At 45.4% G+C, this 216,122-nt stretch overlaps 6 protein-coding genes, 2 pseudogenes and 23 gene segments (V, D, J or C); all 31 read right to left on the bottom strand.

The window, feature by feature from the left end:
• Positions 1–15,355: 15,355 nt before the first annotated feature.
• LOC134505913 (immunoglobulin lambda variable 2-23-like) lies at positions 15,356–16,002 on the bottom strand. The segment is given in 2 exon segments: positions 15,356–15,672; positions 15,940–16,002. Coding segments are annotated over 2 exon segments (363 nt in total).
• Positions 16,003–21,193: 5,191 nt separating this feature from the next.
• Positions 21,194–21,843, bottom strand: LOC134505910 (immunoglobulin lambda variable 5-37-like). The segment is given in 2 exon segments: positions 21,194–21,510; positions 21,781–21,843. Coding segments are annotated over 2 exon segments (363 nt in total).
• Positions 21,844–23,517: 1,674 nt separating this feature from the next.
• LOC134505909 (immunoglobulin lambda variable 3-21-like) lies at positions 23,518–24,271 on the bottom strand. The segment is given in 2 exon segments: positions 23,518–23,781; positions 24,226–24,271. Coding segments are annotated over 2 exon segments (310 nt in total).
• Positions 24,272–25,804: 1,533 nt separating this feature from the next.
• LOC134505907 (immunoglobulin lambda variable 2-23-like) lies at positions 25,805–26,451 on the bottom strand. The segment is given in 2 exon segments: positions 25,805–26,121; positions 26,389–26,451. Coding segments are annotated over 2 exon segments (363 nt in total).
• Positions 26,452–29,786: 3,335 nt separating this feature from the next.
• LOC134505906 (uncharacterized) lies at positions 29,787–32,307 on the bottom strand. The gene is made up of 5 exons (XM_063315830.1): positions 32,247–32,307; positions 31,672–31,975; positions 31,104–31,200; positions 30,260–30,359; positions 29,787–30,175 (listed from the first exon to the last, which is right to left on the bottom strand). Exons 1-5 carry the CDS (start codon positions 32,290–32,292, stop codon positions 29,787–29,789), a joined length of 936 nt encoding a protein of 311 aa, XP_063171900.1. The 5' UTR covers positions 32,293–32,307.
• A 1,660-nt stretch (positions 32,308–33,967) lies between these two features.
• On the bottom strand, positions 33,968–34,722 carry LOC134505905 (immunoglobulin lambda variable 3-21-like; annotated as a pseudogene).
• A 9,097-nt stretch (positions 34,723–43,819) lies between these two features.
• On the bottom strand, positions 43,820–44,455 carry LOC134505904 (immunoglobulin lambda variable 5-37-like). The segment is given in 2 exon segments: positions 43,820–44,136; positions 44,395–44,455. Coding segments are annotated over 2 exon segments (363 nt in total).
• A 5,210-nt stretch (positions 44,456–49,665) lies between these two features.
• LOC134505903 (immunoglobulin lambda variable 2-23-like) lies at positions 49,666–50,336 on the bottom strand. The segment is given in 2 exon segments: positions 49,666–49,982; positions 50,254–50,336. Coding segments are annotated over 2 exon segments (363 nt in total).
• Positions 50,337–57,034: 6,698 nt separating this feature from the next.
• Positions 57,035–60,289, bottom strand: LOC134505902 (immunoglobulin lambda variable 5-37-like). The segment is given in 3 exon segments: positions 57,035–57,231; positions 59,805–60,128; positions 60,213–60,289. Coding segments are annotated over 3 exon segments (567 nt in total).
• A 1,334-nt stretch (positions 60,290–61,623) lies between these two features.
• Positions 61,624–62,251, bottom strand: LOC134505781 (immunoglobulin lambda variable 2-23-like). The segment is given in 2 exon segments: positions 61,624–61,925; positions 62,185–62,251. Coding segments are annotated over 2 exon segments (348 nt in total).
• Positions 62,252–73,317: 11,066 nt separating this feature from the next.
• On the bottom strand, positions 73,318–78,340 carry LOC134505901 (immunoglobulin lambda variable 4-69-like). The segment is given in 2 exon segments: positions 73,318–73,637; positions 78,239–78,340. Coding segments are annotated over 2 exon segments (366 nt in total).
• Positions 78,341–78,355: 15 nt separating this feature from the next.
• Positions 78,356–81,759, bottom strand: LOC134505900 (immunoglobulin lambda-1 light chain-like). Its single transcript, XM_063315828.1, has 4 exons — positions 81,732–81,759; positions 80,796–81,101; positions 79,300–79,576; positions 78,356–78,371 (listed from the first exon to the last, which is right to left on the bottom strand). Exons 1-4 carry the CDS (start codon positions 81,757–81,759, stop codon positions 78,356–78,358), a joined length of 627 nt encoding a protein of 208 aa, XP_063171898.1.
• Positions 81,760–83,365: 1,606 nt separating this feature from the next.
• On the bottom strand, positions 83,366–83,966 carry LOC134505777 (immunoglobulin lambda variable 4-60-like). The segment is given in 2 exon segments: positions 83,366–83,700; positions 83,862–83,966. Coding segments are annotated over 2 exon segments (366 nt in total).
• Positions 83,967–84,980: 1,014 nt separating this feature from the next.
• Positions 84,981–85,462, bottom strand: LOC134505899 (immunoglobulin lambda variable 4-69-like). The segment is given in 2 exon segments: positions 84,981–85,318; positions 85,423–85,462. Coding segments are annotated over 2 exon segments (378 nt in total).
• Positions 85,463–87,204: 1,742 nt separating this feature from the next.
• LOC134505898 (uncharacterized) lies at positions 87,205–101,877 on the bottom strand. Its single transcript, XM_063315827.1, is given in 9 exon segments — positions 87,205–87,550; positions 87,694–87,787; positions 96,798–96,880; positions 97,011–97,231; positions 98,816–99,119; positions 99,167–99,258; positions 101,134–101,216; positions 101,218–101,387; positions 101,832–101,877. Coding segments are annotated over 9 exon segments (1,410 nt in total). The 3' UTR covers positions 87,205–87,233.
• A 1,530-nt stretch (positions 101,878–103,407) lies between these two features.
• Positions 103,408–104,051, bottom strand: LOC134505897 (immunoglobulin lambda variable 5-37-like). The segment is given in 2 exon segments: positions 103,408–103,721; positions 103,989–104,051. Coding segments are annotated over 2 exon segments (360 nt in total).
• A 5,170-nt stretch (positions 104,052–109,221) lies between these two features.
• On the bottom strand, positions 109,222–109,872 carry LOC134505896 (immunoglobulin lambda variable 2-23-like). The segment is given in 2 exon segments: positions 109,222–109,538; positions 109,810–109,872. Coding segments are annotated over 2 exon segments (363 nt in total).
• A 1,679-nt stretch (positions 109,873–111,551) lies between these two features.
• On the bottom strand, positions 111,552–112,305 carry LOC134505895 (immunoglobulin lambda variable 3-21-like; annotated as a pseudogene).
• Positions 112,306–113,816: 1,511 nt separating this feature from the next.
• Positions 113,817–114,489, bottom strand: LOC134505780 (immunoglobulin lambda variable 2-23-like). The segment is given in 2 exon segments: positions 113,817–114,151; positions 114,423–114,489. Coding segments are annotated over 2 exon segments (363 nt in total).
• Positions 114,490–123,916: 9,427 nt separating this feature from the next.
• On the bottom strand, positions 123,917–128,941 carry LOC134505894 (immunoglobulin lambda variable 4-69-like). The segment is given in 2 exon segments: positions 123,917–124,236; positions 128,840–128,941. Coding segments are annotated over 2 exon segments (366 nt in total).
• A 2,421-nt stretch (positions 128,942–131,362) lies between these two features.
• LOC134505775 (immunoglobulin lambda variable 2-23-like) lies at positions 131,363–131,963 on the bottom strand. The segment is given in 2 exon segments: positions 131,363–131,711; positions 131,880–131,963. Coding segments are annotated over 2 exon segments (378 nt in total).
• A 2,015-nt stretch (positions 131,964–133,978) lies between these two features.
• LOC134505778 (immunoglobulin lambda variable 2-23-like) lies at positions 133,979–134,598 on the bottom strand. The segment is given in 2 exon segments: positions 133,979–134,310; positions 134,472–134,598. Coding segments are annotated over 2 exon segments (363 nt in total).
• Positions 134,599–135,591: 993 nt separating this feature from the next.
• LOC134505893 (immunoglobulin lambda variable 5-39-like) lies at positions 135,592–136,067 on the bottom strand. The segment is given in 2 exon segments: positions 135,592–135,923; positions 136,028–136,067. Coding segments are annotated over 2 exon segments (372 nt in total).
• Positions 136,068–137,801: 1,734 nt separating this feature from the next.
• LOC134505779 (immunoglobulin lambda variable 2-23-like) lies at positions 137,802–138,389 on the bottom strand. The segment is given in 2 exon segments: positions 137,802–138,145; positions 138,286–138,389. Coding segments are annotated over 2 exon segments (363 nt in total).
• A 2,425-nt stretch (positions 138,390–140,814) lies between these two features.
• Positions 140,815–141,542, bottom strand: LOC134505776 (immunoglobulin lambda variable 2-23-like). The segment is given in 2 exon segments: positions 140,815–141,308; positions 141,460–141,542. Coding segments are annotated over 2 exon segments (375 nt in total).
• Positions 141,543–143,454: 1,912 nt separating this feature from the next.
• Positions 143,455–143,998, bottom strand: LOC134505892 (immunoglobulin lambda variable 4-60-like). The segment is given in 2 exon segments: positions 143,455–143,777; positions 143,894–143,998. Coding segments are annotated over 2 exon segments (369 nt in total).
• Positions 143,999–148,485: 4,487 nt separating this feature from the next.
• LOC134505782 (immunoglobulin lambda variable 9-49-like) lies at positions 148,486–150,013 on the bottom strand. The segment is given in 2 exon segments: positions 148,486–149,212; positions 149,936–150,013. Coding segments are annotated over 2 exon segments (345 nt in total).
• A 2,664-nt stretch (positions 150,014–152,677) lies between these two features.
• Positions 152,678–154,634, bottom strand: LOC134505891 (immunoglobulin lambda-1 light chain-like). The gene is made up of 4 exons (XM_063315825.1): positions 154,533–154,634; positions 154,046–154,353; positions 153,325–153,400; positions 152,678–153,225 (listed from the first exon to the last, which is right to left on the bottom strand). The coding sequence occupies exons 1-4, from the start codon at positions 154,576–154,578 to the stop codon at positions 152,678–152,680; spliced, it is 978 nt and encodes a 325-aa protein (XP_063171895.1). The 5' UTR covers positions 154,579–154,634.
• Positions 154,635–162,835: 8,201 nt separating this feature from the next.
• Positions 162,836–170,626, bottom strand: LOC134505890 (vacuolar protein sorting-associated protein 29-like). Its single transcript, XM_063315823.1, has 6 exons — positions 170,551–170,626; positions 170,252–170,369; positions 168,611–168,713; positions 165,106–165,297; positions 163,688–163,923; positions 162,836–163,035 (listed from the first exon to the last, which is right to left on the bottom strand). The coding sequence occupies exons 1-6, from the start codon at positions 170,624–170,626 to the stop codon at positions 162,918–162,920; spliced, it is 843 nt and encodes a 280-aa protein (XP_063171893.1). The 3' UTR covers positions 162,836–162,917.
• Positions 170,627–175,299: 4,673 nt separating this feature from the next.
• Positions 175,300–175,868, bottom strand: LOC134505889 (immunoglobulin lambda variable 8-61-like). The segment is given in 2 exon segments: positions 175,300–175,652; positions 175,805–175,868. Coding segments are annotated over 2 exon segments (396 nt in total).
• A 5,477-nt stretch (positions 175,869–181,345) lies between these two features.
• LOC134505888 (uncharacterized) lies at positions 181,346–186,710 on the bottom strand. Its single transcript, XM_063315822.1, has 4 exons — positions 186,631–186,710; positions 186,193–186,517; positions 181,899–181,963; positions 181,346–181,752 (listed from the first exon to the last, which is right to left on the bottom strand). Exons 1-4 carry the CDS (start codon positions 186,689–186,691, stop codon positions 181,346–181,348), a joined length of 858 nt encoding a protein of 285 aa, XP_063171892.1. The 5' UTR covers positions 186,692–186,710.
• Between the last annotated feature and the right edge of the window lie 29,412 nt (positions 186,711–216,122).

Genomic DNA, 216,122 nt, shown 5'->3' with positions numbered 1-216,122 from the left:
GAAAGCCAAAGGTTGGTGCTCCTCCATGAGGGCTTATCCTTGACTGAGAGGAAGTCCTTAGGATCATGCGTGGTTATGGAAGCCTCCCTGCTGTGCCATTCATGGAAGGAGGTCACGTTCCTTGAGATTTTTCCTGAACCTGAAAGGGAAGTGTTGCGGCTGCTGGAACTGAAATGTGTCAATTCTCTTGACTTCTAAGAGCTGCTGCCACCTTTTGCTTTGGAGGTTTTGGTCTCAGTTCCTCTGACGTTTAACAGAGTGGAAGAGCTACTCCAGGTGGTCCCAGAGAGGAGAATATCAGCCCATTTTCTCTTTGTAGCTTAAACCTTCTGAAACCTGCCTCTTTTCTTTAATGACAGAATACTTAAATGTCCCATTAATGTTAGATGTTCCTTTCTTTCTGTCCAGTTCGGGACCAAGACTTTTTGACACAGAATTCAAGTGTTTAGGTGGTTTGGCCAAAGTGGAGAAGGATTTTAGCTACAGATGGAGTTTTAACTCTTGCAGGTTTCTCTTTAACACTTTGTTTTGTGTAAAGGATGCAGGAGTTAGAACTTCCCTCATGTTTCTTCTTTCAGCCTTGTGGCTCAGTGAATCAGAATCAACTCCAGCCATTCCCGCCCTGAGATCTACAAAGCTGGAAAGAAAAGAAATGACGCTCCCGCCATGCCTTCAGCTCCCATCGGAAGGGAAGAAGGTGCCTGCCAGGCCAGAGAGGGAGAGAAGTGGCTGAGGTGTCCAGAGCCTGGAGCTGCACTGCTGAACGAGTGGGACAGATGCTGCCCTTCAGCATTGCAAGAGCTGGAGATCATGGTTGTTCCTCAAAGGATCTAAATGACTGCATTAAAGAATGTGAAGTATAATATGAGATTTCCCTCATATGGACATAGAGTATATAAATTGATTTTCTCTTTTAAGCTTGCTTTGAAAACACTGCTGAGAAGCTGAGGGTGGCCGTGTTGCCAGAGTTGGTGCCAGAGAATCGGTCTGAGGTCCCGGTGGGGCTATCTCTGGCTATCAGCATATATAATCAGGACAGGGGGACTCCCAGGCTTCTGCTGGTACCACCGAACCTTCTTTCCTCCAATGTTGATTCCGGCACAAGTGACTCTTCCATTTTGCCCCAGGGACCCAGACACAGAGGGCGGCTGGGTCAGGAGATACTGGGCAGAGGCACCCATAGAAACAAAATATTCAAACAGCTGTGAACTCTGCCATTCCCTGATTCTTCTCCTCAGCTTCCTTGATCTGGGAGGTGAAACAAAGTAAATGCAGAAATAAAGTATTTGGATTTCATCCTTTTCTTTTCTTCTTGTAAGCCCCCTGGATGATGCAACAGATAGAAAGGTGGGCATTTATAAAAGCTGAAATGAATTGTGGAGAGTCAATATAGAAACAGAAAAAAGAAGAGTAAAAGAAAAGGAATCAAGAGAAACCAAAAGGCCGTATTCAAAGGCAGCATTTGCTAAGGGTGGTCCCTTCTGTGCAGAATTGAGCTGCTTTCATGGAGATATGCGGGACACAATTCATAGAATTAAAATCCAAATTAATATGCAAAGATTGAAATCAGTTCACAGCTTTTGGGAGAAATCATTCAAGGAACTCCTGCTTTCTTCTACCTGAGCAGTAGGTGAGGAGGGTGAAAAGAAGAGGGGCTGAAAGCATGGTGAGAACCTCAGAAGCTTCTCCTGTGGAGAAGAGGGTGGTTCCGAGCTGGGTTCACCTGGTTCTTTTATCTTCTTTTCCTTGGCAACTCATTTGCATGTAAATCACTTCCTTTCATTAAAAAAACATTCAGACCTTCTTTCTGCTCCAGCTAGATACAGATGGGGGGAAAAGACCGACAAGCAAACTTTGAATGATTTTGGATAACGATGATGATAGAGATAGACATCAAGAGGATGGATGATGTTCTGCAGGATCAAACATTAAGCTTTTGAAAATCAGTTGAAAGTCTTCCACTCCTCATCTGATGCCAGTCCTAATGAATCGGGTAGAATTGATTACCGTATTGATATTCTTAAGTGTACCTATATGCTTTTGCACAATCATCCCGACTAGAGAATTGCCATGTCCCATAGAAGTGGAGACCATTGACGGCCAGGCCCTCAAGGCAGGGCTGATTAGAAGGCTCACAGAACCGGTGCAACTGACAACGGGAGACCACACTGAGTGGATCCAGCTTTATGTTACTGCATCGCTTAATGTGCCTGTAATCCTAGGCACACCTTGGCTGAGGATCCACAACCCGTTGCTGAACTGGACTATGGGAGCAATCTCCTTCCCAGCTAAGGAATGCCAGCACCACAAGATTCAAGCTGCTCTCCGCTCTCTAGCAACCAACACAGTCACGGAAGCAAGGGGGGTCCAGTTGCCAGCCAAGTATGCAGATTTCGCAGACGTTTTCAGAGAACAAGAGGCCACAGCACTACCCCCCCATATGGACTGTGATTGCACCATTGAGTTGATACCAGGAGCCAGGATTCCAGCAAAGAAACAATATCCCATGTCTCCCAAGGAACCAGCCACCTTAAAGGATTACTTGGACTCTAATCTCCAAAAGGGGTTCATCCGACCATCTACTTCCCCAGCCTCTGCTCCTACCTTCTTCGTACCAAAGAAGCCTGACCCGTTGGCACCTGCAACCCAGGAGACACCCGTGAGAGTGGTCCACGATTTCAGTTCCCTCAATAAAATAACAAAAAAAGAATCCTATCCTCTGCCTTTAATCTTGGATCTGCTAGATCGCTTGCAGAAAGCACGCATTTTTACCAGGTTGGATCTCAGGAATGCGTACAATCTGATCCGGATGAAAGAGGGGCACGAATATCTGACTGCCTTCGACACCAGGTTTGGTAAATTTGAGTACCTTGTTTTGCCCTTTGGCTTGTCTAATGCAGGAGCCATATTTTCCAGATTTATGAATCAAATTTTCTCTGATTTACTAGATAAGTATCTGGTCATTTATCTAGATGACATATTAATTTTCTCTGAGGATGCTACAACTCATGTAACCCATGTACGCAATGTCTTACAAAGACTGAGAGAGAACAAGCTGTTCGCCAAGCTAGAGAAGTGTGCCTTTGATTTAACTGAATTACCTTTCCTGGGCTATAAAGTATCAACAGAAGGCATATCCATGGATCCTTCTAAGGTCGAGGCAATTCTCTCTTGGCCACCTCCCCGAAATGTTAAAGATGTACAAAGAATTCTAGGATTTTCCAATTTTTACAGACGGTTCATAAAAAACTTTAGTGACAGGGCTAGACCCCTCACACAGCTTTTGAAGAAAGGATCAAAATTCATTTGGGGGGAGAGAGAGCAAGCAGCCTTCCAAGAATTTAAGCAACTCTTTGCATCCCAGCCGCTGTTAAGACACCCTGACCCCACGAAGCAATTCATAATGCATTCAGATGCTTCCGATATTGCCATTGGGGCAGTGTTATTGCAATATACAAACAAAGCCGAGAATACATTGCTTCCGTGTGCCTTTTTTTCACGCCTGCTCTCACCAGCAGAGAGAAACTATGATGTTTTTAACAAGGAGTTGCTGGCAATTAAAGCAGCATTCCAAGAGTGGAGGCACTGGCTAGAAGGGGCAACCTTTCCGGTGAAAGTTTGCACCGATCACAAGAATTTACAGCTTCTACAAAACACCAGATCCCTCACCCCACGCCAAATCAGATGGAGCCAGTTTTTCTCCCGTTTCAATTTTGTGATTTCTTATGTGCCCGGGGTGCAAAACCGCTTGGCAGACGCCCTGTCTCGATCCTTTCAGGCAACCCCTGCCACGCACCAGGAGGTACAGGCTACTAGATTACAACCTCACAACTTTGATCAGTCTATGAGGGGGAACCAGACAGAGATTTTAGCAGCAGGCAGACAAGCAGAGGACCTATTTACAAGAGTCAGAGCTCAGCGGAAACAGGACCCATATTCCAGGGCCAGGATGGATGACCTCCAGAGGGCCCCGCAAGACACTGCCCCCCCATTCAATGTGGAGGCAGGAATCCTCTGGCATAGTGGGCGATTATATATTCCCCCTTCATTGAGGGAAGAAGTACTGAGACTTTGCCATGACCATCAAACAGCAGGCCACGGAGGTGTTTTCAAAACTCTCCATAGAGCTCTGAGAGACTACTGGTGGCCTAAGATGACTGCAGACATAAAGGGTTACGTTGCTTCTTGTCACACCTGCAGGCGAGCCAAGCTTCTCCCAGGGAAGCCCACAGGACTCTTGCAACCCCTACCCACCCCCAGTAGGCCTTGGGATACAATCTCCATGGATTTCATCACTGATTTACCCCCGGTCCAGGGGCTGACTTCCATACTAGTGGTGGTGGACCTTTTCACAAAAATGGCGCATTTTATTCCTTGCAAGGGCCTCCCATCTGCACAAGCCACAGCGCAGTTGTTCATGGACCATGTTTTTAGGTATAGAGGCATGGTGAATCACTTGGTGAGTGACAGAGGCCCACAGTTCACTTCCAGGTTCTGGAGGGCCCTTTCCAGTCATTAGGGGTCCAGATCCACCTGTCATCATCGCATCATCCTGCTAGTAACAGGCAAGCCGAGAAAATTAACCAATGGTTACAGCAGTATCTCAGGTGTTACACCACTTATCGGCAAGACAATTGGCCAGCCCTGCTCCCCATGGCAGAATTTACTTATAACAACTCTGTGCAATCCTTGACCAAGATGTCCCCTTTCCAGGCACTCTACGGGGTTAACCCTCGGGTGTTGCCCACCTCCTCCCAGCAGGGAGCTGTTCCAGCCGCGGCTGATTTTCTTAAAGAGCAACAAGCCGCACAGGAGTTGTTAAAGGAGCAGCTGAACAGGGCAAAGACTGCTCACAAGAGAGCTGCAGATGCTCACAGACAAGAGGGGCCAGCAATTGCAGTAGGAGACAGAGTGTGGCTCTCTACCAAGTTTTTGAACTCTACCAGACCCTCCAAGAAATTGGACTCTTACTTATTGTGGGCCCTTTCACTGTGGCGCTGTCATGAGTAAGGATGGCGAACAGGGGGCTCCCATCCAGACTGTTAAGCACATGCGTAGCAGTGAGGAATTAGGTAGCCATTCAAAGAGACACAGATCGGGACCGCCTTAACCTTTGGGGTTTATATGGCTGGGTTTTTCCCACACTTCTTCAGTTTGTTAGGATTTGTGTTATGTGCAAGCAATAAAACATTAGAGACCAGTTCCTTGTCTCAGTGTGTTTCCTGGCAGTTAGGACAGGCGCAGCAGATAAATCCAGTGGCTTATCGTTTACAGCTACCAGCATCCAGGAAAGTCCATCCAGTGTTTCACAGATCATTGCTAGCCAAAGACCCTCCCCCAAGTGCCTTACGATCGCAACTGCCCCCCCCCACCTCCAGTAATTGTGGAGGGGGAGGAGGAATATGAAGTCGAGGAAATTCTGGACTCTAGGAGGAGGGGAAGGGGCATCCAATATTTCATACACTGGAAAGGGCACCCTGAGGAAGAGTGCACGTGGGAGAATGCCAGAGATGTACATGCTCCAGCACTGGTTCATCGATTCCATCAGCTTTTCCCTCACAAACCCAAGCCTCGCACTCTACCAGAGATTCCTCACTTGGATGAGCAGGCAGAGGAATTCGTAAGTTTGCACCTTCCACCCCCGCCTGAAGCCTTGACTCCAGTTACAGAGGAGGGGGGGGGGCGCAGCCCTCCACCTCAGGCGTGCATTTCCCAGGGGGGAGGGGGGACGACTCTTCTAATTATCTAGCTATTTTCCAGCAGCGGCCACCTGGGCCAGAAGCGTTATCAGACCTGGAGAGCAGCACTGATTCGTCCTTGGAGGAGTTTTCCTTTGAAGACTTTCCATCCTTGCCCAGTTCCCATGGGACCTCAGAAGGAGACGTTGAATCTTATCAAGCCTCTGGAAGGGAGGGGGCTGAAATGGAATGTGAATCTGGAGGGGAGGGTGATGTCATGAGTAAGGATGGCGAGCAGGGGGCTCCCATCCAGGCTGTAAAGCGCATGCGTAGTACTGAGGAATTAGGTATCCATTCAAAGAGACACAGATCGGGCCCGCCTTAGCCTTTGGGGTTTATATGTCTGGGTTTTTCCCACGCTTCTTCAGTTTGTTAGGATTTTCTGTTATGTAGCAGTAATAAAACACTAGAGACCTATTCCTTGTCTCAGCGTGGCTCCTGTTTGTTAGGACAGGTCTGAGATCCCGGTGGGCCTCTGGCTATCAGCGTATATAATCAGGACAGGGGGACTCCCCGGCTTCTGCTGGTACCAGTGAACGTTCTTTCCTCCAATTTTGTTTCCTGAACAAGTGATTCCTCCATTTTGCCCCAGGGACACAGAGACGGACAGCGGCTGGGTCAGGAGATACTGGGCGAAGGCACCTGCCAAAGAAACAAAATATTCAACTATCTATCAATTATTCCATTCCCTGATTCTTCTCCTTGACTTCTTTGATTTGGCCAATGAAACAAAGTAAATGAAGGAATAAGGAATTTGGGTTTTATACTTTTCCTCTTCTTGTAAGTCCCCTTGATGATCCATTAGACAGAAAGCAGGAAATTGTAAAAGCCAAAATAAATCTTGGAGAGTCAAAGAAAGAAATGACAGAATACAATAATTGGGAAATACAAACAAAAGAATAAAAGAAAAGGAGGAAAAAGAAATGAAAAGGCCACAGTCAAACGTAGCGTTTGCTAACGGTGGTCCCTTTTGTGCAGAATTCAGCTGCTTTCATGGAGATATGCAGGACACCATTCATAGAATTAAAATCGGGATTAAGAAGCAAAGATTGAAATCAATTAACAGTCGATGGGAGAAATCACGCAAGGAAACTCTCTTTTCTTCTACCTGAGCAGCAGGTGAGGAGGGTGAAGAGAAGAGGGGCCGAAAGGACGGTGAGAAACTCGGAAGCTTCTCTGGCTGGGAAGAAGGTGGCTCTGAGCTGGGTTCTCCTGATCCTTTTATCTCCTTTTCCCTTGCAATCATTTCCTTTCATTAAAAAACATTCAGACCTTCTTTCTGCTCCAGCTAGACACAGATGGGGGGAAAAGACCGACAAGCAAACTTTGAATGATCTTGGAGAACGATGATGATAGAGATAGACATAAAAGGATGGATGATGTTCTGCAGGATCAGATGTTAAACCTTTGAAAATCAGTTGACAGTCTTCCACTCCTCATCTGATGCCAGTCCAAATGAATCGGGTAGAATTGATTACCGTATTGATATTCTTAACTCTACCTATATCCTTGTGCACAATCATGCACGTTATTCTGAGAGAAGTGACATATCTCCCCTTTGTTGGCATTGTTGACACACAAAAAGCAAAATAAGATCAGAATATTTCCATGATCTAAATTTTGATCTGTTTCATCTTCCAATTCCTTCCTTAAAAAGTGAGATCTAAAAAAGGAGAGCCGCCCCCCCCAATTTGGAAAGTGATCAAGGCCTGGTGAAGCACGGCTTTTGAGAGAGAAACCCATGGAAGCTCATTAACTGTGGCTCATTAACTGTGGCATTTCATTGAAGGCGGTGTCTGGGAGAAGGTAGAGGTAGAGGTAGAGGTAGAGGTAGAGTTATCTCTTTCTCTATTTAGTCCTGGACCTCCACCTAGAAGTTCATCTTGTGCAACCCTCAAGCATCTAGACAATGGCGGAAAGTCATACAAGGTTGCCTAAAAGCAAAACAGGAGCCAGGGAGAGTTTCCAAGCCTTCTCTAACTCTTCCTTTTTGTTGTTTACAAAACAGTTTTGCAGCACCGTCACAAGTCCGAACAGTCACTAAAGGAATGGTGTTAAGCACGGACTACCTGTAATTGAAAGAAATGAGTGATTTCTGTCCTTCCTTTGATGAAAGTGAAAGAGGAGGAAGAGGAATTCAGCTTTCCTCTGTCCCTCCAGGGGAATTATAGGACAAAACAGGAACCGGAGACCTCTCTGGCCTTCAGATGTGGTTGGTGACTCTCCTTTCACTGGGGAAGCTGGAACTGTGGCTCGGCCCACGCCCCACAGTCAACAAAGGCGTGAGCAGCACGAACACGAACCGTTTTTCAAATGCCTCCTCCCATCACGGTCTTCCCTGTGCTTGGCTGCACTTTTGTTGTTTATTCGTTTAGTCGCTTCCGACTCTTTGTGACTTCATGGACCAGCCCACGCCAGAGCTTCCTGTTGGTCGTCAACACCCCCAGCTCCCCCAGGGACGGGTCCGTCACCTCTAGAATGTCATCCGTCCACCTGGCGCTTGGTCGGCCCCTCTTCCTTTTGCCCTCCACTCTCCCTAGCATCAGCATCTTCTCCAGGGTGTCCTGTCTTCTCATTGTGTGGCCAAAGTATTTCAGTTTTGCCTTTAATGTCATTCCCTCAAGTGAGCAGTCTGGCTTTATTTCCTGGAGGATGGGCTGGTTGGATCTTCGTGCAGTCCAAGGCACTCTCAGCATTTTCCTCCAACACCACAGTTCCAAAGCATCGATCTTCCTTCTCTCGGCCTTCCTTATGGTCCAGCTCTCGCAGCCATATGTTACTACAGGGAACACCATTGCTTTAACTATGCGGGCCTTTGTTGTCAGTGTGATGTCTCTGCTCTTAACTATTTTATCGAGATTGGTCATTGCTCTTCTCCCAAGGATAACTCTTCTTTTAAATCTGGCCAATCTTTTGAGCAAGTGTCTGAAAGGCAAGAGAGTTTTATTTCGCTGACTCCGCAGAGTTCAGGAAGGCATGAGGGCTCAGACCTGAGGGCTAGGCAGGCCTAAAACTGACTTGGAGGAAATTGTGAGGGTCGCAGAGGAACTGGAGGGCAGCCCCTCTCAGCTCTACCTCAAAATAGAGCCCTCCCTCTGAGCCTGAAAGAAAAGGGCTGCCAATTGAAGAACTGAATTTAAAGAATTGTTTCCTGAAAGCTTCTGTTGCTTTTTGCACTGGCGGTTTTGGTCTCAGTTCCTCTTGAGTTTGTATCACTGTGGAACACTGTACTTGGGTGATACCACACAGCACAGTAATAAGCAGCCTCGTCTTCTGGCTGGACGTTGTTGATGGTCAAATACCATTTATTTTGGCTGCCCTCCTTGGAGGCAGAGAAGCGGCTGAGGTCTCCAGAGCCTGGAGCTGCACTGTTGTAGTAACGATAAAGGAATCTGGGAGGACCTCCTTCTTGTTGTTGATACCACGATTGGTAATAAGATTGTACTTGTCCACTGCTGAGGGAACAGGAGAGTTTAACTGTCTGTCCAGGGGAAGGTGACACGGAGGATTCCTGAATCAGTGTAGGCTGAGACCTGGATCCTGGAGGAAGAATAATGCTATAAATGTGTGTTCTTGGACTCAGAATCTGGGGAAAGGAGTTGTGTTGGGTTCTCCTTCACTCACCTGTGCACCAGATGCCCAGAAGGACAAGGAGAGACGCTCCCAACATGTTGAGCAGTTCTCGGGTTTCTGGAGATGGAGCCAATGAGTGAATGCAAGTGAGCTTTATTGGGGCTTCTTATATCAACCCCGCTTGTTTCATGAACCATTTGCATACCTAGCTCCTCCCCCTGCTTTTCTGAAATCTCATTGGTCCATTTCTTATAGCAGAGGGGAACGTTCAGACAGGTGATGCTTCCTAATTTTCTTGCCTGAAGCTCTCTTATAGACCCAGTGATGCAGTGCTACAGATATGGATGTCCTTGGTAGAGTCCCATTCAGGTTTTAATCAGCTCTAACCCTGTTTAGCTTTTCCAAGATCACCCATGTTTCGTCCGGTTTATACATTAGTGAGTTGGCTCAGTGGGATTCAGGAGAAGGGTGGGAAAATCGTGTTCATTATCTCACTCTCTAGATTTAAGAGAGCTTCTGAAAGTCCCTGGGCTTCAGGGGACACAGGAGATCCTTGGATATTGCCGTCTTGTGCCATCCTTGTTATTGCTCAAAAGATTTGAAGGACCATATTAAAGTATGTGGGTTATAGTGGAGGAGCTCCTCCAAGTGGTCACAGGGAGGAGAATATCAGTAGATTTTCTCTTTCTAACCTAAACCTTCCTCTGAAATGGGAATCTTTTCTTTAATGACTCAGTGCCTGAATATTCCATTCAAGTTGTTGGTTCCTTTGTTCTGGTCCAGTCGGAAATGAAGACTTTTAGACCCAAACTCCAAGTCTTTAGGTGGTTTGGCCATAGCTGAGAAAAATTTATACTGCAAGTGAACTTTTCAACCTTGCTGTCTTTATTCTAACACGTGGTTTTGTGTACAGGATGTGGAGGAAGACAATGGCACACAGCTCCCCCATCTGCTCAGTTTTCCAAGGTCTGCGATATTTCCCCTCGGTGTTGCTTCATTGACCGTTAGAATTTAAGTCATGAGGGGTGTGGGGCAAAAAGCGGGAGGGAGTGATGTTCCTACCATTCTTTCAGCTGCTATCAGAAGGGACCAAAGCAGATGCTTGGGCAGAGTCTTCTCTTCATGTCATTGGTGTGTGAAAAGGCATAGAGTGATGATAGGGAGGTGTGATTATGCCACTGTCTGAATTGGCCTTCACTGTAGAATCGTGATGGGCAAAATACATCAGAATCATTCATGTCCTTTTACTTTTGTTTAAGAGTGAATTGATATTTGTTGCAAAAAGAGAACTTGGGGTTCACCAAGACTGAGATAATAACACTGCTGGCTCTGAAGTCATCGCTGCATGACAGTTTACGAGGCCAGGTGGATGGTGAGTTCACGGCGAAAGGAAACTGTTCTCCAAGCAGCTCAGGGGACAGATTTTGTCTCACTTCTGCAAGGGACTGTATCACTGTGGATACCTCCAGTTGCTGCCACTCCCGTAAGCACCACCACAATAATAATCCGCCTCATCATCAGCCTGGAGGCTGGCAATTGTTAAGTAGGCTGCATTGGCAGAGGTGTCCTTGGACCCCGTGAACCGGCCGTTGCTGTTGGCATCGTAGAGAAGGTATTTGGGGCTCTTTCCAGGCTGTTGTTGGTACCAAAATATGCTATGACTGCCCACCTGGCTGTCCCGGCTCATGGTGCATGAGATCTTTGCTGATTGTCCCAGGGGAGATGATTGGGCTGCAGGTTGAGTCAAGGTGTACTGTGAATGGGCCCCTGAAATTAGAAAAGGAAGATTGTGGAATAGAAAGAGCATATATCACCTTCAGCAGTATCTCCTGAAGAGCTGCCCGAATTCAAATGCAGGTAGTCTTCCAACAGCCTCCTCCACACTTCAGTCAGGTACTCTGTGTGGCTGTGGATGGGTGTGAAACCAGTGTGGCCCTCAGATCAGCATTATATCCCCTCTGCAGGTTGGCTCAATATTTTCCAAGCCTTGAATACTGGCAGAAATAAAATGAGATGTGAGCGTTCCTCCTAAATTACCTGTGCTCCATGTGAAGAAGAAGGCCAAGAGCAGAGTCCACGCCATGATGGAGAATGGAGCTTTCTGGGGAACTCTGACTGGGAGACTGGAAGGTTCCCTTTAAACCCCCAGGAATCTGGGTCCACCCATTTATGCAAATTCTGCTGACATCTCATTAGCTGTGTTTGGATAAGACCAATTGCCTTTGGACGAAAGATGTGGCTTCACGTTCCTCTTTTCATCTCCTGTTTGCTTCATCTCCCCTTCCCCTCCAAAGTCTTCGGTGTGTGTTTCCCACTTTGCCCGGCCATCTGCTCTGGCTGCAGACCTTGTTCAGATCTGGCCATAAAATGGATGCTGGATGTTCTCTTCTGTTGCCAGAGGTGGGTATCCAGGCAGAGCCAGAAGGAAGCAAGCTGGTCAGGAGGACGGGACTCTGATGCGCTGCCTTAGAGTTCTGCTCGTTGAGGGGGGGTCATGAACATATTGCTCTCATCTGGCACAAATACTGTAATCACGTGGAGCCAGAGGTGACTCCAATTTGTAGAAGACTTAGAAAGGAAGAATTAGAAGAAATAGTTCACAGGGAGACATTTCAATGTTTGAGAAAATAGCATTCCCTTTTAAAGGTTCTGCCAAATTTCTCATGTTTATTCTGGGAACTTCCTCCTACAGATTATGTGCCATCAACTCCAAAATATAGTTGAAACTCAGGTAAGAGTGACGAAAACAGAACTCAGAAATATTTCTCCTTCAGTTATTGTGCACAGTGAGGTCATGCTGGTTTGGGCAAGTGTCTTGCAGCCAACAGAGTCAGAAGAGATCAGAAAGCCAAAGGTTGGTGCTCCTCCATGAGGGCTCATCCTTGACTGAGAGGAAGTCCTTAGGATCACGCGTGGTTATGGAAGCCTCCCTGCTGTGCCATTCATGGAAGGAGGTCACGTTCCTTGAGATTTTTCCTGAACCTGAAAGGGAAGTGTTGCGGCTGCTGGAACTGAAATGTGTCAATTCTCTTGACTTCTAAGAGCTGCTGCCGCCTTTTGCTTTGGAGGTTTTGGTCTCAGTTCCTCTGACGTTTAACAGAGTGGAAGAGCTCCTCCAGGTGGTCCCAGAGAGGAGAATATCAGCCCATTTTCTCTTTGTAGCTTAAACCTTCTGAGACCTGCCTCTTTTCTTTAATGACAGAATACTTAAATGTCCCATTAATGTTAGATGTTCCTTTCTTTCTGTCCAGTTTCGGACCAAGACTTTTTGACACAGAATTCAAGTGTTTAGGTGGTTTGGCCAAAGTGGAGAAGGATTTTAGCTACAGATGGAGTTTTAACTCTTGCAGTTTTCTTTGTAAGACTTTGTTTTGTGTAAAGGATGCAGGAGTTAGAACTTCCCTCATGTTTCTTCTTTCAGCCTTGTGGCTCAGTGAATCAGAATCAACTCCAGCCATTCCCGCCCTGAGATCTACAAAGCCGGAGAGAAAAGAAATGACGCTCCCGCCATGCCTTCAGCTCCCATCGGAAGGGAAGAAGGTTCCTGCCAGGCCAGAGAGGGAGAGAAGTGGCTGAGGTGTCCAGAGCCTGGAGCTGCACTGCTGAACGAGTGGGACAGATGCTGCCCCTCAGCATTGCAATAGCTGGAGATCATGGTTGTTCCTCAAAGGATCTAAATGACTGCATTAAAGAATGTGAAGTATAATATAAGATTTCCCTCATGTGGTCATAGAGTATATAAATTGATTTTCTCTTTTAAGCTTGCTTTGAAAACACTGCTGAGAAGCTGAGGGTGGCCGTGTTGCCAGAGTTGGTGCCAGAGAATCGGTCTGAGGTCCCGGTGGGGCTATCTCTGGCTATCGGCATATATAATCAGGACAGGGGGACTCCCAGGCTTCTGCTGGTACCACCGAACCTTCTTTCCTCCAATGTTGTTTCCGGCACAAGTGACTCTTGCATTTTGCCCCAGGGACCCAGACACAGAGGGCGGCTGGGTCAGGAGATACTGGGCGAAGGCACCTGCCAAAGAAACAAAATATTCAAACAGCTGTGAACTCTGCCATTCCATAATTCTTCTCCTCAGCTTCCTTGATCTGGGAAGTGAAACTAAGTAAATGCAGAAATAAAGTATTTGGATTTCATCCTTTTCTTTTCTTCTTGTAAGCCCCCTGGATGATGCAACAGATAGAAAGGTGGGAGTTTATAAAAGCTGAAATAAATTGTGGAGAATCAATAGAGAAACACAAAAAGATGAGTAAAAGAAAAGGAATCAGGAGAAATCAAAAGGCCGTATTCAAATGCAGCATTTGCTAAGGGTGGTCCCTTCTGTGCAGAATTTAGCTGCTTTCATGGAGATATGCAGGACACCATTCATAGAATTAAAATCCAAATTAATATGCAAAGATTGAAATCAGTTCCCAGCTTTTGGGAGAAATCATTCAAGGAACTTCTCCTTTCTTCTACCTGAGCAGTAGGTGAGGAGGGTGAAAAGAAGAGGGGCCGAAAGCATGGTGAGAACCTCAGAAGCTTCTCCTGTGGAGAAGAGTGTGGTTCCGAGCTGGGTTCCCCTGGTTCCTTTATCTTCTTTTCCCTTGCAACTCATTTGCATGTAAATCATTTCCTTTCATTAAAAAAACATTCAGACCTTCTTTCTGCTCCAGCTAGATACAGATGGGGGGAAAAGAGTGAGAAGCAACGTCTGAATAATTTTGGATAACGATGATGGTAGAGTTGGACATCAAGAGGATGGATGATGTTCTGCAGGATCAAAACATTAAGCTTTTGAAAATGAGTTGACAGTCTTCCACTCCTCATCTGATGCCAGTCCAAATGAATCGAGTAGAATTGATTACCGTATTGATATTCTGAAGTGTACCTATATCCTTCTGCACAATCATGCGCGTTATTCTCAGAGAAGTGACATAACTCTGCTTTGCTGGCATAGTTAATAAACACACACACACAAAGATCAGACTATTTCCATGCTCAAAATTTTTGATCTGTTCCATCCTGGGACTCCTTCCTTGAAAATGAGATAGAAAGGAAGAGACCTGCCCCCGGTTTGGAAAGAGGTCAAGGTCTGGGGGAACACGGCTATTGAGGGAGGAACCCCTATGCCAGCAAAGCAGAGTTATTTCACTTCTCTCAGAATAACATGCATGATTTTGGATTTTGCATACAAGGGTGGAGTAGGGGGCAGTCGTTCTGTTTTCAATCTAGTAGTGGGGAGAGCTGGATCCTGTTTCCTCGGCTGGCCATGGAAGCAAGGTGGGTGGCTTTGGGCCACTCACTGCTCTCAACTCTTCATCGGGACCTCAAAATATTTCCGGGGAGAAGGCAATGGCAAACAGATCTCCCGCTGCTCACCCTTTTCAGGGTCAGCCCTATTCAGCTTAGATGTTTCTTCATCAATCAGTAGAACTTATGTCATGAGGAGGGTGGGGCAGACCTGTTCAGAGACTCACTGTCCAGTTCTAAGGGCAATGCTTGAAAACGTTTGGGTTCCAGGGTGCAGCTGCAAGGAGTTATGGCTTTGCCTCCCGCCACATGGATCAGTTAATCACAGGAAAGTTGAGCTCTTCCCCCACTGAGACCTACAAAGCAGGAAGGGATGATGTTCCCCCCATTCTTTCAGCTGCATCCAGAAATGAGCCAGGTAGATGCCTGGGGAGTGTTTTATCTTCATCTCATTGGTCTGTGGGTGTATCAGGGACAGATGATAGAGGAGCAGAAGGAGAGACAGATAGAAAACTGAGTTCATGTCACAAGGCACTGCTTAGAATGATGTTTACGGTAGAACCATGATGAGCAAAACAGATCAGAACCATTTGCATCATTTTTCATTTCTTCGAAATTGAACTGACATTATTAGTGAAGCCAGACCTGTGGGTTCACCAAGGCTGAGATAATAACACTGCTGGCTCTGAAGTCATCGCTGCATGACAGTTTACGAGGCCAGGTGGATGGTGAGTTCAGGGCAGAAAGAAAAGCTTCTCCAAGCAGCTCAGGGGAGAGATTTTGTCTCACTTCTGCAAGGGACTGTATCACTGTGGATACCTCCAGTTGCTGCCACTGCTGTAACCACCACCACAATAATAATCCGCCTCATCATCAGCCTGGAGGCTGGAAATGGTTAAGTAGGCTGCATTGGCAGAGGTGTCCTTGGACCCCGTGAACCGGCCGTTGCTGTTGGCATCGTAGAGAAGGTATTTGGGGCTCTTTCCAGGGTGTTGTTGGTACCAATATATGTTATAACTGCCCACCTGGCTGTCCCGGCTCATGGTGCATGAGATCTTTGCTGATTGTCCCAGGGGAGATGATTGGGCAGCAGGTTGAGTCAAGGTGTACTGTGAATGGGCCCCTGAAATTAGAAAAGGAAGATTGTGGAATAGAAAGAGCATATATTTCAGCAGTATCTCCTGAAGAGCTGCCCAAATTCAAATGCAGGCTAGTCTTCCAACAGCCTCCTCCACACTTCAGTCAGGTACTCTGTGTGGATGTGGATGGGTGTGAAACCAGTGTGGCCCTCAGATCAGCATTATGTCACCTTTGCAGGTTGGCTCGATATTTTCCAAGCCTTGAATACTGGCAGAAATAAAATGAGATGTGAGCATTCCTCCTAAATTACCTGTGCTCCACGTGAAGAAGAAGGCCAAGAGCAGAGTCCACGCCATGATGGAGAATGGAGCTTTCTGGGGAACTCTGACTGGGAGACTGGAAGGTTCCCTTTAAACCCCCAGGAATCTGGGTCCACCCATTTATGCAAATTCTGCTTGCATCTCATTTGCTGTGTTTGGATAAGACCAATTGCCTTTGGAGGAAAGATGTGGCTTCACGTTCCTCTTTTCATCTCCTGTTTGCTTCATCTCCCCTTCCCCTCCAAAGTCTTCGCTGTGTGTTTCCCACTTTCCCCGGCCATCTGCTCTGGCTGCAGACCTTGTTCAGATCTGGCCATAAAATGGATGCCGGATGTTCTCTTCTGTTGCCAGAGGTGGGTAGCCAGGCAAAGCCAGAAGGAAGCAAGCTGGTCAGGAGGACGGGACTCTGATGCGCTGCCTTAGAGTTCTGCTCGTTGAGGTGGGGTCATGAACATATTGCTCTCATCTGGCACAAATACTGTAATCCTGTGGAGCCAGAGGTGACTCCAATTTGTAGAAGACTTAGAAAGGAAGAATTAGAAGAAATAGTTCACAGGGACAGATTTCAATGTTTGAGAAAATAGCATTCCCTTTTAAAGGTTCTGCCAAATTTCTCATGTTTATTCTGGGAACTTCCTCCTACAGATTATGTGCCATCAACTCCAAAATATAGTTGAAACTCAGGTAAGAGTGACGAAAACGTAAACAGAACTCAGAAATATTTCTCCTTCAGTTATTGTGCCCAGTGAGGTCATGCTGGTTTGGGCAAGTGTCTTCCAGGCAAGGGAGTCTTCTTCCATCAGCTCAGAAGAGATCAGAAAGCCAAAGGTTGGTGCTCCTCCATGAGGGCTTATCCTTGACTGAGAGGAAGTCCTTAGGATCAGGCGTGGTTATGGAAGCCTCCCTGCTGTGCCGTTCATGGAGAGAGCTCACATTCCTTGAGTTTTTTGCCTGAACTTGAAAGGGAAGTGTTGCGGCTGCTGGAACTGAAATGTGTCAATTCTCTTGACTTCTAAGAGCTGCTGCTGCCTTTTGCTTTGGAGGTTTTGGTCTCAGTTCCTCTGACGTTTAACAGAGTGGAAGAGCTCCTCCAGGTGGTCCCAGAGAGGAGAATATTTCCCAATGTCTCTTTGTAGCTTAAACCTCAGAAGGTTCTCCTGTGGAGAAGAGGGTGGTTCCGAGCTGGGTTCCCCTCGTTCTTTTATCTTCTTTTGCCTTGCAACTCATTTGCATGTAAATCAATTCCTTTCATTAAAAAAACATTCAGACCTTCTTTCTGCTCCAGCTAGATACAGATGGGGGGAAAAGAGTGAGAAGCAAACTTTGAATGATTTTGGATAACGATCATGATAGAGTTAGACATAAAAGGATGGATGATGTTCTACAGGATCAGATGTTAAACTGTTGAAAATCAGTTGACAGTCCCACTCCTTGGGCTTCATGGGACACAGGAGACTCTCCAGGACTGCAGTCGTGTGACATCCTTGTTATTTCTCAAAAGATTTGAAGGAGCATATTAAAGAATGTGGGTGACAGTGGAAGAGCTCCTCCAGGTGGTCACACGGAGGGAGATATCATGCAAATCATTTCCTTTTATTAAAAAAAACATTCAGACTTCATTCCTTTACCAGCTAGATACAGATAAATCTAACAATTCAAAAGAAGGTGTTTCGGAGTGGATAATCCTAGTTTTGGTCAGGAGAGATCTGTGATCATGTGCAGCATCAGCCTGGCTGAGCATTGTCCGGTCACTCTCTCTCCCTCACACATACCTTCCAGAAGGTTTCATTGTTACGATTGCTGTTGCTGAGATCATATGACTGGTGGGTTGATTTTGGGCTCTGAAATCCTTCTCAATCCTAAGGAAGCGCCAGTATTCCTTCTTTTCTGAAGTCTTTGTATAAAGTGCTTCCGTTTCTCAAGAGAGCTCTCGGGAAGGTTGACCTGAGATGGAGAGGCCCATCCATGACCCTCCAATGAGACTCCTTGTCTGAAGTGGGCCTAGACCTTGTGTCTCCTTCCTTCTCCTTTCACGCTTGAACTGCAGCACTACACCGCTTCTGTACCACACTTGGTTAACAAGTCTATAGGAAACCACACATGGTTATTTTCCCCTCGGTGCCCCGGCTCCATTTTCAAGACAGAAGACATGAAAACATTCCTGAGATGTACAAGTAGAAAAGAATCATGTTTGCCTCCTCTTTATCCTAGAGGCGAGGAGCAATGTAGTGGAAATAGGAAGAAAGTGGAGTCATGTACAAAGTACACCTGGCAAAATTGCAGCCACCAGTCCGCTATCTGTGCCTCTTTACTTCATTGATATCTATCTATCTATCTATCTATCTATCTATCTATCTATCTATCTATCTATCTATCTATCTATCTACCTACCTACCTACCTACCTACCTACCTACCTACCTACCTATCGTATTTTATTACCGCCCAGCTCCCCCACTCGGGGGACCCTGGGTACGTCTAAACTGTCCTATTTCTCCATTAACCTAGAACCCTTGTTTAAACCTACAAGGACATCTGGAATATTTCTCCTGAAATACACTTTTCTAAGAGAAGGTATCTTTCAAGGTCTACCTTGTTGCAGTGACTGTATCCCTGAATGGTTTTTTAACAAATGTGCAAGCACCTTGCTTCTTCTTTGAGGAAGAGCTTTTCCCACCCAAGATGGACTGATCTAAGTTTTAGAAAGAGAGGTTCCGTTTTCTTCAGCGTCCCAGCCGTGAATGCTGATTTTGGGGGGATCTCATTGCATTTGGGTGAGAAGAACATCAGCTGGCTGGGACAGATCAGGTGGTGAAAAGCAGGAGACAAATCCAGCTACAAACTTCCCTAAAGCATCGGTGGGGATCTCTAAGTGTTTTACTCAACTCTGAATAGGGATTCTTTTGGAAGAATTGGAGAACAAGGAGAGATTCCACCCCTTGGGCACTGTGAATCCCCTTTCAAACTTTCCACAAATGTTCCCTTTTGTAGTCCTGGAGTTCCTGCTGCAGGTTCACCTGGTCTAATCCTCAGCCATCAAGGACCAATTGAGATAAGGGTAGCTAAAAAGAAAAGAGGACTCAGAAACTGTTCGCAGGCCTTGTCCATCTCTTTTCCAGAGTCTGACCAATCTTTTGAGCAAGTGTCTTCAAGACAATCGAGTTTTGTTTCATTGACTCAGAAGTGTTCAAGAAGGCATGAGGGCTTAGACATGAGGCCTATGCTGGCTTAAAATTGACATGAAGGAAATTGTTGGGGTGGCACAGGATTCTGAGGTTTTAATTAATTCAAATAGCTCACCTTCCTTGAGGGTTTTGCCTGGACCTGAAAGGAAAGCGTTGCTGCTTGAAGAACTGAAAGGAATTGATGGCCTACTAAAAACTGCTGCCACATTTTGCACTGGTGGTTTTGGTCTCAGTTCCTCTTGAGTTTATATCACTGTGGAACAGTGTACTTGGGTGATACCACACAGCACAGTAATAAGCAGCCTCGTCTTCTGGCTGGACGTTGCTGATGGTCAAATACCATTTATTTTGGCTGCTCTCCTTGGAGGCAGAGAAGCGGCTGAGGTCTCCAGAGCCTGGAGTTGCACTGTTGTAGTAACCATAAAGGAATCTGGGAGGACCTCCTTCTTTCTGTTGATGCCATGATTGCCAATAAGATTGTACTTGTCCACTGCTGAGGGAACAGGAGAGTTTAACTGTCTGTCCAGGGGAAGGTGACACGGAGGATTCCTGAATCAGTGTAGGCTGAGACCTGGATCCTGGAGGAAGAATAATGCTATAAATGTGTGTTCTTGGGCTCAGAATCTGGGGAAAGGAGTTGTGTTGGGTCGTCCTTCACTCACCTGTGCACCAGATGCCCAGAAGGACAAGGAGAGATGCTCCCAACATGTTGAGAATTTCTTGGCTTTCTGGAGATGAAGCCAATGAGTGAATGCAAGTGAGCTTTATTGGGGCTTCTTATATCAACCCCACTTGTTTCAGGGCCGATTTGCATACCTAGCTCCTCCCTCTGCTTTCCTGATGTCTCATTGGTCCATTTCTTATAGCAGAGGGGAACGTTCAGACAGGTGATGCTTCCTAACTTTCTTGCCTGAAGCTCTCTTAAAGACGCAGTGATGCAGTGCTACAGATATGGATGTCCTTGGTAGAGTCCCATTCAGGTTTTAATCAGCTCTGACCCTGTTTAGCTTTTCCAAGATCACCCATGTTTGGTCCGGTTTATACATTAGTGAGTTGGCTCAGTGGGATTCAGGAGAAGGGTGGGAAAATCGTGTTCGTTATCTCACTTTCTAGATTTAAGAGAGCTTCTGAAAGTCCCTGGGCTTCAGGGGACACAGGAGATCCTTGGAGATTGCCGTCTTGTGCCATCCTTGTTATTGCTCAAAAGATTTGGAGGACCATATTAAAGTATGTGGGTTATAGTGGAGGAGCTCCTCCAAGTGGTGACAGGGAGGAGAATATCAGTAGATTTTCTCTTTCTAACCTAAACCTTCCTCTGAAATGGGAATCTTTTCTTTAATGACTCAGTGCCTGAATATTCCATTCAAGTTGTTGGTTCCTTTGTTCTGGTCCAGTCGGGAATGAAGACTTTTAGACCCAAACTCCAAGTCTTTAGGTGGTTTGGCCATAGCTGAGAAAAATTTATACTGCAAGTGAACTTTTCAACCTTGCTGTCTTTATTCTAACACGTGGTTTTGTGTACAGGATGTGGAGGAAGACAATGGCACACAGCTCCCCCATCTGCTCAGTTTTCCAAGGTCTGCGATATTTCCCCTCGGTGTTGCTTCATTGACCGTTAGAATTTAAGTCATGAGGGGTGTGGGGCAAAAAGCGGGAGGGAGTGATGTTCCTACCATTCTTTCAGCTGCTATCAGAAGGGACCAAAGCAGATGCTTGGGCAGAGTCTTATCTTCATGTCATTGGTGTGTGAAAAGGCATAGAGTGATGATAGGGAGGTGTGATTATGCCACTGTCTGAATTGGCCTTCACTGTAGAATCGTGATGGGCAAAATACATCAGAATCATTCATGTCCTTTTACTTTTGTTTAAGAGTGAATTGATATTTGTTGCAAAAAGAGAACTTGGGGTTCACCAAGACTGAGATAATAACACTGCTGGCTCTGAAGTCATCGCTGCATGACAGTTTACGAGGCCAGGTGGATGGTGAGTTCACGGCGAAAGGAAACTGTTCTCCAAGCAGCTCAGGGGACAGATTTTGTCTCACTTCTGCAAGGGACTGTATCACTGTGGATACCTCCAGTTGCTGCCACTCCCGTAAGCACCACCACAATAATAATCCGCCTCATCATCAGCCTGGAGGCTGGCAATTGTTAAGTAGGCTGCATTGGCAGAGGTGTCCTTGGACCCCGTGAACCGGCCGTTGCTGTTGGCATCGTAGAGAAGGTATTTGGGGCTCTTTCCAGGCTGTTGTTGGTACCAAAATATGCTATGACTGCCCACCTGGCTGTCCCGGCTCATGGTGCATGAGATCTTTGCTGATTGTCCCAGGGGAGATGATTGGGCTGCAGGTTGAGTCAAGGTGTACTGTGAATGGGCCCCTGAAATTAGAAAAGGAAGATTGTGGAATAGAAAGAGCATATATCACCTTCAGCAGTATCTCCTGAAGAGCTGCCCGAATTCAAATGCAGGTAGTCTTCCAACAGCCTCCTCCACACTTCAGTCAGGTACTCTGTGTGGCTGTGGATGGGTGTGAAACCAGTGTGGCCCTCAGATCAGCATTATGTCCCCTCTGCAGGTTGGCTCAATATTTTCCAAGCCTTGAATACTGGCAGAAATAAAATGAGATGTGAGCGTTCCTCCTAAATTACCTGTGCTCCATGTGAAGAAGAAGGCCAAGAGCAGAGTCCACGCCATGATGGAGAATGGAGCTTTCTGGGGAACTCTGACTGGGAGACTGGAAGGTTCCCTTTAAACCCCCAGGAATCTGGGTCCACCCATTTATGCAAATTCTGCTGACATCTCATTAGCTGTGTTTGGATAAGACCAATTGCCTTTGGACGAAAGATGTGGCTTCACGTTCCTCTTTTCATCTCCTGTTTGCTTCATCTCCCCTTCCCCTCCAAAGTCTTCGGTGTGTGTTTCCCACTTTGCCCGGCCATCTGCTCTGGCTGCAGACCTTGTTCAGATCTGGCCATAAAATGGATGCCGGATGTTCTCTTCTGTTGCCAGAGGTGGGTAGCCAGGCAAAGCCAGAAGGAAGCAAGCTGGTCAGGAGGACGGGACTCTGATGCGCTGCCTTAGAGTTCTGCTCGTTGAGGTGGGGTCATGAACATATTGCTCTCATCTGGCACAAATACTGTAATCCTGTGGAGCCAGAGGTGACTCCAATTTGTAGAAGAGTTAGAAAGGAAGAATTAGAAGAAATAGTTCACAGGGAGACATTTCAATGTTTGAGAAAATAGCATTCCCTTTTAAAGGTTCTGCCAAATTTCTCATGTTTATTCTGGGAACTTCCTCCTACAGATTATATGCCATCAACTCCAAAATATAGTTGAAACTCAGGTAAGAGTGACGAAAACAGAACTCAGAAATATTTCTCCTTCAGTTATTGTGCCCAGTGAGGTCATGCTGGTTTGGGCAAGTGTCTTGCAGCCAACGGAGTCTCCTTCCATCAGCTCAGAAGAGATCAGAAAGCCAAAGGTTGGTGCTCCTCCATGAGGGCTTATGCGTGACTGAGAGGAAGTCCTTAGGATCACGCGTGGTTATGGAAGCCTCCCTGCTGTGCCATTCATGGAAGGAGGTCACGTTCCTTGAGATTTTTCCTGAACCTGAAAGGGAAGTGTTGCGGCTGCTGGAACTGAAATGTGTCAATTCTCTTGACTTCTAAGAGCTGCTGCCGCCTTTTGCTTTGGAGGTTTTGGTCTCAGTTCCTCTGACGTTTAACAGAGTGGAAGAGCTCCTCCAGGTGGTCCCAGAGAGGAGAATATCGGCCCATTTTCTCTTTGTAGCTTAAACCTTCTTCTGAGACCTGCCTCTTTTCTGCAATGACAGAATACTTAAATGTTCCATTAATGTTAGATGTTCCTTTCTTTCTGTCCAGTTTCGGACCAAGACTTTTTGACACAGAATTCAAGTGTTTAGGTGGTTTGGCCAAAGTGGAGAAGGATTTTAGCTACAGATGGAGTTTTAACTCTTGCAGGTTTCTTTGTAAGACTTTGTTTTGTGTAAAGGATGCAGGAGTTAGAACTTCCCTCATGTTTCTTCTTTCAGCCTTGTGGCTCAGTGAATCAGAATCAACTCCAGCCATTCCCGCCCTGAGATCTACAAAGCCGGAGAGAAAAGAAATGACGCTCCCGCCATGCCTTCAGCTCCCATCGGAAGGGAAGAAGGTGCCTGCCAGGCCAGAGAGGGAGAGAAGTGGCTGAGGTGTCCAGAGCCTGGAGCTGCACTGCTGAACGAGTGGGACAGATGCTGCCCCTCAGCATTGCAATAGCTGGAGATCATGGTTGTTCCTCAAAGGATCTAAATGACTGCATTAAAGAATGTGAAGTATAATATAAGATTTCCCTCATGTGGTCATAGAGTATATAAATTGATTTTCTCTTTTAAGCTTGCTTTGAAAACACTGCTGAGAAGCTGAGGGTGGCCGTGTTGCCAGAGTTGGTGCCAGAGAATCGGTCTGAGGTCCCGGTGGGGCTATCTCTGGCTATCGGCATATATAATCAGGACAGGGGGACTCCCAGGCTTCTGCTGGTACCACCGAACCTTCTTTCCTCCAATGTTGTTTCCGGCACAAGTGACTCTTGCATTTTGCCCCAGGGACCCAGACACAGAGGGCGGCTGGGTCAGGAGATACTGGGCGAAGGCACCTGCCAAAGAAACAAAATATTCAAACAGCTGTGAACTCTGCCATTCCATAATTCTTCTCCTCAGCTTCCTTGATCTGGGAAGTGAAACTAAGTAAATGCAGAAATAAAGTATTTGGATTTCATCCTTTTCTTTTCTTCTTGTAAGCCCCCTGGATGATGCAACAGATAGAAAGGTGGGAGTTTATAAAAGCTGAAATAAATTGTGGAGAATCAATAGAGAAACACAAAAAGATGAGTAAAAGAAAAGGAATCAGGAGAAATCAAAAGGCCGTATTCAAATGCAGCATTTGCTAAGGGTGGTCCCTTCTGTGCAGAATTTAGCTGCTTTCATGGAGATATGCAGGACACCATTCATAGAATTAAAATCCAAATTAATATGCAAAGATTGAAATCAGTTCCCAGCTTTTGGGAGAAATCATTCAAGGAACTTCTCCTTTCTTCTACCTGAGCAGTAGGTGAGGAGGGTGAAAAGAAGAGGGGCCGAAAGCATGGTGAGAACCTCAGAAGCTTCTCCTGTGGAGAAGAGTGTGGTTCCGAGCTGGGTTCCCCTGGTTCTTTTATCTTCTTTTCCCTTGCAACTCATTTGCATGTAAATCATTTCCTTTCATTAAAAAAACATTCAGACCTTCTTTCTGCTCCAGCTAGATACAGATGGGGGGAAAAGAGTGAGAAGCAACGTCTGAATAATTTTGGATAACGATGATGGTAGAGTTGGACATCAAGAGGATGGATGATGTTCTGCAGGATCAAACATTAAGCTTTTGAAAATGAGTTGACAGTCTTCCACTCCTCATCTGATGCCAGTCCAAATGAATCGAGTAGAATTGATTACCGTATTGATATTCTGAAGTGTACCTATATCCTTCTGCACAATCATGTGTGTTATTCTCAGAGAAGTGACATAACTCTGCTTTGCTGGCATAGTTAATAAACACACACACACAAAGATCAGACTATTTCCATGCTCAAAATTTTTGATCTGTTCCATCCTGGGACTCCTTCCTTGAAAATGAGATAGAAAGGAAGAGACCTGCCCCCGGTTTGGAAAGAGGTCAAGGTCTGGGGGAACACGGCTATTGAGGGAGGAACCCCTATGCCAGCAAAGCAGAGTTATTTCACTTCTCTCAGAATAACATGCATGATTTTGGATTTTGCATACAAGGGTGGAGTAGGGGGCAGTCGTTCTGTTTTCAATCTAGTAGTGGGGAGAGCTGGATCCTGTTTCCTCGGCTGGCCATGGAAGCAAGGTGGGTGGCTTTGGGCCACTCACTGCTCTCAACTCTTCATCGGGACCTCAAAATATTTCCGGGGAGAAGGCAATGGCAAACAGATCTCCCGCTGCTCACCCTTTTCAGGGTCAGCCCTATTCAGCTTAGATGTTTCTTCATCAATCAGTAGAACTTATGTCATGAGGAGGGTGGGGCAGACCTGTTCAGAGACTCACTGTCCAGTTCTAAGGGCAATGCTTGAAAACGTTTGGGTTCCAGGGTGCAGCTGCAAGGAGTTATGGCTTTGCCTCCCGCCACATGGATCAGTTAATCACAGGAAAGTTGAGCTCTTCCCCCACTGAGACCTACAAAGCAGGAAGGGATGATGTTCCCCCCATTCTTTCAGCTGCATCCAGAAATGAGCCAGGTAGATGCCTGGGGAGTGTTTTATCTTCATCTCATTGGTCTGTGGGTGTATCAGGGACAGATGATAGAGGAGCAGAAGGAGAGACAGATAGAAAACTGAGTTCATGTCACAAGGCACTGCTTAGAATGATGTTTACGGTAGAACCATGATGAGCAAAACAGATCAGAACCATTTGCATCATTTTTCATTTCTTCGAAATTGAACTGACATTATTAGTGAAGCCAGACCTGTGGGTTCACCAAGGCTGAGATAATAACACTGCTGGCTCTGAAGTCATCGCTGCATGACAGTTTACGAGGCCAGGTGGATGGTGAGTTCAGGGCAGAAAGAAAAGCTTCTCCAAGCAGCTCAGGGGAGAGATTTTGTCTCACTTCTGCAAGGGACTGTATCACTGTGGATACCTCCAGTTGCTGCCACTGCTGTAACCACCACCACAATAATAATCCGCCTCATCATCAGCCTGGAGGCTGGAAATGGTTAAGTAGGCTGCATTGGCAGAGGTGTCCTTGGACCCCGTGAACCGGCCGTTGCTGTTGGCATCGTAGAGAAGGTATTTGGGGCTCTTTCCAGGGTGTTGTTGGTACCAATATATGTTATAACTGCCCACCTGGCTGTCCCGGCTCATGGTGCATGAGATCTTTGCTGATTGTCCCAGGGGAGATGATTGGGCAGCAGGTTGAGTCAAGGTGTACTGTGAATGGGCCCCTGAAATTAGAAAAGGAAGATTGTGGAATAGAAAGAGCATATATTTCAGCAGTATCTCCTGAAGAGCTGCCCAAATTCAAATGCAGGCTAGTCTTCCAACAGCCTCCTCCACACTTCAGTCAGGTACTCTGTGTGGATGTGGATGGGTGTGAAACCAGTGTGGCCCTCAGATCAGCATTATGTCACCTTTGCAGGTTGGCTCGATATTTTCCAAGCCTTGAATACTGGCAGAAATAAAATGAGATGTGAGCATTCCTCCTAAATTACCTGTGCTCCACGTGAAGAAGAAGGCCAAGAGCAGAGTCCACGCCATGATGGAGAATGGAGCTTTCTGGGGAACTCTGACTGGGAGACTGGAAGGTTCCCTTTAAACCCCCAGGAATCTGGGTCCACCCATTTATGCAAATTCTGCTTGCATCTCATTTGCTGTGTTTGGATAAGACCAATTGCCTTTGGAGGAAAGATGTGGCTTCACGTTCCTCTTTTCATCTCCTGTTTGCTTCATCTCCCCTTCCCCTCCAAAGTCTTCGCTGTGTGTTTCCCACTTTCCCCGGCCATCTGCTCTGGCTGCAGACCTTGTTCAGATCTGGCCATAAAATGGATGCCGGATGTTCTCTTCTGTTGCCAGAGGTGGGTAGCCAGGCAAAGCCAGAAGGAAGCAAGCTGGTCAGGAGGACGGGACTCTGATGCGCTGCCTTAGAGTTCTGCTCGTTGAGGTGGGGTCATGAACATATTGCTCTCATCTGGCACAAATACTGTAATCCTGTGGAGCCAGAGGTGACTCCAATTTGTAGAAGACTTAGAAAGGAAGAATTAGAAGAAATAGTTCACAGGGACAGATTTCAATGTTTGAGAAAATAGCATTCCCTTTTAAAGGTTCTGCCAAATTTCTCATGTTTATTCTGGGAACTTCCTCCTACAGATTATGTGCCATCAACTCCAAAATATAGTTGAAACTCAGGTAAGAGTGACGAAAACGTAAACAGAACTCAGAAATATTTCTCCTTCAGTTATTGTGCCCAGTGAGGTCATGCTGGTTTGGGCAAGTGTCTTCCAGGCAAGGGAGTCTTCTTCCATCAGCTCAGAAGAGATCAGAAAGCCAAAGGTTGGTGCTCCTCCATGAGGGCTTATCCTTGACTGAGAGGAAGTCCTTAGGATCAGGCGTGGTTATGGAAGCCTCCCTGCTGTGCCGTTCATGGAGAGAGCTCACATTCCTTGAGTTTTTTGCCTGAACTTGAAAGGGAAGTGTTGCGGCTGCCTTAACCGAAATGTGTCAATTCTCTTGACTTCTAAGAGCTGCTGCTGCCTTTTGCTTTGGAGGTTTTGGTCTCAGTTCCTCTGACGTTTAACAGAGTGGAAGAGCTCCTCCAGGTGGTCCCAGAGAGGAGAATATTTCCCAATGTCTCTTTGTAGCTTAAACCTCAGAAGGTTCTCCTGTGGAGAAGAGGCTGGTTCCGAGCTGGGTTCCCCTCGTTCTTTTATCTTCTTTTGCCTTGCAACTCATTTGCATGTAAATCAATTCCTTTCATTAAAAAAACATTCAGACCTTCTTTCTGCTCCAGCTAGATACAGATGGGGGGAAAAGAGTGAGAAGCAAACTTTGAATGATTTTGGATAACGATCATGATAGAGTTAGACATAAAAGGATGGATGATGTTCTACAGGATCAGATGTTAAACTGTTGAAAATCAGTTGACAGTCCCACTCCTTGGGCTTCATGGGACACAGGAGACTCTCCAGGACTGCAGTCGTGTGACATCCTTGTTATTTCTCAAAAGATTTGAAGGAGCATATTAAAGAATGTGGGTGACAGTGGAAGAGCTCCTCCAGGTGGTCACACAGAGGGAGATATGATGCAAATCATTTCCTTTTATTAAAAAAAACATTCAGACTTCATTCCTCTACCAGCTAGATACAGATAAATCTAACAATTCAAAAGAAGGTGTTTCGGAGTGGATAATCCTAGTTTTGGTCAGGAGAGATCTGTGATCATGTGCAGCATCAGCCTGGCTGAGCATTGTCCGGTCACTCTCTCTCCCTCACACATACCTTCCAGAAGGTTTCATTGTTACGATTGCTGTTGCTGAGATCATATGACTGGTGGGTTGATTTTGGGCTCTGAAATCCTTCTCAATCCTAAGGAAGCGCCAGTATTCCTTCTTTTCTGAAGTCTTTGTATAAAGTGCTTCCGTTTCTCAAGAGAGCTCTCGGGAAGGTTGACCTGAGATGGAGAGGCCCATCCATGACCCTCCAATGAGACTCCTTGTCTGAAGTGGGCCTAGACCTTGTGTCTCCTTCCTTCTCCTTTCACGCTTGAACTGCAGCACTACACCGCTTCTGTACCACACTTGGTTAACAAGTCTATAGGAAACCACACATGGTTATTTTCCCCTCGGTGCCCCGGCTCCATTTTCAAGACAGAAGACATGAAAACATTCCTGAGATGTACAAGTAGAAAAGAATCATGTTTGCCTCCTCTTTATCCTAGAGGCGAGGAGCAATGTAGTGGAAATAGGAAGAAAGTGGAGTCATGTACAAAGTACACCTGGCAAAATTGCAGCCACCAGTCCGCTATCTGTGCCTCTTTACTTCATTGATATCTATCTATCTATCTATCTATCTATCTATCTATCTATCTATCTATCTATCTATCTATCTATCTATCTATCTATCTATCTACCTACCTACCTACCTACCTACCTACCTACCTACCTACCTATCGTATTTTATTACCGCCCAGCTCCCCCACTCGGGGGACCCTGGGTACGTCTAAACTGTCCTATTTCTCCATTAACCTAGAACCCTTGTTTAAACCTACAAGGACATCTGGAATATTTCTCCTGAAATACACTTTTCTAAGAGAAGGTATCTTTCAAGGTCTACCTTGTTGCAGTGACTGTATCCCTGAATGGTTTTTTAACAAATGTGCAAGCACCTTGCTTCTTCTTTGAGGAAGAGCTTTTCCCACCCAAGATGGACTGATCTAAGTTTTAGAAAGAGAGGTTCCGTTTTCTTCAGCGTCCCAGCCGTGAATGCTGATTTTGGGGGGATCTCATTGCATTTGGGTGAGAAGAACATCAGCTGGCTGGGACAGATCAGGTGGTGAAAAGCAGGAGACAAATCCAGCTACAAACTTCCCTAAAGCATCGGTGGGGATCTCTAAGTGTTTTACTCAACTCTGAATAGGGATTCTTTTGGAAGAATTGGAGAACAAGGAGAGATTCCACCCCTTGGGCACTGTGAATCCCCTTTCAAACTTTCCACAAATGTTCCCTTTTGTAGTCCTGGAGTTCCTGCTGCAGGTTCACCTGGTCTAATCCTCAGCCATCAAGGACCAATTGAGATAAGGGTAGCTAAAAAGAAAAGAGGACTCAGAAACTGTTCGCAGGCCTTGTCCATCTCTTTTCCAGAGTCTGACCAATCTTTTGAGCAAGTGTCTTCAAGACAATCGAGTTTTGTTTCATTGACTCAGAAGTGTTCAAGAAGGCATGAGGGCTTAGACATGAGGCCTATGCTGGCTTAAAATTGACATGAAGGAAATTGTTGGGGTGGCACAGGATTCTGAGGTTTTAATTAATTCAAATAGCTCACCTTCCTTGAGGGTTTTGCCTGGACCTGAAAGGAAAGCGTTGCTGCTTGAAGAACTGAAAGGAATTGATGGCCTACTAAAAACTGCTGCCACATTTTGCACTGGTGGTTTTGGTCTCAGTTCCTCTTGAGTTTATATCACTGTGGAACAGTGTACTTGGGTGATACCACACAGCACAGTAATAAGCAGCCTCGTCTTCTGGCTGGACGTTGCTGATGGTCAAATACCATTTATTTTGGCTGCTCTCCTTGGAGGCAGAGAAGCGGCTGAGGTCTCCAGAGCCTGGAGTTGCACTGTTGTAGTAACCATAAAGGAATCTGGGAGGACCTCCTTCTTTCTGTTGATGCCATGATTGCCAATAAGATTGTACTTGTCCACTGCTGAGGGAACAGGAGAGTTTAACTGTCTGTCCAGGGGAAGGTGACACGGAGGATTCCTGAATCAGTGTAGGCTGAGACCTGGATCCTGGAGGAAGAATAATGCTATAAATGTGTGTTCTTGGGCTCAGAATCTGGGGAAAGGAGTTGTGTTGGGTCGTCCTTCACTCACCTGTGCACCAGATGCCCAGAAGGACAAGGAGAGATGCTCCCAACATGTTGAGAATTTCTTGGCTTTCTGGAGATGAAGCCAATGAGTGAATGCAAGTGAGCTTTATTGGGGCTTCTTATATCAACCCCACTTGTTTCAGGGCCGATTTGCATACCTAGCTCCTCCCCCTGCTTTCCTGATGTCTCATTGGTCCATTTCTTATAGCAGAGGGGAACGTTCAGACAGGTGATGCTTCCTAATTTTCTTGCCTGAAGCTCTCTTATAGACCCAGTGATGCAGTGCTACAGATATGGATGTCCTTGGTAGAGTCCCATTCAGGTTTTAATCAGCTCTAACCCTGTTTAGCTTTTCCAAGATCACCCATGTTTGGTCCGGTTTATACATTAGTGAGTTGGCTCAGTGGGATTCAGGAGAAGGGTGGGAAAATCGTGTTCATTATCTCACTCTCTAGATTTAAGAGAGCTTCTGAAAGTCCCTGGGCTTCAGGGGACACAGGAGATCCTTGGAGATTGCCTTCTTGTGCCATCCTTGATATTTCTCCAAAGATTTGGAGGACCATATTAAAGAATGTGGGTTATAGTGGAAGAGCTCCTCCAAGTGGTCACAGGGAGGAGAATCTTGGTAGATTTTCTCTTTCTAACCTAATCCTTCCTCTGAAATGGGAATCTTAACTTTAATGACTCAGTGCTTGAATATTCCATTCAAGTTGTTTGTTCCTTTGTTCTGGTCCAGTTGGGAATGAACACTTTTAGAGCAAAACTCCAAGTCTTAAGGTGGTTTGGCCATAGCTGAGAAAAGGTTATACCGCAAGTGAACTTTTCAACCTTGCTGTCTTTATTCTAACACGTGGTTTTGTGTACAGGATGTGGAGGAAGACAATGGCACACAGCTCCCCCATCTGCTCAGTTTTCCAAGGTCTGCGATATTTCCCCTCGGTGTTGCTTCATTGACCGTTAGAATTTAAGTCATGAGGGGTGTGGGGCAAAAAGCGGGAGGGAGTGATGTTCCTACCATTCTTTCAGCTGCTATCAGAAGGGACCAAAGCAGATGCTTGGGCAGAGTCTTATCTTCATGTCATTGGTGTGTGAAAAGGCATAGAGTGATGATAGGGAGGTGTGATTATGCCACTGTCTGAATTGGCCTTCACTGTAGAATCGTGATGGGCAAAATACATCAGAATCATTCATGTCCTTTTACTTTTGTTTAAGAGTGAATTGATATTTGTTGCAAAAAGAGAACTTGGGGTTCACCAAGGGTGAGATAATAACACGACTGGCTGGCAAGTCATCAGTGCATGAAATTTTACGAGGCCAGGTGGATGGTGAGTTCAGGGCGAAAGGAAACTGTTCTCCAAGCAGCTCAGGGGAGAGATTTTGTCTCACTTCTGCAAGTGTCTGTATCACTGTGGATACCTGAAGTTGCTGCCACTCCCGTAAGCACCACCACAGTAGTAATCCGCCTCATCATCAGCCTGGAGGCTGGCAATTGTTAAGTAGGCTGCATTGGCAGAGGTGTCCTTGGACCCCGTGAACCGGCCATTGCTGTTGCTATCATAGAGAAGGTATTTTGGGCTCTTTCCAGGGTGTTGTTGGTACCAAGCTATGCTATAACTGCCCACCTGGCTGTCCCGGCTCATGGTGCATGAGATCTTTGCTGATTGTCCCAGGGGAGATGATTGGGCAGCAGGTTGAGTCAAGGTGTACTGTGAATGGGCCCCTGAAATTAGAAAAGGAAGATTGTGGAATGGAAATAGCATATATCACCTTCAGCAGTATCTCCTGAAGAGCTGCCCAAATTCAAATGCAGGCTAGTCTTCCAACAGCCTCCTCCACTATTCAGTCAGGTACTCTGTGTGGATGTGGATGGGTGTGAAACCAGTGTGGCCCTCAGATCAGCATTATGTCCCCTCTTCAGGTTGGCTCGATATTTTCCTAGCCTTGAATTCTGGCAGAAATAAAATGAGATGTGAGCATTCCTCCTAAATTACCTGTGCTCCATGTGAAGAAGAAGGCCAAGAGCAGAGTCCACGCCATGATGGAGAATGGAGCTTTCTGTGTAACTCTGACTGGGAGACTGGAAGGTTCCCTTTAAACCCCCAGGAATCTGGGTCCGCCCATTTATGCAAATTCTGCTTGCATCTCATTAGCTGTGTTTGGATAAGACCAATTGACTTTGGAGGAAAGATGTGGCTTCACGTTCCTCTTTTCATCTCTTGTTTGCTTCATCTCCCCTTCCCCTCCAAAGTCTTCGGTGTGTGTTTCCCACTTTCCCCGGCCATCTGCTCTGGCTGCAGACCTTGTTCAGATCTGGCCATAAAATGGATGCCGGATGTTCCCTTCTGTTGCCAGAGGTGGGTAGCCAGGCAGAGCCAGAAGGAAGCAAGCTGGTCAGGAGGACGGGACTCTGATGCGCTGCCTTAGAGTTCTGCTCGTTGAGGGGGGTTCATGAACATATTGCTCTCATCTGGCAAGAATATTGTAATCACGTGGAGCCAGAGGTGACTCCAATTTGTAGAAGCATTAGAAAGGAAGAATTAGAAGAAATAGTTCACAGGGACAGATTTCAATGTTTGAGAAAATAGCATTCCCTTTTAAAGGTTCTGCCAAATTTCTCATGTTTATTCTGGAACTTCCTCCTACAGATTATATGCCATCAACTCCAAAATATAGTTGAAACTCAGGTAAGAGTGAAGAAAACAGAACTCAGAAATATTTCTCCTTCAGTTATTGTGCACAGTGAGGTCATGCTGGTTTGGGCAAGTGTCTTGCAGCCAACAGAGTCAGAAGAGATCAGAAAGCCAAAGGTTGGTGCTCCTCCATGAGGGCTCATCCTTGACTGAGAGGAAGTCCTTAGGATCACGCGTGGTTATGGAAGCCTCCCTGCTGTGCCATTCATGGAAGGAGGTCACGTTCCTTGAGATTTTTCCTGAACCTGAAAGGGAAGTGTTGCGGCTGCTGGAACTGAAATGTGTCAATTCTCTTGACTTCTAAGAGCTGCTGCCGCCTTTTGCTTTGGAGGTTTTGGTCTCAGTTCCTCTGACGTTTAACAGAGTGGAAGAGCTCCTCCAGGTGGTCCCAGAGAGGAGAATATTGGCGAATTGTCCCTTTGTAGCTTAAACCTTCTTCTGAAACCTGCCTCTTTTCTTTAATGACAGAATACTTAAATGTCCCATTAATGTTAGATGTTCCTTTCTTTCTGTCCAGTTCGGGACCAAGACTTTTTGACACAGAATTCAAGTGTTTAGGTGGTTTGGCCAAAGTGGAGAAGGATTTTAGCTACAGATGGAGTTTTAACTCTTGCAGGTTTCTCTTTAACACTTTGTTTTGTGTAAAGGATGCAGGAGTTAGAACTTCCCTCATGTTTCTTCTTTCAGCCTTGTGGCTCAGTGAATCAGAATCAACTCCAGCCATTCCCGCCCTGAGATCTACAAAGCTGGAAAGAAAAGAAATGACGCTCCCGCCATGCCTTCAGCTCCCATCGGAAGGGAAGAAGGTTCCTGCCAGGCCAGAGAGGGAGAGAAGTGGCTGAGGTGTCCAGAGCCTGGAGCTGCACTGCTGAACGAGTGGGACAGATGCTGCCCTTCAGCATTGCAAGAGCTGGAGATCATGGTTGTTCCTCAAAGGATCTAAATGACTGCATTAAAGAATGTGAAGTATAATATGAGATTTCCCTCATATGGACATAGAGTATATAAATTGATTTTCTCTTTTAAGCTTGCTTTGAAAACACTGCTGAGAAGCTGAGGGTGGCCGTGTTGCCAGAGTTGGTGCCAGAGAATCGGTCTGAGGTCCCGGTGGGGCTATCTCTGGCTATCAGCATATATAATCAGGACAGGGGGACTCCCAGGCTTCTGCTGGTACCACCGAACCTTCTTTCCTCCAATGTTGTTTCCGGCACAAGTGACTCTTCCATTTTGCCCCAGGGACCCAGACACAGAGGGCGGCTGGGTCAGGAGATACTGGGCGAAGGCACCTGCCAAAGAAACAAAATATTCAAACAGCTGGGAACTCTGCCATTCCCTGATTCTTCTCCTCAGCTTCCTTGATCTGGGAGGTGAAACAAAGTAAATGCAGAAATAAAGTATTTGGATTTCATCCTTTTCTTTTCTTCTTGTAAGCCCCCTGGATGATGCAACAGATAGAAAGGTGGGCATTTATAAAAGCTGAAATGAATTGTGGAGAGTCAATATAGAAACAGAAAAAAGAAGAGTAAAAGAAAAGGAATCAAGAGAAACCAAAAGGCCGTATTCAAAGGCAGCATTTGCTAAGGGTGGTCCCTTCTGTGCAGAATTGAGCTGCTTTCATGGAGATATGCGGGACACAATTCATAGAATTAAAATCCAAATTAATATGCAAAGATTGAAATCAATTCACAGCTTTTGGGAGAAATCATTCAAGGAACTCCTGCTTTCTTCTACCTGAGCAGTAGGTGAGGAGGGTGAAAAGAAGAGGGGCCGAAAGCATGGTGAGAACCTCAGAAGCTTCTCCTGTGGAGAAGAGGGTGGTTCCGAGCTGGGTTCACCTGGTTCTTTTATCTTCTTTTCCTTGGCAACTCATTTGCATGTAAATCACTTCCTTTCATTAAAAAAACATTCAGACCTTCTTTCTGCTCCAGCTAGATACAGATGGGGGGAAAAGACCGACAAGCAAACTTTGAATGATTTTGGATAACGATGATGATAGAGATAGACATCAAGAGGATGGATGATGTTCTGCAGGATCAAACATTAAGCTTTTGAAAATCAGTTGAAAGTCTTCCACTCCTCATCTGATGCCAGTCCTAATGAATCGGGTAGAATTGATTACCGTATTGATATTCTTAAGTGTACCTATATGCTTTTGCACAATCATCCCGACTAGAGAATTGCCATGTCCCATAGAAGTGGAGACCATTGACGGCCAGGCCCTCAAGGCAGGGCTGATTAGAAGGCTCACAGAACCGGTGCAACTGACAACGGGAGACCACACTGAGTGGATCCAGCTTTATGTTACTGCATCGCTTAATGTGCCTGTAATCCTAGGCACACCTTGGCTGAGGATCCACAACCCGTTGCTGAACTGGACTATGGGAGCAATCTCCTTCCCAGCTAAGGAATGCCAGCACCACAAGATTCAAGCTGCTCTCCGCTCTCTAGCAACCAACACAGTCACGGAAGCAAGGGGGGTCCAGTTGCCAGCCAAGTATGCAGATTTCGCAGACGTTTTCAGAGAACAAGAGGCCACAGCACTACCCCCCCATATGGACTGTGATTGCACCATTGAGTTGATACCAGGAGCCAGGATTCCAGCAAAGAAACAATATCCCATGTCTCCCAAGGAACCAGCCACCTTAAAGGATTACTTGGACTCTAATCTCCAAAAGGGGTTCATCCGACCATCTACTTCCCCAGCCTCTGCTCCTACCTTCTTCGTACCAAAGAAGCCTGACCCGTTGGCACCTGCAACCCAGGAGACACCCGTGAGAGTGGTCCACGATTTCAGTTCCCTCAATAAAATAACAAAAAAAGAATCCTATCCTCTGCCTTTAATCTTGGATCTGCTAGATCGCTTGCAGAAAGCACGCATTTTTACCAGGTTGGATCTCAGGAATGCGTACAATCTGATCCGGATGAAAGAGGGGCACGAATATCTGACTGCCTTCGACACCAGGTTTGGTAAATTTGAGTACCTTGTTTTGCCCTTTGGCTTGTCTAATGCAGGAGCCATATTTTCCAGATTTATGAATCAAATTTTCTCTGATTTACTAGATAAGTATCTGGTCATTTATCTAGATGACATATTAATTTTCTCTGAGGATGCTACAACTCATGTAACCCATGTACGCAATGTCTTACAAAGACTGAGAGAGAACAAGCTGTTCGCCAAGCTAGAGAAGTGTGCCTTTGATTTAACTGAATTACCTTTCCTGGGCTATAAAGTATCAACAGAAGGCATATCCATGGATCCTTCTAAGGTCCAGGCAATTCTCTCTTGGCCACCTCCCCGAAATGTTAAAGATGTACAAAGAATTCTAGGATTTTCCAATTTTTACAGACGGTTCATAAAAAACTTTAGTGACAGGGCTAGACCCCTCACACAGCTTTTGAAGAAAGGATCAAAATTCATTTGGGGGGAGAGAGAGCAAGCAGCCTTCCAAGAATTTAAGCAACTCTTTGCATCCCAGCCGCTGTTAAGACACCCTGACCCCACGAAGCAATTCATAATGCATTCAGATGCTTCCGATATTGCCATTGGGGCAGTGTTATTGCAATATACAAACAAAGCCGAGAATACATTGCTTCCGTGTGCCTTTTTTTCACGCCTGCTCTCACCAGCAGAGAGAAACTATGATGTTTTTAACAAGGAGTTGCTGGCAATTAAAGCAGCATTCCAAGAGTGGAGGCACTGGCTAGAAGGGGCAACCTTTCTGGTGAAAGTTTGCACCGATCACAAGAATTTACAGCTTCTACAAAACACCAGATCCCTCACCCCACGCCAAATCAGAGGGAGCCAGTTTTTCTCCTGTTTCAATTTTGTGATTTCTTATGTGCCCGGGGTGCAAAACTGCTTGGCAGACGCCCTGTCTCGATCCTTTCAGGCAACCCCTGCCACGCACCAGGAGGTACAGGCTACTATATTACAACCTCACAACTTTGATCAGTCTATGAGGGGGAACCAGACAGAGATTTTAGCAGCAGGCAGACAAGCAGAGGACCTATTTACAAGAGTCAGAGCTCAGCGGAAACAGGACCCATATTCCAGGGCCAGGATGGATGACCTCCAGAGGGCCCCGCAAGACACTGCCCCCCCATTCAATGTGGAGGCAGGAATCCTCTGGCATAGTGGGCGATTATATATTCCCCCTTCATTGAGGGAAGAAGTACTGAGACTTTGCCATGACCATCAAACGGCAGGCCACGGAGGTCTTTTCAAAACTCTCCATAGAGCTCTGAGAGACTACTGGTGGCCTAAGATGACTGCAGACATAAAGGGTTACGTTGCTTCTTGTCACACCTGCAGGCGAGCCAAGCCTCTCCCAGGGAAGCCCACAGGACTCTTGCAACCCCTACCCACCCCCAGTAGGCCTTGGGATACAATCTCCATGGATTTCATCACTGATTTACCCCCGGTCCAGGGGCTGACTTCCATACTAGTGGTGGTGGACCTTTTCACAAAAATGGCGCATTTATTCCTTGCAAGGGCCTCCCATCTGCACAAGCCACAGCGCAGTTGTTCATGGACCATGTTTTTAGGTATAGAGGCATGGTGAATCACTTGGTGAGTGACAGAGGCCCACAGTTCACTTCCAGTTTTCTGGAGGGCCCTTTCCAGTCATTAGGGGTCCAGATCCACCTGTCATCATCGCATCATCCTGCTAGTAACGGGCAAGCCGAGAAAATTAACCAATGGTTACAGCAGTATCTCAGGTGTTACACCACTTATCAGCAAGACAATTGGCCAGCCCTGCTCCCCATGGCAGAATTTACTTATAACAACTCTGTGCAATCCTTGACCAAGATGTCCCCTTTCCAGGCACTCTATGGGGTTAACCCCTGGGTGTTGCCCACCTCCTCCCAGCAGGGAGCTGTTCCAGCCGCGGCTGATTTTCTTAAAGAGCAACAAGCCGCACAGGAGTTGTTAAAGGAGCAGCTGAACAGGGCAAAGAGTGCTTACAAGAGAGCTGCAGATGCTCACAGACAAGAGGGGCCAGCAATTGCAGTAGGAGACAGAGTGTGGCTCTCTACCAAGTTTTTGAACTCTACCAGACCCTCCAAGAAATTGGACTCTTACTTATTGTGGGCCCTTTCACTGTGGCGCTGTCATGAGTAAGGATGGCGAACAGGGGGCTCCCATCCAGACTGTCAAGCACATGCGTAGCAGTGAGGAATTAGGTAGCCATTCAAAGAGACACAGATCGGGACCGCCTTAACCTTTGGGGTTTATATGGCTGGGTTTTTCCCACACTTCTTCAGTTTGTTAGGATTCCTGTTATGTGCAAGCAATAAAACATTAGAGACCAGTTCCTTGTCTCAGTGTGTTTCCTGGCAGTTAGGACAGGCGCAGCAGATAAATCCAGTGGCTTATCGTTTACAGCTACCAGCATCCAGGAAAGTCCATCCAGTGTTTCACAGATCATTGCTAGCCAAAGACCCTCCCCCAAGTGCCTTACGATCGCAACTGCCCCCCCCCCCACCTCCAGTAATTGTGGAGGGGGAGGAGGAATATGAAGTCGAGGAAATTCTGGACTCTAGGAAGAGGAGAAGGGGCATCCAATATTTCATACACTGGAAAGAGCACCCTGAGTAAGAGCGCATGTGGGAGAATGCCAGAGATGTACATGCTCCAGCACTGGTTCATCGATTCCATCAGCTTTTCCCTCACAAACCCAAGCCTCGCACTCTACCAGAGATTCCTCACTTGGATGAGCAGGCAGAGGAATTCGTAAGTTTGCACCTTCCACCCCCGCCTGAAGCCTTGACTCCAGTTACAGAGGAGGGGGGGGCGCAGCCCTCCACCTCAGGCGTGCATTTCCCAGGGGGGAGGGGGGACGACTCTTCTAATTATCTAGCTATTTTCCAGCAGCGGCCACCTGGGCCAGAAGCGTTATCAGACCTGGAGAGCAGCACTGATTCGTCCTTGGAGGAGTTTTCCTTTGAAGACTTTCCATCCTTGCCCAGTTCCCATGGGACCTCAGAAGGAGACGTTGAATCTTATCAAGCCTCTGGAAGGGAGGGGGCTGAAATGGAATGTGAATCTGGAGGGGAGGGTGATGTCATGAGTAAGGATGGCGAGCAGGGGGCTCCCATCCAGGCTGTAAAGCGCATGCGTAGTACTGAGGAATTAGGTATCCATTCAAAGAGACACAGATCGGGCCCGCCTTAGCCTTTGGGGTTTATATGTCTGGGTTTTTCCCACGCTTCTTCAGTTTGTTAGGATTTTCTGTTATGTAGCAGTAATAAAACACTAGAGACCTATTCCTTGTCTCAGCGTGGCTCCTGTTTGTTAGGACAGGTCTGAGATCCCGGTGGGCCTCTGGCTATCAGCGTATATAATCAGGACAGGGGGACTCCCCGGCTTCTGCTGGTACCAGTGAACGTTCTTTCCTCCAATTTTGTTTCCTGAACAAGTGATTCCTCCATTTTGCCCCAGGGACACAGAGACGGACAGCGGCTGGGTCAGGAGATACTGGGCGAAGGCACCTGCCAAAGAAACAAAATATTCAACTATCTATCAATTATTCCATTCCCTGATTCTTCTCCTTGACTTCTTTGATTTGGCCAATGAAACAAAGTAAATGAAGGAATAAGGAATTTGGGTTTTATACTTTTCCTCTTCTTGTAAGTCCCCTTGATGATCCATTAGACAGAAAGCAGGAAATTGTAAAAGCCAAAATAAATCTTGGAGAGTCAAAGAAAGAAATGACAGAATACAATAATTGGGAAATACAAACAAAAGAATAAAAGAAAAGGAGGAAAAAGAAATAAAAAGGCCACAGTCAAACGTAGCATTTGCTAACGGTGGTCCCTTTTGTGCAGAATTCAGCTGCTTTCATGGAGATATGCAGGACACCATTCATAGAATTAAAATCGGGATTAAGAAGCAAAGATTGAAATCAATTAACAGTCGATGGGAGAAATCACGCAAGGAAACTCTCTTTTCTTCTACCTGAGCAGCAGGTGAGGAGGGTGAAGAGAAGAGGGGCCGAAAGGACGGTGAGAAACTCGGAAGCTTCTCTGGCTGGGAAGAAGGTGGCTCTGAGCTGGGTTCTCCTGATCCTTTTATCTCCTTTTCCCTTGCAATCATTTCCTTTCATTAAAAAACATTCAGACCTTCTTTCTGCTCCAGCTAGACACAGATGGGGGGAAAAGACCGACAAGCAAACTTTGAATGATCTTGGAGAACGATGATGATAGAGATAGACATAAAAGGATGGATGATGTTCTGCAGGATCAGATGTTAAACCTTTGAAAATCAGTTGACAGTCTTCCACTCCTCATCTGATGCCAGTCCAAATGAATCGGGTAGAATTGATTACCGTATTGATATTCTTAACTCTACCTATATCCTTGTGCACAATCATGCACGTTATTCTGAGAGAAGTGACATATCTCCCCTTTGTTGGCATTGTTGACACACAAAAAGCAAAATAAGATCAGAATATTTCCATGATCTAAATTTTGATCTGTTTCATCTTCCAATTCCTTCCTTAAAAAGTGAGATCTAAAAAAGGAGAGCCGCCCCCCCCAATTTGGAAAGTGATCAAGGCCTGGTGAAGCACGGCTTTTGAGAGAGAAACCCATGGAAGCTCATTAACTGTGGCTCATTAACTGTGGCATTTCATTGAAGGCGGTGTCTGGGAGAAGGTAGAGGTAGAGGTAGAGGTAGAGGTAGAGTTATCTCTTTCTCTATTTAGTCCTGGACCTCCACCTAGAAGATCATCTTGTGCAACCTTCAAGCATCTAGACAATGGCGGAAAGTGATACAAGGTTGCCTAAAAGCAAAACAGGAGTCAGGGAGACTTTCCAAGCCTTCTCTAACTCTTCCTTTTTGTTGTTTACAAAACAGTTTTGCAGCACCGTCACAAGTCCGAACAGTCGCTAAAGGAATGGTGTGAAGCAAGGACTACCTGTAATTGAAAGAAATGAGTGATTTCTGTCCTTCCTTTGATGAAAGTGAAAGAGGAGGAAGAGGAATTCAGCTTTCCTCTGTCCCTCCAGGGGAATTATAGGACAAAACAGGAACCGGAGACCTCTCTGGCCTTCAGACGTGGTTGGTGACTCTCCTTTCACTGGGGAAGCTGGAACTGTGGCTCGGCCCACGCCCCACAGTCAACAAAGGCGTGAGCAGCACGAACACGAACCGTTTTTCAAATGCCTCCTCCCATCACGGTCTTCCCTGTGCTTGGCTGCACTTTTGTTGTTTATTCGTTTAGTCGCTTCCGACTCTTCGTGACTTCATGGACCAGCCCACGCCAGAGCTTCCTGTCGGTCGTCAACACCCCCAGCTCCCCCAGGGATGGGTCCGTCACCTCTAGAATGTCATCCGTCCACCTGGCCCTTGGTCGGCCCCTCTTCCTTTTGCCCTCCACTCTCCCCAGCATCAGCATCTTCTCCAGGGTGTCCTGTCTTCTCATTATGTGGCCAAAGTATTTCAGTTTTGCCTTTAATACCATTCCCTCAAGTGAGCAGTCTGGCTTTATTGCCTGGAGTATGGACTGGTTTGATGTTCTTGCAGCCCAAGGCACTCTCAGAATTTTCCTCCACACCACAGTTCAAAAGCATCGATCTTCCTTCGCTCAGCCTTCCTTATGGTCCAGCTCTCACAGCCATATGTTACTACAGGGAACACCATTGCTTTAACTATGCGGACCTTTGTTGTCAGTGTGATGTCTCTGCTCTTAACTATTTGATCAAGATTGGTCATTGCTCTTCTCCCAAGGATAACTCTTCCTTTAAATCTGGCCAATCTTTTGAGCAAGTGTCTGAAAGGCAAGAGAGTTTTATTTCGCTGACTCCGCAGAGTTCAGGAAGGCATGAGGGCTCAGACCTGAGGGCTAGGCAGGCCTAAAACTGACTTGGAGGAAATTGTGAGGGTTGCAGAGGAACTGGAGGGCAGCCCCTCTCAGCTCTACCTCAAAATAGAGCCCTCCCTCTGAGCCTGAAAGAAAAGGGCTGCCAATTGAAGAACTGAATTTAAAGAATTGTTTCCTGAAAGCTTCTGTTGCTTTTTGCACTGGCGGTTTTGGTCTCAGTTCCTCTTGAGTTTGTATCACTGTGGAACACTGTACTTGGGTGATACCACACAGCACAGTAATAAGCAGCCTCGTCTTCTGGCTGGACGTTGCTGATGGTCAAATACCATTTATTTTGGCTGCCCTCCTTGGAGGCAGAGAAGCGGCTGAGGTCTCCAGAGCCTGGAGTTGCACTGTTGTAGTAAGCATAAAGGAATCTGGGAGGACCTCCTTCTTTCTGTTGATGCCACGATTGCCAATAAGATTGTACTTGTCCACTGCTCAGGGAACAGGAGAGTTTAACTGTCTGTCCAGGGGAAGGTGACATGGAGGATTCCTGAATCACCGTAGGCTGAGACCTGGATCCTGGAGGAAGAATAATGCTATAAATGTGTGTTCTCGGGTTCAGAATCTGGGGAAAGGAGTTGTGTTGGGTTCTCCTTCACTCACCTGTGCACCAGATGCCCAGAAGGACAAGGAGAGACGCTCCCAACATGTTGAGCAGTTCTCGGGTTTCTGGAGATGGAGCCAATGAGTGAATGCAAGTGAGCTTTATTGGGGCTTCTTATATCCACCCTGCTTGTTTCATGAAGCATTTGCATACCTAGCTCCTCCCCCTGCTTTCCTGATGTCTCATTGGTCCATTTCTTATAGCAGAGGGGAACGTTCAGACAGGTGATGCTTCCTAACTTTCTTGCCTGAAGCTCTCTTAAAGACGCAGTGATGCAGTGCTACAGATATGGATGTCCTTGGTAGAGTCCCATTCAGGTTTTAATCAGCTCTGACCCTGTTTAGCTTTTCCAAGATCACCCATGTTTGGTCCGGTTTATAGATTAGTGAGTTGGCTCAGTGGGATTCAGGAGAAGGGTGGGAAAACATTGTGTTCGTTATCTCACTTTCTAGATTTAAGAGAGCTTCTGAAAGTCCCTGGGCTTCAGGGGACACAGGAGATCCTTGGATATTGCCGTCTTGTGCCATCCTTGTTATTGCTCAAAAGATTTGAAGGACCATATTAAAGAATGTGGGTTATAGTGGAAGAGCTCCTCCAAGTGGTCACAGGGAGGAGAATATCAGTAGATTTTCTCTTTCTAACCTAAACCTTCCTCTGAAATGGGAATCTTTTCTTTAATGACTCAGTGCCTGAATATTCCATTCAAGTTGTTGGTTCCTTTGTTCTGGTCCAGTCGGAAATGAAGACTTTTAGACCAAAACTTCAAGTCTTTAGGTGGTTTGGCCATAGCTGAGAAGAAGTTATACTGCAAGTGAACTTTTCAACCTTGCTGTCTTTATTCTAACACGTGGTTTTGTGTACAGGATGTGGAGGAAGACAATGGCACACAGCTCCCCCATCTGCTCAGTTTTCCAAGGTCTGCGATATTTCCCCTCGGTGTTGCTTCATTGACCGTTAGAATTTAGGTCATGAGGGGTGTGGGGCAAAAAGCGGGAGGGAGTGATGTTCCTACCATTCTTTCAGCTGCTATCAGAAGGGACCAAAGCAGATGCTTGGGCAGAGTCTTCTCTTCATGTCATTGGTGTGTGAAAAGGCATAGAGTGATGATAGGGAGGTGTGATTATGCCACTGTCTGAATTGACCTTCACTGTAGAATCGTGATGGGCAAAATACATCAGAATCATTTGTATCCTTTTACTTTTGTTTAAGAGTGAATTGATATTTGTTGCAAAAAGAGAACTTGGGGTTTACCAAGACTGAGATAATAACACTGCTGGCTCTGAAGTCATCGCTGCATGACATTTTACGAGGCCAGGTGGATGGTGAGTTCAGGGCGAAAGGAAACTGTTCTCCAAGCAGCTCAGGGGAGAGATTTTGTCTCACTTCTGCAAGGGACTGTATCACTGTGGATACCTCCAGTTGCTGCCACTCCCGTAAGCACCACCACAGTAGTAATCCGCCTCATCATCAGCCTGGAGGCTGGCAATTGTTAAGTAGGCTGCATTGGCAGAGGTGTCCTTGGACCCCGTGAACCGGCCGTTGCTGTTGGCATCGTAGAGAAGGTATTTGGGGCTCTTTCCAGGCTGTTGTTGGTACCAAAATATGTAATAACTGCCCACCTGGCTGTCCCGGCTCATGGTGCATGAGATCTTTGCTGATTGTCCCAGGGGAGATGATTGGGCAGCAGGTTGAGTCAAGGTGTACTGTGAATGGGCCCCTGAAATTAGAAAAGGAAGATTGTGGAATAGAAAGAGCATATATCACCTTCAGCAGTAGCTCCTGAAGAGCTGCCCGAATTCAAATGCAGGTAGTCTTCCAACAGCCTCCTCCACACATCGGTCAGGTACTCTGTGTGGATGTGGATGCGTTTGAATCCAGTGTGGCTCTCAGATTAGCATTAAATGACCCCTGATACATTCCAAGCCTTAAATACTGGCAGAGACAACATCAGAAGTGAGCATTCCTCCTAAATTACCTGTGCTCCATGTGAATAAGAAAGCCAAGAGTAGAGTCCACGCCATGTTGGAGAACGGAGCTTTCTGGGAAACTCTGACTGGGAGACTGGAAAGTTCCCTTTAAGCCCCCAGGAATCTGGGTCCACCCATTTATGCAAATTCAGCTTGCATTTTTTTAGCTGCATTTGGGTAAGACCAATTGCCTTTGGAGGAAAGACATGGCTTCACGTTCCTCTTTTCATTTCTTGTTTGCTTCATCTCTCCTTCCCCTCCAAAACCTTCAGTGTGTGCTTCCCATTTTCCCCGGCCATCTGCTCTGGCTGCAGACCTTGTTCAGAACTGGCCATAAAATGGATGCTGGGTGTTCTCTTCTCTTGCAAGAGGTGGGTAGCCAGGGAAAGTAAGAAGGAAGAATGTTGGTCAGGAGGAGGTGAATCCGATGCATTGCCTTAGAGTTTCGCTCCTTGAGCAGAATTGATCAACATATTGTGCTCATCTGGATAATATAATCATATGTCCACAGAGGGCGATCCAGGCTACAGGGACATCCATGTTTTGCTGCGTAATGCAACCACATTTGTCCTTCTGCAAGCGCTAAAATGTTTGCAAACTCTCCAATGTTCCTCATGGAGTTTTCATGTCAAGAAAAGGTCTCCTCCCTAGCGAGTCCTTGCTTGGCCTCTTTCTTTCTTTTGCCTGCACTCGAAGCCCTTTGAAGAAACAGCTCTGTCTTGGTCCAGGCACCTGAGCTTCTTCGAGCCAACACAGAAAAGGGAGTTCCTTTGCTGGAGCAGCCTTTTGACTTCCCTCCCCTCAGCCTGTATCATTGCCCAGTGAGCACTATCCCACACCTTGGAGTATATTCTGCATCATGCTGTGCTCGGGCACTAGGGATGCTTCAGATGGTCTTGTTGCAGGAGTTGGGGCCAGAGAATCCGTCTGAGATCCCTGTGGACCTCTCGCTGCCCTCATACGGCATGAGGAGAGGACCTTTCTCAAGATCGATTGATATCAGGGCACCGTGTTCTCCCAATGCTGTTTCTTGAAGAACTGACTTGCATAATTCAGAGAAAAACTTCCCTAAAGCCCTGGTAACATTCTCTAAGCTCATGTCCCTCCACTTTGTCCAGCAAGTGTTTAGAAGAGGCAGAAAAGGAGAATGAGAAGAAATAGTTCACTAGGAGAGATCCCAATGTTTGAGAAAACATCTTTCCCTTTTAAAGAGTCTAGAAAGCCTCCCCTATTGAATCAGGTCCTTCCTCCTAATGATGACATCCCATCAAATCCAGAATAGGGTAGAAAATCTGATAGGAGTGAACAAAAAGCAAGCAGGAGCCAGGAACTCATTCAGTTATTGGCCAGAGTGAGGTCATCCTATTCTGATCAAGCGTCTTCCAGGCAACAGAGTCCTCTTCCATTAACCCAGAAGAGATCAGAAAGCCAAAGGTTGGTGCTCATCCATGAGGGCTTATCCTTGACTGAGAGGAAGTCCTTAGGATCGCTCGTGGTTATGAAAGCAGCCCCACTTTGCCATTCATGGAAAGAGCTCACATTCCTTGAGTTTTTTTCCTGAACTTGAAAGGGAAGCGTTGCGGCTGCTGGAACTGAAATGTGTCAATTCTCTTGACTTCTAAGAGCTGCTGTAGCCTTTTGCTTTGGAGGTTTCGGTCTCAGTTCCTCTGCTGTTTAACAGAGTGGAAGAGCTCCTCCAGGTGGTCCCAGAGAGGGGAGGATCAGCCCATTTTCTCTTTGGAGCTTAAACCTTTACTGAACCCTGCCTCTTTTCTTTAATGATGGAATACTTGAATGTTCCATTAAAGTTAGATGTTCCTTTTGTGAGACTAGGCTAAAGCTGCCATTAACTAAAGATGGAGCAGACACGTAGGCAGAGAGGACAAAAGCCAGGAAACTTGTCTAAAAGATCCCTTCAGGGAAGCAGACAAGTTGGAAGCAAGCCGGTAAGGACACAAAGGAAAAATGTCCCCTGAACCAGACAAAGGAAGTTGGGCCTGAGCACATGGAGACCCCCAGCCCAATCCCGTCAACTGCTACCAGACTTGTAATTAACAAGGCCAGAGTAGCTGCCAGTCTTGTGAATCAGCAAAGCAAGAACTTTTGGGGATAAAAGGGGTCCCAAAGCTCACCTGCTCCTGGAGTCATCTTTGGATCCAGACTTGGCAGCTTCCATCCCTCCAGCTAGTGCCTGGCAGCCCAGTTGAGATGGACACGGATCAGTGTGGATGAGCGTTTGTGTCTCTGTGTGTGCGGGTGTGAGAAAGAGCAATGTACCTTGTACCCAGTAAAGTTTTGCTGTTACTTTAAGTTCACTTATCTCCACCACACAAGAGGCCTCGTGTGGCGCAGAGTGATGGGCGGCGGTATTGCAACCGGAACTCTCCCCGCAACCTGAGTTTGATCCCAGCGGAAGCTGGATCCTCCCTCGGGCAGCCGGCTCAGGTCGACTCAGCCTTCCATCCTTCCGAGGTCGGCAAAATGAGTACCCGGCTTGCTGGGGAAGGTGACGGCTGAGGAAGGCAGTGGCAAGCCACCCTGCTCCATAGTCTGCCAAGAAAACGTCGCGAAAGCGGTGTCTCCCCCCGAGGGTCAGACGGGACTCGGTGCTTGCACAGGGGACCTTTCGCCTTTTTCTCACTGTGTATTTCAAAGAACCCGTTATGCCTCAGTGTTCGGTTGGAAGTTCTTTGTGTGTGTCCCCAATTATAAGCCAAATCTTGGGAGCAGGTTACTTGTGTGGGGAGCCCTTTCTCTCTATCTAGTTGGGAACCAAGACTTTTTGACACAGAATCCAAGTCATTATGCGGTTTGGCTAAAACAGAGATGGATTTAAACTACAAATGGAGTTTTAACTCTTGCAGTTTTCTTTGTAACACTGTTACAGAATTAAACTGTTGAAAATCAGTTGACAGTCTTCCACTCCTCATCTGATGCCAGTCCAAATGAATTGGGTAGAATTGATTATCGTATTGATATTCTTAAGTGTACCTATATCCTTGTGCACAATCATCCACGTTATAGTGAGAGAAATGACATAACTCTGCTTTGCTGGCATAGTTAATAAACACACACACACAAAGTTCAGACTATTTCCATGATCTAAATTTTTGATCTTTTTCATCTCCCAATTCCTTCCTTAAAGAATGAGATCTAAAAATGGAGAGCTGCCCCCCCCCCGCCAAATTTGGAAAGTGATCAAGGCCTGGTGAAGCACGGCTTTTGAGAGAGAAACCCATGGAAGCTGATTAACTGTGGCTCATTAACTGTGGCATTTCCTTGTCTGGGAGAAGCTATATGTATAGGTCGAGGTCGAGGTCGAGGTCTCGGTTGAGGTCGAGTTATCTGTTCCTATATTTAGTCCTGAACCTCCACTTAGAAGTTCATCTTGCTCAATATTCAACCATCTTGTCAATTGCTGAAAGTGATACAAGGTTGCCTAAAAACAAAACAGGACTCAGAAAGAGTTTCCAGGCCTTCTCTAACTCTTTCCCCTATTCCAGCCAATCTTTTGAGCAAGTGTCTCCAAGGCAAGAGAGTTTTATTTCATTGACTCCGCAGAGTTCCGGAAGGCATGAAGACTGAGACTTGAGCGCTAGGCAGGCCTAAAGCTGACTTGGAGGAGATTGTGAGTGTTGCAGAGGAATCAGAGGGCAGCCCCTCTTGGCCGTTCCTCAAAACAGAGTAAGGACACTGAGCCTTCCCTGTGAGCCTGACAGAAAAGGGCTTAACTGTCTGTCCAGGGGAAGGTGACATGGAGGATTCCTGAATCACCGTAGGCTGAGACCTGGATCCTGGAGGAAGAATAATGCTATAAATGTGTGTTCTCGGGTTCAGAATCTGGGGAAAGGAGTTGTGTTGGGTTCTCCTTCACTCACCTGTGCACCAGATGCCCAGAAGGACAAGGAGAGATGCTCCCAACATGTTGAGCAGTTCTCGGGTTTCTGGAGATGGAGCCAATGAGTGAATGCAAGTGAGCTTTATTGGGGCTTCTTATATCAACCCTGCTTGTTTCATGAAGCATTTGCATACCTAGCTCCTCCCCCTGCATTCCTGATGTCTCATTGGTCCATTTCTTATAGCAGAGGGGAACGTTCAGACAGGTGATGCTTCCTAACTTTCTTGCCTGAAGCTCTCTTAAAGACGCAGTGATGCAGTGCTACAGATATGGATGTCCTTGGTAGAGTCCCATTCAGGTTTTAATCAGCTCTGACCCTGTTTAGCTTTTCCAAGATCACCCATGTTTGGTCCGGTTTATAGATTAGTGAGTTGGCTCAGTGGGATTCAGGAGAAGGGTGGGAAAACATTGTGTTCGTTATCTCACTTTCTAGATTTAAGAGAGCTTCTGAAAGTCCCTGGGCTTCAGGGGACACAGGAGATCCTTGGATATTGCCGTCTTGTGCCATCCTTGTTATTGCTCAAAAGATTTGAAGGACCATATTAAAGAATGTGGGTTATAGTGGAGGAGCTCCTCCAAGTGGTCACAGGGAGGAGAATATCAGTAGATTTTCTCTTTCTAACCTAAACCTTCCTCTGAAATGGGAATCTTTTCTTTAATGACTCAGTGCCTGAATATTCCATTCAAGTTGTTGGTTCCTTTGTTCTGGTCCAGTCGGAAATGAAGACTTTTAGACCAAAACTCCAAGTCTTTAGGTGGTTTGGCCATAGCTGAGAAAAATTTATACTGCAAGTGAACTTTTCAACCTTGCTGTCTTTATTCTAACACGTGGTTTTGTGTACAGGATGTGGAGGAAGACAATGGCACACAGCTCCCCCATCTGCTCAGTTTTCCAAGGTCTGCGATATTTCCCCTCGGTGTTGCTTCATTGACCGTTAGAATTTAAGTCATGAGGGGTGTGGGGCAAAAAGCGTGAGGGAGTGATGTTCCTACCATTCTTTCAGCTGCTATCAGAAGGGACCAAAGCAGATGCTTGGGCAGAGTCTTATCTTCATGTCATTGGTGTGTGAAAAGGCATAGAGTGATGATAGGGAGGTGTGATTATGCCACTGTCTGAATTGACCTTCACTGTAGAATCGTGATGGGCAAAATACATCAGAATCATTTGTATCCTTTTACTTTTGTTTAAGAGTAAATTGATATTTGTTGCAAAAAGAGAACTTGGGGTTCACCAAGACTGAGATAATAACACTGCTGGCTCTGAAGTCATTGCTGCATGACGTTTTACGAGGCCAGGTGGATGGTGAGTTCAGGGCGAAAGGAAACTGTTCTCCAAGCAGCTCAGGGGAGAGATTTTGTCTCACTTCTGCAAGTGTCTGTATCACTGTGGATACCTGAAGTTGCTGCCACTCCCGTAAGCACCACCACAGTAGTAATCCGCCTCATCATCAGCCTGGAAGCTGGCAATTGTTAAGTAGGCTGCATTGGCAGAGGTGTCCTTGGACCCCGTGAACCGGCCATTGCTGTTGCTATCATAGAGAAGGTATTTTGGGCTCTTTCCAGGGTGTTGTTGGTACCAAGCTATGCTATAACTGCCCACCTGGCTGTCCCGGCTCATGGTGCATGAGATCTTTGCTGATTGTCCCAGGGGAGATGATTGGGCAGCAGGCTGAGTCAAGGTGTACTGTGAATGGGCCCCTGAAATTAGAAAATGAAGATTGTGGAATGGAAATAGCATATATCACCTTCAGCAGTATCTCCTCAAGAGCTGCCCGAATTCAAATGCAGGCTAGTCTTCCAACAGCCTCCTCCACTATTCAGTCAGGTACTCTGTGTAGCTGTGAATGGGTGTGAAACCAGTGTGGCCCTCAGATCAGCATTATGTCCCCTCTGCAGGTTGGCTCGATATTTTCCTAGCCTTGAATTCTGGCAGAAATAAAATGAGATGTGAGCATTCCTCCTAAATTACCTGTGCTCCATGTGAAGAAGAAGGCCAAGAGCAGAGTCCACGCCATGATGGAGAATGGAGCTTTCTGGGGAACTCTGACTGGGAGACTGGAAGGTTCCCTTTAAACCCCCAGGAATCTGGGTCCGCCCATTTATGCAAATTCTGCTGACATCTCATTAGCTGTGTTTGGATAAGACCAATTGCCTTTGGAGGAAAGATGTGGCTTCACGTTCCTCTTTTCATCTCCTGTTTGCTTCATCCCACCTTCCCCTCCAAAGACTTCGGTGTGTGTTTCCCACTTTCCCCGGCCATCTGCTCTGGCTGCAGACCTTGTTCAGATCTGGCCATAAACTGGATCCCGGATGTTCTCTTCTGTTGCCAGAGGTGGGTAGCCAGGCAGAGCCAGAAGGAAGAAAGCTGGTCAGGAGGACGGGACTCTGATGCGCTGCCTTAGAGTTCTGCTCGTTGAGGGGGGGTCATGAACATATTGCTCTCATCTGGCACAAATACTGTAATCCTGTGGAGCCAGAGGTGACTCCAATTTGTAGAAGCATTAGAAAGGAAGAATTAGAAGAAATAGTTCACAGGGACAGATTTCAATGTTTGAGGAAATAACATTCCATTTTATAGGCTCTGCAAAATTTCCCATGTTTATTCTGGAACTTCCTCCTACAGATTATATGCCATCAACTCCAAAATATAGCTGAAACTCAGGTAAGAGTGAAGAAAATGTAAACAGAAGTCGGAAATATTTCTCCTTCAGTTATTGTGCAGAGTGAGGTCATGCTGGTTCGGGCAAGTGTCTTCCAGCCAACGGAGTCTCCTTCCATCAGCTCAGAAGAGATCAGAAAGCCAAAGGTTGGTGCTCCTCCATGAGGGCTTATCCTTGACTGAGAGGAAGTCCTTAGGATCACGCGTGGTTATGGAAGCCTCCCTGCTGTGCCATTCATGGAAGGAGGTCACGTTCCTTGAGATTTTTGCCTGAACTTGAAAGGGAAGCGTTGCGGCTGCTGGAACTGAAATGTGTCAATTATCCTGACTTCTAATAGCTGCTGCCACCTTTTGCTTTGGAGGTTTTGGTCTCAGTTCCTCTGACGTTTAACAGAGTGGAAGAGCTACTCCAGGTGGTCCCAGAGAGGAGAATATCAGCCCATTTTCTCTTTGTAGCTTAAACCTTCTGAAACCTGCCTCTTTTCTTTAATGACAGAATACTTAAATGTCCCATTAATGTTAGATGTTCCTTTCTTTCTGTCCAGTTCGGGACCAAGACTTTTTGACACAGAATTCAAGTGTTTAGGTGGTTTGGCCAAAGTGGAGAAGGATTTTAGCTACAGATGGAGTTTTAACTCTTGCAGGTTTCTCTTTAACACTTTGTTTTGTGTAAAGGATGCAGGAGTTAGAACTTCCCTCATGTTTCTTCTTTCAGCCTTGTGGCTCAGTGAATCAGAATCAACTCCAGCCATTCCCGCCCTGAGATCTACAAAGCCGGAAAGAAAAGAAATGACGCTCCCGCCATGCCTTCAGCTCCCATCGGAAGGGAAGAAGGTTCCTGCCAGGCCAGAGAGGGAGAGAAGTGGCTGAGGTGTCCAGAGCCTGGAGCTGCACTGCTGAACGAGTGGGACAGATGCTGCCCTTCAGCATTGCAAGAGCTGGAGATCATGGTTGTTCCTCAAAGGATCTAAATGACTGCATTAAAGAATGTGAAGTATAATATGAGATTTCCCTCATATGGACATAGAGTATATAAATTGATTTTCTCTTTTAAGCTTGCTTTGAAAACACTGCTGAGAAGCTGAGGGTGGCCGTGTTGCCAGAGTTGGTGCCAGAGAATCGGTCTGAGGTCCCGGTGGGGCTATCTCTGGCTATCAGCATATATAATCAGGACAGGGGGACTCCCAGGCTTCTGCTGGTACCACCGAACCTTCTTTCCTCCAATGTTGATTCCGGCACAAGTGACTCTTCCATTTTGCCCCAGGGACCCAGACACAGAGGGCGGCTGGGTCAGGAGATACTGGGCAGAGGCACCCATAGAAACAAAATATTCAAACAGCTGTGAACTCTGCCATTCCCTGATTCTTCTCCTCAGCTTCCTTGATCTGGGAGGTGAAACAAAGTAAATGCAGAAATAAAGTATTTGGATTTCATCCTTTTCTTTTCTTCTTGTAAGCCCCCTGGATGATGCAACAGATAGAAAGGTGGGCATTTATAAAAGCTGAAATGAATTGTGGAGAGTCAATATATATACAGAAAAAAGAAGAGTAAAAGAAAAGGAATCAAGAGAAACCAAAAGGCCGTATTCAAAGGCAGCATTTGCTAAGGGTGGTCCCTTCTGTGCAGAATTGAGCTGCTTTCATGGAGATATGCGGGACACAATTCATAGAATTAAAATCCAAATTAATATGCAAAGATTGAAATCAGTTCACAGCTTTTGGGAGAAATCATTCAAGGAACTCCTGCTTTCTTCTACCTGAGCAGTAGGTGAGGAGGGTGAAAAGAAGAGGGGCCGAAAGCATGGTGAGAACCTCAGAAGCTTCTCCTGTGGAGAAGAGGGTGGTTCCGAGCTGGGTTCACCTGGTTCTTTTATCTTCTTTTCCTTGGCAACTCATTTGCATGTAAATCACTTCCTTTCATTAAAAAAACATTCAGACCTTCTTTCTGCTCCAGCTAGATACAGATGGGGGGAAAAGACCGACAAGCAAACTTTGAATGATTTTGGATAACGATGATGATAGAGATAGACATCAAGAGGATGGATGATGTTCTGCAGGATCAAACATTAAGCTTTTGAAAATCAGTTGAAAGTCTTCCACTCCTCATCTGATGCCAGTCCTAATGAATCGGGTAGAATTGATTACCGTATTGATATTCTTAAGTGTACCTATATGCTTTTGCACAATCATCCCGACTAGAGAATTGCCATGTCCCATAGAAGTGGAGACCATTGACGGCCAGGCCCTCAAGGCAGGGCTGATTAGAAGGCTCACAGAACCGGTGCAACTGACAACGGGAGACCACACTGAGTGGATCCAGCTTTATGTTACTGCATCGCTTAATGTGCCTGTAATCCTAGGCACACCTTGGCTGAGGATCCACAACCCGTTGCTGAACTGGACTATGGGAGCAATCTCCTTCCCAGCTAAGGAATGCCAGCACCACAAGATTCAAGCTGCTCTCCGCTCTCTAGCAACCAACACAGTCACGGAAGCAAGGGGGGTCCAGTTGCCAGCCAAGTATGCAGATTTCGCAGACGTTTTCAGAGAACAAGAGGCCACAGCACTACCCCCCCATATGGACTGTGATTGCACCATTGAGTTGATACCAGGAGCCAGGATTCCAGCAAAGAAACAATATCCCATGTCTCCCAAGGAACCAGCCACCTTAAAGGATTACTTGGACTCTAATCTCCAAAAGGGGTTCATCCGACCATCTACTTCCCCAGCCTCTGCTCCTACCTTCTTCGTACCAAAGAAGCCTGACCCGTTGGCACCTGCAACCCAGGAGACACCCGTGAGAGTGGTCCACGATTTCAGTTCCCTCAATAAAATAACAAAAAAAGAATCCTATCCTCTGCCTTTAATCTTGGATCTGCTAGATCGCTTGCAGAAAGCACGCATTTTTACCAGGTTGGATCTCAGGAATGCGTACAATCTGATCCGGATGAAAGAGGGGCACGAATATCTGACTGCCTTCGACACCAGGTTTGGTAAATTTGAGTACCTTGTTTTGCCCTTTGGCTTGTCTAATGCAGGAGCCATATTTTCCAGATTTATGAATCAAATTTTCTCTGATTTACTAGATAAGTATCTGGTCATTTATCTAGATGACATATTAATTTTCTCTGAGGATGCTACAACTCATGTAACCCATGTACGCAATGTCTTACAAAGACTGAGAGAGAACAAGCTGTTCGCCAAGCTAGAGAAGTGTGCCTTTGATTTAACTGAATTACCTTTCCTGGGCTATAAAGTATCAACAGAAGGCATATCCATGGATCCTTCTAAGGTCCAGGCAATTCTCTCTTGGCCACCTCCCCGAAATGTTAAAGATGTACAAAGAATTCTAGGATTTTCCAACTTTTACAGACGGTTCATAAAAAACTTTAGTGACAGGGCTAGACCCCTCACACAGCTTTTGAAGAAAGGATCAAAATTCATTTGGGGGGAGAGAGAGCAAGCAGCCTTCCAAGAATTTAAGCAACTCCTTGCATCCCAGCCGCTGTTAAGACACCCTGACCCCACGAAGCAATTCATAATGCATTCAGATGCTTCCGATATTGCCATTGGGGCAGTGTTATTGCGATATACAAACAAAACCGAGAATACATTGCTTCCGTGTGCCTTTTTTTCACGCCTGCTCTCACCAGCAGAGAGAAACTATGATGTTTTTAACAAGGAGTTGCTGGCAATTAAAGCAGCATTCCAAGAGTGGAGGCACTGGCTAGAAGGGGCGACCTTTCCGGAGAAAGTTTGCACCGATCACAAGAATTTACAGCTTCTACAAAACACCAGATCCCTCACCCCATGCCAAATCAGATGGAGCCAGTTTTTCTCCCGTTTCAATTTTGTGATTTCTTATGTGCCCGGGGTGCAAAACTGCTTGGCAGACGCCCTGTGTCGATCCTTTCAGGCAACCCCTGCCACGCACCAGGAGGTACAGGCTACTAGATTACAACCTCACAACTTTGATCAGTCTATGAGGGGGAACCAGACAGAGATTTTAGCAGCAGGCAGACAAGCAGAGGACCTATTTACAAGAGTCAGAGTTCAGCGGAAACAGGACCCATATTCCAGGGCCAGGATGGATGACCTCCAGAGGGGCCCGCAAGACACTGCCCCCCCATTCAATGTGGAGGCAGGAATCCTCTGGCATAGTGGGCGATTATATATTCCCCCTTCATTGAGGGAAGAAGTACTGAGACTTTGCCATGACCATCAAACAGCAGGCCACGGAGGTCTTTTCAAAACTCTCCATAGAGCTCTGAGAGACTACTGGTGGCCTAAGATGACTGCAGACATAAAGGGTTACGTTGCTTCTTGTCACACCTGCAGGCGAGCCAAGCCTCTCCCAGGGAGGCCCACAGGACTGTTGCAACCCCTACCCACCCCCAGTCAGCCTTGGGATACTGTCTCCATGGATTTCATCACTGATTTACCACCGGTCCAAAGGCTGACTTCCATACTGGTGGTAGTGGACCTTTTCACAAAGATGGCACATTTTATTCCTTGCAAGGGCCTCCTGTCTGCACCAGCCACAGCACAGTTGTTTATGGACCATGTCTTCAGGTATAGAGGCATGGTTAATCATGTGGTGAGCGACCGAGGCCCCCAGTTCTCTTCCAGGTTCTGGAGGGCCCTTTTCCAGTCATTAGGGGTCCAGATCCACCTGTCATCAGCACATCATCCTGCCAGTAATGGGCAAGCAGAGAAAATTAACCAATGGTTACAGCAGTATCTCAGGTGTTACACCACTTATCGGCAAGACAATTGGCCAGCCCTGCTCCCCATGGCAGAATTTACTTATAACAACTCTGTGCAATCCTTGACCAAGATGTCTCCTTTCCAAGCACTCTATGGGGTTAACCCTCAGGTGTTGCCCACCTCCTCCCAGCAGGGAGCTGTTCCAGCCGCGGCTGATTTTCTTAAAGAGCAACAAGCCGCACAGGAGTTGTTAAAGGAGCAGCTGAACAGGGCAAAGAGTGCTTACAAGAGGGCGGCAGACGCTCACAGGCAGGAGGGGCCAGCGATTGCAGTAGGAGACAAAGTGTGGCTCTCTACCAAATTTTTGAAATCTACCCGACCATCCAAGAAATTGGACTCTAAGTTTGTGGGCCCTTTCACTGTGGCGCAGCAGATAAATCCAGTGGCTTATCGTTTACAGCTGCCAGCATCCATGAAAGTCCATCCAGTCTTTCACAGATCATTGCTAGCCAAGGACCCTCCCCCAAGTGCCTTACGATCGCAATTGCCCCCCCCCCACCAGTAATTGTGCAGGGGGTGGAAGAATACGAGGTTGAGGACATTCTGGACTCTAGGAGGAGGGGAAGGGGCATCCAATATTTCATACACTGGAAAGGGTACCCCGAGGAAGAACGCATATGGGAGAATGCCAGGGATGTACATGCTCCAGCACTGGTTCATCGTTTTCATCAGCTTTTCCCTCACAAACCCAAGCCTCGCATTTTACCCGAGATTCCGCTTTCGCCTGAGCAGGCCAAAGAAGCCCAAGCTGAGGAGTTTGTGAGTGTGTATTTCCCCCTGCCCCGCCTGAAGCCTCGACTCCAGTTACAGAGGAGGTGGGGGAACCACAGCCCTCAACCTCGGGCTTACAGTTCCCAGGGGGGAGGGGGGCTGACCTTTCTAACTCTCTAGATGTTTTCCAGCAGCAGCCACCTGGCCCAGAGGCGTTATCAGACCTGGAGAGCAGCACTGATTCGTCCTTGGAGGAGTTTTCCTTTGAAGACTTTCCATCCTTGCCCAGTTCCCATGGGACCTCAGAAGGAGACGTCGAATCTTATCAAGCCTCTGGAAGGGAAGGGGCTGAAATGGAATGTGAATCTGGAGGGGAGGGTGATGTCATGAGTAAGGATGGCGAGCAGGGGGCTCCCATCCAGGCTGTAAAGCGCATGCATAATACTGAGGAATTAGGTATCCATACAAAGAGACACAGATCGGGCCCGCCTTAGCCTTTGGGGTTTATATGTCTGGGTTTTTCCCATGCTTCTCCAGTTTGTTAGGATTTTCTGTTGTGTAGCAGTAATAAAACACTAGAGACCTATTCCTTGTCTCAGCGTGGCTCCTGGCTGTTAGGACAGGTCTGAGATCCCGGTGGGCCTCTGGCTATCAGCGTATATAATCAGGACAGGGGGACCACCAGGCTTCTGCTGGTACCAGTGAACGTTCTTTCCTCCAATGTTGTTTCCTGAACAAGTGATTCCTCCATCTTGCCCCAGGGACACAGAGACGGACAGCGGCTGGGTCAGGAGATACTGGGCGAAGGCACCTGCCAAAGAAACAAAATATTCAACTATCTATCAATTATTCCATTCCCTGATTCTTCTCCTTGACTTCTTTGATTTGGCCAATGAAACAAAGTAAATGAAGGAATAAGGAATTTGGGTTTTATACTTTTCCTCTTCTTGTAAGTCCCCTTGATGATCCATTAGACAGAAAGCAGGAAATTGTAAAAGCCAAAATAAATCTTGGAGAGTCAAAGAAAGAAATGACAGAATACAATAATTGGGAACTACAAACAAAAGAATAAAAGAAAAGGAGGAAAAAGAAATAAAAAGGCCACAGTCAAACGTAGCATTTGCTAACGGTGGTCCCTTTTGTGCAGAATTCAGCTGCTTTCATGGAGATATGCAGGACACCATTCATAGAATTAAAATCGGGATTAAGAAGCAAAGATTGAAATCAATTAACAGTCGATGGGAGAAATCACGCAAGGAAACTCTCTTTTCTTCTACCTGAGCAGCAGGTGAGGAGGGTGAAGAGAAGAGGGGCCGAAAGGACGGTGAGAAACTCGGAAGCTTCTCTGGCTGGGAAGAAGGTGGCTCTGAGCTGGGTTCTCCTGATCCTTTTATCTCCTTTTCCCTTGCAATCATTTCCTTTCATTAAAAAACATTCAGACCTTCTTTCTGCTCCAGCTAGACACAGATGGGGGGAAAAGACCGACAAGCAAACTTTGAATGATCTTGGAGAACGATGATGATAGAGATAGACATAAAAGGATGGATGATGTTCTGCAGGATCAGATGTTAAACCTTTGAAAATCAGTTGACAGTCTTCCACTCCTCATCTGATGCCAGTCCAAATGAATCGGGTAGAATTGATTACCGTATTGATATTCTTAACTCTACCTATATCCTTGTGCACAATCACGCACGTTATTCTGAGAGAAGTGACATATCTCCCCTTTGTTGGCATTGTTGACACACACAAAGCAAAATAAGATCAGAATATTTCCATGATCTAAATTTTGATCTGTTTCATCTTCCAATTCCTTCCTTAAAAAGTGAGATCTAAAAAAGGAGAGCCGCCCCCCCCAATTTGGAAAGTGATCAAGGCCTGGTGAAGCACGGCTTTTGAGAGAGAAACCCATGGAAGCTCATTAACTGTGGCTCATTAACTGTGGCATTTCCTTGAAGGCGGTGTCTGGGAGAAGGTAGAGGTAGAGGTAGAGGTAGAGGTAGAGTTATCTCTTTCTCTATTTAGTCCTGGACCTCCACCTAGAAGTTCATCTTGTGCAACCCTCAAGCATCTAGACAATGGTGGAAAGTCATACAAGGTTGCCTAAAAGCAAAACAGGAGCCAGGGAGAGTTTCCAAGCCTTCTCTAACTCTTCCTTTTTGTTGTTTACAAAACAGTTTTGCAGCACCGTCACAAGTCCGAACAGTCGCTAAAGGAATGGTGTGAAGCACGGACTACCTGTAATTGAAAGAAATGAGTGATTTCTGTCCTTCCTTTGATGAAAGTGAAAGAGGAGGAAGAGGAATTCAGCTTTCCTCTGTCCCTCCAGGGGAATTATAGGACAAAACAGGAACCGGAGACCTCTCTGGCCTTCAGACGTGGTTGGTGACTCTCCTTTCACTGGGGAAGCTGGAACTGTGGCTCGGCCCATGCCCCACAGTCAACAAAGGCGTGAGCAGCAGGAACACAAACCGTTTTTCAAATTCCTCCCCCATCACGGTCTTCCCTGTGCTTGGCTGCACTTTTGTTGTTTATTCGTTTAGTCGCTTCCGACTCTTTGTGACTTCATGGACCAGCCCACGCCAGAGCTTCCTGTCGGTCGTCAACACCCCCAGCTCCCCCAGGGATGGGTCCGTCACCTCTAGAATGTCATCCGTCCACCTGGCCCTTGGTCGGCCCCTCTTCCTTTTGCCCTCCACTCTCCCTAGCATCAGCATCTTCTCCAGGGTGTCCTGTCTTCTCATTATGTGGCCAAAGTATTTCAGTTTTGCCTTTAATACCATTCCCTCAAGTGAGCAGTCTGGCTTTATTTCCTGGAGGATGGACTGGTTTGATCTTCTTGCAGTCCAAGGCACTCTCAGGATTTTCCTCCAACACCACAGTTCCAAAGCATCGATCTTCCTTCTCTCAGCCTTCCTTATGGTCCAGCTCTCACAGCCATATGTTACTACAGGGAACACCATTGCTTTAACTATGCGGACCTTTGTTGTCAGTGTGATGTCTCTGCTCTTAACTATTTGATCAAGATTGGTCATTGCTCTTCTCCCAAGGATAACTCTTCCTTTAAATCTGGCCAATCTTTTGAGCAAGTGTCTGAAAGGCAAGAGAGTTTTATTTCGCTGACTCCGCAGAGTTCAGGAAGGCATGAGGGCTCAGACCTGAGGGCTAGGCAGGCCTAAAACTGACTTGGAGGAAATTGTGAGGGTCGCAGAGGAACTGGAGGGCAGCCCCTCTCAGCTCTACCTCAAAATAGAGCCCTCCCTCTGAGCCTGAAAGAAAAGGGCTGCCAATTGAAGAACTGAATTTAAAGAATTGTTTCCTGAAAGCTTCTGTTGCTTTTTGCACTGGCGGTTTTGGTCTCAGTTCCTCTTGAGTTTGTATCACTGTGGAACACTGTACTTGGGTGATACCACACAGCACAGTAATAAGCAGCCTCGTCTTCTGGCTGGACGTTGCTGATGGTCAAATACCATTTATTTTGGCTGCTCTCCTTGGAGGCAGAGAAGCGGCTGAGGTCTCCAGAGCCTGGAGCTGCACTGTTGTAGTAATAATACAGGAATCTGGGAGGACCTCCTTCTTTCTGTTGATACCACGATTGCTCATATGACGTTACTTGTCCACTGCTGAGGGAACAGGAGAGTTTAACTGTCTGTCCAGGGGAAGGTGACATGGAGGATTCCTGAATCACCGTAGGCTGAGACCTGGATCCTGGAGGAAGAATAATGCTATAAATGTGTGTTCTTGGACTCAGAATCTGGGGAAAGGAGTTGTGTTGGGTTCTCCTTCACTCACCTGTGCACCAGATGCCCAGAAGGACAAGGAGAGACGCTCCCAACATGTTGAGCAGTTCTCGGGTTTCTGGAGATGGAGCCAATGAGTGAATGCAAGTGAGCTTTATTGGGGCTTCTTATATCAACCCCGCTTGTTTCATGAACCATTTGCATACCTAGCTCCTCCCCCTGCTTTTCTGAAATCTCATTGGTCCATTTCTTATAGTAGAGTGGAACGTTCAGACAGGGGATGCTTCCTAACATTCTTGCCTGAAGCTCTCTTAAAGACGCAGTGATGCAGTGCTACAGATATGGATGTCCTTGGTAGAGTCCCATTCAGGTTTTAATCAGCTCTGACCCTGTTTAGCTTTTCCAAGATCACCCATGTTTGGTCCGGTTTATAGATTAGTGAGTTGGCTCAGTGGGATTCAGGAGAAGGGTGGGAAAACATTGTGTTCGTTATCTCACTCTCTAGATTTAAGAGAGCTTCTGAAAGTCCCTGGGCTTCAGGGGACACAGGAGATCCTTGGAGATTGCCTTCTTGTGCCATCCTTGATATTGCTCAAAAGATTTGAAGGACCATATTAAAGAATGTGGGTTATAGTGGAAGAGCTCCTCCAAGTGGTCACAGGGAGGAGAATATTGGTAGATTTTCTCTTTCTAACCTAAACCTTCCTCTGAAATGGGAATCTTTTCTTTAATGACTCAGTGCCTGAATATTCCATTCAAGTTGTTGGTTCCTTTGTTCTGGTCCAGTTGATGAACACTTTTAGACCCAAACTCCAAGTCTTTAGGTGGTTTGGCCATAGCTGAGAAGAAGTTATACTGCAAGTGAACTTTTCAACCTGCTGTCTTTATTCTAACACGTGGTTTTGTGTACAGGATGTGGAGGAAGACAATGGCACACAGCTCCCCCATCTGCTCCGTTTTCCAAGTTCTGCGATATTTCCCCTCGGTGTTGCTTCATTGACCGTTAGAATTTAAGTCATGAGGGGTGTGGGGCAAAAGCGGGAGGGAGTGATGTTCCTACCATTCTTTCAGCTGCTATCAGAAGGGACCAAAGCAGATGCTTGGGCAGAGTCTTATCTTCATGTCATTGGTGTGTGAAAAGGCATAGAGTGATGATAGGGAGGTGTGATTATGCCACTGTCTGAATTGACCTTCACTGTAGAATCGTGATGGGCAAAATACATCAGAATCATTTGTATCCTTTTACTTTTGTTTAAGAGTGAATTGATATTTGTTGCAAAAAGAGAACTTGGGGTTTACCAAGACTGAGATAATAACACTGCTGGCTCTGAAGTCATCGCTGCATGACAGTTTACGAGGCCAGGTGGATGGTGAGTTCAGGGCGAAAGGAAACTGTTCTCCAAGCAGCTCAGGGGAGAGATTTTGTCTCACTTCTGCAAGGGACTGTATCACTGTGGATACCACTAGTTGCTGCCACTCCCGTAAGCACCACCACAATAATAATCCGCCTCATCATCAGCCTGGAGGCTGGCAATTGTTAAGTAGGCTGCATTGGCAGAGGGGTCCTTGGACCCCGTGAACCGGCCATTGCTGTTGCTATCATAGAGAAGGTATTTTGGGCTCTTTCCAGGGTGTTGTTGGTACCAAGCTATGTTATAACTGCCCACCTGGCTGTCCCGGCTCATGGTGCATGAGATCTTTGCTGATTGTCCCAGGGGAGATGATTGGGCAGCAGGTTGAGTCAAGGTGTACTGTGAATGGGCCCCTGAAATTAGAAAAGGAAGATTGTGGAATAGAAAGAGCATATATCACCTTCAGCAGTAGCTCCTGAAGAGCTGCCCGAATTCAAATGCAGGCTAGTCTTCCAACAGCCTCCTCCACACATCGGTCAGGTACTCTGTGTGGATGTGGATGCGTTTGAATCCAGTGTGGCTCTCAGATCAGCATTAAATGACCCCTGATACATTCCAAGCCTTAAATACTGGCAGAGACAACATCAGAAGTGAGCATTCCTCCTAAATTACCTGTGCTCCATGTGAAGAAGAAGGCCAAGAGCAGAGTCCACGCCATGATGGAGAATGGAGCTTTCTGGGGAACTCTGACTGGGAGACTGGAAGGTTCCCTTTAAACCCCCAGGAATCTGGGTCCGCCCATTTATGCAAATTCTGCTGACATCTCATTAGCTGTGTTTGGATAAGACCAATTGCCTTTGGAGGAAAGATGTGGCTTCACGTTCCTCTTTTCATCTCCTGTTTGCTTCATCCCACCTTCCCCTCCAAAGACTTCGGTGTGTGTTTCCCACTTTCCCCGGCCATCTGCTCTGGCTGCAGACCTTGTTCAGATCTGGCCATAAACTGGATCCCGGATGTTCTCTTCTGTTGCCATAGGTGGGTAGCCAGGCAGAGCCAGAAGGAAGAAAGCTGGTCAGGAGGACGGGACTCTGATGCGCTGCCTGAGAGTTCTGCTCGTTGAGGTGGGGTCATGAACATATTGCTCTCATCTGGCAAAAATACTGTAATCCTGTGGAGCCAGAGGTGACTCCAATTTGTAGAAGCGTTAGAAAGGAAGAATTAGAAGAAATAGTTCACAGGGACAGATTTCAATGTTTGAGGAAATAACATTCCATTTTATAGGCTCTGCAAAATTTCCCATGTTTATTCTGGAACTTCCTCCTACAGATTATATGCCATCAACTCCAAAATATAGCTGAAACTCAGGTAAGAGTGAAGAAAATGTAAACAGAAGTCGGAAATATTTCTCCTTCAGTTATTGTGCAGAGTGAGGTCATGCTGGTTCGGGCAAGTGTCTTCCAGCCAACGGAGTCTCCTTCCATTAGCTCAGAAGAGATCAGAAAGCCAAAGGTTGGTCCTCCTCCATGAGGGCTTATCCATGACTGAGAGGAAGTCCTTAGGAACATGCGTGGTTATGGAAGCCTCCCTGCTGTGCCATTCATGGACGGAGCTCGCGTTCCTTGAGTTTTTTGCCTGAACTTGAAAGGGAAGTGTGGCAGCTGCTGGAACTGAAATGTGTCAATTATCCTGACTTCTAAGAGCTGCTGCCGCCTTTTGCTTTGGAGGTTTTGGTCTCAGTTCCTCTGATGTTTAACAGAGTGGAAGAGCTCCTCCAGGTGGTCCCAGAGAGGAGAATATTGGCCAATTGTCCCTTTGTAGCTTAAACCTTCTTCTGAAACCTGCCTCTTTTCTGTAATGACAGAATACTTAAATGTTTCATTAATGTTAGATGTTCCTTTCTTTCTGTCCAGTTTGGGACCAAGACTTTTTGACACAGAATTCAAGTGTTTAGGTGGTTTGGCCAAAGTGGAGAAGGATTTTAACTACAGATGGAGTTTTAACTCTTGCAGTTTTCTTTGTAAGACTTTGTTTTGTGTAAAGGATGCAGGAGTTAGAACTTCCCTCATGTTTCGTCTTTCAGCCTTGTGGCTCAGTGAATCAGAATCAACTCCAGCCATTCCCACCCTGAGATCTACAAAGCCGGAGAGAAAAGAAATGACGCTCCCGCCATGCCTTCAGCTCCCATCGGAAGGGAAGAAGGTTCCTGCCAGGCCAGAGAGGGAGAGAAGTGGCTGAGGTGTCCAGAGCCTGGAGCTGCACTGCTGAACGAGTGGGACAGATGCTGCCCTTCAGCATTGCAATAGCTGGAGATCATGGTTGTTCCTCAAAGGATCTAAATGACTGCATTAAAGAATGTGAAGTATAATAAAAGATTTCCCTCATATGGTCATAGAGTATATAAATTGATTTTCTCTTTTAAGCTTGCTTTGAAAACACTGCTGAGAAGCTGAGGGTGGCCGTGTTGCCAGAGTTGGTGCCAGAGAATCGGTCTGAGATTCTGGTGGGCCTATCTCTGGCTATCAGCATATATAATCAGGACAGGGGGACTCCCAGGCTTCTGCTGGTACCAGTGAACCTTCTTTCCTCCAATGTTGTTTCCTGCACAAATGACTCTTCCATTTTGCCCCAGGGACACAGAGATGGAGGGCGGCTGGGTCAGGAGATACTGGGCGAAGGCACCTGCCAAAGAAACAAAATATTCAAACAGCTGTGAACTCTTCCATTCCCTGATTCTTCTCCTCAGCTTCCTTGATCTGGGAAGTGAAACTAAGTAAATGCAGAAATAAAGTATTTGGATTTCATCCTTTTCTTTTCTTCTTGTAAGCCCCCTGGATGATGCAACAGATAGAAAGGTGGGAATTTATAAAAGCTGAAATAAATTGTGGAGAGTCAATATAGAAACAGAAAAAAGATGAGTAAAAGAAAAGGAATCAAGAGAAACCAATGAAGTTCCAATAGTAATTCTAGAAAACCGTGGACTTCATGTAGTGGAGAAGATGTTTGATGGTATTAATATTGTGCAATCATAGTTATTGCTCAAAAGATTTCAATGACTATGTTAAAGAATGTGGGCTATAGTACAAGATTTCCCTCATGTGGTCATAGAAGTAAATGCATCAGTTGATTCTCTCTGTCTTATTTAAACCTCCTCCTGAAACTTGCATTTTTTTAATGACTGCACACTCTAATGTTCAGTGAAAATTATATGTTCCCTTTTTCCTGTCCAGCAATCCAAATGCTTTTTGGTACCCAATCCAAGTGTTTAAATGGATTAAATCCTATGGGACTCACAACTCCTGCTCAAAGAGCAGGTGGCAGTCGTGGCCAGAAGGGCCTTTGCGCAACTTTGTGTTGTGTGCCAGTTACGCCCTTTCCTGGACCGAGAGGCCCTTCAAATGGTCACTCATGCCCTGGTCATCTCCCAGATAGACTACTGTAATGCGCTCTACATGGGGCTACCCTTGAAGAATATCCGGAAGCTACGGCTGATCTAGAATGCAGCCGTGTGGACAATCTTGGGTGTTCCAGGAGTTGCACATGTAACACCTTTGTTGCGTGAGCTGCACTGGGTTCCAGTTTGCTTCTGGGTCCAATTCAAGGTGTTGGTCATCACCTTTAAAGCCCTACATGGCATGGGACCGGGTGACCTGAGGGACCGTCTCATCCCTATTACATCGACCCACTCCATCTGGTCATGCAGGGGGGGCATATTACGGACCCCATCTATAAAAGAATTCCATCCAGTGGGGTCTCGGAAGCGTGCCTTCTCTGCCGTAGCTCCCGCCCTTTGGAACATCCTTCCCCCAGAGGTGAGACAGGCCCCCTCGCTCCTGGACTTCCGCAAAAGATTAAAGACCTGGTTCTGTAGGCAGGATTGGAATGGGAGGGGGAACAGTCATACCTGGGGATGGCTGGCGCCCTAAAATGATTTTGAGGGGCTATTACACTCAAGGACTGATTAAGATCTTTTAGCCATTTAAATTCTATTCTATTTTTATTTTTGTATTACTGTATTTGGAATGGTTTTGAATTTTAATCCTGCTTTATTGTAAACTGCCCAGAGTCCCCCCGTGAGGGGGAGATGGACACTAAATAAATTGATCAAACAAACAAACAAACAAACAAATAAATAAACGATTTGGCCAACTTGTTTGGCCAAAATGAAGGATGGATTATACTACCACAGAGTTTTTAAATGATGCATTTTTCTGTTGTAATAGTTTATTTTGTGTGAAATGTTTTTTAAAGGATGAATGCACTGTGGGAACCGGCTGGATGTTTCTTCAGGCAGCCTTATGGCTCAGTGAATCCCAAGTTATTGCAGGAATTCCTACCCTGAGACCTATGGAACTTGAAAGAAGAGGATTGATGCTCCCACCCATTCAACTACTATCCGAAGTGAAGAAAATGGAGTCCAGCCTCCTTGGGAAGATGTTATTTTGGCATCCCACTGAGTGTGTGTGTACATAGATCTATAGATAGAAAAATCGGTGAACAGAGAGATGGAAATGGTTGTATCTGAAGTGACTGATTGGAATGGTTTTCATTGCCAGAGGTATGATGAGCAAAACAAATACAATTCATTCCTATTATTTTATATTAGTTAAAGATGAGCTGGTACCTCCAGCCCAGCCAGATCTTGAGGTTCAGCATGACTGAGACAGGAACAGTGCTGGCTGTTAAATCTTTAGCCTGTGAACATTCCCATTCCCATTCCAGACCAAGAACAGGAAGTGGCAAGTTTAGAACAGGAAGAAGTGGTTCACGGCCAACCGTGCTGTCTGTGTCACACTGTGGATACCTCCAGCTACCATTTCCATAACCACCACCAGAATAGTAGTCAGCCTCAACATCTGCTACAAGGCCAACGATCGTTAAACAGGCTGTACTGGCAGAGGAGTCTCTGTATTGTGGAGATTGCAGGCAAGGAAGGAAGGGGCATCTTCCAAGGGGAAAAATGCACTCACAGTGTAGAGGTCCTTGGGCGCCTGGCCAAGAAAGTCAGGCAGGACCCACCTTAGAGTTTCGGGAGTTTTCCCCTTAGGACCCGCTAGCTTTGCTCAGTTTTTCAAGATTCTGTCTGTATGGTAGAAACAATGAAGACTAGAGCTTCATTCCTGACTCAACGTAGTCTCTTCACCTTAACCCTGACACTTTGGTCCCAGTGAACCAACCATTGCTGTTGGCCCAACCATTTTGGGCTCTTTCCATTTTGGGCCATTCTGCACATCTTCCCCAACCAGCCAGATATCTTAGCTGCATAACGATTCCAAAATTAAGAAGGGCTTTATCTTTGGCAAGATTCAGTGCCCTTCCAACAGCTGTTATTGAAGGGAGATACCAAAACATACCTTCTGACCTTTTGTATTGTCCTCTCTATGCAGATGCTCGCCAGGAATTATCATCTCCATTCTTTACTAAACATCTAGGCCATTCAGATTCATTTCATCTTAAGTTGTTACTATCAGACCAATCTGATTTATTTTGTTGGCCACAGCCAAGTACTGTTCTTCAGTTTGTAGAGGACACCGCAGTATCTCTTCTAATTTTTCTTAGATTTTTTAGGATTTTAAGTGTTTTTCCTTTTATTCTAATTTGATGTGAATCTTCTGTTTTATCTGCTGGTCTATGACCGAATAAAAATGGATTTGATTTGATTTGATTTGATTGGGCTCTTTCCAGCCTTCTGTTTGTACCAGTGTATGTTATAACTGTCCATTTGGCTGTCTCGACTCACAATACATGAGATCCTTGCTGAATATCCTGCCGGAGATGATACTGTAGAAGTCGGAGTTAGTTTACTGTGGCATGACACCTGAAAATAAAACAGGAAGAGAGTAAAGGTAGACATCCTATATATTCACTATTGGCGTATCTTTTGAAGAGCTGTCCTAATTAAAAACCAGACCAGCGTGTTATAACAGCCTCATCTACACATTACTTATGTATATAGATTTTGATGGGTTTGAAGGCATCAAACCCAATGTGGTGGACCAATCAGCATCAAACCACACTTGCAGTTGACCTTGATGCTTTCCAAGCATTGAATACGGGCCAGATTAATTCAGAAGCGAGCATTCTTTCTAACTTACCTGGGCAGTGCATGAAGAAGAGTCCAAATCATGATGGAGAATTGAGCTTTCCAGAAGACTGAGACTGAAAGACTCAGTTATTCCTTTTTAATCCACTGGAATCTGGGCCTGACCATTTATGCAAATTCAGTTTGATTCTTATTAGCTGCGTCTGGATATGAACTATTACATTGGGAGGAAAAGGATGAGTTCCCTCTTCCTCTTCCTCTTCTCTTCTCTTCTTTTCTACATCTCTCTTCCCTCTGCAAGACCTTCATCCTGGGGTTCCTACTTCAGCTGAAAGAGGAAGTTTAATGATTGCATTAGACCACTGAATTTTTCATTGCCTTACTATTGCCACTCTCAGCAGTCAACTGAGTGACCACTTGTGATTTTGAAACAGAACATCATGGATGTTCCACTTTAACAGTTGGGGTTCGCATAGTGCATTTCACAGGGATACCACTTTTTCTTATCAGGTCATCTGCATGTAGCCACTAAGTGTGGAACCAGCCTAAAGAAATGTTCTGGGTTAGACAGCCAATGAGTTTTTCAGGTGAAGTGTTGAATTAAACAGCATAGAAGAAAGTGGTGTTGCATTAATGCAGTCTTTCTCTACTGGGTGCTCCCCAAGGAGATTGGATTCCCCACCCACCCACCCCAATAATCTATAGGCAACATGGTGCATTTGCAGATCATGGGAGAGATGGGCGGTGATAGAAATTTGAAAAATAAATAAAAATAAACAAATAAAATGTACAGGTACAATCATAACACAATGCCAGGTGTTTTCTTCTGCTGCAACAGGTGGGTGGCCAAGCAAAGCAAGAAGAAGCAAAATTGGACAGGAGGAAGTGAATGTGATATACCTCTTGATGGTTCTGCTCCTGCATCCTAAACACGTGGCACGCATCTAGAACCTCTAGAGTAAGCACATGGACACAAAGGGGAAGCAGCATGCATGGGAAGCATTATTTTTCCTGCAGAGTGTGGATTGTTGCCATTATGCCAAGGAGAACCTGCGGAGAGAAAGGCATGATTTATCATAAAGGAAGCGTCCATTTGCTAAAATATAGAAGGGAAGAGATCGTCTTTGCAGTACCCAAGCAAAAGTTGCAGAGCATGAAGAAGAGCAGTAGATAGTTCATAGTGGGCGTCCAAAACAGCACAACTTCCTAAAGTACAGGATCTCTTCTATCCCAGACCTTCTTCTCTTCTCCTCTTAAACCTTGTGGGATGTCGTGATCCAAGCCCTTATTCAAATCATTTCCCATTCAAAAGCACTACCTCCTCTTCTCTCATTCATCCTTGCAGAAGCGACCAAAGAAAGTGAGGGTCCTAATTATTTATCAAGATTTGAGATGAGGAGCTTGCCATCATCCAGATGTTGTTGAAATACAGTTCCAAGGTTTGTTCCAGTTGGCCATGCTGGTGGGCTTTCTAGTTCAGCAAACATCTGAAGGGTGGCCATAAGTATTGTCACCCAGCTCAAGACCATTGAAAGGCATTTTTTTTTTTTTGGCTTCTAGCAAAGGACTCCAAGCACTTGGATTGTTTTTAACAGGGTTCATTTGTGCATGATTGGGTACATGATTGTGAACACACACATTCACACGTGCATCAATCAAAAGCTTATTTTTAAAAGACACACACACAAAAAAACCCTTTTACTTACTTTTGTAACTTTTTGGAAATTCTTAATGTGCTTTTCAGGTATAAACAAAAAGGAGGAGGAGGAGGATGGTGATGATGGTGATTACTGGGATGTGAGTTGGGCCAACTGTTGAGCTTAGAACAGCCCTTGGAAAATTAGAAAAAAGTGTAATATAAAGGAGAAGAGTAGTCCAATTTGATCGTTGGCCACTTAAAATGCTTCCCCAGCCTTCTCGGCTGTGGTGGGAACATCCATGGAGCCCATTGCCAACTGGAGATCTCTTTTGCCACCCTTCCTGGGAGGGATGACTTGGGAGAGACAGGAGAAGAGCAGTTCTCAGCCTCCTGATTACGAAGTTCTGCCCTGCACAGTCGATAAAATGTGATTCTCTTTTCTCTCTTGAGATTTGCAGGTGGTGAAATTGCTCAGTCTGTTGCACAGAGGAGAGTTTCAGGAGTGGTGGCAGAAGGTTGGTTTGGCGCATGTCTAGGAGGGTGGCACCCCCTGCTGCCAACTCCTGTGACCACGACTGGGGGACATGGTCTTCCATTCCAAAGATGTTTCAGAGAAAGGTGCCCCCAGCCCCAGATTTCCTCCAGGTCCCCTCCTTGCTTAGAGAAAAGTATGCTCCCTCAACACCCATTAGTCTTTGCTGCATTGTGTCACCTTGATGCCCACAGAATATTTTGCAAACGTGTGCTGCGTAAAAGCAGGGAAGGAAAGAATGCAGCCTTCCTGTTGCTTGGGTGATATCCCAACCTCTGCTTTCACCTACCTGTTGCCTGGAAGAGCAAAGGTGGATGTTAGGGGCGTTGCTCTGTGGGACCTCAGCAGTCCTCAGGAGGCTTCCTTCAGCAATGGAGAGTGCTGCCCTCTGGTGTGGCGATGCCCTGGGGAGGTGGATGATCAATCTCCTCTCTGTCTTTTAAGACATTGTTCCTTTTTTAAAATAAGAGCAGTTCTCAGCCACCTGATTACCAAGTTCTGCCCTGCACAGCTGTAATGCAACAATGCAAGAGCAGGTCACAATGGGAGGGGTTTTTGTTTCAGTTTTTCAGCTGGCTGTGTCGCTGTGTCACCCATCCTTCCACGCTGTACAATAATAAGAAGCCTTGTCCTTTATCTGCACATTCCTGATGGTTAAATAACTCACTTTTTTAGAGGTGCCCACCGAGACCGAGTAATGACCAGAGACCCCTGGCCCAAATTCTGTCTTGTTAGAGCTCAAGGTATAAGCTAGAATCACACTTGGCCTTTCTCCATCTTTTTGCTGGAGCCAGCTTAAGCCTCCAAAGGTGTACTTGTCAATACTGCAGGAAAGTTCAGTGGTACCTCCCATGGATGTGTTGAGTGAAGGTGGCTGTGTCAAGGTGAACTGAGCAACTGCTCCTGGAAGGAGGAGGAGGAGGAGGAAGAAGAAGAAATAAGCACCTGTAAACTGTACTTATAGCCCCTCTTTGAAGGAGATGGAGGAATGAGCATGAAAGGAGTGGAGGTGGGGTGGGGTGGGGTGGAGAAGATGGATGGAGGTGGGAGAAGCAAAAAGGAACAGAATAATGCTCACCAGAGCAGTAAGTCCAGAAACCAAGGACAAGGAGGCTCCAAGCCATGGTGAGTGGAGAAGGAAAACCAAGTTGTTTTCCTATCATAGAGGGGACTCTGCTTGCCCCGATAATTTAAGACATTCTTAGTCCCCCCCAGCAGATTCCATGCAAATAGACTTTCTCTTCATTGGTTGAATGGGCATCCCCTCCCAAGAAGTGCATATCTTCTAATCTCCTCTGTGTTCTTCAGGTGCCCAAGGGTCACCAAGAGACTGCATTGCCAGGAAAAACATCAGAGAAAAGAGAGACCAGCCTCGGTCCCTCCCCCTTCATCCCTCCCAACCAGTTTTCCTTTTGTGCCATAATCTCCTAAATAGTAAGTTGGGCAATAACCCTGAGGATGTGACTGATTTTTGTCAACTGCTCTAAATATCTGTTTTGGCTGCAAATGTGGAGTTAAAGTGTTCACACGGATATCTATGATGGTACTGATGATAGGATGACTGTTATCAACTCAGAAATATGTGTTGGCTTCATGTCAGATTTGGGGGTGTGTGGGGGGGGTATGGGGTTTATGAGCCTCCTAAAATCTTGGAGGTGGTCTGAAGGTGTTCTTTATCCTTGTAATCTGCACTTCATCAAGAATATCTGTGAGGGATGCTGAAAATGAAAGAGGAATGTTTCTGAATGTTCCTAATTGTCCATTTCTAAAGCCTCTTGGCTGGACTGGGGTGCCCAGTTACTGGGAAAGATGGAGATTGAGCCTCATCAGAATCTACAAGCACCTGTGTCTGGTAAGAATTCCAAGATATGGCAGAAAAGGTCCTATCCCTTTGTGCCCCCAACCAAGAACCAATGCTTTTTGTTAGAAAATGCGTCTCTTTGGGGATTTGGCTAAAATGTGGTGGCCCGCCCACTATCTTGAGAAGAAGGGCTCCTAAGAATTAATATTTAATTCTTGCATTCATGCCTTGAAATGGTTCTGTTTGTTCACAGCTCTTTTGGTTTCCTCTGTGCTGAAGAGGTTCAAAGGATGCAGGTGTTAGAACTTCACAGACTGCTGGACAGAAATGGTTGACCAAGACTCCTTATTTAGGACAAAGGGCCACAAGAGACAGGGCATCTCATTAGTAGGAAGTGTGTGCCTTCTGATGTCCAACTTCGTTATTGCTACAGATGTTATTCCTTGGTAGGGCTGGGCAAATATTCAGTACTTCAAATCAACTTGACAAAGGCTGGACAAATCAACCCTTTGCATTCATCTATCCAATCAAATAATCAAATCAGAACAAAATTGAAAAGTATCCACAGCTAGGCAGCAGAATAGCAAAAGGGATTTTCTCCAGAGAAGTAGCATCTCTGATTCTCAAGAGAACCTCAGCCTCCTCAAACAATTGATGAGCTTGTGTGGTGCCTTGCTATCCTATCTAAAGTGGCGAAATCATTTGGTCTGTTGCACGATGCATAGTTGTCGAGCATGGGGGTAAAAACTCGAGTGCATTTCTAGAAAGGTAGCACCACCAGATGTTCAAAGTCATAAATGTGGAACATGTTTTCTGTTTCAGAGAAATATTCCCAACCCATGGGGATATTTTTTTAGAGATTTTTCAGTTCTCATTCTTCAACAGATTTCTCCTTTGTTCATGGATTGTTCACTACAGGTAGTCCTTGCTTAACGACCACAACTGGGGCCGGAATTTTGGTTGCTAAGTGAAGTGGTTATTAAGTGAATCTGATCCAATTCTATCACCTTTTTTGCAGTGATTGTTAAGCAAATCACCATGAGCATTAAGTGAACCACATGGTTGTTAAACAAATCATGCTGTTCTGCACTGATTTTGCTTGTCAGAAGCCAGATGGGAAGGTTGAGAATGTTGATTCGGTGATCATGGGACCCTGTGATGGTCATAAATGTGAACGGGTTGCCAAGCACCCAAATCAAGATCATGTGACCACGGGGACCAGTGAGAATCAGTTGTATGTCGTTTGGCTTCATTTTCTGTGTTCCTTGAGCTAATTTGCAAAAAAAGAAAAAAGAGAAAAGAAATGAATTAAAGAAATGAATTCAGATCTCTGGCCAAGGGGATTATGAGCAAAAACTTGAATATGGGAAAAAAAATAAATTGGAAAGCTCAATAAACTCATGCACAGTGGCATGGGGAAAATCTTGAGATGTTTTAGTCTGTTTCAATCTAGTTGTGGGTTATGCAGTCCAAGAGTGGGCAAATTATAGCTCTCAGCTTCATTTTGTGGTGTTTTATCTTCTTTTCTTTTTAGGTCCTAAGCTGAGATGATTGTTTATGTGAAAACATTCAAGGTAGGGAATTTGATCAAAAGAGTACTAAATAAGGGTCAGCTATACTCTACATTTGTATATGTACATACACACTTACAGTTTTAATGCTGAGACAAATAAATGATTGACTTGTGCTCTTTTCCTTTCAATTTGGATTATTTTTCATCAAAGGAAGAACAGCGCAACCTCTGAGCAACGCCCTGCTCTGGGGAGGAAGAAGGTTTTTGTCGCAGTTCCCCATCAGTCTGTATCACTGTGCAACACTCTGCCACTGCTGAACCACATATAACAGTAATAATCGGCCTCATCTTCAACCTGAAGGCTGGTGATGGTTAAGTAACCGTTGTTGCCTGATCGGGTGCCCGTGAATCGATCTGGGATCCCTGGCCCCCTGCTGCTGCAGCCATCACAGTGGACAAAGCGAGGGGCCTCTCCAGATCTCTGTTGAACCCAGTTAATGTAGTATGGATTGCTGCTGATGGCACAGGACAGTTTAATGGTTTCTCCTGGAGATGCAGACTGGGAGGCAGGCTGAGTCAAGGTGGGCTGTGAAGTGATGCCTTTACAAAATAAGTGGAAACGAGGAATTAATCAAGATCTGTTATATTATCTGGGTCTCCAAATCCCAGAACCATCAAGTTGGATACACCCTATTGTATTTTATAATGTGCAGAGGAGAGAATTTTTATGGGATTGTTTTACAAGAACCTCTCCATCTATGTACTTACATGAGAAAAAAGTCAGAAAGGAAAGGAAGACCAGTGTCCAGGCCATGTTGCTCTCCTTCAGAAGTCCTTTCTAAAAACAAAGAACCTCTCCCTGGGATCCTTCTACCTTCTTCCTTAAATCCTCCAAGAGCTGAAGAAAGGTCCATGCAAATAGAGGCACACTGATTGGCTTTACTTGAATGGATGAGCCACGCCCCCCCCCCCCTATTAGGCTAACCAAGTAGCCTAGTCAGTTTTGACTAAAGAGCGGAGAAGACATTTCCATAAAGGGGAGTCTTAGGAAGATGCCTTTCTTGGGGTATCCTGCCACCATGTGGGAACATGAGGAGAAAGGCATTCACAAGGAGAAAGTCAGGTTGCAGACTTGTGGAGGCCTAGTCATGCCTGGAGTCTACCATGGACAGCAGAGATCCCTCTCCTGAAAGGGCAGCTAAATGTGTCCTGGTTGTTCTTTGTCATGCTGTAACTGTATTTACCTCTGAAACTGGGTCAGAGTCATTCATGTCAGTTACTCCTCTGAAGCTCATGCCAATATCCAACAACAGGGACGTTCTGGAACCAGGATGGGAAGGTTCTCCTGCCTTTCCGTCCTTCTGTTTCCAATCTGAATCTGCAGAATATTTCCCAGAAGATTACAGCTGGTTTTCCTCTGATCTCCTCCAGCAGGTCTCCTGTGAGGTTCTCAGGCAAGTAAGGGCTGATTTGGAGAACTGGTTGGACTCCAAATTGAGGGGATAAAGTCCAATTCCTCTGTAAGCAGAGCATGTCATGCCCAAGCCAATAAACCCCAGGAAGGTACCTTAGGGATCCTGGGTGGCACCTCAAGCTCCCAACCCATTCCAGCCCAACAAACCTGCTCTGCAGCTCCAGAAAAAGGGCAGAAACCACCACGAAAGCCCCCGAAAGGAGCTTGGGTCACTGCGAAACCATGGGAATGAATTCTAGAACGGAAAAACATGGGGATCCCTCTCAAAACAGGTCTTGCACATGAAAAAATATCCTGAGTTGTGCTACAACCTCCTCTACCCACAATACCACATTTGTCGTTTATGAAACCTGGTTGTCTTTTCTCTCTTGAGATTTGCAGGTGGTGAAATTGCTCAGTCTGTTGCACAGAGGAGAGTTTCAGGAGTGGTGGCAGAAGATGGGTTTGGCGCATGTCGAGGAGGGTGGCACCCCCGCTGCCGACTCCTGTGACCACGACTGGGGGACATGTTCTTCCATTCCAAACATGTTTCAGGGAATGGTGCCCCGAGCCCCTGACTTCCTCCAGGTCCCCTCTTTGCTCAGAGAAAAGTATGCTCCCTCAACACCCGTTAGTCTTTGCTGCATTGTGTCACCTTGATGCCCACAAAGTATTTTGCAAAGGTGTGCTGCGTAAAAGTAGGGAAGGAAAGAATGCAGCCTTCCTGTTGCTTGGGCGATATCCCAACCTCTGCTTTCACCTACCTTTTGCCTGGAAGAGCAAAGGTGGAGGTTAGGGGCGTTGCTCTGTGGGACCTCAGCAGTCCTCAGGAGGCTTCCTTCAGCAATGGAGAGTGCTGCCCTCTGGTGTGGTAATGCCCAGGGAGGTGGGTGACCCATCAGTTTAATAATCGTCAGCCTCATCTTTTTCCTGCACATTGTTGATGGTGAAGTAAGCAAGTTGCTTTGGGGGGTTTGTGGGTGTAGAGGTGAGCAGCTGGACATGGGGAAGGTCAGGGCAGAGCAAGTAGCACCTTCTCCGAACCTACTGACTTATTATGTACCAAGGGATTGGGGGATACACGCAAGGTGAGGAACCCGGGGGCATTGCTGAATTGGACAACTGACTGCCAGGTGGCTTTCGACAATCTCAAAAGCTTGTTTACTGCTGAACCAATTCTACAACACCCTGATCCCACTAAGCCCTTGGTGGTTCAAGTGAATGCTTCTGATTTTTTCATTGGGGCGCTCTTTCTGCAAGCAGATGCTGACAGCCACTTAAAGCCTTGTATGTATTTGTCCTGGAAATTTTCCGAGACGGAAAGGCGGTGGCATGTTTGGGAAAAGGAAGCTTTTGCAGTCAAGGCTGCTTTGGATGCATGGCGCCACCTCTTAGAGGGGGCTAAATGTCCTTTTGAGGTTTGGACTGACCATAAAAATGTGGAAGCGCTCAGCACGCCCCGTAAGCTCAGTCCTAAACAGGTCCGCTGGGCTCAATTTTTTAGTCGCTTTGACTTTCAATTGAAGTTCATTCTGGGCAAGAACGTCCTGGCTGATGAGCTTTCCCGCCAACCACAGGATCCAGTCGAAGCACCTGACATTGTGGGTACGGTGTGGACGGAGCCCCAATTGGGGTTGCAGGCTGACACCCGCAGCCAAACTCATGCACAGCTGCCTCCGGCTTCAGTTTCGCAGCCTGGGAGGAGGACGCCAGTTCCCTCTCAATTGCAACAACGGTTCCTACAGGAGCTGAAATCTGATACTTGGTTGCAAGCGAATGGAGACACTGTTACGTTTGACCAAGGCTTAGCTTGGAAGCAGAATTGCCTCTATGTGCCTGACAATTTGCGAAGGGAAATTTTAACACGTTCTCACGATGATAAGGTGGCTGGTCGTTTTGGGTTTGTCAAAACCTTGCATTTGGTACGGTGCCAATTTTGGTGGCCTACCCTTAGACGTGATGTAAAAAGTTACGTTGCTTCTTGTCCTGTCTGTGCCATGTCCAAACGGAAGGTGGGTAAACCGCAAGGGCTGCTGCAGCCAGTTGCAAGCCCATCCCGTCCTTGGGAGGAGGTCTCTATGGACTTCATTGTGGATTTGCCTCCTAGTCAGAGAAAGACTGTGATTTGGGTGGTAAAGGACTATTTTTCCAAGCAAGCCCATTGCATTCCCTGTGCTTCTATTCCGTCTGCCCAACAGTTGGCCCGCCTTTTTCTAATTCATATCTACCGGATACACGGTAGCCCCTCCCGTTTGGTCACGGACCACGGGACACAGTTCACTTCCCAGTTTTGGAAGTCATTTTTGAAGCTGGTGGGCACCAAGCAGGCGTTGTCCACTGAGTCGCATCCGGAGACGGACGGATCTACTGAAGTTCTTAATTCGACCCTGGAACAATTTTTGAAGGCATTTGTCAATTATCAGCAGGACAATTGGATTGATCTCCTGCCTTTTGCTGAAGTGGCTTACAACAATGCCATTCATCAGAGCACAGGGCACACCCCTTTTCAGGTTATTTTTGGCCGGGACTTTGTCCCCATTCCTGAGTTACCCCAGCCCTCTGCGCAGCCCTGCTCTCCTTCTGATTGGGCTGCTCAACTGGCTGATTCCTGGCCGGTGATTCAGCAGGCATTGGCTGATGCCCAGTCTGCTTATAAACTACACGCAGATAAACGGGGGGCTCCTCAACCTGATTTTAAAGCTGGTGATCAGGTCTACCTTTCCACCAAATGCATAAAGTCCCTGCAACTCTCCAAAAAGTTGGCTCCTAAATTTGTGGGTACTTTTCCCATTGTGTGTGTTGTGGTCCCTGTCATGTTTAAACTGGATTTGCCTCACAATCTGAAACATTTGCATCCTGTTTTTCATTGCAGCTTGCTCAAGCCTGTCACCCATTTCGATCATTGGCATCTGCAGCCTCCACCTCCTGCTCTGATCATGATTGATGGGCAGCAGCATTTTGAGGTGAAGGAAATCCTGGATTCTCGCTGGATTCGTGGCACCCTGCAATACCTGATTCATTGGAAACACTTCCCCCACCCTGAGTGGGTGGCTGCCCGTGATGTTCAGTCTCCTGTTTTAGTTAGATGCTTTCATTTGGCTTATCCTCTGAAACCTGCGCCCTGATTTTTCGCTTCTATTTGGGTGGGCGGTATGTCATGTTCATCGTTTCAATGTTAAGGGTGCATCAGAGCATTTTGCATGTCATTTTGCTGATGCGTGTTTCGATTGGGAGGGGAGGAGGATTCTGTCTCCTGGGCTGGTTATCTGTACGTAGCCGGATTGGAATGTGTTTGGGTTATCTCGTGTGTTCGAGGTTTTCTTCCCAGGACATCAGTGGAAACGGTTACCAGCACCTGGGGGGGGGGGGGGATTTGAAACGGTCGGGAGAGGGGAGGGATTCTGTTTGTGCCGAGGGCCTTTAGTTTGTACTTGGCGCGCTTTTTCCCAGTCTCAGCTTTCTCTGTATTTGCATACTATTCTTTAATAAATCAGATATCATGAAGTTCCTGCTTGTGAGTCTGAGTCTATTAGGGTAGGCAACCGTTACACTGAGTCAAGGTGGGCTGGGAAGTGATGCCTTTACAACAAATGGTGGAAAAGAGGAATTAATCAAGGTTTGTAATATTATCTGGGTCTCCAAATCCCAGACCCATCATGCTGGATACACCTATTGTATTTTATAATGTGCAGAGTAGAGAATTTTCATTGAATTGTTTTATGAGAACCGCTCTATATACTGGACTTACGTGAGAAGCGAGTCAGAAATGAAAGGAAAACCAGTGTCCAGGCCATGGTGCTTTCCTTCTAAAGTGTCCCTTTCTTAAATCAGAGGCTCTCTACTTGGGATCCTTCTACTTTCTCCCTTAAGTCCTCCTAGACCTGAAGAGAGGTCCATGCAAATAGAGGCACCCTGATCGGGTGTCCTTGAATGGATGTGCCACCCACTTATTAGACTAGCCAATCTATTTTGACGAATAAGGAGAGAAGACATTTTCATAAAGGGGGAGGTGGGCTTAAGGAGATGCCTTTCTTGGCATTTTCTGTCATAATGTGGGAAATTTAGAAGAATAACAACAGGTTGAGGACGTAGGGATGTGTGGTTCTACCAGGAGGCAGACTGAGGAGCCTGCTGTGGATGGGACACATCCCCTCTCATCAAAAGGCTGCTAAACGTGTCTTTGTTGGTTTGGGTTATGCTGTAATTCTATCTTCATCCGAAAAATGGGTAAAAGTCCTTCACATTATTTACTTCTCTATACCTCATGCCAATATAAAATAAAATAAAAATCAGGTGTTGGAACCAAAATGGATATGATCTCTTGGCTCTCTGTCCCCGTTTCCAATTTGATTCGGCACAATGTGACCCAGAAGTCTGGACCAAGTTGGCCTTTGATCTTCTCCAGCACATGTCCTGTGATGTTTTCAGACAAGCAAGGGCTGATTTTGAGAATTTCTGGACTCCAAATGGAGGGGATTAAGCCCAATTCCTCTGTTAACACAGCACGTCCTGCTGAAACCGAACAAGGGTTTCTGATGGGTCCTGGGTGACGCCTCAACTGCCAGTCCATTTCACTCCTGACTAACCTGCTGTCAACTCCATACAAAAAGAAGAAACCACCATTAAAGCCACCTGAATGAGGTTTGGTCACTGGGTAATCCATGGGTTTCTGTCTCTTTTGTCCTAACAGTTACGTCAAAGGAAGAACAGCGCAACCTCTGAGCAATGCCCTGCTCTGGGGAGGAAGAAGGGTTTTGCCCTGGTTCCCCATTAGTCTGTCTCACTGTGGGACATGCTGCCCTGCTGTACCACATGGAACAGTCATAATCAGCCTCGTCTTCAGCCTGAAGGCTGGTGATGGTTAAGTAGCCATTATTGCCTGATCGGGTGCCCATGAATCGGTCTGGGATCCCTGGTCCTCTGTTGCAGCCATCGCAGTGCACAAAGCGAGGGGCCTCTCCAGATCTCTGCTGAAGCCAGCCAGTGTAGTATGGGCTGCTGCTGCTGGCACAGGAGAGTTTAATGGTTTCTCCTGGAGATGCAGACTGGGAGACAGGCTGAGTCAAGGTGGGCTGTGAAATAGCACCTTGAGTAAAAAGGGGAAAAGAGACAGCAATGAAGACTTAATATGTTCTGCACTTAAATTCTCACCAAAGCCTCATCTTTGAGACACCATTGTCTTGTGTATGTACTACAGTCTGTGAAAATGAATCCTCCATGTATTTACCTGAGAAACCACTAAGAATTGCAAGGAAAATCAGAATCCAGGCCACGGTGCACAGCTTAGAAGCATGTCGCTTTCCAGTCCAAAGAATACCTGAGTAGGATCTATTGCCTTGTGACTTGTACCCACCTGGGATTTAAGCAGAACATTCCATGCAAATCTCTTCAAGCTCATTGGCTTTCCTTTGACTGATGTTCCTCCCCCTCCCCTTCCTCCTCCTCCTCCTCCTCCTCCTCCTCCTCCTCCTGAGATCAGACCCTCTATTTTGGTCAGAGAGAAGAAGAGACTTTTGCAGAAAGACCTGGGTGAAAGAGTATCCTTCAATTTTAATTTTTGTCCCCATGCGAGAAATGACTTCAAGCTCTAAAGTGAGAAGGGAAAGAGAAAGAGCATCTCTGGCCTGGGGCAGTCAGAAGCAGCTGCCGTAAACATCACCTTTGAATCCCAGGAAAAGACAGGAAATGGCTTTCCCACGTTTTCCTTTGAACGTATTTTGTTTGCAAGGATGGGAAAAAGACTGTCATGTTGCTCCCATTCACTGCATTGCTACTAGTGATATTCATCAGTACTTGTCACTGCGGGAGCCCAAGTAGGACGAAGGAGAATCCCTCTGAGGACAGGATTATCCAGAACATGGAGCCTGGCGTGTCTTTCATAGGATGCAGCATGCTCCCTTAAGCTTCTTCTTCTGAAGTTTACAGCAGACGCTAAGACTCTTCATCCAGGGAGCTGAAAGGTAATTCCTAAGGGAAGAGGGCATTTCAGGCCCAACTATACGAAAGAAATCGTGGCTTAGTTCGATAGCCTGATTCATAATTTCATAAGCTGCCATGTACATGGATATATACTAATATTTCTTAACACTCATTCTTTTAATGCTGAAATCAAAAAAATGAGTGAAGGTTTATCTTGTGTTCTTGTGTTTGAATGTGATTATTCTTCTGGAAGAGGGATCTCTGGCTCCATCTCTGGCTCTTTTGCTGTCAGTTACATCAAAGGAAGAACAGCGCAACCTCTGAGCAATGACCTGCTCTGGGGAGGAAGAAGGTTTTTGTCGCAGTTCCCCATCAGTCTGTCTCACTGTGCAACACGCTGCCACTGCTGTACCACATGAAACAGTAATAATCGGCCTCGTCTTCAACCTGAAGGCTGGTGATGGTTAAGTAGCCATTGTTGCCTGATCGGGTGCCAGTGAATCGGTCTGGGATCCCTGGCCCCCTGCTGCTGCAGCCATCACAGTGGACAAAGCGAGGGGCCTCTCCAGATCTCTGTTGAACCCAGCCAATGTTATATGGATTGCTGCTGATGGCACAGGAGAGTTTAATGGTTTCTCCTGGAGATCCCGTCTCGGAGGCAGGCTGAGTCAAGGTGGGCTGGGAAGTGATGCCTTTACAAAATAAGGGGAAACGAGGAATTAATCAAGATCTGTTATATTATCTGGGTCTCCAAATCCCAGAACCAACAAGTTGGATACTCCATATTGTATTTTATAATGTGCAGAGCAGAGAATTTTCGTGGGATTGTTTTACAAGGACCTCTCCATCTACCTACTTACATGAGCAATAAGTCAGAAAGGAAAGGAAGACCAGTGTCCAGGCCATGGTTCTTTCTATCAAAAGTCCTTTCTAAAATCAAAGAACCTCTCCCTGGGATCCTTCTACCTTCTTCTTTAAATCCTTTGAGACCTGAAGAAAGGTCCATGCAAATAAAGGACCACTGATTGGCTTTCCTTGAATGGATCAGCCACCCCCCGCTCATTAGACCAGCCAATCGGTTTTGACTAAAGAGCGGAAAAGATATTTCCATAAAGGGGAGGCTTAAGAAGATGCCTTTCTTGGGGGTTTTCTATCACCATGTGGGAACATGAGGAGAAAGGCATTCTGAAGAAGAATGTCAGGTTAAGGACATGAGGAGTCTGGTCATGCGTGGAGGCTACCATGGACAGCAGAGATCCCTCTCCTGAAAAGGCAGCTAAATGTGTCTTCGTTGTTTTTTGTTATGGTGTTGTTGGATTTACCTCTGAAAAATGGGTCAGAGTCTTTCATGTTAGTTACTCCTCTGAAGCTCATGCCAATATCCCACAACAGCAGGCGTTCTGGAACCAGGATGGGAAGGTCCTCCTACCTTTCCATCCTTCTGTTTCCAGTCTGAGTCTGCAGAATCTTTCCCAGAAGATTACAGCTGGTTTTCAGTTGATCTGCTCCAGCAGGTCTCCTGTGAAGCTCTCAGGCAAGTAAGGGATGATTTTGACAACTGGCTGATCTCCAAATTGAGGGGATAAGTCCAATTCCTCTGTAAACAGAGCATGTCACATCCAAGCCAATAAAGCCCAGGAGGGTATCTTAGGGATCCTGGGTGGCACCTCAACTTCCCAACCCATTTCAGCCCAACAAACCTGCTCGGCAACGCCAGACAAAGTGCAGAAATCACCATGAAAGCCACTGAAAGGAGCTTGGGTCACTGTGAAACCATGGGAATGAATTCTAGGACAGAAAAACTTGGGGATCTCACTCAAAGCAGCTCTTGAACATGAAAAAATCTCCTGAGTTGTGCTACAACCTCCTCTAGCCAACACCACATACGTCGTTTATGAAACCTGGTTGTCTTTTCTCTCTTGAGATTTGAAGGGAGCATTTGCAGGTGGTGAAATTGCTCAGTCTGTTGCACAGAGGAGAGTTTCAGGAGTGGTGGCAGAAGATGGGTTTGGTGCATGTCTAGGAGGGTGGCACCCCCTGCCGCCGAATCCTGTGACCACGACTTGGGACATGTTCTTCCATTCGAAAGATGTTTCAGGGAATGGTGCCCCGAGCCCCAGATTTCCCCCAGATTTCCTTTGCTCAGAGAAAGGTATGCTCCCTCAACACCCGTTAGTCTTTGCTGCATTGTGTCGCCTTGATGCCCACAGAATATTTTCCAAAGGTGTGCTGTGTAAAAGCAGGGAAGGAACGAATGCAGCCTCCCTGTTGCTTGGGCGATATCCCAACCTCTGCTTTCACCTGTCGCCTGGAAGAGCAAAGGTGGATGTTAGGGGCATTGCTCTGTGGGGCCTCAGCAGTCCTCAGGAGGCTTCCTTCAGCAATGGAGAGCTCTGCTCTCTGGTGTGGTAATGCCCTGGGAGGTGGGTGACCCTCAATGTTTAATAATCGTCAGCCTCATCTTTTTCCTCCACGTTGTTGATGGTGAAGTAAGCATGTTGCTTTGGGGGGGTTGTGGCCGTAGAGGTGAGGAGCTGGACATGGGGAAGGTCTGGGCGGAGTCGGTAGGATCTTCTCCGGACCTACATGAGGAAAATTCATCTGAGAGTTTCCTGGTCAAGCGTGTTTTTCTCCCCCTTGTTTCATTTTGCTCACTAGCTACACATAATGGTTCAACTGAAAAATGTCAAGGTAGGGAATACAGTCAAGGATTACTAAACAAGTGAGAGCTATAGTGTATTTTGGTCTATACTAACACTTCTTAACACCCTTTTTTTAAATGCTGAAATCAGAAAAATGAGTGAATGTTTATCTTGTGTTCATGTGTTTGAATGTGATTATTCTTCTGGAAGATGGATCTCTGGCTCCATCTCTGGCTCTGTTGCCTTCAGTTACATCAAAGGAAGAACAGCGCAACCTCTGAGCAACGCCCTGCTCTGGGGAGGAAGAAGGTTTTTGTCGCAGTTCCACATCAGTCTGTCTCACTGTGCAACACGCTGCCACTGCTGTACCACATGAAACAGTAATAATCGGCCTCGTCTTCAGCCTGAAGGTTGGTGATGGTTAAGTAGCCGTTGTTGCCTGATCGGGTGCCCGTGAATCGGTCTGGGATCCCTGGCCCCCTGCTGCTGCAGCCATCACAGTGGACAAAGCGAGGGGCCTCTCCAGATCTCTGCTGAAGCCAGAGAATGGTGTTTGGACTGCTGCTGATGGCACAGGAGAGTTTAATGGTTTCTCCTGGAGATGCAGACTGGGAGGCAGGCTGAGTCAAGGTGGGCTGTGAAGTGACGCCTTTACAAAATAAGAGGAAATGAGGAATTAATCAAGATCTGTTATATATCTGGGTCTCCAAATCCCAGAACCAACAAGTTGGACACACCCTATCGTATTTTATAATGTGCAGAGCAGAGAATTTTCATGGGATTGTTTTACCGCTCCATCTACCTACTTACATGAGAAATAAGGCAGAAAGGAAAGGAAGACCAGTGTCCAGGCCATGGTGCTCTCCTTCAAAAGTCTTTTCTAAAATCAAAGAACCTCTCCCTGGGATCCTTCTACCTTCTTCCTTAAATCCTCCGTGATCTGAAGAACTGTCCATGCAAATAGAGGCACAGTGATTGGCTTTCCTTGAATGGATGAGCCACACCCCTTCTTATAAGGCAAGCCAATCGGTTTTGACTAAAGAGCAGAGAAGATATTTCCATAAAGGGGAGTCTTAGGAAGATCCCTTTCTTGGGGTTTTCTGTCACCATGTGGGAACATGAGGAGAAAGGCATTCAGAAGAACGAAGTCAGGTTGGGGACTTGAGGAGGCCTAGTCATGCCTGGAGGCTACCATGGACAGCAGAGATCCCTCTCCTGAAAAGGCAGCTAAATGGTCACTGTGAAACCATGGGAATGAATTCTAGAACAGAAAAACAAGGGGATCACTCTCAAAACAGGTCTTGGACATGAAAAACTCTCCTGAGTTGTGCTACAACCTCCTCTACCCAACACCACACACGTTGTTTATGAAACCTGGTTGACTTTTCTCTCTTGAGATTTGCAGGGAGCATTTACAGGTGGTGAAATTGCTCAGTCTGTTGCACAGAGGAGAGTTTCAGGAGTGGTGGCAGAAGATGGGTTTGGTGCACGTCTAGGAGGGTGGCCCCCCCTGCTGCCGACTCCTGTGACCATGACTGGGGGACATGTTCTTCCATTGCAAATATGTTTCAGGGAACGGTGTCCCCAGCCCCCATTTGGTTTAAGGCCTCCCGCTTTCCCTCATAGAGCAAAGGAGGTGCTCTTAATGTCCTTTATACTTCGTTGAGGTGTCTCACCTTGGTGCAGACAGACAATTATCCGATTTTGTGTTGCAGAAAATTAGGGGAGGGAAGAATATAAACTTCCCATGGATTTGGGGATATTCCATGATTGGAACCCACTTATCTTTTCCCTGGAATAGGAATAACAGCCTTCAGAGGCATTGTTCAGTGGGAGTGAGGCAGTGCGAAGGAGACTTATTTAGCAAAGCCTACTGCTGAAGTGTGGTGTGGTGAGCCCTGAGAACTTGGGCCCAGGGGAGGTTTATGATCATGCTCCTCTCTGACGTTCCACACTGTGTCTCCAAAGAGCACAATAATAGTCACCTTCATCCTTTGCCTGCACACTGCTGATGCTTAGGTAGGCAATTTTCTTTGGGGTGTTTGTGGATGTAGAGAAATGACCAGAGGCATCAGAGCCCAATTTGGTCTCACTGGAGGTTGTATTATAATACAGAAGAAACCTGGGCCTTTCCTCTTCCTTCTGCTGGAACCAGATGAAGTAAGCAAAGTAGAAGCCACTGCTAATGTTGCAGGAGAGTTTTGCTGGTTGTCCCAGGGACAGGGAGAGGGAAGGTGGCTGACTCAGGGTGTACTGGTACATTACACCTGGAAGGAGAAAATCAACATTAAACAAACGTTGAAAGATGGGAAACTGAAGCCACAGGATTGCACTGAGTGAGAAAATAGTCACCATGGTTGTTTCATTTTACCTGAAGAGTAAGAGAAGAGGACCAGCAGCAGCATCCACATCGTGATGGAGAAAATGAAGGGGGGGGGGGGAAGTCCAACCTCGTTTTTATCCAAAGCCAGGAGGACATTGGTTGCGCTCACTCCCTGATGCTCTCTTAACTCTCTCCCAGAGACACATGCAAATATCCAGGGGCTTCACTGGCCAGAAGGAGGGAGGAAACATCATTTAATAAAAGACCCAGAAACACAGCCTTGTATCAGCAAAAGCAAAAATATCCAGGAATCCCATGAGCTCTTTTCTGCATGAATACCGGCCTTAAATCCCCTTCTTTGGAAGGAGAACCTGGATGGCCAGGAATCCAGAACAACCCTTTTCTCTCCTGTAGTTCATTCCCCATGGTTCACCCACGAGGCCACTTCTGCCTGACCTGCACTGGCTTCCAGCTGCTTTCTGGGTGCAATTCAAGGTGCCATTTATCACCTCTGAAGCCCTCCATAGCCAAGGCCAGTTTATTTGTGGGACCACCTCTCCCGGAGGGTATCTGCCCATGGTATGAGGTTACCTATGGTGGGCCTGCTCCAGGCCCCCCCCTCCCTTCCATGTGGTCACCTGATAGGAATTCACAGGTGTCCCTTCTTGGGGGTTCCCCAGCCCTTTGTAATAGCCTCCGCCTGTGATTCCAGGGATCCTGGTCCTCCCAGCCTTCCCCATCCGAGCCCGAAGCATTTGGCTAGCAGGGAGGTTGGCCCTTGGAGGCTCTTTGGTCTGGCATATGGGAGGGAGGGAGGGCGGTTTGGTTCTGAACTCTGTTGTTAGTGGGTATTGTGAGCCACCCAGGATCCTTCTTTGAGATAGCAGCCAGGTAAGGTCTGTAAAGAAGTAAAGAAGTAAAGAAAGAAAGTAAGTAAAAGAAAAGAGGTTTCACGCGTCAACCCAATTATGTCCATTTCTTTGACTTTGTAAAGGTCCTCAGGGTCCTGTGTGTAATGATGGTTCTTGTTTGTTCCTGGGTGGAACTTCTCCCTTTCCATAACACCTGAATATTTTGCAAACGTGTGTTGTGCAAAAGTAGGGCAGGAGAGAATACAGCCTTCCTGTGGCTTGGATGATATTCCAACCCCTGCTTTCACCCATCTTTTACCTGGAAGAGCAAATGTAGGTGTTAGACTCATTGCTCTGTGGGACATAAGCAACCCTAAGGAGACTTCCTTCAGCAGTGGAAAGCTCTGTCCTCTGGTGTGGGGATGCCCTGGGGAGGTTGATGATCAATCAGTTCAATCATTGTCAGCCTCAGCCTTTGCCTCCAAGTTGTTGATGATGAAGTAAGCAAGTTTCTTTGGGGGTTTTGTGGGTGCAGAGATGAGGAGACAGCCATGGGGAAGGAAAGTGCTGGGTCAGGTGAACCTTCCCCAGACCTGCATGAGGAAAATTCATCTTAGAGTTTCTTCATTGAAAAATAGTTTCCTCCCACTTGTTTTGTTTTGCTCAAAGGCTGAACAGAATGCTTGAACTGAAAACTCTCAAGGTAGGGAACAAAATCAATGGAATACTAAACAAGTGGGAGCTATAATGTTTGCTGGTATATACTAATATTTCTTAACACACGTTGTTTTTATGCTGAGACAAGAATAAATGAGTGAGTTTTTTGTCTTGCGTTCAAGTGTTTCAATGTGATTCTTCTTCTGGAAGATGGATCTCTGGCTTGATCTCTGCCTGTTTTGCCATGTCAGGTACATGAAAGAAGAAAGAAGAAAGAAGAAAAAAGAACAGTGCAACCTCTGAGCAATGTCCTGCACTGGGGAGGAAGAAGGTTTTTGTCGCAGTTCCCCATCAGTCTGTCTCACTGTGGAACACGTTGCCACTGCTGTACCACATGAAACAGTAATAATCGGCCTCGTCTTCAGCCTGAAGGCTGGTGATGGTTAAGTAGCCATTATTGCCTGATCGGGTGCCTGTGAATCGGTCTGGGATCCCTGGTCCTCTGTTGCAGCCATCACAGTGCACAAAGCGAGGGGCCTCTCCAGATCTCTGCTGAAGCCAGCGAATGTTGTTTGGACTGCTGCTGATGGCACAGGAGAGTTTAATGGTTTCTCCTGGAGATGCAGACTGGGAGACAGGCTGAGTCAAGGTGGGCTGTGAAATAGCACCTTGAGTAAAAAAGGGAAAAGAGATAGCAATGTAGACTTGATACATGTTCTGCACTTAAATTCTCACCAAAGTCTCATCTCTGAGACACCATTGTCTTGTGTATGTACTACAATCCGTGAAAATGAATCCTCCATGTATTTACCTGAGAAATCACTAAGAAATGCAAGGAAAATCAGAATCCAGGCCATGGTGCACACCTTAGTAGCGTGTCGCTTTCTAGTCCAAAGAATATCTGACTAGGATCTAATGCCTTGTGACTTGTACCCACCTGGAATTTAAGAAGAACATTCCATGCAAATCTCTTCAAGCTCATTGGCTTTCCTTTGACTGATGTTCCTCCCCCTCCCCTTTCTCCTCCTCCTCCTCCTCCTGAGATCAGACACTCTATTTTGGTCAGAGAGAAGAAGAGACTTTTGCAGAAAGACCTGGGTGAAAGAGTATCCTTTAATTTTAATTTTAATTTTTGCCCCAATGGGAGAAATCATTTGAAGCTCTAAAGTCAGATTGGAAACAGAAAGAGCCGCTCTGCCCTGGGGCAGTCAGAAGCAGCTGCCTGTCATTTTGACACTCTTTAGGAGCCCCTGCAAGGTGTGCTGGCTTCATGCCTTTAATCTTCAGAAATTGGTGTCGCAACATACAAAGGAATATCAAACCTGTGTTGGAAGTGTGCAAAGGGGGAGGTGGCTTTTTATCATATATGGTGGACTTGTGAAAAAAGAAAGGAAGTTGGGGTGGAAATTCATACAGTGATGCAAAAGGTACTGCGGATTAATCTTAACGACGAAGCCAGAATTATTTCTATTGAGTTTTATGGACGCTGAACTAGAAAAGAAACATGGGAAACTGATATTGTATATGGTACCTGTGGCAAGAGTATCATACTCACCAAGTTGGAAAAACAATGAAATACCCACGGTAGAAGACTGGATTATGAAATTGATGGAGCTTGCGGAAATGGCAAAGCTGATCCATTTGGTCAGGGAAAAAATGAGAGAGACTTTTTTAAAAAACTGGAAGCTGTATATGGACTTTTTGTTGAAAGAGGAAAAGACAGAACACATGATTCACAGGTTTGGGGACTAGAAAGCATGAACGAGGGAGGGGAAAGAGTAAGATGGCAATTGCGCAATATAAAGGGAGTGGAGGTCATAATTCTAGGTTTTCGTATTTTTGTTCACTTTTTTGGTTTGTTCTATATTCTTTTTTCTTTATCTTTGCTTTAATTTTTTATACTTTTATTGTATTGAAAAATGCTGACAGTCTTTTTTAAAAAACAACAACAGAAATTGGTGTCACTCTGATGCCCACAGAATTCTCTGCAATCTTATTTTGCAGGAAAGAAAGGAAGTGTCATGAGTGAGGATGGCCAGCAGGGGGCTCCCATCCAGGCTGTAAAGCGCATGCGCAGCACTGAGGAATTGGGCAGCCATTCCAAGAGACACAGATCGGGCCCGCCTTAACCTCTGGGGTTTATATGGCTGGGTTTTTCCCACGCTTCTTCAGTCTGTTAGGATTTTCCTGTTATGTAGCAGCAATAAAACACCAGAGACCTGTTCCTTGTCTCAGCGTGGTTCCTGGCTGTTAGGACATCAATCCTAACAAGCTCCTACTCCCATCGAAAGAGGGAGGAACAAGAATTTAAGGAGAGACATTTGGAAATGTCTACAGAAAACCAAGAAATTCAGCTCACCATCCAACAATTGGCAGCAGCCCTGCAGCAACACCAACAACAGGTAGATCTCCAGATCAACACATTACAAGCTGCCATGCTACAGCAGATACAACAACCAGCTCTGATTAACCCCCAACCGGTGCCAGCAGCAGCAGCAGCAGCAGCTCCACCAGTAATGTTGAGATCCCAGGGCAGTCTACTAGAGAAGTCTGGAGGAGAAGCAGGACAGCTGAGAACCTTTCTCACACAGTGCACAATGTTTTTCGACAGCAGACCGGCAGAGTTCCCCACAGACAGAACCAGAGTCACCTTCATCCTAAGCCTGCTAAAGGGACCAGCAGCCAAATGGGCTATTCCCATGGTGGAGAACAACGACCCGATTCTCAACGACTACCAGAACTTTTTGGCAGGGTTCCGAGCACACTTTGACGACCCGATCAGAGAGGTCAATGCCAGCTGGGAAATTCGGAAGCTCAAGCAAGGTAACAAGAGGGTGGGAATCTACATTGCTGATTTCAAGTTGTTAGCAGGAGATCTGGACTGGAATGAGAGTGCATTAAAAGACCAATTCAAACAGGGGCTGGATGAGGAAATTAAGAATGAATTAGTGTGCCAGGGAACACCAGCTACCCTAGAAGCCTTATATCAGTTGTCTGTGGTCATAGATGCCAGGCTAGAAGAGCTCAGACAGATGCAGCCGGGGAGAAACAGGGCCCTCAGAGCGTTTCCAGGATTTCCAGCTCTCTCCGTAGCATCCACTCACTCAGGACCAGAGGAGCCGATGCAGATTGGGGCAAGCAGGAGGCTGATTTCCGAGGCTGGGAAGGAGAGAGAGAGCCCTTTGTTTCTACTGCGGAGCCCAGGGGCACATGGTGAGAGCTTGCCCAGCGAGAGGCCAAGCAACTTCAGTAAGACCCCCAGGGCAAGCAGCTGAAACAAGAGCCATCTCCGCCTCTGCTTCCAACCAGGGAAACTCAGTCAGTCTCCCTCCACAGAGCTCAGCAGGGAGACCATCAATCAATTAAGGAGGGCTCAATCCGAGGATTCCAGGCAAGCCTTTTACTACTTACCTGTAATCATGGACGTCAGCCCAGAGCACCAGGTCAAGCTAGAGGCCATCGTGGATTCCGGAGCTTCAACCAATTTTATTGATGTGCAGACCGTACAAGACTTCAACATCCCGACCAGAGAATTGCCATGTCCCATAGAAGTGGAGACCATTGACGGCCAGCCCCTCAAGGCAGGGCCGATTAGAAGGCTCACAGAACCGGTGCAACTGACAACGGGAGACCACACTGAGTGGATCCAGCTTTATGTTACTGCATCGCTTAATGTGCCTGTAATCCTAGGCACGCCTTGGCTGAGGATCCACAACCCATTGCTGAACTGGACTATGGGAGCAATCTCCTTCCCAGCTAAGGAATGCCAGCACCACAAGATTCAAGCCGCTCTCCAGCAACCAATGCAGTCATGGAAGCAGGGGGGGTCCAGTTGCCAGCCAAGTATGCAGATTTCGCAGATGTTTTCAGCGAACAAGAGGCCACAGCACTACCCCCCCATAGGGACTGTGATTGCGCCATTGAGTTGATACCAGGAGCCAGGGTTCCAGCAAAGAAACAATATCCCATGTCTCCCAAGGAACTAGCCACCTTAAAGGATTACTTGGACTCTAATCTCCAAAAGGGGTTCATCCGACCATCTACTTCCCCAGCCTCTGCTCCTACCTTCTTCGTACCAAAGAAGCCTGACCCATTGGCACCTGCAACCCAGGAGACACCCATGAGAGTGGTCCACGATTTCAGTTCCCTCAATAAAATAACAAAAAAAGAATCCTATCCTCTGCCTTTAATCTTGGATCTGCTAGATCGCTTACAGAAAGCATGCATTTTTACCAGGTTGGATCTCAGGAATGCGTACAATCTGATCCGGATGAAAGAGGGGCACGAATATCTGACTGCCTTCGACACCAGGTTTGGTAAATTTGAGTACCTTGTTTTGCCCTTTGGCTTGTCTAATGCAGGAGCCATATTTTCCAGATTTATGAATCAAATTTTCTCTGATTTACTAGATAAGTATCTGGTCATTTATCTAGATGACATATTAATTTTCTCTGAGGATGCTACAACTCATGTAACCCATGTACGCAATGTCTTACAAAGACTGAGAGAGAACAAGCTGTTCGCCAAGCTAGAGAAGTGTGCCTTTGATTTAACTGAATTACATTTCCTGGGCTATAAAGTATCAACAGAAGGCATATCCATGGATCCTTCTAAGGTCCAGGCAATTCTCTCTTGGCCACCTCCCCGAAATGTTAAAGATGTACAAAGAATTCTAGGATTTTCCAATTTTTACAGACGGTTCATAAAAAACTTTAGTGACAGGGCTAGACCCCTCACACAGCTTTTGAAGAAAGGATCAAAATTCATTTGGGGGGAGAGAGAGCAAGCAGCCTTCCAAGAATTTAAGCAGCTCTTTGCATCCCAGCCGCTGTTAAGACACCCTGACCCCGCAAAGCAATTCATAATGCAATCAGATGCTTCCGATATTGCCATTGGGGCAGTGTTATTGCAATATACAAACAAAACCGAGAATACATTGCTTCCGTGTGCCTTTTTTTCACGCCTGCTCTCACCAGCAGAGAGAAACTATGATGTTTTTAACAAGGAGTTGCTGGCAATTAAAGCAGCATTCCAAGAGTGGAGGCACTGGCTAGAAGGGGCGACCTTTCCTGTGAAAGTTTGCACCGATCACAAGAATTTACAGCTTCTACAAAACACCAGATCCCTCACCCCACGCCAAATCAGATGGAGCCAGTTTTTCTCCTGTTTCAATTTTGTTATTTCTTATGTGCCCGGGGTGCAAAACCGCTTGGCAGTTGATCAGTCTATGAGGGGGAACCAGACAGAGATTTTAGCAGCAGGCGGACAAGCAGAGGACCTATTTACAAGAGTCAGAGCTCAGCAGAAACAGGACCCATATTCCAGGGCCAGGATGGATGACCTCCAGAGGGGCCCGCAAGACACTGCCCCCCCATTCAATGTGGAGGCAGGAATCCTCTGGCATAGTGGGCGATTATATATTCCCCCTTCATTGAGGGAAGAAGTACTGAGACTTTGCCATGACCATCAAACAGCAGGCCACGGAGGTGTTTTCAAAACTCTCCATAGAGCTCTGAGAGACTACTGGTGGCCTAAGATGACTGCAGACATAAAGGGTTGCGTTGCTTCTTGTCACACCTGCAGGCGAGCCAAGCTTCTCCCAGGGAAGCCCACAGGACTCTTGCAACCCCTACCCACCCCCAGTAGGCCTTGGGATACTGTCTCCATGGATTTCATCACTGATTTACCACCGGTCCAAAGGCTGACTTCCATACTGGTGGTAGTGGACCTTTTCACAAAGATGGCACATTTTATTCCTTGCAAGGGCCTCCTGTCTGCACCAGCCACAGCACAGTTGTTTATGGACCATGTCTTCAGGTATAGAGGCATGGTTAATCATGTGGTGAGCGACCGAGGCCCACAGTTCTCTTCCAGGTTCTGGAGGGCCCTTTTCCAGTCATTAGGGGTCCAGATCCACCTGTCATCAGCACATCATCCTGCCAGTAATGGGCAAGCAGAGAAAATTAACCAATGGTTACAGCAGTATCTCAGGTGTTACACCACTTATCGGCAAGACAATTGGCCAGCCCTGCTCCCCATGGCAGAATTTACTTATAACAACTCTGTGCAATCCTTGACCAAGATGTCTCCTTTCCAAGCACTCTATGGGGTTAACCCTCAGGTGTTGCCCACCTCCTCCCAGCAGGGAGCTGTTCCAGCCGCGGCTGATTTTCTTAAAGAGCAACAAGCCGCACAGGAGTTGTTAAAGGAGCAGCTGAACAGGGCAAAGAGTGCTTACAAGAGAGCTGCAGATGCTCACAGACAGGAAGGGCCAGCGATTGCGGTAGGAGACAAAGTGTGGCTCTCTACCAAATTTTTGAAATCTACCCGACCATCCAAGAAATTGGACTCTAAGTTTGTGGGCCCTTTCACTGTGGCGCAGCAGATAAATCCAGTGGCTTACCGTTTACAGCTGCCAGCATCCATGAAAGTCCATCCAGTCTTTCACAGATCATTGCTAGCCAAGGACCCTCCCCCAAGTGCCTTACGATTGCAATTGCCCCCCCCCCACCAGTAATTGTGCAGGGGGTGGAAGAATACGAGGTTGAGGACATTCTGGACTCTAGGAGGAGGGGAAGGGGCATCCAATATTTCATACACTGGAAAGGGTACCCCGAGGAAGAACGCACATGGGAGAATGCCAGGGATGTACATGCTCCAGCACTGGTTCATCGTTTTCATCAGCTTTTCCCTCACAAACCCAAGCCTCGCATTTTACCCGAGATTCCGCTTTCGCCTGAGCAGGCCAAAGAAGCCCAAGCTGAGGAGTTTGTGAGTGTGTATTTCCCCCTGCCCCGCCTGAAGCCTCGACTCCAGTTACAGAGGAGGGGGGGGAACCACAGCCCTCAACCTCGAGCTTACAGTTCCCAGGGGGGAGGGGGGCTGACCTTTCTAACTCTCTAGATGTTTTCCAGCAGCAGCCACCTGGCCCAGAGGCGTTATCAGACCTGGAGAGCAGCACTGATTCGTCCTTGGAGGAGTTTTCCTTTGAAGACTTTCCATCCTTGCCCAGTTCCCATGGGACCTCAGAAGGAGTCGTTGAATCTTATCAAGCCTCTGGAAGGGAGGGGGCTGAAATGGAATGTGAATCTGGAGGGGAGGGTGATGTCATGAGTAAGGATGGCAAGCAGGGGGCTCCCATCCAGGCTGTAAAGCGCATGCGTAGTACTGAGGAATTAGGTATCCATTCAAAGAGACACAGATCGGGCCCGCCTTAGCCTTTGGGGTTTATATGTCTGGGTTTTTCCCATGCTTCTCCAGTTTGTTAGGATTTTCTGTTGTGTAGCAGTAATAAAACACTAGAGACCTATTCCTTGTCTCAGTGTAGCTCCTGTTTGTTAGGACAGGTCTGAGATCCCGGTGGGCCTCTGGCTATCAGCGTATATAATCAGGACAGGGGGACCACCAGGCTTCTGCTGGTACCAGTGAACGTTCTTTCCTCCAATTTTGTTTCCTGAACAAGTGATTCCTCCATCTTGCCCCAGGGACACAGAGACGGACAGCGGCTGGGTCAGGAGATACTGGGCGAAGGCACCTGCCAAAGAAACAAAATATTCAACTATCTATCAATTATTCCATTCCCTGATTCTTCTCCTTGACTTCTTTGATTTGGCCAATGAAACAAAGTAAATGAAGGAATAAGGAATTTGGGTTTTATACTTTTCCTCTTCTTGTAAGTCCCCTTGATGATCCATTAGACAGAAAGCAGGAAATTGTAAAAGCCAAAATAAATCTTGGAGAGTCAAAGAAAGAAATGACAGAATACAATAATTGGGAAATACAAACAAAAGAATAAAAGAAAAGGAGGAAAAAGAAATGAAAAGGCCACAGTCAAACGTAGCATTTGCTAACGGTGGTCCCTTTTGTGCAGAATTCAGCTGCTTTCATGGAGATATGCAGGACACCATTCATAGAATTAAAATCGGGATTAAGAAGCAAAGATTGAAATCAATTAACAGTCGATGGGAGAAATCACGCAAGGAAACTCTCTTTTCTTCTACCTGAGCAGCAGGTGAGGAGGGTGAAGAGAAGAGGGGCCGAAAGGACGGTGAGAAACTCGGAAGCTTCTCTGGCTGGGAAGAAGGTGGCTCTGAGCTGGGTTCTCCTGATCCTTTTATCTCCTTTTCCCTTGCAATCATTTCCTTTCATTAAAAAACCATTCAGACCTTCTTTCTGCTCCAGCTAGATACAGATGGGGGGAAAAGACCGACAAGCAAACTTTGAATGATCTTGGAGAACGATGATGATAGAGATAGACATAAAAGGATGGATGATGTTCTGCAGGATCAAATGTTAAACTTTTGAAAATCAGTTGACAGTCTTCCACTCCTCATCTGATGCCAGTCCAAATGAATCGGGTAGAATTGACTACCGTATTGATATGCTTAACTCTACCTATATCCTTGTGCACAATCACGCACGTTATTCTGAGAGAAGTGACGTATCTCCTTTGTTGGCATTGTTGACACACACAAAGCAAAATAAGATCAGAATATTTCCATGATCTAAATTTTGATCTGTTTCATCTTCCAATTCCTTCCTTAAAGAGTGAGATCTAAAAAAGGAGAGTCCCCCCCCCCAATTTGGAAAGTGATCAAGGCCTGGTGAAGCACGGCTTTTGAGAGAGAAACCCATGGAAGCTCATTAACTGTGGCTCATTAACTGTGGCATTTCCTTGAAGGCAGTGCCTGGCAGAACCTGGAGGTGGAGGTGGAGGTGGAGGTAGAGGTAGAGTTATCTCTTTCTCTATTTAGTCCTGGACCTCCACCTAGAAGATCATCTTGTGCAACCTTCAAGCATCTAGACAATGGCGGAAAGTGATACAAGGTTGCCTAAAATCAAAACAGGAGTCAGGGAGAGTTTCCAGGCCTCCTCTAACTCTTCCTTTTTGTTGTTTACAAAACAGTTTTGCGGCACCGTCACAAGTCCGAACAGTCGCTAAAGGAATGGTGTGAAGCGAGGACTACCTGTAATTGAAAGAAATGAGTGATTTCTGTCCTTCCTTCGATGAAAGGGAAAGAGGAGGAAGAGGAATTCAGCTTTCCTCTGTCCCTCCAGGGGAAATATAGGACAAAACAGGAACCAGAGACCTCTCTGGCCTTCAGACGTGGTTGGTGACTCTCCTTTCACTGGGGAAGCTGGAACTGTGGCTCGGCCCACGCCCCACAGTCAACAAAGGCGTGAGCAGCACGAACACGAACCGTTTTTCAAATGCCTCCTCCCATCACGGTCTTCCCTGTGCTTGGCTGCACTTTTTTTGTTTATTCATTTAGTCACTTCCAACTCTTCGTGACTTCATGGACCAGCCCACGCCAGAGCTTCCTGTTGGTCGTCAACACCCCCAGCTCCCCCAGGGACGAGTCCGTCACCTCTAGAATGTCATCCGTCCACCTGGCCCTTGGTCGGCACCTCTTCCTTTTGCCTTCCACTCTCCCTAGCATCAGCATCTTCTCCAGGGTGTCCTGTCTTCTCATGATGTGGCCAAAGTATTTCAGTTTTGCCTTGAATATCATTCCCTCAAGTGAGCAGTCTGGCTTTATTTCCTGGAGGATGGGCTGGTTGGATCTTCTGGCAGTCCAAGGCACTCTCAGAATTTTCCTCCAACACCACAGTTCAAAAGCATCGATCTTCCTTCTCTCAGCCTTCCTGATGGTCCAGCTCTCGCAGCCATATGTTACTACAGGGAACACCATTGCTTTAACTATGTGGACCTTTGTTGTCAGTGTGATGTCTCTGCTCTTAACTATTTTATCGAGATTGGTCATTGCTCTTCTCCCAAGGATAACTCTTCCTTTAAATCTGGCCAATCTTTTGAGCAAGTGTCTGAAAGGCAAGAGAGTTTTATTTCGCTGACTCCGCAGAGTTCAGGAAGGCATGAGGGCTCAGACCTGAGGGCTAGGCAGGCCTAAAACTGACTTGGAGGAAATTGTGAGGGTCGCAGAGGAACTGGAGGGCAGCCCCTCTCAGCTCTACCTCAAAATAGAGCCCTCCCTCTGAGCCTGAAAGAAAAGGGCTGCCAATTGAAGAACTGAATTTAAAGAATTGTTTCCTGAAAGCTTCTGTTGCTTTTTGCACTGGCGGTTTTGGTCTCAGTTCCTCTTGATTTTGTATCACTGTGGAACACTGTACTTGGGTGATACCACACAGCACAGTAATAAGCAGCCTCGTCTTCTGGCTGGACGTTGTTGATGGTCAAATACCATTTATTTTGGCTGCCCTCCTTGGAGGCAGAGAAGCGGCTGAGGTCTCCAGAGCCTGGAGCTGCACTGTTGTAGTAACGATAAAGGAATCTGGGAGGACCTCCTTCTTGTTGTTGATACCACGATTGGTAATAAGATTGTACTTGTCCACTGCTGAGGGAACAGGAGAGTTTAACTGTCTGTCCAGGGGAAGGTGACACGGAGGATTCCTGAATCAGTGTAGGCTGAGACCTGGATCCTGGAGGAAGAATAATGCTATAAATGTGTGTTCTTGGACTCAGAATCTGGGGAAAGGAGTTGTGTTGGGTTCTCCTTCACTCACCTGTGCACCAGATGCCCAGAAGGACAAGGAGAGACGCTCCCAACATGTTGAGCAGTTCTCGGGTTTCTGGAGATGGAGCCAATGAGTGAATGCAAGTGAGCTTTATTGGGGCTTCTTATATCAACCCCGCTTGTTTCATGAACCATTTGCATACCTAGCTCCTCCCCCTGCTTTTCTGAAATCTCATTGGTCCATTTCTTATAGCAGAGGGGAACGTTCAGACAGGTGATGCTTCCTAATTTTCTTGCCTGAAGCTCTCTTAAAGACGCAGTGATGCAGTGCTACAGATATGGATGTCCTTGGTAGAGTCCCATTCAGGTTTTAATCAGCTCTGACCCTGTTTAGCTTTTCCAAGATCACCCATGTTTGGTCCGGTTTATACATTAGTGAGTTGGCTCAGTGGGATTCAGGAGAAGGGTGGGAAAATTGTGTTCATTATCTCACTCTCTAGATTTAAGAGAGCTTCTGAAAGTCCCTGGGCTTCAGGGGACACAGGAGATCCTTGGATATTGCCGTCTTGTGCCATCCTTGTTATTGCTCAAAAGATTTGAAGGACCATATTAAAGTATGTGGGTTATAGTGGAGGAGCTCCTCCAAGTGGTCACAGGGAGGAGAATATCAGTAGATTTTCTCTTTCTAACCTAAACCTTCCTCTGAAATGGGAATCATTTCTTTAATGACTCAGTGCCTGAATATTCCATTCAAGTTGTTGGTTCCTTTGTTCTGGTCCAGTCGGAAATGAAGACTTTTAGACCCAAACTCCAAGTCTTTAGGTGGTTTGGCCATAGCTGAGAAAAATTTATACTGCAAGTGAACTTTTCAACCTTGCTGTCTTTATTCTAACACGTGGTTTTGTGTACAGGATGTGGAGGAAGACAATGGCACACAGCTCCCCCATCTGCTCAGTTTTCCAAGGTCTGCGATATTTCCCCTCGGTGTTGCTTCATTGACCGTTAGAATTTAAGTCATGAGGGGTGTGGGGCAAAAAGCGGGAGGGAGTGATGTTCCTACCATTCTTTCAGCTGCTATCAGAAGGGACCAAAGCAGATGCTTGGGCAGAGTCTTATCTTCATGTCATTGGTGTGTGAAAAGGCATAGAGTGATGATAGGGAGGTGTGATTATGCCACTGTCTGAATTGGCCTTCACTGTAGAATCGTGATGGGCAAAATACATCAGAATCATTCATGTCCTTTTACTTTTGTTTAAGAGTGAATTGATATTTGTTGCAAAAAGAGAACTTGGGGTTCACCAAGACTGAGATAATAACACTGCTGGCTCTGAAGTCATCGCTGCATGACAGTTTACGAGGCCAGGTGGATGGTGAGTTCACGGCGAAAGGAAACTGTTCTCCAAGCAGCTCAGGGGACAGATTTTGTCTCACTTCTGCAAGGGACTGTATCACTGTGGATACCTCCAGTTGCTGCCACTCCCGTAAGCACCACCACAATAATAATCCGCCTCATCATCAGCCTGGAGGCTGGCAATTGTTAAGTAGGCTGCATTGGCAGAGGTGTCCTTGGACCCCGTGAACCGGCCGTTGCTGTTGGCATCGTAGAGAAGGTATTTTGGGCTCTTTCCAGGGTGTTGTTGGTACCAAGCTATGCTATAACTGCCCACCTGGCTGTCCCGGCTCATGGTGCATGAGATCTTTGCTGATTGTCCCAGGGGAGATGATTGGGCAGCAGGTTGAGTCAAGGTGTACTGTGAATGGGCCCCTGAAATTAGAAAAGGAAGATTGTGGAATAGAAAGAGCATATATCACCTTCAGCAGTATCTCCTGAAGAGCTGCCCGAATTCAAATGCAGGTAGTCTTCCAACAGCCTCCTCCACACTTCAGTCAGGTACTCTGTGTGGCTGTGGATGGGTGTGAAACCAGTGTGGCCCTCAGATCAGCATTATGTCCCCTCTGCAGGTTGGCTCAATATTTTCCAAGCCTTGAATACTGGCAGAAATAAAATGAGATGTGAGCGTTCCTCCTAAATTACCTGTGCTCCATGTGAAGAAGAAGGCCAAGAGCAGAGTCCACGCCATGATGGAGAATGGAGCTTTCTGGGGAACTCTGACTGGGAGACTGGAAGGTTCCCTTTAAACCCCCAGGAATCTGGGTCCGCCCATTTATGCAAATTCTGCTGACATCTCATTAGCTGTGTTTGGATAAGACCAATTGCCTTTGGACGAAAGATGTGGCTTCACGTTCCTCTTTTCATCTCCTGTTTGCTTCATCTCCCCTTCCCCTCCAAAGTCTTCGGTGTGTGTTTCCCACTTTGCCCGGCCATCTGCTCTGGCTGCAGACCTTGTTCAGATCTGGCCATAAAATGGATGCTGGATGTTCTCTTCTGTTGCCAGAGGTGGGTATCCAGGCAGAGCCAGAAGGAAGAAAGCTGGTCAGGAGGACGGGACTCTGATGCGCTGCCTTGGAGTTCTGCTCGTTGAGGTGGGGTCATGAACATATTGCTCTCATCTGGCACAAATACTGTAATCCTGTGGAGCCAGAGGTGACTCCAATTTGTAGAAGAGTTAGAAAGGAAGAATTAGAAGAAATAGTTCACAGGGAGACATTTCAATGTTTGAGAAAATAGCATTCCCTTTTAAAGGTTCTGCCAAATTTCCCATGTTTATTCTGGAACGTCCTCCTACAGATTATATGCCATCAACTCCAAAATATAGTTGAAACTCAGGTAAGAGTGACGAAAACAGAACTCAGAAATATTTCTCCTTCAGTTATTGTGCCCAGTGAGGTCATGCGGGTTTGGGCAAGTGTCTTCCAGCCAACGGAGTCTCCTTCCATTAGCTCAGAAGAGATCAGAAAGCCAAAGGTTGGTGCTCCTCCATGAGGGCTTATCCTTGACTGAGAGGAAGTCCTTAGGATCATGCGTGGTTATGGAAGCCTCCCTGCTGTGCCAATCATGGAAAGGGCTTGCGTTCCTTGAGTTTTTTGCCTGAACTTGAAAGGAAAGCGTTGCGGCTGCTGGAACTGAAATGTGTCAATTCTCTTGACTTCTAAGAGCTGCTGCCGCCTTTTGCTTTGGAGGTTTTGGTCTCAGTTCCTCTGACGTTTAACAGAGTGGAAGAGCTCCTCCAGGTGGTCCCAGAGAGGAGAATATCAGCCCATTTTCTCTTTGTAGCTTAAACCTTCTGAGACCTGCCTCTTTTCTTTAATGACAGAATACTTAAATGTCCCATTAATGTTAGATGTTCCTTTCTTTCTGTCCAGTTTCGGACCAAGACTTTTTGACACAGAATTCAAGTGTTTAGGTGGTTTGGCCAAAGTGGAGAAGGATTTTAGCTACAGATGGAGTTTTAACTCTTGCAGGTTTCTTTGTAAGACTTTGTTTTGTGTAAAGGATGCAGGAGTTAGAACTTCCCTCATGTTTCTTCTTTCAGCCTTGTGGCTCAGTGAATCAGAATCAACTCCAGCCATTCCCGCCCTGAGATCTACAAAGCCGGAGAGAAAAGAAATGACGCTCCCGCCATGCCTTCAGCTCCCATCGGAAGGGAAGAAGGTTCCTGCCAGGCCAGAGAGGGAGAGAAGTGGCTGAGGTGTCCAGAGCCTGGAGCTGCACTGCTGAACGAGTGGGACAGATGCTGCCCCTCAGCATTGCAATAGCTGGAGATCATGGTTGTTCCTCAAAGGATCTAAATGACTGCATTAAAGAATGTGAAGTATAATATAAGATTTCCCTCATGTGGTCATAGAGTATATAAATTGATTTTCTCTTTTAAGCTTGCTTTGAAAACACTGCTGAGAAGCTGAGGGTGGCCGTGTTGCCAGAGTTGGTGCCAGAGAATCGGTCTGAGGTCCCGGTGGGGCTATCTCTGGCTATCGGCATATATAATCAGGACAGGGGGACTCCCAGGCTTCTGCTGGTACCACCGAACCTTCTTTCCTCCAATGTTGTTTCCGGCACAAGTGACTCTTGCATTTTGCCCCAGGGACCCAGACACAGAGGGCGGCTGGGTCAGGAGATACTGGGCGAAGGCACCTGCCAAAGAAACAAAATATTCAAACAGCTGTGAACTCTGCCATTCCATAATTCTTCTCCTCAGCTTCCTTGATCTGGGAAGTGAAACTAAGTAAATGCAGAAATAAAGTATTTGGATTTCATCCTTTTCTTTTCTTCTTGTAAGCCCCCTGGATGATGCAACAGATAGAAAGGTGGGAGTTTATAAAAGCTGAAATAAATTGTGGAGAATCAATAGAGAAACACAAAAAGATGAGTAAAAGAAAAGGAATCAGGAGAAATCAAAAGGCCGTATTCAAATGCAGCATTTGCTAAGGGTGGTCCCTTCTGTGCAGAATTTAGCTGCTTTCATGGAGATATGCAGGACACCATTCATAGAATTAAAATCCAAATTAATATGCAAAGATTGAAATCAGTTCCCAGCTTTTGGGAGAAATCATTCAAAGAACTTCTCCTTTCTTCTACCTGAGCAGTAGGTGAGGAGGGTGAAAAGAAGAGGGGCCGAAAGCATGGTGAGAACCTCAGAAGCTTCTCCTGTGGAGAAGAGTGTGGTTCCGAGCTGGGTTCCCCTGGTTCTTTTATCTTCTTTTCCCTTGCAACTCATTTGCATGTAAATCATTTCCTTTCATTAAAAAAACATTCAGACCTTCTTTCTGCTCCAGCTAGATACAGATGGGGGGAAAAGAGTGAGAAGCAACGTCTGAATAATTTTGGATAACGATGGTAGAGTTGGACATCAAGAGGATGGATGATGTTCTGCAGGATCAAACATTAAGCTTTTGAAAATGAGTTGACAGTCTTCCACTCCTCATCTGATGCCAGTCCAAATGAATCGAGTAGAATTGATTACCGTATTGATATTCTGAAGTGTACCTATATCCTTCTGCACAATCATGTGTGTTATTCTCAGAGAAGTGACATAACTCTGCTTTGCTGGCATAGTTAATAAACACACACACACAAAGATCAGACTATTTCCATGCTCAAAATTTTTGATCTGTTCCATCCTGGGACTCCTTCCTTGAAAATGAGATAGAAAGGAAGAGACCTGCCCCCGGTTTGGAAAGAGGTCAAGGTCTGGGGGAACACGGCTATTGAGGGAGGAACCCCTATGCCAGCAAAGCAGAGTTATTTCACTTCTCTCAGAATAACATGCATGATTTTGGATTTTGCATACAAGGGTGGAGTAGGGGGCAGTCGTTCTGTTTTCAATCTAGTAGTGGGGAGAGCTGGATCCTGTTTCCTCGGCTGGCCATGGAAGCAAGGTGGGTGGCTTTGGGCCACTCACTGCTCTCAACTCTTCATCGGGACCTCAAAATATTTCCGGGGAGAAGGCAATGGCAAACAGATCTCCCGCTGCTCACCCTTTTCAGGGTCAGCCCTATTCAGCTTAGATGTTTCTTCATCAATCAGTAGAACTTATGTCATGAGGAGGGTGGGGCAGACCTGTTCAGAGACTCACTGTCCAGTTCTAAGGGCAATGCTTGAAAACGTTTGGGTTCCAGGGTGCAGCTGCAAGGAGTTATGGCTTTGCCTCCCGCCACATGGATCAGTTAATCACAGGAAAGTTGAGCTCTTCCCCCACTGAGACCTACAAAGCAGGAAGGGATGATGTTCCCCCCATTCTTTCAGCTGCATCCAGAAATGAGCCAGGTAGATGCCTGGGGAGTGTTTTATCTTCATCTCATTGGTCTGTGGGTGTATCAGGGACAGATGATAGAGGAGCAGAAGGAGAGACAGATAGAAAACTGAGTTCATGTCACAAGGCACTGCTTAGAATGATGTTTACGGTAGAACCATGATGAGCAAAACAGATCAGAACCATTTGCATCATTTTTCATTTCTTCGAAATTGAACTGACATTATTAGTGAAGCCAGACCTGTGGGTTCACCAAGGCTGAGATAATAACACTGCTGGCTCTGAAGTCATCGCTGCATGACAGTTTACGAGGCCAGGTGGATGGTGAGTTCAGGGCAGAAAGAAAAGCTTCTCCAAGCAGCTCAGGGGAGAGATTTTGTCTCACTTCTGCAAGGGACTGTATCACTGTGGATACCTCCAGCTGCCACTGCTGTAACCACCACCACAATAATAATCCGCCTCATCATCAGCCTGGAGGCTGGAAATGGTTAAGTAGGCTGCATTGGCAGAGGTGTCCTTGGACCCCGTGAACCGGCTGTTGCTGTTGGCATCGTAGAGAAGGTATTTGGGGCTCTTTCCAGGGTGTTGTTGGTACCAATATATGTTATAACTGCCCACCTGGCTGTCCCGGCTCATGGTGCATGAGATCTTTGCTGATTGTCCCAGGGGAGATGATTGGGCAGCAGGTTGAGTCAAGGTGTACTGTGAATGGGCCCCTGAAATTAGAAAAGGAAGATTGTGGAATACAAATAGCATATATTTCAGCAGTATCTCCTGAAGAGCTGCCCAAATTCAAATGCAGGCTAGTCTTCCAACAGCCTCCTCCACACTTCAGTCAGGTACTCTGTGTGGATGTGGATGGGTGTGAAACCAGTGTGGCCCTCAGATCAGCATTATGTCACCTTTGCAGGTTGGCTCGATATTTTCCAAGCCTTGAATACTGGCAGAAATAAAATGAGATGTGAGCATTCCTCCTAAATTACCTGTGCTCCACGTGAAGAAGAAGGCCAAGAGCAGAGTCCACGCCATGATGGAGAATGGAGCTTTCTGGGGAACTCTGACTGGGAGACTGGAAGGTTCCCTTTAAACCCCCAGGAATCTGGGTCCACCCATTTATGCAAATTCTGCTTGCATCTCATTTGCTGTGTTTGGATAAGACCAATTGCCTTTGGAGGAAAGATGTGGCTTCACGTTCCTCTTTTCATCTCCTGTTTGCTTCATCTCCCCTTCCCCTCCAAAGTCTTCGCTGTGTGTTTCCCACTTTCCCCGGCCATCTGCTCTGGCTGCAGACCTTGTTCAGATCTGGCCATAAAATGGATGCCGGATGTTCTCTTCTGTTGCCAGAGGTGGGTAGCCAGGCAAAGCCAGAAGGAAGCAAGCTGGTCAGGAGGACGGGACTCTGATGCGCTGCCTTAGAGTTCTGCTCGTTGAGGTGGGGTCATGAACATATTGCTCTCATCTGGCACAAATACTGTAATCCTGTGGAGCCAGAGGTGACTCCAATTTGTAGAAGACTTAGAAAGGAAGAATTAGAAGAAATAGTTCACAGGGACAGATTTCAATGTTTGAGAAAATAGCATTCCCTTTTAAAGGTTCTGCCAAATTTCTCATGTTTATTCTGGGAACTTCCTCCTACAGATTATGTGCCATCAACTCCAAAATATAGTTGAAACTCAGGTAAGAGTGACGAAAACGTAAACAGAACTCAGAAATATTTCTCCTTCAGTTATTGTGCCCAGTGAGGTCATGCTGGTTTGGGCAAGTGTCTTCCAGGCAAGGGAGTCTTCTTCCATCAGCTCAGAAGAGATCAGAAAGCCAAAGGTTGGTGCTCCTCCATGAGGGCTTATCCTTGACTGAGAGGAAGTCCTTAGGATCAGGCGTGGTTATGGAAGCCTCCCTGCTGTGCCGTTCATGGAGAGAGCTCACATTCCTTGAGTTTTTTGCCTGAACTTGAAAGGGAAGTGTTGCGGCTGCCTTAACCGAAATGTGTCAATTCTCTTGACTTCTAAGAGCTGCTGCTGCCTTTTGCTTTGGAGGTTTTGGTCTCAGTTCCTCTGACGTTTAACAGAGTGGAAGAGCTCCTCCAGGTGGTCCCAGAGAGGAGAATATTTCCCAATGTCTCTTTGTAGCTTAAACCTCAGAAGGTTCTCCTGTGGAGAAGAGGGTGGTTCCGAGCTGGGTTCCCCTCGTTCTTTTATCTTCTTTTGCCTTGCAACTCATTTGCATGTAAATCAATTCCTTTCATTAAAAAAACATTCAGACCTTCTTTCTGCTCCAGCTAGATACAGATGGGGGGAAAAGAGTGAGAAGCAAACTTTGAATGATTTTGGATAACGATCATGATAGAGTTAGACATAAAAGGATGGATGATGTTCTACAGGATCAGATGTTAAACTGTTGAAAATCAGTTGACAGTCCCACTCCTTGGGCTTCATGGGACACAGGAGACTCTCCAGGACTGCAGTCGTGTGACATCCTTGTTATTTCTCAAAAGATTTGAAGGAGCATATTAAAGAATGTGGGTGACAGTGGAAGAGCTCCTCCAGGTGGTCACACAGAGGGAGATATGATGCAAATCATTTCCTTTTATTAAAAAAAACATTCAGACTTCATTCCTCTACCAGCTAGATACAGATAAATCTAACAATTCAAAAGAAGGTGTTTCGGAGTGGATAATCCTAGTTTTGGTCAGGAGAGATCTGTGATCATGTGCAGCATCAGCCTGGCTGAGCATTGTCCGGTCACTCTCTCTCCCTCACACATACCTTCCAGAAGGTTTCATTGTTACGATTGCTGTTGCTGAGATCATATGACTGGTGGGTTGATTTTGGGCTCTGAAATCCTTCTCAATCCTAAGGAAGCGCCAGTATTCCTTCTTTTCTGAAGTCTTTGTATAAAGTGCTTCCGTTTCTCAAGAGAGCTCTCGGGAAGGTTGACCTGAGATGGAGAGGCCCATCCATGACCCTCCAATGAGACTCCTTGTCTGAAGTGGGCCTAGACCTTGTGTCTCCTTCCTTCTCCTTTCACGCTTGAACTGCAGCACTACACCGCTTCTGTACCACACTTGGTTAACAAGTCTATAGGAAACCACACATGGTTATTTTCCCCTCGGTGCCCCGGCTCCATTTTCAAGACAGAAGACATGAAAACATTCCTGAGATGTACAAGTAGAAAAGAATCATGTTTGCCTCCTCTTTATCCTAGAGGCGAGGAGCAATGTAGTGGAAATAGGAAGAAAGTGGAGTCATGTACAAAGTACACCTGGCAAAATTGCAGCCACCAGTCCGCTATCTGTGCCTCTTTACTTCATTGATATCTATCTATCTATCTATCTATCTATCTATCTATCTATCTATCTATCTATCTATCTACCTACCTACCTACCTACCTACCTACCTATCGTATTTTATTACCGCCCAGCTCCCCCACTCGGGGGACCCTGGGTACGTCTAAACTGTCCTATTTCTCCATTAACCTAGAACCCTTGTTTAAACCTACAAGGACATCTGGAATATTTCTCCTGAAATACACTTTTCTAAGAGAAGGTATCTTTCAAGGTCTACCTTGTTGCAGTGACTGTATCCCTGAATGGTTTTTTAACAAATGTGCAAGCACCTTGCTTCTTCTTTGAGGAAGAGCTTTTCCCACCCAAGATGGACTGATCTAAGTTTTAGAAAGAGAGGTTCCGTTTTCTTCAGCGTCCCAGCCGTGAATGCTGATTTTGGGGGGATCTCATTGCATTTGGGTGAGAAGAACATCAGCTGGCTGGGACAGATCAGGTGGTGAAAAGCAGGAGACAAATCCAGCTACAAACTTCCCTAAAGCATCGGTGGGGATCTCTAAGTGTTTTACTCAACTCTGAATAGGGATTCTTTTGGAAGAATTGGAGAACAAGGAGAGATTCCACCCCTTGGGCACTGTGAATCCCCTTTCAAACTTTCCACAAATGTTCCCTTTTGTAGTCCTGGAGTTCCTGCTGCAGGTTCACCTGGTCTAATCCTCAGCCATCAAGGACCAATTGAGATAAGGGTAGCTAAAAAGAAAAGAGGACTCAGAAACTGTTCGCAGGCCTTGTCCATCTCTTTTCCAGAGTCTGACCAATCTTTTGAGCAAGTGTCTTCAAGACAATCGAGTTTTGTTTCATTGACTCAGAAGTGTTCAAGAAGGCATGAGGGCTTAGACTTGAGGCCTATGCTGGCTTAAAATTGACATGAAGGAAATTGTTGGGGTGGCACAGGATTCTGAGGTTTTAATTAATTCAAATAGCTCACCTTCCTTGAGGGTTTTGCCTGGACCTGAAAGGAAAGCGTTGCTGCTTGAAGAACTGAAAGGAATTGATGGCCTACTAAAAACTGCTGCCACATTTTGCACTGGTGGTTTTGGTCTCAGTTCCTCTTGAGTTTATATCACTGTGGAACAGTGTACTTGGGTGATACCACACAGCACAGTAATAAGCAGCCTCGTCTTCTGGCTGGACGTTGCTGATGGTCAAATACCATTTATTTTGGCTGCTCTCCTTGGAGGCAGAGAAGCGGCTGAGGTCTCCAGAGCCTGGAGTTGCACTGTTGTAGTAACCATAAAGGAATCTGGGAGGACCTCCTTCTTTCTGTTGATGCCATGATTGCCAATAAGATTGTACTTGTCCACTGCTGAGGGAACAGGAGAGTTTAACTGTCTGTCCAGGGGAAGGTGACACGGAGGATTCCTGAATCAGTGTAGGCTGAGACCTGGATCCTGGAGGAAGAATAATGCTATAAATGTGTGTTCTTGGGCTCAGAATCTGGGGAAAGGAGTTGTGTTGGGTCGTCCTTCACTCACCTGTGCACCAGATGCCCAGAAGGACAAGGAGAGATGCTCCCAACATGTTGAGAATTTCTTGGCTTTCTGGAGATGAAGCCAATGAGTGAATGCAAGTGAGCTTTATTGGGGCTTCTTATATCAACCCCACTTGTTTCAGGGCCGATTTGCATACCTAGCTCCTCCCTCTGCTTTCCTGATGTCTCATTGGTCCATTTCTTATAGCAGAGGGGAACGTTCAGACAGGTGATGCTTCCTAACTTTCTTGCCTGAAGCTCTCTTAAAGACGCAGTGATGCAGTGCTACAGATATGGATGTCCTTGGTAGAGTCCCATTCAGGTTTTAATCAGCTCTGACCCTGTTTAGCTTTTCCAAGATCACCCATGTTTGGTCCGGTTTATACATTAGTGAGTTGGCTCAGTGGGATTCAGGAGAAGGGTGGGAAAATCGTGTTTGTTATCTCACTTTCTAGATTTAAGAGAGCTTCTGAAAGTCCCTGGGCTTCAGGGGACACAGGAGATCCTTGGAGATTGCCGTCTTGTGCCATCCTTGTTATTGCTCAAAAGATTTGAAGGACCATATTAAAGTATGTGGGTTATAGTGGAGGAGCTCCTCCAAGTGGTCACAGGGAGGAGAATATCAGTAGATTTTCTCTTTCTAACCTAAACCTTCCTCTGAAATGGGAATCTTTTCTTTAATGACTCAGTGCCTGAATATTCCATTCAAGTTGTTGGTTCCTTTGTTCTGGTCCAGTTGGGAATGAAGACTTTTAGACCCAAACTCCAAGTCTTTAGGTGGTTTGGCCATAGCTGAGAAAAATTTATACTGCAAGTGAACTTTTCAACCTTGCTGTCTTTATTCTAACACGTGGTTTTGTGTACAGGATGTGGAGGAAGACAATGGCACACAGCTCCCCCATCTGCTCCGTTTTCCAAGTTCTGCGATATTTCCCCTCGGTGTTGCTTCATTGACCGTTAGAATTTAAGTCATGAGGGGTGTGGGGCAAAAGCGGGAGGGAGTGATGTTCCTACCATTCTTTCAGCTGCTATCAGAAGGGACCAAAGCAGATGCATGGGCAGAGTCTTCTCTTCATGTCATTGTTGTGTGAAAAGGCATAGAGAGATGATAGGGAGGTGTGATTATGCCACTGTCTGAATTGACCTTCACTGTAGAATCGTGATGGGCAAAATACGTCAGCATCATTCGTATCCTTTTACTTTTGTTTAAGAGTGAATTGATATTTGTTGCAAAAAGAGATATTTGGGTTCACCGAGGCTGAGATAATAACACGACTGGCTGGCAAGTCATCGGTGCATGAAAGTTTACAAGGCCAGGTGGATGGTGAGTTCCGGGTGAAAGGAAACTGTTCTCCAACCAGCTCAGGGGAGAGATTTTGTCTCACTTCTGCAAGGGACTGTATCACTGTGGATACCACCAGTTGCTGCCACTGCTGTAACCACCACCACAATAATAATCCGCCTCATCATCAGCCTGGAGGCTGGCAATTGTTAAGTAGGCTGCATTGGCAGAGGTGTCCTTGGACCCCGTGAACCGGCCGTTGCTGTTGGCATCGTAGAGAAGGTATTTGGGGCTCTTTCCAGGCTGTTGTTGGTACCAAGATATGGTATAACCGCCCACCTGGCTGTCCTGGCTCATGGTGCATGAGATCTTTGCTGATTGTCCCAGGGGAGATGTTTGGGCAGCAGGTTGAGTCAAGGTGTACTGTGAATGGGCCCCTGAAATTAGAAAAGGAAGATTGTGGAATAGAAATAGCATATATCACCTTTAGCAGTATCTCCTGAAGAGCTGCCCGAATTCAAATGCAGGCCAGTCTTCTAACAGCCTCCTCCACACTTCAGTCAGGTACTCTGTGTGGCTGTGGATGGGTGTGAAACCAGTGTGGCCCTCAGATAATCATTATGTCACCTTTGGAGGTTGGCTTGATATATTCCAAGCCTTGAATACTGGCAGAAATAAAATGAGATGTGAGTGTTCCTCCTAAATTACCTGTGCTCCATGTGAAGAAGAAGGCCAAGAGCAGAGTCCACGCCATGATGGAGAATGGAGCTTTCTGGGGAACTCTGACTGGGAGAATGGAAGGTTCCTTTAAACCCCCAGGAATCTGGGTCCACCCATTTATGCAAATTCTGCTTGCATCTCATTTGCTGTGTTTGGATAAGACCAATTGCCTTTGGAGGAAAGATGTGGCTTCACGTTCCTCTTTTCATCTCTTGCTTGCTTCATCTCTCCTTCCCCTCCAAAGTCTTCGGTGTGTGTTTCCCACTTTCCCCGGCCATCTGCTCTGGCTGCAGACCTTGTTCAGATCTGGCCATAAAATGGATGCCGGATGTTCTCTTCTGTTGCCAGAGGTGGGTATCCAGGCAGAGCCAGAAGGAAGCAAGCTGGTCAGGAGGACGGGACTCTGATGCGCTGCCTTAGAGTTCTGCTCGTTGAGGTGGGGTCATGAACATATTGCTCTCATCTGGCAAAAATACTGTAATCCTGTGGAGCCAGAGGTGACTCCAATTTGTAGAAGCGTTAGAAAGGAAGAATTAGAAGAAATAGTTCACAGGGACAGATTTCAATGTTTGAGAAAATAGCATTCCCTTTTAAAGGTTCTGCCAAATTTCTCATGTTTATTCTGGAACTTCCTCCTACAGATTATATGCCATCAACTCCAAAATATAGCTGAAACTCAGGTAAGAGTGAAGAAAATGTAAACAGAACTCAGAAATATTTCTCCTTCAGTTATTGTGCCCAGTGAGGTCATGCTGGTTTGGGCAAGTGTCTTCCAGCCAACGGAGTCTCCTTCCATCAGCTCAGAAGAGATCAGAAAGCCAAAGGTTGGTCCTCCTCCATGAGGGCTTATCCATGACTGAGAGGAAGTCCTTAGGAACATGCGTGGTTATGGAAGCCTCCCTGCTCTGCCATTCATGGAAGGAGGTCACGTTCCTTGAGTTTTTTGCCTGAACTTGAAAGGGAAGTGTTGCGGCTGCCTTAACCGAAATGTGTCAATTCTCTTGACTTCTAAGAGCTGCTGCCACCTTTTGCTTTGGAGGTTTTGGTCTCAGTTCCTCTGACGTTTAACAGAGTGGAAGAGCTACTCCAGGTGGTCCCAGAGAGGAGAATATCGGCCCATTTTCTCTTTGTAGCTTAAACCTTCTTCTGAGACCTGCCTCTTTTCTGCAATGACAGAATACTTAAATGTTCCATTAATGTTAGATGTTTGTTTCTTTCTCTCCAGTTCGGGACCAAGACGTTTTGACACAGAATTCAAGTGTTTAGGTGGTTTGGCCAAAGTGAAGAAGGATTTTAGCTACAGATGGAGTTTTAACTCTTGCAGGTTTCTCTTTAACACTTTGTTTTGTGTAAAGGATGCAGGAGTTAGAACTTCCCTCATGTTTCTTCTTTCAGCCTTGTGGCTCAGTGAATCAGAATCAACTCCAGCTGTTCCCGCCCTGAGATCTACAAAGCCGGAAAGAAAAGAAATGACGCTCCCACCATGGCTTCAGCTCCCATCGGAAGGGAAGAAGGTGCCTGCCAGGCCAGAGAGGGAGAGAAGTGGCTGAGGTGTCCAGAGCCTGGAGCTGCACTGCTGAACGAGTGGGACAGATGCTGCCCTTCAGCATTGCAATAGCTGGAGATCATGGTTGTTCCTCAAAGGATCTAAATGACTGCATTAAAGAATGTGAAGTATAATATAAGATTTCCCTCATGTGGTCATAGAGTATATAAATTGATTTTCTCTTTTAAGCTTGCTTTGAAAACACTGCTGAGAAGCTGAGGGTGGCCGTGTTGCCAGAGTTGGTGCCAGAGAATCGGTCTGAGGTCCTGGTGGGCCTATCTCTGGCTATCAGCATATATAATCAGGACAGGGGGACTCCCAGGCTTCTGCTGGTACCAGTGAACCTTCTTTCCTCCAATGTTGTTTCCGGCACAAGTGACTCTTCCATTTTGCCCCAGGGACACAGAGACGGAGGGCGGCTGGGTCAGGAGATACTGGGCGAAGGCACCTGCCAAAGAAACAAAATATTCAAACAGCTGTGAACTCTGCCATTCCCTGATTCTTCTCCTCAGCTTCCTTGATCTTGGAAGTGAAACTAAGTAAATGCAGAAATAAAGTATTTGGATTTCATCCTTTTCTGTTCTTCTTGTAAGCCCCCTGGATGATGCAACAGATAGAAAGGTGGGAATTTATAAAAGCTGAAATAAATTGTGGAGAGTCAATAGAGAAACACAAAAACATGAGTAAAAGAAAAGGAATCAGGAGAAATCAAAAGGCCGTATTCAAATGCAGCATTTGCTAAGGGTGGTCCCTTCTGTGCAGAATTTAGCTGCTTTCATGGAGATATGCGGGACACAATTCATAGAATTAAAATCCAAATTAATATGCAAAGATTGAAATCAATTCACAGCTTTTGGGAGAAATCATTCAAGGAACTTCTCCTTTCTTCTACCTGAGCTGTAGGTGAGGAGGGTGAAAAGAAGAGGGGCCGAAAGCATGTTGAGAACCTTAGAAGCTTCTCCTGTGGAGAAGAGGGTGGTTCCGAGCTGGGTTCCCCTGGTTCTTTTACCTTCTTTTCCCTTGCAACTCATTTGCAGGCAAATCACTTCCTTTCATTAAAAAACCATTCAGACCTTCTTTCTGCTCCAGCTAGATACAGATGGGGGGAAAAGACCGACAAGCAAACTTTGAATGATTTTGGATAACGATGATGGTAGAGTTGGACATCAAGAGGATGGATGATGTTCTGCAGGATCAAACATTAAGCTTTTGAAAATGAGTTGACAGTCTTCCACTCCTCATCTGATGCCAGTCCTAATGAATCGAGTAGAATTGATTACCGTATTGATATTCTGAAGTGTACCTATATCCTTCTGCACAATCATGCGCGTTATTCTCAGAGAAGTGACATAACTCTGCTTTGCTGGCATAGTTAATAAACACACACACACAAAGATCAGACTATTTCCATGCTCAAAATGTTTGATCTGTTCCATCCTGGGACTCCTTCCTTGAAAATGAGATAGAAAGGAAGAGACCTGCCCCCGGTTTGGAAAGAGGTCAAGGTCTGGGGGAACACGGCTATTGAGGGAGGAACCCCTATGCCAGCAAAGCAGAGTTATTTCACCTCTCAGAATAACGTGCATGATTTTGGATTTTGCATAAAAGGCTGGAGGAGGGGGCAGTCGTTCTGTTTTCGATCTAGTAGTGGGGAGAGCTGGATCCTGTTTCCTCGGCTGGCCATGGAAGCAAGGTGGGTGGCTTTGGGCCACTCACTGCTCTCAACTCTTCATCGGGACCTCAAAATATTTCCGGGGAGAAGGCAATGGCAAACAGATCTCCCGCTGCTCACCCTTTTCAGGGTCAGCCCTATTCAGCCTAGATGCTTCTTCATCAATCAGTAGAACTTATGTCATGAGGAGGATGGGGCAGAACTGTTCAGAGACTCACTGTCCAGTTCTCAGGGCGATGCTTAAAAACTTTTGGGTTCCAGGGTGCAGCTGCAAGGAGTTATGGCTTTGCCTCCCGCCACATGGATCAGTTAATCAGGAAAGTTGAGCTCTTCCCCCACTGAGACCTACAAAGCAGGAAGGGATGATGTTCCCCCCATTCGTTCAGCTGCATCCAGAAATGAGCCAGGTAGATGCCTGGGGAGTGTTTTATCTTCATCTCATTGGTGTTTGGGTGTATCAGGGACAGATGATAGAGGGGCAGAAGGAGAGACAGATAGAAAACTGGGTTCATGTCACAAGGCACTGCTTAGAATGATGTTTACAGTAGAACCATGATGAGCAAAACAGATCAGAACCATCTGTATCATTTTTCATTTCTTCGAAATTGAACTGACATTATTAGTGAAACCAGACCTGTGGGTTCACCAAGGCTGAGATAATAACACTGCTGGCTCTGAAGTCATCGCTGCATGACAGTTTACGAGGCCAGGTGGATGGTGAGTTCAGGGCAGAAAGAAAAGCTTCTCCAACCAGCTCAGGGGAGAGATTTTGTCTCACTTCTGCAAGGGACTGTATCACTGTGGATACCTCCAGTTGCTGCCACTGCTGTAACCACCACCACAATAATAATCTGCCTCATCATCAGCCTGGAGGCTGGAAATGGTTAAGTAGGCTGCATTGGCAGAGGCATCAATGGACCCCGTGAACCGGCCATTGCTGTTGTCATCATAGAGAAGGTATTTGGGGCTCTTTCCAGGGTGTTGTTGGTACCAAGCTATGTAATAACTGCCCACCTGGCTGTCCTGGCTCATGGTGCATGAGATCTTTGCTGATTGTCCCAGGGGAGATGATTGGGTAGCAGGTTGAGTCAAGGTGTACTGTGAATGGGCCCCTGAAATTAGAAAAGGAAGATTGTGGAATAGAAATAGCATATATCACCTTCAGCAGTAGCTTCTGAAGAGCTGCCCAAATTCAAATGCAGGCTACTCTTCTAACAGCCTCCTCCACACTTCAGTCAGGTACTCTGTGTGGCTGTGGATGGGTGTGAAACCAGTGTGGCCCTCAGATAATCATTATGTCACCTTTGCAGGTTGGCTCGATATTTTCCAAGCCTTGAATACTGGCAGAAATAACATGAGATGTGAGGGTTCCTCCTAAATTACCTGTGCTCCATGTGAAGAAGAAGGCCAAGAGCAGAGTCCACGCCATGATGGAGAATGGAGCTTTCTGTGTAACTCTGACTGGGAGACTGGAAGGTTCCCTTTAAACCCCCAGGAATCTGGGTCCACCCATTCATGCAAATTCTGCTGACATCTCATTAGCTGTGTTTGGATAAGACCAATTGCCTTTGGAGGAAAGATGTGGCTTCACGTTCCTCTTTTCATCTCCTGTTGGCTTCATCTCCCCTTCCCCTCCAAAGTCTTTGGTGTGTGTTTCCCACTTTCCACGGCCATCTGCTCTGGCTGCAGACCTTGTTCAGATCTGGCCAAAAAATGGATGCCGGATGGTCTCTTCTGCTGCCAGAGGTGGGTAGCCAGGCAAAGCCAGAAGGAAGAAAGCTGGTCAGGAGGATGGGACTCTGATGTGCTGCCTGAGAGTTCTGCTCGTTGAGGTGGGGTCATGAACATATTGCTCTCATCTGGCACAAATACTGTAATCACGTGGAGCCAGAGGTGACTCCAATTTGTAGAAGACTTAGAAAGGAAGAATTAGAAGAAATAGTTCACAGGGAGAGATTTCAATGTTTGAGGAAATAACATTGCATTTTATAGGCTCTGCAAAATTTCCCATGTTTAATGAAGTTCCAATAGTAATTCTAGAAAACCGTGGACTTCATGTAGTGGAGAAGATGTTTGATGGTATTAATATTGTGCAATCATAGTTATTGCTCAAAAGATTTCAATGACTATGTTAAAGAATGTGGGCTATAGTACAAGATTTCCCTCATGTGGTCATAGAAGTAAATGCATCAGTTGATTCTCTCTGTCTTATTTAAACCTCCTCCTGAAACTTGCATTTTTTTAATGACTGCACACTCTAATGTTCAGTGAAAATTATATGTTCCCTTTTTCCTGTCCAGCAATCCAAATGCTTTTTGGTACCCAATCCAAGTGTTTAAATGGATTAAATCCTATGGGACTCACAACTCCTGCTCAAAGAGCAGGTGGCAGTCGTGGCCAGAAGGGCCTTTGCGCAACTTTGTGTTGTGTGCCAGTTACGCCCTTTCCTGGACCGAGAGGCCCTTCAAATGGTCACTCATGCCCTGGTCATCTCCCAGATAGACTACTGTAATGCGCTCTACATGGGGCTACCCTTGAAGAATATCCGGAAGCTACGGCTGATCTAGAATGCAGCCGTGTGGACAATCTTGGGTGTTCCAAGAGTTGCACATGTAACACCTTTGTTGCGTGAGCTGCACTGGGTTCCAGTTTGCTTCTGGGTCCAATTCAAGGTGTTGGTCATCACCTTTAAAGCCCTACATGGCATGGGACCGGGTGACCTGAGGGACCGTCTCATCCCTATTACATCGACCCACTCCATCTGGTCATGCAGGGGGGGCATATTACGGACCCCATCTATAAAAGAATTCCATCCAGTGGGGTCTCGGAAGCGTGCCTTCTCTGCCGTAGCTCCCGCCCTTTGGAACATCCTTCCCCCAGAGGTGAGACAGGCCCCCTCGCTCCTGGACTTCCGCAAAAGATTAAAGACCTGGTTCTGTAGGCAGGATTGGAATGGGAGGGGGAACAGTCATACCTGGGGATGGCTGGCGCCCTAAAATGATTTTGAGGGGCTATTACACTCAAGGACTGATTAAGATCTTTTAGCCATTTAAATTCTATTCTATTTTTATTTTTGTATTACTGTATTTGGAATGGTTTTGAATTTTAATCCTGCTTTATTGTAAACTGCCCAGAGTCCCCCCGTGAGGGGGAGATGGACACTAAATAAATTGATCAAACAAACAAACAAACAAATAAATAAACGATTTGGCCAACTTGTTTGGCCAAAATGAAGGATTGATTATACTACCACAGAGTTTTTAAATGATGCATTTTTCTGTTGTAATAGTTTATTTTGTGTGAAATGTTTTTTAAAGGATGAATGCACTGTGGGAACCGGCTGGATGTTTCTTCAGGCAGCCTTATGGCTCAGTGAATCCCAAGTTATTGCAGGAATTCCTACCCTGAGACCTATGGAACTTGAAAGAAGAGGATTGATGCTCCCACCCATTCAACTACTATCCGAAGTGAAGAAAATGGAGTCCAGCCTCCTTGGGAAGATGTTATTTTGGCATCCCACTGAGTGTGTGTGTACATAGATCTATAGATAGAAAAATCGGTGAACAGAGAGATGGAAATGGTTGTATCTGAAGTGACTGATTGGAATGGTTTTCATTGCCAGAGGTATGATGAGCAAAACAAATACAATTCATTCCTATTATTTTATATTAGTTAAAGATGAGCTGGTACCTCCAGCCCAGCCAGATCTTGAGGTTCAGCATGACTGAGACAGGAACAGTGCTGGCTGTTAAATCTTTAGCCTGTGAACATTCCCATTCCCATTCCAGACCAAGAACAGGAAGTGGCAAGTTTAGAACAGGAAGAAGTGGTTCACGGCCAACCGTGCTGTCTGTGTCACACTGTGGATACCTCCAGCTACCATTTCCATAACCACCACCAGAATAGTAGTCAGCCTCAACATCTGCTACAAGGCCAACGATTGTTAAACAGGCTGTACTGGCAGAGGAGTCTCTGTATTGCGGAGATTGCAGGCAAGGAAGGAAGGGGCATCTTCCAAGGGGAAAAATGCACTCACAGTGTAGAGGTCCTTGGGCGCCTGGCCAAGAAAGTCAGGCAGGACCCACCTTAGAGTTTCGGGAGTTTTCCCCTTAGGACCCGCTAGCTTTGCTCAGTTTTTCAAGATTCTGTCTGTATGGTAGAAACAATGAAGACTAGAGCTTCATTCCTGACTCAACGTAGTCTCTTCACCTTAACCCTGACACTTTGGTCCCAGTGAACCAACCATTGCTGTTGGCCCAACCATTTTGGGCTCTTTCCATTTTGGGCCATTCTGCACATCTTCCCCAACCAGCCAGATATCTTAGCTGCATAACGATTCCAAAATTAAGAAGGGCTTTATCTTTGGCAAGATTCAGTGCCCTTCCAACAGCTGTTATTGAAGGGAGATACCAAAACATACCTTCTGACCTTTTGTATTGTCCTCTCTATGCAGATGCTCGCCAGGAATTATCATCTCCATTCTTTACTAAACATCTAGGCCATTCAGATTCATTTCATCTTAAGTTGTTACTATCAGACCAATCTGATTTATTTTGTTGGCCACAGCCAAGTACTGTTCTTCAGTTTGTAGAGGACACCGCAGTATCTCTTCTAATTTTTCTTAGATTTTTTAGGATTTTAAGTGTTTTTCCTTTTATTCTAATTTGATGTGAATCTTCTGTTTTATCTGCTGGTCTATGACCGAATAAAAATGGATTTGATTTGATTTGATTTGATTGGGCTCTTTCCAGCCTTCTGTTTGTACCAGTGTATGTTATAACTGTCCATTTGGCTGTCTCGACTCACAATACATGAGATCCTTGCTGAATATCCTGCCGGAGATGATACTGTAGAAGTCGGAGTTAGTTTACTGTGGCATGACACCTGAAAACAAAAAAAGGAAGAGAGTAAAGGTAGACATCCTATATATTCACTATTGGCGTATCTTTTGAAGAGCTGTCCTAATTAAAAACCAGACCAGCGTGTTATAACAGCCTCATCTACACATTACTTATGTATATAGATTTTGATGGGTTTGAAGGCATCAAACCCAATGTGGTGGACCAATCAGCATCAAACCACACTTGCAGTTGACCTTGATGCTTTCCAAGCATTGAATACGGGCCAGATTAATTCAGAAGCGAGCATTCTTTCTAACTTACCTGGGCAGTGCATGAAGAAGAGTCCAAATCATGATGGAGAATTGAGCTTTCCAGAAGACTGAGACTGAAAGACTCAGTTATTCCTTTTTAATCCACTGGAATCTGGGCCTGACCATTTATGCAAATTCAGTTTGATTCTTATTAGCTGCGTCTGGATATGAACTATTACATTGGGAGGAAAAGGATGAGTTCCCTCTTCCTCTTCTCTTCTCTTCTCTTCTTTTCTACATCTCTCTTCCCTCTGCAAGACCTTCATCCTGGGGTTCCTACTTCAGCTGAAAGAGGAAGTTTAATGATTGCATTAGACCACTGAATTTTTCATTGCCTTAGTATTGCCACTCTCAGCAGTCAACTGAGTGACCACTTGTGATTTTGAAACAGAACATCATGGATGTTCCACTTTAACAGTTGGGGTTCGCATAGTGCATTTCACAGGGATACCACTTTTTCTTATCAGGTCATCTGCATGTAGCCACTAAGTGTGGAACCAGCCTAAAGAAATGTTCTGTGTTAGACAGCCAATGAGTTTTTCGGGTGAAGTGTTGAATTAAACAGCATAGAAGAAAGTGGTGTTGCATTAATGCAGTCTTTCTCTACTGGGTGCTCCCCAAGGAGATTGGATTCCCCACCCACCCACCCCAATAATCTATAGGCAACATGGTGCATTTGCAGATCATGGGAGAGATGGGCGGTGATAGAAATTTGAAAAATAAATAAAAATAAACAAATAAAATGTACAGGTACAATCATAACACAATGCCAGGTGTTTTCTTCTGCTGCAACAGGTGGGTGGCCAAGCAAAGCAAGAAGAAGCAAAATTGGACAGGAGGAAGTGAATGTGATATACCTCTTGATGGTTCTGCTCCTGCATCCTAAACACGTGGCACGCATCTAGAACCTCTAGAGTAAGCACATGGACACAAAGGGGAAGCAGCATACATGGGAAGCATTATTTTTCCTGCAGAGTGTGGATTGTTGCCATTATGCCAAGGAGAACCTGCGGAGAGAAAGGCATGATTTATCATAAAGGAAGCGTCCATTTGCTAAAATATAGAAGGGAAGAGATCGTCTTTGCAGTACCCAAGCAAAAGTTGCAGAGCATGAAGAAGAGCAGTAGATAGTTCATAGTGGGCGTCCAGAACAGCACAACTTCCTAAAGTACAGGATCTCTTCTATCCCAGACCTTCTTCTCTTCTCCTCTTAAACCTTGTGGGATGTCGTGATCCAAGCCCTTATTCAAATCATTTCCCATTCAAAAGCACTACCTCCTCTTCTCTCATTCATCCTTGCAGAAGCGACCAAAGAAAGTGAGGGTCCTAATTATTTATCAAGATTTGAGATGAGGAGCTTGCCATCATCCAGATGTTGTTGAAATACAGTTCCAAGGTTTGTTCCAGTTGGCCATGCTGGTGGGCTTTCTAGTTCAGCAAACATCTGAAGGGTGGCCATAAGTATTGTCACCCAGCTCAAGACCATTGAAAGGCATTTTTTTTTTTTTGGCTTCTAGCAAAGGACTCCAAGCACTTGGATTGTTTTTAACAGGGTTCATTTGTGCATGATTGGGTACATGATTGTGAACACACACATTCACACGTGCATCAATCAAAAGCTTATTTTTAAAAGACACACACACAAAAAAACCCTTTTACTTACTTTTGTAACTTTTTGGAAATTCTTAATGTGCTTTTCAGGTATAAACAAAAAGGAGGAGGAGGAGGATGGTGATGATGGTGATTACTGGGATGTGAGTTGGGCCAACTGTTGAGCTTAGAACAGCCCCTGGAAAATTAGAAAAAAGTGTAATATAAAGGAGAAGAGTAGTCCAATTTGATCGTTGGCCGCTTAAAATGCTTCCCCAGCCTTCTCGGCTGTGGTGGGAACATCCATGGAGCCCATTGCCAACTGGAGATCTCTTTTGCCACCCTTCCTGGGAGGGATGACTTGGGAGAGACAGGAGAAGAGCAGTTCTCAGCCTCCTGATTACGAAGTTCTGCCCTGCACAGTCGATAAAATGTGATTCTCTTTTCTCTCTTGAGATTTGCAGGTGGTGAAATTGCTCAGTCTGTTGCACAGAGGAGAGTTTCAGGAGTGGTGGCAGAAGGTTGGTTTGGCGCATGTCTAGGAGGGTGGCACCCCCTGCTGCCAACTCCTGTGACCACGACTGGGGGACATGGTCTTCCATTCCAAAGATGTTTCAGAGAAAGGTGCCCCCAGCCCCAGATTTCCTCCAGGTCCCCTCCTTGCTTAGAGAAAAGTATGCTCCCTCAACACCCATTAGTCTTTGCTGCATTGTGTCACCTTGATGCCCACAGAATATTTTGCAAACGTGTGCTGCGTAAAAGCAGGGAAGGAAAGAATGCAGCCTTCCTGTTGCTTGGGTGATATCCCAACCTCTGCTTTCACCTACCTGTTGCCTGGAAGAGCAAAGGTGGATGTTAGGGGCGTTGCTCTGTGGGACCTCAGCAGTCCTCAGGAGGCTTCCTTCAGCAATGGAGAGTGCTGCCCTCTGGTGTGGGGATGCCCTGGGGAGGTGGATGATCAATCTCCTCTCTGTCTTTTAAGACATTGTTCCTTTTTTAAAATAAGAGCAGTTCTCAGCCACCTGATTACCAAGTTCTGCCCTGCACAGCTGTAATGCAACAATGCAAGAGCAGGTCACAATGGGAGGGGTTTTTGTTTCAGTTTTTCAGCTGGCTGTGTCGCTGTGTCACCCATCCTTCCACGCTGTACAATAATAAGAAGCCTTGTCCTTTATCTGCACATTCCTGATGGTTTAATAACTCACTTTTTTAGAGGTGCCCACCGAGACCGAGTAATGACCAGAGACCCCTGGCCCAAATTCTGTCTTGTTAGAGCTCAAGGTATAAGCTAGAATCAAACTTGGCCTTTCTCCATCTTTTTGCTGGAGCCAGCTTAAGCCTCCAAAGGTGTACTTGTCAATACTGCAGGAAAGTTCAGTGGTACCTCCCATGGATGTGTTGAGTGAAGGTGGCTGTGTCAAGGTGAACTGAGCAACTGCTCCTGGAAGGAGGAGGAGGAGGAGGAAGAAGAAGAAATAAGCACCTGTAAACTGTACTTATAGCCCCTCTTTGAAGGAGATGGAGGAATGAGCATGAAAGGAGTGGAGGTGGGGTGGGGTGGGGTGGAGAAGATGGATGGAGGTGGGAGAAGCAAAAAGGAACAGAATAATGCTCACCAGAGCAGTAAGTCCAGAAACCAAGGACAAGGAGGCTCCAAGCCATGGTGAGTGGAGAAGGAAAACCAAGTTGTTTTCCTATCATAGAGGGGACTCTGCTTGCCCCGATAATTTAAGACATTCTTAGTCCCCCCCCCCCAGCAGATTCCATGCAAATAGACTTTCTCTTCATTGGTTGAATGGGCATCCCCTCCCAAGAAGTGCATATCTTCTAATCTCCTCTGTGTTCTTCAGGTGCCCAAGGGTCACCAAGAGACTGCATTGCCAGGAAAAACATCAGAGAAAAGAGAGACCAGCCTCGGTCCCTCCCCCTTCATCCCTCCCAACCAGTTTTCCTTTTGTGCCATAATCTCCTAAATAGTAAGTTGGGCAATAACCCTGAGGATGTGACTGATTTTTGTCAACTGCTCTAAATATCTGTTTTGGCTGCAAATGTGGAGTTAAAGTGTTCACACGGATATCTATGATGGTACTGATGATAGGATGACTGTTATCAACTCAGAAATATGTGTTGGCTTCATGTCAGATTTGGGGGTGTGTGGGGGGGTATGGGGTTTATGAGCCTCCTAAAATCTTGGAGGTGGTCTGAAGGTGTTCTTTATCCTTGTAATCTGCACTTCATCAAGAATATCTGTGAGGGATGCTGAAAATGAAAGAGGAATGTTTCTGAATGTTCCTAATTGTCCATTTCTAAAGCCTCTTGGCTGGACTGGGGTGCCCAGTTACTGGGAAAGATGGAGATTGAGCCTCATCAGAATCTACAAGCACCTGTGTCTGGTAAGAATTCCAAGATATGGCAGAAAAGGTCCTATCCCTTTGTGCCCCCAACCAAGAACCAATGCTTTTTGTTAGAAAATGCGTCTCTTTGGGGATTTGGCTAAAATGTGGTGGCCCGCCCACTGTCTTGAGAAGAAGGGCTCCTAAGAATTAATATTTAATTCTTGCATTCATGCCTTGAAATGGTTCTGTTTGTTCACAGCTCTTTTGGTTTCCTCTGTGCTGAAGAGGTTCAAAGGATGCAGGTGTTAGAACTTCACAGACTGCTGGACAGAAATGGTTGACCAAGACTCCTTATTTAGGACAAAGGGCCACAAGAGACAGGGCATCTCATTAGTAGGAAGTGTGTGCCTTCTGATGTCCAACTTCGTTATTGCTACAGATGTTATTCCTTGGTAGGGCTGGGCAAATATTCAGTACTTCAAATCAACTTGACAAAGGCTGGACAAATCAACCCTTTGCATTCATCTATCCAATCAAATAATCAAATCAGAACAAAATTGAAAAGTATCCACAGCTAGGCAGCAGAATAGCAAAAGGGATTTTCTCCAGAGAAGTAGCATCTCTGATTCTCAAGAGAACCTCAGCCTCTTCAAACAATTGATGAGCTTGTGTGGTGCCTTGCTATCCTATCTAAAGTGGCGAAATCGTTTGGTCTGTTGCACGATGCATAGTTGTCAAGCATGGGGGTAAAAACTCGAGTGCATTTCTAGAAAGGTAGCACCACCAGATGTTCAAAGTCATAAATGTGGAACATGTTTTCTGTTTCAGAGAAATATTCCCAACCCATGGGGATATTTTTTTAGAGATTTTTCAGTTCTCATTCTTCAACAGATTTCTCCTTTGTTCATGGATTGTTCACTATAGGTAGTCCTTGCTTAACGACCACAACTGGGGCCGGAATTTCGGTTGCTAAGTGAAGTGGTTATTAAGTGAATCTGATCCAATTCTATCACCTTTTTTGCAGTGATTGTTAAGCAAATCACCATGAGCATTAAGTGAACCACATGGTTGTTAAACAAATCATGCTGTTCTGCACTGATTTTGCTTGTCAGAAGCCAGATGGGAAGGTTGAGAATGTTGATTCGGTGATCATGGGACCCTGTGATGGTCATAAATGTGAACGGGTTGCCAAGCACCCAAATCAAGATCATGTGACCACGGGGACCAGTGAGAATCAGTTGTATGTCGTTTGGCTTCATTTTCTGTGTTCCTTGAGCTAATTTGCAAAAAAAGAAAAAAGAGAAAAGAAATGAATTAAAGAAATGAATTCAGATCTCTGGCCAAGGGGATTATGAGCAAAAACTTGAATATGGGAAAAAAAATAAATTGGAAAGCTCAATAAACTCATGCACAGTGGCATGGGGAAAATCTTGAGATGTTTTAGTCTGTTTCAATCTAGTTGTGGGTTATGCAGTCCAAGAGTGGGCAAATTATAGCTCTCAGCTTCATTTTGTGGTGTTTTATCTTCTTTTCTTTTTAGGTCCTAAGCTGAGATGATTGTTTATGTGAAAACATTCAAGGTAGGGAATTTGATCAAAAGAGTACTAAATAAGGGTCAGCTATACTCTACATTTGTATATGTACATACACACTTACAGTTTTAATGCTGAGACAAATAAATGATTGACTTGTGTTCTTTTCCTTTCAATTTGGATTATTTTTCATCAAAGGAAGAACAGCGCAACCTCTGAGCAACGCCCTGCTCTGGGGAGGAAGAAGGTTTTTGTCGCAGTTCCCCATCAGTCTGTATCACTGTGCAACACTCTGCCACTGCTGAACCACATATAACAGTAATAATCGGCCTCGTCTTCAACCTGAAGGCTGGTGATGGTTAAGTAACCGTTGTTGCCTGATCGGGTGCCCGTGAATCGGTCTGGGATCCCTGGCCCCCTGCTGCTGCAGCCATCACAGTGGACAAAGCGAGGGGCCTCTCCAGATCTCTGTTGAACCCAGTTAATGTAGTATGGATTGCTGCTGATGGCACAGGACAGTTTAATGGTTTCTCCTGGAGATGCAGACTGGGAGGCAGGCTGAGTCAAGGTGGGCTGTGAAGTGATGCCTTTACAAAATAAGTGGAAACGAGGAATTAATCAAGATCTGTTATATTATCTGGGTCTCCAAATCCCAGAACCATCAAGTTGGATACACCCTATTGTATTTTATAATGTGCAGAGGAGAGAATTTTTATGGGATTGTTTTACAAGAACCTCTCCATCTATGTACTTACATGAGAAAAAAGTCAGAAAGGAAAGGAAGACCAGTGTCCAGGCCATGTTGCTCTCCTTCAGAAGTCCTTTCTAAAAACAAAGAACCTCTCCCTGGGATCCCTCTACCTTCTTCCTTAAATCCTCCAAGAGCTGAAGAAAGGTCCATGCAAATAGAGGCACACTGATTGGCTTTACTTGAATGGATGAGCCACGCCCCCCCCCCCCCCCTATTAGGCTAACCAAGTAGCCTAGTCAGTTTTGACTAAAGAGCGGAGAAGACATTTCCATAAAGGGGAGTCTTAGGAAGATGCCTTTCTTGGGGTATCCTGCCACCATGTGGGAACATGAGGAGAAAGGCATTCACAAGAACAAAGTCAGGTTGCAGACTTGTGGAGGCCTAGTCATGCCTGGAGTCTACCATGGACAGCAGAGATCCCTCTCCTGAAAGGGCAGCTAAATGTGTTCTGGTTGTTCTTTGTCATGCTGTAACTGTATTTACCTCTGAAACTGGGTCAGAGTCATTCATGTCAGTTACTCCTCTGAAGCTCATGCCAATATCCAACAACAGGGACGTTCTGGAACCAGGATGGGAAGGTTCTCCTGCCTTTCCGTCCTTCTGTTTCCAATCTGAATCTGCAGAATATTTCCCAGAAGATTACAGCTGGTTTTCCTCTGATCTCCTCCAGCAGGTCTCCTGTGAGGTTCTCAGGCAAGTAAGGGCTGATTTGGAGAACTGGTTGGACTCCAAATTGAGGGGATAAAGTCCAATTCCTCTGTAAGCAGAGCATGTCATGCCCAAGCCAATAAACCCCAGGAAGGTACCTTAGGGATCCTGGGTGGCACCTCAAGCTCCCAACCCATTCCAGCCCAACAAACCTGCTCTGCAGCTCCAGAAAAAGGGCAGAAACCACCACGAAAGCCCCCGAAAGGAGCTTGGGTCACTGCGAAACCATGGGAATGAATTCTAGAACGGAAAAACATGGGGATCCCTCTCAAAACAGGTCTTGCACATGAAAAAATATCCTGAGTTGGGCTACAACCTCCTCTACCCACAATACCACATTTGTCGTTTATGAAACCTGGTTGTCTTTTCTCTCTTGAGATTTGCAGGTGGTGAAATTGCTCAGTCTGTTGCACAGAGGAGAGTTTAAGGAGTGGTGGCAGAAGATGGGTTTGGCGCATGTCGAGGAGGGTGGCACCCCCTGCTGCCGACTCCTGTGACCACGACTGGGGGACATGTTCTTCCATTCCAAACATGTTTCAGGGAATGGTGCCCTGAGCCCCTGACTTCCTCCAGGTCCCCTCTTTGCTCAGAGAAAAGTATGCTCCCTCAACACCCGTTAGTCTTTGCTGCATTGTGTCACCTTGATGCCCACAAAGTATTTTGCAAAGGTGTGCTGCGTAAAAGTAGGGAAGGAAAGAATGCAGCCTTCCTGTTGCTTGGGCGATATCCCAACCTCTGCTTTCACCTACCTTTTGCCTGGAAGAGCAAAGGTGGAGGTTAGGGGCGTTGCTCTGTGGGACCTCAGCAGTCCTCAGGAGGCTTCCTTCAGCAATGGAGAGTGCTGCCCTCTGGTGTGGTAATGCCCAGGGAGGTGGGTGACCCATCAGTTTAATAATCGTCAGCCTCATCTTTTTCCTGCACATTGTTGATGGTGAAGTAAGCAAGTTGCTTTGGGGGGTTTGTGGGTGTAGAGGTGAGCAGCTGGACATGGGGAAGGTCAGGGCAGAGCAAGTAGCACCTTCTCCGAACCTACTGACTTATTATGTACCAAGGGATTGGGGGATACACGCAAGGTGAGGAACCCGGGGGCATTGCTGAATTGGACAACTGACTGCCAGGTGGCTTTCGACAATCTCAAAAGCTTGTTTACTGCTGAACCAATTCTACAACACCCTGATCCCACTAAGCCCTTTGTGGTTCAAGTGAATGCTTCTGATTTTTTCATTGGGGCGCTCTTTCTGCAAGCAGATGCTGACAGCGACTTAAAGCCTTGTATGTATTTGTCCTGGAAATTTTCCGAGACGGAAAGGCGGTGGCATGTTTGGGAAAAGGAAGCTTTTGCAGTCAAGGCTGCTTTGGATGCATGGCGCCACCTCTTAGAGGGGGCTAAATGTCCTTTTGAGGTTTGGACTGACCATAAAAATTTGGAAGCGCTCAGCACGCCCCGTAAGCTCAGTCCTAAACAGGTCCGCTGGGCTCAATTTTTTAGTCGCTTTGACTTTCAATTGAAGTTCATTCTGGGCAAGAACGTCCTGGCTGATGAGCTTTCCCGCCAACCACAGGATCCAGTCGAAGCACCTGACATTGTGGGTACGGTGTGGACGGAGCCCCAATTGGGGTTGCAGGCTGACACCCGCAGCCAAACTCATGCACAGCTGCCTCCGGCTTCAGTTTCGCAGCCTGGGAGGAGGACGCCAGTTCCCTCTCAATTGCAACAACGGTTCCTACAGGAGCTGAAATCTGATACTTGGTTGCAAGCGAATGGAGACACTGTTACGTTTGACCAAGGCTTAGCTTGGAAGCAGAATTGCCTCTATGTGCCTGACAATTTGCGAAGGGAAATTTTAACACGTTCTCACGATGATAAGATGGCTGGTCGTTTTGGGTTTGTCAAAACCTTGCATTTGGTACGGTGCCAATTTTGGTGGCCTACCCTTAGACGTGATGTAAAAAGTTACGTTGCTTCTTGTCCTGTCTGTGCCATGTCCAAACGGAAGGTGGGTAAACCGCAAGGGCTGCTGCAGCCAGTTGCAAGCCCATCCCGTCCTTGGGAGGAGGTCTCTATGGACTTCATTGTGGATTTGCCTCCTAGTCAGAGAAAGACTGTGATTTGGGTGGTAAAGGACTATTTTTCCAAGCAAGCCCATTGCATTCCCTGTGCTTCTATTCTGTCTGCCCAACAGTTGGCCCGCCTTTTTCTAATTCATATCTACCGGATACACGGTAGCCCCTCCCGTTTGGTCACGGACCACGGGACACAGTTCACTTCCCAGTTTTGGAAGTCATTTTTGAAGCTGGTGGGCACCAAGCAGGCGTTGTCCACTGAGTCGCATCCGGAGACGGACGGATCTACTGAAGTTCTTAATTCGACCCTGGAACAATTTTTGAAGGCATTTGTCAATTATCAGCAGGACAATTGGATTGATCTCCTGCCTTTTGCTGAAGTGGCTTACAACAATGCCATTCATCAGAGCACAGGGCACACCACTTTTCAGGTTAATTTTGGCCGGGACTTTGTCCCCATTCCTGAGTTACCCCAGCCCTCCGCGCAGCCCTGCTCTCCTTCTGATTGGGCTGCTCAACTGGCTGATTCCTGGCCGGTGATTCAGCAGGCATTGGCTGATGCCCAGTCTGCTTATAAACTACACGCAGATAAACGGGGGGCTCCTCAACCTGATTTTAAAGCTGGTGATCAGGTCTACCTTTCCACCAAATGCATAAAGTCCCCGCAACTCTCCAAAAAGTTGGCTCCTAAATTTGTGGGTACTTTTCCCATTGTGTGTGTTGTGGTCCCTGTCATGTTTAAACTGGATTTGCCTCATAATCTGAAACATTTGCATCCTGTTTTTCTTTGCAGCTTGCTCAAGCCTGTCACCCATTCCGATCATTGGCATCTGCAGCCTCCACCTCCTGCTCTGATCATGATTGATGGGCAGCAGCATTTTGAGGTGAAGGAAATCCTGGATTCTCGCTGGATTCGTGGCACCCTGCAATACCTGATTCATTGGAAACACTTCCCCCACCCTGAGTGGGTGGCTGCCCGTGATGTTCAGTCTCCTGTTTTAGTTAGATGCTTTCATTTGGCTTATCCTCTGAAACCTGCGCCCTGATTTTTCGCTTCTATTTGGGTGGGCGGTATGTCATGTTCATCGTTTCAATGTTAAGGGTGCATCAGAGCATTTTGCATGTCATTTTGCTGATGCGTGTTTCGATTGGGAGGGGAGGAGGATTCTGTCTCCTGGGCTGGTTATCTGTACGTAGCCAGATTGGAATGTGTTTGGGTTATCTCGTGTGTTCGAGGTTTTCTTCCCAGGACATCAGTGGAAACGGTTACCAGCACCTGGGGGGGGGGGGATTTGAAACGGTCGGGAGAGGGGAGGGATTCTGTTTGTGCCGAGGGCCTTTAGTTTGTACTTGGCGCGCTTTTTCCCAGTCTCAGCTTTCTCTGTATTTGCATACTATTCTTTAATAAATCAGATATCATGAAGTTCCTGCTTGTGAGTCTGAGTCTATTAGGGTAGGCAACCGTTACACTGAGTCAAGGTGGGCTGGGAAGTGATGCCTTTACAACAAATGGTGGAAAAGAGGAATTAATCAAGGTTTGTAATATTATCTGGGTCTCCAAATCCCAGACCCATCATGCTGGATACACCTATTGTATTTTATAATGTGCAGAGTAGAGAATTTTCATTGAATTGTTTTATGAGAACCGCTCTATATACTGGACTTACGTGAGAAGCGAGTCAGAAATGAAAGGAAAACCAGTGTCCAGGCCATGGTGCTTTCCTTCTAAAGTGTCCCTTTCTTAAATCAGAGGCTCTCTACTTGGGATCCTTCTACTTTCTCCCTTAAGTCCTCCTAGACCTGAAGAGAGGTCCATGCAAATAGAGGCACCCTGATCGGGTGTCCTTGAATGGATGTGCCACCCACTTATTAGACTAGCCAATCTATTTTGACGAATAAGGAGAGAAGACATTTTCATAAAGGGGGAGGTGGGCTTAAGGAGATGCCTTTCTTGGCATTTTCTGTCATAATGTGGGAAATTTAGAAGAATAACAACAGGTTGAGGACGTAGGGATGTGTGGTTCTACCAGGAGGCAGACTGAGGAGCCTGCTGTGGATGGGACACATCCCCTCTCATCAAAAGGCTGCTAAACGTGTCTTTGTTGGTTTGGGTTATGCTGTAATTCTATCTTCATCTGAAAAATGGGTAAAAGTCCTTCACATTATTTACTTCTCTATACCTCATGCCAATATAAAATAAAATAAAAATCAGGTGTTGGAACCAAAATGGATATGATCTCTTGGCTCTCTGTCCCTGTTTCCAATTTGATTTGGCACAATGTGACCCAGAAGTCTGGACCAAGTTGGCCTTTGATCTTCTCCAGCACATGTCCTGTGATGTTTTCAGACAAGCAAGGGCTGATTTTGAGAATTTCTGGACTCCAAATGGAGGGGATTAAGCCCAATTCCTCTGTTAACACAGCACGTCCTGCTGAAACCGAACAAGGGTTTCTGATGGGTCCTGGGTGACGCCTCAACTGCCAGTCCATTTCACTCCTGACTAACCTGCTGTCAACTCCATACAAAAAGAAGAAACCACCATTAAAGCCACCTGAATGAGGTTTGGTCACTGGGTAATCCATGGGTTTCTGTCTCTTTTGTCCTAACAGTTACGTCAAAGGAAGAACAGCGCAACCTCTGAGCAATGCCCTGCTCTGGGGAGGAAGAAGGGTTTTGCCTTGGTTCCCCATTAGTCTGTCTCACTGTGGGACATGCTGCCCTGCTGTACCACATGGAACAGTCATAATCAGCCTCGTCTTCAGCCTGAAGGCTGGTGATGGTTAAGTAGCCATTATTGCCTGATCGGGTGCCCATGAATCGGTCTGGGATCCCTGGCCCCCTGCTGCTGCAGCCATCGCAGTGCACAAAGCGAGGGGCCTCTCCAGATCTCTGCTGAAGCCAGCCAGTGTAGTATGGGCTGCTGCTGCTGGCACAGGAGAGTTTAATGGTTTCTCCTGGAGATGCAGACTGGGAGACAGGCTGAGTCAAGGTGGGCTGTGAAATAGCACCTTGAGTAAAAAGGGGAAAAGAGACAGCAATGAAGACTTAATATGTTCTGCACTTAAATTCTCACCAAAGCCTCATCTTTGAGACACCATTGTCTTGTGTATGTACTACAGTCTGTGAAAATGAATCCTCCATGTATTTACCTGAGAAACCACTAAGAATTGCAAGGAAAATCAGAATCCAGGCCACGGTGCACAGCTTAGAAGCATGTCGCTTTCCAGTCCAAAGAATACCTGACTAGGATCTATTGCCTTGTGACTTGTACCCACCTGGGATTTAAGCAGAACATTCCATGCAAATCTCTTCAAGCTCATTGGCTTTCCTTTGACTGATGTTCCTCCCCCTCCCCTTCCTCCTCCTCCTCCTCCTCCTCCTCCTCCTCCTCCTCCTCCTGAGATCAGACCCTCTATTTTGGTCAGAGAGAAGAAGAGACTTTTGCAGAAAGACCTGGGTGAAAAAGTATCCTTCAATTTTAATTTTTGTCCCCATGCGAGAAATGACTTCAAGCTCTAAAGTGAGAAGGGAAAGAGAAAGAGCATCTCTGGCCTGGGGCAGTCAGAAGCAGCTGCCGTAAACATCACCTTTGAATCCCAGGAAAAGACAGGAAATGGCTTTCCCACGTTTTCCTTTGAACGTATTTTGTTTGCAAGGATGGGGAAAAGACTGTCACGTTGCTCCCATTCACTGCATTGCTACTAGTGATATTCATCAGTACTTGTCACTGCGGGAGCCCAAGTAGGACGAAGGAGAATCCCTCTGAGGACAGGATTATCCAGAACATGGAGCCTGGCGTGTCTTTCATAGGATGCAGCATGCTCCCTTAAGCTTCTTCTTCTGAAGTTTACAGCAGACGCTAAGACTCTTCATCCAGGGAGCTGAAAGGTAATTCCTAAGGGAAGAGGGCATGTCAGGCCCAACTATACGAAAGAAATCGTGGCTTAGTTCGATAGCCTGATTCATAATTTCATAAGCTGCCATGTACATGGATATATACTAATATTTCTTAACACTCATTGTTTTAATGCTGAAATCAAAAAAATGAGTGAAGGTTTATCTTGTGTTCTTGTGTTTGAATGTGATTATTCTTCTGGAAGAGGGATCTCTGGCTCCATCTCTGGCTCTTTTGCTGTAAGTTACATCAAAGGAAGAACAGCGCAACCTCTGAGCAATGACCTGCTCTGGGGAGGAAGAAGGTTTTTGTCGCAGTTCCCCATCAGTCTGTCTCACTGTGCAACACTCTGCCACTGCTGTACCACATGAAACAGTAATAATCGGCCTCGTCTTCAACCTGAAGGCTGGTGATGGTTAAGTAGCCATTGTTGCCTGATCGGGTGCCAGTGAATCGGTCTGGGATCCCTGGCCCCCTGCTGCTGCAGCCATCACAGTGGACAAAGCGAGGGGCCTCTCCAGATCTCTGCTGAAGCCAGAGAATGGTGTTTGGACTGCTGCTGATGGCACAGGAGAGTTTAATGGTTTCTCCTGGAGATCCCGACTGGGAGGCAGGCTGAGTCAAGGTGCCCTGAGAAGTGACGCCTTTACAAAAAATGGTGCAAAAAGGAATTAATCAAGATCTGTTATATTATCTGGGTCTCCAAATCCCAGAACCAACAAGTTGGATACAGCCTATTGTATTTTATAATGTGCAGAGCAGAGAATTTTCGTGGGATTGTTTTACAAGGACCTCTCCATCTACCTACTTACATGAGCAATAAGTCAGAAAGGAAAGGAAGACCAGTGTCCAGGCCATGGTTCTTTCCATCAAAAGTCCTTTCTAAAATCAAAGAACCTCTCCCTGGGATCCTTCTACCTTCTTTAAATCCTTTGAGACCTGAAGAAAGGTCCATGCAAATAAAGGACCACTGATTGGCTTTCCTTGAATGGATCAGCCACCCCCCGCTCATTAGACCAGCCAATCGGTTTTGACTAAAGAGCGGAAAAGATATTTCCATAAAGGGGAGGCTTAAGAAGATGCCTTTCTTGGGGGTTTTCTATCACCATGTGGGAACATGAGGAGAAAGGCATTCTGAAGAAGAATGTCAGGTTAAGGACATGAGGAGTCTGGTCATGCGTGGAGGCTACCATGGACAGCAGAGATCCCTCTCCTGAAAAGGCAGCTAAATGTGTCTTAGTTGTTTTTTGTTATGGTGTTGTTGGATTTACCTCTGAAAAATGGGTCAGAGTCTTTCATGTCAGTTACTCCTCTGAAGCTCATGCCAATATCCCACAACAGCAGGCGTTCTGGAACCAGGATGGGAAGGTTCTCCTACCTTTCCATCCTTCTGTTTCCAGTCTGAGTCTGCAGAATCTTTCCCAGAAGATTACAGCTGGTTTTCAGTTGATCTGCTCCAGCAGGTCTCCTGTGAAGCTCTCAGGCAAGTAAGGGATGATTTTGACAACTGGCTGATCTCCAAATTGAGGGGATAAGTCCAATTCCTCTGTAAACAGAGCATGTCACATCCAAGCCAATAAAGCCCAGGAGGGTATCTTAGGGATCCTGGGTGGCACCTCAACTTCCCAACCCATTTCAGCCCAACAAACCTGCTCGGCAACGCCAGACAAAGTGCAGAAATCACCATGAAAGCCACTGAAAGGAGCTTGGGTCACTGTGAAACCATGAGAATGAATTCTAGGACAGAAAAACTTGGGGATCTCACTCAAAGCAGCTCTTGAACATGAAAAAATCTCCTGAGTTGTGCTACAACCTCCTCTAGCCAACACCACATACGTCGTTTATGAAACCTGGTTGTCTTTTCTCTCTTGAGATTTGAAGGGAGCATTTGCAGGTGGTGAAATTGCTCAGTCTGTTGCACAGAGGAGAGTTTCAGGAGTGGTGGCAGAAGATGGGTTTGGTGCATGTCTAGGAGGGTGGCACCCCCTGCCGCCGAATCCTGTGACCACGACTTGGGACATGTTCTTCCATTCGAAAGATGTTTCAGGGAATGGTGCCCCGAGCCCCAGATTTCCTCCAGGTCCCCCCTTTGCTCAGAGAAAGGTATGCTCCCTCAACACCCGTTAGTCTTTGCTGCATTGTGTCGCCTTGATGCCCACAGAATATTTTCCAAAGGTGTGCTGTGTAAAAGCAGGGAAGGAACGAATGCAGCCTCCCTGTTGCTTGGGCGATATCCCAACCTCTGCTTTCGCCTACCTGTCGCCTGGAAGAGCAAAGGTGGATGTTAGGGGCATTGCTCTGTGGGGCCTCAGCAGTCCTCAGGAGGCTTCCTTCAGCAATGGAGAGCTCTGCCCTCTGGTGTGGTAATGCCCTGGGAGGTGGGTGACCCTCAATGTTTAATAATCGTCAGCCTCATCTTTTTCCTCCACGTTGTTGATGGTGAAGTAAGCATGTTGCTTTGGGGGGGTTGTGGCCGTAGAGGTGAGGAGCTGGACATGGGGAAGGTCAGGGCGGAGTCGGTAGGATCTTCTCCGGACCTACATGAGGAAAATTCATCTGAGAGTTTCCTGGTCAAGCGTGTTTTTCTCCCCCTTGTTTCATTTTGCTCACTAGCTACACATAATGGTTCAACTGAAAAATGTCAAGGTAGGAAATACAGTCAAGGATTACTAAACAAGTGAGAGCTATAGTGTATTTTGGTCTATACTAACACTTCTTAACACCCTTTTTTTAAATGCTGAAATCAGAAAAATGAGTGAATGTTTATCTTGTGTTCATGTGTTTGAATGTGATTATTCTTCTGGAAGATGGATCTCTGGCTCCATCTCTGGCTCTGTTGCCTTCAGTTACATCAAAGGAAGAACAGCGCAACCTCTGAGCAACGCCCTGCTCTGGGGAGGAAGAAGGTTTTTGTCGCAGTTCCACATCAGTCTGTCTCACTGTGCAACACGCTGCCACTGCTGTACCACATGAAACAGTAATAATCGGCCTCGTCTTCAGCCTGAAGGTTGGTGATGGTTAAGTAGCCGTTGTTGCCTGATCGGGTGCCCGTGAATCGGTCTGGGATCCCTGGTCCCCTGCTGCAGCCATCGCAGTGCACAAAGCGAGGGGCCTCTCCAGATCTCTGTTGAACCCAGCCAATGGTGTTTGGACTGCTGCTGATGGCACAGGAGAGTTTAATGGTTTCTCCTGGAGATGCAGACTGGGAGGCAGGCTGAGTCAAGGTGGGCTGTGAAGTGACGCCTTTACAAAATAAGAGGAAATGAGGAATTAATCAAGATCTGTTATATATCTGGGTCTCCAAATCCCAGAACCAACAAGTTGGACACACCCTATCGTATTTTATAATGTGCAGAGGAGAGAATTTTCATGGGATTGTTTTACCGCTCCATCTACCTACTTACATGAGAAATAAGGCAGAAAGGAAAGGAAGACCAGTGTCCAGGCCATGGTGCTCTCCTTCAAAAGTCCTTTCTAAAATCAAAGAACCTCTCCCTGGGATCCTTCTACCTTCTTCCTTAAATCCTCCGTGATCTGAAGAACTGTCCATGCAAATAGAGGCACAGTGATTGGCTTTCCTTGAATGGATGAGCCACACCCCTTCTTATAAGGCAAGCCAATCGGTTTTGACTAAAGAGCAGAGAAGATATTTCCATAAAGGGGAGTCTTAGGAAGATGCCTTTCTTGGGGTTTTCTGTCACCATGTGGGAACATGAGGAGAAAGGCATTCAGAAGAACGAAGTCAGGTTGGGGACTTGAGGAGGCCTAGTCATGCCTGGAGGCTACCATGGACAGCAGAGATCCCTCTCCTGAAAAGGCAGCTAAATGGTCACTGTGAAACCATGGGAATGAATTCTAGAACAGAAAAACAAGGGGATCACTCTCAAAACAGGTCTTGGACATGAAAAACTCTCCTGAGTTGTGCTACAACCTCCTCTACCCAACACCACACACGTTGTTTATGAAACCTGGTTGACTTTTCTCTCTTGAGATTTTCAGGGAGCATTTACAGGTGGTGAAATTGCTCAGTCTGTTGCACAGAGGAGAGTTTCAGGAGTGGTGGCAGAAGATGGGTTTGGTGCACGTCTAGGAGGGTGGCCCCCCCTGCTGTCGACTCCTGTGACCACGACTGGGGGACATGTTCTTCCATTGCAAATATGTTTCAGGGAACGGTGCCCCCAGCCCCCATTTGGTTTAAGGCCTCCCTCTTTCCCTCATAGAGCAAAGGAGGTGCTCTTAATGTCCTTTATACTTCGTTGAGGTGTCTCACCTTGGTGCAGACAGACAATTATCCGATTTTGTGTTGCAGAAAATTAGGGGAGGGAAGAATATAAACTTCCCATGGATTTGGGGATATTCCATGATTGGAACCCACTTATCTTTTCCCTGGAATAGGAATAACAGCCTTCAGAGGCATTGTTCAGTGGGAGTGAGGCAGTGCGAAGGAGACTTCTTTAGCAAAGCCTACTGCTGAAGTGTGGTGTGGTGAAGCCCTGAGAACTTGGGCCCAGGGGAGGTTTATGATCATGCTCCTCTCTGACGTTCCACACTGTGTCTCCAAAGAGCACAATAATAGTCACCTTCATCCTTTGCCTGCACACTGCTGATGCTTAGGTAGGCAATTTTCTTTGGGGTGTTTGTGGATGTAGAGAAATGACCAGAGGCGTCAGAGCCCAATTTGGTCTCACTGGAGGTTGTATACAGAAGAAACCTGGGCCTTTCCCCTTCCTTCTGCTGGAACCAGATGAAGTAAGCAAAGTAGAAGCCACTGCGAATGTTGCAGGAGAGTTTTGCTGGTTGTCCCAGGGACAGGGAGAGGGAAGGTGGCTGACTCAGGGTGTACTGGCACATTACACCTGGAAGGAGAAAATCAACATTAAACAAACGTTGAAAGATGGGAAACTGAAGCCACAGGATTGCACTGAGGGAGAAAATAGTCACCATGGTTGTTTCATTTTACCTGAAGAGTAAGAGAAGAGGACCAGCAGCAGCATCCACATCGTGATGGAGAAAATGAAGGGGGGGGGGGGGAAGTCCAACCTCGTTTTTATCCAAAGCCAGGAGGACATTGGTTGCGCTCACTCCCTGATGCTCTCTTAACTCTCTCCCAGAGACACATGCAAATATCCAGGGGCTTCACTGGCCAGAAGGAGGGAAGAAAACATCATTTAATAAAAGACCCAGAAACACAGCCTTGTATCAGCAAAAGCAAAAATATCCAGGAATCCCGTGAGCTCTTTTCTGCATGAATACCGGCCTTAAATCCCCTTCTTTGGAAGGAGAACCTGGATGGCCAGGAATCCAGAACAACCCTTTTCTCTCCTGTAGTTCATTCCCCATGGTTCACCCACGAGGCCACTTCTGCCTGACCTGCACTGGCTTCCAGCTGCTTTCTGGGTGCAATTCAAGGTGCCATTTATCACCTCTGAAGCCCTCCATAGCCAAGGCCAGTTTATTTGTGGGACCACCTCTCCTGGAGGGTATCTGCCCATGGTATGAGGTTACCTATGGTGGGCCTGCTCCAGGCCCCCCCTCCCTTCCATGTGGTCACCTGATAGGAATTCACAGGTGTCCCTTCTTGGGTGTTCCCCAGCCCTTTGTAATAGCCTCCGCCTGTGATTGCAGGGATCCTGGTCCTCCCAGCCTTCCCCATCCGAGCCCGAAGCATTTGGCTAGCAGGGAGGTTGGCCCTTGGAGGCTCTTTGGTCTGGCATATGGGAGGGAGGGCGGTTTGGTTCTGAACTCTGTTGTTAGTGGGTATTATGAGCCACCCAGGATCCTTCTTTGAGATAGCAGCCAGGTAAGGTCTGTAAAGAAGTAAAGAAGTAAAGAAAGAAAGTAAGTAAAAGAAAAGAGGTTTCACGCGTCAACCCAATTATGTCCATTTCTTTGACTTTGTAAAGGTCCTCAGGGTCCCGTGTGTAATGATGGTTCTTGTTTGTTCCAGGGTGGAACTTCTCCCTTTCCATAACACCTGAATATTTTGCAAACGTGTGTTGCGCAAAAGTTGGGCAGGAGAGAATACAGCCTTCCTGTGGCTTGGATGATATTCCAACCCCTGCTTTCACCCATCTTTTACCTGGAAGAGCAAATGTAGGTGTTAGATGCATTGCTCTGTGGGACATAAGCAACCCTAAGGAGACTTCCTTCCGCAGTGGAACGCTCTGCCCTCTGGTGTGGGGATGCCCTGGGGAGGTCGATGATCAATCAGTTCAATCATTGTCAGCCTCAGCCTTTGCCTCCAAGTTGTTGATGGTGAAGTAAGCAAGTTTCTTTGGGGGTTTTGTGGGTGCAGAGATGAGGAGACAGCCATGGGGAAGGTAAGTGCCGGGTCAGGTGAACCTTCCCCGGACCTGCGTGAGGAAAATTCATCTTAGAGTTTCTTCATTGAAAAATGGTTTCCTCCCACTTGTTTTGTTTTGCTCAAAGGCTGAACAGAATGCTTGAGCTGAAAACTCTCAAGGTAGGGAACAAAATCAGTGGAATACTAAACAAGTGGGAGCTATAATGTTTGCTGGTATATACTAATATTTCTTAACACACATTGTTTTTATGCTGAGACAAGAATAAATGAGTGAGTTTTTTGTCTTGCGTTCAAGTGTTTCAATGTGATTCTTCTTCTGGAAGATGGATCTCTGGCTTGATCTCTGCCTGTTTTGCCATGTCAGGTACATGAAAGAAGAAAGAAGAAAAAAGAACAGTGCAACCTCTGAGCAATATCCTGCACTGGGGAGGAAGAAGGTTTTTGTTGCAGTTCCCCATCAGTCTGTCTCACTGTGGAACACGCTGCCACTGCTGTACCACATGAAACAGTAATAATCGGCCTCGTCTTCAGCCTGAAGGCTGGTGATGGTTAAGTAGCCGTTGTTGCCTGATCGGGTGCCCGTGAATCGGTCTGGGATCCCTGGTCCTCTGCTGCAGCCATCGCAGTGCACAAAGCGAGGGGCCTCTCCAGATCTCTGCTGAAGCCAGCGAATGTTGTTTGGACTGCTGCTGATGGCACAGGAGAGTTTAATGGTTTCTCCTGGAGATGCAGACTGGGAGGCAGGCTGAGTCAAGGTGGGCTGTGAAGTAACACCTTGAGTAAGGGGAAAAGAGATAGCAATGTAGACTTGATACATGTTCTGCACTTAAATTCTCACCAAAGTCTCATCTCTGAGACACCATTGTCTTGTGTATATACTACAATCCGTGAAAATGAATCCTCCATGTATTTACCTGAGAAATCACTAAGAAATGCAAGGAAAATCAGAATCCAGGCCATGGTGCACACCTTAGTAGCGTGTCGCTTTCTAGTCCAAAGAATATCTGACTAGGATCTAATGCCTTGTGACTTGTACCCACCTGGAATTTAAGAAGAACATTCCATGCAAATCTCTTCAAGCTCATTGGCTTTCCTTTGACTGATGTTCCTCCCCCTCCCCTTTCTCCTCCTCCTCCTCCTCCTGAGATCAGACACTCTATTTTGGTCAGAGAGAAGAAGAGACTTTTGCAGAAAGACCTGGGTGAAAGAGTATCCTTTAATTTTAATTTTAATTTTTGCCCCAATGGGAGAAATCATTTGAAGCTCTAAAGTCAGATCGGAAACAGAAAGAGCCGCTCTGCCCTGGGGCAGTCAGAAGCAGCTGCCTGTCATTTTGACACTCTTTAGGAGCCCCTGCAAGGTGTGCTGGCTTCATGCCTTTAATCTTCAGGAATTGGTGTCGCAACATACAAAGGAATATCAAACCTGTGTTGGAAGTGTGCAAAGGGGGAGGTGGCTTTTTATCATATATGGTGGACTTGTGAAAAAACAAAGGAAGTTGGGGTGGAAATTCACACAGTGATGCAAAAGGTACTGCGGATTAATCTTAACGACGAAGCCAGAATTATTTCTATTGGGTTTTATGGACGCTGAACTAGAAAAGAAACATGGGAAACTGATATTGTATATGGTACCTGTGGCAAGAGTATCATACTCACCAAGTTGGAAAAACAATGAAATACCCACGGTAGAAGACTGGATTATGAAATTGATGGAGCTCGCGGAAATGGCAAAGCTGATCCGTTTGGTCAGGGAAAAAATGAGAGAGACTTTTTTAAAAAACTGGAAGCTTTATATGGACTTTTGGTTGAAAGAGGAAAAGACAGAACACAAGATTTACAGGTTTGGGGACTAGAAAGCATGAATGAGGGAGGGGAAAGAGTAAGATGGCAATTGTGCAATATAAAGGAGAGTGGAGGTCATAATTCTAGGTTTTCGTATTTTTGTTCACTTTTTTGTTTTGTTCTGTATTCTTTTTTCTTTATCTTTGCTTTAATTTTTTATACTTTTATTGTATTGAAACATGCTGACAGTTTTTTTAAAAAAACAACAACAGAAATTGGTGTCACTCTGATGCCCACAGAATTCTCTGCAATCTTATTTTGCAGGAAAGAAAGGAAGGGAAGACATACCCTGCTGAAGCCATCCACTGCATTATTAGTGCAGATAGTCCTCACTTAATGACCATTCATTTAGTGATGGTTCAGACTTACGACAGTGCTGAAAAAATCAACTTACAACCAGTGCTCACACCTATGACTGTCGCAGCGTCCCCATGGTCACGTGATCATGATTTGGGCTCATGGCAACCAGTTTGCATTTATGACTGTCACAGCGTCCTGTGGTCACGTGATTGTCATAGTTGACCTTCCTGACTGGCTTCTGGTAAGCAGAATCAATGGGGAGCTGTGTGATTCACTTAACGACCATGGGTTCACTTAACAACTGCAGTGATTCACTTAATGGCTGCTGCAAAAAAGGTCATAAAATCAGGTCAGATTCGCTTGATGACTGCTTCGCTTAGCAACCAAAATTCCAGTCTCAATTGTAGCTGTTTAGCTAGGGTTACCTGTATTTTCAATTGCTTCTTTTCCCTGGAATATGCATGGAAATAGGACTGAAGCAAATGCGACGGACCTTCCTTTAGCTGAAAGCAAAGTGCCGAACTGTGTGAAGCAAGGCCCTAAGAACTGCAGAGATGAAACAAAACACAGCAGAAATGTACTATAGGCCAAGTTTCTCTCCAGTTTCTCTCGCTGTCTTTCCATATATAGCAGTCATATTCACCCATATTGTTTGCCTACACGTTGGTGAATTGTTAAGCATGCCACTTTCTTTGGGGTGTTTGTGAATGCGGAGAAATGACCAGAAGCTTCAAGTCCCAAAACAGAGAAATACAAGGAGATTCAATGGAAGGAACCGTCAGTTTTCCAAACATCTGGAGATGTTTCTATCCAAACTGAATGTCTAACTGTTGCAGAGAAACCAAGGTGGGCAGATTTAAGCCCATGACCTCCCATCAAAGGTTGCTTAATTTGATTTCCAAGGTCTTTGGGGAGAAATCAGTTCGAACTCAGCCACGAGGAGCATCTAAGCTGGCAGGAGATTAAGACAGATGCAGAAGGAAAAAGAGGTGGAGCAGGATCCTGCGCAGACCTGCATCAGGCAAATTATTCTCAGAGTTTATTGATTAAACAATTATCTTCTCCCTTGTGGTTTGTTTTTAGGGTAGGATAAAAATGTTCACTCACTTGACAACGTGCAACAGAAGAAAAAGTGACCCAAAGCGATAACTGTATTTTATGTTGTGTATGTCTGTACATCTGCAACTATACTGTATGTTGTGTGTGTGTGTGTATACATACGTATACACGTATACATTGATCACTTTTAATCTTCCGATAAATAAATCTTCGGCATTCTTCTCTTTACTGCCCTCTGTTTAATGGTAATGGTTTCCCTAGGGGATGGATATGTGGCTTTTTCTCTGCATGGAAAAGACCTTCCATTTCCTCCTCCATTTTCATTTGAGTTGCATCAAATACAGATCAGCCAGAGATCTAGAATGATTCTGGAGTTTCTGCTCTGGGGCAGAAGGGTTTTGTCGCAGTTCCCCATCAGTCTGTCTCACTGTGGAACACGCTGCCACTGCTGTACCACATGAAACAATAATAGTCAGCCTCATCTTCAGCCTGAAGGCTGGTGATGGTTAAGTAGCCGTTGTTGCCCGACTGGGTCCCTGTGAATCGGTCTGGGATCCCTGGGCCCCTGCTGCTGCAGCCATCACAGTGGACAAAGCGAGGGGCCTCTCCAGATCTCTGCTGAACCCAGCCAATGGTGTTTGGACTGCTGCTGATGGCACAGGAGAGTTTAATGGTTTCTCCTGGCGATCCAGACTGGGAGGCAGGCTGAGTCAAGGTGGGCTGTGATGTCACGCCTGGATGAAAAGGGAGGAGAAGACAATAATGAAAACCTGGTGCATTGTCTGGGCTTAAAATGTCACCAAAGCATCATTTTCGATGATCGTATATAGTGGAACCTGCCACTCCTTCTCTGGATTGTGTTAAAATAAATCCTCACAGATTTACCTGAAAAATCACCAAGAATTGCCAAGAAAAGTAGAGTCCAGGCCATGGTGAGCATCTGAGAAGACTATCACTTTCTAAAGTGAATGAACACCTCTTTGGGATCTGCCTGCCTTCTTATTTGAACCCACCTGGATTTGAAGAACCATCTACCATGCAAATATGGTCAAGTTCATTGGCTTTTTTTGAACTGGCGCTCTTCCTCCTGGCAAGATCTGCCAATCTATCAGTGCCAAAGAGCAAAGAAGGGATTTGCATAAAATGTCCAACTTGCTGGGGTGGTGGTGGTGAATGAGAAGAAATGCTTCATTCATGGAAGGAAAGGCACATGAGAAACATCAGTTGTATCATGAGGCAAGTTGAAGCAGCTCCCTCAAACAGTACATTTTGGATATAAAGGAAGGGCAGGAAAGTGGTTTGTAGCACAGTAGTTATTCCATTTGTTTGCCATGATGGTGATTTCTTTCCAAGAATGTGAAAGTGGTTCTACATTACTCACTCTCATTTACTACACAGATAAGGGCAATATTGATTGGTACCAAATGATGTGGAACCCAAGTGGAAAGCTTTTTTTCTTCTCCTACAAATATCTTATCATAAAGTTTATCCAGAACACTGGGGCAGCTGATGCTTTGATCTTACCCTTCATGGCCACCCTAAAGTTCTCAAGATGTACAATGATGGAGCTCAAAATGTTTTCTGGGCAAGATTTTCAGAAGTGGTTTGCCATTTGCCTTTTTCTTCCTAGGGCTGAGAGAGGGGGACTGGCTCAAGGTCATCCAGCTGGGTTCATGTCTAAGGCAGGACTAGAACTCACAGTCTCCCAGTTTCTAGCCTGCCGCATTAATCACGGCACCAAACTGGCTTTCTCAGAAAACATACTGGATTCTAAATCTAGGTGGTCAAAATACCTTTTAATCCTACGATAAAATAACGTGTTTATTTATTTATTTATTTATTTATTTAGTATTCCAATTTCTATCACCGCCCATGGGTGACAGGGGGACTCTCGGCAGTTAATGTTATCCCCGAACAAATAAAACCCATTTGGGCTTATTATAGATCTTGGGTGACACAACATGCTCAGATGATGTCTGGTTCCCACAATATGATGAACCTCAAAGGACATACCCTACTTAGTTCCTCTGCCAACCCAGCCCAGAAGAATGAAAGCGGATGCTAAGGACTGCAGCCATTAGGGCTATGCCACCGAATGGCAAGCATCCATCACAGAATTCAATGAAGTTTATTTCTGAGAAGTTGACTACTGGATTGGTGGGGCATTTTGCCATGAATCTGAACACTGATGGAAATTGCAAATGTCCTTAACTATTAGCCTAATAAAAGAAGGCTTCCCACGTTCAGAAGTAATAGACCACATGATCCAGATTCACATGGTTATCCCTTTTTTGACTTGAGGGTGTTGAGAGGCAGGTTCCTGGCTACTTCGGCAACCAAAGTATTTAACCGGATGGCCTTTGGATGGATCCTACAGAACCCGTTCCAACTGCGAGCACAGTTGCCCGTTTCTCCAGCCGTGAGTATTAACTTCAGAAGCGAAGCTCACTGCAATTTTTCTCAAAATACAGTTGTTGGACAAAAATAGGAAGCAGAGATTCTCCAGAGATATGCCACATCCTATTCAGATATCTGAAACACTTGATAACTTCTACATGCCTGCTCTCTCTGATTTGCATAGGACGTTTTGCAGGTGGTAAAACTGCTCAGTGGGTTGCAAGTTGTGCACTGATCAAGAACTTTGGTAGCAGCTTTGGTGAGGTGCATCTCTAGGAAGATGGTGCCCCCTGGTGTCCAAAGGCATCACTGGGGACATTCCATTCCATGGCAAATAGGTTTCAGAGCGGGGCACCTCAACCCAGTCTTTTCTACATGTTTTCGGTTTGCTTAGAAGCTGGAGTGTTTGCATCATACAACTTATTCTCCAGAGACTACAGAAACAGACGCAAGAAGATAATAAAAGGGTTTTGTCTCAATTCCTTATCCAACTGTATCACTGTGCAACACGTTAGCACTGCCAAACCAAGCATTGCAATAATAATCAGCCTCGTCAGCCTCTTGCAGGTCGGTGATGGTCATATAGCCGGTGTTCCCCGACCGCGATGCGGTGAATCGATCTGGGATCCCTGGCCCCCTGTTGCTGCAGCCATCACAGTGTAGGAAGCGAGGGGCTTCTCCTGATCTCTGTTGATGCCAGTAAACGTGGTTCACGTTAGCGCTGACGGTGCAGGGCAGTTTAGCTCCTTGTCCCAAGGATGCTGAGGCAGAGGCTGGCTGAGTCACTGTGGGCTGGGATTGCAACCCTGGATCAAAAGAGAAAGATAGTCAGTCATGATGCTACTGAGTCCTTCATAACTCATGAATGAGATGGATTCATTTTGTTGTGGCTTCTGCAAGGGGATTCTCCTCTAGACTTTACCTGAGAAATAGTTGACAAGCACAAGGAAAGAGAGGATCCAGGCCATGGTGGACTCGTTCACCTTTGTGTCTCAGAGGGAACCACCACCCTTCTTCTTTCTTAAACTTTCCAGGGACGGAAGAAGGGCTTGCCATGTAAATTTCTTCCCTCCTATGTCTTTCCAGAAGATCACAGACCTCCTCTGAGGGTGGGAGCTTATTGGGGTGCACCAATGGGAAGCAAGACATTTGCATGTAAAAAATAATTCAACACAAAGTTGATGTGTGCCTGGTTTCATCTAACACAGCAGGTGGCAGAGTCCTTTCTCTTCCTGGGGTAGGGGATAGAATCTGGGTGGGTTCCCTCCAACTTTGTTAACCCCACCTTTCCTGCATTTTGATAAATTCAATTAGCTCTTGACCTCTTTGAGTCATAAAACAGATAAATATTTTTCTTTTTCCCCAGGCTTAAATAGAATCCAGTAGTGGCTGCTTTAATGAACAGCAAAGAGGTGCTATGTTCCCACTTTACCACCTAGGTTTGTGAAATTTGTGTGTATGTGCGCGTGTGCACCTTCAAGTCAGTTTTTGACTCCTGGCGACTGGCTGGACAAGTTCCTGCAGTTTTCTTGGCAAGATTTTTCAGAATTGGTTTGCCATTGCTTCCTTCCTCAGGCTGAGAGAGAATGACTGTCCCAAGGTCCCCCAGTTGGTCTTGTGCTCAAGGTGGGACTAGATCTCACAGTCTGCCAGTTTCTAGCCTGGCGCCTTCACCACCACACTAATCTGGATCCTTTTTTTGATGCCTTCAAGTCAGTCTTGACTCCTGGGGACTGCCTGGACAAGTCCCTGCAGTTTTCTTAGCAACCATTTGGAAGCGGTTTGCCCTGGCCTTCTTCTTCCTAGGTCTGAGAGAGTGGGATTGACCCAAAGTCACCCAGCTGGCTTTGTGCCCAAGGCAGGACTAAAACATACAGTTTCCAGGTTTCTAGCCTGATTCCTTAACCTACATCAAACTGGCTCTTGGAGTCCACTTGCCTCCCTGCAAAAGTCTTCATTGCAGACTTTTGATCCTTGCTGTAATATTTGTGCCCAGCACTAATCCTACTCTGTTGGTCCTCAAAATGGCAAAACAGTGGTGATTTTGTCCATAAGAAGGCACCCTTGCCATATAGCAGTACTGGCTGCAGTATCATTACTTCCAACAATCTGAAAACACTTGTCAAAATCATGAAAGCAGAGATTTTGCTTTCCTTCCTTAGCAGATGTTTTTGTTTCAATTCCCCTTGTGACTTTACTGCTGTGGTTTTGAAAAGCACTCCCCTTACCATATTATGTACTACAGTAATAGGTAGCTTCATCTTTTGCCTGGATGAGGGTGATGATCAAATAGTGCTTGTGGTGTGTTTTGGAGCTAGAAAATCAATCTGGGATACCTTCCCCTCATATGTTACCCCCGAAATATATGAACCGAATGCCTCGTCCCACTTTATCTTGATACCAACCAACATCATGATTCTCAAAACCACTGCTGATTGTGCAAAGGAGTCTCAGCTCACCTTGAAGAGGTACAGACATTTTAAGTGGCTGAGTCAGGACAGGCTGGCTGAGGACATCTAGAAAGGAAGAGAAGAAGCGATGTTCAGCTAGGTCACCCAAGTTGAAGAGCAATGATCAATTAAAACACAAGAGAAAGAACATCCTTGTCTAATTCAGATTGTACATTATAAACTTTACCCCCTCACCTGAGTAGCAATAGAGAAGAAGAAGAATGGTCCAAAGCATGTTGGGAGAGTAGAATCAAGAACCTTTGGATGTCTGAGCACTGGTTAGCATCATCACCCCTTTTAAAAGGTTTATGCAAATGTTCTGGTTAATCTTTGGCTCTGCGTGTGCTTTGGACCTTCCCATTTTTGCTCCAGAAGATTTATCAAGGAGCTGCACTTCTACTTGCTTTCTGTTGGCTCTTCTCTCAGGCGTGTTGCAAGACAACCTTAAGTGGCATAGAAGCTCTCCTTAAACTGAAGGCCTGAAAGCTGGTGCGTATGCTGTAGATGTCTACATGAAATGAGGAATTAGCATTCTGGAATGTCTTAGAAATCTCCAAGAGGACCTCTTTCCTCAGCAGCTCTACATGGACCACTTCATTTTCATTTCTGCCTACTTTGCTTGTTCTTTTGGGCTCAGCCCATACTGAGGGACATATGACTCCGTTCATCAGTTCCTTCATCTTCAACAGCTACATGAAAAACAGATGTGCAACAAGCAAGGCTATGTGAATAGTCAGCCTCTGATCTGAATTCTTGATTCCAATCACTGATTCCATTATATTTATTGAAGTTCTCAGATCATCTGAAATTACTGGATTCATATCCATTCAGATTACGTTTGTACAAGCACACTTTTGTTTTCAGTGGCCAGGAATTCAATATAGCTCACTAAATCATTAATTCAACTAGGATTGGTAATGCCAACAAAGTAATGATTTGAATCCGATCAAGGCTGATTCACATACTACTAGTAAACAAGGTCTTCAGTAGCTGGAAGTAGAGGTACCCAGATAAATCTGGCCAGTGCAAATGAAAGAGAATTTCATTTCATTTCATTTCTTCATTCATGAGAAGGAAAGAATGGGAGTTATTTCAGAACCTGAATTTTCTGCATACAAAGCAAGAATTCTATTTCTGAATGCAGGCACTAGTGGGAATTGGCAAAAGATTTTAGTTACTAGCCTATGAATCACTACGATGATGATGGTGGTGGTAAACATTATGTGAAGACCTAGCTCTCTGGAAAAGGCTGTGATGCTGGGAAAGATGGAAGGAAAGAGAAGAAGAAGACAACCAGCAGCAAGGAGGATGGACTCAGTTACAGGGGCAATGGGTGCACCATTGGAAGACCTGAAGGACCAGGATAGGGATAGATCATCATGGAGAAGATCTATCTATGCGGTCAGTAGGAGTCGAAAACAACTTGATGGCACACAATCAATCAATCACTCAATCAGTCAGTCAGACAGACAATGCAAAGAGCCAGCTCTCTGGAAAAGGCTCTGATGCTGGGAAAGGTAGAAGGAATGAGAAGAGGACAACAAGCAGCAAGGTGGGTGGACTCAGTTAGAGAAGCTATGGGTGCACCATTGGAATAGTTGAAGGACAGGTTAGTGACAGATTGTCATGGAAAAAATCTATCCCCTATCTTTGCTAGGAATCAAAAATGACTTGATGGCACATAATCAATCAGTCTTGATGGCAGCCTGGGTGGGTAGATTGGTAAACAGGTTCTGATAGATTGGCAGGTCCTTCTAGAGATGTTGTATCTCACAAAATCCACACCATCCCTTGCTGTGAGATCAGGCTGAGAATGTAGAGCAAGTTATGGCAATCTTGTCCACTGCTGGACATTATCCTTTAGCTTTGCATAATGGCCTAAGCACGTCCCCATATGAAAAAAAAAGCTCTCCAAACAAGTTTGAGAGATGATTGCAACACAACACCAACATCTCATGAGAACTTAGAGAAGATGTGAAAAAAAACTTACTGCATTTCTTGCCAGATTTTCTATCTTTCCCTCTCTCCAAGGAAATGAAAAAATCTAAGGTGTTCAAAGAGTGAGGATCAGAGTATGAATTTGGATGCTGTGCCTGAGAGCCAGTCTGGTGTAGTGGTGAAGGCGCCAGGCTAGAAACCAGGAGACCGGGAGTTCTAGTCCCATCTTAGGCACGAAGCCAGCTGGGTGACCTTGGGCCAGTCCCTCCCTCTCAGCCCTAGGAAGGAGGCAGTGGCAAACCACTTCTGAAAATCTTGCCAAGAAAACTGCAGGGACTTGTCCAGCAATCCCCAGGAATCAAGACTGACTTGAAGGCATAAAAAAAAGGATCCAGATTGGTGTAGTGGTTTAAGGTGTCAGGCTAGAAACCAGGAGACTGTGAGTTCTAGTCCCATCTTAGGCACAAAGTCAGCTGGGTGGCCTTGGGCCAGTCCCTCCCTCTCAGCCCTAGGAAGGAGGCAATGGCAAACCACTTTTGAAAAACCTTGCCAAGAAAACTGCAGGGACTTGTCCTGGCAGTCTCCAGGAGTCAACACTGACTTGAAGGCACACATCATGCACACTTAGGCTGGGTTCACATAACTGAATCGCAAACAAGCCAATCACATTTCAGTCTAGCAAGTTCTGCAAACCCAGCCTGGGTGATCAGTTTCCAGATCAGTGTGTCATCTGACACTAGAGAATTAGATTGAGAAACCACGATTGGGCTAACGCAATTTGGGAGAGGCAGAACCATGGGCCATCTTGAAGGGATTCTTTGTTTATTCAAAAACCCAACCATGTCCATACATAAAGCAAAGCATTATGTATGGACATGGTTCTTCCATATATGAGTAATATGCAAACCAAGGACTTAACAGATGGGAGATTTTTTTGGGGCATAATTTAGTTCTGTGGGTGAGACCATCTAGAGAAGTTAAGCTGTTAAATGTTGTCCAATGTAGCAAAATGAGCCAAGATCTCCCCTTTGTGTCTAAAGATTGAATCACATTGAATTAACACAGTTTGTTTTTTAAAAAAGAATTCTTATCTTTAACTGCATTAAATAACTCAAATCTATGTCACTGAGTCTTTGTGCTTTTATTCTGTATCATGGCAAACATGAACAATCGCATCTGAGTTTGAAGTTATGAAATTCCAGACTGACAAAACACCATAAAACCTTTCACAGATGTAAATTGATGGGCTTTATTGCTCTAGCAAAACACAGGTGGTCTTGAGGTCTTCAAAAAGCTCTTTTCAGTGGCATTTTTACAGTGCAATTCCATGTTTACTTGAAATACAGTCTGTCTCCATTAAAAGGACTTTACTTCCAGGCAAATAAGCATAGATGTGGAAGCTTGGCACCCTTAGAAAATGTACAGAAGTTCCAACTTGCAAATCCTTCATGGAGAATCAAGAACTTACTTCTTATAGTTTGTAAACATCTCCTTTCTTCTTAAAGCTGAGAACAGCATCAGCTTCACTTCTCCATTTGACTACATCACTGGGTCTTATGCAAAGCCGTAGCTTCCACCACAGTAATAGGTGGCCTCATCCTCTGGTTGGACATTTGTGATGATTAAATAGTATGTGCTACCCGATTTGGAGCCAGAGAACCGATTTGGGATGCCATGACCTCTGGAGTAGTTGGGAGTCAGGACAAGCCGTGGAGCCTGCCCCACTCTCTGCTGGTACCATGAGACCGCGTATTCTTCATACCCATTCATCAGGTGGCAGGAAAGCTTTATTGTGTTCCCAGGAGATGCAGACTGGGAAGGTGGTTGAATCAATCCAACCTGAGGAGCCACACCTGGAATATATGAATCATGGGGGTTTTAAGCAGGGTGTAAATTACACGTACGAAAAGCTAGATCAACAAATCACAAGGTGACTGTCATGAGTGCCGTTGAGCTGAAGACATCAGCACAACGGCACACATGACAATAACGAGGAAGCAGAGGAAGGGACTTAAGATAATCATAGCACGCACAACAACAGACACAGACCCCGGCCGGATGATTCAGCCATCAGGACACAAAAGAGGAAGGAGGAAAGACAAAGACAAGGCGGATCACGAGGCACATCCAAGCTGTTAGCAAAAGCGCAACGGAGATCGCCCAGCTGACAGCAATCACCGGCTGAAGGAGGAAACCAATTATGGGCGATCCCGGGGCACCAGCTGGGGCCCCGCAGCCCTTCACCTACCGGCACGAAAGCATGCAGGACAAAGGGGGGATGACGCAACCCAAGGTGAGGGGGCGCTGACCGGCGCGGGGTATTTAAACCCCGCACCGGCGCGCTCCCTTCACTCTCAGCTTTTTTCGCGCAACTCTACGTTTGAATAAACCTGAACCTGCTCTTCTCTGAATCAGCGTCTGTGTTTTACTCAGCGGTAGGCAGCGCATGACAGTGACACTTTTAGAGAAACAACCACAAAACACAACCCTGATTCTGTAGTCCTGAGCAGCATCCAGCATTACGTTCCAAATAAATATATCACGGGTGATTCCCAGCCTATATGCCTATTTCTTACCTGCCCAGAAGTTGAGAAATAGAAGGGAAAGCAGAATCTGGTCCATGCTGAATTCTCAAACAGGAAGGTAGCTTTTTGGAATGAGACAATATGGGAACTTTCCTTTCTTAAATTAAACCCAGGGTTACAAATAGCACATTTATGCAAACCTGTCCCACATTCATAGAGTCTCATGGGGATGGGTGATATCACTGCAGAAACAAAAAGCAAGCATGCGTGGTAGTGGTAGTGGTAATTTTGTCTGTATGTCTGTGTGCACCTTCAAGTCAGTCTTGACTCCTGGTGACTGCCTAGGCTAGTCCCTGCTGTTTTCTTCTTCTTCCTAGGGCTGAGAGGGATGGGTCCAAAGTCACCTAGCTGGCTTTGTGCCCAAGGCAGGATTAGAACTCCTGGTCTTCAGCCTGAGGCCTTTAATCACTACACCAGACTAGCTCTACCAATTTTTATTTAGGGTGTGCTTACATCTAAGGTGATGAGTGCCCCATTGGAAGACTTGAAAGAACAGGTAAGGGATAGATCGTCATGCAGAAAATCTATCTATGTGGTCGCTAAGAGTCAAAAATGACTTGATGGCTCATCATCCATCCATCCACCCATTTTAATGCTTGGCCTGTACTGAGCTCAGATGTGATGGATGCATCACATCTAAGCTCAGCACAGGCCAAGCGTTCAAATGCATGTTACTGGCTTAAAACAGAAGCCCATAATTAGCAAGGCAGCGATATCATAACTGATAGAAAGCATTTCTAACACCAGTACAGCCATAGTAGAGGTCTGTACTGAATCATGACCAAAGTTCTTCCTGCATCATAAACAGTCAGGGTGTCATGAGTAAGGATGGCGAGCAGGGGGCTCCCATCCAGGCTGTAAAGCGCATGCGTAGCACTGAGAAATTAGGTAGCCATTCCAAGAGACACAGATTGGGCCTGCCTTAACCTTTGGGTTTATATGTCTGGGTTTTTCCCACGCTTCTTCAGTTTGTTAGGATTTTCTATTATGTAGCAGCAATAAAACACTAGAGACCTGTTCCTTGTCTCAGCGTGGTTCCTGACTGTTAGGACACAGGGTAAGGGTTAGAGTGATTGTGCCTCCTATGGGAGTAGGACTCATCTGAAGTCTCTCCTCCAATTTCCCCAATCTTCTGCAGAAGAGATTTTTGTTTTTCTGAGTCAGGGTTTAGAATCTTTTTATAACTTTTGTTTTGGAGTGGGTGTGGCTTCAGTTTTAACTCCTGCTGAGATTGCTAAATTTGCAAGACACATTTATTTCAACCCTTTGGGTGCCTGCAACCTTAATAATTCTGAATTTAGTCATTAAATATTTGCAACTCAGAAAATTAATTAAGATTCATAGGCTTGCATCTATGCAACTTCGCATAAACATTTGTGCTGGCTAGATAAAAAAATATTTTTGCTTTGTGGGGTTTCAGCATGAGTGCAGGAAGTGCGTTGCTAAAACACCACACAAAATTAATTAACACGTGTCTCACATTTCCTTCAACCCTTTGTTCATGTAATGTTTTTTTTTAATGTAGAAACACCCATGTGGGTTAATGTTCACACAGTCCGTTAAGAGAAAGTTGGACTGTTTTAAAAAGAAAGAATAGATGGAAACTAACCCACATGAACAAAAGAAGGGGATCAAGGAGTCCATTAGGTGGTGCATGAACAAAAGTTATATATAAGAAGATTTGAACATTGCCTTTATGGGCTGTCCTTGCTTAGTGGCCACCTTGTTTAGTGACCATTCAGAGTTACAACAGCGATGAAAAAGTAACTTTGTGTTACTTTTCTTCCCAGTGATGACCTTTGCAGCTCTGGAAAGCAAAGGAAAACTTAAGTAAGATCATAAACACAGTCATTGTTTCACTTAGTGACTGTTTCATTTAACAACCAAGTTGCTGGTCCCCATTGCGGCCACTAAATGAGGACTACCTGCCTAAATTAAGCTGCAATTGCTGAAATTCTTTTGACACTGGTTCCTACTTTCTTCAATATTACTTTTTCTCAGTTTGTGGGTTTTACAGGTGAGTTCCTGTCACTCACTGAAGTCCAGCCCTCCACCTGGAGCACCACGCCTATAAACTCACACAATCCTGAATCTAGAACATCAGCTCTTTAATAATAACCAGCTCATAATGTGATACCTTGAACATCCGCTTTCTTGTTATGTTGGTCTATGACTATAATAAAGATATGAATTGAAGCCATATTTATTTATCAAATCTGTCACTGCCCATCTCCTCCGAACGGAGGGACTCTGGGTGGCTTACAACATCAAACGATAACTATATAATAAAATTCCAATACAAAATAATATTTTATATTTATAAAAATATAGATAAATAGTCACTATAACTAGACTCTTAACTTCTGGTTTTGAAACCATAATCACTCCTTATGTATACATTACACATTCCTTATACATTACATCACTACATTTTTTCTAGATACAACAGTAATATTAATTGCAATTTTTCCATAGCTTTTGGTAATGTAATGGTTCTATATTTTTCAAACTGGTAATTTTACTATTCTGTTATTTTAAACAATTGTTCAGTTGCCTCAGATAAACTGCATCATATTTCACTACATTAATTTTTACGCCCCAAATTCTTAAACTTTAACTTGCAATTTTACTTGTCCCGTTATATGATTTTATAGCTTGTCGTCCTCTAATCCACTGTGACCCTTTTGTTTTGTTTTGCTGGTCAATGACCGAAATAAAATGACTGACTGAACGTCAGCTCCAGAACAGCCCCTTAAATTTTGCCGCCAATTCAGTGGGGAGACCAGTTGGGCCTGAATCCTTCAACAGCTCAGGAGGAGCCTTCCAAAAATGCGTTGGAGGAGCTGGGACATTCATGGTTGGGTTGAAGCTACAAAACAACAGCTCTTTGGTCCCTCGCCTGGGAAAAGCTTTTTTTTTTCTCAGTGGAGGTTTTTGTCTCAGTTCCTTTTGTAAACGTATCACTGTGGGTGTTATAAATTTACCACCACTGCCATGGTCTGCACCACAATAATATGTTGCCTCATCTTCTCCCTGGGCATCGGTGATGGTTAAAACACGATCACTGCCAGATTTGGAGCCGGAAAACCGATCTGGAATCCCATCGGCTCTGTTGCCAGCTGTGTCCAGCACAAGCCGAGGGCTCTGCCCTGCTTTCTGCTGATACCAAGAAACAACATAGTTTTCGTAGCCTTGGCTCAAACTGCAGACAAGCCTTGCCGTGTTTCTCAGGGAAACAGACTGAGAAGGGCTCTGAGTGAGTACAGGCTGTGCATCGACCCCTAGGAACAAAGACAACAGTTACTAAGCGCACGTTTTCTCCTACTCTTTGGAAACCGGCTATTTTTAAGCTGATTTTGAAAGTTAGACTCTTCTCTCACCTGAGCAATACATGAGAACTGGGAAGAGAAGGAGAATCAAAGCCATTCTGGTTAAGACTGAAAGCACTCTATTTCCCTAGGGCAAGGTAGCTAGGATTAGCATCCTCTCTTTCAGTCTTAATTTGTTTCAGGAATGATGCTCCCTCCTCCACCCCATGCAAATCTAGAACTTGCTGATTGGTTGCAAAAATGTCTTAAAAAGACCTCCTCTTCTCACTGAGTTACGAGAGAGGAGAATTCACGAAGTGTCTAAGTGTGTGTGGGCCTTCATGTTGGTGTTGACTCCTGACAACTGCCTGGACAAGTTCCTGCAGTTTTCTTGGCAAGATTTCAGAAATGGCTTGCAAAAAATGGGGGAAAATGGTCTAGAGCAGTTTTCCCCTGCATGGATGCCCCCTAGGTGTGTGGCATTCAACTCCCAGAATTCCCCAACCAGCCTGGCCATTGCTGAGAATTCTGGGAGCTTTTAGGATAGGAAGAGGCCCAGTCTAAAGAACTGGCTCTACAGCAAAGAGGCAGGTAGTCTGCTGAAAATGGGCATCTGTGGGAAGACTATCTACTAACTTTTCCAACGATGAAGGAACTGAGTTGCTTGAGGTGCTCAGTAAGCCAATAAATAAACAATGACCTTTGTATTCCTTCAATGGCATGATTCAAAATTTTTCAGGCACGACTGAATCTAATTGCCCTTAAGAGGAAGGTTTGTGTCTTGCTTCCTCACTGTACGGTGAAACTTATTACCACTACTGTACCACATACCACAACAGTAGTCAGCCTCATCTTCAGCCTGGCTGCTGGTGATGGTTAAATAAGTAATGTTCCCAGAGACAGAAGCTGTGAATCGAACTGGGATCCCATCTCCTCTGCTGATGCCAGAGTACTGTACATAACAGGGGCACAGTCCAACCTTCTGTTGATACCAATACATGGTATTTTGGTTGTTGCTGGCAGTACAGGAGAATTTAACTTCTTGCCCTGGGGACACTGACATGTATGGAGTTTGGGTCAAAGTTGGTTGGGCGTTGATGCCTGTAGAAGAAGCATAAAACAGACTCTCAGTCATTTTCCCTGCTCTTATAGCACCGAGTTTCTGTGATTCATCTGTAATAGTTAGCTCTGAGGTTGACCCATGGGCAGGTTGACCATGGGCAGACCCATGGGGAGACTCTGAAGTTGACCCATGGACAGACGTAATGCTCACACCTTACCTGACCAGTAACTGAGAAGGGCTAGGAAAACTAGAGACCAAGCCATGGTGTCTTTCTAAAAGAGTTGGACTTCTTGGCTCAGATTGATGGTTGACTAGGACCCTTCCCTCCTTTCTTTAATCCTCTAGAGATGCAGAATAGCTTCATCGTGCAAATTTGCCTTGCACCATTGGCTGTTTTAAAACTTCCAGGCTACATGTTCTTTGCAGACCACGGGGGACAAAGGAAGATTTGCATGCAATCAATACTGAAAAGTGGTAGGAATCTTGGTTGCTTTGGTGGAAGAGTCAAGCAATGGAGAAATAAGGAGATGTTTTATGTTTTCTTGCTCCATTGCTCCCTCTAGCTGGAAATGGTCAACCATGACAGGCAGCAACTTTCTAGAGCTTTGGTGGTGGTGGGGAGAATCTTCTCTCCTCTACCTGGAGGCAAAACCTGGGATGTCCTGCATGCAAATCAGGTGGTCTGCACTAAGACTGGGACCCTAACCCACAATAGGAATCCCTACTCTTGGCTGTAAATATTGAGAGCCCTACCCTGGGAGATACAGACGGAGAATTTACCTTCTGGAGTAGCAGAGGGGTAGCCACCCTTGACTATAAGTGAATGTCAAAGAACCTTTCTGTCTGTAATTAAGATTTTACTGTAGATCAGTTTCTCATCCTTGGCATCTGGACGTCAACTCCCAGAACTCTGATGGAGAGTTCTCAGCTTTCCTCACCTGAAAGGTCTCTTCAACCCATATGCTCAAAGAAATATCTGCTGCTACCTCCTTCATGAATTCTTCCAAAGTCCTCCACTTAAAATGATCTATGAGTACCATGAGGACCCACAGGAAGTCCTAAATATCTTCCAACAAATTATTACTATCTCTGTACAGGAATGTCTAAGTTCTAGTTCCATTCTTGCTTGGAATCACTGTATTAAAGCCTGGTTTTGAAAAAAAGGATGTGTTTCAGAGAAGATTGCAGTGGGCTCAGCCTACAGTCCTGCAACTTCCTACCATGACCTGAGAGGTCTTTTGCTCATGGAGAAAGGAATTTAAAACACTCTTGAAATGAAAACCAACCAACGAAAACAGAGCAACCTTCTAGAGAACAGGGAAGGTTTCAACAGGCAGTCCACAATAAAAATGATAGCCTCCTAATTTTTATTTATCTATCTGGTCTACCCTGAAGGGTTGACACACACACACACACACACACACACACACACATATATATATATATGTCAGCCCTTCAGGGTAGACCAGACTAGGAAAGCAAAGTCATGCATGCTAGTACTACTTTTATTATAACATTACAGTTACAACATCTTGCAAGTCTGAATGTGCTTCTCCCTTTAACTAGGGAGGGTCTTGCCTCAGATGCTTTCTCAGATTACAGTTCTATCCTGGACTCAGGTTTCTTTTATCTGACTGTTGCCTTGGAAGCAGCATTTCGGAGGAGATGGGCGGTGACAGATTTGATAAATAAATAAACTTCCTCAAGGTCATTCCTTCTGCCCATTACAATATCTGGCATGGATCAACATACCAAAACATTTGGCCAGCTTGGAAAAAAAAGAAAGAGATGACTCTTTCCTACTGGCATGCACTTAATTTTATTAGCTTTGCCTGTCTCACAGACTTTCACTAGTGAGGAAGCAGAGGTTAATAATAACTTTTCAGATTTATTTAAAGCAACAAAAACAGCAAGAACAGGAAATAGGGCAGAGGTTTTTGGGGGGGTTACTTCCTCATTTGAATGATCAGGTGGCTCCACTCAGTATTAACCTACACACAACAAAATAAAGAACTTCCTGAAATGTCTGGTGATGGTCAGAAGTAATGCATTTCCTGACCTAGACCCAGAGAAAAAGTCTGGGAAGCATGCTGGTGGAGCTATACAACTCCATCCATGGAGTTTCCAGTGTCTTCTGCTGAGCCCATCAAGAACAGCTGTGGCTAGCAATGGCTCCACTGCTGCATCTACAAGACAAAGGGACCATCCCATCCATCCATGTGTGTGCGAGTCTTCAAGTCAGGTTTGGTTGTTTTTTGACTCCTGGAGACTGCCTGGTCTAGTCCCTGCAGTTTTCTCAGCAAGGTTTTTCAGAAGTGGTTTGCCATTGCCTCCTTCCCAGGGCTGAGAGGGAGGGACTGGCCCAGGGTCACCCAGCTGGCTCTGTGCCTAAGGCAGGACTAGAACTCAGGGTCTCCTGGTTTCTAGCCTGGTGCCTTAACCTCTACTCCAACTGATGATTGTGATTGTGATTGTGATTATTATGGTTCCTTGCAGCTTTCTTGGCAAGATTTTCAGCAGTGGTTTGCCATTGCCTTCTTCCCAGGGCTGAGTGTGTGTGACTGGCCCAAGGCCACCCAGCTGGCTCCGTGCCTAAGGTGGGACTAGAACTCACCGTCTCCCAGTTTCTAGCTCAGTGCCTTAACCAATACCCCAACTGATGATCATTATTATTCCTTGCAGTTTTCTTGGCAAGATTTTCAGAAGTGGTTTGCCATTGCCTTCTTCCCAGGGCTGAGAGGGAATGACTGGCCCAAGGTCACCCAGCTGGCTTTGTGCCAAAGGCAGGACTAGAACTCAGTCTTCCGCTTTCTAGCTGATGCATTAACCACTACACTAAACTGGCTCTGGCTAAATATTGGATCATAGTTTATTTGAATCCTGGTTGCCAAAGACGACAAAGGCTCAACCTTCTTAGCAAGACAGACCCACCCATTCATTATCTCCATGCAATTTGCAGAGCAGATTATTGATCTGATGCCAAAGTAAGCTTGAGAAACTAGGGAAAAAACAGCTATGGTTGCATATAAACCATTTTCTTACTTCATTTGCATGGCAGTCCAGCATTGCTTAAATAAAGCTTTGTAGCAATTTTCAATTCCCCACCATGGGCAGGAAAACCAAAGATCTTGGTTCCCCATTAGAATATTCCAGTATAAAACATGCTTCCCATTCATTTTTATATTTCCACCTATCTTAGAAGCTAAGGGTAGGCATTCAGTCCCATGTGTTGCTTTGTCCTTCATTCATTCACAAAATGGTATCACCTCCCTGGCTGATGGAATGAAACCATAGCCAACAGAGGCTAGCTTCAGAATGGTAATATCAGACACCAGACAGAAGTAACTTTTATTGCTACTTCCTCAGCTAACAGTGATAGTCTATGTCACAGCTTTAACATTCTACCCTAGACAGTAATAAGGCTAATCTCATATTTCAAGCCCTGTGATGGTTAAGTAGCAGACTGTACTGGAGAAGTCCAAACCTAGACCAGCCTCTCTCAACCTTTTGACCTTGGAGGAACCCTTGAAATATCTTTCAGGCCTTGGGGAACCCCTACCCATTCAGGCTCAAATATAGGCCAGAAGTTGCAAAATTATTCTATTCATTTCATGGGTAGGCCTGTCTGTATGCATTAACAGCGTTCTTAAACTAAAGATAAAGAATGAAACTGGCCTCTTTAAGGTGAAGTTGCCCAAATTTGAAACAATTTTTAAATATAACATGATCTCCCAGGGAACCCCTAGTGACCTCTCATGGAACCCTGGTTGAGAAAGAGAGATGAGTTGAGAAGGATGCCCTAGACTGCTATCTCAGCATGTATATCAAGTTCTTTCCAGTCTTTTGCTGAAACCAGATTAATTGTCCCAAATTCCCATCGCTTCTAAGATAACAGGGTAGCTTAGCTGTACTCCTTGGAGACCAAGACTTTAAGGAAGACTAGGTGGGGAACAGAACCTGGGCAGATGCAGCAAAGACAAATTAACCAGCGCTTCTTATCACGGCTCCATTCAAAGGGAGAATTTCAAACTGTAGCAGACAGAGGCATTCTTTTGGTTTGTATTTTCATTCCCACTTAGACTATAATCAAGAGAACATGCCTTCAGTTTTTGAATTTGTTCTAGACAACATGAGGCTATTTTCTAATCCAAAAACTTAACAACTTTGCATTTGGGGGAATGAAAATAAATATATATATATATACATACACACACAGACAGACACAGACAGATACATACATATATATACACAAACATACACACACACACACATATACAGGCTGCTGATAACAGTGTATAAAGCCTTTTGTGAGCAGAAGTTCTCTTGCAGATGTGTTTAGTGCAAACTGAAACAGGTGTCCAACGAAAAAAGTCATGCTTGAAAGAATGACAATGCTGTAGAACATGAGAAGGAAATTCATCCATCCCTCATACGGAGATGAGCTGAACTAGACAGCAATACGTGTGAGTTAACAAACTTCAAATTGACCTAGACAGATCTTTGTCCAAAACTCTGCTGTAATCATAGGTGTCCATGATGGGGAGGTAAGGCCAGGAAGGGGCAATAATGCATCATGACATTCAGATGTAAAACGCTGTGGCGTGTGGATAGTGAATTTCATTGATTACTGTATGACCAGTAAGGTCCAGATTGGTTTTCCAATTCTTCAGTCTCAAGCACTTATCTGATTAAGATCTGAAATTATTACCTGTTTTGCATGTCTGTCATTTGCTTATTTTAATGGGAAAGGAAGATAAATTTTCTGGATGCAGTTAAAATGCAAACTTATGGAGCATACTTAAAATGGAAAATCTAAAGACTTTGCTCTGCTTTCTCCATTTATCATCGTTGTCGTCTGAACCTATTCCTTCTATTTTTTCTTGAGTCCAGGAGCTTAAGGCACAGGTCAACTCTAGCTTTCAAGTGTTTTTTTACGCAAGGGAGGATGAGCGGAGGTTTTTGTCTCAGTTCCTCATCAGAATGCATCACTGGGCGACGAGCTGGTGCTGCTCTGCCACATGGCACAATAATAATCAGCCTCATCTTCAGCCTGGATTCTGGTGATGGTTAAATAGCCAATGTTTCCAGAGACAGAAGCCGTGAATCGATCTGAGAACCCATCACCCCGGCCTCCACTAGAACGGTGCACATACCGAGGGACCTTCCCAGTTTTCTGTTGGTACCAATAAATATTATTCACACGTCCGCTGACTGTGCAAGAGATGTTTGCGGTTTGTCCCAGAGACAAAGACATAGGGCCAGACTGAGTCCATGGTAGCAGTGAACTGACTCCTTTGAAAAGAGAACAAGACACACCACCTATGTTATCTGGAATTTGAAAACACAACCATGGTCAATGTGCCTCTGAGAAGTGCAGAAGCTGAATATTTATTTATCCATGGAATTTCTATCCACTTTTCCTGACAGACTTATGGTATTTTTTTTATCTCTACCACACCCTTACCTGAGCCATAAGTGAGACAGGCAAGGAAAACCAATGGCCAGGCCATGTTGAGCTTCAGGTGCTTGGAAGGAGCTGGGAGGAAACTTCCTTCTCCTCCTTAAATTCTCCACCAATAGAGATCATGCAAATGTTTCCATCCCTTTGTTCTTGAGGTCACCACCCCTTTCCTGAGGGGAGCCAATGAGCAGAGAGCACATTTGCATAAGGAGGATGCTGAACAGTGAAAAGAGGAGGTGTTGGCTTGGTCCAAGCTGGAAAGGAAAAAGGAAGAATGGATACATGCCCCCTCCCCTTGAATTAGCCCAGGGAGCCAGCTGCTGCCTTGCCAGATACAGCTACAGTGGGATGGGGGATTTGCAGGGAGAACCCCTAGACAGGGAGTATTTCCTCTGGGCAGGTCCTAGAAGCAAAGAAGAAACATTTGGAGGAAAATAAAATTGCTTTTGCAAGAAAAGGCATTGGGGTCTGAAAAGGAAACCTGCTTTTGTGGGGAAAAAGAGCTTCCTATATCATCAGCTTTCAGAAATTCTCCTAAGGGTGGGGACAGAGCTCAGCAATAGGAGAAATGGAAGGCATATTTTCAGCTGATTCTGAATGCCTAATGGGCAATATCAAGAGTCTCTCTCTCTACAGCCCCCACAGACATAAACAAGAATGTAGTATGATTTTGTAGGAATGGGAAATAGAAATTCTTTGAAATACTGTCTCTTTGCCCCCAAATTAGTGTAGGATGGGCATCAGTGGAAGGTTTCCTTAAATGCTTCCTCGGGGGAAGACTTTGCATTAGTTTATGTCACCAATGCAGACAGAAGTCAGAGATTCTTCCCAAAGTTTCTCATGACTCTGAACAAAACTTTATTTGCAGCCTGGAAAAAAAGGTGCAGACGCTCTACCAAATCTCTCCAGCATTAGACACAAAGCCTGCTCTTCTGAGAAGCCATTCAAGATAGAAGCATGACCCCCCATTGAAAGGAAAATTGCTTGTCCTTCCTGCATCTCAGTCTTTGGCAACCTGGCACCTTGCAGATCCTTTGAGTCAATCATAAACCAAAGTCCAGCACACTTGGACAGGTGCTTGTTGTCACTTTAGCTACATCATAGGATTCCCTACCACTTCACCACAACCCTGCTTTCAGAGATGTGAAAATTGTGTCTGTCTGTCACTTCAGTATGGTGAGGAGTGGTCTTTCTTGGGAAAGAGATTGAGAAGTCCTCCAGTCTCAAGCACTGACCAGTTCTGAAATTATTGCCCGTTTTATGCACCGGGAGGATAAACATACACATCCATGAACTTTTATTTCAGTGGGAAATGAACATGATCACTGTCTCCTAAGAGGCAATTGCAAATTAAATGGAGCTTCTGGTACCCTTTTAGATGACTGATCCCAAGATCTTGGCCAGCTTTCTGCACAGACACTAGATTGTTTGGGCTCTAAGGCTCAGTCTGTCTGAGGCACCTCCCTTCTTCCCTTTCGTGATGTAAAAAGTCTTAGGTAATCAGTGATTTGTAAGCAACTGTGCTGGGGAGGACGAGCGGAGGTTCTTGTCGCAGTTCGCCATCAGAATGTATCACCGTGTAACGAGCTGGCACTGCTGTGCCACATTAAACAGTAATAATCAGCTTGGAGGCTGCTGATGGTGAAATAGCCAATGTTTCCAGAGACAGAAGCCATGAACCGAGCTGGGAACCTGTCACCCCTGTTTCCACCAGAATAGTGCACATAGCGAGGAGCCTGCCCAGACTTCTGTTGGTGCCAAAAAATAGTATACATGCTTCCGCTGACCATGCAGGATATTTTTGCTGTTTGTCCCAGGGACACAGGCATGGAGGCTGGCTGAATCCATGGTTGCTGTGAATTGACTCCTTTGAAAAGAGCAGAACAAGACCATCCACATATATTTTCTGGAGTTTGAAAATACCACCCGTGTACAACGTGACTTTGAGAAGCACACAATAAATTGTTTAATTATCTAGGGAATTTCTATCCACTGACAGACTGACCTCTATCACACCCTTACCTGAGCCAAAAGTGAGACAGGCAATGAAAACCAACAGCCAGGCCGTGTTTAGCTTTGGAGAAGGAGCTGGGAGGAAACTTCCTTCTCCTCCTTAAATTCTCTACCAATGGAGACGATGCAAATGTTTCCACCCCTTTGTTGCTGAGGTCACCCGCACCTTTCCTGTGGGGAGCCAATGAGCAGAGAGCACATTTGCATAAGGAGGATGCTGAAGAGTGAAAAGAGAAAATGGTTTCCTTGGACCAAGATGGACAGGGAGGATGGTATCTCTGGTTGCAATGCAAGCTGCCCAGGACAGCCAGCTACTGCCTTGCCAGATGTAATTATGATGGGATGGAAGGGGAAATCCATGAGCAGGGATTCTCTCTTTCTTGCAGGTCCTCCAAGCAGATGCAGATTTTTTGGAAGAGGAAGGAGAAATTGTTCTGTAATATAGTGAAGGCTTGGAAGCTGGAGGAGGTGGTGAGGGAAGCACCATTTCAGAGTCATTACTATTTTATGGCACTAGGTGCCTTCATGAGGACTGTTCATATGTGATTGTGGGCCTGTCACAATCACAAGATTCCCAAGGTCCATCCTAGGTTATGCACTCTTCTCCATGGCAATTCTCTGGCCACTTCCGGGGGCCACCAGCTATATCATCCTACCTTGGCTCCTTGGTCATTTGCTACCCACACTACCCTCTCTTTGCAGCACTTACATTAAGACATTCTGACTTATTCATGAAGACAAACCATTCTTTAACACCATGTGAAAGCCAACCATTGTCCATTCCCATCCTTGGATTTCAGAAAGGACACCTTCTCAAGGTATGCATGTGAAAAAGGGCTTTATTCAAAAATAGAAAGTTGAACATTTTACGCACGCAAACAGCCTTTGCTTTTTTTCCCCCATCAGCCACGATTATGTAAGTTTTTGATGATTTCAAACTTTTTAATATATTGGAAAAGGTTACTTTTGAACATTAGGATTGCTCGCCAGATTCAAGGCAAATAATCTTAAGCGTCTTGAACTACCAAATATGAACAGGAGAAACAATCCAGTAAATTACAGCAGTGGGCTTGAAGAGTTTGATCAAATGTCTGTGTGAAAGAGACATCCAGGGAAAATCATTCCATTTCAAGGTTTCTTGTATTCAATCCTTTCTACTTTCACATCATCCCCAATGAGTTGGTACACATAAGTAACAACTATGGAACATTGGATATCCATCAGAACAAACGAAGGAATTATATCCCTGGAAAGAGAAAAAAAACAATTTGTAGTTGAAATAGGAAGCAGTTTCCCCCAGATTTGCAATGTTAGTCCATTCAGGGGGGAAAAAAGCCTTAATAAAACAAGGTTTAGACTTCTATCACACTCATGATGCTAAACTATGAAATGCTATACTGGTTCTAGGTTAATAAGGCCAAAAAATTTGCATTTGCCCAGTATTAATTGAAATACTCTATGATATGTAATTTAAAGAATAGGTATGTAGGGTTTGGGTTTTTTTTTTAAAAAAAATTCCAATTGCAATCCCCTGGATTAAAAATGGGAGAAAAGTTGGCAGAGAAGAATATTAGATTTAGTGATGAACATTTTTTCCTTCACATAGATGATCCCAATGGGTATATATCCATGAACAAAAAGATGGCATAATTAAGTCATCCTCTGGTCCAAAGAACAGTTTCCCACTTTTATTGTTACAAGTTCCCATTGTATTTATTCAGAGGAAGGGAAATTTCCACATGTTCTTCCCTTGTTCCATTTCAGAAAAATATATTTTGCTTGGCCGGGCTCTTCTCCAGGTCCTTTTCTTTGAAGGCCATGCCTGAGCATCCACCCACAACAAGCAATGAAAAGATATGCTCTCCAGAAATAAACCCCTTGAAATCTTTTGCTCCCACCTTTCCAGAGCATTGTAGGCCCCTGTGGCTGAACCAGGATTGATATAGAATTTCTTCTCATGTTCCACTGCCTCAAACCTGTGAGTGTGACCAGATATTAAGATGTCTACATCCAGCTGTCTTTGCAGGATGGCCAAGCTGGCCAGATCTCCCCAGGGTATAACCTGATGGCCATGGATCAGACCAATTTTGAACTGTCCAACGGTGACAATTTTCTGCTGTGGATAACTCATGCCCTGGCAAAGAACAATGTCAGTTATTAGCTCAAATATCACTCAGATTCTTGAGACAAGCACAGTGTTTATATTGAAATGCAGGTTGACCAGTTTCATCTAAGCATTCATTTTGAAGTCAACCAGTGTGGCTTGTAAACCAAAGCTTATGTTTTAGCTGACTGGGTGGATGCCTCCATTGCCATCATTTTCAGTGTATTATATGAAAGCATGGACCATAAGGAAGGCTGAGAGAAGGAAGACAGATGCTTTGGAACTGTGGTGTTGGGGGAAAAATCTGAGAGTGCCTTGGACTGCAAGAAGATCAAACCAGTCCATCCTCCAGGAAATAAAGCCAGACTGCTCACTGGAGGGAATGATATTGAAGGCAAAACTGAAATACTTTGGCCATATAATGAGAAGACAGGACACCCTGGAGAAGATGCTGATGCTAGGGAGAGTGGAGGGCAAAAGGAAGAGGGGCCGACCAAGGGCAAGGTGGATGGATGATATTCTAGAGGTGATGGACTCGTCCCTGGGGGAGCTGGGGGTGTTGACGACCGACAGGAAGCTCTGGCGTGGGCTGGTCCATGAAGTCACAAAGAGTCGGAAGTGACTAAATGAATAAATATATGAAGGCAACCATTGTGACTCAAACCATCATTTACAGCTTAACAAACCCAGTTATTATGGATGCTTCAAAATATAGTAGAAAAAGCAAAGCTTGCTTTCACACCGTGTAGATTCATCCACTGTGGCTCACCACTTTCCATTGTAGATGAACCAGGAAATGAAGCCTTGCTCAATAAAGCACAGGTAGAACAAACCATACCTTAGATCAGGAATATGGTATTTGGGAGTTAGAGGTGCACAGACCTCTCAAAACTTGCAGGCAGCAGCCAAACTCTTTTCAAGGTTCCCATGGAATTCTAATTTTAAGGTGACAATGGAAAGTTCTAATTGCTGATAAAGGTTTCCATTAATTGTAATTTACAGTTAATGAAATCAAGTGTATTTGTCAGCCTGGGCCCACTTCCTCTTGGGATAGCAGCTCTTAGCTCAATGCTCCAAGGCTAAAGTGGCTTTAAGTTTGAGGAAGATTAAGCATTCCTAACACAGCAGTATCAGTGGAACTTCCAATGCTCAGAAGGAAGAGGTGGTCCTTAATCGGCCCAAACCAGTCAGCCACCTTCTCCAAGCTCCTACCTCATCAAAGTCCCCTCTAACAACGTGGACATCCCCGGCCAGCGTCCTCAAATAATCATAGCTCTCCTTGGTGCAAAGATTCCCAGTGCAGAGAATATGTTGGATCTTGCCTGGCACTAGCAACTTTTTGAACTTGGCTGGAAGGCTGCTGCATCGGTGTGGGATGTGAAGGTCTCCTAACACCAGCACCAGCTGAAGGAGAAAAAAAATCACAGTGGAGGGTCAAGTGCAACATCCAGCAGTCATCATTTCAGTTTCCCCCAAACTTAATGCACCTCCAGCTTCATTTTATGTTGTTAAGGACAACAGAAACTGAGAACATTATAAAGAGGTTAGGGATGTTATAACAACACTGAAATATTGTTGCCTGGAAGAGAAGGGAGGTTCAACATTGGTTAAAAATAGATAACCCATTGAACTGTGGAGTCCTTGGTGTTCTCTGAGTTTGGTTGTTTGCTTGCAGACGTTTCATAACCCAGTTAGGTAACATCATCAGTGCTGGGTAATGGACCGTCTGCAAGCAAACAACCAAGCTCAGAGAGCACCAAGGACCCCACAAATGCTTCTTCTAAGCTTTTTAAAAGAACCATGGGATCACATTTTTTTAAACATTAACAGGACTGATTAATTTACCAGGATCATGTTTTGTCACCGTTAAAAAGCTATGCTTATTGTTTTTATTGTTAAAGATTGCACTCCTGGGTTTGGAAATTAACTGAGGGGAAGGTAGTGGAGATAAGGAAAACTTGCTCCTAATTATCCAAGCTGCTGATTCATTCCTGTAAAGCTGCCGAAAGACTTGGAAAACCCCGAGACGCAGAAGCAAAATTGACTTTTTTGCTTTATGTGAAATAATGAACTGCCAAAGATGAGAATTGCAGAAGGAGAGGAGGGCATAATACTAGAATCAATACTGTTTAAATATTATCTTTAAGACACTTCAAGAGACAAGTCTCAAGTATTCTCTGCACACAAATACCACTTTTAATGAAAAGACTAATTTTCAGCATCTGCTTTGAAATCACTGGATTTTTTTTTTCTGTTACAAATCCAGATTCAGCATTGGACTAATAGATTGTTCTAATGCATGATTGCTCTGGCAAGCCTTATCTTCTTCGTCACCCACTTCTGAAACATATGATTTAAGAAGAAGAGAAGCCACTGAAATCTTGAGAGCCCATCAAAAGACCACAAAAGGAACAGATACAACCTTAGCTCCATTTACTTCCTCAGCATCTGCCACACCAGAAGATCCTACACATTTCTGATTTGGAAACCTTGCTCTATGATCTGCACATTTGCGCACCCCAGTGCTTGTTCAGAAAACCCAGCCCCAAACACACAAACCATTATAACTCAAGTGCACCTAAGCTTACACAGAGGGCACATCTTCAGCTGCAAGTATAGCCCTCCAACAGATTTGGAAACAAAATTTCAAGACCCGAGTACAATATTCACAACATTCCCTTCTCCAGTAAAAAAACCCTGTGTCTGAGGCATGATAGGTAGAAAGACAGCTGATTCCTCAGTACATACCTGCTCTGTATTTCATCGCATATGTTCAGAAACCCCATGTTTAAAAGGATGAACTCCAACCCACATGCCCATGGAGGGTCTCCAAGGCAGAGCACCACCACTCAACCTAAGCTCCGATTCAGAACTCTACCTAGAATCACGACTCAAGCAGACTTGGTTCCAGAGGGCAAATGGGTCACTAAATTAATCAGTGCAATGCAAAACACACCTTGAACACCCTTGTCCTTTACTCACCATCCTGCCAAACGTCTGACTCCACTCTGGTTTGGCAAGTTGTAAAGCAAACACACTAAATTAGAAATACAAGCCACCAAAGGTCAGCTGTTACACATTGGCTAAGCTACCCAGACACAAGCAATCCAGGAACAAAACCACTCCTCCTTACAGGTTTTTTTATATGTATACTTAATTTGGAGACCCCAATCCTGAAAGGTCTTACTGCACAGGCTTTCTTTTAAAGAAACACTCTGGTTTGAGTTCCAGAATCCACTGTAAATTCTATCACATGATAGATGAGGAAACTTTGGCTCTCCAGATATTGTTAAACTATATTTTATTTATGAGATTTATATCCCATCTTTCATTCAGGAGCTCAGGGTGGTATAGATGGTGCTAAAGAATCTTACCATCATGAAGCATTAAAAAAATGATTAAGGTTAGGGTTTGATCACACAGTTATGGCCCCCATCTTGAACCTATTTGCCACACACACACACTCACCCATGGATATGCCCAGTGGGATGTGACCTCATCACTTTGCTATCTTCTTCTTCTTCTCCTCTTCCTCCTCCTCCTTGCTTGTGTATATGGCTAGCTATGTGCATTGTGGCCACCATTTTGTGATAGAGCTTGCAAAAAGCTCTCAGAAGCTCCAAATGGGCCCAATGGCTGAAAAACATGGATTACTTCTGATGTAAAAAAATAAATAAATCAGGAGTTGGGTAGCACCTTTCCAGCTAACACGTTTTATTGGAAGGCAAAAGCTTTTAGGAACTGCAGCTCACTCCATCAAGATGAATCTGTGCTTATGCCTTTTAATAAAATGTGTGATGAAAAAGGTTCTACCTCTGATTTTTGCCACCATGGACTAACCCAGCTCTCCTCCTGTGATGTCTGTAGAAAGCGCTCATGTTCTGCCATACAGCAATATGAAAAATGAGTGTTCTTTTCCTTGGAATCTGTGAAAGGCTGCATGTGCAACAGACTAAGCTGATGTTAAAACTGGTCACATTTGTGTGTGCGTGTGCACATGTGTGGGGGGTTGACTTTTCTTTCTGCTCAGTTGACAGCTCAGGGAGTGAATGAAAGTGGGCCTTTCTTGTACTGTGTCCTGTTGAAAATACTGGATTTCTTTTTAAGTTGATGGGAACTATTACCACAACATTATGAGGCAAGTGTGGGGGCTGCAAATCTGTGGGGGCTGCAAACTCTCCACAAATTGCTTCTCTGGGAAATCCTCCACGCCAAGGCATGATGTGCTTTTAAGGAGGGAAATTGACCTATTATAAATCTTCCCCAGGCCCCTCAATATCTCAGTGTTAACAGATTGCACAGATTTAAGCACACTGAATAAGCCAAAGACCAATGAGATAACATTCTTTCCTTCACTGCTTATGGGGCTAATTCAAGGACAAGTCAGAAGTTTTGCCTCCCTCTTATGGCCAAGAATGCAGGAATCCTGTAAATCAATGACTTATTTCCTAGTGTGTCTGTCTAATCTGCAAAGGAGAAGTTTTTGTTTCACTTCCCCTTGAGATTGTGTCACTGTGGCCAGCCAGCTGCTGTTGTAAGATAAACAATAATAATCAGCCGAATCTTCTGCTTGGATGTTGTTGATGGTCAAGGTGGCAGAAGACCATCCGTAAAACCTGAGAATCGCTCTGGAATTCCAGTGGGTCTCTTGTTGTGCTGATAGATCAACAACTTGGGCAAACTGTTGGATTTCTGTTGGTACCAGAAGACATGGTACTTGTTGATGCTTCCACTGTTCCTTGTGCAGGAGATCACAGCTCTTCCTCCAGGGGCTACTGCCAGGGAAGCTGGCTGAGTCAGTACAAACTGGCCCCAGACTCCTGAAAAAAAAAAAAATAAAGGACAGAGGGGAACTAAGACCAGTGAGACTTTTGATCCTTCAAAGCTGAATCTCCCCCATACTGCAGAGGATCCATTTTTTAGGAAGGCCCAAAATGCAAAGAAGGTGGAGGAGGAGGAGGAGGAGGAGATGAGGAGGAAGAGGAAGAAGTTGTTCTTTTTTTACCTGTACAGCAAGAGAAAAGAAAGAAAAAGACAGAAGTTTGTGCCATGGTAGGGAAAAAAATTGTATGTCTTGCAACAAAGCTCTCCCCTTCCTTGCATCTCTTCTTAAAACCCTGAATGAGAGAGAATATAAATATATGCAAATGATATTCCTTTTTTTTTTCTTATGATTGTTGCATGATGGTTCACGTCTCCTTAGTTTATAAACAGAATAGCATTGCTAAAGAAGTGTGAGGCCTTGTAGGAAAAGCCCTACAGCTTCATTCTTGAGTGAAATGCCAAGAAGTCCCACTCCATGAAGGGAGGGTAGGGCCCAGATAAAAGCTACATTTGATTTGATTCCATTTAGCTTTCATGATCATTAAACCTGGTCAATAGGTTAGCTGATGCCCAATCACATACTGAATAATTTCCTCCTTGTGGCTGTTAGGTTTCATCAAGATGTAGCTGACTCTTGGTGACTGTATGGGTCAAAGCTCTCTATGCTGGGTCTACCTTATAGAGAACTACACAATTTTTACAGGTGCCTGCTTGTACCTTCCAGGATAAGTCTATCCACTTTCTGCACTGCCAGCCTCTTCTTCTCGTTCTATCCACTTTGTGTCAATTTAAAAAAAAACTACAATTTGCTAACAACTAGGAGTGTTAGGATTGGGCGAAATCCAACTGGAAATGCCAATGGAGTTCAGATTTACAATCTGACTAGATTCAGACTTCTAATGAACAGCAGTTATGTGCTGCCTGACTCAGTTTAGAAGCATCTGCTTGGAAATAACAATTAAAACTGCACTCCATCATCTACTATATACAGAGAATGTTCATGCCTTATTTCCTCACTCTCTTATTCCTCAACTATGGAGGGCCTTGTTTGACGTCTGTAACCTGCAAGTGTTCTTCTGATTTTTCCCCCCCCTGGGGATGCATGAAGCCACTTGATTCTAAATATATGGTTTAACACTTCAGTGGCATTCACTGATCTATTCCTCTCATGGGGCTTTTGTTATTAAGTCCCACGTCTATTTGCCTTTTCCTGTGATAGATAACTGTGCAACAGACACACACTGCAGCACCTGAATGGTCCTCAACCACCCAGAACAAATGCAAACTGAAAGCTCCTATCTGCAGAAGGTTTTTGTCTCACTTCCCTCTGCAGGTGGCATCACCGTGGAACATCCAGCTACTGTCATAAGACTGACAATAATATTTTGCCTCATCTTCTGGTTGAATGCCAGCTATGGTTAAGGTAGCTGAATTGCTGTCCGTAGTCCCAGAGAATCGGTCTGGAATGCCAGCAGGCCGGTAGACATGCTGATAGATCATTAGTTTGGGTTGTTCATTAGATTTCTGTTGATACCAGGACACGTAGTAGCCAGACATAGCTCCGCTGCTCCTCCTACAGGAGATCTGGACCTTTCCTTCAACAGGTGCTGACACGGAAGCTGGCTGAGTCAATACAAACTGGGCCGGAGCCTCTGAAGGAAAACAAAGACAAAGGGAAGTGATGGCCTGGTGAGACTTGTGTTCCATCAAAGCCAACTGAAAAGAGGAGGAAACCCACCAACATTGTAGGAGGATGCATCTGTTCTTGGGTATTCCCCCAAGAGAGCAAAAGGTGTAAATCCAAGGGTTTACACTTGGAAAAATGTTCTTTACCTGTGCAATAAGAGAAAATGAGGAAGAGGATAACCGCTTGTGCCATGTTAAGGTTCAGGGTACAAGGGATGGCCATGACTGGGTTTCCTGTGTGCAAAGTGTGTTGCAGATACTACTTTCCTTTAAGGCCCAGAGTGATGGGAAATTTAAATGCATGCAAAGGCACTTCCTCTTTGTTGGTGGCTGTCATCATCATTCATGTCCACCATAAAGTTATAGGGAGGGAAAAACACTTTGTCACTGCACAATTTCAAGGTCCTGGGTTGGCTAGTGTAGAGGCCACTCAAGGGCCATCTAGTTGGTTGTGACTTGATTACCATTTATCTGTATCAGGACTTCTCCAGGAACAACTGTTAAGTCAGACCAAGGATGGAGAAGCAATGGTGTCCCAGTTGTTGCTGCACAAGGATTCCTAGAAGATCCAGCTGGCATAGCCATCTTTTACCCATGATGAGAAAGCATTATAAAAGGATGGATGACTCTAGAGTATTTTCTTATTTTGTTTATTAATCAGTCCCCACCATTCCTTTCTTCTCTAGTCTTTCCATCAACCTTTCTCCCCACCAGCAAAGAACACTTACAGATCATGGCTGCAAACTGTTTCTACTTCTTCTTCTCCTTAATGTACCAACTGGAAACATTACTACTAAAGCATCACAATTGTCAAGTAATACTCAAATGAGTATTTTGAGTGTAACTTGAATATAACTTGAGTATCTTGCCAAAGCTGAGCTAGACAACTCTTCAGACATAGAATGAATTTGCAGGATGGAGGTAGGAATATGAAAAAGCAGAGCAGACAAATATCTTATGGATGGCACCCGTTCAAGTACTTGAGACATCTTCCCCAGCTTTTCTTCTCAAGATTAAACAAACCCTTTTCCCTTAATCTCTCCTTGTAAGACGGTTTCATCATCATTATCCTTCTCTTCCAGTTTCTCCAAATCTTCCTTAAAATATGGTGCCTCTGACTGGGTCCAATACTCAAGGTCAGGTTTGGCCAAAGCAGAATAGAGTAGAAGTATTAATTTTTATGATTTTGGGGAAAAATGTTTGTGCAATTACAATAACATTCTTTCCAATCTTTATATCAAAGTCATTAATGCAACACAGTTAAAGCTTAAATAAACTGGGAATGATCATATTAAAAGTTTTAACTAATTGGATATAAAGTTAATGTCACTTAAACTCTCTAGGAGGAGCTCCTCTTGATGTCTTCAGCTGAAGAATGAAAGCCAAGAAGATTGCAGACTGACAAAAAATAGACTGGGAAGCGGTCTGCTGCTGACGTCATATGTGAAAAGTTGGGGTGCTTTCCCTGGTTTAAGCTGGATCCACCAAAGACAATTGTTGTCACCATCATTCCATTGCACTTGCAAATATGGTGACTCTCCCACCAAGAGACACAAAATCCTGGTCTTTCAGGGTCTGCAGCTTTTAGAAGCTGAGACCCAAGAAGAAACAGAACAAGTTCATTGAACAGAAAAAAATAAAGCAGGGAGGAAGGAAGTGCATTGAGACTTGCAAGGTTCTTTATTTGTAAAGAACTTACCATAAAAGTAATCCTGACCTATATGACATTGGATTGCTAGTCTGATCTACCTTGAAGGGCTGACGTGGCTGGACTATGTGGATTTCCTCTTTCATGGAGTGCAATCCATTTCCTATGGATCTGAAGAACCCCTTACTTTGTCTGGATTCAATTTCTGATTGCTCTCTCTCATCCAGCCTATGAACAAGCTCAGACAAACTTCAAGGGTCAGGATTGTTCCTGGGAACTGGACGGTAATGAGTAGAAGAGATGGAGGTCATTAGAAGTCCTCCAGCAGTTTCATCTGGATATTGAACAGCATGAGGAACAAGCTACCAAACATGCCTTAGTTATCAACTTATAATCTCATAGCACCATCATCTGGACAATACCGAGAAGGAGAGATCAGAAACACTGTAAATTACTGGTGGCTGGTGTAAATTACTCAGAAGGCCCTTAAGACCTGGCTGTTCTCCCAGGAATGGGAGTTAGGAGGTTAGGTGAGCCTGTGAGTTATTGCGATTAGTGTTGATAGTTTTGGCTGCCAAGTTTCATTTTTATTCTGCATTGTTATCTTATGATTATATTGATGTTTTTCTCTCTGTGCCCTGACCAGAGGAAACAGAGGAACATTTGTATGAGATGAGGGGGAAGCATAAAAATAGAATATATAAGCAAAGAAATGGAATCAGTGACTTCAAGGTCATGTTGCTGTCAATGTTCAGAGGTTCTACCTGCACCACAGTTGATTTGCTGTATTTTAAAAATATATGGCTGCTGTCTTCAGGCTACTATGTGAAGCATTCAGAGCAGAAACTGTGTGATATGTGATGTAGAAATTAGTGAACTGATTCTTCCTTCCACCCACCAAAAGGAAGGTGGGTGTTCCAGCTCAGAAGGGTTGATGTTACAAAACCAAAAGCTGCCCATTATCATTGCAATAAGCAGAGAAGGTCAGAAGGAGAAATGCCCAGGCCATAATTAGAACATGGGACAAAGATCAACAATGGCTCTTGTCTCCAAGTAGACCAATCTGTGAAGTGCTCTGGGTGAATCTGTATGTTAAATGAGATGTAGCCATCACTCAGCTGTTCCCTTTCCTTCCACCCACCATGAAGGCCCTCTTCCAGTTGCAGCATCCTTCTGAAACTCAGGTACCGTCACATCCCTGGGAGTCTAAAGGGGTGTGACAGCAGCAAGGAAGCACCTTGCGGTCTGAGGAGGCTAGGAGGAGCCAAGAACAACATTTCACATGTTTGCAAGTCATGCATATCGGAGGTCGCCTGCCGCAAGGTTTTTGTTCAGCTCTTCAGTGGGAGTGTGACATTGTGTACTTGCCACTGCCTGCATAGTTCAAGCAACAATAATCAGCTTCATCCTCTGCTTGAAGACCAGAGATGGTTAACGTGGCAGTTTTGGCAGAGTTTTCAAGAGAACCGGAGAATCGTTCTGGGATTCCAGAGGGTCTGCTGTCACTATAATATATAATGAGTTTGGGGGCACTGCCAGGCTTCTGTTGGTACCAGGATAAATCTGTTTTTCCAATGGTTCCACTGCTTTTAGTACAAGTGATTCAGATTGTTCCTCCAAGAAATGCAGACGCAGAAGCTGGTTGAGTCATGACAAACTGGGAAAAAGTCCCTGAAAGAAAGCAAAGATGGCAGGAAGGACTCAATCAGTGCAATGTTAGTTTAAACAAAGGAGAACTGTGTGCTGGAAACAGAAATCTGAAAGTCAAGGAAGTAGAGGAAAATTCATGTTTCTGAATTATTAGTTGATGGAGGGAGGCAATAAGTTACAGCCATTTATAGTGGAACTCCAAAGCCATCTATTACCCATGAAGTAAGAGGAGAGGATGAGTAGGACAGGCACCCAAGCCATGCTTGCAAATGGGGTGAAGAAGCAATTGTCTGCAGATCCAGCTGTCCCTTCTGCTCTTAAGCCTTTGCCAGTGGTGAATTCAAATTCATGCAAATGTTCTGCCTGCTCATTGCTTCTTGCCCAGATATGAGAGCCTGCTTCAGATGAAGGGAAAGACCATCCTTTGAAGATTCCTTCTGTTCAATCAATAGGATTTGCTTCTGCAGCTTTTGGGGACACCTCCCCTCTTTGACTGAGCAAGGACATTTGGGAAGGACTTTGGCTCACCTGCAGAGGGCCAAGCTTACATGGAAAATGTCCAACTCTGTGTCCTTCTGTTCCCCAGCTGGGCTAAGACAGATCCCTCTCTGCTGCTTAGAAAATCTATTATGTTAGGAATAGATGGACACATTTTCGGTGGTGGGAGTAAATAAGTGCTTGGTGGGGTGAGGAGGCTAAGTGCTGCAAATGGCAGCTTGATGGAAAAAGACATTGACCACATGATGCAAAGTTTAACACCTGGATTTTCTGATGCCTTTTTATCATTACTTGGCATTCAGTGAGATTGGAACTGTGTTTTAGAAATGGTATTAAACATATGTTAGTTGTTATACTGATATCTTCATTAAACACACTATGGCCAGCAGAGGTGGGGTGGTGTCCACACATTGTCCAAAAATCACTGTAAGACCACAGGGGCTAGTAAGACTGGATCTCCCCTCATAGTGATCCCAGGAAGAAGCTGGATCCATGACACTCCTAGAGAGTTTTTCCAAAATCAGAAAGAGTCTGGTAGCATATTTTCCAACTAAGACATTTTACTAAACACCATAAGCTTGTGTGAACTGCAGCTCACTTCATTAGATCCACAGAGTGGTTTGACTGATAAAGGATTTAAGTTAGGATGAAGTGCAGAGGTAGAATAGAGGGGGCAAAGGGCTGTTCATAAGTGATAGAGCAATGATCTGGCTCTGGTATCTCTCGCTTTCAAATTCAGCACTAGAAATATATAAAATAAATAGTCTATGTGACTGGAAATAAGATCAGAATAATGCTTCCTTGCCCATTTCATGGACATTTTTGATTCACACAATTACCTTCAGGTTAAACAGGACCCACAGATTCTGGCAAAACACCATTGCCAATAAGACACAAAGGAGTAATAAACACTGGAATGTTAAAACTCTTCTTTCTTTTCAAAAACTTGGAAAAGAGATAGTTATTCCTTTTCTTAGTGATTTTATGAATGCTATGACTTCTTGGCACTTGAAAACATTCACTTCAGTTGCAACCGCTGTCCAGAAAGTCTTCACTCAAGATCTTCATTCAAGATCTCCTCTACTCTGTGACAGCCCAGACTAATAAAAGGGTTTTTGTCTCACTTCTCTATCTGAATCAATGACTGTGTACCCGCTCCCAGTCCAAACCCCACAGTAATAAGTAGCATCGTCTTCAGCCAAGACCCCTGTGATGGTCAGGGACATGGTGTTCCCTGAGGTGGAACCAGAGAAGCGGGCTGGGATGTTTGATGGCCTGTTGTTGCTAGTAGCGATTAAGAGCCTGAGAACCTGCCCGGGCTTTTGCTGGATCCATCGAAGGTAACTGTTGTCAGTGATGGTTCCACCACTATAGCTACAAGACATGGTGACTGTCCCACCTAGAGCTACAGACTCTGAATCCTTCAGGCTCTGCAGCTGCTGGATACTGGCCCCTGAAAGAGAATATGGAATTAAGAGAAGAAAGAGGATATGGAATTAGTGAAAATAATGTTACATTATGCTATAGAGCCAAATCATACCCAGCCTTTGCCTGCACTGCATGACAAGGATTTTCCTCTCATTCCCCTGAATCTCTTGCTCTCACCGAAGGAAGACAGGATGGTGAAGAGCAAAAGAATCCAAGCCATGGTGAAGATGAAGTCAGCTTCCTGAATGAAAGGATCACTAATTGGCTTCTACCAGGTCTCTCTTAAACCCCTAGAGGTGAGGAATACAATCAGCATGCAAATCAGGAGTTTGTTTAAACAATGCTGATCCTTGTCCTTACCAAACAGGAGGATTCTACAGTTAACTAAATGTGCAATCTGTACTTTGATGATCAACAGATGGCATTTGTGAGCTTAGAAACAAATAGGCAAGCTGGTCCAATAACTGTTTAGAGCAGGAACTGGAGAATCCTAGGATGAAATCCCAAGTCCACCATTAAGACCATTGGGTTGTCTTCACCCATGAATCTCATTCAGCCTACTTCACTGCATACAATGACTGTGAGAATAGAGGAGAACATCAATATGGCTCTGCAGGCAATAAAACAAACCAAAATTAGAAGCACCCTTTGAGCCTTGTTGTCCAATTCAGGACCAGAGAGAATTCCTAAATTGGACCATTACAATTCTTTCCCACAACATTCTGTTAAATTTTGCATTTTACCATGTTTTGCTACTTCATGCTCCTTAGGAAAAGAAACGTCTGGTAAAAGGCAGTCAGTGAACAAATGCCATGTTTGCTTCTGTGTCACTAAGAGCTGGAATGTCATTCAGTAGCAATGTCCCCTTCTCAGGCTGGTTGATTTTCTCCTGTGCTTCTCCCTTCTGAGCTGTGTTCTATGATATAAACAAGCCTTGCTATTAAACTTCAAACAGAGATTAGCCTTATTTAGCAGGGAAAATGTGTCATTGTCTCATGGTAACTGTCAGCCTGAATACCTAGCATCCTGAAACCAAAACTCTTCTGTGGGATGAAAGTGCCAGATTAAGTTTAGGAAATGTGGCAATCCTGACCTCTACTGGTTATACCATTATAGCTTCAAAGTAATTTTTGGTGCTGAGCATGACAGGGGTCAGGATTCTGTCAACATAAAGAGGCAGCATTGTGACCTTCATCAAAACTTCTTTCAATTCCTTGAGGTTTCTCCCTGTCTCCTCCATCTCACATGCCAAGGCCAGAAGAGTCTGCCAGCACAGAAATCCTTGAGGGTGTTAGCAAGGTCACACTGGCAAAGGCAAAAAGAAATCTTCTCAACCAAAGCTCACCAAAGGCTGAGATGGCTATGCCAAGGCATCTGAGCAGCTCCTTGGGGGCTGTGCCTGCCAAAGCCTGCACAGCAGAACAAAATGGACCTTCAGTATTAGATGGAGATGGCCCAACCACTTAGAGAAACCATTTTCAGGGAATACTTTGCTTGAACATTTGTTGAACAAAGTAACACTTGGAAGTTTTGCAGGCCCTAATATTTCCTTCTGGTCTGAACCATCTTCCCCAAGATGTTTAATGGAACAGCCAGATCATCTAAAATTCCATACACCAAATCTCCCCAAAAACAATTTATACGGAAAATTGGGGATGAGGGTTTTTTTCCATTTCTGAGTCTGCCCTTTCGGATGTTATTTAACAGGAAGAAGGAGGAATCCTAAAATGTAAGCATCAAATAAGAATAGGAAGTCTACATACATTTTCCTTGACTTCCAGATACTCCTCAAATTTGGGAGATGGTTAAAACAATGTGCTTGGTAAAGCATTGCATGGACAATGAAAACAAATTTATAGGGCTGGGAACAGTACAAATAAGAGGACAAACAAATATTAGCTGGTAATATACTAATATTGCTGTCATCGTCGTCATCGTCATCATCATCATGTCAGAATGCATGTGGATGTATTTGTGAGTGCACATTGGTTGAATCTACTAATATGAGTAGAAATCAAAGTAATTGTAAAATGCCTCCATGTATTCAGTGCTTGGTGAGTTCTCATCAACTTCATCTGCTGATGCATGACTTGGCATGACAAAAGCAAAAGGTTTTTGTATCAGTTCCCCATAAAAATGGATCATAGTGTGCCCAGTAAGTTTGTAGTCCCATGAGCTGCAATAATAATCAGCTTCATCTTCCACTTGAACTCCACTGATCACTAGATTCCAGACATTCTGGGAGGGATCAGCAGAAACACTGAATCTCTCTGGGACCCCAGTCCCCCTGCCTTGATCAGTGCTAGTGTAATAATGGTACAGAAACCGTGGGATGCCTCCTGGTTTCTGCTGGTACCACCGCGCTCTCTCACTGTTGATGGTGTAGCCACTGTTCATTGTGCAAGGGATCCTCAGTGTTGATCCTGGAGATGCAGACATGGAGGACGGTTGAGTTAATACCATCTGGGACTCCAAACCTGCAACCCCAAAAATAGAGAACTCTGTTAGTGTGTCCTCCTGGATGGATCTTGTTGGAAGAGACGAGAATCTTCTGCCTCCCTTGAAACCTCCCACCCAATAACAGACTGACCTGGGAAGAACCATCCCAGGCCCACAAGAGCAGAGAACCAGAACATCCTCCACATTTTCATCCTTTCCAGTTCTCATGCCTTTCTTTCTCTTGGCTCTTCTTTATATCTAACCCATGAAAATTCTCCCAGTTTATGCAAATTATCCATCCATTCTCCATCCTCTTTGCAAATAGTGCAGCTCCACTGGCTGTCCAACTAACCACACAATATTAAAGCACAGGATGACACCGGGTTAAGCCGTTCACTCAAAATGACACAACACAACAAGAAAAGGACCCAACCATGTAATTTCTTGAGAAGTGGATCTCTTAGTTAAGTCCAATTTCCTGCCATTTTCCATTTTTTCACATTTAAAATTCAGTCCCCTGCATTACCATATTGACTGATTTCACTGATTCATTGATCAGATTTTCCATCTCACCTACGTAACTTTGGGCAGCTCACATTTACAAACCTTTTAAAATATCTGCATCGAAGTCTGAATGCAGTCTCATTTTTGAACATGTTTGTTCTACAGGCATATCTCAAAAGACGATTTTCTCTACCATGCAAAGCACAGCCGAGTCTTTTGATGCCTTAAAATATTTATTCTATCTGATAAGACTATTTGGATATTGGAGGACATTATATGGGGTACTTCCAGAAAAGTGGCTGCCACAGAGGGCATGACCAATCCTAAAAAACCTCTTTTTACAAAGTAGAACTGTTGAAAATGTTCCAAAGACTCCTTGTTTCTTCTCCCCAGTCCCCTGCCTCACTTTAGCTTCTTGTTCTCTTTCTTCTGGTAACTTGAAAGCAGTAGGATGTAGCCACCAACCACCCTTCCTTTTCTAAGAACATTTCTGGAGCCCAAATGAAGTCAGGAACATCTTTAATGCTTCAATTTGTGCAGACCTGGCATTAGATGTTCTCAAGCTAACAGAAACAATAGAATCAGGACCGAGAGAGCCTGGTGGGCACTTCAAGAAATGTTGCTGGGCACATGGACATCCCACTGCTTTAGAACTCGAATCCAAGTACGATGTGATAGGTTTTCATGGGGTACTTCATGGATTTCATTTAATGCACAGAGCAAAGAAACATGCTGTGTCAATACGCAAGCAATAAAATGCAGGGTCAGGAAATGACCTGTTAAAGGTACGGATGGTGACAACAGCTCCAAGATGGCAGCTATTCAGTAGATAGTTGTTAGGTGTAGTTTTTATTGATTAATTTATTCATTAAATCAATGGATCTCCTCTTGCTGTTGGCCCAGTTGCTCTTAAATCCCCAGAGGTCAAAAAATCAGTTCCTTCATGCAAATCTCCTGCACCTTTAATTTGTCTCTCTGGCTGGTGGAACAACCGCAAGAGAGCCCCTCGCACCTGCTAGTCTGTTTGTGTCGCTGAAGGGTCTTGCACATTCTATCTTCTGCACTTGACAGGCTTCCAAGAGGTGGTGGTAGAAATGTTTGATATGAATAAGGGCAAATATAGTTGAGACTCAGAAACTATTTCCAACTCAGACCAACGTTTTTGGAATGTAGGAAAATTAGAGCTTCTGAAAATGGGCAGAATATATTTCCTTAATCTTCAGACAAACTGTTCTAGATGAACTCGTCAAGGAGAAGCTAGGGGTGAATCCTCAGAGTCCTCCATTTAGTTTGGAGTTGTTATATTGGTTCTGATCTGGATGGCCAAACGCAAGGAATTGTAGACTTGTTCAGAATGGCAGTGTCTGGGATAAGGTCTAGCAGGGTGATACACATCCATTCCAGACTTCGGCCTCTTCTCCTCCGTTTTCACCTATGAACCCCTGTCCTCCTATCTGAGGACTAGCATTGGCAGATTTCAGCCCGGAGAGTCCAACTTAAGTTTCAAACCTGCCATTCAAAGAAAGGAGAAAATTTCCCCTCTGATATTTCCACTGATTCTTTCTTTCTACACCTTCTCTTAATCTAGGCCATCTTCAGGGTAATTATTTATTTTCTCCTCCTCCCTAGGTTCACATGCCAGAACTGTATGCTTTGAGAATTAAGTACAAGAAACCCTTGAGTTTATTGTTATTGTTTAGTAAGAAGAACAACAGCAGCCTCTACTGGTCATTTGTTGTTGTTGTTGTTGTTAGTTGCCGTTGAGTCGTTTACGACTCATGGTGACCCTATATATAAGAGAACAAAATGCTGTTCGGTCTTGCGCCTTGTGCCTGACTCTTCCAATGTTTGCATCCATTGTTGCTGTGACTGTATCAATCCATCTCATTGAAGTCCTTCCTCTTTTCCGCTGGCCCTCGACTTTGCCAAACATGATATCCTTTTCAAGCGATTGGTCTTTCCTGATGATGTGCCCAAAGTATGAGAGTCTGAGCCTAGTTATCTTCCCCTCTAAGTATATATCCACAGCAAGAAGCATACATCTCCTCCTCCTCCTCCTCCTACTGCCCAGTACCAGAGGATGAGGTGATGCAACTGGGGTAATGCTCAAATAAGGCTGTGAGTGAGGATGATGCTTCATCAGGGTGATTCAATGATTATCCCACATCTGGCATATCAAAGATTCCAAGTTTATTTATTTATTATGATTTCCTAGAAAATCTGAGAAAGTATACCAACTACAATAGGCCATTAGTCCAAAATAGGCTGATCTTTAAGTTCCAACTATAGGGAAACCATGTTTAGGATCATCCAACTTTCTGTACTGGTGTTTTAGAAGAAGGTTATAGGCATTCCCAGAAAATGGTGATCATGAACAATGTTTTCTGTTCATAATAATAATACCGTGGTGAGTTTGGCCAAACACAACTTGCTGTGTTTGAGCCCTGCAAAGTGTTATCTCTGTAACCTCACCATACCTACTATACATCTATTTTGTAGAGTTTAAGAGTAGGGTGGCACTCTGGAAGTGCCTCAAAGGCCTTTCTTATAGCCAACCAAATGAGTCCCATCTATCAGATGTACAGGGTTTGAATGAGTGCCCAGGTGTTTTGAGGGAAAAAAATGGAATGAAATCTATTCTTCTTCCGAAATGACCAAAAAACGAAAGCCCTCTTCAAATGTGAAGGTTGAATCTTTGCTTTAGGGCCCTCTTCTTTGCCGTACCTATTCCCTGCTAAGGAATATTTATTACTGAAATGTGTTTGTTCACAGTTTTCATTTATAGTCTCCTTCATGTAAGAGGAGCCCAGACTGATCAAAGTAGCTCGTTTCCTGTAAGGGTTTTTGTCTCACTTCTCTATCCAAATCAAGGACTGTGCACCCACTCCCAGTCCAAACTGCACAGTAATAAGTAGCATCGTCTTCCACCAAGGACCCCGTGATGGTCAGGGACATGGTGTTTCCTGACCGGGATCCGGTGAAGCGGGCTGGGATGCCTGATGGCCTGGAGCTGGTGCTATATATTAAGAGCCTTGGAATCTCTTCTGGCTTCTGCTGGATCCAGAAAGGGTAATTGTTGTCAGTGATGGTTCCTCCACCATAGCTACAAGACATGGTGATTATCCCACCCAGAGCTACAGATTCTGGATCTTTCAAGCTCTGTAGCTGCTGAATACTGGCACCTGGAAGAGAACATGGAATCAGGAAAACAGCAAAGTGTAACTATGCTACACAACAGGACGAGACCCAGCATCTGCCTATACTGGATTCCCTATGGAAGATTCTCAACTGGGTTATCCATTCATTCCCTTGATTCTACTTCTCTTACCAAAGAAAGATAGGATTATGAATACTAAGAGGATCCAAGCCATGTTGGAGAACTGGGTGATCTTCCTGAATGAAAGAATCATGAACTGGCATCCACCAGGTCTCTCTTAAATCCCCAGGGGTGAAGAATGCATCTCGACATGCAAATGTACTTTTTTTTTTAAAAGAACAACCAAGTTCCCTGCCCTTACCCAAGAAGAGGATTGTACATATAACTGAAGGTGCTTGTCTGCACCCTGTTGGCCAACAAATGATATTTCTGACTTTAGAAACAAATAGGTGAGCAGGTCCAATAACAATTTAGAGTGGAAGTGGAGGATCCCAGGATGAAATGCACTCTCAGCCACCAAGCTCATAGCATGATCTTTAACTTATGGTTCTCATTCCTCCTCTTGTCCTACCACATGGGGTTACCTGGAGGATAAAATGGATAGGGGAGACCATCAACCCTGCTCTGGTTAAATAAGGTTAGAGTTAAGGTGCAAGAGAACAGGAGGAATGAAAATCAAAATATGAAAGGCCACCTGAGCCTTGTAGCCCAATTCACAACTAGATAAAATATCTAAGTTTCATCATCCTCTTCCGTGTTTAGTTGCCTTACCTTGTGCTTTACTTTATGTTCCTTGGAAAGGAAGATGCCATGTAAAAGATTTATGTACATCTGTATGCATGTATATATTGGGTTGATTTCTAGAGCTCAGCACATAGGCTAGGGTGGCATACATCATTAAAGAACAGTAATACATGCAATAAAACCACACAATAAAAAAGACATTAAAAACAAAAACAGGTACTGTACATGCATAAAGTGCCAAGAAAATACATCCAAAGAATAATGCAGCCCCCAGAGCGAATGCCTAAGGAAAAACAGTGATTTTTAATGTCTTTCAAAAGGTAGGCAGGGGCAGGGCCAGCTGGATAGGGGGGAGGGATGCTGTTCCAAAGGGTGGGGGCAGCAGTACAGAAGGAACATCTCCTGGGTTAGCCATGTAACTTTGAGAGACAGAAGTAAGAGCCACAACCTAGACCAGTGTTTCTCAACCTTGGCAACTTTATGATGCATGGGCTTCAACTCCCAGAATTCCCCAGCCAGCATGCTGCCTAGACAGTGGTCTGATAAATGAAATCTGAATCCAAAGGAGGAATGAGGGTAGAGAAAGCATCTCGAAAGAGACCCTCCCTAGTTCCCTGGAAAGTAAAGGCAAGAGGGGAGAAATGTGCTTTCAGACTTGCAAGATTCTGTTACTGAAACCTCACAATAAAGGTAGTATTAGTACTCATGGTTTTCGTTTCCTGTCTGGACTACCTCGAAGGGCTGACAGGCCACATGGCATTGCCTACATGATAGGACCTGGAGTATGCCAACTTACTGGAGTATGCTCAGATCTTACTGGAGGGCAGAAATAATTAGAGATAGATGGTCCCACAAGTAACCTGGACCTGCACCATGAAGGTTCTTATCAGCTAGAACCACACCTTGAATTTCATTCAGAATCTAACTCATAACCATGAAGTAGAGATGGGTAGTTATGGTCATGCCAAGGTATGCTCATAATTACCCATGCCACTGCATGCTGTACCAGTTGAAACTTCCAAGTGGTTACCAAGGGCAGCCCCAAGTAGAGTATATTGCAGTAATCCAATCATAAGATGACTAAGACATGAATGACCATGACCAGGTCTCCTGATCCAGGAGTGGACACAGTCAGCATACAAGATGAAGCTGTGCAAATGTCCTCTGAGCCCCAGTTGCCTGCTGCTTTTTGAACAGGATCCATGAGCCTAGGAGGACCCCCCAAATTGCACACTAGGTGTTTGAGGAAGAGCTGCCCCATCCAGAACCAAAGATGGAAAATCTCCAGATCCATGGGATCCTGCAGTCAACAGATACTTGGTCTTATGAGAGTTGAGTCTGGATCTGTTCTCACCTATTCAGACTGTAGGAGAAGAGAGTTAGTCATAATAGAAAAAAAATCAGAAGGAGTCTTGTAGTCTTTTTTCAGACTAACTGTAATGGAATGTGGGAATGGCCTTGGGAGACAGGGAGAAGAGATGCTGCCAAGGGAAGGGTCCGATAAGAGGGAACATAGCCCTCAGCTGCATAATGGTGGAGAAAGAGGCTCAGGAGGGACCCTCCCCTGCTTCCCAGGCTGTGAAGGAGATGGTGGGAGATTTGTCCTTTCAGACTTGCAAGGTTCTGTCAATGTAGCTTTGCAATAAAGTAGAATTAGCTCATCTGGTCGTGCCTCCTGTCCGGTCTACCTGGGAAGGCTGACACTAACAGATGTCATTAAAAGGCATGAGCTTTCACGAGCAACAGCTCATTTCATCAGATGTTCATGAGAGTTTATGGATTTTAATGACATGTGTTACACTAAAAAGGTACTACCAGAGTCCTCCTAATGATGTAAAAGGTAGCCACTCAGTACTAATGATAAAAGCCATTTTGGCCTCATTGTCTAATTCAGCATCCCATGAAGTTCAAAGTGAAGATCAGGATTCATGTACTGGCCTCATCTCGTGTTCTTTGATTTTCTCCTCTGCTTTGATCAGACCAACCTTCTGACTTGTTTTATGGAGAGTCTTTGAGGTCAGCCAGGCTTACCATTGGACAGCCACCTGATCTAATGGGGAAAATACGTTATTGCCTTGTTATTTTAAATCTAACGGACCTTCTTCCTTAAACCAGAATGTCTTCTATGTGACTGAAGTGTCAGACTCTTTTGAAAATGTGACAGTGCTGATCAAAACTGGCTCTGTCTTACAGCGTCAAGGTGTTTTCTATGCCCATATAAGGCAATCAAAATTTGCTTCCATGGGGATTGACATAATGGAGGTGACTTGATTCTCTTTACTGAAGCAAAGCAGCAACACAAGACGCTTCATCAATACTTCATTTGCCTTGAAGTTTCTTCCTGTCTCCCTCCTGAGATTTCCTGGTGCTGGAAGACACTTCTGCAGAGCAGGACTCTTCAGATTTTCAGGAAGGCTCGCTGAAGAAGACAAAGGAATGTGTTCTCAGGGAAGCTCAACGAAGTCTGGGTGAGCTACACTACAGAAATCAAGTATTACATCCTTCCTGGGCTTCACAGATGATTGGTGGTGGTGGTGGTGGTGGAGCAGAACAGTGACAATTTGGAAATGTAGTGAGCTTAAAAAAGAACATAACCCAACCTGAAGCAACAAGCAAAAGAAAAAAAAAGGAAAATTCCTTTTGTGGACAGTGTACAAACTGGTGTGTTTATCCAATAAATATATACGATCTGAACAGGAACCAAAGTGTGAGCCTGATTGGGGTGAACTGTAGGGGTGACTCAGAAATAGGATTTGCATTTTTATTCCTTTCCTTATCTAATTTCTTTTTTTATTCTATTTTTATATGTGATCTTATTCAAGTTCTATGTTTTATATTCTATATTTTGAGATGGCCTAGTGGCTAATCAATAATAACCTATACAATAAGTATATCGGGTTTATGGAATGTCAGATTGCACTAACACAAGAGTGGGTATCATAAACAGGAGTCACATCTCCTGGCTGAAAACACTTGGATTGGACAGTCTTGATTTACATCAGGGGAGGAGGCCAGAAGACTTCTCCACTCAACATTCTCCTTCACATCTGCCTCCTCCATCTTTTGTTGTGTGATGCAGGAGACGGCAAGCTCCAAATAACCAGGAAGGGGACGTGGGGTTGAGAAGTGCAAGGGAAATTTAGAAAAGAGGGGAGGGTCCAGCAGTCCTTCCCTTCCCACTCCTCCCCTTTAAATGGAAAGCCCTCCATTCTAAACCTTCTCTGCAAAACTCATTTAGATCCTTCCCAGCTAAGTAATTCCTCAGATAGACTGTCCAACCTGGACACTTCTCACAGCAACCTGTCATCAACACACAAGGCCTGCTTCTCTCTCCCTTTCCTCATTGCTGATACCACAGGGGATGAAAGCTAAGCCCAGAAAAAGTGGTCCCAAGGTCTCCTCAAACTTGGGAAATGGTTAAATGCACAGGCAGAGAAGGAGGTGGGAAGTGAAAAAGGATATTGCGGGTCCACAGATATTGCAACCAGATATTAAGAGGTGGTACTAGAAAGGTATGATGACCATTATCATGTTATGTATGTGACTGTGTATCTGTTGGTGGCAACTGAGTCCAGTAACACTAGTAGAAAGAGAAGTAGTTGTGTAAAGTATGCGCACATGCTTTGGGAACTGAATTCAGTGCTTCAGTTTCTCTGATGCATGACTTGGCATGACAAAAGGTTTTTGTATCAGTTCCCCATAAAAATGGATCACAGTGTGCCCAGTAAGTTTGTAGTCCCATGAGCTGCAATAATAATCAGCATCATCTTCCACTTGAACTCCACTGATCACTAGATTCCAGACATTCTGGGAGGGATCAGCAGAAACACTGAATCTCTCTGGGACCCCAGTCCCCCTGCCTTGATCAGTGCTAGTGTAATAATGGTACAGAAACCGTGGGATGCCTCCTGGTTTCTGCTGGTACCACCGCGCTCTCTCACTGTTGATGGTGTAGCCACTGTTCATTGTGCAAGGGATCCTCAGTGTTGATCCTGGAGATGCAGACATGGAGGACGGTTGAGTTAATACCATCTGGGACTCCAAACCTGCAACCCCAAAAATAGAGAACTCTGTTAGTGTGTCCTCCTGGATGGATCTTGTTGGAAGAGACAAGAATCTTCTGCCTCCCTTGAAACCTCCCACCCAATAACAGACTGACCTGGGAAGAACCATCCCAGGCCCACAAGAGCAGAGAACCAGAACATCCTCCACATTTTCATCCTTTCCAGTTCTCATGCCTTTCTTTCTCTTGGCTCTTCTTTATATCTAACCCATGAACATTTCCCAGCTTTATGCAAATTCTCCATCCTCTTTGCAAATAGTGCAGCTTCCATTGGCTGTCTGGGCCATCACAACCAGGTTAAATCACAGGATGTCATCAGGTCAAGCTGTCTGATCAAAATAATGCCATTCAGACCACAACTGTGTAACTTCTTCAGAGTTGGCTCCATTTCTCATGTTCTGTTTCACAGAGTTTCCCTTTTATTTGGTCAACTAGAATTTCATCCCCCTCCATTTATTTATTTATTTATTTGTTCTGTTGCTAGATTTTTAGCCTGCCTTTATTTTTTGTCAACTCAACAACTCAACTCAAATGTACTCTCACCTCCTATTTTCCCCACCACAACCACTCTGTGAAGTGGCTTGGGCTAATAGAGAGCAACTGGCCCAAAGTCACCCAGCCGGTTTCTTCACTGAGGGAGGGCTAGAACTCACAATCTCCTGGTTTCTAGTCCAGCACCTTTGCCACTATCCCAAGCTGGTACTTACTGTATGTTGCTATACATCTAGATTTAACCATAGGCTTAACGATTGAATTTACCTCATGTTACTATTTACAGTTATTATATGGATCTTCCCCCCCCCCCTTGTTAATTAGGGTTGTTGTTGTTTTGGTCATGTTGTTTTATTTTAATCACCACGATAAATTTAGGTTTGCTTTCTTACCTGCATGATCATTTGTCCTATCTGATCTGGCAGTAGGGGCATGCGCTGGGTCCCATCAGCTAAGAAGTGTCAACTGGCAGGGAAGGAGAGCCTTTTCTGCCATGGTGCCTGGTTCTGCACCCGAGCCTGGAGCCTGGGTGTGCAACCGAGCCCATCTCCTGGTTGTGATTTTTTTTTTTATCCGTTCAATCGTGTCTGATTCTTGGAGACTGCCTGGACAAGTCCCTGCAGTTTTCTTGGCAAGATTTTTCAGAAGTGCTTTGCCATTGCCTCCTTCCTAGGGCTGAGAGAAAGTGACAGGACCAAGGTTACCCAGCTGGCTTTGTGCCTAAGGCAGGACTAGAACTCACGGTCTCCCAGTTTCTAGCCTGATGCCTTCACCACTACATCAAACTGGCTCTCATGATTATTGTCTTTTTGTGATTTTCTCAGCTGCTGTGTTTTTGTTTTTGTTTTTTTTGTACATGCATGTGTTTTGTGTAATATTAAAAGCTGCCCAGAGTTATGCATTTGAGATGGGCAGCTACATAAATTGGTCAAATAAATAAATAAATAAATAAATAAATAAATAAATAAATAATTTTTATTTTTTTTTAATCACTGCCCATCTCCCCCCAAAGGATGGACTCTGGGTGGTTTACAATAAAAACAAAGTTAAAATTCAATACAATTAGATATATGTATATATATATATATATATATATATATAAATATAAATATAAATAAACAATAAAAATATAAAATATAAAATATGATAAAATCCAGGTGGACTGAGAAATTCTGTATCAATACGTGAGTCTAAAGGGCCATTCTAGGGGGCTAGCCATCCCCATGAACAGCTGTTCCCCTTCCCTCTCCAAGCATGATGACAGCCAGGTCTTCAGTTTTTTACAGAAGTCCAGGAGAGTGGGGGCTTGTCTCACCTCCAGGGGAAGAATGTTCCAGAGGGCAGGAGCTACTGCAGAGAAGGCCCACTTCCTGGATCCCGCCAGATGGAATTCTCTTAACGACAGGGTCCGCAACATGCTTTCTCTGCCTCACCGGGTGGGAAAGTTGATGTGCTGGGGATGAGACAGTCCCTTAGGTACCCTGGTCCCATGCCATGTAGGGCTTTAAAGGTGATAACCAACACCTTGAATTGAACCCGGAAGCAGACTGGAACAATTTGGAACAAAATGATTTGTCTTTTTTCTCTGCAGGGGGATATCATTTTCCTTTGGTATTTTGCTTTTAAAAATGAAGGACAGGGGGCCTAATGGGCATCTTGAGAAATATCACAGGGCATGTGGACATCCCACAATTTGCTTTTTGCAATCTAAGGAGGATGTCATCTGCTTTCGTGGCCCAAAGTACAACTTGATTAGATGCACGCAATACACTCACACAGGACTGCAGTGTTTGGAACCAAAGAACAAAAAGCAGGAATCAGATGGAAACGAAAAATAGGAGATTCAGACAGTGAGAATCACTTCTAGATGGTTGCCATTCAGAAGACAGTGGATGAATACGATACGAAGAATTAATCCATAGTGAAAGAAAAAAAAAGATCTCTCTTCAAAAGCTGAAAAGGACCAGCACCGGCCGAATTCCAACCAACTATTTCTCCTGGCATCGGAATTCCACTGCTTTATTCCAGTGTTTTTCAAACTTGGCAGCTTTAAGATGTGTGGGCTTCAGCTCCCAGAGTTCCCCAGCCAGTACGCTGGGGGGAATTCTGGGCATTGAAGTCCATACATCTTAAAGTTGCCAAGTTTGAAAAACACTGCTCTAGTCCAAACTGCCAATTTCATCTGCAGATTCTCAGCGATAGGAACAGGAAATTCCAGGGACTATCAGCAGCAAACGATGCTTGAAGAGAACAAAGAAAGAGAGTTTTTGTCTTGCTTCCCCATCGCAGTGAATGACTGTGCCACAATCCCCCTGGGTTTAAACAGCAGTAATAGGTGGCTTCATCTTCTTCCAAGGCCCCTGTTATGGTCAGGGACATCACGTTCCCTGACTTGGACCCAGAGAAGCGGGCTGGCACACCAGACGGTCTGGTACTGGTGTGGTGAAGCAAGAGCCGGGGTGGTTCCCCTGGTTTTTGCTGGGCCCACCATGGGTAATTGTTGTCAGCGATGTTTCCACTATTGTATCTGCAAGAGATGGTGATCGTCCCACCAGGACTCACCAATTCTGGGTCCTTCAGGCTTTGCAGCTGCTGGAAGCTGAGATCTGCAAGGGAACACAGCAAAGAACTGCTTATTCAAGGGGATATGGAGAAGAAGCCTCGGCCACCATTTTGGGGAGCGCACAGCTTCTCTTCTCCACCCACAGAATGTAGCTCACCAACGAAGGCAAGGAATATGACCAGGAGGAACATGCTGGCCATTCTGGGAAGATATGATACATTCATCTTCCTGAAGCAAAAGAATCTTCTCTTGGTGTCAGCCCAGTTGCTCTTAAATCCCCAGAGGCCAAGAAATCAGTTCCTTCATGCAAATCTCTTGCACCTTCAACTTCTGTCTCTGGCTGGTGGAACAACCACAAGAGAACCCCTTGCACCTGCTCAACTGTTTGTATCTCTGAAGGACCTTCTAAATTGTATCTGCTGCACATCACTGGGTTCGAAGAAATTGGAACGGCGATGCTTGAGGGGAATAAGAGCTAAAATTGTTGAGCCTCGGAAACTGCTCTAAGCCCCAGGAAATTTGGGAGGAGAGCGTGAAAGCTAACTTCTGGGCAGACAGCTCTAGTTCAACATTCACCAAGGAGAAGCTAGGCACTCTACATATAATATATGCTCTCTATATATTTTGGAAGAATGTCCTTTTACTCCTGATTTGGATGGCCAATGGCAAGCAATTGTAAGACTTGTACGGAATGGCAGAGTTTCAGATAAGGTCCAGCAGAGTGGCAAGCATCCATTTCAGGCTTGATCTTCTCTCCTTTCAGGTATTAACCACTACCTGGAAGTTAAGGATGCATCCTATTCTTTCACTAGCATTGTCAGATTTCAATTCAGTGATTCCAGCTTAAGTTCCAAAGCTGTTTTTTCTACTGCTCCTTTCATTCTTCAAGATCACTCTTTCTCTTCCCTCCCTCCACAGTGTCATAGAACAGAAATGGATGCTTTGGGAATTGAGTACAAGATACTCAAATTTTCGGTTTGGTTTCATAAGAAGGGCAATAGCAACACCTGCTGGTTTTTGTGCATCTCTCCAGCTTTGTTCAAGAACCTTCATTCCACCTGTCTTCTAATTCTTCCTTCTCCTTCTCCTTCTCTTCCCAGTGATGATGATGACATCATCATCATCATCATCATCATCATCATAGAAAACTGGGTCTTAAAGGAGAAATGATATTCATATAAGGATGTGGAGAAGAGAACACATAAGAAGGGTAGCTTAGTAATAGACCCATATTTGGTATGTAGAATTCTCAAATGTATGTCTAGCCTCATGTGGTGCAGAGTGGTAGGCAGCAGTATTGCAACCGAAATTCTCCCTGCGACCTGAGTTCGATCTCAGCAGAAACTGGATTCTCGGGTAGCCGGCTCAGGTCGACTCAGCCTTCCATCCTTCCGAGGTCAGTAAAAGGAGTACCCAGCTTGCCGGGGAAGGTGACAACTGGGGGAGGCAATGGCAAGCCATCCTGCTCTACAGTCTGCCAAGAAAACATCACAAAAGCAGCATCCCCCCCAAAGGGTCAGACATGACTCAGTGCTTGCACAGGGGACCTTTCACACATGTCTTATGAAAAGTCTCCTAATGCAATAGACCGATAGTCCAGCTCAGGGTGAAGTTTAAGCCCTAAGACAATTCAGAAATCATGTTTGCAGGAGCCTCCCACCTTTAAACTGATTTAAATTTTTGAACCACACCATGGGTACTCAACGTGGTAATTATGGAGAAGGTCATTTTCAGAAAAATAGCAGACTTATCGGGTTGATCCACATAAGCCCACTAAGCCTCCTGAATTTTATCTACCATTCTACCTTATTAAGTCTATTTTCTAGAGCTCATAAGTGGGGTGGCACTCTGGACATGCTTCAAAAAACTGTTTCTCATACCCAACCAACCAGCTGAGCCCTAGCCCAATTATGGCATCTGTCAGAGGTCCAACAGGATTCATACCCAGATTGTGGCACTGGCTACCAGCTTGGCTGTCTTCAAAAAAGTGTTGGTCCAATTCATGGAAGTCATGGGGATCAATGACTGTTAGCACTGATGGCAATGTGCAATGGTACGTGGGAATGGCCTTGGGAGATGGGGGAAGAACATAGCCTGGGGAATGGTTGGATAAGAGGAAGCTGAGCCCACAGAAGGAATGTAGGCATGACAAACATCTCAGAAGGGACCATCCCTAGTTTCTTGAGCTGTAAAGGCAATGGGAGAAGAAATGGACTTTCAGACCTGCAAGATTGATGTCAGCCTTGCAAGGCAGTCCAAACAAAAGGCATGCTGAGATGAACCAGTTTTACTTCATTGTAAGAGGATCCCTTATGAGACATTTCCCATTCGCACGTTCCCACTGCAGGCAAAGCTGCCTCTTATCTGAACATATTTTGTGAGATGGGTGGCCATATAAATATGATAAATAAACAAGTAATGAAATTTTAAAAATGAAACAACCACAGAAAAGTGAAAATTCTCTATATTCTCATTTTGAAAGGGGAGGAAAAGGAAGAGAGGGAGGGAGAAGAGGAGAGGAAGAAGTCAATAATGTAAATAGAGAAACAGGTTTCAGAGATAAAGGAGTGGGAAAGAGGATGAGAAAGAGAAAGAGAACATTCCAAAGAAAGAGAAGGAGAAATGCTTCCATCAAGAAATGAGATACTATTGGGCTTTCACAGGTAGGAAAAAATAAGTACAGAACTGACAGCAGGGAAGTTTATCATAGGAAGCCTGGAGGTAGAAAAGGTGGATAGGAAAAAGCTTTTCTCCCTTTCTCAAGATCATCCAGGCTGAAGACATTCAATGAACCTGAGCAAGGGGGTTTCAAAAACAAAAAAAAGAAGTGCTTCTTTGCACAGCACATGGCTATGCTATAGAATCAGCCACCAGCAGGTGGAATGACAGCCACCAACTCAGAAGACTTGGCTTCAGCATAAAACCCCAGACTGACCATGTACTGAGACTACTGATTGACAGCCTCTTCAGCCCATGGCAAAGAATGCTTAACACTATCAGGCACTCCAAAGAAACTTCTGCAATTATTCAAGGCAACTAAAGCATAGATGGTGTGACTTTGGTAAATCAGTAGCGTGAATGGTTGCAGAAGTGGAAGTGACGCATTTTGGCAATTGAGTCCAGTGCTTTGCAATGGTGGCTCCTAAATGTGGTAGAAATAGAAGGAATAGTAAAATATGTGCCTGTGTTTTGGGAACCGAGTTTGGTGCTTTGTAGTTTCTCGACTTCATCTGCTGATGCATGACTTGGCATGACAAAAGCAAAAGATTTTTGTATCAGTTCCCATAAAAATGGATCACAGCGTGCCCAGTAAGTTTGTAGTCCCATGAGCTGCAATAATAATCAGCATCATCTTCCACTTGAACTCCACTGATCACTAGATTCCAGACATTCTGGGAGGGATCAGCAGAAACACTGAATCTCTCTGGGACCCCAGTCCCCCTGCCTTGATCAGTGCTAGTGTAATAATGGTACAGAAACCGTGGGATGCCTCCTGGTTTCTGCTGGTACCACCGCGCTCTCTCACTGTTGATGGTGTAGCCACTGTTCATTGTGCAAGGGATCCTCAGCGTTGATCCTGGAGATGCAGACATGGAGGTCGGTTGAGTTAATACCATCTGGGACTCCACACCTGCAACCCCAAAAATAGAGAACTCTGTTAGTGTGTCCTCCTGGATGGATCTTGTGGAAGAGACAAGAATCTTCTGCCCCCTTTGAAAACCTTCTGCCAATGGTCTGGACTCACCCGAAAAAAGCCATCCCAGGAATACAACAGAGTAGGCCCACATCATTGTAAGCAAAATGCACACACTGCTGTGTTCTCTTTCCTTCAGAAAGCCTTATATTGAATCCATGGAGGCAAATTCCCTGCCTTGTATGCAAATATCATCAGCTGAGCTACTTTGGACTCTCTGCTTGTGATGTTCCAGGAGGACTTTGGGTCAAGGCAGAACTTTGATTTAAGAGGCACATTTGGGATGTTTTCCAGGCTGCTAGGACTGAGCCACACCTAGAATTCTAGGATGATTCTTTACTAAAAAGATGTTGTTCTGTGCATGCTCAGATGTTTATCATTCATCCATTTGAGGACGTGGTCATGTCACTGAGTATCTCTAGAGTCCGTTTCTTCCACTAATGAGGATTCCCAGCAAGGTGGATGTAATGGGATGTGGGAATGATCTTTGGAAACAGGAGGAAGAGCTGCAGACTAGACAACAGTCAGACAAATGGCAGTTGAGCCCACAAAAGGAATGGGGGCCTGGCAAACATCTCAGAAGGGACCCTTCCTAATTTCTTGGACTGTAAAGGCAAGGGGGGGAGAGATGTACTTTCAGACTTTCAAGTTTCTGTTAATGTAACTTTACAATAAAGCTTGAGCTAGGATTTCTTTGTGTGCTTCTTGTCCAGACTACTTCGCAAAGCTGACAGTTGGTGTCATCACCTGTCACACCAGTGCAACAGCCATGAATATATTGGCCAGCTCTAAGGACCTTGAATATGTCACTTCTATTTAATTTTGTTCTTATAGCCTGCATTGAGAGGCAGCTCAATCTGGTCCCCTATTTAATTTTCTACAATGCCTTTGACCAAGACATTTTGGAACTCTCTGCAAAATCTTAAAAGGTTGGACTGGATGACCAAAACTGGCTTCCAAGATTTCTCATACTTTCTGTGCGCAGCAAAATTGGGGTTGGGCATTTCTCCTAATATTCTTTGGAGAGGGGGAAATGTCATTCTTTGTCTATTTCAATGAGTTCAAAAAAGAAAGTCCTCAGGGGATTAAGAAAAAGGGAATTCTGAATATTTTTGACTCAATCTGGAATGTGGAGTTGGTTTATTATGGTGGAGGGCAAAAACAATGGATAAATTTACAGGGATTGGAAGGGATTATTGTTCCCCAATGGTTGTATGAGTAAATAATAGTAAAAACTGGTCTGTGATGCACCTCAAGACTTCTATCAATGATGAAACTGCAAAACATTTGATAGAATATTCTCCAGGAAAGCACTGGAATCCTCCAGTGGATTCAGTTCTGAACAAGTTCTGTAGATAAAGATCAGAAAAATAAGAGAAGTAGTTTTGTAAGAAATGTGAGACTAGCTATTGGCTAGATCTTGTAATATTTTGGGCTACCCTTCCCCTTATCTAAGATAAGCAGGTCACTCAAATGGACTTCTGTCCAGAAACTATGACCTTTGAAGCTAAGGGACTGAAATGTATCAGGAAAAGAGGAGGATTTTTAGTTAAGGAAATGCGGCTTACTAGTTTCATCTGCTATATGTATTCTTGGGATTATCTGGTTTATTGTATCAATTATATACAAAAACCAAAATAATTAACGGAATCATGATGGCTGAGGACAACCCTCCCCAAAGCATGAAAAGCACAAAATCACAACAATGGGCTAACCTAACCTCCAGACTACTGGCTGAGGAAACATCCAGGTCTTCAATTTGAGCTGGAGACCATGCCAGTAAATTGGAAAGCAGCTTCAGTCCTTAGCAGTCCCATAATGTTCTCTGGGTTTGAGAGTTGATTTACTCCTAACCCAGATGTTGTCCATTCTCCAACTTTTGCTCCTCCTCCTCCTCTACTGATGAGACTCCCTGGAGCTTTTGGGTGGTCTGTTACCTCATATGCAGGAACTCCTGCTGGGCTATGCAGTACCTGGGCTTCAAAGCTTGCAAAGGGAAAGGTGGCTTGGCATTTTTTCAGCTCCCCCTGGTAGACATCACTGGGATTTTTTTTTTTTTTTACATATAACCAGACAGATGGTTACAATGCAACATAAGGAAATGCATTCGGAGAAGAATGGAAGCTTTTTTTTTTTTTCCAAATTCCTTTCTGCGTGGAATGGAAAGCAAGGGGATTTTTGTTAGTGCAAAATTTACTGCAACCATTTGGGGGCAAAGCTAGAGATTTTTGCTCTTTGTTTTCCCATGTTTTGAAGCCAGCTGATTTGAAGACAAGCACAAGTCATTTTAAAATTGCTTTTAAGAGATTGGGGAATGGAAACAATAGTAGTGTGGAAGTGCCCTGCCTTGTTTTCAAGAGCATTTATATTCTCTCCAAATTACAAGTATTCCAAATAATACCAAGCCAATCCACCCAGGATGGAGGAAAGGGTGGTTGTGTATCTTTCTAGTACTGATGCTGAAAACAGAGGAATCTAGCCAGAGAGAAAGAGGCAACCTGGTGGCTACTATTCCTGAAATTCTACTAGCTCTTCTTATGGAAATTGGCAACTGTGGTTGCGACTGAAGAGCATCAGTTGTGCTATAGTGCCATCTAGAGATACATGAACCACTCCTCACCTTCTGTGGACAACAGAGAGAAAGCTTTGTTGTTCCACTTGAGTAAATCCTGCCCCTTGGGAGGAAGTGGCAGGCTGTGCAGAGGCCTTCGAGCTTGGTTTCCAGAAGGCCAAATAAAACTACAAGAAGGAGCAATGATAGGATCAGATGAGACTTGAAGAGTCAATTGCCCAGTTGCCCACGAGTAGAGTAGAGTGAAATTGCTCCAGCCTTATCTTTTCTTTATTTACCATTAGATAAAGCAAGGCAGCAGATTGTGGGAGGTGACAGCCCAGAATTGGAGGAGAGAATGGCCGGTGTAGCTGGCTTTGTGTCTAAAGCAGGAACAGTACCAACTTATTCTTCACCTCAAGCCGCAAAAGTCCTTATCAATGAAATAGGATTGTTGCATCCCATCGCCTGCTCTTTCCATTGTCCTAATTTAACGTCTACAGAAGACTGATAGGAGTAACTTATTAAATGAAGTGAGATGACCACTGCAGAGCTGAACATTGCGCCTTGCTTTATCATGCTTTGATCTATATCCTTGGGTTCACTTTGGTGATTTCCTTAAAAATCAATATTTATTTACATTCCAAGCCCTAACCACTGTTGGGTTGGGGGAAAGCATCCTTTCTTACTTCAATTGCAAGAGGAGGATCACCAATGTAATTTCTACTCCTGCACAAAGCAAGGAAAGGAAAAAGGGGTTTTGTCTCACTTCCCCTTTCAATGAGCAGCTGGGTCGATTGTTCCCAGTCCACACTGAACAATAATAAGCAGCCTCATCTTCTAGCAAGGCCCCTGTGATAGTCAGGGACATTGTTTTCCCGGATGTAGAGCCAGAGAAATGGTCTGGGACACCAGGTGGTCTGGTACTGGTGTAGTAGATAACCGTCTGAGGTCTAGTCTCAGGTTTCTTCTGGACCCACAAAGAATAATGCCCAGCACCAATGTCACCAACACTGAAGGTGCAGGACAAGATGATTGTTCCTCCTAAAGACACAAATTGTGGGTCCCTCTGGCTCTCCAGTTGCTGGACACTGGGATCTATAAGAGAACAAGGACATGGCTGAACTGTTGGGTTTGCAACTGACCAGCACTGTAGCTTTGCCAACTCATGGAGGGTAGTGTGTGTGTGTGTGTGTGTGCATGCATTATTTCCAGATAGATCTTTCACCAAATGAGATTTCCCTCACCAATGGAGATCAGGATTGAGAAGAGAAGCAACTTCCAAGACATTGTGTGAGAAGTTAATGGGTTACAACTTTTCTTAGTGCAAAGAGATCTCTCCTTGTCCTCCTTTCAGTATCTCTTAAATCCCCAGAGAACAAGCGAACAGCCTCTTCATGCAAATATGTGGGTCTTAAATTAACATTCTCAGTCATTGGAAGGCCATCAACCAACTATGAGGAAGGAAGCTGTACAGAGTTGCTATGAATTTTGGATCATTCACGCTTTCATGCTCTCTAGCCACTGGATACTGGGATCTAAAAGAGAAGGAAATAGAAAAGTGCTTATGAAATTGACCAAACAATTTCTGCAAAACACAAGCTCTGGATTTTAGAATGAAAAAGAGTTCATTATTATTTCTAGAAAGGTTGATGATTAATGTATTTCGTTTTACAAAGGAAAGTTAGGGATGGGATGGGGTAGGGAAGCACAGCCCAAGAGGGCAAATTTGCTGGAATAATAATTTTCCCAATGCATTGGGGTCTCCCTTTAATTTTTTCCCATCAGTTTTAATTCCCAGAGAGCAAGCTAGCAGTCTCCTCTAAGGGTTAAGCAAGGTGGGAACCCACAATTTTCAGTCTAGATACAACAACCACTCAGTTACAAGGTCACCAAACACTCCAGCTAGGAGGAGGAGGAGGAGGAGGAAGAGGCAGAGGAGGAGAATTGTCCTTCCATCTTGGCACTGGCAATGTAGGGCTTCCTTCCTAATTGTCTTGAACAAAATTCTAATCTAGGTGGGTCTGTGAGTTTCCAGCCAAGTCAAGTCAAGACATCAGGCCACTAAGCAGCAAAGGGTCAGAAGGTCTGTGATTTACTGCCAAGACTCAGTTGAGGACCTTGACACAAATGTGGAACTGTAAAATACACTTTGAAGCAGTAGAAGGAAGGAAGCTGCACTCCCTAATTCATGTCACACCTGAAAACAACTTGTGTGGCTTGTTGGCTAAAATTAACCCTGGAACTGATGAGAAGGTGATGACAAAGCAGGCCTTGAACTGAATGGAGTCATTCAGTGTCTAGATTCCACTTTCAGGTCCATCTCTGCTTGTGAACATTTGCAGGGTGATTTTATTTATTTGTTTGTTTGTTTGTTTGTTTATTTTATTTATATGGCCACCCATCTCATACAAGTGACTCTGGGCAGTGAACAACCATAAAATCAATTGAAAACCAAATTACAATCACGATATATAAAAAAAAATACAGCAGCCAGGAAAATATAATCCACAAATGTTAACATAACAAAGGAAACAGGGCCCTTCACACATTTTTGCTGCCAAATGTACCACCGACTTTTAGAATAAAGGTGTAAGGATTTCACCTCTAGTAGAAACTGTTGTTGCAATTGTGAGGGAATTGGCGTCCTTCCCCCAGCCGGTGAAACTGAAGCTGGGGGCAGCTGCGCACGAGTCTGACTGCGTGTGACAGCTTGCAAACCCAATTGGGGTTCTGTCCACACTGTACCCACAATGTCAGGTGCCTGGACCGAATCTTGGGGCAGGCAGGAAAGCACATCAGCTAGGAAGTTTTTCTTGCCCGGAATGAATTTCAACTTAAAGTCAAATCGACTGAAAAATTGAGCCCAGTGGATCTGCTTAGGACTGGGCTTACAGGGCGTGCTGAGCGCTTCCAAATTTTTATGGTCAGTCCAAACCTTATTTCTGCTTTTCCCTTAATACTACCTTATTTCTGCTTTTCCCTTAATCTGTATCATTCAACATCTTACCCTATTTGTGTTTATCAATCTTCCAGAGTCTTTCCTGGATCTTCTGTTTCCTCCCTCCTTCCCAGTATACAAGAACCAAATTGTTCTGCCCACCACCATCGGCTGCATCTGCAAAGCATTTTCAGTGCATCCCAGGCTCAGTGATTCTTTGTCCTCCTCATTCACAGATCACAAATCCCAAACACATTCAGAGAAACCCTCCTTCTATTCTCTTCATACCCCTGGTTGTAAAGCAACTCCCTACCTTTGTGAGCCTCCAATGAGGAGGAAGAACAGAATGCAAAAAGTGTAAGAGTTGTGCTGTACATTATGGTGCACGGGGAAAAAAAGAGCAGAAATCAGTTGGCTAAAAGCAAAGAGGATGATGATCATGATGATGATTATGATGATGATGATTCCTGAAATATCCTTACCATCTCCCTGAAACTACAGAGGAGAATTCTCTGTGGGTGTGGAAGCAGAGAGATAAAGGGGTGGGGAAAATTTAAACACCAGAAGTGAAATGTGAGAACAGACATACCAGGGTCAAGAGAAAAAATTGTGGTTATCTGTTCCATCCAATCAGAGGCAAAGAAAAACTATTCTTCCAGAGGTCCCAGGAACTGGATCACATGCCTGCAATGCCCTGCAGTCTACATCATGCAATGGCTGGTGGTGCATCTCCAGTAGTTTCGTTGATTGCTTATGTGCCACCAAGCTGGTGTCATCTCTAAGTGACCATATAAATACACATTCTCCGTAAGGATCTCTCCCCAACTTAGACCCCAAATGGAAAAAAATCAAAGTTGCCTCTTTTTAGTAAGTTTTAGGTTAGAAAATATGAAAGACCATCAGTGACATCTAGTGGCCAGACAGCTGCACATAAGACACACTTTCATGCATCTCTGTGAAATAACAAGGGGAACCCACTCCACACCCTCTCCCCCTGGAGATGCAGATGGGGGGGAAGGGAACAAATGAGGTTGAAAGAAAATTAAAGGCACCAAGACACTCAAGCATCTACATCAATACGGGTTGCAGAGAATTAGGAGCTCATCTAAAATGGGGAAATGAGAAGATTCTTGGGAAGGGCTCCATAACTTGATTTCCTTTTTTTCTCTCAGCCCTACCTGTTCCACTGAATCTGTCTCTGATAATGTGTTTGGGATGGTGAATTTTTGCACAGCTCCTTTGCAACCCCTTCCTTTAAACAACTCCTCTTCATCCATTCTCATTGGTTTTTAATGACACCAAAGAGGAAAGAGAACATATTCATTTCTTTCAGTGGAAGGTGGAGTTGAGCTGGAATTTGCTGGGCTAAGAAGCCTCCTATGCCTCTCACATGAAAAAACAGAAATGAAGAAAAGTGAATGAAGGAGATTTTGAAAACAGGGAGAAGCGGCTCTCAAATTCATGAGTTTTGCAACACCACTAGAGAGATAAAACATTGAGCACCACATTTTTGATCATTTGAAATTTCAGTCCCCAATGCTTGGAAAACACTTCAGAAGGTCTTACAGTGAGTTGCAATACAGAAAAGTACAGCATAGAGAAACCAAGTCCTCTTTCTCTGGACATGACTCCAACTGGCATTTTGGCATCCACGTTCAACAGGGTGTCCATAATTCTCTCTTTAAAAAATGTATTTGTCCCTTTGAAGGGCAAGTTACACCAGCAAGGGGCAATTTATGCTGCAATATATTGAAATATATTCAGCATATGAATTGTTAGCATTTCCAATAAGGCAGAATTCTTGTGCTTCCTTCTGGCAAATGGAGCATTGGCTCTATAAAGAATTCAGCTTCCAAATTCAATAATTCATGGTCAGTCCCTCAACCAGGAATGGATAAACCCCTCAATCTCAAAGACACTAAGTTTCATTTCCTATATTCACCGATATTTGAAGCTTTCCCTTGTTTCAACCTATTTCTTCATGAGTTGGGAACTTGGCCCAAGCCGTGATGGTTCCTTGCACCAATCTCTAAATAAAGTCATCATCTTCCATGCTCCTGTGCCCATCCTCTTCCTGGGTGAGAGAAGGCGTTGCAGGTGGAAATCAGTCTAACAGGTTTTTCTCCCGATCCTCTTTGACTGAGAATCCCCAGTCACAGCTCAGAGTATGCGGTTGACTCTTTTGTGCTGAGAAAAGTGAAGGTTTTTGTCGCACTTCCCTGAAAGAATCTACCACCGTGCAACGCGTTACCAGCACTGTTCCAACTACCACAGTAGTAATCAGCCTCATCCTCAGGCTGCGCATTGGTGATGGTTAAGGAACCCGTCCTGCCAGACCTCGATGTTGTGTACCGAACTGGGATCCCTTCCTTCCCGTTGCAGCCATCACATTGTACAAAGCGAGGGGCTTCTCCAGACTTCTGTTGATGCCAACCAATGGTGTAGGTACTCTGAGTCGTGCAGGTGAGTGTAACCGTTCCACCCAGGGACACGGAACTGGAGGAAGGCTGAGACCAGGGCTGACCATCAATGACTTTAAAAGAGTGGGGGAGGGAGAGAAAGAGTGAGGGGATAAAAATAAATTAATACTGTAAAACTGAAGCATCTTCCTTTGCTCTTAGCTACATCCAAGGGACCATCTTCTTATAAGCATCGCAAACAAATCCTCTCTTGGCCCTTCAAAATTGAGTGTTCTGCACTTACCTGTGCAGTAAGTGAGAACTGCAAGGAAAACCACAGACCAGCCCATGGTGAACTTTGCCTAGGAATGTCCTTTTACCGAGCAAAATTATAACCTTCTTGAGATCTTCTCCTTTCCTTCACTTTAATGCCCCAGCTGTGCCCCTTCAAGCAAATGAGATCTGCACTCATTGGCTCTGCTAGAATATTTTATTCCCACAAAGCATTCTGAGGTCATCTAGCTTAGCCAATGACCAGAGGACACATTTGCATGGAGCAGATTTGGAAATAAAGGAAGAATTGCATGGTCTGATTCAACAGGACTCAGGAAAATTAGACCACCATACTGTGGACCAACACATCTTTGGGATTTCTTCTAATTCCCAACTTGGACAATCTCTGTGCATTTTCCACACTCAGCCTTCACCTAGCTTTCTCCCCTGAGTATCGTGGCTCTTCCATGAAGCTGTTTTGATTTTCAGGATTTTATGAAGCGGAATTGAAGAGAGCAAAGCTTTGCGGCCAGTGTGGGATGGATTGGGGGAAGGTAGACCAGACTCATTGAGGGAATTCACATCAAATCTTGTTCCTGGGGAGGAAATCTCCCTCCAAGGCCACCAGCTCTAGGAAGGGAGAGGACAGCCCTCCAGTTACAAATAAGGGCCAGGGCAGGTCATAAGCAGTCCTAATATTTTTTTAAAGAACATTGGAATATGCCACTGTGAACAGAACAGTTGCAATTAAACCTTTTGATTTTATCCTCCTTATTTCACCTGCTGGGTGAGGCATCAGGGCCCTTCTCCCTCCCTTACTCTTGAGGAAGAAGCTAGACTTTGCAGAAGCCGCACCTGGCCATCCTTTTGCTTAACTCTTTTTTTGGAGAAACATGAAAGCCAGCAGCAACCCCTACTGGCTAGTGATATTGCAACATCCATTTTATCCCCACTTGGGCTGAAGAAATGCAGCATTTTCTGTACTTTGAGGACCATCATATTCTTCCTTCTCAAATATCAGAGGAAGGACAGGAAAAAAAAACCAATGAGATGAAAGAGGACAAGAATGGAACAGAATGTGTCTTCTTTATTAGCTCTCCCATAGAAGATGGCACAGTGGGATCAAATCAAATACTGTCATTTGGTGGGTGGAAGAGACATTTTAGGTGGAGATTATATATATGTTTGTGGCATCATGCCTTTCTGTGCTTGCCCTTCTTCAATTTAGGGGGGTTCTTGAGGTTGAGGTAGAGATTGTTTCTGTCCACTGGAAGAGTTTCAGGCTTTCAGTGGTTGATTCATTTCTCCCAGTCCAAAAACATTCAGCACATGGTCTGCTCAGTTCTTCATCTAAGGTAGGAAAACAGCACGTGAGTGTACCGATCTTGACTAATGGTTCATCCTTTCATCCTCTAGCCATGGCCCAACCTTGCCCTGGTGATGAATCTTTAGCATTCTGTCCTCATACAATTCCTTTTCTCCCACCTCCAGCCCAGGGCTGAAGCAGCTGAAAATCATCTCTTTTCCAGCTGTGCCCTCCATCTTCTCCTTTCACAGTTGTTACCATAGACCTAGGCAGAGGAGGCTTCCTCCATTTTACAGCTGATGACACCATCAGCAATCAGGGTTTGCCCAGTTCCTCTTGGCCACAATGGGCTGTGGCAGGCATGTCCCCTCCCCTCCAGGCACTGCTCACTGCCCCCCATGGCCGGTTCATTGCAGGAAAGAGCAGAAACTGAGCTTCTGCAGAGCCTCTGCCCACCTAATTCCTGAGCACCACCTTCCCAAACACCAATTGTCTATTACTCAGGAACCTTCGAAAAGTGGGTTTTGTGCTCTTTTGGGAGAGTGCTGGCCCTGTGCAGTGCGGCAGATTTACATCAACTGGAAAGCATCTCAGCAGCTTGCATCACTCTGTTGCTTCTTCTAGGAGACAGCACCATTTACTGTGTCCAGTGCAGTTCCAGGGCTGTCCACAGGCTCCTTCCAGGAGCTACTGACCACAAGAACACAACTAGATGCTCTGCCACAACCTCCATTCCCATGCTGTATCAATTGTGTCAAAGATTCCTCATTTTACATCTCCCCCTCCCACTTTGCCCCATGCCTCTCCTCCACAGCAGTCTGGGTGAGCAGGACTATTCACGGACATCTTTTTCACACTGATTCAGAAGAGCAGTGGATGTGCTGAGAAATGGCCCAACCAGGACACAGCTTTGTCATCGTGATCTTTCAGATCAGCAACATGCAAGGGGTCTGAAGATGCCATTCCAAGCACCCACCTCCATTCACCCAACCCTAATCCAGCAAACTCAAGTGGGTAGGATTTGGATGGATCCGCACTCTGTCTGCACTCCTTTTGTCAGCCACCTGCAACCAATGCTTCTTCTCAAGGGTCCCCAGTCACAGGTCAAGGTATCTTGCTTGTTGTTTCAGGCTGAAGAGGAAGAGGGGAGGTTTTTGTCACACTTCCCCATAAGAATCTACCACCGTGCAACACGCTACTGTGCCAGCTAGCACAGTAATAATCTGCCTCGTCCTCAGCCTGGGCGTTGGTGATGGCTAAGGATCCAGTGCTGCCAGACCTGGTGGCAGTGAACCGATCTGGGATCCCTGGTCCCCTGTTGCTGCAGCCATCACAGTGGACAAAGCGAGGAGACTCTCCAGATTTCTGTTGATACCAGCGAATGTAGTCAGTACTCTGAGTTGTGCAGGAGAGGGTGGCCATTCCTCCCAGGGACACGGAGCTGGAGGAGGGCTGAGACCAAGTTGGTTGACAGTCAATACCTTTAAAAGGGCAAAGGGGAGAGGAAAAGAATAAGAATACCATGACACTGATGCACTATCTCTTATCTAAGATATTTTAAGGGACCATATACTTCTGAGAGCCACGGACAGATTCCCTTGTCTATACCTCACCTGTGCAGTATGTGAGAAGTGCAAGGAAAACCACAGCCCAGCCCATTGTCAACGTTGGCAAGGAATTTCCCTTGCTGGAGGAAAATTATAAACCTCTTGAGATTTTCTCCTTTCTTTACTTATATTTGCCCCTTCATGCAAATGAGATCTGCACTCATTGGTTCTACTAGAATATTTTATTCCCACAAAGCATTCTGAGGTCGTCTTAGTTTAGCCAATGACCAGAGGACACATCTGCATGGAGCAGATTTGGAAGTGGAGGAAGACTTAAAAGGTCTCAATTAACATCTGACCACCTTCTTGTGGACCAGGGAAACTTATGGATGTCTCTAGACACCCTAGTTTATACATGAACTTCACATAGAAACATTTACTTACTCCCTCACCTGCAGAGGTCCTGCACTCTCCAAAAAATGCTAAGCGATCCTGACCTTCAGAAGGTGTCTGCCCTGAAAGCAGCTTGGAGTGTGAGGTTCATCCCTGTTTATTGCACCTCTCTTCTGAACCAGGAAGACGTTGCTAGGCAAATGGCCTTAATTGGCAAATGGAGCCAGATCTGCCTAGTATGTTTATTGCTGGGATCACACAGTGCAAGCAAAGATCCAGTTATGTTGGTTTGATCCAATCCTCTGAGGACGGAGGGGGAAGGATTTCATCACAGTGCCCCAATCCATTTGACCACTGGGAAATATGTCACCGAACCATGTTCCATAGCAATGGGCCCCATCTTCAGCCTGGACGTTGGTGATGGTCAAAAGGTCCATGATCCCATAATGGGAAACCAGAAACTGCTCTAGGATTTGTTGTCTCCTGCTACAGTCACAACATTACAATGCATTGAGGGGTTCTTCATATCTTTGTGGAATTCAGAAAATGGCATTTGAGGTACTAACCGTGGAGGTGACTTTGGATATTTGTCTTGGGGGATGCAGATTCGGTTGCAGACTGACTTGGACACACTGTTGCTGGATCAGAATGACCAGAATGACTAATTCCTGAGCACCACTTTCCAAAATACTAATTGTCTATTATACAGGAACCTTCTAAATGTGGGTTTAGTGCTCCTTTGGCAGAGTGCTGGCTCTGTACAGTGAAGCAGATTCATTTCAGATGGAAGGCATTTCAGGATCTTCCATCTCTCCTCCTTGTTCTATTTCCACTCTTCTACTGGCATGACTGGTTTTTTCTTCACTACTGCAAAGGAGGATTTTCACATAGATATTGATTATTACTTTACTACTAGGGGTAGTATTAATTACTTTATTACTAGGGGAGACATCACCACTTAATGTCCCCAGTGCAGTTCCAGGGCTGTCCAAAGGCTGCTTCCAGGAGCTGCAGAATGCAAGGACACACCTGCATGCTCTGCCACAACCTCCATTCCCATGGCGCATCAGTCAAGGACAGAGATTCCTCATTACAGATCTCCCCTCCCTCCCTCTTTGCCCCAGTCCTCTTCTCCATGCTAGGATGCTATGAGCCAGATTATTTCTGGACATCTCCTTAGCGCTGATTGAGAGGACCACTAGACCTCTTCAGGAGTAGCCCTCCTGGCAGGTGGCTCGATGTTAGCAACCTCTTAATGTAACATGTGCATGCTTCTTGGTAGCATTTTAATAGAGATGTCTTGCTGTGCCCTTTGAGTGGTGGCCCAAGGCCAGTTTTCTTGCAAACCACCTCCAGGTGATGTTAAGCCAAGCTTGCAAGCAGGGCAAAGACACCTTCTGGGTTTTTGTCTCAGTTCTCCTTTAGGTAGAATCACACTGCGATGCTCACTGCTGTAAGATGCACAGTAATAATCAGCCTCATCTTCTGCATGATCACTGGAGATGGACAAGGTGGCGGAATTCGATGAAGAGTCAGTGGAACCCAAAAATTGCTCAGGGATTCCAGAAGGTCTGATCCTATTTTGATAGATCACTGGAAGGGGCCTAGTGCCAGATTTCTGCTGATACCAGCTCACATAGTAGCTAGAAATGATACCACCAGTTCTGGTTCAAGTGAACCCCCCTCGCCTTGAGTCCTTTGCGCCTCCGCTCTGCAGCGCCGACTCCAATATCGTCCCCAGTTCCGTCATCGCCAGCTGCTTCTCTCGCAAGAAATTTTTTTTTCCGGTAGAGGCCGTCGAGGTTCGTTCTTGAAGACCCTCCGCTTTATGTGAGGAATGCCTAAAACTAAATAAAAGACTCAGACTCTAAAGCAAGGTTAAGTTCTGGCTTTTATTCAGAATAGAGTGCACACCAGTAGAAAGCTGAGAGTGAGGGAAGCGCACCAAATGTTGAATGAAATAGCCTCACGCCAAACAGCGCTCCACCCCCACACTCCCCGGGTGTGCCCCATGAGTCCCACGGGGTGACCGGCCATCATGGCTTGATAGGTGAGAGGTCGTCCAGCCCCAATCGCCTCGGGCATTGCTCCATCTATCTTTCTGCGGCGTAATGGTTCATTACCGGGCGATTAGGCTTCAGAATTCCTCGAAAGCGTCCGGACGCACCCTTCCGATCTTCGCCCTGATCCTCTCCTTGATAATGGTGTTAATGGCCGATTAGCAGGCGATGAGAGCTTGTAGATCTCCTAAACCCATTACTTTCTTTGTCCTGTTTTATCGCCCATCCCTCTCCAGTTATTGGCAAGCCTCCATGCTTTCTCATGCGAGCTGTTGCGATGTCGCAAACATTGCACCGGCAATCATGACACTCCTGCTCTGTGTCCCTGGGAGGAATGATGAAGCTCTCCTGCACATCTCAGCATACTCTCTACATTCACTGATATCAAGAGAAATATAGAAAACCCAGAAAATCTCTCAGGGGTTATAGAAGGTCTGTAGCTGTGTTGGCATTTCCCTCCATGTTCATGTTCACGTTCAAGGGATGCAATTCTGCTTGTTGTCCTAAGGACTAAGGCAGAAGAGGCTGAATACGGATTTGCTGGGGTGGAGGAAGATGTAATGAATGACCTTTCGCGCCTCGGTATGAGTACTATGAGGGAAGACCATCACTTCTGAAGAACTTCTCCACTGCCTGTAACTGATGGCAATTTACTCCTCTGCAATGCAGATTCCTGGCCACACTCATACCCACATCCAGAACTAGAATCATGAAGGTCAGAGTTATACTCTGAAGACCGTCTTCTCCACTCCCCTCCTCTGTGCACACTCTATGGCCACCCCGCTTGGCAGGGTGGGAGTCAGCCTCTTTGGGACCCTCTTCAAAAGGAGTCAGAGAGAACATCTTGAAAGAAGCCTTTTCCATTGCTGTTCTTTTCTCTGGCGAAAGGGAGCAATGGAAGCACAAACTGGTTCCTGATGGGGGGCTGACCATTCTGAGCATCACTGCCTCTTCCAGCGGGTTTGATCGCATGACAGAGCCAAAATAAGTAAGGCGGACTTTTGTGATTTTGTCCACACTCATGCAAACATCCAAAACACGAATCATGAAGGTCAGAGTTCTCCTCTGAAGACCTTCTTCTCCAACCCTCTGCCCTTTGCAGAACCTATGTTCACCCCACTTGGCAGGGTGGGAGTCAGCCTCTTTGATCATCTCTTTATGATTCTCTTCAAAAAGGAGTCAGAGAGAACATCTTCAAAGAAGCCACTTCTGTGGCTCTTCTTCTCTGAGGCAGGAAAGAAACAACAGAGGCACCTACCGGGCCACGATGGGATCTCACATTTCACTTCCTCTAACATCACTGTTTAAGAGTACAGTCATGCATGTAGTACGCTATGCCATATCGTGCTATGCTATGCTGCTAAGCCTACTGAATCATATCGTCAGTCATAGCTCGGTTTACACCTTCTCTCCATGGCTTTTTGACTAGAAATTCCACCATCAGCAGCTGGAACATGCTGGGATGATGTTTCAGCTGGGATTACTTCAGTGGATGCAGAAGGCGATGGGTTGGGAAAGAGGATCCCGATTCCCCCCACTCGGGTGGAGGATTCAGTCCACTGCACAGCGTGAGAGGCGGGGAGGGCTGACCCAGGTAACCTGGTCTGGTTCCTGAAGGCTCCAATTCTCCAAAAGGGATGAGGCAGGAGAGGAGGCAGGAAGGTCTGGGAGATGATTAGGTCACCCACGGAAGAGGATGGAGGAGGGGAAATTGTATGGAAATATAACAAAAGCAATCTAAAGCTAAGGTACCATAGGGAATCGGCCTGTTCTTCTGCTTACATCAGCTCCATTTCTCCAGGACTGGCCCCATTTTCCTTTCCTTTGTAAGACACGGAACTTGGTGTTTTGGTTTTTGTGCTTGCTAAAAATCCCTCTCTGCAGGGAGTCCTTTTGCCAGCTACCAACCAACACAAGGTGGAAGTTCCAAGCAGGGCAAAGACACCTTCTGGGTTTTTGTCTCAGTTCCCCATACGGTTGAATCACTGTGCTCTGCCCACTGCTGTCAGAAGATGCGCAGTAATAATCAGCCTCGTCTTCTGCACGAACGTTGGAGATGGACAAGGTGGCCACATTGGACGAAGTGTCAACAGAACCAGAAAATCTCTCGGGGATTCCAGAAGGTCTGTTGCTATCTCAATAGATGACGAGGAGAGGACTACTGCCAGGTTTCTGCTAATACCAGCTCACGTAGTGGTCTGAAAAGCTGCCACCTATCCTGGCACAGGTGACCTTGGCTGTTTCTCCAGGGGATGGTGAAAGAGAAGGTGGCTGAGTCAAGGTGAACTGGGCCAAGGAACATGCAGGGGGAAGGAATGGGAAAAATCCAGCTGAGCTGCAATCAGACAGAAATGCAGCCTTCCATGTTTAGGAAAGCAGAAAAAGGGGCAAGGCGAGGGTAACAATTCCAGGAAGGAGACATGTTTCTTGGAAGAGAAAAAGATCTCTGACCTTCACAAATCAAAGGGATACCTTACTGGTGAAGGAGGTGAGGAGTAAGTGGGCAAAGAGAAACATTTGAGCCATGGCACAGAAGTGGCCAAAGACCGATCTTCTGAAAGCAACGTTCCTTCTAGGTTGCCCCCTTTGCTCCACTCTTTAATTAAGTGGCAAGAAGCGGTGGCTGAAAAAATATGCAAATATCTTTCCAGTCTATCTGTTTTTTAAAACCCGCCCCCTCCAATTCATCCATTTCTGAGACAAAGGCAAGGGCGGGTGGGGGGTTGCAAAAGACTCACCTGCAAGACTCCCCTCGGGGGTGGGGGAGGGGTGGAATTCCACTAGTGCCTTCCCAAAACTCACTGAATTTTCATCTCTTCTGGGGTCAACCCCTACAACCCATTCTACCATCACCAGCAGTTCTGAGATCAAACAAAATATTACACCCCCCCCCCAAAGGTATCCGAAATCAAACCAAATTCAGAATTAGGCCATAGCCATGAAGTCCCCTGATCCTCTGTGTTGTGTGAACAATTCCTATCCAGTTGCTCAGTGACACGGATTTCAGGTTTCCTGAACAAGAATATGCCGAATGCCATAATGGACTGGCAAATTTCCCCAGATATCCAAACTAGAACCATGATCATCAGAGATCCACTCGGAAGACCTTCAGCTCCAATCCCCTGCTCTGTGCACACCCGACGGCCACCCCAATTTGGCAGGGTGGGAGTGAGCCTCTTTTAGACATCACTTGATGTTCCTCTTCAAAGGGAAGCCAGGGAGAACATGCTGAGAGAAGCAAGTGTGGCTGCATCTCCAGGAGTTTCATTCATTGATTATGTGCCATCAAGTCAGTGTTCACTCTTAGTGACCAGAAAGGTAGACCTTCCCCAGAATGATCTGTCCCCACCCCATTCCCCAACTGGAAAAAGACAAAATCTGCCTGCTCTTGGTAAATTTTAGGAAGGAACATATGAAAGGCCGTCAGGGACACCTAGTGGCCAGAGAGAGGCGCATCAGATACCCCTTCATGCATCTCTCTGAAATGGCAAGGGGAGCCCATTCCACACCCTCTTCCCCTGGAGATGCAAAGGGAGGCGGAAGGGAACAAATGCGGTTGAAGGAGGTGCACCAAGGGACACAAACAGCAACCTCACTGTGTGTTCTAGAGAACTAGGAGCTCAGCTAAAGTGGGGAAATGAGAAGATTCTTGGGAAGGGCTCCACAACTTGACCTATGTTTTTTCCTCACCCCCACCTGTTCCACAGAATCTCTATCTCTGAGATAAAGAAAATATTCATTAATTTCCATGGAAGGTGGAATCTCCTTGGCTAAGGAGCCTCCTAGGCCTGACACATGAGAAGACAGAACTGGAAAAACTGAATAAAGAAGATTTTGAAAACAAGGAGTAGCGGGTCTCTGATTCATCTGTTTTGAAACACTAGCTGAGAGATAAAACGTTGAGCACCACATTCTTGATCAAGTGAAATTTCACTCATGAATTCTTGGAAAACGTTTCAGAAGGTCTTACAATGAAACACCAGAAAGAAAACTTGAGCATGCAGAAGCCAAGTCCTCTTGCTCTGGATGTGACTCCAGCTGGCATTTTGGCATCCACACAAAAACAGGGCGCACATAAATCTTTCTCAAAAATTGTATTTGGGCCTTCAGGGAGAAAGTTACACCATCAAGGGGCAAATTATACTGAAATATATTGAAATACATTCGGTATATGAATTTTTAGCATTTCCAATAAGGCAAAATTCTTCTGCTTCTTGTTAAATGGGAGGAGGAAGAGGAAGAGGAGGAGGGATTCAGCTTTCCACCATTCCACCAGAGAACCTGTAGGACAAAAGAGGCACTGAAGGCATCTCTGCCCTTCAGGAATGGTCGCTGGCTCTTCTTTCCCCGGGAATGCTGGCACTGTGGCTGTGCCCGTGACCCGAGATCAACAAAGGAGTCAGCAGCATGAAAATGAACTGTTTTCCACATTCCGCCTTCCATCACAACATTCCCTGGGCTTGCAGCCTAAGCTATATGGGCTTCCAATTTCCAATAGATCTATTCCACATTTCCCTAAACACTTGTCATTCTTTTTGTAAAAGGAGAAAAGTTAATGCTAATCATGCTGCTTTGTCGGTGTGTCTTTTCCCACCCCTGAATCGCATGTATGGTCTGGTGTTCAATGCAGGGATTCATGGATATTTCTGCACACGTTTCCCTACTACAAAGTTTTTGTTGTTTTTTTGAAAAACACCCTTCTGTGCCAAAGGCTGCACTCCAGGATGGATTGGATTGGATTGCAGCCAATCTGTATCTCCAGTTTAGAGATATGTCGGTGAAGTGCTGGTGGTCCAGTGTGTACCCACACCCATCGCAGCTGAAAGCTTCTTCTGTCTGAAGCTCTCCTGCATATCACACTTCTGCAAGTGGAGGAGGCACTTAACGATGATCATATATATATATTTTTCCAAACCAGCTCTGTTCCAGAGTGAGAAACCGGAAGCAAGAGGGGTGTGGGCTTCGCCTGCACCCTCCTCTTGCACACTCCTGTGTCCATCACCCTCCTTGGGGGAGAGATAAAGAGTTCTTTGCAGATGGAAGTGAACCTGCAGGAGCTTCTCTCCTGTCTCTTCAGCTCAAGGGTCCCCAGTCACAGGTGAAGGTATCTTGCTTGTTGTTTCAGGCTGAGGAGGGAGAGGGGAGGTTTTTGTCGCACTTCCCTGTAAGAATCTACCACCGTGCAACATGGTGTCTGCACTGTTCCAGCTAGCACAGTAATATTCGGCCTCGTCCTCAGCCTGGGCGTTGGTGATGGCTAAGGATCCACTGCTCCCAGACTGGGTGGCAGTGAACCGATCGGGGATCCCTGGGCCCCTGTTGCTGCAGCTGCTGCAGTGGACAAAGCGACGGGCTTCTCCAGATTTCTGTTGGTACCAGAAAATGGTGTCTGTACTCTGAGTTGTGCAGGGGAGTGTAGCCGTTCCTCCCGGGGACACGGAGCTGGAGGAAGGCTGAGACCAGGCCGGCTGACCATCAATGCCTTTAAAAGGGGGAAGGGAGGGGGAAACAAAACAGAAGAAATACCTTGATCTTGATGCACATTCTTTGCTCTGAGATATTTTAAGGAACCATCTTCTTATGAGAATCACAAATAAATTCTCTCTTGTCCCAGGAAAACTGAGTGTTCCTCACTTACCTGTGCAGTAAGTGAGAACTGCAAGGAAAACCACAGCCCAGCCCATGGTGACACATTTGCCTAGAGGAGATTTGGAAGTGGAGGAAGACTTAAAAGATCCCAAATATAATCTGACCACCCTCTTTTGGACCCGGGAAACTTCAGAATTTCTTGAAACACAGGACTTTATACCTGAACGTGACATGGAAATCATCCCCCTCCCCTTCAATCCATCCATTCCTCAGACAAAGGCAAGGGGGGGTTCGCAAAAGACTCCCTCTGGGGTGGGGGAGGGTGGAGCTGCACTGGTGCCCTCCCGAAACTGACTGAATCTTCATCTCACTCTGCAATGTGCCTCAGGGTTCTGTAAATTTTCTCAGAGTTCATGCAAAATATTGCCCCCCTTCGAAAAAAATACCCCAGTCCAAACCAAATCCAACATGGGGTCATATCCATTAGCCCTCCTGAGTCAGTGTGTTGGGTGAACCTCTTCGGATCGCAGGTCCAGATATCCCAATAGTGAGAAGTCTCTCTGGAACCAGTGAGCTCTCAGTAGAGTACTTCATTTATTGAAGGATACAGTAACATCGCCATCCACCTCTAAAGACTCGAGTAACTGAAACCCGCCCAGTCCCCTTCTTTTACCAGCCCCAAGTTCCCGCCTTCTTTTGAAATTGAACGTTTGCAACTGCTGTTAGTTTTACAACATGATTCCCAGCAACATTCTTCACCGTCCATTTGCAGATAACCCTGTAGCGCAAACTTTCCGGTGTCAATTTGTTGGCTCTGCGATGTCTCTGGTTCTCACTCCCAGTAATCGAGTTTCCCCCTCCCTCCTTTACAACCCATGACAGAGGAGAGGGATCAGAAGGGGGTTTTATGGCTTCTGAGGCCAAACCTCTGACAGAACACTCCCCAAATTGTTGGTGTTCAACAGACTTCTCTGCTTTCAAGAAGATTCTACTGGCAGCCGTCACCTGCCTGTATATTTCCCCAATTCAGCACAGTCCAATCCCAGGCAGGCATATTCAGATGTCTCATTGCAACCCATGATATTTCTCCCCACATTCACTGGAGGGGAGGCCATTCTGCTTGGCATCCAAAGCACCAAGGCAGAAGAGGCTGAATACAGACTGGCAGGGCTGGGAGTGGCGGGGAGGAGGTGGTGAATGAAGTTTAGCTGCTCAAGAACTGTGGTGGAAGGTCATCACTTCGCAGTAACTACCTTGGATGGACTGGTGGCAATTTACTCCTCTTCAGTGCAAATTCCTGTCCACCCTCATATAAGCATCCAAAACTGGATTCCTGAAGTTCAGGGTTATACTTTAAAGACCTTCTGCTCCAGTCCCCTGCTCTGTGCACACCCCATGGCCACATCAATTTGCCAGGGTTTCATGCCTGGGGCGGGCCTAGAACTCACAGTCTCCTGGTCTGAAGCCTGGGGCCTTAACCACTAGGCCACACAAGAACATGCTGAAAGCCATAATGAACCTGCCTGTTTCCCCAGACATCCAAAACTAGATTCAAGATCATCAGAGATCCACTCTGAAGACTCCAATCCCCTGCTCTGTGCACGCCCGACGGCCACACCAATTTGGCAGAGTGGGAGCGAGCCTCTTTTAGGCATCACTTGATGTTCCTCTTCAAAGGGAAGCCAGGGAGAATATGCTGAGAGAAGCAAGTGCGGCTGCATCTCCAGGAGTTTTATTCATTGATTATGTGCCATCAAATCAGTGTTCACTCTTAGTGACCATAAAGGTAGACCTTCCGCAGAATTATCCTCCCCACCCCATTCCCCAACTGGAAAAAGACAAAATCTACCTGCTTTTGGTAAATTTTAGGATGGGATGTATGAAAGGCCATCAGGGACACCTAGTGGCCAGAGAGATGCACATAAGACACACTTTCATGCGTCTCTCTGAAATGGCAAGGGGAGCCCACTTCACACCCTCTCCCCCTGGAGATGCAAATGGGGGCGGAAGGGGACAAATGAGGTTGAAAGAAAATTAAAGGCACCAAGAGACTCAAGCATCTACATCAATACGGGTTGCAGAGAATTAGGAGCTCATCTAAAATGGGGAAATGAGAAGATTCTTGGGAAGGGCTCCAAAACGTGATCTACTTTTCTTCCCTCATCCCTACCTGTTCGACCAAATCTCTCTGTCTCTGCTCATGTTTTGGGGATGGTGAATTTTTTCCCAGCTTTTTTACAAGTTCTTTGTTTCGACACTTCTTCCTCCATTCTCATTGCTTTTATTGATGCCAAAGAGGAAAGAGAAAGAATTCATTTATTTCCATGGAAGGTGGAGTTGAGCTGGAATTTCCTGGGCTAAGGACCTCCTATGCTTTTCACACGAGGAAACAGAAATGAAGAAAACTGAAGAAAGGAGATTTCGAAAAGAAGGAGAAGCGGCTCTAAGATTCATGAGTTTCGAAACACCAGCTGGGAGATAAAACACTGAGTGCAGCATTTTTGATCAGGTGAAACTTCACGCATGAATGCTTGGAAAACACTTCAGAAGGTCTTACTGGGAGTCACAGTACAGAAAACTGAAGCATGCAGAAAGCAGGTCCTCTTGCTCTGGACATGACTCCACCTGGCATTTTGGCATCCACGTTAAAGAGAGCATCCATCATTCTCTCAAAAAGTTTTATTTTTCCCTTCTAGGGGCAAATGATGCTGAAAAATATTGAAATGTATTCTGCACCTGAATGCTTTGTGTTTCCAGAAGGGCAGAAGTCCAGTGCTTCCCTCTGGCAAGTGAAGTGTTGAGCCTGTAAACAAATGAATTCAGTCAGCAAATTCAATCATCCATAGATGGCCTCTCCACCAGGGATGGGTAAAGCCCTCAAGTTTAATGTCACTCAGTTTCATTTCCTATATATTTCTATATATTCATTTCCTATTCTCTTCTGGGGTCAACCCCTACAATCCATTCTACCATCACCAGTAGTTCTGAGATCAAACAAAATATTACACCCCCCCCCAAAGGTACCCGAAATCAAACCAAGTTCAGAATTTAGCCACATCCATGAAGTCCCCTGATCCTGTGTGTTGTCTGAACAATTCCTATCCAGTTGCTCAGTGACACGGATTTCAGGTTTCCTGAACAAGAATATGCCGAATGCCATAATGGACTGGCAAATTTCCCCAGATATCCAAACTAGAACCATGATCATCAGAGATCCACTCGGAAGACCTTCAGCTCCAATCCCCTGCTCTGTGCACACCCGACGGCCACCCCAATTTGGCAGGGTGGGAGTGAGCCTCTTTTAGGCATCACTTGATGTTCCTCTTCAAAGGGAAGCCAGGGAGAACATGCTGAGAGAAGCAAGTGCGGCTGCATCTCCAGGAGTTTCATTCATTGATTATGTGCCATCAAGTCAGTGTTCACTCTTAGTGACCAGAAAGGTAGACCTTCCCCAGAATGATCTGTCCCCACCCCATTCCCCAACTTGAGAAAAATAAAATCTGCCTGCTTTTGGTAAATTTTAGGAAGGGACATATGAATGGCCGTCAGGGACACCTAGTGGCCAGAGAGAGGCGCATCAGATACCCCTTCATGCATCTCTCTGAAATGGCAAGGGGAACCCACTTCACACCCTCTCCCCCTGGAGATGCAAATGGGGGCGGAAGGGAACAAATGCGGTTGAAGGAGATGCACCAAGGGACACAAACAGCAACCTCACTGTGTGTTCTAGAGAACTAGGAACTCAGCTAAAATGGGGAACTGAGAAGATTCTTGGGAAGG

Source organism: Candoia aspera, chromosome 15, assembly GCF_035149785.1.
Source record: "Candoia aspera isolate rCanAsp1 chromosome 15, rCanAsp1.hap2, whole genome shotgun sequence".
NCBI classification, from domain to species: domain Eukaryota; kingdom Metazoa; phylum Chordata; class Lepidosauria; order Squamata; family Boidae; genus Candoia; species Candoia aspera.
Note: the sequence above shows the minus strand (reverse complement) of the source record. Positions and strands in the feature narration are given on the sequence as shown.

Bases quoted from the DNA above. Each gene is read 5' to 3' on its own strand.
- LOC134505906 (XM_063315830.1), bottom strand. From the start codon at position 32,292: ATGGCGTGGACTCTGCTCTTGGCCTTCTTCTTCACATGGAGCACAG. The intron at 31,201-31,671 runs GTATCCACAGTG...CGGTCAATGAAG, and splicing joins GGGAGTGGCAGCAACTTCAG to CAACACCGAGGGGAAATATC. The intron at 30,360-31,103 runs GTTAGAATAAAG...GCCCCAATAAAG, and splicing joins TCCTGTACACAAAACCACGT to CTCACTTGCATTCACTCATT.
- LOC134505900 (XM_063315828.1), bottom strand. From the start codon at position 81,759: ATGAAAGACTCTGACCCATTTTTCAGAG. The intron at 81,102-81,731 runs GTAAATCCAACA...TATTTTGTAAAG, and splicing joins CTCTGACCCATTTTTCAGAG to GCATCACTTCCCAGCCCACC. The intron at 79,577-80,795 runs GTGAGACAGACT...TTTTTACTCAAG, and splicing joins CAGTGGCAGCGTGTTGCACA to GTGCTATTTCACAGCCCACC.
- LOC134505891 (XM_063315825.1), bottom strand. From the start codon at position 154,578: ATGGCTTGGTCTCTAGTTTTCCTAGCCCTTCTCAGTTACTGGTCAG. The intron at 153,401-154,045 runs GTGAGGAAGCAA...ACCTTGCCCTAG, and splicing joins GTAATAAGTTTCACCGTACA to GGAAATAGAGTGCTTTCAGT. The intron at 153,226-153,324 runs GTGAGAGAAGAG...CTTTGTTCCTAG, and splicing joins AGTTCTCATGTATTGCTCAG to GGGTCGATGCACAGCCTGTA.
- LOC134505890 (XM_063315823.1), bottom strand. From the start codon at position 170,626: ATGGCCATCCCTTGTACCCTGAACCTTAACATGGCACAAGCGGTTATC. The intron at 170,370-170,550 runs GTAAAGAACATT...GTTTTCCTTCAG, and splicing joins CATTTTCTCTTATTGCACAG to AGGCTCCGGCCCAGTTTGTA. The intron at 163,924-165,105 runs GTAGGAGCTTGG...GTTCTTTGCCAG, and splicing joins TTAGAGGGGACTTTGATGAG to GGCATGAGTTATCCACAGCA.
- LOC134505888 (XM_063315822.1), bottom strand. From the start codon at position 186,691: ATGAAAATGTGGAGGATGTTCTGGTTCTCTGCTCTTGTGGGCCTGGGA. The intron at 186,518-186,630 runs GTCAGTCTGTTA...TTGGGGTTGCAG, and splicing joins CCTGGGATGGTTCTTCCCAG to GTTTGGAGTCCCAGATGGTA. The intron at 181,753-181,898 runs GTAAGAGAAGTA...GTTCTCTTCCAG, and splicing joins CATAATCCTATCTTTCTTTG to GTGCCAGTATTCAGCAGCTA.